Raw genomic sequence first — 273,154 nt, forward strand, 5'->3', positions numbered from 1 at the left:
GCTCCTGTTTTTCTCCCCTCCCTCTGTCTTCCTCTTTCAGCTGCATGACACCATCTGATTTTTGTCCTGCATGCTTCTCAGTCTCTTAGGTTACTTTTCCGCCACCACCAGTTGCTTGATTATTTTTTCCTCTTTGACAGGTTTATTTTCCTTCCCAGATTTACTTTCCCAGAAAGCACTCTCATCTTCATTTCCCTCTGTCATCTCCGGCTGACAGACTCCTGGAGCACATTTCTCCAAGCAATATTTCCTGCCCACAACACAACTGTTCTGCAATCACTTCCTACAATCCTATGTCTGAGTCCACCCATCAGCTCTCGAATAAGCAGGATGTACTAGTTCAGAAAACAAAACTCTTCTCAAAATGAAAGTATAGAAAGATAAAACCTAATGGTTTTGATTTTGACTAAGGATTATGTGAGAGCAGAGGCTGTAGCCTTTTTACAACAGCATCAAAGACAGAGTGGTAGAGAGTATAAAATGAAAGTTGAGATTTTGGTTAGGTTTTATTTGTTTGTAAAACGTCTTGCTCTTCTACTTCAAATATCACATAGACCAACCAAAAACCACTTCACTCAGGTGTGCATGTAGGTCAGTAGTTTGCTCACCTTCTGGCCACAGTTTTCTAGTCAATTTTTCTATATGCATTATTAATTTCAGTTAAACATAAAAAAAGCGTTAGCTTTTTATGCACAATTCATCCCCAGCTTTTTTCTCATGGGTTACATCCAGCATGGTAATGCATGCCTTTAGCATGCTAGAATCTCTGTATGAGTGGTGTGTAAAAAACGCCATTTCTAGCATTACCTTTTCCATTTTTCCCTTCTGCAGTGCTTGTTAGGGTGCCTTAGGTCCCTCCTAAAGAAAAAAAATGCAAAGAAAAAGTTCATGAATTGTAAAGCTCCTATTTTGCCTGCCTAATGGCAACTCATCCCTGCTAGGAGCTATTTGTCTGCATATCCACAGATAACCATTTCATTAAGAGTTTTCTTGGCTTCCACTCCCAGTTGTGTCCAAAAAGCTAATTTTTAGCTAGTGAGATGTCAGTTGTTCCACTGTACGGTGAGACAAGAACAAAACATATTCATTAGCATCAGCTGGTAGTAAACATCAAGTAGGAATCATTCCCTGTGGGGTAAACACCAGTTAATTGATGTCCTGCTATTTTGACAGTTATTAAAATTTTAAAAAATATTTCCTGATAGAATGAAGAAATGCAACTTATATATCAAGTTTGATTTGAAGCCAGGCACCCATGAGAACAGCAGACAAAAATCACTGCATGGGTCCTGTGAAAGTCATACAAACACTAGTGTTACAAAACAGGCATGAAGTCACACATTCAGAGCTTAAATCCACAGGAAAGACAAGAGGCTACTCATGCTCTTTTCTTGCTGTCAAAGACCATTTTTTCTATTATTATTGAATGGACATTGGCTCAGGGCCTTGTTCTGAGAATATTTAGCAACTGCTAAGAGGCCTCATTCCTGACCAAGTGAAGAATGACACACAGAGGTGAAACCACAGGGGTGACTGTGCTAAACAGATGACAATACCCAAGAGAGAACTGCCCAACCAGCTGGGAACTCTGCATTGGTTCCCACAAACCTGCTATGGACCTTCTAACACCTGAGATTGTCAGGATTTCATAGCTAAACTGAAGGTGGGTGTGGAGAAACCAGTGCTGCTCCTTTCTCTGAAACTGGCTCAAAACTCAGCTCACATCGCTATGGGGACATCTGGCAGTGTTGCTGTGACTGGCTTGCTGTTATTGCAAAGGAATACAAGGATAGTAATGTCATCCAAGACACTCTGTCTTTGGAGTTGCTTTCTCTGATGGCATCCCAAAAGATGGTTCTTCCACATGCAAGCAGAAAAAAGAACACTACAGTTATGGCACTGCAATTAATTCATTGTATCAGCAGGGACACAGCTGTTGCTTCTTTGGAAAACCAGCACCATGTCTGCTCTCGCTTCCCAGGTGCTACAAGTAATTCAATGTGCCTCTGACCATCTGATGGGGAAGGACAGAGCTCATCACAGGATTAGGAAGCGGCTGTGTCTTAAAGACAAAGAGCTTTTTATTTGCTGTCCAGATATGGCCCCTGCTCATGTCACAAGTTACCAAAAAAAAAAAAAAATTAGAGGTCACTAAAGCAAATAAGAATAAAACTATAAGAAAGGTTCTCACTGCATTCTTAACAAGAAGTTGTGCTAATATCAAAGCCTTCACTGAGACTGCAGATCAAGGAGAAGGATCCAGAAAATATTGCTTCTTGCATATATCTCAGGGCCCTTGTGTTTTTTAAATAGGAAACCTGTTTAAATACTGTCAGCTGACTGAGGCAAAACAATACAGTCCAGGAAAGCCTGTCAGGCATAGTTCTGTATTCCCTGGTATTTTTCAAGCTTTTTTTTTTTCTTTTGTATTTGTTTCCTTGTTTTTTAAGCATGAAAAGTAAAAGCTGATGGAAATTAAAAGAATATTTATTGAAAGGCAGGGGTTTGCACAAAAATCAAATGTTTATTAACATTCAGCATGACTCCTCTACTGCATGGATTTGTCAAATATTTATTAAAACCAGGGTAGACTTTCTTTGCTACACACTAAAGCCAAGACTGAGAAGCCTCCAATGACAGAGGCTGTGTAGAGAAGATGGAAAGGGAGAGTGAGCAAGCTGCAGGTGCACAGCTTTGTCTGATACTGCCTTTGTGAGATCTGTGAGATTAATCAGATTGGTAGAAGAGTGTTTAGGAAGATGGTGATTGAAATCAAAGCTGAATCTGGTGCACTTGCAGCTGAAAAGTGGCTCTGCAGAGCCCAAACACAGGGCAGGGAAAGGAATGGAAGGGAAGGTGAATGGGAAACATTTTGGTCTGTGGAGCGGTGGGGGAGAAAAAGTTATAGTAAGGATGAAAGAACATGATCTTGGTCTGTGGAGAGACAAGATCACTGCAAACACTTTTAAATTTTGGATTGTCCCCTTGAAAGCAAAAGAAAAGGCAGATGTGCCCTGTATGGGAAGGAGGCACACAGTGGGGGAGGGGGCAGAGAAAGGTTCCTCCAGGCAGCAAGATGGCAGGAAAATCAAACATCATTCTGGGTAGAGAAGCACTGATTTTAGGCAAGGGGGAAAGTGAAGATTTGAAGAAAAACCAACTACACTGGAATTTCTTTTCTACAGGCCTCGTGTAGGGTTTTGCAGCTGAAGGGATTCTGTCAGCAGGACAGGGCAGGCAGGCAGAGCTGAGGGTCTCAGCTGTGTGCCCCAAGCACAGGAGCCTGATGGAGAAGCTTCCAGGCCATGGAGAAGCTGCAGCACACAGTCCTGCTGGCAGCAGCACAAGCTGGGCATCTCCCACCTCAGGAGTTCCAACTGCACTGCAGAGGAATCACTGTGCTCTAGTCCAGCTGATGGGCTGAGAACAGAACCTGTGTTCCTCTGCCCCGAAGGCCAAAGCCCCCCACCCTGCATGTCCATGGGACCTGCTGAGAGCTGCTCCTCCACCTGTTGTCCTCCAGCCAGCACAGAGCTCACCTCTGCCACCACTGCCACGGTGGGAAGCAGCCTCCAGGGACATCACAGCCCATCAGAGCAGGAGTTACAAAGGCTTCACAAACCATGAAAACCAGGTGCAGTCAGGTAAGTAGTAAAACAACTACCTAATGAAGCATGGGATTATTTAAAAAATGAACTAAAAAGTACCACAACCAAAGCCCTCCCCAAACTGTAGTGTTTGCATTGAATAATTACTAGTAACTGAAACAGGCTACTCTTCACCAGCATCCTGTAAATGAAGTTAAAAGGTACTCTCTGCCAGAAGGAAACAGGTATTGCCTCTCCTGCCCCACCTCCAGCTCACTTTTAACAGTTCTTTTTCACCACAGAGTTCCTGTGTCCTTATTTTGAGGACTGACAGCAGCAGTCTGCTGTGCATCTCGGTGCTACCAACTGGCTTTGCTACGTAATAATTTTCAAACCTATGTGTCTGCTTAGGCTAAAACGCCTTGAGGGTTCGATTATTCTCCTAACTCTACCAAGAGTAACGTTTCTAAATTAATATAAGCTCACCAAAATGCAATTTTGTAACTGATTCATGTTGTGTCTGTGTTTTCTCCAAATTTAGTTTGAATAATGTTTTCTAATCTACTAACACATAAAACAAACTGAATAACTTTGATATTATTTCCATGTGCCTGTGGGCTCACCCATCTGTGCAACTCCAGGCTCTACTTGCATGCCAAGAGTTGTTATTTGCTTACATTTGTCCTTGGTCCTCTCTGGAAGAACATTACTTGTGCTCTTGAGCACTTTGCTGTGTGTGAGAGTCTCTCCACCTGTGTGATCAGTTATCGCAGGTATCGGGCGGGAGGGCTTTTCAAAGAGGGACTCTTGGAAACACTTGCTTTTTAGTTACACCAGCAAGGGACTTTAAACACACCTTTTTTTTTTTTTTAATACTGCAAAAATTTCACATCTGGCTTGAGGTCCCTCAACTTTGTTTCATAGCTTTAACATATCTTCCTCTTTCACTGCTTATGACTGATCTCTAATTCCGGCAATTCCCCTTTTCCTTAGGGAATGTCACACACACAGGTCACCAACAAAACTACTGTTTTTTTGTATCCAGGAAACTAAAGCAATTTTTGATTGCTTCTCCTGATGCATTGTGTTCATCTTCATCAAATTTAAAAGGTTAATTTTATTAATATTTCAGGATTTCCATGTCTGCCCTGACAAATTACCGTTCTCAATTGTTGGACCATCTTGCACATTCTGGCTTCTTGCATTTGGGCCCTTCAGCTCTTTCTGTGGGATGAAGTTAGATGTGACGACTAATTACCTGTTAGGAGTAGCCCATGGGGGACACTGAAAATACGGGGACTCACAGATATATTTTCTAGATTTCACTCTCTGCAATACATTTTAAGGAAGGAGTGACAGCACATACATATGTATCATTAGGGAAAGTGAAGGTTTGGGCAGCAAGGAAAGAGTGGATTAAAAAAATTTTAGCACCTGGTGAAGCAGGAACCTTTTCAGGCCACTGAGTACATGACTGCATCTGTGTTGGAGAGGAAATTATTCTAAAATGCAGACATTTAAAGTCTCTTGGCACGACTGAGTGGATGAGGTAGTTTACACCTGCAACAGAAATGTTCAGAAAGGAATACACTGATCTTGCAAGAAATGGTGTAAAGATGCAGAATGCCCAAGGGTCTGATGATTACCTGGAAACCTTGTACACCTTACTAGCTAGTTCTACTTCAACCTCAGTCTAGGTCAGTCCCATCTACCCCAGTTTGTTCCCAAACAGCAGCTCTGCAGACAATCTTGGGCTTACAGTTGCAGATTCTATTGCAAGTGTAAACTACTACATTCATAAAGCACAACTCCCCTTTTCCCTCAGAGGAAACTATTTGTTTTCAAGTGTTTGTCCACACCAGTCACAAATACATCTGCCCAGATTCCTACTCCGGGTGTGTCCATTGGGACATAATTCTGACCCCAAACACCCATCTATGGTGAAGGTGGGGCTTGGAAGGACACAGAAGCTGAGAGTCTGTTGGACCAGTCAAAGTTCAGGCTCATTTATTATTATTTTTCATGTCATTTAGAGCAGGCAGAACAGGTTTAGTGCTGTCGTAAGGCAGTGGAGGGTTTGTATAATTTACAAAGAAACAGTTCTTTCACTTTTCTAATGAACTGAAATTTCAGCTCTGCCTCTGAGATTTCTGCATCTCTCCCTTCAAAAGCTCAGCTGATTACCAGACTGAGTTCCTTAGATGCCTTAGCAAGTAGAAACCCAGCTCTGGCATCACTGGCATATCCCTCATCCAACAATTGCCAGAGCAGGGGTTTTCTGGGCAGCAGCTACAGCTGAAGTCCAGTAGTCCCATTTCCCCTATACACAAATCCACTCTTACCCTTGCATTTTTGCTTAGGGTTTGTCACATCCAGATCCTTACTGAGGATCTGGAAGTGTTAAAGGCAATGGTACTTCAGCATCCTCAGTTAACAAGACTTTTCATTTAAGCACATCAAATAAATCATATTTCTCCATCTCAGGAATGTAATTCACTCCTTGAAGAACTTTACAAATCAATCCCAGCTGGCAAATTAGGTGAAGTGAGAGTTGTTAGTGTTCACTTTCATTTGACCAGCTGCAAATAATTTAGTTAAAACAGGATGCAAGTACAGGTGAGAGAAAGAAGTTAGATTGTGATGTTACATGCAAATGATTTCTGATCCCAGCAGATCAATAGCAAAACTCTACCATATTTTGCACCTGTATCCCTCAAGGCGGCTGAAAAAATAGGCTGCAAATGAAGATTTATGTATCATTTTTAAAAACTATGACTGCATGATGTATTTCAATTTTCTCCTTGGTATGAAGACAACCCCATGTAGGTAGTAACCTACTTATTGTTTCACCATCTGAAAATCCAGTGAGAGGAGATGGACTTCCTTGTTTTCTAATTTAACACATTTAGATTGGTACCCAGTATTTATTTTCTACAAGTTAACCTGTAAGCTGACAGTAGAAAGTTGTGCAAAAGTAGAATTTTTCAATAATGCATAACTTCAAGCTCTGGATTTGGAAGATGTCCAGGATATAAAGACATCCAGATCATAAGTTTTAGGATGAAACACACTTGGCTGATGACAGCTTAAGAGCCAAGGTATCTGAAGGCAGAAATACAAAACAACAATAAAAATCACATTATGGGGTTTTTTCTTTGAATAAATAGCACAAAGTTGTTATTAACCTGAAAAATGAACCACTCAGTTTCAAGTGGAGTTGTATTTGAAAGTCTAAATGCTCACCAATTGCATCTATCCTCACAAAATAAGGAAATTTCCTTATCAGCATTATTTCTAAATAAATGAGGAAGAAACCATTCTTTCAGACCACAGTTTGATTTGCATGTCTATTAAATCTCCAAGGTAAAACTGTTTACCAAAACAATTGCTTTAGAAGTCCAAAGCTTTCTGAACGGGTGGAACTAGGAGGCTGACATAACATCAGTGTCACACCTGAGGTCACCATGTCAAGCACAGTCTAAAACCTCAGACAGCTCCCTAAGCCATGGAACTCTGTAAAAAGCAGTATGGAGCAGGAGCAGGACTGTCAAGGCAGATACACAAGCCCAAAGATTAATCCACCTCAGGTCCTTCAAGAAGGAAATTAAACCTAGTTTAATTTTCTTGTCTCTCTCCCCTGAAATTTGTAGTAACTGGTGAGTAATCTCCACAGCACAGCCACGAGACATTTTCACGTGGAACAAAACCAAATCAAACTCCCTCTTTATTGAGAATGCTGCATTAGTTGTCTATTCAGTCAATGCAAGATTTAACACCTTTTCTTTTTATGGTTTCATAAGGCATCCTGCTTTGCATTGCTGCAGACTGCCAGCCTGTGCTGCCTTGACAAGTACACCTCACCACAATGCTGGAACAGACCAGGCTGCAGCTCCTATAAAGGCTGAGCAGGGTAAAGAACAATGGGACCTCTCACTTTCTCTCCTCAGGATCAGCAGGTGGTGTGTTAGAAACTGCACTGACATCAAGATGCAACTCTGCAGTTGCTTTGTCTGTATGCTGAAGTGCTTGTTTTCTGAATCTTGCAAACAAGGAATTACACAGAATTATGCTAAACAGTGTGAGAAATTTCTTTCAAAAGGCAAAGCACAGAAACATTTTGCATTAGGACCAAGAGATGAGTACACTAAAAATCAGATATACCACTTCCTAAACTAATGATTTCTTTCATGTTAAAATCTAACGTTGCTGAATCTCTCACATTTTGGGGAGAATTTCAAATTACATTTTTTAAGGCAGTAGAATCAATCACTATGAATCCTCTACCTCCTTTCCCAATTACCACAAAGTGAAATTGTTTGCAGTGGAAGAACTGAAACAGAATTTGAAGCACACCTAACAGAGAACAAACAGCAACAAAGTAAAATAGGGCTAACAAGAAATAAACCAACCATTTGTCTGGGTTTTTTCATATGTGTGTACATCTAGACTGTGCTGCACTAGACATGCTTATGCAGGTAAAGTATTTATAGTTAGCCTTGAACTAAACTCTGCAAGTACTCTGCACATAAAGAAACATCATGCAGATATTTGGACAGAGACCAAAGTTAGAAGGCACTGCTGTCACATTTTACATGTGTAATGACACCACCACCATGGATGCCAGGATCACATCCTGTTTCACAACAGATACCTTGGTTGGATTTTAAACAGATCGTGTACAATTTTATTAGAATTAACAAAATCAAAAAGAAACACTAAAACAAACTGTCATAGTAAAAAGAAAATGGAATGTCCCTAGGATCAAACCAGAACTAAACTCACTTGGAGATTTTAAAAACGAATTTTGTCACCAGTTGGCTATTTCAAGACAGAAAACACAGTATGTATAGATCTCTGCTGCTATCTTTTATACAGTTGATGAAATTATTTGTCAAACAGAACTATGAAGCTCTTAGAAGGATTCTGATAATATGGTGAGGCTGTGGCTCCTGTACCAAAATCCTCCCTTCTCCACAGGATGGCCACTGGATAGCAATTTACTTAATTGTTGTAATGCATTGGTATAGCACTGAACAAATATATGCAGTTGCTATTAGTTACTTGTAAATGCCAATGGCTTCAAAGTCAAGTCACTCAGGAGAAGCTAAAGTAGAAAGATGAGATGAAGGGAGGGCACAGAAGTAGCTTGAATGGCACAAGGTCACATCTTGCCTGTGAACACACCCATGGGGAATCACAGTCACAGAAACAGACAACTTCTCATGGTGAACAAATCAGCAAATAGAACAAAAGAGAAGACTGTAGGTTTCAATGGACATAGATGAGGGGGAACATGACAGAAAATATAATTAAAAGATAAATAAAAAGCAAAGGGTTTCTAAATTCAGACAAAGATTTACAGGCAACTTCACATGGTTCTAAATTGTGCCACCCTCAAATAAAGACCTGCGGATCATTAAGGCCAAGTCTGTAGAACCTTGCACTCTATATACCTACAAGCAGCTTAAAAAACATTTCTTCTTTCTCTCCACCCCATAGCCCAGCAGTAAAAATAGCACCAAGAGATGGCAGCACATAGTCTCAGAAGTTGGAGTTCACCTAACTTAACACCAACTCCTCTCCTAAATGATGCAGCAAAATTTACACTTTCTGAGAAAAACTGAAACATAATTAAGGATCTGGAAAAGAACACATGAAAAATAAGGGAACTGAGACTAGAATACAAAGGCAATAGCACAAAGAAAAGACAATATCCAACTTTTAACCATCCCTTTCCGTACTTGAAGGAGATGGAGAACCTGAAAGATGCCGAACTCAGAAGACTGCATCAGATTTTTCTCAGAGAGCAGTTAGCTTGCAAGTTTGCTTCTACAAAGAATCAAGACTTCCTCAACTTCTCTCTCTTTAGCATACACCATTGAAGTTGATATTCAATACAAAAGTATTTTAAAACAAGTAATATGGGCTCTAACTCCTCATGCTTTTGGCCTTATATTTCTGTATCCAGTAGTAGCTTGTGCTACTGGATATCAGAAATAAATATCCTTTACACAGACACTAACTGAGCACAGTTTTTTCTACCTTGCTTAGAAAAATACAACTCCAATCTAAACAGGGCTCTGTGAAAGGTCAGCTACTTGATGAAGTTCTGTAGTTCCAAATGTTCTGAAATTGTATCTATTACATGTAAAAACTAAATTAGTCCTTTCCCATGGTGTAGTTATTTCACACCATTTTAATCTTCTCTGGATCCTAATAGGATTTATCATTGAGACTACCTATTTAGCTAATTGCCAAGGCTTAGATGAAGAGATTTTTTTTCTATCTGTAGTTCTTCATCTAAGACCAGGACCATCCCATGCAGAGTTTTCCAATGACATTAAAGTTCAGCAAATGACCATTCTCTTTGCCAAAACCTCAGATCTAATTTCTATTCTGGTCCTGAAGAATCAATTTATCATTCCAGAAAATGACTGAAGGGTCTTAAATAATTTTGAGACATAATCTGCTCATACTGTTCCAAGAAACAAAAGTTCTGCAACTATTGAGTTTCTATTTTATGTGTCTTAATGGCAAACACCTTTGCAGATGTTTCAATAAAAAAAAAAAAATCTGTACTCTTACTTAAAGCCATAGATTTTTTTGTTTCCATTGTTGTTCTTACATCCCTACTTAACAACTACTTTTGGTCCCTTCCCAGTCTTACAGATAAACTTGTACTTCTTCTATCAGTTTAATACGAAACTAGTTAGTAGTGGTAGGCTTCTGCTATTCTGTATTCTTTCTCTGCCCACTTCCCATCTCAAAAATTTTTTTCAAGTGACTTTGTCACTTGTGCTTGCGAATTGAGAGCGCTTAATTTCTAGCTGCTCCTTACAACTCTACTATTCTGTCAAAACAAGAAATAAGCTAATTTACTAAATTTCTGCTCTAATTATCAATCAACTGAATGAAATGTCAGACAGTCTGCAACTAAGAACAGGATTAAAAGAAGTCAGGTACACTAGTTGCAATAATAAAGTTGCTAAAGTTAAACAATTAAACACAGTTCATTTTTTCTTATTTAATAAATTATATAAAAAAGTGAAACTTTTTTTTACACATTATTAAAAAACAGTTTCTTATCTAACTTCAGCAATAATACAAGCAATAATGAAACCGATTATATTTTTGGGTGGACATTCCATATCCCATTTAAGTGGAGTCCAGTGCGCACAGCCTCACAAGTACTGATGACTTTTCACTCCCAGGGTTGGTCTTCTTTTGTGTTGTTCTGGTTCCATAGATGACCTCACTGTTCATTTGGGGGGAAAAAAAAGCAAACAAAACAAACAAAAAGCAAACCCACATTCCTAGGTTAACAGTGAAAAAAATCAACAAAATGTGGCAAGTTGCAACACCTGTTCAAATCATAAGTACTTTTGTATCATCATACAGATGTTTGATTACGTTTGTCACAGGAACAGTAACATGGCATTTTATCTTTAGCGTTCTAGAAAAAAATGAAACCCGACAGTATATGCACATGCACGCACAGAGTACACTTGACAAGAACACTTTTATGTGGTTTACATTTCACTTTTATTTAATCCTCAAAACTGCCCATATTGCAGGGGTTTTCTTGATGAAATATGGAACTGAGCAATTAATTCTACAAAATTATGGTAAAAACTTGCTCGTTTTTCTACCTTTATTGCTAAGAAACTTTACAGGTGCACAGTTTGTAAAAATAACCCTTTTAAGACTGAATGTATACACATGCTACAGGATTTTTAAAAAATGACATTAGCATAGCACCTCCAGATGGGGCAAATGCAGTGCTGAACACAGACAGAATGTTTATGAAGTTAGAACTGCTCATTTATTTTACAGCTTCTAAGGGAAGAAATTGTTCAGTCCTAAAAGGGTTAAGTAGAAACCCTAATATACTTCTTTTTCTAACAAAGCTGCCACTCAATCCCACAGTACAGTGCTTGAAAACAAAGTCAAAAGTCTGGCACAGGAAAGTATACACATTTGTTCAATACTCATAAACACAGCTGCTTTTGAAAGAAAGTAAATAATATGGTTAATAATTGAAGAGCATCTTAGTTTCAAGATGGACATCTCTATGGAGTCATTTAATCCACAAGTGGGTAGCTTACTTCCAATACACAATTTGTTTCACTTGGCATTAATATTTTCTATAAGGGGAATTCATAAATTCATGTCTTGAATTAATGTCTTTTCAGGTAACCATTCTGATCTTATAAGTCTGTGCAACAAAAACAAGTACAGAATACCATTATTAACACAGTTGTGGGATGCCCTCAGGGCAAATAATTAGGAAAAACATCAGCAGCAGATTATTAAAGACTACGCTAGTGTTGAATTCTGAAACGCAGTTCCAAACAACAGAAAACAAGAAAAGGCATAGCTAAATTAGAGCACTCACTTTGCTTTTTCTTCCTATAGTTGGAACTATAACAACATTCTGAACACAGACTCAATTTCTATGTATACAGAATTAACAGCAGACTTAACAGCTAGACTTGAACAGTTATAAGTTTCATACTGAAACATTCTATAAGTAGTTTTATCAAAATCTTGAGATATTGTTAATATCATGAAAATTGATTAACAGCTCACAAGGCCAATATATGTAACAATATCACCCCACAGAAAAAAAGTTCAGGAAGATAATATATCTGAACAACTGGACGCATTAACAACAGTAAGGACCTGGAAGACCATTTCTGTACTACAGAATAACTACTGGCAACAAGAGAGCCACGAGCCAAATGAACAAATGTGGCTTAAAATGGTCTTGTAAGCAGAACAGGCTCTTTTTTCACCCACTTGGCTGTAGTGTGTAGAGCAGCGGATATTAGGCTAAATCTTTACAAGTCAAGGGATATTACATCTATTGGGCAAAATTACTGCACATAAAGAAACTGAATATAAAAAGTATTGCATTTATATGTAAAAAATTTAAAATAATGAGTATAAAAGCACGTGTCAAGTTCTGAAAAGCTATTTTAAATAGTCTTTGAAAGTTAAAAGGCTTGTTATGGTTTGCCTGCTGTGTGTAAATCATGGTTTCTTGAATACCCACTAAATCTGATATATGTATCTTGCTTATTTTAATTTTCAGTCTAATTAGTGATGAAAATCTGTGGCTCTTGAAGTAAGCTGTACTGTAAGATATTTATGTGCTTTTAACAAAAACACCATGAAACGATTCCTGCCACAACACAATAAACCAAAATTGTACAGCACATACAAAGGTAAACAGATTTGCAAGTAAATGCCAGTAAACAGTTTAAAACAGAGATAAGGCCACAATGAATCCTGCCCTTGGTCACTGAAATGGAGATGAGGTGAGGCAGCATTCACTAGTGTTAGGAACCAGCATTGCGACTACGTCACGGGAACGAGTTTCGTAATACAGAATCATGAGTATGAAGGCCTGTGGTAGAATACAAGCACATTTCAGGAGGATAGTGGCACTGATTTTACTATTTGTTAAATATGCTTTATGACCAATTTCTTCCTTTAAACACATTGTTTCCACACATACAACGGAGCACTAAAGCAAACAAGAAGAATGGAGCGTCAGAGTACACAAATATGGTGCAGAGACGATGCCTTAAAATGGTGGTGGGTGTTGAAACTGGAATAAGTGGTCAGAAATAAAAACCCTATGAAAATGGTCAACAGGTAAGCTTGTAAGCAATGCACTGTAGGAAACCACAGGTTCACATTTACACAGCAGTTGTGACTTTTGCTTCAAGGTATAGAAAAGGCAGAACACACCATGAAATTTGTATTTTGGCTTTTAAAGAGGAAGATCGCACTGTCAGAACTTGTCCTACAAGTCTATGCCTAGCTCTGTGACTACAAATGAACTACTGGGGTATACTTTCAAATACAAATGAAGCAGGCAGGTCTACAAGAAGGGACAAAACATGGTAAAGTCAAAATGAAAAACAAATGCAACAACCAACAAAGTCAAAGTGCAAATGAGCCTTGATTTTATGCTGGAGAGAAGACTTGAATGTTGCACAAGCTGTTGGCAGGGAAAGGGAAACCCACAGGAAACAAGGATGGGAGGAGATGACATCTTCATAGTGCTTTTATGATTTCCTATTTGCCCATTTCTAAGTAAGAAAATTTACTTCTAGTTATTACTGTATGATCACTTCACAATGAAAGCACGTTCTCAATACAAGTGTTACACAAAAGTCTGGCCTAATTTACTGAACAGTATGAAGAAAAACATGCTTGTTGTGATTCTCAAGTGATGAAGGGCATCACCTACCAATCCCATTTGTAGCACATACTTCTCATGGTACTTTAGTTACATGCCAACAAGACAGAAGACATGCTGCCAAATGAAGTTATTGGGAACATTCCACTTTTGAAATAAAACATTTAACTTACACTTAATACAAATTATGTACAAGATTAGAAAAACCTGAACAGATCCTGAAACATTTTCGATGTAATATGACTGAGCAAGGAAGAGGGGGAGTAACCCAGTGACAACCCTTCAAAAACACCAACATATGCCTGTGACATGAACAATCATTAACATGACTGCTTGAGATGCCACTTTTAGGAAAAAAACTCATGTAATGTTAGAACCTCATGAATTATCACTATAAATACATATTTAAAAAAGGAAAACAGAAATAACTATTAACAATGACTGAAAACAGAGCACTAAAGTTAACATACATTGCATGTATTGCAGGCAAGGCAGAGGCATTTTTTAAAGCTTTTGCACAGACTTCATATAATCTTAAAAAAAATATGCTGGCCTTTACAAGGTTCTACTTGCTGAAATAAAAACAATTTCAGTTCATAAAAAGTCACAAGACTTCAGTTTAAAAAAAGGAACAGTTCCAGCCACAGACCAAAAATATATATTTTTTTTTTAAACTGGAAGAGTATGGTAATTAGATTATACAAGCATGGTCAGGCTTGGAACCTGAATATACTTCAGAGCAAAAGCTCAGAGGAAAAAAAAATATAAACTATTTGGTAACAAAAGTGTACTATATGTTGTGATACAAAAAAGGTATGGTGAAAATGTACCTTTTATACTAAAGCTTATACAAGTTCCTTGGTCCATAAAAACTATGTTGTGTTCATGTTTTCTAGTTTGCTCAACATGTATCCCAGCCACATTTTTGTTTCTTGCCCACTAAAAAAAAACACAGCTGAAAAATAGATTTTCAATAAAGTTCTTATGTTTCGGATGTTGGTTTTTTCTTTTTTTATTGTGGCTTCCGTTTTTAAGATCAGCACTTGCAGGTAACAAGGTTCAAATCATATCACCTAAAATGGAAAAGTGTTTTCCCATGAAACCACAAAAATTGTTCAGTTCTCTTGAATGTAGCACGAAAAGTCAATTAAAGTCCAGACAAACAACAGTAGTTAGGAAACTACAGTTGCTGTAGATGATGTGACATTGGTGGGGTTTGTGCTGACGCTTGTGTAACTTCCCTCGCTGTTTGTGTTTGTGTCACTGGAAGCCATGAGGCTTGAGTTGGCTCTGAGGATTGCTCCAGCAGCACTGCAGTGTGGCCGTGGCCCTGGTTCCGGTGTGTATGTAAAGGTAAGGCTGGTGGAGTAAATTATGCCATCGTTACGGACCAAAGTTACTGGAACCTGGACTGGCTGTCGGACCCACCTCCAGCCCTCTCGAAATGCAGAAATGTCTGGAACAACACAAAGCATGCTCTCTGCACATCTGAAAAACAGGAGAGTCAAATGAGTACAACGTACTTAAGTTGAAAGAATGCAACAGAACAGAACAGTTCAGTTGGAAGGGACTGACAATATTTAACTAGTGCACACACTGACCACTTCAGGGCTAACCAAAAGTTACAATCAAAGACGCAATGCCCTTTATTTGCTTAAACACAGAGAAGCTTGGGGCACTGACCACCTTTCTAGGAAGCTTGTTCTAGTGTCTGACCACCTTCTCAGTACAGAAACGTTGCTTAATGTCCAATCTAAATCTTCCCTGGTGCAGCTTTGAACCATTCCCATGTGTCCTGGCACATGATAGCAGGAAGCAGAACTCAGCACCCCCCTCTCTTGCTTTCCCTCCTTAGGAAGCTGCAGAGAGCAATGAGGTCACCTCTCAGCCTGCTTTTCTCTAGACTAGATAAATCCAAAGTCCTCAGCTGCAACTCCTAGGGCCTTCCAGCCCTTCACCAGCTTTGCCACCCTTCTCTAGACACATTCCAGTACCTGAACATCCTTCCCAAACTGGGGGCTCCAGAACTGCATGCGGTGCTCGTGATGAGGCTGCACCAGTGCTGAGTGCATTGGCATAGTCACCTCTTTTGACCAGCTAGATGCAGTTTGCCCTCCCTGCTGCCAGGGCATATTGCTAACTCATACCAAGCCTCTGGCAACTAGCACTCCCAGGCCCCTTTCTACAGTGCAGAAAAGTGCACCCTTGAGTATGTACACAAGCATACACTCTTCAAAGCACCCAGCAGAACGCAAACACCATAAAAGTAATATAAAATATTGTACCTGTACATGGTTTCAGCTTCCACATCCCCAAACCAGACACGTAAATTTGGAGTGAAGTTCTGTCCTGTAAGTTCCAACATTGCTACATCCCCACCACCATTCAACTGGAAAGGGAGCAAACATAAAAAGAAAATCCCCCCCAAATATGTATTAATAGAAATAAATACTCTTCCCTCAGGAAAAAAAAACAAACAAAAAAACCGAACAAACAGAACACTCCCACCAACCAAAAAAACCTCACAAACAAAATCTTCACATGCAGGTAAGAACTGTAAACTATGCTGTTTCTATAAGTTGGACAAAACCGAAACACAAACAAACAACCTGCACAACTGAAGTATAAAAGAGTAACACACTGAAAAGATACTGCCAATTAATTCAATACTATGAAGGAATTTCCAAGTTTTGATAATGGTCACTTAGGATAGATGTCAACAGGACTTCGAAAACAGAGAACAAAATCTTTCAGAGAAGGTGTAATGGGAGCTTTAAGTTTTTCCTCTGCCAAATGCTGATTTTTTTTAGTAAAGCTCTCTTTGATCTATAATTGGCTAAGAGTCAAAAACAATTTCTAAACAATCAAACAGAAGTTCTAAGGATATCACTACCACAGTACTTTCAGAAATAAAATTCTTATTGTATGCAACAATATTAGTATTATTCCTATGATGGAGAGGCTTATTCTGAAATGTAAGTAAGAAAAATTATTACAATGAAGTAACTTTATCCTTTATAAAGCTACTAAGACTGTTTTCCTACAGTATTTCATGTGGGTACCATGAAGGTTAAATGAATATGACAAAAATAATCTCACATCAAACAGTTGATTAAAATGAACTACAAACTTACTTGAAGACTTTCTACCACAGGCACAGGTGTCACTGGAGCATGGACAGGTCCCATCCCCTCATAAAACGTATATTCTGCTTTGTCTGTGCTAATGATTGTCCAAGAAGCTCCGTCATTAATCATTTCTTTATTTGGTTCTTTCGGGCATGGAGTGGCCTTAGACAGAAAGAAAATATTAAAATCTGATCTGTAGACATGTTTGTCAAGTCACAGACCTAAAAACCAACTCAGCCATCAATAATGCCTGTTATTTCAAGAACATGTTTCCTTATGTTCTCCTCTAAAAAAAAATTACCTAGAGAAACCCTCACATACACTTTGGAAAAATTAGAAAACTAGCATTTGTGAGAACACCATAATTCTCACCTAAGACACTGTCACCTCTCCAACCTTATATTTGAGTTTTATTTTAGTTCAGCTTTCAAAGTTTTAATGTTATTCAATAGGCATTAACAAAAAAACTACACCAACTAAAAGCATCTGCTCTAAGATAGATCTTTTATTAATGCAAAGTGTCTAAAACAGCTACAGACTGAAGTGGAATACTTTTCATTAGATATGATTAACATCTGGTCAAGATTTTTTTGTCCTTTTTAGACTTCTTCACCCTCAACAAAATGATGGAAAGCCCAAGCCTAAATTTCAGTGTCTGTGCAAAGACATAGGAGATAAGCTGAAATTACAGTCTTGCAAATTAGAATAATGGAATCATAGAATGGCTTACATTGGAAGGGACCTTAAAGATTATCTAGTGTCTCCTTCTAAAAGTTACTAAATTAGTATACATATAGATAGATAGATACATAACAAATACACAGAATTTTTTTTTTATGGCAACAGAAGCCTCTCTGAACAATTTCACCACCTAGCAACCCATAAGAAAATTGCGTAGAGGTTAAACACTGGCACAGTAATGTGACTAAAAAATTCTAGTAACTAGATTCAGTTTTACTCCATTAAGCTTTAAGGATATCTAGGTATGTAACCGTAACCTTAACTCTTCAAAGTGGTAAATAAACTTCAATTAGCATGAATTGTTCAGATCAGATGTTAAAAATCAAAGCTGCATTTTCACATGGACTCTTCCTTCTGGTATGATCATGTAAAAAGCACTGAAAACAGCTTGCAAGGGAAGTGTGTGACATGGATAGTAACTACAGATCTCTCCAAACTCAAGACATGCAAATGATACTTCCATTAGAAACATACGGAGCTTCTGAATTACGAGCCCAGCTCCAAAAGAGGAGCCATTATATAGGAGCTGTTGTACGCTATTTTGAAGTGTGACACCTACCTTTCCTACAGGCTGATTGCACTTCTTGTTTGCATGGAATGATATACTTTGAATCACAACAAATAAAACCATGGATATGAAAAAATGAATGACCCTATAAGAGATTATTCACTAAATTTTTTCAGATTTCCTGAATGCACAAAGTGGAAGGCAAATGCCACGGAATTTGTTCTCAAAATCCTGTTACTTCAAGAATCATTTCAGTAACACATTACTCCTGTTACAGAAATCTTTGAAAGATTTCAATTACTGTTCGAGAGAAGCATTCCCCCTTGTCACTTCCAAATAGGGCTCCAGGGACACTTCTCATCCTTTCTTTCCTAACTAAATTTTCTCAACAGGTGGCACTGAAAGATTGAAATGCCTTAATATCATGCTTAGTACATCATGTACTGTCTGGTTTCAACTGCAGAGAAGTTACAACTTGGGATTCTAGGGTTGCCACTGAGTTTTCTGAAACCACCACCTCAATGTGCAGTGGCAGCAACAAGTGACGATACAGTGTTGGACACCATCAGAAAAAAGTGCTGAGAACAAGCTATCTGGTATTAGTTTGCCAATGTAAATCCTCTGTTCAACTAATTCTGTAATACTGTGTGCAGTTGTGGTCTCCCTGTCTAAAAAGTCATGGAGAACAAAAAAGTGAAGGGATAGAAAGGACAACTAAAATTACCAAGGAGTGCTGAATGTACGAAAAGAAATTGAGAAGACTGACTTTCCAATTAGGAGAGAAGAAATCAAGTAAATGCAGAGCTGTTGCTCACTAAATACTGCAAAACTGGAAGTGGGAATCACTCACAGAAATTGTTCCACCATTCGAAAAAAATACAGCAAAAGTTTACTACACAGAGAACAGGAAACCTCTTGAACTTTCTGCCATAGGTTACTGAAGAAAAGAAATATTGCCCTTTCGAAGGTAATCAAACCAATGTACACATCTACAAAATGACACTAAAACATGAGACTCAGGGATTCAGCCTTTAACAACACTTGGTACACAAACTGTGGACGCTGGCAGAATACAACCATACTGGACTGTGAAGTGCAACCTGATCCACCTGCTTCCCATAAGCACCAACTCCTATTGCTGCTGCTAGACTAGACACATACATGGACTGTGCTCTGATCCAGTCAGGCACTATTTATATCCTTCCTCCATGCTCCAGAACATGCACGTCTTGGAAGAGAGAGCTGGCTGGTACACAGCAGCTGAATTTCAAGGTTCATCCCCACCTGCAGAGAGAGCCTTGTCATCCTAAAGTTTCAGGATTTTGGGGGGTTGTTGTTGGTTTGGTGTTTTTTGGTTTAGTTTTGGGTTTGTTTTTTTTTTTAGCAGTGACCATAGTTTGTCTAGATTTTTATGACAGGAACAGTATTCAACAGCAAAAGCTGAAGAGCCAGCAGGAGAATAATACTACACATGCTGTTTCCCTGGTCTTTGTCTTCTGATCCTAAATAAAAAGCCCAGATAAAACGGGATTTTTCTGCTAACATTGGCAGAGTTTATTTTCCATAGTGATTTCACCTACGAAAGCATGGTAACAGCCTGATGTGCAAGTTAATAGATTTTAATCAACAAGTATAAGCAGAAGGTACCTACTCCATTAAAAGAATTCAGGATAGGGGGTTGTCATTTTATCTAATTCCTACCTACGTGGAAAGTTCAGAGCTCTTAACAGACTGGGCTCCATGAGTGCTACTAAAACTGAAGAGTGGTAGGACATCCTGACAGCCCCACAGGCAATTCCAGGATGCTGAACTAAGGCAGCTGTCAGAGAACCAGGAGTTGCTTCTTCATTCAGCATTTCCCACACAGTACTCTGAGAGAGACCAAACAGCAGGCTGATCCTGAGTTATTGTAATTCACATTTCATAGCTTTCTCTTCTCAGTGATGGTCCATTCTCCTTTACAAGAATATGTATTGACTGAAATGTATTTCTGCTGTGTGCTGTGTGCAGAACAATAGATCTAGTCCCTTCTGAACCATAGGTCATGACTATGTTTAGTGAAATAGGAACAAAGCTTCTCATAGACTCTTTCCATTGTCCCAGTTCAGGACAGAACTCAACTGAGTCTTTATGAAGCCTTCCTGTTCCTTCCCTTAAATTAAGGGAAATCTTAAATGTTAGCTTCTACTTTCCTACCTCTGCTTTTCTTACCCATGAAGGTACAGCTATTCTAAGGAAGTCTTCAGTCTTTCTCAAGGGTAGCAATCTTCCTGGAGCACAGCATTATCTCTCAACACCCTGTGTTATTTGAGCTGCCCCAAAATATTTAAAGAAAATTGCAATACCTATGTAGTCCTGAACTTGATCAAAGTCGTCACAGAGTCACAGAATATTCTGAGCTACAAGTGACCCACAAAGGTCATCAAGTCCAACTCAAGTAAGGACTGCACTCATTCAGGGATTGAACCCAGAACGCTGGTGTTATCAGCACCCTGCTCTGACCAACTGAGCCAACCCCAGGGTCCTTGTTGGTCTGGTAGGAATTACCATGTGAAAGGGCTACAAGCATGCTAACATACACGACACTAAAACATACACGATGTTTTTCTCCACCTGCTGGAGAAAAAAATTTTTCTGAGACAGTTACATTCTTTACAGACAACCCAAATTTCTGTGGCTTTTCAAGTTACTGTGGTCAACTGCCACAGCTGTCTATATTTACACTCTTGCCAAGAGCAAGTCATGGCAACTCTGCTGAGTTCATCACGAAACAAGACTAATATCAACTCTATAGTTTTCTATTTGCTGTAACCTAGAAATGGACACACAAATAAATGGTGTAACTCCACTGGCATATGCCAACATGTTAAGCCACAGTATCACGATCACATGCACAAGTTTCTAGTATGTTTCCATTTTCTCCATTGGAGAAACCAAAATTAATTTTCTAGACAGACATGGAAGAAGGTTATGAGGAAAGAAAAACAGACTTGGAAAGGCATAGATGGAAATTTATTGCTTTTCATCCTCTCTTTTCAAAACAAAGAATTGGACTTGCATTCAAAACCTACTGCAAAAATGGCATTCATACATATTTTGGGAATATCTGGGAAAACTTTGCAACCATGCTCCTCTTCTACTGAAATAGTTTTAAACTTACTTGAAATTGGATTATTCTCTCCTGGGAAAGGCACAAATACATTCTCTCAGTGTCTTTAAGGTAAAATGCACATTTATGGAGCTGTGATACTGGATCATCTGCATCCAATAATGCCGTTTGTTTATCTACTTTTCGAATTATCTGTGAATGAAAATTGCACATACCTATTTAGGACAATTTCTATACTTTATTACATATATACTGACAGTAAAGGAAGTGAAAGGTAATTTATTTTTAAAAATTTCCACGTCTCTCATTTTGATGTTAACATCTAATTCATAATTCTCAATGCTTTTGAAATAAGAACACAATATTGAAGTGACACTCAGTACTACTTCAATGTGCTGCACGCATATATATTTTATCTATTTTTGCTGAAGGAGTGGGGAAAAATTGAAGCTTCAGCAAAATCTACTTTTGTTCCATTTGCTAGTGTAAAAGAGCAGTTACTAATTATATTATCTTTAATTATTATTAATTACTATTTTCAGTAATTAATATGCTTCTACAGAAGCTTTCAGCACTGATAGGATCGACAACAGTCTGTGGCAGACTGGTTGCTGAAGGAGAATAGTTAAAATAAGGATTAACTTTAAAGGTATTGAGATGTCCTTAAGTAGGGTATGGAAACAACAATCATAGCATATCTTAACAGTAGCTGGCCATTAAATATTAAAGACAACTGCAAAGAACAATTGTTCCTTACATCTGGCAGTTCCGTGAAAAAAAATCTGCTGACTTAATTCCGATCTGTTTTACCAATTTATTTCTAAATATCAAAATCCCTTAGAGAGTGAAAATTTATAGCTTGTAATTTTAACTCAATTCCTAAAAAGAAGTTTAATACTTTATGCAACACTAGTAGATGCAGCAGTCAAAGTGCTTGAAGATTTCCAAGCTGACAATCAGAAAGCCAACTATGTCCCCTGCAATATCTAATGATAATAAAGGGCATTATTAGCAATATAAATTCAAAGGTTAACATTTCCTTCCAAGTTCTTTGCATTTGCTTATAAAACATCTGCAAGTTATGTTTTAATTGCATCACCTTCAATCAGTCCTGTAAGGCAGTAAGACAAATGTTCCCAATGGCAAACAAAACAGGAACCTTTAGTCTAATTTCTTTCAATCTATTTCTACTTATAAATAAGGTTTCTGGAATAATAAATGATGGCATCTCCTTTCAGCAATAAGAAAGTATGAACATGAAGCCCACAAAAAAGTGACATCCTCTTACTGAATTTCATGTGCATGAACCAGATCAGTTGTGTAACACGGTCTGGATTTTACTGTCAAACAATGTGATTCAAGGGAAAAAAAATCTAGTAAAGTTTTCATTTTGAACCATTTATACTGAACCATTTATACTGAACAGGCTATCATATTTTTTTTTAGTTAAGTTTGGTATTGGGAGAGAATTTCTCATTAAAGCCCTAGCAAAATAAGTCTGGGAATGAGAAAAAAAGCCTGACTGCAGAAAGGCTGGTTTTATATTGATGCATTCTAAAGATTGTTTCTAGCTAAAGTGGAATTAGCAAAGCCTTGTAAGAAACTCCTAATGGGCTGACAAATCAGAGTTTCATAGAAGGTCTCATATGAACCACTACTGATTATTAATCGCATAAAATTCCACTGAGGCTGGCATTAAGTGTATAAAACAGGAAAAAAAAATCTATAATTATACTTAACTTTATTTATAAAACCTAGTACTGTGTATCCAGAAGTAGGTTTTTTTTTTGGTTCACAAACGTTAACTGGTTAATCCAAAGGCATTTAAATCTCCAATTTAAAACAGATAGTATTAATAAATATGAAGAAATGGTTCTGTAAGCTGGTAATGGTATAAAATATCCTCAGGAGTATACACAAGTGCTTTTAGATTCACATCAGTTGAGCATTTTTAAAGCTGTGCTGAACTCAACACATGGAATAGTCCTGCTGGCTGCAAATATTTTACTCATCTATCCAATATCAATATTTAAAGTATTTTGGTACAGGGGGACTTACATTACTGCTTTTAGAATAGACAGATTAATCTATTTTAGCATGCTTGAATTCTGAAAAGTTCCCTATTCTTATTTTACAAATTGTTCTTTGTTTAGAGAAATAATCTGCAGTTACAAAAATAAGCTTTCATTAAACAGAATGCCATTTTCCATACAAAACAGGTATTACCCAAAGGCAACACACGAAGCCAAAACCTGTAAACAATGCAAACCCAAGTATGAATTACATTAAGTTGCCATCTATAAATTAACTACAGCATTGGAGAAATTAAACAGTACCAGTCTTGGGAGTGCCATGCCAGTAACTGAGCATACAAGTTTGACTGTCTGCCCATAATGAATGTAGCCATCTCTCACTGTGAATTCTTCTCCTTCTGATTCATCATCATCCACTGCATGAAAACAGAAATTTTCAGAATTACTTGTTTTAATCACCATTTTTCTTGATAGGAAAAACATTTAACATCACACATTACATCAAATACACACTCAGTAACAAGACTGCATATGGGCAATTAATATAGAGGAAAAAATGCAGGATGTCTTTTTGTGAGGATGGAGGGAAGAAGTGAAAAAATACATAGATTTGCTTTTACTTACAGAGGTGAATGTAAAACGCTCCCCACTGTTGTGAACTGGCATGGAAATTACCACCTTCTACGTGCAAATATCTGGTGCTAACTGTTTGGGATCGAAGTCTATTAAATAGTGCCACTTTTGTCCCTGATGCAATACATACTGCAAGGAACACATACAGACTTGAGATTACAAAATTACTTCATTGTTACATAGAAAAGTAACAAAAAGTCAAAAATAACATAAACTGAAGAGTACTTGAAATCAAGAAATAATTATCAAATATTGGTTAATTTAGAAAATATTTATATTTGAGACAGACCAAAAATAGCCATAAAATTACGAGTGCAATAACATACATAGTGGCTGTTCTCCAAAGGCATGCTAGCTCACAGAATTTTGCCTCAGCCAAATGGGCCAGTGCTTGCCAGCTGCAAACTCCTTCTGTTCATAGCTCTCCAACAGCTGATTATTTAAGTAGAAGCTTTAGCTTGCCCTTGTGAAGTACTTAAAACAACTTTCAGCAATCATTTGAAAAATATTTGAAGAAAAATTATTCTTACAAATCACAAGCAATTGAAAGGAAGACAGATGTAACTATGTCAATTATAACCATGCAACTTGAAATGTTCTCAGATCTGAACTTACTTATCATTTGAAAAACAGAAATGTAAAGTTTGCTCCCCTAAAAAAAAAAGAGCAACTAATATTTTGCCATGAACGGGCATGTTGTTCTACTTGGTTCATATTTACTATCGAAGAATGCTTGGTTGATATTCACTGTCCATCAAAACTATCTGTCTGAATACAAATTCAACAGTGCATACTCTGAGCCCACGGGCGTGAACTGCACAGCAACAGATTGCCTTTAGTCATGTGCCAAGCTAGCGGCCCCGAGATCCACATTCCATAGGTGAATGGGTTCCAGCCCAACACAGATGGAAGAGCCTTTTAAAGCACTAGTGAAGAAAGAGAGAAAAACAAACAAAAAAAAAGGGTATCTCTTGAGGTGCTCCAGTGGTATGCAGACAAAAAACGTTGGAGGAAAAGCAAAAACGTTCCCAATTATACATAAGCACCAGAGATATCGTTAGTTGAAAAACATGGTAAGCAAAAAAATCTGGGTGAAACGTCACCAGATTTCTTAACCAACTATTTTAAAGGAACCATGCAAAACAAAAATAAGAACAACATGAAAATGGCATGAGACAGTAAGAAGGTGGCTGCGATGTGACAAAGTGCAGTTTAGATAACATGATGCTACTCATTTATCACAATCTGAAAGCAATTTCTTTGATACTGATCAAAACATTCTAAGCACCAGATCATGGCAGTTAAAGAGATCCAAAAGCTTAGAAAGCTGAGGTAGAACATTATTTATACACTTGTCTACAAGGATTCATCTTCAGACTACATGGGGTTTTGGGTGGGCCTTTTGTATTTACTAAATAATTAATTGTGGCTGCATAAAACTCAACAGGATAACCTATATATATTGGAATATTTTAAAATACACTGATCTGTACCAAAATACAGCAAAAAAACCACCAAAACAAAACAAAGCTGAAAATTTCATTGTATTTCCTTTGTAGTCAAGACCTTAAAATACATAACAAAAAATTAGTAGGAAACAAAAATAATTGCTACATAAAGAAAAAACTGTGAAATACTTACAGTCTGCATTTTTCAGTGACTGTTTCTTTTTAGAAGGCTTGGAGATTACTTTGATCCGTTTACTGAGGAACACACCGATGTCATCACTATTGCCATAGAACATTTTTACTGATAACATGAAGTGCTTTCTCTTGTCTGAGTCTGATATGTATAATGTTTTGGCAGTGCAATAATTCTGTAGGTGAAAACATACTGTGGTTTCTTCTTTGAAGTCAACCCAGTTCAAGAAACTATGCACATTTAATTATGAATAAAACAGGAAAACTGATGCAATAGTTTCTAAAACAGATGAGAAACCGTTTTTTCCATCTCTTCCATAAGGATTTATGACCACTGTTTAGCTTTGTGAAGTTTTGCACCCAACCTCATTACTCTATGGTCATTCTAAAGACCCCTTACCAGGACTGGAAAACGTAATTGGAGACCATAACTCTGTCAAAGTCTCCTCTGATGGGTCAAGAGCACTATTAAAAATTACATTTGATTTGGGCTGTATAGGCACCACACTGGGCATGCACAAGGGGCCACCTGGGCAGAAAATGTGTTGAGCCAAAATTTTCTTGAAAGGATGGGAAATGATTGGGTTTTGAAACACAAGGAGTTACTTTTGGCTAAGTTTTTAGGCTAGGTGACAAGAGAATCTTAAGAAAAAAATCACACAAGGAACTTCAATTATTTTTTCCTATTCAGCATATATAAAGCATTTCTGGTAGACTGTACTGGAAATACTAGGTAGCCATAAAATACTGCTTAATAAAACAATCAGCTAAAATGAACACTTCTGCTGCTAATTCTATTCCAACTGTTTAAGTCACCACAAATATCTCTAAAAAAAACCTTATAAGCAATTTACACCACTGTAAAAATAATCTACTAAATTTTTAAGATGCAACTGCAATTCTATTTTTAGGCAAAGGGACTTAAAGACTAATTCTAGCAGCAGATACTTCCTTGGTAAGATTATCCATTCATGAAAGCCAAGGAGGGGAGACAGAGTTTGGGCCAGAAACCAGATTTTAATCAGCCACTGATGCCTACCAAATAACCTAACAGTTTACTGACTCTGTATCAACAACCTACAAATTAAAGGTTACTACCTTGCTATGACTCTATGAGCCAAATCCAACTTATTCAATTGTCCTAAATATTTTTGAGGGATTTTTTTTTAAATGATTACATAATACATATAGTGTAAGAAAAGCTATCAAAAATAAGCAAGGGCATTCCTTGAAATATGCACCATGTAGCTATAAAATCCTTCGCAGTTATCTGAGTGGTTTATTAGTTTGTCTACCTTTCCTTCCAAGTTCAGCTGCTGCATTTCTTGGTCACTGTTTCCTATCCCAATAAAGGCGCAAGGTTGTGACTCCTGCTCAGTGCAACCGTCCCGTTCCATTTGCTCTTTTTTTTTCTTCCATCCACTGCCCATGAGATACACACATGGAGGAGGACAAAAGAACCTGAAAATTAAGAACACATTATGGAATTACACAGAGTTTTCCAGATAAGCAAACAGGTGGGTATCTAATGCTTTCACATTCACACTTAATGCATTTGAGTTTATTAAAAAAAAAAAAAAAAGCAAGGAAAATCAGCAGAAGACGCACTGTCACTGAGTATCTTTCCAGTTCACTTAATGCCAGGTAACAGTCTGCATCTCTGCAAAATACTTTCTACCTTACAAAGAGATTCTGACAGAAAGGAAAAAAGGCTTCAAAAGTTACTACAGTCTTTTGCTTTTGCAGGTGCTTAACGTGATGTAGCATTTAATATACACAGAACAGTTCCACAAACTAATTTAATGGACAACTGCTAACTACAACTCTGAAACATTTAGAAATTTGTCATAAGCAAGGAGGGACTTGATTCTGCCCACACATAAATCTCTCTTCAGTTTTTAAATAGAATAGATGATTTTACATTTTCATCAGTATGTGTAAAAAATAAGGCCTACTTTTCAGCAGCACTGACTGTGATCAGTCTAGAGGCTACTTATAGCAGCATGTTCAAAATTAAATTCAGTATTATAATACAATGCATTGGTCTTGAAGTTTCTGCAAAATGTTAAAACCCAAATCCTGAAAAGGTTTGGTTTTAGTCAGCAAACAAGGTGCTGTGCTTTTTTCATCATCTCATTGTGATCAAAGATAAAGCAGAGTTAAGTACATCCAGGTGTGAGGTAGCTAAGGAGGCATGAAGGGAGAGGAGCATGAAAAAGTTTCTAATTATTTTATTTACTTCTATTTGGAGAGTAGTGTTAAATTTGGCACTTCTGAAACCCAAAAATTGCTTCTACCTTACATAGGTGAGGGGGTTTTGGCAGAGCTTTTTTTTTTTTTTTTTAATGTTAAATTTGGCTTGGGACAACTGAATTTGGGGCAGGGGGAGCAGACTCCATGCTGGGGCAGCCGCCAGTTGTGCTGTCCGCAGGCTGCCACAGTGCTGGGCAAGAGCAGTCAGGCCAGGGGGGATGAACTGAACTGTGGGCTCTGAGTCATGGAAAATGAACAGAGGAGAAAATTGTTCATTTTCTGAAGTGTCTGTAGGAGTCCTGGGCAAGAGAGGTCAGTGCCAGGTTACTGGTTGGACCTGATGATCTAAAAGGTCTTTTCCATCCTCACTGTTTCTGTGACAGCTATTTCTATTGCACACCATTAATGGAAGCTATACTGTGAAAATCCAGTATGAAAGATTTATCTACCTCACCTATTCAGCATTACTATTATTCAGCAAGATCACTTTTATTCAACAGGTATAAAATGTTTTTCTAAGTAACAGAATTCCTAATAGATGAAACCAAAGTGCTGTTAATAATACTATAATTAAAGGCATATATTAAGAGTACATATAAAGAAATGCAAGTATTTGTAGTATTTTTGGTTAATGGACATAGATAATGTATATTATTTGTCAGAGAAACAAATCATCAAAATTCAAATCAACAAATTTCAAGTCTTACTGCTATTTATGATGTCTCAGTGGTTACAAAAGTGAACAAAAATTACTACCTGAAAACCCCTCAAGCTTTCTTGACTATAAATCTGCAGTCAAAATTTTTCACTTACATTTGTTCTGTGTACAACACAGCAAAACATGTGTTACACCAATATGTATACATCTGAAATATCTATGAACCTCTTTCAAAAGTATTGAGGTCTGGTTTGAAAAAGGACCAGTCACAAAAGAGAATCTGTAGAAAGTATCCCATTATTTGACATCAAAATTTCTGGGTTTTTGAGGCAAATCAATTTGCTTTTTAAATTTAGTTCTAAACCAATAGAAACAAATACTGTATTTCCTCTGTTTTGATTATCCATTTCAGCAAAGACTAAATTATTTGCCCCTTCTTTAGCATTCACACTGTTCTAAAGCACAGAAATTTAGATAGAGAATTGTGAACTACAAGAAAGCCACTTGTAGGAGCAATCTATTCAAAATTTAACAATTATCATTTTTTCATGTGCTGATTGCATCAGTTTTAACTATTTTTATTTCATTTTTGGGGGTAATCATGGGTCATATGAAAGCTCTGCAATCTTTTTCTTACAGCTGAAAATGCAGGACACAGAGAACCAAGGCAACAGGTAGAAACCTGCCAATTTGCAAAGCAGATGTTTCCTGATGGAACTGTCAACTTGAGAAACTACACAATAAACCCAAACAAAAAATAAAATGTAACACTTTCACAGTAGCAGCGCAAGAGAATACTTCTACTAGCCCGGCATGAACAATAAAGATGAAATTTACAGTTATCTGACATTATAATGGCTTATTGTAACTTAACTGATCTAAAAATAGAGATTCTGAAATCTGAAAATCACCATGAATAGAGCAAGTAGTAATAAATGTTATCAAACAGCACACACTGCATCCCTTTTAGCTTGCAATTACATCTTTTGCTTCATATCTTCTGCCCTCTAATCTGTTACAGCTTCCCTCATGAAGATGCAGCATGATGCACTGTGGGTATTTTTAAGTACACTATGAGTTTCTGTTTCATGCCAATAAAATTCTCTTTACTACCACGCATTTCTGATCTGAAAACCAAGAATTAATTTCCTACTTTTCAACTGCATTTATTTCAAACAGCACAGATGACATGACCTAATTTCTCTCAAATGCTTCTCTACCCTAAAGAAAAAGTTATCTTAAAAGGACTTATGTTTGTGAGGGAGACAGTGCAATGACAATGGTCAGGATCATAAAATTTATATTAATGTACAACATGTCTACTTACTTTCTATATGATAAATTTATTTTTTATGCCCCCTATTACCACACACCTAGACGTAAATACCATAACTGTTGTTAAAAAATTACTCTGAGTCTCATCTACTGTTAGCTGCAACTATCAGCATGTTTTAGGAAAACAGAAAACCAAACCAAAGAAATGATAGCTTTAGCGTTAATTGAGAAAATTTCTACTGCAGACAATCACGATAATGTTTAAAAAATTATAGATGCACACACACTCACACACATGTGGGTGGAAAGGAAGCAAGATAAGCAGGAGTCACATTTTTATTAGACTGGCGAGGGCAATGATGGTGCCCAAGTACTATAGGGAGCAAAGCAGAGACCTACAGAGGGAATTGTGGCAGTGATCCTCTTCAAACAATACTTTTCAAGTGGGGGTTATGAACTGACTCTAATGATAGAAAATGCAATTTTATGGGGAAGAAATGTTCAAGTAAGAGATGCATTTAGTCATGAGTTGATCTTTTGTAAACAAACTGAGATTGCCAGAAAATACACAGTACACATCTAGTCAGCTTCTGAACCCTCAAACTGAAATGACAATTCAAGATCCTTTCAGTGTTAATGGATATATCCCACTAATTTCCTTTTTGTCAGCTATAAGCTATTCCTGATGAAGTTATACATGGATTGAAAATTAGTGTCAACCTTTATCAACAGAGCAATGCTTTGCTAAAAAAAAACCCAACTAAACAAAGCCTAAACAAAAATTTAAAAAATCCCTTCTATTCCAAGGAATATTACACCATAAAGCATGTGACATTTACCTTTATTCCTAATGTACTCTTTTGTATTTATCTTACTGGTTAGTAACACAAAAAATCCCTAGTTTTTTTCATATCCTTTCTCATTTCAGCTTTATTCTAAACCAAGTCCTTTGAATAACTACAGCCACTAGGTGGCAATGAATACCTGCAAGAAACAAGGTGTAACCCACTGATGAAGAGAAAACAAGCCACAACAATTAAATCACTCTTTTTGAAGCCGATAAAATTTTAAGTTTGGTTAAAACTACAAACATGAAGAAAGATTCTGGACACTTACAGTTTGAATGAGTTTTCTTATGTATCTGCCTCTTTCTCAGACTTCAGATATAGACAGCTACAATCTTGGGGCTTTTTAACTTCATATTTACAGTTCCAGGAATTCATGTATAGAAGAGATTAGCTATGAATACTCTATCCAATGTAGAAAAAGTGAACCAGGTTTGAGCTTTGGAAACACTGTATTAAATCATCAAAGGAGAGCACAATATTCCTTCAGTCAATTCAGGCCAATCAATACAGAGAAAATGTGGTACTTCCAGTAGAGAAGCTACCCTAACTGAACTTGCCAGGAAGCAAGGGCTTAAAGGGAAGTAAGCTTGTGTCATTGCTACCTAGCTCTGATGCACTCAGTGTTTTCCTCAAACCACAGGCTTCCATCACAGAGGTTTGCTAGTTCAAATCATCCAAGTCATCCCTGTGTTCATCTTATAGATGTGTTTGCCTTCAGGAGAATTCAGATGTTTCTACCAGCTAGTTATTTTATATCCAGAGTGACTTTAGAAGGGAAGTTTCTCCTTTGTACCTGTTCATCAATTACAAGTTGGTCAAGCAGGTGTGTTTGTCAATTACCCACATTGTTCTGAGAATGAAACTGCTCAACAATCTTCCTTCATAGGAGATGAAAGACTAACAACATCCACTAAACAGATCGTGACAACGGACAAATGAAAAATCATTAGGTACTACAGTGCTAAGGATAAAGTGGTGGAGCCACAGGGTAAGCCCTGGAAAAAGCTGTGCTCTTAGTAACAAATTTTATCCAGAGGATAGGCACATTCATTTCAGCAAAAGCAAGTATTTGATCAGAAATTACACGAGTTCCTTCACTAACAGCTGTAAAATGAGACGCAGCTAAAGTGTTCTCATGCTAATCAGCAGTGATCATATTCAAACGCTGAACAGCAGGATACAAGTATCAATCTGGCTCCTAGTCTTTAGATCCAAAACACTTCAGCCCTTTGAACCGCTGAATGTTCACACTCTTCAGACTCTCAAGAGAGAAGTCTCAGCGAATGGTAAATATGGAAAAAAATACAAGAAGCACAAGCCAAACCAGGACTAAACATCGTCTGAGTCTCTATCACCCGAATGCCTTTGAAAGGTGACAGTCATCCAACAGGAAACACCAGGCACCAAGTCTTAAATTCAACTAAAGCCCAACCCTGAGCTTCTTACATCCTGGCTTCTTTGTTAAACTAAAAGCCATTCATCTTGTGAAGTGCAAGGCTAATATGAAGGGTCAGCTCAAAAAAGTCAACTCTTTTAATTCCTGTTTTTCAGACCTATCAAAAACTCTCAAACTAACCTAGAAAGTCTGCATCCATGCACTTGGAATAGTGTTACTGTGATGCCTATTTAAACCAGACTACACTACATCAGATGTGCACCATCTACAGTGAGTTTTCAACAAAGTATTTCACCATCTACCAACCCTCATGAAAACACTGAAAGATAGTTATTGTGCTAACCTTTTAATTATGATGTGCAAAGTTTTTTAATGGCAAATATTTTCTATGACCTTGCAACAAGTAAGACTTAAATAAAGACTGGAAGAAGAGGTGGAAAGTTGTCTAAGTTTTTTTTTTTAAGTCCACTATTTACTTGAAAGTGATGTCAAATTGAGGAATAATTCCTTTTCTAACTTGAATTCCTAGTTACAAAAGTAATGCAAAGTAAATTATTCTTTAAGGTCCAAAAATGAACCAGATTATATTTATGCCATAATGAAGTCTCATGGAAAACAGGAAACGTCTCCATAAAAATAGGTATGAAATACATTTCTTTCTTTAAAGAACACACTTCAGAAACTGTAGTGAATGTAAAAATGGTGAAAACTTGACTGTACAGTTGCATAAAGTAGCATTAAAACTCTATTAATTTTGCTTAGTCCAGGAATAAGAAGAAACAAAGGCCACATTCTGCAATAAATATAGCAGAAAAGATTTAAAAATGCAAAAAAAAGAAAAGGAATATACTGATTAATCATTCAGTTTCACTAAGTATCTTAGGTCACATATGGATCCAAGGATTTATAACTGGCACTTTATGCTGTTAACAACAGGACATCATTACTGATGTTGACGGTCTGGGAACTAGCAGAACAGTATCAGAGGCAGTCTACATGGTAAGTCAAAGCTTAGGAAAAACTAAAAAACTGAAAGAAATGAAACCTTCATAAATATAGGACAAGAAGGAACAGGCAGAAACTGATGCACAGAAGTTCCACTTGAACATGAGGAAGAACTTTCTTGCTGTGTGGGTGACTGTACATTGAACAGGCTGCCAGGGAGGCTGTAGAGTCTCCCTCACTGGAGACATTCAAGAACTGTCTGGATACAATCCTGTGCCATGTGCTCTAGGTTGGACCAGATGTCTGGCTGTGGTCCCTTCCAACCTGACTGATCTGGTGACTGCTTCCACACTTCATTTCATACCTATATCACGACAGCAACCATTTCAGCATTGTACTATTTGATAACTAACAACCCATTATTTTCATTCCTGATCTTCTTTTGCAAACCTCTGAAGTGCTCTAATGGAAATGCTTCCATTCTTGAAGAGGTGAATCTGAGATAACCTGCATGAACAAATGCAGCTGTGCTGAGATACTGAACTGGACCTCAGAAAGTGTGGTAAAAGAGTGCCCAATTCCAGTTAGCAATTGTTTCAAGCAGTGAGAAACCAACGACCAGGTTACCAAATGTTGAACCTGCGTAGGTCAGGTAGGTACCACGGCAAGCACCAGGTGAAGTATACACATATATGCAAGTCTACAGGAATTTATGGTAATAGTATGAAATGCACACAGGAGCTTTCAGAAACCATTACCAAATAACAATATGAAGCTTTGCCTTGGATTCTTGAGAACATTTCTCTAAATTTTCCAGACAGTAACAGAACTCTTAATAATCAAAATTGCATACTTTATCTTTTTATTTTCTCCTTTCTTTTGATGCAATTTGTCCTCCAGAATAATGAAACACAGGACAGCTTTGCAAAACATTCCTCAAGAACTGCTCTGGCTCAGCAGAGCAAAGTTACAGATACACAGTTTAAAAAGTCACTTTCTCATCTGCAGACACACCCCTCATTTTTGGGGAATAATACGCTTAACTCATCTGCAGTGATGAGTTAACTATGCAACTCTTGAATGACAATACAATCTCAGAAGATAACAATCAGAGGTTTCTATACTGTCGTGATAAATCTTTTTTGCTGTTGAGTTTGTCACAAAGGGTTACAGTTATCATTTACTACTAGTATGGCCTGGCATTGCATTTAAACATGGCAGAAAGCAAGAGGGCTGTAAATACACTTGTCTGCTTTTGTGCCTTTCCTCCTTCACTGACTTCCCACTCCATCCACATCAAGAATTTCAGAAAGATCTGAAAAGCACTTTGAGTAAACAATTCCATGGAGCTGCAGACCTGGACACTGCCCAAAACAAAGGACCTGAGAAAGACAAGTACTCAGGCACAGAATACTGAAAAACAGTGTAAAATATAGTCTGAATCTCTGATTCATAGGCATCAGAAAGTGTGATTGAGACAGTTAGCAACGAACTGAGAAATCTGCAGGTTTAATTGTAACATTTGTGTTACACATAAATACCTTCAATCTCTAATCTCAGAGCTATAAAAACATAATAATGCAACAGGACTTGCATAACAGTAGCAAAAGAAACTTTAAAACTTCAAAACCATTAATATGCTGAATATATGGTCTTCTTGTGGTGAACAAGTATTAATAATACAAAGTATCTGAAAATTAATCCAATACTGCACAATTCTAGTGAAATGTCACATAGAAAATGATAATTTACTATTAAAGAAGGCTGTATTGCATCATCAGAGGTCTAAAAACCCGCATATGAAGGAGCATCCTATTTGCTTCTACTAGTCATGCAATAATAACACACAGGGATGACTGCAAGAGAAGACTGTAGGAAAAGCACCTTTGCCTAAAAAGCATTAATCCTCACGTATGCCTGCAGATCCTGTCCCTTAGAAAAGTACCTGTAATTGTAACATGTACTGTATTGATTTTTGCAAGGGAATACTTATCATATATACAGTCATGATTGACCTATCATTCTTTTTAAACCTAACACAGATGTGATTCAGAAAATTACCTTACTGAGGCTAGCAATTTCCCTTTCATATTAATTTGAAATTATACAGGAAAAAAATCCTCTACAAATATTCACTGTTGATCACCTCATTTACTCCAGAATTAAAATGGAACATTTAAAATAACAATGATTTTAGTTCAATGGCAGAAAAACTTCACCTACAGATAGGGAACCTCTTAGTAGAAATAAGCATCGCTCCATTCAATGCCACAGTTTTACAGCACTTGTTACATAATTAAACAACTCAGTAGGAAGCATTTTATGTTTCTACATACTACAGTGCAATCTGAGGAATTCTGTAAAGTGCTGTGCACCTGACTATACACTATAGTTTCCTTAGCTGGCAGCTGTAAAGAGACCTCAGGAAAGCATAAAAACTTACCTTTTTTCATTTCCATATGATTTCTGCGCAACTTTTGCATGGAGTATTAGCACTGTTTGGTCACCTCGCTCCTTCAGATAATTTCGCATTGCTTCCCTAAAAATTCAAACACAATATAAGCTTTGAAAGTTCTTTTGGTTTTGTTTATAACAATAGAAAAACAGCTTTAGGGAAATAACCCCCAAGGATGTGAAATTCCAAAAAGGCCACTGCCATTAATAGGGTCAAGATATATCTGCTTACTGTTTAAGACAATTACACAGGAAAAAGAAGTAACTATTTTGCATGAAACTAGAAATATGGGGTCTGTGATCATTTACAATTACTTCATTTTCCAGAAAAAATAAAGATGCTTGTGATGTAAAATCGTATCAGTGCCAATAACAACACCATGTTTGAAGTCCTATTTCATAAAGTACCATTCCACAAATATCTGAGTAGAACACATTTTATGAGTTAAATATCTTCTTCATGACCAATTTAATATCTCATGATAATGACAAACTGTTTAAGCCTTTAGCCAAATCAGTAGAATGTTTATAACGAGTTTTCTTTTGGTTTTGAAGATACTAAGAAAAAGTTACATTCTTCAGCATATTGTTTCAACTAGTTTTCTAGAGAAAACATCTACTTCCTGCAGACAATCAGGTAAAAAAAAAAATTTAAAAAGTTTTATTGTTCATCATCACTGTAATTACAGATGTTATATAAATGCTGTAATTACCTCAAACACACCAACAACAATTCCTTGAGAGAACCAAGAGAACAATAACACCCAATCACTCTTCTGTATAATAATCTAACTGTTCATTAAGCAGCATGCCAAATTCAACACCCTAGGCAGGAACACAAGTTCCTAAAGGAGCTTTTGTGGGTTGAATGCACACCAATGCATCCATCTTCAAAGTCATCTACTAGAGAAATTAATTATGAATTTATCAGGAATTTATATAAAAGGATAAAACCCTACAGAAAAGGGGGTTTTTTTTGTTTGTTTGGTTGTTTGGATTTTTGTCTTTTTTCTGTGAGCTGTGTCAACTATTGAATTCCCTTAGGACAGATTTAGAAAACCAAACATTTCTAGTGAAATAATGATAGAAGATAAAAAACAGTATTTTTTGACTAGACCTTTTCCAAAAGAAATCCCCGCACAGAGTTTCATACAGAAAAGCAAGTACATTGAGCCAGAGTTGGGTTGGATTGGACAACAACTCAGTTTTGCTAATGATGTTTTGCAAATTCTTGTGTTTGTCATGCCTGCATAAGACATGATTAATGTCCAGTGGTTAGTGTGCCGATTTTCTGTGTAAATAGCAGGATATCAGAACAAAGAAAAGACGAATTGCTGTTTTAAATTTGGACTAACTTGATCTATCTACATTTGACATTGCTAAAACTGATGTTTATCCATGAAAGTACAGCTGGAGAACTGTCTCAAAGCCCACAGACTTATATATTTACAGCCATTGTTTAAGAATATGTTTTAAACCACAAAACATAATTCACTGAGAAATTATTATTATACATTCCATTATGATATAGATTACCTGCATTTAAGTTGTTTAAAAACTTTTAATAACACAATTTGAAATATTCTATTAAGAGTACTATCACACTAAATTAAGAACATGTCATACTCAAAACTTTTGACTCGTCTACTATTAAAAAAACTATTCAAATCCAGCAACCCACACAGAAAACTGCTACCTAATCTTTATTTAGCATTGTATGAGGAAGAAAATTTGTTTTCTACTGGTCTGTTTCTAGAGCGGATTTGTACAATCCAAGCTCCTGTGAGGACTAGTGATGTTCTCCCTCCAATCCATCCCATCGATATCTTACATGACATCTTTCATTGTTAAATCTTCAAACTCTTCATGAAGGTAGTAGTATAGCAGTTTACATCTAAAACCAACTAGCACAGTATGAACAGAGTAGAGTTGTTCTGCTGGAGCTTGAATGATAATGAGCAGACTATTAGTCAAACCAGATTGCATGTAAACAAAAAACCCACAGCAATTTTCAAATAATTGAACTAAATTCTTTTAAGGGTTTACAGATACATTTTCAGCGTTACATAGAAAAAATCAACCTTAAAAATTTGTTTGACAGCTGATCTATTTCAGCAGCTTACTCTTCAGAGGAAAGTTAGGTTGCTTGTTTCCAGCCTCTATCATCACAGGAAAGGTTTTCAAACTGCTGCTTTGAAGGATGGCTGGCACTTCTCAGATGCCTACCCTGTATTCAGGAAAGAGCAACTAGCATACCTAGTAGCTAAAATCCTGCACATGAAATTTTGATAACTATACTAAACAGAAAACTTAGTTAAAAGCTCTCACTGCATAGTCTTTTTTTTTGGTTGCTCTTTTTAAATCATAGCAGATATGTTCTATTTTTGTTCATTTTTTAAAAAACAAAGAAGATAAATCCCTTGAGTAACTTCAGGGTGATAGTAACAGGTGTTACTACTCGAGATGGAAAGCAGCTCATTACTCAAAACATCGTATTTTCAAATATCCCTGAAGACTGACAGGCCACCAAGAAACCACCATGTTTGCTCAATTACTTGCAAGTCCGTATGGATCAATTTTCCATTGAAATGAAGTTTAATGATGACAAGCTAACCTAAAACTTATCCAGAAATGCAGTGAGACAGATATTCACAACACAAAATGTAAATGCTCCCCCCACCCCATGTGCTAATATAAGTTATCATTTCATTCAAAACAGAGATTGTCAGGGTGAAAAGGGGCTTCCTCTATCACCACACAAAACTATAAAACAAATGTCTTTCAAAAAATTTTTGCTTTCAAGCAAACAGTGGATTTCAAAGCCAGGAGCTAATTATAATTGGCATAGTTTGTGGCACAGAATAATAAATATTTGCATAGGCTGTGTTACAGCAGTTTGGAAAAAGAAGGTGACTACTTAACAGTTTATGGTGTAAATACTACCCAGGCAGGCCAGGAGCAAATCAAGCACTGTACTCCAGTCACTCTAAACACCTTCCAGAATGGAGTGACTTAATAGTTGTATTTGATGTTCTCTTTTATTATTTGGGTTTCACCAAAAATTGGTTGAGATCACTCCTTGACAGCATCGTGTTTAATTCTGGCAGCAAAAAGTTTTACTTTACATGACCTCTCAAGACATTTTTACCCAAGAAACAGATCAGCTCATTCCTGAAGATTAAAACATAAGCAGATCCACATCCTACTTAATAATCTGAAATAAGTGATACATAGAGTCAACACCATTTCTAAAAATGCATTTTGAGCTTCATATTAAAAATACACTACTCTGTTAAAAACTGTACTTCTGGCTGCTGACTGCATACATAACTGAAAAGCTTTGATTTAAAATTCTAGAGTTAGCAAGCCACAAATTTTTAACTTAATTTTTCTGAGAATGGAAATGGTAATTTCAAAAAGTTGTTAAATACCAGTTTCTTTAATGCTTACCTCGTGAGCCGTTTCGGTTGAGGTCGCTCTCCAAATTTCCTGAAAAAAAAAGTAGTTGCTAATTTAAAACAAAAGTGTTTAGTCATAATTTTACATACTGAGATATGCCAATTTCATAATTTTTGATATTGTATTAGAATTTGATGTATTTTCTTTGTAATTTCCTAGATAGATCACTATTAAAATATTAACCACCTCCTTGCAACAGCTTTCCCCATAACAACAGGGGCTTTTTTTTTTATTTGAATGGTAGATAACTTTCTTTATTGAAGTCACACTTGCTCTCAGAATGACTTTTGAAAAGGACAGATACCACAAGAATGTAAAGAAGCAGAAGATCTTTGCGACACAATTGACCAGCAGTGCCAACAATAAGCAGTTATTATCGACATACAGAAATTAACAGACATATCTGTGTTGACAAATCACAGTGAATGCTTTCCATCAGAACAATTTCTCAAAAATCTGTTTTTCCTTCATGACTTCTTACAAAAAGGATGACAACGTTTTCATACATGCCAGTACAAAATTACAGGAAAAATCTCTCCTATGGAATGCAGCCAAGCTTGATCCATAAATAGCCTGCTATATACTGAACATTTTTTTTGCCATAAAGTGTTTTGAGACAGCTGTACTTCTTTCAGTACTTCAACACCATTCTTGAGAGAGAAAACACTCTTCACCGTAGGTTAAGAATTTCCACAGAAGTCTTTATTTACATAAGACACCAAATGAACACACAGCAGATATATTTTCATTATCAAAAACATCCTCAGATTAAACCAAAATGGTCAAGTAAAAGATCTGAAAAAAGGAAGGCTGCACCCAGCAATGTACAATTTAAATCAGGTGAGGAAGTATAACCACAAGCTAAAATGATGACAGAGTTAGGAGAAAAAACCCAAGAAACCGACAACACAAAAACAAAAAACAAAAAAAAAAAGGTAGGCTTAGCTTAACACCTTTTTGCCTAAAAATAAACAAAAACATAAGAGACTGCACTTTTGCTGCCAGTGTTCATAAATATCTCTATGACTTGCCAAACTCATTTTATAAGTGGGCATAGCTTTCCCTTTATGCTTCCTGGATAGGGAAAAGAACCCTTTCCTACTATTGTCCTACAACAGCATTGGAGGCTCGTTAGGACAAGAATTTGATCATTAAGTGATGTGACAAGAAATTCCCCTGTTCATGCAATGGATCTGTCTTGGACAACACAGCAACTGGTGGTGGAATGATTTCAAAAATTCCGACTTAATTACAGTAATCATAGAAATGTACAAATACATAACTATTACCATTTATATAGCTGTGCAAAAACAGCACTCTCCTGAAAAGGCAGTGACAACATTCAGCAAATTTTAAGATTAGTTTTTCAAGACTTGAGAAATAGGTCTTCTAAAATACTGGTAGTCCACTTTACACAGAGGAATTGAATAAATAACACAAAGCCATTTTTTTTTCAATTTAAACAAAGAAACAAAAAATTATTTTTTTCCAACCAGAAATAAGTTCCCTTCATGTTTTACTTTGCTGTTGTTAGTATACTGTTTACTCCTCTGGCTTTACTTTAACTGAAACAATGATAGCAGAATTCTTGTAAGATTTGTTTTCATGTATTTTAAATTTTGAGGTCTATTGGACACAGCTTTCATTTATATTTTTCTCTGTGGTATGCATCACTGCACTGTCATATCTGTAATGCAGAAAGGTAACTAGAAAACCTAAACAGCTTTGAAGTTTGGCAGCAGAAAAGTTACATCCAAAGCCTTTCTGCTTCTAACACTTACCTTTCTGGGATCTGCCTTGCTTGACCTCCTGAGCACACCTGTGCCTCTGATTTTCCCTGGATAACAGTGTGAGTAGGTGTGTATCCCACCTCCCCCATACTATCTATGTAGTTGCTGTTCTCCCCTGAGGACCCAGGATCATCTTTTTTGGCAGAGGGTTCCACTGTCTGTGACTCACTGACTAGACAACAGATTACCTTTAAGCAATACTCTACAAACAACATCCCTATGGATTAGTTCCCTGCTTTTGAGCACAACTCCTGTCTTTGTTTCAATCCCTCTGCACATTTCAATTTACCACAAAAAAAATAAATTAAGAGATGCTAATTTTGGAGCAAATAAGGCATTAAGCACACAACATTTACTTGTACTGCGGCCAACAGATCCCACCCCAGATGAGACCTGATTACAACATAAACTGCATTAACACCAAAAAACCCTTACAGACAAAACAAAACCTCACACTGCCCTAAGGCAACAAGTACCCTTGCAGAACTCCTGACTGCAGTACACACAGTACACTCAGTGCAGTACCTTTCTAAATCATATACGAGCTTTCACCAGCCTCCACCACACAAAATAAAGTTATTTGTGTCACTGTAATCAACTTGCGAACACATATAAATGCTACCCTTGGCAACATTACCTTAAAGAGATGATGTAAAGTAAATTGGGTAGATCTTTTATCATTCTTTCAATATACATTAGAGAGAAGTAGAATAGGATGAAATTGCACCTTGATATTTTGTTTAAGTCCCATTTTAACTGTTTCTAAATTAAATTCAGCTACTTTTCCTGATAGATGACTGATGATTATGCACCCTAGCCATGGTGTCAATGAACAACACTTTCCTGCATCATCACAAAACCATTTTGAAGATGCCATAAATACTCACCTCCCTAGCTCAACCAGCAGTAGTCCGAGAAGTTAGAATTCAAAACTGATTAAGAATGAAACAGGAAATGGAAACATTGCCATGTCATGGCATTATTCTGCCACACCCTCACAATTCTGAAACTTGCAGCAGTGGAAAAAAGTTATCTCAGAGTAATAAAAATCAGCACAAAAGTCAGTATGAATAATCAATAGATTTCATATGCAATTGGCTAAAGAAGGGTAAACAATTAAGGAAGGGGTGGGGAAACTGAGAGCACAAGAGAAAAGTGACAGATGCAAAGACCTAAGTGACTTGATAAAAGATATGCAAAATATGGAAAGGAGATAGTTATTCTCTCTCTGTCTCATAAACACAGGAATTGAGAAATATATCCAATATCAAAAATTAAATTTTAGAATTTTTTCCCTTGCTCTACAAATATAAAACTAAGGAGTGAAACATATTGCTAGAGAATATTGTGGAGGCTGAAAGCAGAAATGGGCTCAAAAGATTAAACAGAAGTCTGGTACACAACTCCTTTAGATTCTATGAAGTATAATGACCTATTTTTTTACAACCTTATTCTCAGGAAAACCTGAACTATGTTCTACCAGCAGCAAAGCAAATAGCATGAGTTAAAAAAACCCAAACCAGTCTACATGTACCCTTTCTTTCATATTCTTTCCTTACTCATGCATTACTGATGACTAGGAGGCATGGGCCAGTATGTATGCTCCTATATTCCAAATCAGCAACTGCATCCAGGATGCCAGGTTTTCAGTCACATTGCAAAACTCAAATATACAAACAAGACACAAAAAATTTTTTTGAAGTATCCCATGTATTTCATTTAATGATTCATGTTGTTTGCTGCGTCCATACGTTTGCAAAGTGATGTAGACGTGTATTGACAATACAACCTGAAGGACAGAATCTATCAGCAACTACTATGCGGGAAAAAAGACTAAGTCTTTTTAGCTTTTCTGGTGTTAACACAGATGAAAATGCAAGAAACACCTGTCTATGGTTGTGTACTAAATGACAGCCACTGCACAAGCTGTGAGTGTTGCTATTTCAAACTTTCATATTTGACTGGCATGTTGAAAAATGAGCCAGTTCAGATACCACAAGGTTACCTGTCAGATATGACAGAGACTGCAACACTTTTCTTGTGTAGGTTTTCACTGGATTTCACTGTTCTGGAATTTCTTTTTATATTCAGTATTTCTGTTTCCCCTTTCTTTCATCTTGAAAATATGCAGATTGATGGATAACAAATATGTACAGGAAAGGAAACTAAAAATGTATCACAGTTCTACTCTTACAGTGGTTATTAGACAAGGTAAGTATATATAATTTGAAGCCCTAATTACAGGCTATATTATATCTGAATTATATTATTATATTATTTTATCTGAATGCTCACCAAATTCCTTTAATTTCCTGGGGTTCTTTAATTTCATTATCCAAGACTAAGTGCTCTTTCAGGTGTCCTGTATTGTGATTCTAGACATACAGTCCACTTGCTGTTTCATTCACATCAGTTCAAGCTGTATTCTATTAGTATTCTCTAACACATTGTACTGGAAACATGAGTGAGAGCATTAGTTACACCATAACCACTTGCTATTGGAGCAACTTATATGCATCCTAATAATTCTTTTCCCAGTCCTGTATTCTTTTCCAACCAGCAGTTAGTATTCTATTATTTCCTGCGTTTTGTCTTCTGATGCTTTGCATAAATCAATTTGACTTCTACATTTTGCACTGTAGGCATAACTGTTTCTTCAACATCATGTCCCAAATCATTCTTCTTTTCAAGTCCATTCTTTTCATTTAGCGAGTCCTGCTTTGCCATTTAAACTTCCTTCCCCCATTCACAGAAACTGAACATATTCTTTCTCCTTTTATCTCTTTACTTCTCTTCAAGAAAGTATGGAAGTTAACAAGTGAACTAACATTAATCTTTTAAGTGCAGTAAATAGTTTTATTCAAATTTTTAATATTCTCAGGTTAGGTAAACACATGGCACAATATACAGGACAAGTTTCAAATGTTTTCAGCCAATAACAGAACGTGAAATCCTATTTGGAATTCCTAGCTCAGACACAATTTGTACTAAAATTTTCTGTGGCAGCAGGAGTATGAATTTTCACTGTTTTCAGCACCAGGAGCACAAAGACACATATAAAGAAAATCTATCAGCAGTTGTATGCCTTTACTAAATATGCGGAACTTTTTTTTTTGTTATGCAGTCTTATTTTTTGGACGTAACTGTTTTGGCTCATTTTTTTATTCAGTGATTCTATGTGTCCAGTCAACTTTGAATGCAAAAATAAATAAATGAAAATTAACCAGAACAGTTTTGCCATTTGCAAGAGAACCAATTATGAAAAAAAAAAATCTCTACAAAATTCACATGCTATCCTATCCTCAACTTTGACCGAAGATCTGTGGTCACTGAACAGCTCTAGCATCCTCCTGCATGGAATATGAACTTCACATTTTTTCGTTATTGGTCTTCAGCCAAGGACATCCTTTTAACAGTCCCCAAGAAAGACCATTCACCTTTATGTACTGAGCACAGAAGCCTTAAAAAAATATTTCCACAATATACAAATAGAGACAAACTTCAGCAATTAGGTATTCTATCTTCACTTGGCCTACAGACTGACACAATTTTTGGCATCTACTCGGAATAGCATGGATCTTCCTGTAAATGGTCTCCAGAGAAGCAAAAAGCAAAAGGGAGTTGTCAAATTCGACTACAGCAGAAACAACAGCTGACTAGAAAGCAAGCATGATGGAGAGGCCAACATGGGGAAGCAGCAGAAACAGTGTGGACTAGAAATGGGAAGACATGAGCCGCAAACTAAGACGCGCTAAATGAAAAACATGGACCTGGGACCACTATGGGAAATGGGGCACCAGAAAAATCTGTGGCAAGGCAAAACATTCAAATTTAACTCCAGAATACACAAAGCCTAGTAAAAATACACTATAGTTACTGTTTTCTCTGTCCAGTTGTTTTGTGTCAGAAGTTTCCCTGGTGTCTTAAAAATTTTAACACTGAAAATAAAAGCAAATACTTTCCTTACCCTGAGGAATCCAAAAACATACTATCCAAAACCAGATTGCCCAGAAAGCTGATAAGTGCCCCATCCTTGGAAACATTCACTGGACAGGGTTCTGAGCAACCTGATCTAACTGAAGATGTCCCGGTTAATTGCACGGCATTTGACTCCATAACCTTTAGAAGTTCCTTTCAAAACAAATATCCATGTGTTGAGATCTCTATTTCCTTTCTGCCTTACACAAGTATGAAGAGATCATGTGGTGCTTAGCTGCCCCCATAGGTAACTAAACCACACAGATACGTATTTCCCCCTCGCCATTGGACGGGTGAAGAGAAAAGCATGAATAAAGAGCAAGAAAACTTGTATGTTGAGATATAAAACTGTTTAACGTACAAAGGAAAAGTGGAAGAAGAGAGAAACAAAGCGAGATGAGCCACTCACCATCTTGATCGATAACAAATCACTTCCTAAACAAAAGCTGGGTAACCTCTCTAAACCCCACTTCCCAGCAGTTTATTGCTGAGCCTGACATTATACGACATGGAATATCTCTTTAGTTTGTTTGGGTCACCTGTCTGGCTGTATCCCCTCCCAATATCTTGTACACCCCTTAATCATTGTGAGGGGACAGACACCAGGCAGAGTAAGAGAGAGAAGGCCTTGACGCTGTGCAAACACTGTTCAGCAAGAGCTAAAATATCAGTGTGTTATCAACACTGTTCTGGTCACAAAGAACACAGCACCATAACAGCTGCTATGAAGAAAATTAACTGTGTCCCAGCCAGACTTAATACAATGAGAAAAGAAAAATGGATGCTTTCTGCATGGGAAACGAGTGCCAGATTTAAGAAAGGCACAGAGTGTGTGTTCACTGGAAAAGTTTCACCACCACACATCTGACTGCCATATCATTTCCAACTGGACCTACGCAACTGCTGGTGCTTTTGACTGATCTACCAAAGGCCTAACATCATTCCTGAACTGCAAAATCAATTCTTTATTAGTCCTGTCACATCATACTACATACCTTGGTATTTGCTGGAGAACATGTTGGAACTCTTTAATAGGCTACAAGAGATGAGTAAAATACCTCAGTATGGATTTTGGAAACAGCCCCCAGACAAGTGTCACAAAGAAACTTCCCTGGAAGTTAACTCACACTGTTCAGTTCAATGGTTTCAGTTCTGCCTCCCTGAGCACAAATGTCTCAACATTGTCATAAATAAGATAGGGCAATCACTAATCTAGGGCAGTATAAGATCCAGGGTAATAAACACAGAAATTAAATACAGAATAGAGTGATTAAGGAAAGTTTTGACTTCCTCAGAGGAGATCCAAGGGAAACAATGCTTGAAACAGGAGGAGTCTAATAAAAAACTTCAGATTTTTATATAGTCTTTGGCAACATCTCAGAATACATTAGGCAATTCAGAAAGAAAGAATGTAAGAAAACCTAACTTCTGCTCTCAATGATGTGAAGTGACAATGAAGCTTGGTGAGAGGCTCAAGTTAAGTCCCAACATTTCTAATATCTATCAAATAGCTGGTATCCCACAAGCCATTACGTGATGGGTTTGGGGAAGAAGAAATACTGCCATTTCAACTGCTCCAAGTGTATTTCAGCCAGGAGTGCAGCAAAAGACATTTCTGTGCTTTGCTTAACTCTGGTTCTAAAAACACAGTCAGCCACCTGTCAGGTAAAACCTTTTCCTTGACCTCTTACAATGCCATGTAACTTGTGAATGAATGTGAAGAGTTTGTGACTCAACAGTCAGACAAAAGCCTTTCAAAGAAAAAAATTGTAAAACAAGAAGTAATTTACAGGTATTTTTTAATCATTCTCCCTCAGCTTTAAAATAACTGCCATATATCTGGAAAGCTAGAAAGTCCGTCAAATGCTCCTTCACCAATTAGTACCAGATAACCAGACCCTCATTGTTCACAGGGTCTATTATTTTCTACCATAAGAAATGAAAATACTTTTCAAAGAATTAATTTCAAGTTGCTTTGTGATCTGTTACCACAAACTCACTATACTACAAGCTCACCAGTACAGGATCTCAAGGGTTTACTTGGCCTACTAAGGTAATCTAAGATCCAAGAAAGCTACATGCTCAGGTTTCCATTCAAAGTTTTAGGATCAATATAAAAGTATTCCTTTTCAGCCACTAACAGAGACATCATCTGAGAAAAGCTGAAAGAGATGGATTTAAGTAGCATGCTAGGACTCTATTTTCTCTTTTTCTTTGTCTATCCTCTGCCCATTTCCAGCTTCAATTTGCTTACCACAGACAAATTAATGAAGAACTGAAGAAGCACTGACGAAAGTTCATATTTATGGACTTTAAACATGCTTGAAACTATCAAAGCCAACACATGCAACACTGCCCATGTACAGGACACATTGATCAGTTCTCAGGAGTGATCCCTTAATCTGGCACTTGTTAGAAAGCCTCCATTCAGATTGAACAGCATACTACAACCTACATGGTAAAACTCAGCTACTCCTCATCAGACTTGTTTTGGATTTGCAGATTTCTATATTTAGGATAACATGTTACATTAACTGCAAAAGCAGATGTACATTTTAAAATGCAAGATTTTCTGTTAATGTAGGCATACTTTTCTGTGCACAGATTTTGGTGAAGACAAGATGTCAATACGGAAAATATTTCTGTGCATTCACCTACACAACCATAGTCTATTACAAACATTTTAGAACACAACTCCCAAGGGAAAATATCATCTGTCACTAGAAAACATTTTCCCATCTGGTGGTTTCACAGACCCAGAGAGTTCCTATGTATTTAAAAAAAGGGCCATTTATGATCCAGGATGGGCTGGCATATAAAGACCACTACAACAGTTCATACAGTGGTTGGATTCACATCACTGTAAACAAGTTTCCTGCTGGAGATAACTGCTGGATTTGATTTCTGTAAGTGTTCCTTATTCCACAATAATATCCTTTATTTTTTAAATAAATCTGAAAATAGTGCACTGCTATGATTTGTCAATGGTAAAAATGCAGAGCTCGAAAAAGTGATGATCTACAGGTTTTACACATGATTAAAAAGTCAAAACACCCCAAGGACATGATTTCTAAGAGATTAACGCAAAAGACATATAATTGTATATATGAATTTGGTTAACATGGAACTAAACACAAGCAATTACCTATGCTCAAACAGAACATTTCCCATTTATCTTTTCCACAGATGAAGACATTAAATAAATGAACCACACAAATGGCTAAAACAAAGCCGCCAGAAGGAAAACTTTACCTTCTCCAAAACAAAAATGGGTTCAATATACACAAGTCTGATCATTAAGGTAATAGTTGCATTACCAGTAACATCCAGCACTAAACAACCACCACACTGGAAACACAAACTAAAGAACTGAAATAAACAAGTTTATATTGTCAAAAAAAAAGGACAGATGATGAAGTAATTCTTACGCACTCTATACTCCACAGCCTACAATTCCACACAACTTTCATTCTTCACAAATTTCTGAGTAAATAAACTTTTCTCAAGCAAACCCCCCCTCCACATTCCACAAGTTTTTTGGTTTTTTGCCCTTCACTGATTTTTGTAGGTAGTTGCAACTTAATGCCATACAGTCTAATCTGACCCAGCATACACCCTGTGTTCCTAAGTATCTACATAGCATCACAGAGTAAAGAGTCCTCGAATCCTTAGATTACTCACACCCTAAATACTCTGTGGTCTTGTTCTTCCACAATATCACACAGCTGAGGTACAGAAACTGCTGAACAAATGACACCTATCTCCCCTGCTGCTCCCTCCAGACACAACTGTGTTTGTAAGTGCAATCCTCCCAAGGCTGACGAAGTCAGACTGACTGACAGCTTCCAGCTCACCCACGGCAGGCTGGTTCATCCTTCAGATGAACACATGCACTAACAGAGTCACATGCAGTCATCACCTCGCTCTCACTTTTGCCTGCCAGCAGCACTTAGGCCCTGATTCTCATTAGGGTGTCTACTGTGACAAATATTGCTATAAAGACTTTTTCCTGAAAGTTACAGTTGAATTAAAAGCTAATCCATTTTTAAAAATAAAAACAGTTTTCATATTCATATACAATGAACCAATCTCAGCCAACTTGCTTTGAAACACTACTGACACAAGGTACCTTCTTTCTTATCCATCCTACAAAAGGAGATAAAATTAATTAAAATGTCACCAATCAAGAATGTCTAACGGACATGGACAATGGATTTCTACTACTCCTGAAGTCCCTTTCTCCTCTGTAAAGAGTGAATGATGGGTGGTCCAACTGCACTGTGACTCTTTGGAAGCAGGGGGCACAGCAGCCCCTGAAATCACAAAACCAGAAAGTTTTTGATCAATACACAAAACATTCCCCCTCTTCAACAACAAAAACAAACAAAAAAAAAAAAGACCCACCTGCTCCAGGGTGAATGCCACCAACCATGCACTATCACATCTTTGTACTGCATGATTCAGTATACTTATATACTGACTACAATTAAAGAATTTAAGTCCTCCAACATAGGGAGCATGTTACGTGTTTGAAACAAGTCTTCCACTCTACAGCACTGTACACACTTTTGGCACTATATCAAATAATACTGACAAAAACACAATACAAAAAGCTCTGCTTCATTTAGTCACGCCCTCTCACTGCAAGTCACTGGTTCAATCAGAAACTCCCTCTCCCTCTTCTGACCTGCTTTCATCCTCCCACATTGCTTTCATTGTCCTCTCTTTTCCAATCCCCATAAAATCACAGAAACACAACTGCAATTTAAATGCAGCTTGCACTGTATCAGGAAGCAGGCTCACTTTTAAATAACTTACAGAAAGTAAACAAATTAATTTCTTTATAGCCGTCTACCTACATTTGAAAAAAACTCCATGTAGTAATCACTATACTTGTATATGACTCTAAAAGTCAAAAGTCTTGTCCAAACAGAACGTAATTTTAATCCACACAGAATTCACACAACTCTGCCACACTAAGTGAGGCAAGGAAGTCAGTAATGATAGCTTGTTTAATGAGGAAGTGCCTAAACATACACCTGGAGATGTGTTTTCCCTGCTTTTGCTTTTAGCTGTAGGTACGTGCAGCAAGAAGCTAGTAGTTCAAAGATCTCAACTGTACAAAAGAACTTAGTATCAACTTAAAGGACAAAGCCATTAAAATGTAGGAGTGGTGTAGAATGCGAGAAACACAATAAAACATTACTCAATTTATTAAGATTCCTTTATTATTCACATGTATTTATTTCTTTTTTATTAATTGGCTCAATAATAACATCGGCTCAAATGTTGAGCAGAAACTGCAGACTTGGACACATGGACACATGTACCTTAGCAACTGAATGAGTTATCAGCTTGAAAAATCAGCATGCCAACAGAATCCCAGTCCCTAAAACACAGTATAATTTGCTCAGCTATTGTAACTGCACAGGGAATGTGCTCATTAGTTTTATCTTCATCCATTCAAACCAAAAAAGAGCGAATACTTGGAAAACACCTGCACATAGTTCACAAAACTGACTGTTAAAGTAATGGTGATACATAAAATCAGTCTGGCACATGATTCCACACAAAACACCCCACAGTCACAGCTTTCACTGACAATGACTTTGCTCAGCTTACGATTATTAGGATTCTTCTTGCTCATCTAACACAGCAAATTTTCCTCAGGAACTCACCTTGCACATCACCTTTGAATACACACTTCACATGCAAACTTGACTTTTATTTCCTCAGAGAGTGATTATATGTCCCCTACTAAACTATAATTTAAGTATCAGAAAGTCCTTAGAAAACAAGCAGTTAGCTTTTAAGAAATTAAATTTCTAAATATGACAAGAACAGAGCTATTGAGTACCAAACCAGTGCTTTTTACAGTTACTACTGGCCCACAACTGGAAACATGATTTAGGCTGAAGAATCTTTTTTTTGAAGCATGAGGGAGAAGCTACTAAATTTTTATCTCTGTTGCCCAAATACTTGAAAAAGTCACAAATTAGGTATAAGAGGAGACTTTTTTGACCACTTTCCTGCCAATACAGGAACCTTGCACTATAGTATAGTACCTAAGGATTTGTTCAATGTTCATTTCAATGACTGAATGTCTGCAGTATTCAAAGACCAGTTTCCCCTCTGTAAATATAATTTCCATCCTTAACTGGAAGATAAGCACTGATATTCTGTGCAAAAGGTAATTTAAAAAAAACTAATAAAAAGAAGGACAAAAACTTAAGGTTCATGGTTTTCTTTGCACTGCCACTGTTCACTGTAAGGCCAAAAATACATAATAGAAGAAGAAATTGTGAATGATTTTATAAGGAAGTGGTAAAGACCCATATTGACCTTGCAAAGGCAGAAGATTTTCAAAAACGCAGACTAACCTCACTAACCATAAAGGCAAATATGTACTTCTTTGGAGCACCTCTTGAAGAGATAACAGGTTCTTGACAGGGACAGTCATTGGTCAGCTTCAAAATTTCTAACCACTGCTTTGTTAAAAGTAATACAATAATCATTCTTCCACACCCTTTTCCTTACCCTATATCCTCACAAAGGAGCTTTATTGCTACAGCAACTGCTTCCTATGAGCAGAAAAACAAGGAGAATGGACTAATCTGTCTCTAAGGGGCTTACTGTCCCTGCTCCAAGCTCCTCAACCAGCTTCCCCTGCACCACCTGCAGAGCTCAGACCTTCAAAAGGAGCTAACTCAATCCATCAATCTGGCACACCACTAATACACAGGGAAGCAGGACACAGGGAAACCAGTTGTGTTGGTTGCAGAAAGCTGTTTGGTCACCTCAGCAAACTCAACTTTAACAGAAGCGAAAAAAGATTACACAGAAAGAGAAGCCTGTAACTCTCATGAGAAAGAACTATAATGCAAGGAAACAAACAGAGGAATTCTGTAAGGAAAATGACTTGTAAAACCCAAGTCTTAAGCAAAAGACTAACATCCTTAGTCCAAGTTTAGCTTAGGATAACTAAAAGACTCTCATTCCAAGCACAGTCAGAACTTAATGCCAAATGACAGCTAAGTAAACTAACATCTCCAAGGTTTAAGTAGACCAACTCTGACAAGTCTTGCTGCAAGAGTTGAAGTCACCACTGTCTCAAATGCCTTTCCAACCTCTCTGCCAGGTCGGGGAAAGCAAACGTGCCTGTGTCCCAGCTGCTCCAGTTCACAGTTGGACTGCAGCTTCAGAGGCAGCTGAGCTGATTTGTCACTGCCAAACAGGTCTTGCCTGGCAGCTTCCCTCAGCTGCACTGGCCTACCCTCACACCAAACTCCAGCATTTACCAGACCTTTCCACAAATAAATTCAAATTAGTAACCCAGAAAAAAACCTACAATTCTTGGGAGGACAGAGACTAAAGGAAGGAAGGAAGGAAGGAAAGTAAACTTCATTGATTCAGTCAGGAACCCAGTGAATGGCAGCACCACCTCAGTGCAATCAACAGGCACACAGGAGAACATGACCTCCTACTTCGGTAGCAGGGCACTGTTAGAAACCTGGTGCACCTCTACCTTCAGTTTAGATCCACTTAATTGTATTTTAAATCATGTAAATTATAATAACAAAAAGCCAACAAAAACAGTTCATACATTCCCTTAATTGGTCTCGTTTTAGGAACTGTAAGCTCTGACCGCAGTGCTTAGCTTTCCAAAGCATGTTTCAAGAGCCATTTTTAAATATCTTTACTGTATTTTTTCACTTCTAAAAAACACCTTTAGGGAATGGGGACAATCCCCTATCATCTCCCTCCTCCAGCAACTCAGTCATTTCAGTCAACTTTTTTTACACAATATAATTTCTTTTTTTTTTTAAACACTATTATTACAGTATGTAACCTCTCCTTTCATTCCCTTCCTTCCTCCAACTTCTGTACTGTGAGCCTTCAAAATGGAATATGGAAGCAGCTCCTTATATTCAATAAAAATAAACTGCTAGAGTTCTATAAGCTATAGAACTATGTTTCTGAACTACGTCTCAACCACTGACACTAGTCTAGTAAAACAATTCAAAAATTGTATCAGTATGTAAGCAGAGAATAGGTTATCAGTGCCTAAGCAGGTTGCCATGAAAAGAGTAACTTCCAAACTGGCAAACAGAATTGATCTCTTCTGTAGATTAAAATGATGACACACAACCTGTGCATATGTATACTTTTTAATAAAGCTGTATTTGGCACCAACCTGTGTTACAAAATTATAGGGTTTCCTAGATATCAGACGTTTTCTTGCATCACCCAGGAATTACGTGGTTACACTAACTGAGCACAGTTGCAAAATGAGCTGTCAGTATCCTAGAATTAATCAATCTCAAGTATATTGTTTCGTAATTAAGCTTATGAATACATCATCCCATGAATATAAAAACAACAGCAATAAACACATCCCAGAAAAGAATGAAAGTTAGAAGGCTCTTTTTCAACTTTCTAGGACAACTAAATCAGTTGGAGGCCATTCTTCACTGTTAAGCTTTTTCACTGTGATTGTGCTGCAAGTCTCTAACTGGGAAGCACTTTATATAAGCAAATTATTTTTAAAAACTTTTAAAGTCCCATAACTTGCATAGACAGCAAAATTAGGCAATATCCCATATGCAATTTACAAACTTATGTTTTAAGAAAAACAATTGTTTAAAAATATTTAAAAGTTTAGGACTTTTTGTCACTGTTGTTGAATTAGTTAACAGTGAACTAGTTAGTGAACAGTTAAATTTTAAGTTTCTATGATATTAAATTATACTGCAGCTACAGCCCCTGCAATAGTTAACAGAGCATTCCAACATCGGAACGACAGAAATTCATATTCCCATTCAAAAAAACACTTGACGGAGAAAGAGGAAAATAGGTAAGTAAAACAAAAACTGTATTTCTGTTTAAATTTTATAAGCTAGAAGCTCATTTTAATTATTGCTAGTTTTAATTGTAAAACTAAAATATTTAGAAACAAATTGGTAGAGAAATACAATATCCACACTGCCAACCATCAAATATGATAATACTTTTAACAACTGTTATGGTAACGGGGTCAATGATCCCTGTACAAGATAATTAAATGGACACTCCAATAATAAACTTTTACTCCTCCTTATCACAGTACATTTACAATAACCATATGAAAAGATTAGATTACATGGCTGGAATGTCAGCAAGCTAACACCTTATCATCCTTTCTTCTGGTATTATAGTATTACAGCTCTCTCATATAGTTACACATGCTTCTATTGTGCCCTAACAGCTTTTATGCAGAACTTTTCATAAGAAAAAAAATATGAAGAGCACAAATGCAAAGCAGTTATTATTGTCCATTTTTTAAAATGGAAATTGTGTGAATCATACTTAATTCAAGGCGGCTTGCTTTTCAGGTTTGTCAAGTTTAAATTCCACACAGATGCAAATTACTGGTAAAACTTCTCCCTGCATCTTAATGAGCTACACTATAAACCATGAAGCCAATTTGAAAACAAGAATGTTTCTGAGACAAATTTTACTTGACTTTGGTATTCTAAGTACTTAAGGAACCAGTATTTTAAAAGAAAATTTTACCCAATGGCACTTAACTTCTGCATGATCTTGAACCTGTGACTGCTACAACACTCATTTCCCAGAATAACGCCTGTGCTGGCACAAATTTTTTGCAAGAATTTTACAGCAGAAAAGTGTGCCTAAGGAGTGTTGCAAAGACTCCCAACCACTGAGCTCTGAACCTAGCCTCTTTTCAAAACATTGTCTCAGCCTTCCAAGTACATTCAGGCCAGAAGGGAAAGTAAATGGTCAAAAGTGTCTTCAAGTACTAAACAACCAAATTTGTCATTTCAGTCAGCAGCTACAACCACATCAAGTGTACCTTGACCAGTTTAAAAATTATTGCCAACACAAGACTACCAAGTATATAGTATGTGGAACATACCAATCTACAGGGAGATCCCCTTCCTGAAATTTCTGCTTACTGCTGATTCAAACGGGGCAGACTGAGCTCTCCAAAAAAAAGAAAAAATTATTGACAAATGCAATCACTAAGGTTCAACAATCAGACAGATAACTTTGGAGCCCATAAACCAGTTCTAAGTTTAAAAAGAAGAAAAGAGTTTTTAAAGACAATTATGTTACTATAAGTTTTATAAAAACTGGAAGTTGGATAGATATTTCCAAAATACCAACGTCATTGAAAAAGACAAGCAGAATTTGGAAATTACTGTTCCACAGCTAATCACTTTGTACATACCATTTGGATATGTTACATGACAATGACATACATGACATACATGACAATGACATACATGACAATGCAGTCTAAACAAATGAAGGAAATTCAGAATGCCAGTTTTAAACTGCTTACATTATCTTATATGGTTATGGGAAAGATTAAATACTGTGAAGACACCATTCATATTGAATACAATACTAGCATTTCATTTTACAAGTGTTTTGCACGTTATGTACTTACTGCTCACCTAGGCATAAGAAGTAGAGAAACCGTTTGCTCAATACCCATATTGTAAACGGAGGGTCTTGAGGATTTCTAGTGACAATAACACATTATGAAATGCAACTTAGCTGTTGAGCTACACACAGTTTCAGGGCCCCTGCCTTAAGTGCGTTTTTAAACAAAAAAAAGCTCATGAGTTGCATACTGAACTTATTTACAACTACAAATCTCTTGGAACAGGTATCAAAGTTATGTTGTATTTACTAGCCTGAAGAAAGCCTAATAAAACATTCTGGCAATTTAAAGATAAGTGCAATACTGTGTAAATTTTTTAAAATTTCCCCAGTGATTCACAGATTGTAATAATTTGGTGTGCCAAGTTAGCTGCCATATTTGCTATGGTAGCATCTAGCTTTTTAGATAGATGGTACAGCTATGGGGCAGGGGAAGGACTGCTGGACTATTTGTACCACAAGAAAGGTAGTGGGAGAAGTGAAACATGGGTGACAGGTTTGGAAGCCTGAGGTATTTTTCACTTCTGTTTTGTATTTTTCCATATACACAGGAAACTCCCTCAGGGGGAGAAAGAACAACTTCCCTACAGCTAAATAAAAGAACATGCGTAAAACAGAAAAGCCACTCAATGTTTCCATACCTCAATAAATAAAAATGTAAAGAATCAGACAAAACCTTTAACACTGAGATAGCAAAATCCAGTTTTCCTACCTCCAGAATTTCTTCAATGTCTTTGCAGTAATAGAAAATTCAAGAGACAATGGCCTCCACACATATATATGCACATCATTATCTAACTTCAGAGAGTTCATTCTGTTCCCCAGCCTTAGACCAGCATAAGCCATTCCTCTCCATTCCCTGTTGCTATTACAAAGTGAGGCAAAGATGAGGAAGAGGGACAGAATTAAGACAATCCAGGCAGGGGTGCAGGGCCTTCTGCTCCCACTGCTAGTGGATGCAAGGGTTATTCTTATTCAGGCCAAGGTTCCAGCAATAGGATTAATGGACAGCTGAAGAAGAGTAAGAACCATACAAACCTAAATGGTACCTCCCCTGAACATTCTCCTGTCTGTGACTATTTTCAGTTCAGTGCAAGGCAATCCCAGGGCAACTTGATATCATCAATACTATCAGCCTCAAAGAGCTGCCCCACACCAAAATGAAAATTTAGTTTCAACAGGTCAGCAAACCCAGTTTCATACTGGAAGGACACTGGAAAAGCCTGCAAATCACACAGCTCAGACGCCGCAGACGCTCACCGTTGACCAAAGTGCTGCGACAGAATGCCACTGCTGCCTGAAGGTAGACACAGAAACCAGCTGTCAAGTGCGGCATGATAATACAAATGCTTATTAATAAAATTAACCACAAACTTTAAGGCAAGGCATAATAAATCTCTACTGGTAATTTTTTTTGGTGGGGGGAGGTGAAGGAGTGGTGTTGTGGAGTTTTCTGAGTCAAATTAGTTTTTCAGGTTTTTTTCAAAAAGAAAGCATTTACCAGTTTTCCAACAGAGACTGGCAGCTACAATGCACAGTGTCCTTTAGGAAATAAATCTTCATCAACCACACAAACAATGCCATGACAGGCACCCAACAGCTATTCAGCTATGCTCCTTTTACTAGTTATAAGACCTGGCTGACCATGCCAGCACACCTTGAGACAAACCTGAAGTATACTCAACATCGGCACACCATTCTTCCCAAAACACAAGGAGTATAGAGGGCTCCAGTTTTTCTGGCTGCTTTGATAGTGAAAAACAGAGTCCAGCCTTTAAGGTATAGTAGAGCGCTCTTTCAAGGGCTCCCTAGATCTGCAGGCCACCCAACTGTTTGCAAGCAGTACGAGTGACAGGTGAATACATGTTACTTACAGGAATGACACTGTGCAAGTCCTAGGGCACTTTGAACTCAGAGTCCTCAAGATGTTTCTACAGCTACAATTAACTACAGACACTGCAGAAAACAGGCAGAAGAAGCCATCAAAAGGACTGAGACAGCAAGTCAAAAGCAAGTGGACAATGCAATAAACGGCCGAGAGCAGAGAAAATGCAGTGGATTCCATTACAGATTATTTGGCAAAGGAGAAGCTGATAAATGACTCAATTCTTAGGAGAACTGCATGAGGCTACTTTTGGCTTCCACGAAAGAAATTAAGAAAGCAGCTGAAGAAAAGGAAGTGGCCACAGACTGGAAGAGCAATGGTGATCTGGGACAATGCTTAAGTGTTTGTTTCCTGTTTCTCCAACTATGGACCAGTGTTTCAAGACTGATACTTTGAAGATTCCTTTTACCAAAGGAAAAAACCTTTAAGCAAAGGAGAAAGGCTGCACACATGAGTCTTGCTGGCTGGAACCATTATGCAATTCTGATATCCAAAGGACATGCCTGACTTTCTAAATGTTGTTGCAAAACAAAGTGGGAAGAATGCATTAGACAAAGGGCTACATGAGCTGTTTAATCAGCAAAAGTAAACTGAGGCTCACTGTTCAAAGAAAAAGCACACCATTGTTACACATCTACTTCTAGAACATCTTTATATTAAGCTTTCAAATACATGTTTTTTGTGAAGCAAGAACAGACAAGATCATAACATGTATCACTAATAAAGATCCCTTCTTTAATGAGAACAAAAGTGTAGGAGAGAAGTATTTCAATCAAACTGGTAATTTTTAAACTATTTAAGATACCCGGGGTATGACACCATTTTGCTAAGGTTCTGAAAAGATATTAAGAAAAGCAACTCTAATGCTTATATTGAAGCACTGAAACAGGAAAAAAGAAAAGTTACCATTTTATGCAGAACATCACACATACTCTTTTAACCCATCTTATGTTAGAAGAAACTTTCTGTATAGTAAATATTAATCCAAGTTGCATATTAAAGCTGTACAACAAACACTCTTAAGTGTGTCTGCATATACAGACACACACCCACCACTTTTTGGCCAATGCTTATTTACAGAATTTAGTTTTCAAAACCTGATCTCAGCTTTACTTTGTTTGCTTTCATCACTTCAAAAACAATCCTTTCTCCCTGTCCAGTTTCTTTAGAAATACACCATGTTAGTAAGAACAAAGTGTCCTGCTTCTTCACAGCTTTCAATATACACTCTACAAAGCCACTAGCAACAGACTGCAGTCTGTATTCATTCAAAGTTCTATTTTATCCATTCTCTTTGGAGTAGCAAAAGGATAAAAAAATAGTAATGGCTTCCCATACATGAAGAGGATTGAAACATTTCAAAAGAAAGAAGGGTGGCAAAAGCAAAATAAAAAAAAAAAAAACCAAAAACCAAAAAACCTCTTAAAAAATAATAAAAATAATAAAAAAAATCCTTAGCTATGTCTTCTTCCCTCTCCCAAAATATATTTCCTGCCTTCACAGTATTATGACTGGATCTTTCTTTGGCTTTACCAATATAACTTCAGTTTTACCCTTCTCTCTCTGTGTCAATGTTTTGTCTTTTGTTACGAGATACGTGGGGTTTTTGAATCCTTGAGATTTTCTCTCCAATTCTCATGAGTTCTTAAGGGAGAAGACAAGTCGCATACAAGTGCTCATTAGAAATCTCCTCTCATGATCAAAGACACTCATAAAGAGAAGTTTCAAGCTCCAAAAAGTAAGGAATAGGGTTTGGACTTGATTTGAAACATACAGTTGTTAGATTATCACACCAATTGAGTAGCAATAGTGACTTCCCGCTCTGTAGATAATGGTGGTGGTGATGCTCTAAGTACACCACAAGCCTTACACAGCAAGTAACAGCAAAATTCAGGGGAAAAAGGAACAACACTGCTGGGAAGTAGTCTGAAAGTACTGCTCTGGACAAATGTAAGTGAACACGGATTGCCCAGGAACTAAGAGAATAGGGCTTACACAGAACCTTCACTGAAAAAATAACAGGCAAGGTATTCTGGTGTGCTACTCCATTAAAAGTAATTAAAGGTAAAAGAAGTAGAAGCAAAACTAATTGAGGGCTGCTCACAAAATTCAGGAGAGAACGTGACTGAAAACGACTTAGCAAAATACAATACCCTATGTTATTTCAATATGCTTTACATGTAACAAGAGGAAGCAGAATTGACCAGAAGAAACTGGAATCAGAGGAAAGCAATGTCAAGCAGTGGCTATACATGTTTTTCAACTAATGTCAAAACAAAAAAGAGAAAAATATTAGCTAAGAATGCAAATTGTACAATGGCAGAATAGTATTTTTCATCTTAAAAAAAATGTAATGTCATTACTGAAAAAAATCTTCTACAATCAGGGGCATTAGGTAGGAGAATACTGAACACTGTTCCAGACACAGCAACAGAACACAACAAAATAAATATCAGAAGTGCAACTGGTAAAATCTGCTGGGTACTTCCAACAATGATATCCACAATTTGAATCCCATGCAGAAGCACAAACTTCCAGTAAGTGAAGAAGTCTCTTATCACTACAGATAAAATATTCATCACTACCTAATAACTTCTGGCAAACAGGTCTGTTGCTTTTAGTTTGATTTTTTTAAAGAGAACCAGGCAAACTGAAAAAGATAAACTTTTAAATTTGAACTGATGCAATACAACTTTCATGACTATGCAAACCGACAAGTCTAACCAGCCTACTGCTAACTCCAAGTGCCATCCAGCAATATGGTGAGACTGTAAGGCAGTAAGGTCAGTCCAGTTTTTCTGATTATTTATGAAGTATTTAACAATCAAAAAAAAAAAAAAAAAGTTAAGATTTTGTCTAGAAAAACCATGGAAACCAGAAACATTTGAAAAACAAGGGATATGGCCAGAGTTTTTCTTCTTATATATTTTATTTCCATGTGGAAATTCAGGCTACATTCAAGGAACATTCACATAAGGACTGGCTTCACAGTCTATCTTGAAAGGAGCATACCTTCTGAGGTCACCCTTTGTTTACTGCAGTCTCAAAAGCCACATGCAGATGAAGCCAGTCGAAAAGAACAACTATTACCATTAAAGCACAAGGGATCCAGTAACAAGAGCTGCCCTATACTTTCTGGTAGTCTTTAAAAATCGCAGATCACTGTTAAGGCCTGGTCTACTTTTCCTTTGCTGCCATTTGAAGAATGATTTATCACTTCAGTAAGTTCATTGGGAGTAAAACTTCTCAGTAAAACCTTTTTTAAACATTGTTTCATAACAAGTCCTTTGTTTTGCCTGCTAACTGTTGTGAAATACAGGTATTTTGCCCACTGCAAAAAAAATGCAGAAAGTTCTGACGTTTGTTTTGGCTTAGTTCTCGCATTTGTTTTAACACAGTTCTTGGTATTTTGAGAGTGCTTCTATCTAAATGTAAGCACTGGGAACACTAATCTTATTTACTGTATTATCAAATCTGAACATGAGCCTGGCTAACATCTATAGTATTAATTAAAATAGATTATCAGAATAGGTTTTCATGCCTTTCCTGTTCCAGGTGATCCTTAGAGTAAAAAATTTACTTTTGCTCTCGAGAACTGCCTGTTTTTTCTCTCTACCAAACACATTCTTCTATCACACTTACAGACAAACTAACACACGTTAACCTCCATAATCAACAGCAAAACAATTAACACAGGAGGGCATTCTTGTAAATTTAGATACAAAGATCCCTTAAACTTTTATATGGTGATCAGAATTCCGTGTCAGTATCATCTGTGCTGACTGAAAGGATTTGTCACAATGCATCATGCGTGCCACAAGCCTCTTTCAAAGAGGACGCCTGATCCCAAATACTTATTTTGATTAACTGCTCTGCATGCCTTATTAATGAGAAATTTGTAACACACACCTAAAACAAACCAAAAGCAACATTAACCAGGCAATAGTAAATGAAACTTGGAATGTAAAAGGAAAATTTAAAAAATAAACAAAAATCCCCCAAACAAAAAAACATACAGAAAGCCTCAGCCAAACAAACAAACAAAAAACAAACCAAAAAAAACCTCAACAAACCAACAGCAAACCAACAACACCCCAGGACTCCACGCTGGCAAAGAAGTGCTGAACAGCAGAAGAAAAAAAAAAATTGGCCAGAAAAATACTTGGACATAAATACATGTCCAAAATAGTTTTGCTATATCCCCATAACTTCTGGAAGATATTACTTTATTGAGGATTTTACTAGTCGTCACTGTATATCTACTATAAAACTAAGAGAGCATGAAAAGAAGCACACACATGCAGAATAACAGCAGTCTTTCAACAAAGCCTTTTCTTTTCTGAATTCTGACACTCACTACTGAAACCAGAGCTGGGTGGCAGATTTGGAAAGTGGTGGAATATTTTCAATTTTGAAAATAAGTACCTATACAGAATAATTTCTCCCGCTGTATAAAAACTGCAGCACCACCTCATTACATGGCACATTTATCTACTGGTCATGCCCTAACCATAACATTTGTCCCAATTATGTAAGAGCAGCATCTCTCTAGTGTCCACTCTAATACTCCTCACTATAACCAAAACACACTAATGATGAATACAGTCAACAAGCCTTCTTTACCATACCTTTCTGTTATGCAGATGAAAAACCTAAGCAAGTCTGATTTCTCCTGCCCAGCTTTCACAGCCACAGTTGGGAGAGAAGACATGATGTCACCTGTCAAAACCCAGCGAATGGCCCATAACTACAGCGAGTGTGAGAACAGAGGCAGGAGACAGTAATTCTATTTCCACATCTCCACAGACTCGGTTTGGCCTTGGCAAGTCACTGTTTTCTTGCGCTTGTTTTTGCATGTTCAGGACATGAAGAGCTTTTACGCAGACGGCTGGAACAACAACAACAATAACTGAATAAAGCTAATTATTATTTATTCTGCCTGGCCTTAGAACTCTTCCACAATGACATAAACTAGTGTGCAAAAGCACCTCCAAGACTCTAGAACCTAATTTTGAAGCTTCTTTTATGCAAGATCACCAGTGAAAGCAGTAACAGCCCTTATCAAGACAACCTCTCCTGTAATCAATAACTGATAAAAGCTTAGTGTCACAAATTTGTCTGCTGAGCAAACAACTTTAACCTTATTTTCTACACCGGCAGTTCCTAATCCACAACTTGCAAACACTGTCTTCAAGATCCTCTGCCACTGCTCCCAGACAAAATTAAATTACAGTGTTAAAATAAGAGCTGCCAGGAAAAGGAAAGCACGATATTTTCTGAAGAGTATCTTTTATTCTGTGCAGTTTCTATAGTTTAGCAAAAATCAGGGACCAATATTTTGCAAAATTCAATTCCCTCTTTCAGGCTTGGAAAATTCTGAATTTCATGGCAGCCCTATCAAATTTCATTCCGATACCAAGTTTTCCTGGTAATCTCCCAAAGCACCACACACTGGAAATATGCCACAAGTATGGCTTTGAAAAAAACAAAGTGCAGATGAAATGTCCTACAGACCAAGCAGTATTACCAAGAATAAAAGTAGAAAGACATTTTTTCTGGCACATTCAGAAAAATGTCTACATTTGTCTGTACTTATAAAGAAAAAAATTCAATTGTTCAATCCTCTACTTAAATAACTATAAAAATTAGATTAATAACCAAAACACTAACTAGGGTCCACTGTAGTATATACCCTTTAATTTAAGCTACAAGAGGTAGAAAAATTAAATTAAGAACCAGGTGTGATCTCACACAGAGCAGTTAAAAATTACTAGCTGCCCAATACAGCTTGTCACCTATTGGAGGAAGTGTTCTGGATTTTTAAATGCATTAATTAAATAGCACTGCATACAAGTTAGTCATGCAATATAACAACACTAAGCTCTTGCTCCTCAATAAGAAACAAATGAAGAAAAGTTATACCATAATCACAACCACTGTAAGGTCTTAATGTTTTCCAAGGGAATCAGTGTAAACAACTTTAGAATCATAGACTCATAGAACATCGTGAGTTGGAAGGGACCCATCAGGATCATCAAGCCCAATTCCTGGCCCTGCACAGGACACCCCCAGAATCACATGATGTGCCTGAAAGCATTGTCCAGATGCTTCTTGAACTCTGTCAGGCTTGGTGCTGTGACCACTTCCCTGGGGAGCTGCTCCAGTGCCCAACCATCCTCTGGGTGAACCTTTTCCCGATACCCAACCTAAACTTCCCCTGGCACAAATTCAGGCCATTTCCTTGGGTCCTGTCACTGGTCACCACAGAGAAGAGCTCAGTGTCTGCCCCTCTGCTTCCCCCTGTAAGGAAGCTATAGGCTGTGATGAGGTCTCTTGTGTCTCCTCCAAACTTACAAGACAACTGATCAACTGATTACAAGAGATTTCTCACACTGCACATAGTGAAACCCTTACTTTCTTTTCTTTCTCAGTAAAAAAGTTTACCACTGCAAATATGCAGTTTATGCATTTGCAAGTGCTCATATGGCTTCCCCTCTACACCCTTCACCATCTTCGTGGTGCTTCCTTGGATGCTTTCTAAGAGCTTTACATGTTTCTTACATTGTGGTGCCCAAAGCTGCCCCCAGCACTGGAGGTGAGGCTGCCCCAGCCCAGAGCAGAGCAGGACAATCCCCTCCCTTGCCCAGCTGGCAAAGCTGTGCCTGATGCTCCCCAGGACACAGCTGGCCCTCCTGGCTGCCAGAGCACTGCTGACTCATGTTCAACTTTCCACTGACCAGGACACCCAGGTGCCTTTCTGCAGCGTTGCTCTCCAGCCTCTCATTCCCCAGTCTACATACAACCACAGCTGCCCCATCCCTGGCACTTGCCCTTGTTAAATTTCACCTCTGGTGATTGCTCAGCCCTCTACTTAGCCAAGATCACTCCATAGGGCCTCTCTTAGTTTAAATAACCATGGAAATATGTACTTCAATTCAACACGAATGTTTCAAGACTTATCTACATAAAAAGACATGTTCTAAAAAGAGCTTTGCAAACTTCCTGAAGACACATGCTGTTGACTGAAGTGTTCAGACTGCTTCAGAGAGAACAAATCACGTTCAGAGAGAACAAATCAGCAGCATGTCATTCATTAAACAATCTTATTAATCAAAACAGGAAAACATTATCACAATTATATCCTATAGTAAAATTTTACAGACCAGTCAAGCTTTTAAAAAATAAAAATACTAACAAAAACAGTGTTTATCTTAAACTCTGTTTTATTACATAATATTGTATCAATAATTTTATATATATAATATTAAAATATATTACATATATAATAGCCTCTATTGTAAGGATACATATCTGCAAATATGTATGTATCTGCAAATATGTATCTGCAAATACACATCTTAATCTAGAGATTTCTCACACTGCACATAGTGAAACCCTTACTTTCTTTTCTTTCTCAGTAAAAAAGTTTACCACTGCAAATATGCAGTTTATGGATTTGCAAGCATAAGAGCAAGAAGACACATGACCATATGTCACCATCTGGATAACTAAAGTGCAGTTGAACAGTATGAAGTATTTTTCAGGAAATGAAATTACTTTAAACAGTATAAATAGGCTCTGAAAAATGGTTGTGATGTGACACAGCAAAGGTAACACAAGAGTTTCTTCAGGTTGTAAAGGTTACTTACGATCTTTTTTTTTAAAAGGTAGCAACCACAAAATACATACACACACACAAAAATTATGAGTAAAGAGCACCACAACATAAGCAGAACCCCAGGAAATGAGATAAACTAAGTTTAGCCCTTACTTTTCCAAGATTCAATAAAAATATAGGGATATGGAAACAGCTTCTATTAAAAATTTTCCCTTCAAAGAAATGTATTGACTGTTTCCTTTTCTGAATTTTTAAATTAGAAGAGATAACCATAATTCTGTATTATTTCCTTACCTCATATAATCTTAATTATTAATTAATGCAATTATGTTAACGCAAGTATGAAGTGTATAGTATTATAATGCTATAAGCATTTCCACATAACAATAATGGAAAGTTCACTAAGATGAAGAACTTAATTATCATTTATAATTATAAAATTGCCTTGAAATACTGTAGACTTAAAAGGCATATCCACTTTTACAACAGAATTAAGATTTCATCTGGCAATACAGCTAGTGACATTTTCCTTTTTCTCTTCTTCATCTAAATACAAAAGGAAAAAGTAAGCAACTCTACCAAAACAGGCATACACAATTGCTCAATTTTAAAAAATATTGAAATAACAAATAAAAAAAACCCCAAACAACCAAAAACCACTTAGAAATACACCTTCCCTGTGAAATGCTCTTGGGAGGCAGTATTTCAGCACATTAGTGCCCTATAGGTCAGTGCTTGCAATTAACATTCAAAGAATTTAGGGTTGCAAGTATTGAAATCACAGGAAATTGATGTCCCGAAACTTCCAAATTCTGCTGACATTATTTGCTCTCCAAATTTGAAACTAATACAGTGCATAAACTACATTCTTCCTTCCAAGAGAGATTCTAGTGAGCTGCCTAAGATAGAACACTTGTTTATATTAAATATGTATTTTACAAATCCAAATTACAACTTATCTCCTCAAGTTTATCAAAAACCAAACATAGCATAGAACAGGTATGCATTGTACCTTAACTGTAATCTTCACAAAAATGAATGAGTAACTATAAAACCTTTCTTCAAAATCTTCACCTGTGAAGGCACCACAAGTCTTTTAGGAAGACTCTGTATGTACCTACAGGCAACTTGCTCTTCTTTTCACAGCATTTTTAAACAGAGCAATTGGAGTTCAAAATAATGAAAAGTAGTCCTAAAATGAGTTACTACTGCAAAGTAGAAATTAGCAAGTCAGAGGAAAGAAACTCACTCTCATTCACAAAGCCATGATCATTGTGTAGCTCACAATATAGAACAGAATACTTAAAAGAGTTACTTCTGCAAAGAGATATTAGCATAGGATATTGCGTTTTAATTGGTTTTAACAAGCGCACACATACTATGCCAAATACAATAGTCTACAGATTATTTCTGGTCAAATCAAGCCACAGAAAGATTATTTTCAAAGTTTCTTTGTACTTTCTATCAATCAGAGTAAATCAAACAACAAGGAGCTACTTAATACAATGAATAAACAATGAAAGCAAATAAAATCCAAATTAAGACCTTAACTTTACAAAATTCCTCGTACTGAAACTTCAAAAGGTTAAAAGAGTATTTGCCAGCATTTCAGAAGACTACTTCAAGAATACAGTCCTCACAAAGATTTCCCAATAAGTCAGACTTAGGACGGCTCATGCTCCTTGATAATGATTTAAATGTTAGTCACACAAAACCATCTACTCATTTGATTGTAAACGAGTTTTTCCCAATCTTTAACACTCATCAGGTGCATATACACAATACAATAGCTGCAGTTATGCTATTGCTCAAATCTTAATAAGCACTGTTTAAACCTTCAGTGACAGTAAAAACTGTAGCCTGAAGAACGCATCCATGAATTCTAGTCCTGTTGTCTACATAATCCTGTTTCCATTCCTTAACCTTCACTGAAGCCATTCTGACTAACACCTCTTGCAGCCTAACTCTATGATGAGGCTCAGAATCAATAGGTAATTGTTGTCTTCCTAGACCTGTCAATCACCCAAGACTACCAGCAATGCTTCTTGCCCAGAATTAACTCTCCCTCGTCTCCTTGGCATTGTTGTTCCCATGATTCATCCCTTATCATTCTAACTGTCCTTTCAGTGTATCCTCCTGAAGGAGCCTCCTCCTTCACCTGTATTATTTTATGAATCATCTCATGGGTTTCCTTCTTGCATCCCTTTCCATTTGTCTTTACTCTGTCCAGGGCCAGGATTCAAATTCCACTATGAACTGCTTGCCATCAATCAGATATATCCTTTCTGCTCCCTATCTCCTATGTTTGTCCAAGTCAACACCTCAGCTTAAGTCTCTCTATCCCCACACTGATGCCTGACCATCAGCTCAGCATAGGCAATACACAGGTCTTACTCATTCTACCACTGCTTCAGTCTCCTTTCCACCACTGCAAGTCCTGAACTTAACTAAGCATTTGCCCTCAAATGCAGGTTCTCTAAAGGTCCTAAAATAACCTGGTGTTGAGATCCTAGCAACACCCATCACATCACTAAGATATCCCTTTAGGAGCTAAAATTTATCACATACCACAGAAGTTCACATCTGAAATAGTGAGGCACCCTTCTTCATCTTCCAATATCCAGAATTGACCCTTATGAACATTCCTCTCTCAACAGCTTTTTTTAGGCTATGGCCAGATCACACAAGTCCTTCCCCCCACCCCCATCTCTTGAGCAGCATCCACTTCACTCTCTACTTCAAGACCCTCACTGGCCAATGCCCTCATTCTAAAATTACTGATCAGGATGTAGATGAGGTTAAAGTTCTGATAAACTGTTACATTTTCTTCTCTGAACTTCTCTTCTCTTGCCCTTGTGGTTGGGAGAGCTCTACAAAGCAGCACCTTCTTCTTTCAGAAACCTCCTGCAAGTTTTTTCATAGCTCTCATTAAAAACAAACAAACAAACAAAATGACCAGATGGCTGTCACATCTACACCACCACACTAAAATTCAAGGCACTGATGCCAAACATTCTCCTGTGCCATCACAGATCTGAAGAGTCTTCCCTTACCCTCAAATCATTAAGTATTCTGGGTCAGGAAACCCTTCATACCACTGAACTTCAGGATGACTAATTCAAACATGGAACTTCAATAGCTTGTTACTTAGAAAAGAGTGACTAAACAATTTTCTACTGTACAGTGCCTATGGAAAACATCATACCAGTAATAAGCCTACTCAAGTTATTTTTGTCTTTTTCAAGGCTTCTCAACCTGTTTGAAAAATAATCCAAATGCTATATTGTATACTGCTATTACAGAGGTTTTCACTGGTAATCAAGTACTCAAGACAATGCCTACTATATTTCTAAGTTGGCTTCTAGTATTTTAAAGATCAGGTTGTCCCAGGCAACTGAGAAGACACCATTCCATACTTTTATGTAATTTCCAAATTACAAATTAAGTTCATGGCTTAGGAGATTTTCTCCATCATATGGCTTTATTACACCTAGCACAGCAATTTTCAAACTAATTGATGCTTACAGGTATTTTTGTTGTATCAGCAATTATTTAAAACCAAGTGGTTTGCTCTCAAAATGTTATATAATTAAAGAAGCACATTTTCATTAATTTTATCATCTTAAAATGACATTTCCATAAATTGTTCACAATTAAAACCAAAAACACTCCACAAAACCCCCAAAATACTATCCTATAATCCCAGCCATAAATTATCCACTTCTTTTAAGTAAGCGTTGTGAATAGTAATTCACTTTAAGTTACTTGTCTCATATTTCTGTGCACTTTCTCACTATATCCTGTCCTGACACTGTGCAATTCAGGTTCAGTCACTCTGAACATATCAGCAAATTTAATCAAAACACTCCTTGCAATACAGCAGCACGAGTGTGCCACATGCTGCAAACAACAAAGTGGTGGCATACTCTGACTGCACCCCGAAATTCCTGCAGTAAATTCCTCCTATTCCATTCCAACACAGCATATACATATGTACCATAATTTAAGCTTAGGCATACAGTTTTCACAGGAATTTTTTTTTTCATTCAGGTGACACTGACTGCAAAAGAACCATAAGCTTTACCTCAAAGTTTGATTGCCCATGTGATACCCATTCAAAAGCAATGCAGGATTTGCATATTACACTCTTCAGTTAGTGCTTTTTCATTTTAAACACTTCTTTTCCACGGTCCAAGTAACTTTTTACAGAACAGCCCAGAAAGAAAACTCTTTGTACAAGCTATTTTGAAAAAAAACCACCGCAAAATACCAGCTACTGGAGAATCATCAGTTTTTAATCCTAACACACACAGACAATTCAGCATCAGAGCTGCACTCCAAAAAAAGGTCATATAATTCAAAAAAACAAAAAAAAACCCCAGGCTCCTTAATACAATGCAACTACAACATTAACAAAAGTTAACATATTTCATTTTACCTACACTGGAAGTATTTAACAATAAGGAAACAAAACTATTTTTCCAGAGAATTATTTGACCTAGAGATTTAATCAATAAATGTAGCATTAAAATCCTACACTACACACAATTTTTTCACTCCTGTTAAAATGCTACTTTTTCCTACTGCTGCCATTATTTGATCACTGTTTTTTTTAAAAATAATCTATAGTTGTTTTGTCAACATTTTAACAGATGTCTGAGAAGGATAAAAGTAATGTCACAAACATGACAACACTTCTGACAATCCTGTAATAACCAATAAACAAAAGGAAATGGAACCCAAATATTCAGATGAGTAAACTAACAGAAATGTGGAAAAACTTAACTGCTAACTAGAGTACAGGCTAATAGTTACAGCAAATTTTAAAAGCATTTGTTCCCTTCTTTCAACTCCAACATCTAAAATAGTACACTCCAGGAATCATAACAAACAAGATTAGCTTCCCTAAAGAGCATTTAATTGGGAAATTGTGTATGAACCACAAGATGCCTTCGTCAGGGGAGAAATCACGCAAAAGCTTCAATTTATTTTTTGACAAACAAGAGTGAGGAATTGGAAACACTACTGCAGCCAAACAAAACAACAAAATACCATAATGCCACCTTCTCCACGAGAACAAAAGCATCAACCACCAACTCCACCCCACCCCCAAGCAGGCTGTTGCTCTCTAACCACAGAGCCAATGCTGTAGACAATGTAATCCCACAGGGAAGACAGAAGGTCACAGACACACTGTGAAATCTTAAAATAAGGTCCACATTTTAGAAAGGCACAGCAGTATTTTAACGAGTCAAAATTTCATTTGGAACAAACAGGTGGAGTATAGAAACAGCCTGTTCTTCTCCTGACTGTCTCTCCCCTCAACACATAGTGGGAGGTCACACGTGCTCAGCGTAGTCCAAAATTAAGGACACAGCACTTAAAATAAGCAGCAGCAATCAAGATGTGGTGAGGATGGCAACGTGCAATGTAACACTGCAGGTGTGACTGCGTACTGTATACCAGCAATGGATCTGTTATTATTCACCAGCTGTAGGTAGCTAAGAGGGTGTCACTTATTACAGTGACACATGCTGCAGCTGGCTAGCCATGATTAAATATTACCCAGTGTGGTTGAAAGGGATGGAGAGTACCATTCATTATGCTCCAGCGTGGCTTAGTGGGGTAAGGAGGCTGCTACCCGTCTCTGCACCGCAGTATTTGAAGGAAGATAACTAAAACTCAACAAAGCCCTGGGAATGGTGTGCAGAGAGGAGAGAAAGGGACCCTCTGTCGCCCAGCCGGAGGGAACGGGTGTCCTGCTAGCAGGGGCGGAGAGCCCGCCCGCGCTCGGCGCGACCGGGAGCGCTCCGCCGCCAAGTGACAGCGCCGGCCGGGCCCCGGCCAGCCCCGCCGTGCGAGGGGCACCGCGCTCAACTTCCAACACAGCAGCAAAAGCCTTTGTCCGAGCGCTCCCGGTCCGTGGCCGGGGTAGCCCGGGGGACCCCTTCCCGCGGCGGGACGAGCGGGGCGAACGAGAAGGGGGAACAGCCCGTGCCGGCCGCAGGTCCCCTCCCAGCCGGGCTCCGTCGCTCCCCTGGGAACCCTCGGAGCGGGACCGGCTCCGCAGCAGCCGGGGTGAGCGCTGACCCCGCACGGAGTCCCGACCGGCGTGTCCGTGCCGGGGAGAAGGAGCGCCAAGCGAGCGCCCGGCCCCGGCAGCACCCCCGAGCCGCGGGGCTGCCGCAGAGCGCGGCCGCTGCCGGGCCGGCACCCGGGGCGCCTCCTCCGTGCGCCCACCCGGCGGGACCCCAGCCCCGCGAGCTTTGCGCCGCAGGGCCCGCCCGCGGGCCGTCCGGAGGGCAGCCCGTCGTGCCCCCGAGCGGCGGCCGAGGAGCGGGCGGGCGGGCGCGGCGCGGCCTCGCCCCGGCAGCCCCGGGCGGCGGCGGCTCCGGCGGGCGCCGCGAACGCCCCGCACTCACCCTGTCACAACAGGCGCCATCTTCCACAAACTCTCGCCAAAACTCCTACTCTCGCGAGAGCGCCCCCCTCCCGGCGGCCCGGAGCGCGCGTGCGCGGGCCCGCGAGACACGCGCGGGGCGGGGGGGGGCGGTGCGCGCCGCCCACTCAGCGCCCGGGCTGCTCCCCTCAGACACAACAGCCCGGCCGTGGGAACCGCGCCGCTCTCGCGAGAGCGCGCCGCCAGCCGGCACTGCGGAGAGCGCCGCGAGTCTCGCGAGAGCGGAGCGCGCTCTGGGGAAGCCGAGGGATTCCCTCTGCCCGCTCGCGCAGCTCGCCCCCGCCGGCGCGAGGAGGGGCGGAGGGGGAGGGACCATTCGGGGCGCGGCGGGAGGGGCGGGGCGGCTGCTAGCAGGCGGGGCTCGGCCCACGACCGCCGCCGCCTCTTCCCCCCCACCCCCGCGGGAAGCGCGCGTGGGAGCGGCCGCCTCGTGCTGCCCGCGGGCCCGGCACGTGCGCGGCGCGCGGGTCCGGCGGTGCGGAGCTGGGAGCGGGGCGGGGCGGGAAGGGCTCCCCTTCAAACGGTGCGTTAGAGAGCAGGAGGCTGGGAGCTGCGGCCGCAGCCCTTGGGGAGACTTGTGAGGTTCCTTACGTGGAATTGTTAACATCATTGTTTTTAGAAGTCGGTTTTACATTAAAAGCCTGGTTTCATAAGTTTGTTTTCATCTGCAACCGACGTGCGTAAGATGCGTTTGTTGAGCAAACAGAAACAGCGCAGTGTGCCAGAGCCGCAGCCGGGGAGTGAACGTGTGGCGACAGGCGGCTGAGGGCACGGGGACGGCAGGGAGCTCAGCGCGGGGTGCTCGGTGTGCTCCGGCGCTCTGATACCGCAAAGAAAAAAAAGACCCTAATTTTGGGTTCATTTAACAACATTACCACTGCAAGGTGAGGGGCGGATTGTCCATTAGGAGACCACATTTGAAAGCGAATCCTGTCGCATTAAGAATTCTATCCGTCCTACTTCCTCTGTGTGTTTAGTATAACACGTCAGTCTAACTTCGGGACAAATGTTACACTGATTTAAAGATTGCTGAGATTCCAAGCCCATGTATTTTTTTATTACTTTAGCTCTGTACCTCTGCTGTCTTCCAAATTACGGGAAAAGATAGCATGTCAGTAATGCCATGAGTAAGTTTTTGGGTTTGTCTCCCACATACTCTCTTCACCGCTGATGCTAATTCAATGAATAATGTCTCAGATTAGTAAAATCATGTTTTAAGAGATTGCTTGGTGACAACGTTTTCTGTACATCTCACTGTACAAACAGCTATTGTCTACTGTCATTAAGGGACTTTCCCCATCATGATTTCCCCCTCCTCATTAGATGCAAGAGGACTTTGATTGGCTCCCTTGTAGGCACAGTTCTCGGCAAAAGCACAATGCATACTGGAAATCCTCTGTATTGTTTGCAAAGAGCAACTCATAATCCCTTTGGAAATCTCTTCCTAAAAACATCTCTTTTTTTTCTCTCCCAAGGCTAAAGAATGATCTCAGCTCATGCTAACTCCATTCCATTAAGAATAGTTTCTGGATGTTTGCCATGGACTGTCTCTAGATGGTCATTTTATGGGGCCCCTCTTTTAGTGTGTTTTGAATCAAACTGGAAAATCTAAAAATACAGCACACAATAATCTGCAGTGTCTAGCCTCTTTCGATAGTTTACAAAGAAGCCACTTTGATTAATAATGGGATTAATTGGATACTGGAGCAGGTATATTATTTCGAAGAATTAATAATTATACAAACCATTGTAGTCCTTTCAATCACTGACAGTGGTACATTATAAAACAAATAATGATTGATTTTGTTTTCTTAAATTATAAATGATCTGCAGTTCAAAAGGCCAGGAATACTTTTCAAATCAAAAACAATAACTTGAACTTCATCTGAGTAGCTAGTGGAAGAAAAGATAATAAGCCACTAAAGGTTTTTTAATATTGTTTATGCACTGAATTTTCTTCTTGTTGCTAAAAGTTTGTATTTCACATAGAGTGTGAACAATTCCTATTGACTTTATTGGAAACTGAAAGCATCCACTACCTCAGGGAGCTAGACCTCACTTTCCGGGCTGTAATGAATATAAGCACTTCCAGAGCTGAGGGAAAAGAAAACCAAATCTAAATACCAGCTTTGCACCATTTAAATTTTTGTGTTTGCTATGCAAATCAGTAGTTTGACTTTTTGATTTAAGCTCAGCTGAGGTTGGTGAAAGGGCTCTGAATCAGGCCTGTCACTTCAGAGACAATTTGGAGAAGCACAGCTTAGAGGCACCTTTGAAGGATGTGATTTCCACAAGTGTTGGGCTTCACCCGTGTTCCAAGCAGATGTTCTGCCAGGTGACTCCAGCTAGGTGCTCAGAATCATTAGTCACCTTTGAAAATGGAAGGCTGGTAAAGCAGGAAATCCAGTTTACTCTCGCTTGTAAACTGGGGGATGGGACCACCTCAAACTTACTTGGATTCACCAACCCGTGCATATGCAGACAGAGCCACTTGGCCAGTGCTTAGTGGATCTCAGCAGCTTCATCTTGGAATCCCCACAGTTCCCCTGTCCTCTGAGTCTTGTTTTGTGTGGAAAGAGGAGAAAAGACAAGGAGCTGAGGAAGAGCCCACGGAATCATTAGGGATCAGGCTCTCTGTGTGGCTGGAGAGGAGGTCTTTTGGTCTGGAGTTTTGTCCCACCAACGGTACTGCAGGAGCTGCTGGCTGGCAGTGCTCAAGCAGCCCAGCTTTGGAGGAGAAGGGCAGATGGGAGGAGGGAGCATGGGATGGAAGCTGTGATAACGAGGCCAAAGATTTCAACAGCTTGTTTGGCCAGTCCAGACCAAACTTTCCCCAGCACAGCCTTGGCTCTAGGTTTCCCCATAGCTCATTCCTTTGGGCACAGCACTAGCTAATATGCTTCTCATTTGGCAACTGCTTCCTGCCTCGCTGGTTTGGAGAAAGATGAGAAAACAACAGACCTGCACCCTTTTGTGTAGAAGCAATCAAAGTTTCTTAAGTGCTTAGCACAAGGATGTGAGAGACAGGCAAGGGGACAAGAGACTCCTCAGATCAGCCCATTTTACAAAAAACAGCTCAGTGTGTCCTGTGAAATCCCAGCTATTTTAAAATCTAGTGACCTTGAAAAGCATTGCAGGTAGTGAGAACCACAGTTATCTGGATCTTCATTATAAGCAGCAGGTTTATCTTGAGATATTGCAGTTTGTACGTGGTGGTATAAATCACACATTCTAGTGGTAGGTGCTGTGATACAACCCTGCTGGAATTTCATAAGCACAGGATGTACAGTGTGGTTCAACCGCATGTCTAGGAAAGAAAATAAACAGGCAGCTGCCCACAGAATGTCTCTTAGATCTGAACTTCAGTGCATGTGCCAACAAAAGTTATCACTTAAGCTGTTAGCCAGCCAGCTCAATGTCAGAAGTACCTCTGCTCTTTGAAATGGATGCAGATGTTCAACATAGCTCAGAGAAGTTGCAATGTTGTCTTAAGGATGACAAGGAGAAAGAATAGGCTAGTAAGCAGTGTGCAGCAGGAGCATTGTTAAAAAGTTGTTGTTTGTGTGTCATAGTCTCAAAGAGGATGGTAGAGCAAAGAAAAAATCTGTGCCTTGATGGAGTCTCGGGTATAAGTATGCCTTGGTCTGGGAGTCCCCAGAGGCTACAGTTAGGCTTTGGCCTCCACTCTGCTGTTGCCTTGAAAGCAAGTACAGTCCATTCCCAGAGTGTTCTTTTAGTGTAAAGACAAGATGAAAGGAGTATAGGAAACATTAGGAAGGAAGAGGGGGAGGGAAGATGTGGTTAACAGTAATAACATCATGTGGTTATGTAGGTTAGCAGTGTGAACAGCTTGATGACTGACTTCTGTAACTTCTTATTTTTACATACTTTTCTAGAACACCCTTTTATGACACTCTGCACTGTATTAAATCTTGCTCCTTACCCTACCCCACAATAGTATATTCATTTATTTTCCATTGGGTGAAGTTTTTTGTCTGTTTGCGTGTAAACTACCCTGTATCCCTCCTTATTTTACCTGGGCTCTTCAAAAAGCCCACCTCGGAAACCTCTCTTACACAGCTGTCATGCACATGATGCCTGTCTGCCAGTCAAGTGTGGCACCAGTCATCCCCTTAGCCCTGCTCTCCACACACAGCCCTCTGCAGTGCTGGCTGCTGCCATCAGCCCTCTCATCCTCAGGGTGCTCCTGCAGATACCACCAGACTTGAGTGAATCATCTGGAGGGTAAAATGCCCTGGGGGCTGGCAGAGCCTGCCCACCACACACCAGGGACTGCCACCCCCCTGCAGCCCAGCACTCACAGGCATGGCAGAGTGGGGGTTCCCCAGCGCCCTGCTTGGTGCTGCCCGGAGCGTGGCTTCCGTGCTGCCTTGACCTGCTGCCGTGGCTAGTGTGTGCACCCACCAAACCAGTTCCAAGATTAAAACACAGGATGCAGGATTACAAAGTCATTAATTACAAGGAGTACAGCAGCATAAACTGTAAAAATCTCCATGTTTCCAAAACGTACAAGAGATGATACAGCTCCTTTTGAGTCTGTCTGTATTCTGTAGGACTGACTGTGAGCTGAAGACACCTAAAGGAAATTACTTGCATCATACTGAAATCAAGAAGATGGGGAGGATTGAACTAGTTGATTAGACTGTGAATTATCACAAATAATTATCAAAGTAAAAGGAACATTTACAGATTGTGACTCCAGATATTTTATTGATTTTATTCCTATATAAATGCAGATAGAATTTGCAATGCTACAGTTCTGAATCGGTGTGAATACAGATGTCTTTCTGCAAAAAAATTTTAACTAGAGGTACTGTTGCAGTTATGTTGTTTTCCTGATGTGTATTAATTAATTTATAGTTAATATTAAATAATATTAATCACCATCTACAATGCCAGAGATATGTTCATACCTAAGCCTGTAATTCAGTGACTGAGTTAGAGCTGATATTTTTAGCTAGTCTGCTCTCTCATTCATTAGGGCCTTTGAGAAATTTATGCTGAGAGGCTTCACCTCTACATGTAAGTTAAATTTGTTTTTGGAAAACAAAGAATGAAAATTCATTTAATTTGACAAAACGGAAGAGAATCCTGCACTCTTGATTATACACATTTTTCTTACAGGGAATGGTGTAATAGAACAATGCTTAAGGGAATTTCAGATTAGCTATAACAAGGTACAAAAAAGGAACTCATCAGCCTACTATAAAAGAAAACCACAAACTGCACATAACCTTTTGATAAAACTAACACTAAAAACCCATTTGCCATTATAAACCATCTCATTATGACTTTACAATGCACTAGGAAAGTCCCAGTGATAATCACACAGTATGTCAAATAGGAGGAAATATGGACAGAAATCCTTAACCTATAATTCTTCATACAAGTATGTGCACACAGGAATTCTGTTTATGGCTAGAGAGAGGAGTTAGGAAATTGTCTCACAAGTGTAAAGCTGGATACCATATAAATGCTGTTTGGGGAATTTAGTGACAGGTAAGCCTTGTTCTGGTCCTATATAAAGAAGTTGAACTAATTCTGTGTGTTTAGTAGCTTACAGACGGTCCATGGCCACAGGCTATAAAGATAATACTTGGTTTGGAGCTGTTTATTTAAAAAATTGAGGAAGCCATACACTCTTGAAACAGAAGATAGTCCAAAGGCATCGCCAAAGAACATGTAATCCTAAAAAATAGTTATCTTGTAATATTGCCATGTTGATATCTGTTTGGGTTGCACAAGTTCTAATTGTTGGGGACTTAGTCTAACTTTCATAGTACTATCATTTTGCTGTTCCATAGACTATTTTCCATAATCCTTATCCTGAAAATAGGCGATTTCTGGCAGGGATTATTGAAAATAAATTCCATACAAATTGCCTGAGAATATTTCATTGCTCAGATCCAGGGTGGCTGACACCTTCTGAATTTTTTCCTCTTTGGGAATTACACATGACCTTTTAATGCTAAAGTTCATTAGTGCTTGGATATCATATTGATGAGCTTCAAATAAATGAATGGATGTACGGGTAAGTCATAACTAATGTAATGAGCTTATAGCTGTTATGGAGGTGACTGAAGACGTGTCATGGATAATAATTAATGAAAAAAATTCTCTATAATTTTATTTATTGTCAGTCTTGGTTCAGGATTCACTCTCTCTAATCTTAACAAGCGGTGTTTCATTTTTAATGTTTCAGACAGCCATATCTTTTTCTAGAAATGCATATATCCAGATATTCTTATTACTCATGGTTTCATTATCAGTTTGTTTTTCTCCTCATTACTGGCACTGACCTTGCCAAGAGGTAAGCACATGCATAATTTTACTAGTGCAATTAGACTCATTAAAGCTAATGGGATTAGTCAAGAAAGTAAAGCTACTTCTGTTTAAGTGTTTGTTGTTTGAGGTAGTGCTGCTAGAATAAAGATGAGGAAAGTCTGGAAGGAATTTGGACTGAACAATAATTTTCATTAATGTGATTCAAAGAGAAATTCAAGCATTTTTCTCTTGACCTAACCCTGATGCATGATGAACACAACATGGTTTTACACTGGAGGTGAACAGGGATTTCCTAACATTGCTTTTTCTTCAAAAGACGGGGGCTTGTCAAAAATTAGGCTGGTCTCAGCAAACTTTACTAGATCATTTCTCAAGTCTAGGTTGAAATTTTGAAATTAAAGATAATGAGACATATGCATCTCAGGCATGAGCCCAGAAACAGACGCTGACTGCAACCTGAGAGCAGTGTTGTGATGCTGTGTCGTGGGAGACTTTGGGTTCCCCCAGGAATATTTTGTTAATGTGGGGAGATTGAGAGAGGCAAACCCAGAAGAGGTTTCCTCTTTCTGCACAGAAATATGGAGATTGCACTGAAGTAAACAACATTAAGGTGTCTGCTCTCACAGAGGAATGGTCTCACAGTTTGAACATGGACTTATAGGTTGGGGGTCTTGTGTGTAAAATCCTCAAGAGGTGTTTATGCCAGTATAAAATGAGGAAAAAGTCTAAAAAATTTCCTTGCCATTAATCCTACCCTACCTTTGTTCCTCATTTCCAGTGCTGCAAGTCTGCTGTTCTTTGACCTGCCAGCTGAAAGCCTTGAAGAAGCATTATAGCAGCCAGAAAACAATGTTTAGAGTGCAGCTGGTTTTCGGCCCCTTTCTTTGACAGCTGTCTCAGCCAGGGCTGAGAGGGGAGGAGCATGGAGCAGTTATTCCATCCATCCCCAGGAACTTCCCTTCTGGACCGTCAGGACAATTTTATGGAGACTGGTAACACAGGCCAGACATACAGTGGGTGATTATTAACTCCAACATGCTATAATTTGTCATTTCTGACCTCTGATGAGCTGCCTCATATACACTGAGTTCTAAAAAAATTGGCCTCTTACTTACAAAATCAAATGGAAACTGTTCTGCAATCATTCCAAAGCAATAAATCTCCCATGGTCTTTGAGAAAACATCTCTTACGGACTTGCACCCATTTTATACCTTCCTTTCAAAACAAACACTTATTTTGGTCTCAGATAAATACAAATGACAAGTAAAATTTATTAAAGCTACAGAGGGGCTATTTGTAGTCTAAAAGTTAAAATTCTTAATTAATACTGACTCCTGTACCCTGGCTCTTTCTGTGCAGAGGTTCAGCAAGTCCAGCACTGCAAAGTCTAATATAGGGGTGGTAGATAATTTGTAACTGTTACTCACTTTTCTCTAGGAAAGCAACTGATCTATGCCCCAATGCTCACAATTTTATTATCATTGGAAAGAGCCATGCGGTGTTCATATAGTGTTTAATCTCCATGAAGTCTCAGAGCCCAAGATTTTCTGATTAGTGGCAGAGGAGGAGGACTGGAGTGACAGTTAGGGGTGCACCGGTCCCTACTGTATATACAGCTGTTGCTGTGCAGGGGAGGGAAAGGCAGGGTCTGGCTGTCTGTTCCAAACAAAAAGAAATGGCACATGCTATTACTTCCAGATCATTGCAGTCCCTGCACCACCATCTGCTGGGGGTCAGAGCAGTTGTCCGGGTCGGCGTCAGTCATGCACAAACTCAATGCCTTCCACCGAGCTCCGCCCAGCAGTACATATTTACAAGAACAATAAAGCGAACCTGCTCCCTGGACACAGGCACCACAATGCTCCATCACATTGGGAACAAAAGGGCACAACGAAAGTTGATATGCATTACAAAGGAGGTTCTTGGGGATCACAGCTTTGTGATTTCAGGCCGTAACACAAATTGAAGGGAAGAAAAACTGTCACCAATAAGCCCAGACGTAGTGATCATTGTATTTGTAATTGACGCAGCATTGCTGAAAGGGTGCTTGGGTCTCTATGTTTCCCCTTTTCTTATTGTCAAAGTCTTCTGTAGAAAATCGTTAAATGGGAAAAGCTTTGATGATAAATGCTGAAAACTTGGATATGTTATTCTGTAACAGCAGCAAGATAATCTCTGCCACTTACCCCAGCTTGTCCATGCAGATCTCTTTTTCTGGGGCTTATGCCATGTGCTGGAGCGAGGTGTGGAGAGCCCTGACTGACGTAAACTGAACAGTTCCTGGAAACCGGATGAGTACAACTGTGTCACTGTGATGTTGAAACCAAATGAGCAGTTCTAGCATCTCTTTGGCCTAATAACAGCTAGTGAGTAATTCATTTCTCCTGCTAAAAACGGCTGTTTCACCACCACTGGAGTGACACATCAGACGTTACTGTCAGGTGCTGCAAACTTTTCAGTTAATGCTGTCCTGCACCCTTGGCTGAACATATGCACACAGGCATGGCACCCTTGGTGCCTAGAGCTCCAGGTGGGTTTCGTGGCAGTACATTAAGGCATAGAGATAAAAACTACAAAATTCTCATTGATCTGGGCTAGCTTGCTGCAGAGCTAAGTCCAGTGTTTTGGTGCTGCACCAGAATGGAAGCAGGGGAATAATGGAGCTCTGTGCAGCGGCATCTGCATTGCTTGGGACAAACTCAGAGGCATTCAGCTGAGTTTGTTAGTTTGATCTCAGCATCAGCACTGTTGAAACAGGCAGCAGTGCCAGCATGGGGTGAGAGAAGTAGGCAGCAGCTCTGGAAAGCTATGAAAAGGGCAGGTGGAGCTGCACCCAGAACATTTTTTAAGTGAGGCTCATTGCCAAATAACTAGAAACTATGCTGTACTAGCAAAAACACACGAAGGACTGCTGCAGTCCCGGCCTCACATAGCTACAGTGTCTGTCACAGCACTACCACATACATAATCTTTGACATTTCATCTGATAATTAGTGGTTTTGGCACAAGTAAACACACTCTTGTTAGGTCCTATCCTCAGCTGCTTTTTACTAAGCATCACTCGTCATTTTTGCATGAAACCTGTCCAGTCCATGTAATGTTTGACAGCCTTTTTGGATGATTTGCCTGAAACATGATACAGAAGAGGAGACCACCAGGTAGCTACACACACATCCTCCAGACTCCACCTTTGCGGCCTCACTGGCACCAGGACATCCCAGCTGCTGGAGCCGCAGAGCTGGTTCTGGAGCCTGTGAGGGCATGCAGAGCAGCCTTTGCTTGTTTCCTTGGAAAACCTCACCAGCTCAGTTACATATTTGTACTTGGAGGACACTTTCACTGAGCCATTCCACACAGAGCTGTACTGCACAGGTTTGTACTACAATTAGGCAGGCAATTAGGCAGGCAGTGGGTCAGAACTAAAAGAAATAATTTTTTTTAACATCTGGTCTTGTGGAACTGAGTTTGAAATAAAAGTTGCAGAACAGTAGTCAATGTATAGCTTAGATGCATTTACATAATAAAATGTATGCAAAGTGTAAATAATTTTGTGTCTCTGATTTTGGGGAGAAAAAGGCAAGGGATGGGAAGTTGACAGAGTGGCTCTGCAAGGATATTAGTAACAAAATGAAAGGAACAAAAAGTCTCCAGCCTGCAGGTAATTTATGTAAATCTGCTCCAAATGTGTGGGGCCTGAAAGTCATTCGCATTGGTAGCCCAATAGAAGTGATGTGTTGTCCTGTATGTCTAGTCCACCATAGAGAGCTGCTACACTATGGAAATCATCTCGTTTAGTGCCTGCTTGCACCTGTGCTTGAAGCTTTATTCTACCAGCCAGTGACTGGATTAGCGTAGGGAATAGACTGGGTTCTCAGTCATCCTTCTGGACACAGTTGAGACATTGAGGAATTTGTTCTTGTAGGTGTCCCTGCCAATGGCAGGGGGGTTGTAACTAGATGGTCTTTAAGGTCCCTTCTAACCCAAACCATTCTAAGATACTGTGATATTCTTCAAATAATGTCAGGGAAATTTAGAGCTGGTTTCATGTATTTTGCAGATAAACAAGGGACTTCAGTATTCAGGAAGAACATTACAGGTCTTGTTGGTGGAATATTCCCTCCTCCTCAATCATATTGGGGCATACTTAAATGCTGCCCTGGATAAACCATATTCTTAACTTCTATGTTTTAAGTCTGTCATCGTGTGAAAAATAATAGTTCAGTTTATTTTTCTTAATTGCCTAGATGAAATGAATCTATACCATGTCCAGCCCAGTGGGTATCCAGTTATGCATACACCTTAGGAGTCTAATGTTGAAACCCTGCAGCATCCAGGGGCTGACTGAGAGCTTTTTTGTTTGGGTACTTAAGTGGGAGATGAGCTTTTGGGAAAATCTAGCCCAGAATAACAGTTTAACGTTTCATATTGCCTCTTTTATTTCATTAACATTACCCTTTACCCCTGAGGTTGTAGATACGTTTTTATAAAGAGTAGTTCTGCGAGTTACCAGATCTGTGGGCAACATAAATTCAGCACAGATCAGGCACAGCATGTTGAGTCACACAGTGCACATAATACAGGCACATGATGGCTGTTCATGCCAGCTTTATTCTTTATGCTGCATCAATGACAGCTATGGGAGAAAAAGTCATATTTGATTAAATTCAAATTGCATAGAGGGAAGGTTTGGCCTTTTTGAACTAATGAAATCTTTTACCTTAAGCTGTGCCAGTTGGGTACATTGCATCAAGAGACAGTGACATTTTTGATACAGGATTAACTGCTGTAACTTTGGATTTACTGCCTGGTGGAGCCTTGGCCTGATTTTTACCCCCAGACCACCTATATGTTCTTAACATATCTGTCTTGAACTCATTTTCAAATCTACTAACCTGCCTTTTTCCAGCCTGTTCTCTGAATTTCATCTGCAGTAATGTCTGCCAGTTTCTAATGTCTAATGGCCAGAAAAATGACCACGAGAAAATAATGGATTCCTAAAATACAATTATGTATTTTTATGAAAGCAATGTTTTAGTGATTTACAGCTGGCCTGGGGCATATATGTGGTTATTGTGGACTTCTGTTGCTTTTGTCCTTAAACCCTTCTCACTGCTTACTCTACCCACTTATAGGAATGTATTTTGCCCTTTGAATTTGCCTGATTGAAGAAGTCTTTGCAATGCTATTTCTTAACCATGATACAGGAGATTCTTCAAACATATTTGAGGTACTTAAAACTTCATGAGGGAGAAAAAGCATTTAATATTTAAATGCATTCCCATTGTTTGTGGCTTTATTTTTTGTTGTTATAGAAATCTTCTAAGAGGAATATTCAAAGGGTTGTCTTGCCTCAATAAACTTAGGAAACTTTTGTTTTGTCCCTTATGTTGGTTACAAGTGCAGCTGATATTACTCTATTTTTACTTGCACGTTTTAAGCCACTGCACTGTGTTAGTGAGTGAGTAGCACTTAACTGAGCAATAGAAATGTGTTCGCTCAGCTTAAATACTGCTGCAAAAGTAGCACAATAGAAAAATGTCTTTAAGGTCCTACAGAAACTCTGGCTAAGATGCAGTTTTGGACTGGAAAGAGGTGTGGCAGAGAGAGAAATTACAGAAGTTAAGGAAAAATTGGTAAAAAGGCATAGGGAGAGACTGTTGCTTTGGTAAATAGAGAGAGGGATGGCTGAACAGACAGCATCAAATTGCTCCCCATCTCTGTTCTGGCTCTTGCAGATCTGTTGAAAACAGGCCAGAAGGACATGCTGAATTTGTTGCTCCCGTGTGCCAGCCTTTTCTGCAGCAGCAAGAGAAACCAATCAGTGCTGCTTCAAAAGCAGCTGGAAACTGAGAAATCCCTGGTCCCCTGCTGACTGGCAAGCAGCGGTATAGGGTCTTCTCAGTTTCCAGCCACTACAGAGACTCCATTGACAAAATGTGTGCGGCATTTGAAGGAGCACAATGTGACAATGAAAGAACCTGAGGGAGACAAAATAAGGAAGGGAGTGAAAGAAAGAAGGGGGGGAGAATTAAATGGGAATGAGGGAGCAACTGAAGACAGAAGGACAAAAATCGAAGGAAATATATGCTAATCACTGCAAAAGAGGCAATAAAAAACATCATCCTTGTAATATTTGACACATCTGCACTGCTTTACCAAAGAGTATAGTTGTGATAGGAAGGCTAGAGAAAAAGAGGTAAAACTTTACTAATGTTTGCTTTCACTGCCTCTCTGAGATACAGACACACTTAATTTAGTCCCCTACTTTCACAAATACTATTGTGAAGTACAGAGTGACTGGAAGATGCCAGATCCCATACACGGGGACCACATGGCACTGTGAATGGGACAGATCCTACCCTCATCCTCTGTTTCTGAGAGAAGCAGAAAGAGTTAATGAGCCCTATAAGCCAGGAGAATGGTGCCTTACTGTTGCTCAGAACAACTGGAGAGAAAACAAATGCTGCCCAAAACAAAGCCACGGAGCTGGCTTGTTTTCTCCCTTCCCTGGTACTTCATTCCGTGAGCTATGACAATGTGTAGCAGAGTGAAACCAGACTATCATCAATAGTACCGACCAAAGCAGCATGGCTAGGTTTTATTTCTTTTACCTCTCTCTGCCTGGTCATAAGGTAGGGCATCCAAGAGGGGCACCAAGAGCTTAGAGGATGTGCCCGTGGTATGTTAATCTCCCAGCTGTTCCTGCTTGCGGTGCTTGTTCAGCATGACAAGAGATCTGGGGGTGCCAGAATTAAAGTTACAAAGTTAGTTACACAGCAGCTAAACTGGAAGTGGCTTCCCAAATGTCCTCACATGGCTTGTGAAGTTTTTAGTTCATGGGTCCAGCTCGAGCTCCTTCAAATTAAAATCCCCTGAAACATACACGGGGTGAACACAGCATCTTCAGCACCGTTTCACTCCAGATAGTTGCTCTTACTTGGTAAGGTAATGTGCAAAAATGAATAGTACTTGGGGGAGAGCACTGGCATCTACCAATTTTCTGGGAATTCTTCATAATTTCAGAAAGGTCAGAGAAATACACCATAAAAACTGAGACAGAAGAATAGAACTGTTGCTGTTAGTTTCAAGAAGCAATATCAGCCAGGAACAAAGAAGGGGGTGAATTGTGTGTTGCCCAAGTTGGAAATGGGTAAGCTCTATTTGTGTGCATTTACCTTTGAGCACTGCACTTTCATCATATTAAATGAGCTTATCTTTTTAAGCAAAGGAAGGCTTCTGTCCTGGTGACAGGGGTTTTGCAGTTAATAAAGCCTTCTTAAAAAATGCTTGTTTATCATTCAGATTTAAAATAAAATGCTTCCATTTGCTTTCTTAAGTTGATAGTTACTTTCAGTCTTCAGAAATTTTTTCTGTAAAATTACTACTTATGTAAAAAAACCCGTTTCTCCAAAGCAAACTTGATTTAAGCACGACACATGGCATCTACACAATCCCCAGTATTTAGATCAGTGATCAATTTTTCTTTCTCTGTAGGCAGTGTAGAACTGATTTTCTTGTGACATTTTTATTAGTGAGTTCGTGTGTGTTACAATTTTGAAAGAACCTACAGATGCTTTAGCAGTCGTAAAATGAGACCACCATCATGTCTCTGATCAGGAATCACCCACTGTGTAGTATGTTAAGAATGAGATGTTGTTTTCTTTTTTATTTCATCTGTTCAGTACCCATATAGCAGATAAAAACTGGTACCATGTTTTCAAGTTTACCATTTCAGATTTTTTTCATGTAAGTTAATTTAAAGCAAAGGTATCTTGCTTCATCTGTAAAATCTTAGTGGTATATTTTATGTTGTAGGAGTAGATGATAGCAAGGGCTGTAGAGGAACTACCAGCATGAGAAATAAACACGTAGAGATACCTCTCAAAATACTGGGCAAAAACCTACCCAATAGTTTTCGGAACTTCTTTTTTCCTTTTTATGTTTGTCTCATGGACTGGCTCTGCCTACATTAATGACTAATTCATCGTAACAGAAATGGATCACCATATTGAAGTAGTTAGTGCTGAGAATCAACATGTTTGTAATAAACATTTCAAGGATTTGAACTTCAGGCTACCTTTAACTTGATCCCTTGGATTGGCTCTTCTCACCATGCAAGCTGCCCAAAAGCTGCCCAAAGGCCCACTGGTTGGTTTGGACTTGTAACATCCTCACTGGAGTGCATTTCATGTGCACTGAGCAGAGCTTCTGGGTTAGCTCCCTGCAAAGGGAATTCAGTGCTTCTGTGCACGAAAACTGCTCTGGGAGCTGAGCCAGCGTGCAATAAATGGGAATAGTCAGGGGTGGAGTTTGTTGCAAAACTGCATTGCTGCTCTGAACCAAAATGGTAATATATAGGCAACCATACATTTTTTGTGGCTTTAGGAAGGCACTGCATATTTTTCTCCAGTGTGCAAACCGAGAAATTTTGCATGGTAAGGCTCAAATATGTATTTGTATATTTTTCTGGCCAGCAACCTCTGGTAAGTTCTGTGTGTTTGATGATGCAAACACAAAGCAAGCTACACTGAATTGTTATGTAAGCAGAGAAATCCTTACATGTGTGCTTTACATGCAACTTAGAATACTGGATTTTATCAAGTGATAAAAAGTGTGGTTCTCACATAAAAAATAGGAAAAATTGGTTTCATAGCTGCCATTATTTCAATTCTCAAAAAAAGAGAAAGGGATGGGTTTGCCAAATCAGGAAAACAGACTAATTTTCTGTGATCAAAGAAGGCCCTGTGCTACATAGGGTTTCAAGACAATGCTTAAAGAGTGAAAGAAAAAGGTCTGGAATCATGTAGGCTTCATTTAAAGCAATGTGCTTGATAGCATATCGTACAGTGAGGTATTGATTATGAGATCAGGAGTCAGAACTTCTGCATGCTAACTTTCACTTTGTCAGTGATTTCAGCTTTTGTCTAGTCATTACCATGCAGTTTCCCACCTGAGCAAAGGAACGTTAATGTTTCAAAGAGCGAATAGGGTTCAATACTTAACAGCTTACCTTTCTGATTTCCAGTTTGTTTATTTGAATGAATCATTATTTTGCTCTTTAAATGCTGTTGAATTTCATTTACTACTGCTGGCTAACTTTTTGCGCCGAATGTTTTAATTTTGATTAGTCACATTTATATGTGTAATTTCAGTTCTTTGGCTGGATTTCTAGAGCTCAGATAAGGTTCTTCTGCAGCTGCTGGTGTAAGTACAAAATCTAATTTCAGTTAATTCTTATGTATGTGTTTTTTGCATTTGTTCTCAACAAATGATCAGGCATATTTTGAGTGATTGCATGTTTGCAGAAAGCCAATAGAAAGGAATGCAAACTGAGTGGTAAAAAGTTTTTGATTGCAAAAAAAAAAAAAAAAAGGAGACTTCCTACTGCAGTGTACTCCAGTGACTTTGTGCTAATTCTCTTGAATTTCTTCCACAGGGGTTTGATCCATAAAGGGATTTGGTTACTTAAAATAGCAGTTATGTCCTAAAGTTCTTAGTATGTGCTATTAGAACTTCATCTCAGCTTTTGTTTAAGCTTTATAGAGTACACCCTTGTTCACACCACAGATTATACCCACAATCCACCTCTTATGCTGCTTTGCTGCTGGTCCAAGGGAATGGTGGTGCCTGAAATGAGGGGCACTGCAGGAAATTCAAGAAAATGCACTTTGCTGCCACTGATGTGCCTGAGCTCACTGAGAGTCTCCTTATTGTGATCTGGGGGTTCTTTTGCCACCTGTGATTGTGCATTTGCACATATCCAGAGCTATGTCTGTCAGTTTGCAGGTCACTGCTGTAAAGACCTGACAGATAGATCAGCTCTGGTGCAACGATGCACCACCTCTCCTAAGGACTGTGTTTGGTATCAGCACAGGAGCAGGAAAGATTTCTCCTTGTAAAAGTCTTCCATCCACTTTTGTGCAATATTCAGTTTGATCCATACTCTTGCTAATAATATTTTGAGGATAGTGTTCCAAACTATACTTTTTCCTATCCCCAGATGAGAGGCTAAGTTTGCCCAGAGAGTTGGAAGATGGCTGCTTCCCGGGGAGCTGTCAGTCAGCTGTGATTCCAAACTCCTAGTACGTCACACCCTAATTAAAACCAGCTTCTAGAATGTCTTTTCCACTCATGCCTTGAAATAACATTCTAGTTTAGGAAACTTTCAGACACAGCCATGCTCAGCCCCTTTCTGAGTCTGAGAGGACTCAAACCCATATTTTCCACCTTCTGGACATCCTCTGCCTCTGGGCACATTATCTCCCTTTTCTAGTCCTGGTCCTAGAACAACACAAGTGTATTTGTCTCCTCATAAGGAGATACTTGTGTAAAGTTTTCCATCTCAGTTTTGCTAAACCAAAGGTTTCCTGATGGTCTATGAATAGCTTCAGATCTAGTTTTTCATTTGAATTGGAGGTGATCCACAGGATTGTTTAGAGATATGGTCTCAGTTCCATCTGACAAAAGACCAGGAGCTTAATCTGCAAGGTGTTTCTGATTTTCTTCTTTTAATGAAATACAAAAAATGTAAATTATCTCCCCTTCCACCCCAGGTTTACTGCAAGAGCTGCAGGAATTATCACAACTGCATCTCTCAAACACATGATTTTTTTAAAAATTAGCAGGCTTTTAAAATTTCAATTTGGTCATCCTTTTAAAATTTGATCTCTAAAGAAAGCTTGCAGAACTCCCTAGTTAATGGGTCACCTGGTGTATCATGGAGATCAATACTCCTTACCCTCAACTATTTACCATTACATCCCCATTGCAAGTGACTACACAGAGACAGCTTAGGCTTTTACTTTAGCACAGTCCATACAGATTAATTAAAAAACAGGCCCAGTACAAATTATGCCAAAAGAAAAAAGTCCAAAGCATGAAAAAAAGTCAAAAAAAGAATTACATCATTTCCTTGTATCTTCCCTAAGGACAAGGAATTGGAGAGTATGAGTCAGTCTCAAGAAATGAAATAAAAACAGCTCAGCTTTTAGTGACTCTTTCTTGTTCTTACCTTCTGGAGCAGAGCTGGCCATCAAGTACAAGCAGTAGAAATCTGACTGCCTGATAGGTCTTAAAATGGGAATGAAGGTGCATCTGTAGATACCTTGGCTTTCTGATTTGTGACAAGATGCAGTGACCAAGAAAAGTGGGCTTGAGTATGGGTCAGCATGGCCTTGTGGATATCCCATCTCCTGCTGCCTACAGTCACCTACAAAGTAGATGTGCTCTACAGCTGTGTGTGAAATATTTTCAAAGTTCTGTGTAATAAGAAGAATACACGTTGCATGTCATTTTGGATGCTCAAGCCTCTTCTTTATGCCTCTCCTTTCCAGTCTGGAATTCAGAGGTGCTGTGAGGATGAAGCAATGGATGACTTATAACTGCTTTCTTGGTACAGGGACAGCACATTTTGTCTGTGACTTATCACTTTGGCATATCCATTTGCCATGTACTCACCTTGCTCTCTGTCCAACATCAGAGTTCCAAATATTCTGGCAAATTACATTTAATAAAAAACCCATATTTTCCTGCTTAATAGTTCAGTCTAAATTATCTGGAATATTAATGAACTTGCTACTGTGTCTAAATGGTATTGTTTACTTCTGCTTAAATAATGCTCAGAATAACGAAGGGTCAGCTGTTTGAGCCAGGGGTTCATTTAACATCATCTTTCACATTTCCTTTAAAATCAAGGGTATTCACAAGGTCTCTAAGGACACTTTGATAGACATAATACTGTATCATTTACATTGGTGAAGAAAACAAAAAAGGCAACACAACATATTTTTTGGTCACACTCTCCAGTGCCTGTGAAGTCTTTCAGGGATCAAACCTGGTAAGTTCCAGAACAACCCTGGAGCATCCCAGGTCAGAGTTTACAAGGCAGAAAGCTTAATTACCCAGCTCAAGTTTCATTGTCCCCCAGTTCCCGAGATATCATTTCAGAAGGAGAAGATTTGGGGTATACTTTTCCCCATATTTTTAGCTTTCTTTTGCTTTTGGTTTTTCTGTAATTTCAGTAATTTCTGGTCTCTTCTGTCTTTTTATAACATGTTTCATCCCTGTTTCAAATAGGTAGTTTGGTGAGCACAAAGAGTTAAAGGGCTTCAGCCAAGCTAAAAATTTGTATAGAACTGATGGAAGACTTAAGATAAGAAAGTAGGAAAGGCTTACCTGCAAGTATACATTTAATTTCCTTTAATAGTTTAGAGCCAAATCCCCCTGGGATTCATTTGACTGTGTCACAGTCTCAGTTTTCATTTAAAAATAAATCCCTCTGAAGAGATACTGATGGCCCTACTGGTACCTGCGTGTACAATGTGAAGCAATAGCTGTGAGCAATGCTGATGTGCATCATGAAATTCAACAGAGCTCAGTAGCTTCAGCGCTGCCTGACAACTTTATCAAATGACCTCATGCACTAGGATGAGAAAAACATATGAAGACCTCATTAAACCCTCCAAAACCTTGGCTTTTGCAGAAATGATCTCTTTATCTCTGTCAACCTATGAGGGGCAAATGGGAATGAACCATGGGATGGGTGTGAGAAGCCAGGACCACGCAATTTTCATGTCACGCTGTGCCTTGGGCAGAAGCTTCCAGTCATCTGACCCTGTCCTCAGCATCTGTTTCCCCGAATTGCAAATAGTTCCATTACCATCATGCTGTTTTATGTCCTGCAAATGCAAATTTGCCCTATGACAGATCCAGTCCTATGTCTGATGGAGAAGATTTCGCCATCCCATATTGTGTGTGTGCAGGTCCTACGTAAGCCTAAGAAAAACTTTCTGATGTGTACTACTGATTGTTTACATATGTTATCAGGAAAAAAAACAGGAAAGGAAAGCTGGCAGTTTACGCTGCCAAGAGACCTGGCAGTGGTTAGAATCACATTTAGATCACTTCCAGTCAATAGGCTTTGTTTTCATTTTTTAAAAACCCCTTCCTAGAAAGTTGCTGCACTGCTCTTTTTACTCTGCTACAATAAGTCCAGAGGAATACCTGCAATGGCTCCTGTCCTTACAACCAAAGCAAGCAACATCAGGAGATGTTTCCAGAGAAAAAGTGGAAGGTGTGGGAAGATACTGTGCTTTATACAAGTTCAAAACATGCGACGCTGCTTGGAGCTGTGATTATGGTTCTGTGTGACAAAGGTCTTTTAATGACAGTGAAGTCAGGGACTTGTGATTCAAATAAAAATTGATGCCAAAAGAAGATAAAGTTTGGAAACAGGGCATATTTCTCATCTTTAGGTCAAGCTCTGTGTTGGAACTAAAAGATATGAGCACTGGAGAACTGGGACTCAAGCTGCCTGTGTCTAGGAATTGCCTGTAGCAGAGAGAAGGGTTTCTTGGCCAGCTAAGCCAGAAGAGCTCACAGCTTCTCTGAAACAAAATACTAGAGGGAATAGATGCCAAAGCAAGTTAATTAGTGTGAAACTAAGTTAGTGTGTTTAAATCTGTCTTCTCTCAGCTATTCACATATACACATAATACTGGAAATTTTTATAAGGTTAAATAAAATTGCAAACTTACATCAGCATCTCAAGTACTACAATTCCAACTAGTCCAGGCCCAAGCCTTGGAAGTCCTTTACTACTAAAACAAAATAGTTCTCATAGGGGTAAGCATTTGGGGACTGAAGACTGCAGGTTTTGAAAATGCTGACTCATTTTACAATAACAGCCTTAATATTATTTCTGCCTGAAGAGATACTACTTAAGCAAAAATAAAATGTAAACTTTAATATCAGCATAAATATTAGACATTCATATTAGCATCATCCAGAGAGGAAAAAAAGAAGTTCAAATGCAAGCAGTCACAGAGATAAGGAGCTCTAGTACAAATTCCATGTGAGAAGATGCAGTATTATTGGTATCAAATTTTCTTCTGACATCTTAGTCATCAGAAGCACAAAGATGTCAATGAATGCTACAGAGGAAGTAGGGCAATGATAAATTCACTTCACATCCAGCATCAGATTCCAGGTGCAAAACCAAAACAGAAGGATTATTTTCTCTACACATGTAGAAAAGTGACAAAAGCTATCTGCTTTTGACATCTAAATGAGACACGCTGAGAACTAAAGTTAGCATCCTAGTTTTACTGTGTCAGTCTAGAGAAGGGCAAACCAAATAGCAGCTATTGGATGCTGAAGCAGCATACAGATTACAGCATACACTACTTTCCTCTGCCCTCCATGGTCACTTGGAAGTGATATGTCATAGGGTCATGTCAGAGGTTCTGGCTGTAGGTCACATGCCCTGATACAACATTGCAAGGCATAAGAAGTTGTCAATGATACAGGAAAAGCAAAGTAATACTTGTAGGCTCAGATATCAAAGGAAAACCACAGCTGAAAAGGAAACAAGAAATGATGCTATGAAGTCAGAACGTGGTGGAAGTTATCATCTTCTGCTGTGTTTTCCTTGTGAGAGGGACAAAGATGTTTTCTCCTAAAGGCTGGCAATGGTAGGACATTGGTGTGCAGAAATTTCATATTCCAGACCAACAGCGGTGAAAAAGAAAACAACCTTGAAATAAATGGACTTTCATGTCCAAATCTTCATCCAAAAGACCTAATCCTGGTCTCAGCTACTTCAGATAGCAACAGCCATTGGTGCCAGACTCCCAAACACACCCCTATCTTTGAACATTTTACAAGTTTGAGAGTAGGATGAAAAGTTGGATGAGCTAATTCTGGTTGAGGTCAACCTAGTTCCCCAAAGCAGACTGACTTGGAATATTTCTCAGTTTAGCTCTTCTGAAAGAACTGTCTGACTTCTTTGCAGAAGAAGATTGAAAGTGGACCAACACTGTTAATCATTCTACAGAAAAACCATCATCCTCCACCTTGATTTCACACTTATGACTCCTGCAAATGTCAAATAGACTGTGGCTCACAGCCAGCATATGGTAGTGGCACGAGAGCTTCTTTCCACTAGTTTCTTTAATTCACCATTTCCCTTACAGATCTGAAAAGAGGTGAATCAAAACTAATTGCTTGCTTAAGAAGTAATACTGACTTACTCATTAAACTTTGTTGTGGGACTGGGTGCAGGCACTTGAATGGTCTGGAAAATATGAAAAGAATTGGCTGGGGAGCAAAACCAGAGCTGATACGTGGTAATGGCAAAAACAGAAGTAGAAGTTATATAATAAAAGCAAATTCCTATTGAATGCCTCTTTGTCTTGCTTTAAAGAAATACAGAGAAGCACTCAGGATGTACAGATAACTAGGCAGTGTTTCTCACTGCAGAGCTTAAGGAAAGAAGGAAATGCTTCAAGGGTTAGTTCCTGACTATATGGAATATTGTTGGACTGAAAGCAGTCAGCTGGAGTTCATCCTGATAGTCCCCCAAACCATTTTATCACAAAAATGTTCTGTAATCAGTAAGAAGCAGTCACAGTATTTTCCCACCACTTTAATGCTTTGTAGGCACATGAGGGAAGGGGAAGAGTGTAAGGTTCATGCTGCACAATGAGCTTGGTCCATGTTTAAGAAAATGTATCTTGTGGAAAGAGAAAAAAAAGAACTATGGTGGCATGTGAACTTCAGCTCTTCCTCCTGCCTACTGATTATTTGTTCTATTTGTTAGGGCAATGTTGCTTGCATAGTTGTTCATATATACATCAAAGGAATAAAGATGAGTCAATAAACAGATGGATGCTACATGCTGTAATGTCTTTGCATCTGCTTCCACTGCTACATTACCAGCTGCGGAGAGACTCTAGAAGCATCAGTCCTTCTTCACAGGCTGATCACCAGCTTGGTGAAGACAGAAATTACCAAAGTAGGAAATTATAAGCATCAGAGTATTATACCTTCAGATAAACTTACATTGGCTACTTTCAGAGATAAGGGTATTGACTTGGCCTTCAAGCAAGATCCACAAGAATGCCATTTTAACATCTGCTTTCTTTTTATGCCAATCTGCATCTTAAATGGAATCACTGTATTTCAGTGTGATGTTTTGTAATGTTTTTTGATATAAATATTTCGTTGTCTCAGTGTAAGCATACAACTGCATAATCTTAAAAAAATAGATACTTTGTGCTTCAACTTACTTTGCAGTTTAGTTTCAGGAGTACAAGCACTCTCAGTTTGTATTCAGTTCCCACGATGAACTGCTCTACTTGGGTCCTTTGAACAGTGACATGGAAAAAGAATTAATTATAGTTGTAGTAAAGTCAAATGCAAAATGACCCATTGAGGTTTCTGGTTCAGGCAAGTTCTTACACTGTTGTCCTTCTATTAGTTCACTTCCAGCTGACACATGATATATAAATAGTTGTTAATGTATAATGACCCAGTTATTAGAAGGAAAATCTCAGTCTTGGCCATAGCAAGATAATTAAGAAGAGTAAGAAGAGTTTCCATTTTATTTTGTAGCATTAAAAGTCATGGGATTGATGGCATCACAGCAAATTACTTTTCTTGCATTTTAGAGACACATTTAATAACTCTGTGAAATTATGATGCAGTCTGAAGCATTTATATTTTCCTCTTACATAATGCATCCCTGTGGCCAAGATGGAAGAATTGGTTCAGAGGTCAGCTAGTCAGTTATTTTTTTTCAAAGAAAGTTAGAAAACTTTTCTATAAAATTCTCTACTCTGCTCTTGTGAAAGCCGACCTGAAGTACTGAATCCAGCTCCGAGCCCCTACACAAGGACATGGTCCTGCTGGAGCAAGCCCAGAGGAGGCCATGAAGATGATCAGAGGGCTGGAGCACTTCTCCTAGGAAGGCAGGCTGAGACAGCAGGGGTTGTTCAGCGTGGACAAGAGAAGGCTCTGGGGACACCTTATGGCACCTTCCAGAACCTGAAGAGGGCTTACAAGAAACGTGGAGAGGGACTCTCTACAATGGCATGTAGTGGTAGATTGAGGGGTAATGCCTTTATGCTGAAAGAGGTAGGTTTAGTTTGGATATCAGGAACAAATTTGATACCATGAGAGTAGTGAGTGAGCACTGGACCAAGTTGCCCAGAGAAACTGGGGATGCCCCATCCCTGGAAGTGTTCAAGGCCAGGTTGGATGGGGCTTTGAGCAGCCCTGGTGTAGGGGAAGGTGTCTATACCCATGGCAGAGGGCTTGGAATTTGATGACCTTTAAGGTCCCTTCCAACTCAAACATTCTGTGATTCTATGAAATCTGTCAGACCTGAAGTGCTCTTACCTGGTCTTGGTGGGCTGCAGAGGCATTGCTGTGAGGTTTCTGCCTAGGAGCCTGTGGTCCTAGCATCCACAGTTCCAGAACAGCCCACTGCCCAAGCTGTTCCTGCGGCCAGAAGGTATTTGGGATCCTACTCCAGCCAAGAGCAAGAAAGCCTTGAAAGCTCAGACTTTTAACTTTGTTTTGGCCTCCATCTCTATTGCAGTCAGCTTCCAACCCCAGCTCAAGCCAAAATTTGCATGCCTGCCAGGCATCCTACCACAGAGGGGGCTGCAGTGCTAATTCAGGTTGGCCTGGGCCAAGGATCCCAGGGTTTCCAGGCTCCCAGTCCACAGGGCTTTAAGGACTATACCACCTTTTAAAGATACATCTCAATCCAGTTTTAGAAGGCTCCAAAGCTGACATTTGTCTGAACATTTAGCATAGCCTTGGTTTCAGTGCTGTTTTCTCTACCTTCTGCAGTTAGCAGTGTATAGGTTTAGATGATTCTGGGGTGCTATGGTAACCAAACAAGGAAGCCCCTACAGCCACTGTGCTGGCTCAGATGAGTAGGTAAAACAGAGCACAGCATCACTGCTACCATATCTCTCTGCAGGGCTTCTGAAAAGAATTAAAAATAGCTTCCTGCTTTAGCAGGAAACTTCCTGTTATTTATATAGTCCTCTCTGTCCCCTAATGCAAGGTGTTAAATGAAATGTATTTAAATGAAATGTAGTGTATCAAGTATTATACCTCCATGAAGCTGAACAAATTCTCATTTCCATTGCTTCCTTCTTGTGGGTACTAAGAGTGGCATGAACAGAAAAGCAAAATGAGGAAGTTTTCGGACGACTGTTTTCTGCTAGAAATTCTTGTTCTTATTTTAAAATTAATTTTGGAATGGGAAAAGGGGGAGAGTCTTTTATGTAGTGTACCTTCATCACATTGCATATGCTTTCAGCTGTCTATTTTACCTCCAGCCAAGCGTTCAGAAATAGGGTCTTTAACTTTGCAGATATTTGAAGCTTCAAGGCTTCAAACAAGACCTGGTAGAGTATTATTGCTTTTGAGTGCTACAGTAGAAAAGAGCAGTGTGGTATGGCAGAATGAGACACTCTGAGACAGTGGGGCTGAAAACTAGGAGACTGTTATTTTTTAATATTTTAGTTTTCTTGGCAAGTATGTCCATCCCTTTATTGTCAGTAGGATACAGGCTATGACAGAGTGTTTGGAGTAGCAGGACAGAAAGTTCAGTGTAAGTTCTATTGCTGCAAACCATTTTTCCTGATACCAACTGCATCTGAAGGCGCAAAGGTACAAGCATGGGAATAAGAAAACTGGCTCCACAGGCAAACTGTTATTTTACTGGTGCAGGTCCAAGGAATCCAGAAAACAGCAAGAAGCAAGTGTCTGTGCTGTGGTTTTTATTTGGGGAGTGGAGGAATGAATTCAAACCAAGATAGTTTTCTTTTTCTGCATTACCACCTTAAGAGATTTGGTCATTTGGAAAAGCTGTGTATAGGTTCTTATCATTTTAAGTGATAAAAAAGAAGAAGAGTATCAAAAGTCTTGCAAAAGTGTGTGTTTCCTGCAAAACTCAGTCATTTATTCTCTTCCTTAGCAGCAGTAGATGGAACAAATCTTTCCAAGCTACCGAGGTGCAGTAGGTTTTTCTGCTGAATATTTTTGTTGCACCTCCCCAGCTGTTTTGACTTTTGAGGTAAAAGTGGTTTAATTTTTCAGATCTGTTAGGATTTGGCCTTCATGTTTTGTTTTCCTTTTCCTGTGTTATTGCAGACTTGTTCCCGTCTTGCTTACTTATTGATTGGCAGCCAGATAATGACACTCAAGAAGACTTTTTTTGCCATTATTTTTTTAGGAATGTTTTTTCCATGGTAGAAAAACCAAAGGCAGTGAAATTGAGTTAAAAAGTTTAGCATTCACAAGCTTTGGTTTTGTTCAGAATAACTTTCAATTTTCTCGCTTCAAAATACAAACAGCCAGAACTGTTTTAACAACAATGGTGTAATAACTAGTCCCAGATTTTGATCCCATCCCATTTGGTCCCATCCCATTGATGTCCAGCCTGCTTTTAATTGTCTCAGTGTTATAAAAGTAAATTCAAAAGTTTTGAATTAGCAGTGTTTAAAGATCTGTGCAAATCTGGAACTCATAAGGCTTATACTGAATGTTTGTTCCAGAAAGTTAAGGCCATGTCAAAGTATATTCATTTGTGGCCATTGCAACCTTAATTTTGGTCTGAATTGACTTTGTACAGAACTGAAGAAATTACATATGATGTTAAGAGAGAAACCAAGCCCAGAACTCAAGAGGATGGACAATGCTAGATGTGATCAGGGAAATAGAGATGCCTGATTATGTAAGAGTGGTGAGGAAACTGTAACCATATTGCTATAAAACAACACATAAATGAAGGCACCAAACGGATGGGGTTGGTGTACTTTTGAGAATTGTGCATTCAGAAAGTATTGCTAATTTGGGTTGCACAAGAGCTGGAAAAAGCCCATATGAATTTGTGCAGCCACCTGCCTAAAGTCAAATGAAAGTTTTTGTGCAGCTAGGCAGACAGAAAGGAAGATGACTAAAAGTATTAAAATGAAGCAATTCAGCTTTCCTATTACAGCTAAAGATATAAGGCACAAAGTGAAAGAATAATCAGGGAGAATTTGAACCTAGTAATCATTAGATCAATAAAAAAGAATTTGTTTAGGACAACTGGGAACTTAAGAATGTTAAAGCAAGCACAAAAGTTTTTGTTTTGGCCAGGAATGTCTGGAAAGGGAAAATAATTTTTTTTCTAATGTCAGCAGAAAACTTTGTCTAAATGTCAGCAGCAAGAAGAAAATGTGAAATCATCAGCAAAAAGAAGCATTTATCATTCCTGAACTTCCATGTCACCTCTGGCAACTTCTGGGAACAAGCTTTTCTGCAGGGAATAGTATGAATATTTACAGGCAATAGATTTCAAATATTTTTAAACATCTCCCTGAAAACAAAATATATCATTGGATGTCCACTCCAGAATGGCCTTCTGTATCTGAGAGAAGAAAAAGTGTGAATACTACAACTACTTTTAAGCAAGATCCAGAAAGATTTTCAAAAAAGCAATACTGAGGATGGTGGGGTTTTCTGGTTTTGCTGTAGAGACATAGTTGAACCTAAAATGCTGAAAAAATGAACCCAATGCAGTCTTATAAATCACAGTGACAATAATCACTGTGGAACATATATGTAGCATTCAGTTTAAAAAAATTAATCAGGAAAAGGTAGACAATCTCATAACAGGTTATTAACAGATAAAGGTGAAAATCCTCCCCTGGTCAGTGTAGTGATGCTCTGGCATGTACCCAGTCCAGCACTGCTTGCATCCATATAGCATCTTGCATATGTAAAGGCTGGAAAATGACAGCAGCAGCTCATCTCCTTCAAGCATGTGAAACTTTCAGCTGAGGCCCTCACAGTGCAAACCACTCAGTCTACAAGGCAGCTTAAGCAGCCACAGCAGGAGACTGATTGCCCCCTACCAGCCCACCTGGCTGTAAGAGCCCCTCGTGCTGTGAAATGCCCCTTGTGACCAGTCCAGTGTGACAGCTTGTGCTCCACTCTGTCCCTTGCATTCTCAATGCCTGGGGGTATCTAAGGTGCTGCTAGGTGCCCTTCATGGTACTACACCCTACTCCTTATTTGTAGGTTTAGGCAGACTTCTGGGCTGAGCTTGATGGAAAGCTTATATGATGTTGGACAGAGGTCTGGCTCTGCTGGCAGGATGGAGGAAGAGGTCTTATCTTTGCTTGCTCTAAACCCAAAACAAGTTACTCCTAATAAAGAAAATATGTTTGGCCTGCAGGTAGAGACTAGGGGTGAATAGGTATTTTTTGTATTTTTCTGCTTACCAAGGTCTGCTTTGGAGCTACACAAAAATAGTTAGGTTGACAAAGGTTTTTCTTTCAGAAAATGTTTGAGTTTTTTTGTAAATTGTGACACTACCTGCCTGAAAGGCATATCCTACCACAGAGTCTATGCTAGAATTGTGATGAAGCCTAAACCCATGACCACAATAAGGCACAGTGTCTGCAAGAACTAGACCTGTCTTCTCACAGTGTTCATCAGTAAATAGTGCAAAGTCCTTTTTTTTTTTTTCCACAGAAAAAAGACAATAGCCTTTTCGTATTTTTGTACCAAAATTTTTCATCTTACAACCTGATTAGCAGATACTGGATTGCATCCACCATGGCTTTTTTTAAGGGAGACTACTTCAGAAAAAGATAAGTGAAACTAATGCAATTTGCATCACTTTTGTGATGATCAGAGCCGTGCCTGTTTACAAACCCAGGAGTTTTAAAAAGACAGTAAGAAAATGGCACAAAAGGGTATTTAAGCCGCTGCTCTCTGTTGTGCCACAAGATAAAGTACGTGGAGGCACAAAAATGAACTGCTAGGGTGCTTCAGAGACTGTCTCGGGCCACTGAAATGGTAAAAGTGTGGAGATGGCAGCAGTAGCTCCACCCAGTGCAATGAATAAGCAGAATTTTTAGCAAATAGGCACATGTGTTTTTTACTGGAAATTATAATCAGCTCCAACCACTTCACCCTCAAGCTAGGAAACCAAAAATCCTAAAGGAAAAAGCAAAGCAGCAGCCTCAGAGTATCATATAAGCCTGTTAAAAACCAGCCTACACTATGTCTCCAGGAATTTAAAGACTATGAAAATAAACAAATTTTACTATTCAATTTCTAAGTAAAAGGCTTCACCATTACCTAAAGCCTGGCCAAGGCTAGATAGCAGTATGCAGTAATATTTAAATAACACCTTCACAGTGCTATTAGAGCACTGATGGTAACTGAAAACTTTGAAATTTGCAGGTCTCATTTACTGAGGTTACTGAAGATTAGTTGAAAACTTGGCTTTTTGGCCTATAGCCTACCTGTCTAAATACCTGAAGTTCTTATAGGGTGTCTCACAAAATGAAGCCCAGATTCTGGAATGTAACCCTTTACTTGAATTGTGAAAATCTTAAGAGAGGTAAAGACTTGCACTTCCTGTTCTGGGTTTGTGTAGTTCTGGACATATTATTACCATGGAAAATTCAGGAATATTTGAGAGGTTCTGCTAAAGAAACATCTAAAGGAAAATCAAAAGTCAAACAAATCTCATGCCTATGCAATGTTTCAATGGATTTATAATTATAAAACCCACGATCATGGAATTCTGAACCCAACATAATTTTTATTTTGATGGATTGGAAGACCAGACATTTTTATCAATGAACAGGAGGACCTCCAAATTTCTTTTAATCATACTGCATAGTTATCTTTCCTTAGTCTCAAACTGAATTTAAGTGATGAAAAAAAATCTGAAGTACCGTTTTTTATTATAATATTTGTAAAGAACCTTTTTGTGTACATATATCACACACATATGCACATGTGCATGCACTCACGTTCTCTTTGCTGTCATTTCACCATTAGGTTCTATATAAAAACTGCAGAGGTTCTTTGGATAGCTTCTGATGGCTCAGAATACCCACTGAGACTGAAAGCAAGCCAGAGTTTCTGGAAACCTAAATCCTCTCATTTTAATAGTTTTGCAAATCCTTGGCATTTTGCTTTGAACTTTAACCAAGAAAAGTTATATCTTATAAACAATGGCATTTGTTGATTGGATGAAGGACTAGATCAATATTGACTTTGGCAACTTGTTTTGGCTGGGTTTGCGTGAAGAAATATGCTGGTTGTGGTGTTAAAAAGTTATGTCAGTTCCTCAACATGTGCCTCTTTTTTTTGGAGCATTGCCTGAAAAATAGTTTCCAAAGTTACTTCCAGAAGTTAACCTAGAGGCTATCTGTTATTGTGAGCTAACAACAGCCTTCTGCTGAGCTATCAGCGTGTATGAAATAAAACCATTCAAGAAGGCAGATTAGAGACAGATAAAAGAATGGATTTCTGTTTCACAGAAGTGCTAAAGCATAGGACCCAATTTTTATTCCCAAAGAGCCTGATTTACACTATTCTTGCAATTTAAAAGGAGCTGTAAAGACATGAAGTATTAGCAACAAGATTTTAGGCACTCTGAGAATTACCTAGTTGACACACAGCAAAATATGAGCCGTAGGATGTACATGAATCAGTTTCAAGAGCAGCACTGGTAATGAACGAAAATGTATCTGTTAGAGAAAATGTGCCATTTTCATTTCAAAGTTTCCACTGAGACAGAATCCACTGCAAACTGATAAATTTCTACAATTATCATCACAGCTAAAGTTTTTGTCTGGTTTTGAATTCAGTTTTTCTAGTTGCAGCTTCCAACTCTTTGAGCCTCTTATACAACTACAACAAGAAAGTCACATTGAAAGTGTCTATTTATACATCTATCCATCTACCTACTGATCTTCCATTTCCTGTAGATGCTGTTAGTTCACATATCTTTCTCCTCTCGTGGTGCTCAGCCCTCTGATGTATTTCCAGAAAGCAATCATATCACATCCCAGACTTTTTTTTGCTATGATAAACAAGACAAGCTCCTTCATGCCTGCTCTGCCAGAGCAATTTTCATCCAGGTGCCTGCTTTACTCATGCACAAGTCTGAATTCTCAAACATGAGTGAACAAATTTTCCAGATAGTATCTTACCAATATTCTTGACAAATACCACTAATATTTTCCCATTAAAAAAACAAAACAAACCCCCCCAAAACCAAAAAACAAACAAAAAACCAACCAAACAAAAACAACAAATAAACAAACAAAGAAAAAAAAAAGCCAACTTTCCTCACCTGATTAATTCTGAGATTACTTGTCCCTTTTTGCATTCGTGTTGCATGTTAAAAAAAAATATTTTCCAAGCCCAGTCCATGATACTAAAATCAATCCAGACTTCTTAATCACCCAGAAATTTGCAGGTGACTTGTCTGCTATGTAGTCTTTTGTCTGGCTTCTTCCCTAATGCAGTGCCTTTGATGCAATAGTGTCATAGCCACTGAGGACAGAGCAGGCCTTCAGCCAAAGCCCATCTTGCTCAAGGCAGTGCCTGCACTGGATTCAGCAGAAGCAACAGTTCCCTCCACAATCATCTCAGTTGGACCAAACCAGAACTGTTGGGAAAAACTTTATTTTCTGTTGGACTTTTAGGGGAGGCCTCAGATCACATCAAGGTCTTGTACTTGTTTCTATTGGGTCAGAAAGCCCTTTATGGTCAAATTATTTCTTCTTCAATGAGTGCAACTTGCAGACTCTCTCCTAACTTTATTACATACTTAATACATAGGTTGAGCTCCTTTGAGTCTTTGCATATCTTCTAGTTGTTCAACCATTGCTTTGGATCCTCTTTGAGTTCCCTCCATTTTTTTTGAGCTCAGTCTTGAAAGGTAAAAACAAGAACTGCCCTACTGTAGAAGCTGTTGAAGCTATGCCAGCTACAGAAACTCCCAGCCAACTCCATCACTTGTCTTCTCAGGTTGGTGTTTTACATACTAAATTCCACCGCTTAGCTCCACCCTCCTGCTAAGAGGCCAAAATAATCAATGAGATTATCATTCATCCTTAAGGTCCTCATCTAAGGCCCACAAATATGAGACATCTTTTTCCTAGCCATGCATGTCCACTGGCACACACACACACATGCCAGGTCACAGTTCAGAGAGATTCAGATGCTCACTGCCCACCTAGTTCCTTGGAGGGATTCATGGGCAGGTGGGAGCCAACACACACTTTAGCCACATGCTTGAACTGAAGAACTAGAAAATGGCCACCTTGAGGTGCTTCACAGCATGTACCTCCTTTACAATATAAAATATCCACAGAGACATTCAGACTCTCTTTTGAGGCCCAAAACTGTAGCCATATGTCTTACAGAGCAAAAAAAGCTAGAAATAGAGAGTAAATACTTAGTCTTTTCACTTTGTGATATGAGATTTTTCAAAACTAGTCATGAAGGGCAGGCAAAATGTAAAATTACATTGTTCTGGTTTTTTATAGTATCAGGCAGGGGCTGTTAAATTAGCAATTCTTATACAAAGGCCTCTTCTCTAGAAAATGTATTGCTAAAAGAGCTATTACAAAGTGGATCAGAAGCAGAGTAAGTGCAAAAAAGGTTAAGAGTATGTTTAAGTAGTATGATATGCACTTGCAAGACTTTTGTTGGATCTGGTTTACAGTATCAGCTTGCAATGATCTTGCAGCACTTTGACCTCCTGAGTTACAGAACTGACAGTCTCCTGCTTTATCCCCATTCCTCTGTACCCCTCTGGCTTTTGGGCTGAACTTTGTCTTTTTAGCTTGAAGTAGAAAAAGGAACTTACTCAGCTTTTTCATCTGAAATTCTCCAGCTACCTAAAGAGCAGACTTCCTGGTTCATGTATGGAGCAGGTCATATTCCTCTTTCACTATGACTGTCAGGTCTGTCATATAACCTCCAGAAACCTACTGCAGAGAAATTCAGACAGATTTTAGAGAAGTAGTTCACTTTTGCTAAATATAAAAGGGCAGGGACTTGCTTTCAAAGACTCAAATTTTGCTTTAAAAGTGATCTTATTAAGAGAAGGAAAATGAGTCAGTAGCATGTGGAGCATACATTATGTGTGAGACATCTTACGCACGCAAGGGGAGAGGGGGTACAGAGAAGAGTTTCACCTGCACTTTTAACAATCTTCAAAAGCTTTTTTTGCCTTGCCTTGCAGGACTGCATATTTCTTTGTTCATATACAGAGCCATTGGATATGTGTATCCAGTCTCCTAGCTGAGCAAGCACCTGAATGACATCCTCCTGTCCAGTGTCACTTCTTTGAATGGCACTGCCAGTACGGTCTACCAGTAGAAACATATGAAATGGTCAAGTTCATCTGAGTTTCAGGACATATCCCACCTCATACCCTGCTGTGGTAGCAGCAGAAAAAGGAAGTGGCTGGAAAGCTTCTGACCCAGTCAGCTTTCCTCTGCATTTGAGGCCTTCTGTAACTCACAGAGCCCCAGCACCAGCTCTGTGATAACTCTGTCTCTCCTGTTTCTCATCATCCGTCTGGACCGTTGTGCTCTTCAAGCAAGGATGTGACTAATAGGAAGAAAACAGGATAAAAGCAGGACTGTGCATAAAATTATGAAATCACATGGCTATTTGGCACTGATGAGGTTCAGAAATTACAAAGTTGTCAGAGAGAGAGATCTGAGATACTAGACAGGTCTAGTAACCTTTACAGGAAACGCCCACATGCTCTTCCATGGTCTAACATTTTCTCCTTTACGTGTGTGCATGGCAGGAGGAAGCTATTACTGCTTTCGTTTTACACATGAGGAGCAGACACTCAGTGCTTATAAGTAAGAAGCCCAGTGCAGGGACACATCAACCCAATCCAATCCTGTAGCAGCAAAATGGGCACTGGGAAAAGAACAGCCATGCTTGCTTAGCGAATCAGCCCTGCTGGAAAGCAGCTTATGCCTTGATAATGAGATTATCCTGCTTCCAGAAACCAGGATTTCTCATTCAGGGATTCTCTTTTAGTATCTGAAATTTGGCTTAAGAAGTTGTCTTGGTATGAAAAGGTTTAGAGCTGGCTTGGTCATCACTGCATGGAAAGGTACCCAAAGGAACTGAAAGGATCATCCAAAAAAAGTAGTGAAGACTTTCAGAGGAAGCTGGGGTAGAAAAAGCAACTGTAGCCACATCTGTTTGCCAAACTAACCCCCAAACTGATGAAATGTCTGCTGTTCTGCCAGTGGCTATGGAGACTCTCACATGAAAAAGCTTTGACTTGGGCTCCTGGGTATGTCAATGGCTCCACTGAAATTATACTACTGTTTTCATAAGCTATTTATTTCCTGTTAATACCTTGGAAAAATTCTTAGAAGAGACTTAAAGGAAGACAGTATTGCAACTTGGCAGGTTCACTTCAAAATTCATTAGTGCTCTTTTTCTATTTTCCTTTGCAGAGCTCTGCTGCCTGTCATCAATAGTCAAGGGGAGAGTTTGGGGGTGTTTCGTTTGATTCTGATTCTACAGAGGAAAATCCTATTGGCTTCAGTGTTTTGGCCTCAAAACAATATTGAATTTCCCCTAGGAAGCTACAACTTTAAAATATTCTGTACTGATACATTTTTAAGTTTGCCCAGATGTAAAATGTTTGCATGAAATAACTTCAGTTTTTGAGTACCTGAGACAAAAGATTTCCTAATTAAAGAAGATACATTCTGTATTAGTGTTTCCTAACCACTGTGATTCAATCCATATGATAAATCTTTTTTCCTTCTGTCACGGATTACAGAGATCATTCAGCCATGGTGATTTAACATAATGCCATGCTGCATTTGTACAGAAACACAGGGAGAAGCACAGGGAGATTCCAAAGGGATTTTAGCGACCCCCATCTAACACAGGATTTTTGAATAACATTACTTGGGCATAGGGAAAAGAATTTCCTTTTGGCAGTTTTTTTTCTCCAATGAAAACACAAAAAGTGGAAGTTAGATAGTACTGTTATTAGAGCTTTGTTGCAATGAAAGAAAAAGGGGTGTTCACAACAGCATGGATACAGCAGCTGAGAGACAGCTCCTCTGCTAGACCTCCATTTGATCAGAATCTTTCCTACATTTAGCTCTTCATAGAGCTGATTCCTCACTTGGACCATGCCTAGCACATCCCACTTCCTTTTCTTAGAATTCTCTGTATCACTGGGAGTTTGGGAGGGCAGAGAGCGAGTAATGAGTTCAGTGTTGAGATTTTTGTGTTTTAAGTGCCAGTTACTAAGGAGATGCTTGGAAACTTTAAGGTTTGCTCTGTGTGGATTTCTAATGGAAATAAAAAGATGAAGATGGAACCTGTCAGAAAATCCACAAGCAGAAAAAGCCACCTATACTTGTCCTTGGCTGCAACCTCAACGGAGTAGGAAGCATCAGAACACAGCAGTTCTGTTTCATGCACTCACTCGAGCCAGGGAAAAGTGTTAATATTTTCATAGAAAACATTTCAAAATTATCTCCCTTCTGCAACGGCTTTTGGAGTCTCAGGTTTTTTTCTGGTTTGTGTTTTTTTCCCTTGCTCTCCTTCCATTTCACCTTGACTGGCACAAGAGAAGAGAGCAGAAAGGTGGCAAGTGATCTAGCTAGTTAGATACATAGATAGGCATCTTGCAGTGACAGGGCTATAATGTGACTTAAGCTGATCAGGCCTGTTGAATTGAAATTTAGTTTTCAGATTTCCTCCCATAAACCCAGCACCTGCCAGACTTGTGCTTCAGTCCTTGTGACTGACATGCTGTGCTGAAGGCACTCACTGTGCACATCACTGTGCACAGGCAGCTGATGGTACAGTGTGACACTATTTGCTGCCCAGCCAAAAGAATGTGCTCCTGCTCCGTTGCAAGCACAAAACAGAGTTGTCTTTAAACAATTTGGTTACTCTTTTGACTTGCATTTGTCACCTGTATATGTTGAATTGTAACTTGTTTCCATTTACTTCTCCTTTATGTTGTGCATAGACAAAGCATCAGTAGGTCCTTGAACAGTTCCCAATTTTCATTAATAGTTCTCAATTTCTGTTCCTAAGTAACTTTGTCCAGTTACTTATGGTTTAGAGAACTGGCTCACTCTTTTCCTTTAATAATTTCATGCAGTATTCTGATTGCATAAGGTAACGAAGTCATAGAGTGCTCTCTTCCTCTGTAAGATTTAAAATAGAACTGCTATTTTAAGTCACCCCTCCCGAGTGCAAGTCTTTCTGTTTTTAAAAGCTGGTTCTTAGTTTTAGGTTCTCTTTTAGAGTTCAACATTAGATACCTTGCAAATCCCAACTCAAGTCACACAAGATTTTTTTTTCTTCTTAATGCTACCAAATAGATGCTCTAGAGGGTGGCTATTTTAATTTCGGAATTGTGTCACTGAGGCAAGCAGTGTAATAAAACCAGCATTAAACCTTGATGAACTTCAGACAAGTTTGAAAAAAAATAATTTCTTAACAGAAGTCTTCCTAGTCTATGTTTGGACTACCATTTAAATGGCCAATAAAATTTTGGCCATAAGCCCGCTTCCCTCTTCTCCCCCACCTCCTTCTCCTACTGCTGCAATTTACAGAAGCAAAAAGAGGAAATCTGCTGATGACATTTTTCCAACTGAAGAACCATTTTTGCTTAGTGTTCCCTGTAGTGTTCTTTGCATAACATCCTCATTTGTTACTCTTTTTTCACTTGATGGCAGAAAGAACTGGTTGCTGCAAGCCTTGGTGTGCCCATGTTAGCTTTCCTGCAGAGAGCAAGGCCAACATGGAGGCTGAGGCCCCAGCTGCACAGTTTTTGGCCAGGGTTCCAGGTAGTTCCCAGTGCCCAGGCTGAACCCTGTTGTATCACACATTCACTTTGGTGAGTACTGGATACACTGCCGAGGGCATGGATAATGTCTTAAAACTGATTCTGTTGAGACTACTGTCTGAATATATCCTTAAGTTATTTCTGCTTATCACAAATCTTTAAGGAGAAAGGCAAGTGACACTTCCACAGTGACACCACTTCCACAGTGACACTTCCACAGTGACACCACTTCCATCAGATGTTCACAAGGTATCTTGCAGGATATTTTTGAGAGAGGAATAGGCCTTTAAAAACTGACAGACCACTATCCCAGAAGCTGTAGGACTGCTTGGCATATCAGCATTCAGTGGCCCTTTCCTGATAACTGACAATATTTGATGTTTTAGAAGACAATGAAAAAGTCTTTGTAAAACAATAGCTTATTTATTTTTAAGGGAAGCTAAAAGTGACTAAATCGTTGGACCAAAACCACTAATCCAAAACTGACAAGATATATTGCATGGAATATCAATGTCCAAATAACAAAAGTCTCCCTCTGCCTGTTATATAAAATACTTTATAAAGTCAGGAAAGATTATAGACAAAATTACTAAAGAATTCAGAGAAAAATGCTTGCTGAGTGAAATGCTGGGAGAGATTACATTTTAAAAATTGGAGAAATGTTCCAAAACTGATGAGCAGGAAATTTGGCTTACTTGGCAAACAACAAAAGAATAATCCTATTTTGCTTATTGCACTTTTGTGTCGGTAATTTGATTCCAAGAAGGCTGAAAGGAGCTAGATTTACCTTTGTAGCACAAAATGCCCACCATATGCTGGGACTTGATGATTCTTTATGGCATTATTGAACCTTAATTCTCTTAATGCTGAGATGATGTGGGCAGAGTTGACGGGAAGGATCCAAAAGATAACCCCATTTCTACTAGTTTCTGTTCACTTCTGAATTATATCCAGCATGTCAGGCTCAGGTTACTGTTCCTAGCCTCTCCCTGCTATCTTGTTTTCCTTCTTCAATTCAGTTAATCTTTCTCTATTCTTGCCATCTGTTTAGTTAGTCTATCTTAAACTGTTTCTTTTGCAACAGTGCTGCAACCCTGCAACCAGCAAGATAACCAAGAGCACTGCCTTTGGCATCTCAACACTAGTGTAAATTTGCCAGGTCTCAGAGTGGCTGATAAGGCTTTCTGCAACATTTTTACTTTGTCTAGCAGTAAACTTGGAGGAAGCAGAATGAGAAAAATACTCTGTTTCTGTTTTGCTGTCCTATTCTCCCTCTCTTAGTATGTTTTTCTGTCTTACGTTGTCCTCAAGAAACTAGGAGTCAGTTTTAAGTAGGAGTAGAAAAATTATTTCTTATCTGTTCACCAAAGGGACAGTTAACACCATGAAGATTCAGGACAAGGGAGTAAAGGAACATTCACCAGAACTTGCTGCAGCTAAATGGAAAGGAAAAAAGAAGGAGGTTTAACTCCATTTCCTTCTTCGCCCAGGTCTCCAAAAATGTCGAAGTGGTTTATTAGTGGTGCCTGTCTGTCATCATGTCATAAAAGAAAAGGTCATGTTAACACCTGTGAATCTCTATGCCCAAGTGCTTCATTGAAAAGAACTCTGAGCAAATGTCCCTCCTCTGCTTCTGCCTTCTTAATTGACTGCCTGTTATTGCTGCAACCAATGCACATGGTAGAATGCATGCTTCTGCCTCAATATGATACTTTAAAAAGCAGTTAAATGCTCTGGCATCTTCATAAGAAAATTTCCCACCCTCAGATTATCCATGATGAAGGGGACAGAACTTCTCAGCCACTAAGTGGCATTTTATGGCAATGGAAATTTGGCATTTATACCTATTTCAAATATGTTCCCTTGAGTCTGTTTCCTTTTAGAGAACACTTCATTTTACTTACTTTTTCATTGAGCTCTGCTGGTGACAAAATGAAGCAAGGAAGGCTGACTGGAAAATTGGAATTCCGTTTCATTAAACTGCTTCTAGTTTCAAAATTTTTTTCTATATTCATGCAAATGCAATCCACGACCTTTCCACTGAAAACAAAGCACAACTCTGTGACAAAGCCCCCAGAGAAGGTTCACAGTGGCTGCACTCCCCAGGAAAAGACAAGAGTCCTCTGGAGAGCTTTCACTAACCAGACTGGGTTTGGAAACTTGGTTTTCCATAGCTGGGAGAAAGCCAAGGCCTCTCTCTTAGCTTGTCTCTCCTTCCCTCCATATATCATCTGGAGAAGCTATTTTGCCAAATTTTGGTGAACTGACATTTCAATATTTGACTGCTGCAACGAAATGACATTTTCGGACAAAAAAAGAACTGTCAAAAGACTCTTAAGATTTTATAGCTGAGTGCCCAAAAAACGTCCTCTCTATAATTCATTACTGTATAATCTTTTGAGAAAAGAAGCAGCTCTCTAAACTTTTCTCTCATCAGTTGCACTGAAAACAGCACTCCAGTCTTGAAGCATAAGAATCAAGTCTTTTATGCACAACTTTGATGACAACACAAATGTAGAAAAATAAATTGTCAGCACAACATTTAAGTAAGCTAAACTGTACAACAAACCCAACTCATAAACAAAAATCAGTCTCACTTTTCTTCTGAATCCTTTCTATTTATTTTTCTGCAGTAATACTTGCAGGGTTTCATATACATAATTTAGCATGGAAGAAAGAATGCCAACAACTGAGCTGTAGGTGAAGCTTGGGACAGAGACAGTAAAATGAGATCTTATTGTTGTTGAACTGGCAATACGGCCTGTCGAGTTCTGAGAGCAGAAAATATCCCCTCAAGTGTACTGGGACATGCTTTAATCAGCATAAAATGGAACTGCCTCTGAAAACATGTATCTCACCCTTGAGGCAGTTTATCCTTCTCTTTCCCACCTTCTCTTTTCTATATGGCCCCTTCCCACATGAAGAACAGGATAGTTTCAGCTATTCTTATCCCTTGATCTTTTTCATCATGTGTGACAGGAAGAATGGATGGATCAGAACCGGGAACGAGTAGGCAGCTGGAGATGGATAGAACAATATTTTTTATTGCAATGGTGATGTCAGTTTAAACTGGATTACAGCATTTCCTGCTACCTGGTAGTTTCTGCAGATAAGGTCACCATGAATTTCCCTATAAAAGTTGGGTTATGTGGAGATCTGTTTTTTATGCCAATTGCCCCTCTGTGTTTTCAGTACAACAGAACGGAAGAATATTTGGACCATCCTGAGAACACCCATTTTTCTGAAACAGAGCAGATGGCCCTGAACTCTTTTATAGGTGCTTGGCACCCCCCAGGCCTGGGCTGGATTATATCAAAGGTAACCTGTCTGGCACACGCAGCACAGAATGTGATGGACAGAACAACACTGGATTTCACTCTCCCATCAGAATTTGGATGATCCACATACCTATTATTTCTTCAGCTATTGGGAGTTACATGCCTAAATTCTTCATATTAAGAAAAATAGACCATTTTATTGACTAAACATTATTGTTCCTCTAAAAAACACACACACAAGGCATAAATGAAGACAAACTGTTAAGTAATTTGCAATATTTTGAAATACTTATATTCATACCATGCTTGTAAACTTTTTTCACTGGAATACATTTTGCATTCATTAACAAATGTGCTATTCCATTTAAGTCAATTGGGGCTTCTCTGGTGTATCCTAGAACAGAATTGGAGCCAAGATATGTATCTTACTCAGTTCATTAGACTCTCCAAAGCCGTAGATTAAATAAGCAAGTATGTCAGTAAATCTGTTCAGCATTAAAATGATACAAAATGTATTTTTCTTCTTCCAACTAAATAGTTTTCTTCAAATTTAAACCAGATGGAAACATAGTGAGTTATCTGAGATGAGCTCATCTGGACTTCTGAGTGGAATGTCCGACATTTGGTCACACATCTTGAGATGTGAGTTAGGGTCTGAACGGGGAAATTTTTATCATCTTATGTTTACTCTTGTGGATATACTCATTAGCTTCAATGAGCAACAAGAAAAACACATGACACATGCACAGACAAAGACCATGCAGGACATGTTTCTGTATAAAATCTCTCAAAGGTAGTTCACATTCCAAAGAAAATTTTCCTTCAGAAGTCCAGCAAACACAGTAAGTGAAAACTCAGCATCAAAATTAGTTAAGAAATGCAGAGAGTTCTTATTTTTCTATGTCTTCAATTAAACCTACTTTTGCTATATTTGTCTGGAAGATTAATATTTCAGAGGGCACGCTGACTTGTAAGTCTTCTATGGAACCAGGCACACTGTTGCAATATAACTAATTAAAAAATCAGGCATCTACATAATTCCTTTTAATAGTTATAAAAAAAACTATGAGGGAGTTTATAAATGTAAAGCAGCAGATATTAAATCCCCTTGTTCACAGGATTAAAACCAAACAGTTCCAATGAGAACTTGCATCCACATGGCAAGGCTACCAGGAAATTCCATATGTTTCAGCTGTAAAGTCACTTTCTGTTGTCAGGTACACCAAGTGCTGCAGTGAAACAGCTCTTGTGTTGAAGAAGTACCTGTCTTTATTAGCCCAATCAGGTTAAACTTGCTTCACTGAACTCAGGGCAGCTCTGCTGTTACCTTCATTGAGGCAGGAATTTTACCTTCAGTCAAGAGCCTAAATATGAAATGCATCGAGCTCCTGCATCTTCAGGAAAGAAAATTATACCCGAAGGTACCTCCTCTATATTAATATGCACATTCAATTTTTAGACTGTGTGATGGCTGCTTCGGGCTAATTTACCAAGCTTCCTGGTAAGAGGAATTAGCATAGGTGGAACTCCTCTCCGTGAGAATTAAGCTGCTTCTAATAGTTAGACTGAACAGGTTTGATTTTTTACACTGCATTGAACTGGAGCCAGCATACTTTTAACATACAACTCTCCTGACTCCCATGAGCAAGTTGGAAGAGTCTGTTCTGTGGCAATGAAGAAAATCTTTATGTCTGAGAGAGATTTAGCAGCCATCTGCCTAAATGTTTTTCCAAACTCTACTATAGATTTTTGGGTTTGTTTTCTATTTTTTAAACACTTTGTATAATAGCCCTAATCAGAATGGCCTGAATTTATTCCTCCTGTGACTACGCTGCAGTTCAATAATTATTTTGTATTTATTCTTTCCCACTTTTGGAAGGAAGATAGTGAAAAACTCTTAATTTAAACAAACTTCAAGCTCATAAGACAGCTTTCTGTCCTGAAGAATCCAGAGGTTTTATGGTTTGGGGTTTTGTTAAATCAAAATCAGATACACGAAATCTGATTTGTATTGGCTAAATTCCAGTTTATTCCTCTTGCCTGGTGTTTCCTTCTGGCTAGCCCTGCATCTTCAGCTGTGTATAGCCAAGAGGAATCACCAGGCATGGGGACATTAGGGGAATTTAAACTGAATAAATCTGGGCCCTGGTGCCTTCATTTTGTGGCTTACTTTCTTTTTTGATATCCCTGAAATGTTTGACAGAGACAAAAAGTTTGTGGGCCAAGATTTAGACTTTTACTTTAACAGCAAAAGACGAAACAGACTATTCTGAAATATAAACGAATTTGCACATGAACTCAAAGCTGAATTTATCCAGCAGAAATGTCTCGGTAGGATTTTACGGACACCAGGAAGAATGAAAAATAGCAGGATTAAAAAAAAATAAAATCATACTTACTGGAGCTGTGGACATTCTCAGGATAATTAGTTACATATGTTTTGGTTGTGCCCTAGGGTAAAATAAGTTCTAGGATGAGGTAATAAATAAATTAAATGTGGTTTTGGAAATACTTATCCTTCACTACCCAAAATGTCCACTGCTAAAAGAATTTGGATGCAGCCAACTTTGGAAATCTGAAAAGACCACAGAAACAATTTTTATAAGGGCAACGATACTGCAAAGAAGACACCACAAAAACTGAAGTCAGCACAATCTTGAATGCTGCTGATTGATGCACTGAGCTAATCTAATTGATACATTTTGGAAAGATTTGTTTGAATAAGCTAGGTAATTTAGAAATGAGGTATATAATAATGTAGCCCCACTTAAAGTCATTAATTATTATCGCAGCAGCTGATATACAAGCTACATATTATGTTCACATGGGCAAATTTTAGAAACACTGAATTGCTTTCCCCTGCCACCACCCTTCCTTTTTTTCCTCCATTTTTTTAGAGTGGAAAATGTAAATACAGCTTAGTATCCCTTATCATGTTGTATGTTCATTTACTACTGTTATTCAGTCTTGCTTGCAGTACTTCAAGAGCAAACTTTTTTAAACTGTGTTCTGCCCCTGTGATGAAATAGAGAACCTGCTTGACCCAGCCAATCTGAGAAGACATATTCTAAGGCTTTGACTAATTACTAGGCTTGAACTTAGGGCTAATTTCCATTTTCTGTGGAAAAGACAGATTTCAAGGACAACATACTGTAGTTTTATTTGGTCTTGTAGAAGCAAGGAACAAGTAAATTTGCCAGAGTCCTCTGAGGTTTTGGGAAATTGCAGAATTCCCTTCTCACATGTCTGATTAGCCTCACCACTTTTTCATCAATTCTCCAGAGGACTTATGGAATTCTCACCATTTAAAATGTATTCTTGTATTGGACAAAAAAAAATAATACTTAGTCTACAGTATCAAACTAATTTCTACATGTCTTCGCTTCTGCTATCCATTTTAGCTCTTCTCATTTCTCCTCCATTAGATGCAGGCTGATTCTGGGCTTGCAGCTCCATAAGAATAGCCTCCAAAGTAAGGACTCTCCCACTGGGAGATAAGAATCTGCAAATCCTAGATCTGGTGTACATTTGCAACACCTATTTAGCATTTTGTTAAACAAATTGACAAATCAAGGCCCATCAGTTTACCACTCCTGCTCCTTTGTGCCAGATTAAGCCTCAGCCAGTTTACCTCAGTCCTGTCAGAGGTAATGAAAAATTAAAATTACTCCAACATCCAAAAGATTTTAGCCAAGGACTAGACTTCACTCTCTCTCTTCTTAGTCAAGAGGTCCCTAGTCTTTGGATTCTTCCATCAGTAAATTTTAAGAACTTAGTAAAAAGATTTAAAAAAGTTTACTCCCAATTCTGTCTTTGCTGTTGTCCTGCTTTTTTCATTTAGAATATAGGTGTAGGTTTTCTCATTTCTCTTTTCAACTTTGAACAAAATAAAGGGATACTATTATTTCATGCCTTTAAACTAGTGTCAAGTACTAAGAAGTAAAACTGTAGGATTGAACACCCCTCCACCCCAAAATAACCCTAACCCAAACCAACCCACAATCACACATGTAAAAAACATCACCATTTTCTTATAGGAACTATTCCCAGAAAGGTATTGGAGTCTTGCAGGTAGCCCTGTCAAGGACAGAAATCTTCAGATTTCCACTGGCCTATTTCTTACATCTAAATGCTCCTTATTTTGTCACTACACTGATCTAAATAATCTGGTCCATCCCAGCTCTCTAAGATGCAGCCATACATGTTTTTCTTAGAAATCCACATGTGCAGTCATACATGACCACCAGTTGCCTACCACAAGAAGCCACATCAGTTCCATTTCTGCTGCCTGCCATATATTAATTTTTAAAAAACAAAATAAGGAAAATGCTAAATTTACCACGTTTCCATAGCTGATAAATAGCTGAAAATGCAATTTCGTCAGTGGCCAGTAATGGATCTAGTCTTAAAATCTGTTTTTTGCCCTAGGTGATTATCAGTCTAAGAATTTACAGGTAGACAATGGCCAGGTTTCAGTTCCCTGCCATTAATACAGTCACTTGTATTAAAGAATCTCTGATCACCTACCCAGTGAAGTGAACAAAAGTTTACTTCAGTTTCAGCATCTGTCCATACCTGTACAAGGCTACTAACAGAATCCAACTGAAGCATTTTACTCCTCACTCATCTGAGTAATTCACATGAAAGCTGGAACCTCTCTTTAAGTAAACAGAGGTGTCTAAGAAATAAAGGAGGTGCTCAAGTAACATAAGAAATTAGGTATTTAACTGAAATATTGAAAGCAAGAAGTGAACTACAAGCAAAAGAAATAATGGAATTGCTCAAAACAAATCTAGGCCCATCAAAATAAGAACAGGGGAGATGATGCTTGCTGTAAAAGGCTAGCAGAGGTAGGTTGATCAGAGGTAAGAGTGTCTCAAATAAAGAACTTAATGCCTCTTTGTTTGGCTGCTCACCTGACCTGAAAATTGTATCAGCTGTGGTAGGATTTCACTTCAGACTGACTAACCACAGCTTCTCCCCTCTTCTTGTCATGAAATCAAACACTACAATTTTACATTACATTGTTTACCAAGGTTAGTCAAACCTCATGAATAGATGCCCAAAAGAGGAGAAAGAGAAGATGGGATTTGTGCTACTGGTAACATCTTTCTGATGCTAATTACCAACAACTGATAGGAACACTCTTGCAGATTAGAAATCCAGTGTTGAATCACTTCTTACCAACATGTTTTTCTAGAATCTCCTTAAGAATACAGGTTGCAACTGGGAAATACAGTACAATTTATGAAAATTATTATTATAAAAGTTTCCAATGCAAATCCAATAGTTTGCAAGTTCTGGTTTCGTTTCCCTTGCACTTGCATAACAAACACTGTTAGTCAGCTCTCTATCAGAGCTTGGAAGGAACAGGGACTATTCCAACACAGTGTCTGAGCAACAACAGCATGAAAAAGTTGTTCCAGGATCCAAATTCTTTTCCCAGCCTTGCTTAACTTGCTGGACACCCAATGGACAACCATTCTGTTAATCATTTAAGCACTGTCCTCTGTTTGCTTATTTGGTATTTATTCCATGTACTCCTGCTTACATCTCTTGCAATGTCTCTGCTGACAGCCTCACTTTTTAAGTTTCTCAAGCTTCTAACCACTTTCCCTCCCCCACCCCCCCCCCCCGGTCTCCTATTCCTATATATTCAAGTACCTGCAGTAAGAATTGTGCAAATAGGCAACCAGTGAATCAAAGAGGAAGAAATTGTCCACTTAACATCACTCAGATTTGATGCCATACTGTTGGGTTCCTCAGCTTTTATTTTCTAGAAATTTCTGTGAAATTATTTGAGGTGACTAATGGATTTTAAAATCAGTATGAATATTCACATGGGGCATGAGAGCTAACACAGGATGCTTCTGCAAACACCTTGAACCTAATTTACATGGATCATCATCTTACTGTAGAGAATACCAGATTTGTTAACACAGACAGAACTTCTGAAGAAGAAGTTGGGTTTGTTTTCTATTAGGAAGATTCCTTTCAGAAGATCTTCTGACATTTTTGTCCAGAATCAGGCTTACAGTTATACCCATACCTAAATCTGCATCCCTTTAAGTTCCCCTAAATACCTTCAGAATGATCATTACCTGAAAGCATTATTAAGAAAATTCATCATATTCAAAAGACAACAAGAATTGTGCTCATCTCAGGAAGCTACAAATCAGTGAGTGTGCATGAAAGTAATCTGGGAAACGCCTCTGACTGCCTGTCCTGTCCCTAACTCTTCCCAAAGTACCTGAAGTTGATCACTGTTCCTAGTGGATTATCCTCCAAAAGTAATGGGTCTTAGCCAGTCCCTAACAAAACTGGACATCCTCTGCCTACAACCTCCCACCAAAGTATGTGAGGTAAAACAAAACTGGGGAGAAAACATGAAATAATGAGAGGCAACACAAGAATGAAAGGGAGAGACTTCATGGTCTTACGTAAGAAATGAAAAAAAAAAGTATTTGAAGATGGAAGGAGACAACAGAGGATCCTTCCAAGGGTCTCTGAAACCCATCAAGAGCTGGTGGATGCTGTGCAGCAGTGCTGTGCCAGAGACACAACAGATGAAAGAATAAAAATAGGCTCAGGTCCACAGTATCCCCATCAGGCATCCCCTCTTGAGGCTGTGACACAGCAGCTAAAACACAGCAGAGGAAACCCAAGGCAAGGTATCCTAGAACTTAGTGGATCTTGGGTTGAGTTATGTTAATAAAAAGACAAGTAGAAAACTGAACCCAAAACCTGATTTGGAAGTTTTGAATGAGCTTTAGGAGGGACTGCCACCTGAAGAACTCAATATGCTTGAACATTGTGGTCTTCCAGCTGCCACAGATAGGATGTGTCAGGGAACCCACACAAATTCCAAAGTAGCCCATGTCTTTCTTATAGAAGCATTTTCACATAATATCAAAGATACATGCTAAATCTAAAAAAGCTGTATGAACAACTATATTTTGTCAACTGAATTTAGCAACACAATCTGTCTACAGCCATTGAAAATTATCTTTTAATAGCAATCATTTTCTATGTTCTATCAGCATATTTCTGAAACACATTTGAGGGTGTTAGAGAAATATGAGGTATTTTGGGTAGAGGTAATCTGTACTCTGTGCAACAGTGGGTGTTCACAAACACGTATTAACCACAGTTGGTGACTAGAGTTAAGTTAAACAATTTTCTACAGGATTGCATTTTACAATGGTAGGAGGGGAATAATTTTTATCACATATGTAGAACAAATATCATCCATTCACTTCTTTCCAAAATGATGTGTCTGTGTTCTGAGCAGCAGCAGTTTGTAGTAACATAACTGGTAGAACTTAAGTAAATCAGGATTCATGGCTACTAGACAGAGGGCTATGCATTGTATCCTTAATAATATATTAAAAGTTAATAATCATCTTGATGTTGTACAATATTGAATATAGCAGTGTAGCACAACATCCACTGATTTTTTTTTTCTGGCAAACAGAGCTGCTGTTGTAGTTGCACCACAAGATTGGCATTCAAGGGATGTAGGGATAGCCACATGCTTCCTGTGTGACTTCTTATAAATTGCCTAATCTCTGTTTCTTAACTCCTCATCCATGAAACAGAATTATTTCCTTGTACCAAAAGAATGTCTATTAAAACACATGTATTAATGAGCAGGTACAGTAGCCATAAAAACTGTGAAGTGGCAATTAGGAAAATGTCAGAGTGAAAGATCTCTGTATTCATGCTTGTAATTTATTCCTAACTTCAGCTCTCCCCACATTTTCTGCAGACCTATATAATACCCCACTGGTAAACTTTTTCATTTTCTGCTTAATTCCTAAGAACATTGCAAAAATACTGTATTTGTCTAGAAAGTCTTTTATCAGAATAATGTTTTTACTATTTCTTTCAACATGTTGTGGATACAAATACATGAAAAAAATATATCAAAGTACAGGATAATCAAAGACTATTTACACAAAAAATTAAATATCATTTAAGGAAATAATCCCACAAAACTTCATGGAATTATCCTTCAACAATCTTTGCCAGTGATAAAAGTATTGCTGAAAATTTAATTGGGCCAATGTGAAATTCAGATATGTTAGAGATGAAACTGTCAGTCATTTAATAGGTAGGAAACATGTAAATGCATTATAGCAACGCCTCCTTTAGGACCTTTAATTAAAAAGGCTCTGATTATGTCTTGAGTATACTGGAGCAACACTTTTCATGGCAGATAAGGAAAATGGAGAGGCGAAGAGTGAAGAATGATGTAAGATTGCACAATTGCTCCATGTGGAGTGAATCTGCCCTAGCACCGAGGAAGCATTTGAGGAAGCTGGGAAATGGAGAAGGGTGTGGCTGGTGAAACCCTGTCTCTTAGAGCCATAACCACATGCTTAAAATAGCATTGGAAAAATACACTCTGGGCATCTTTGTTGGTTTTGACTGCAGTAAACTTTCTACACAAGTCCTTTAAACAAGCATGCATGCACAAGGAAGAAGAGAAGCCATCAGTGGCATAAAGCATGGCCTTAATTTCCACCCTCTTCTCAGTTCTAGGTAGGGAGGCGCTCCCAAAGGCTCCTCCCTACCTAGACTCCGTTTAGTTTTTGTCTAACTGAAGTATCCTCTGTAGTGAAGCATGGTGATAGTAAATATTTATTATTGATTCAGTAGAAAATGAAAGAACTGGGAAAATCATTATTTATAATAAAAATATATGTGTGGGCTTATGCATCATGAGTATCGATAGGTCACAGTCAGGAGTAACATAGTATTCTGACAAAATAAGTTTCCCCTTAAGAAAATATTTCATTTAGGCAGGGCAAGAGATTTTTCAATGATAAATAATGAAGAAAACCATGCAACTAAAAGCAGTAACTTCACTAAAGGTCTCTTTCTAACCAGTTGCTTAAAGAGAGAGGAAGTAGTCATGGAACTATCATAATCACATTGTAATACCATTTGATTTTGATAAAGTGCTTCAGGAGACAGTAAAATGACAGAGTGAAAGCAAAAGAGATCCTCAAGGTGATCTAGCTCAAATTAAATCTAAAGGCCTTTATGTCACTTCACGCCAGCCCCTATTTAAAAATGGTTCAGAAGGCCCTTTCCAGAGGGCAGCAGTCCCACATGTAGGAGGCTGAGTCAGTTCTGAGTAGTCATGCAAGAAACTGCTTTTCTACTTATATAGCAACTTCTTATTTTTAAATTTTGATTTAAACTGAGACATGATACCAAGGCTTGTACCCTGGCATAACACTGGGATTTGAGATTTTCATAGTAAGGAGTCAGTGCTGTTGTTTGATCAGTACTAAGACAAATGGAGTCCTCAATAAACAGGTACAAGACAGCATGTCAAAAAACAAAAAATATTTTCATGCTTCATCTCAAGGTCACAAAATCACAGAATAGTTGAGGTTGGAAGGAATCTCCAGAGATCATCTGGTCCAACCCCCCTGCACGAACTGGGCCAGTTGTCCAGGACCATGTCCAGATGGCATTTGAATTTCTCCAAGGATTGAGACTCCACAACCTTGCGGTAAACTATGCCAGTGAAACAGTATTTCCTGACATTCAGAGGGTTTGTGCCAGCTGTCGCTAGTCCTCTCAGTGGGCAGCACTGAAAAGAGCCTGGTGTCATCCTCTTTTGCACCCTCTGGTCATATTATTTACATACATTGATGTGAGAACCCCATGGGCCTCCTCTTCAGACTGAACAGTCCCAGCTTTCTCAGCCTTTCCTCACAGGATACATGCTGCAGTCCCTACATGAAATCCATAGTCCTTCATTGGACTCTCTCCAGTAACAGCTTTACAATAAACCTCCTCATAACTGGTCAAGCTGAGGAAGAATTTTATATATTTCTTGTGTTTTGAGAAAGATGCATTGGTCAACATCAGCCTTGTCCAAGAGTCACAATTTTGTTCACATAACATATGGCACTCTCTCAGTCTCCTGCCTTCCGGATTTGTGCATTGTGGGATCATTTGTATAGGAAAACTGAGTGTCCTGGGTACAGAGGAAAAAGAGGGATGGAGTTTTCTAGCACTCTTAAATTCCATACCAACCACATCACGGCAGGGAAGAGCAATTCCAGCAGAAAATGCTGAGCTGCTGGAAGCTGGAAGTAGAGTCAGTCTTACCTCAGTGAGGAAAGATATACTGGTCCCTTGAACACACTGAAGCTGTAACTGCTGCTAAAGCCATGGAAAGGGTGACTGCTGCCACTGCTGCTGCTGCCACTGCCCTGGGAAAGGGACTGCCATTGCGCCAGCAAAGCCAGCATTTCCCAGCACTATGACTCCTGTTCAGACTAAGCAGCTTCCCAAGTACTGGAGGGCCCATTTTTTCCAAGTAAATGGTTCTTAACTCAGAATCTCTACTTTTAGTGTCACTCTCACCAGGAGAGGGTGGAGAGAAGAGAGCATCTTCAGGGGTTTCGTTTTCCAGCTCTTTTTAAACTTTCAAGTATTTTGGAAAACTTTATTTGGCTGATTAATCTGCTTTCACCTGAGGCAATTGTGTCCTGTGCAGTAGCAGGGGTCGGTCCCAGTTTTGCTCTCCTGTGCAGGGTTATGATGTGTGCCTTCTGCACCATTCCAGGCACATGCAGGAAGGCACTTCCCACACTGCCCTTCCCACCAGCAGCACAAACCCCTGCAGTTCTGCGACTCTGCCCAGAGTTCACAGGAGCTCTAAGTGTGTAGCTGCTCGGGATCTGCTCTGTTGTCAGAAATCTGCAACCTTTGGCCTCTGGGAAAGGGATAGCAGGTCAGGTCCAGCCTCTTCCTCTGCCTGTCCTGGGCCATATGTTTGCAATTCCATGGGAACAGCACAGCATGGTCCAGGGAGAGCTGAGTTAGTGGGACCACGTCTGGGCAAGTTACTACTTTGGATCCCTGATGCAGTTCTTCATTTGCAGACTGTTGGGTTGAAGATGTTAACACAGGTTTCAGTTGAAGATGTGAAATACTGCAGTAAGATCCTTGAAAAAATGTAAAATCTCCTTCACATAAGGTTTATAATGGCAAGTTAAAAATTACCTGTCAGGAATGCGTATGGATACCTGATCCTGCATCAGGGCTGGGCAGCTTGAGGTCCAAGTTTTTCCACCCTGCCATTTCAACAATCCCTAGCTAAGAGCTTCCTTTTTCCACTGGGACTCAGTTCTTAGGTTGAAATACTCCAGACACATCTTCCTTATTGCATAGCCATGCATAAGCCAGTTGAACCTGAATAAAACCACTTCCAGCATTACTGCTTCTAGTTACTTCTGACTTTTTCCAGCAAGCAGCATTGTGCCCCCAGGCTCACAGAATCCCAACCCACTAACCCCACCTTGCTCATGTTGCTTGAGCCTACACTTTCCTTCTTATAAAGAGAATCACCATAAAGAGACCATTTCACCCCCCTTGCACCTCTTTCACCCTTTTCCTTGATTTATTGATTACATATCAAGGTTCAGAAAGGAAATACTACTTTGCAATCTTGTCATATCATCTTGCAAGTTTCTATGCATATTGATCTGTCATTACAGAAAACACAGTTTGTGGTGGGGACCTCAGAACTAATTTTAGCCTCGTAATCAGATATGAGTATTGCAGAAGGGAGACTCTACCAGATGTTCCAGAACACTTTAAAGACTGATTTAAAATAATTTTTTTGTTTAGATTGATCTGACTTTAGAGTAGTTAGAATTGTTGTTAATAAACAGTGAATGACTATGCTGAATGTTTCTGCCAGTTACTTCATTTAACTGTGGTCACAGTGAGAGTATTTTAAAAAGATCTTATGGGAATCATTATATTCTCTCACTGTAAAAGGATTTCTTTTTTTTTATCTTATGAACTCTTACTGCCAGTTCAGGCATTCAGCTTTTAAAACTTTCTTGGTTTGACACTGCCAATTCTCAACCACTGTCACCCAAACCATGTGACAACAAAGGCTGCCATTCACATCTCTAGAATGCTGCCTTTTTTATTAATTGACTGTAATATTACAGTTACTACTACAATACTATTGCAGTATTCCTGGTGTGTGTTATGATAATAACATTTCTGATATGCAAATACAAATAAATTTATGTCACAGTCTAAAGGAGTTACAGCATCTCCCTAAGATCCTCTGGTTAGGACCCAAACCCTAAGGCAATTACATCTGTATTCTCACACTCATTCCCACTCTGCTGTTTTGGACCATTCTTTAAACATCTGCATCCTTCAGGTTTCATAATTTGTGAAATGACACTTTTGTAGACCTTCATAATATTTGGGAAAAGCTTTGAAATATTAGCAAACCCCAAAGTAAAGACTTTCATTTGTTTGACTGTGTCTTACCTAGGATCTATGTGTGTGGCACCTCCAACTTTAAGGGGTCTGATGACAGGGGAAGAAAAAAATCCAGACTGTGGGCATGATAAAAGATTAGGGAAAAAAAGATATCTACAACACGCTGGACACCTGGTATTCACTGGGCTCTTGTTTAGCAGTCCCAGAAATCTGACAGGCTCTTGACCAGGGTAGCTGAATTCAGGGAAACCTGAATTCAGGGAAACCTGAGCCCATCTTGCTCATTTTTCAAACTGGCCAGCTTTGGGCCAGTTGTGGTCTGCAAGCCAGGCAACCATGCCCAAGCCGAGATACCAGCTGTGACCACTTCCCTGGGGAGCCTGTTCCAGCGCCCAACCACACCCTCTGGGGTGAAGGGTGAAGAACCTTTTCCTGATATGTAACATAAACCTCCCCTGACACATTTTCAGGACACTTCTTTGGGTCCTGTCACTGGTCACCACAGAGATGAGATCAGTGTCTGCCTTTTGTGCCCCTTGTGCCCCTTGTGAGGAAGTTGTAGATTGCTATGATGTCTCCCCTCAGTCTTCACTTCTCCATACTGAATCAATCAAGTGACCTCAGCCACTCTTTGTATATTCAGCATATTCCCCTTCTCCAGGCAGGTGTGGTTATTGTTAAACCACTCAGTGTAATAGTTTTGCATCTCACTATTAGTAGGTCCCTGTTTTTCTTTATTCACAAATTCACCTCCCCAAAGTCCTAGCTCTTTTGGAAAAGGAGCTGTAGGTCACTGCATCAGAAGGGACTCATGGATTCTCAACAGAGAAGACAAAAATGCATTTTGCCTCCCTTTGGATGAGAGGTCAGACTCTCTGTCATCGGAGGGTATGGCAAAAGGCAGAGGTATGACAAAGACTGAGGGTCTTTGACAATCATATAGTAATGAGAACCCTCATTACTCATCTTGGCATTTGAAGAGGCCCTAAGCTCAACAACTCCTGCCCATCCCTGCCAAAGACCATGGTGACAAGCTAAGGAACAGGACCTCCAACAGACTGAGGAAGCTGCAGAGCCTTTTTTGCTGCCGCTAGACATCTGTCACCGTTGACAAGGCTCTGCTTTGCCTGTGCTGGCAGCTGGCCCTGACTGAAGCCTTCTGCAAACAGCGCTGTCTCCAGTGCCCCCCAGCTCTCACTGGAGTGTGGGCCCTGGAGCACTGGCAGCCATGGCTGTGGGACTACAGGAACTGCTGCTGTCCTTGTGGGCTAAACCTTTGGCTCTGACAGGACTTAATGCCAACTTCATCTGAGAAGGGATTTAGAAAATCTGTGCAAACAATTAGGAGATGAACCGCCTCCAAGGAAACTTTCTCCCTAACCCTTATTAGTAGTTAGAGGTTGGCCACAAAGCAAGGAGCTTTACATTCTCAGACTTACAGACACCATTATGATGGACGTCCTGACAGGAGCCAATTCAAAACAGATACACGGCACTTTGTTCGGTAATGTGGGCGCACTGGTTTGCGTGAGGTACCAGCGCTGCAACTCCATACGGGATTGACATGGCTTTATCTTTTCTAAGCACTGGTGTTTAAGAGATTAAAAAAGAATTTTTTTTAATCTGAAGCCAAAATTTTGACAAGACTTCAAATTGCCCTGAAACCAAATCCAGACAATCTACAAACATTTGAAAATGAAATCAGTTATGAAGAGTAATTTATTTTTAGGGGGTTTAAATGGTTGTTATTGACAACAAGTAGTGTGGCAATGCAGTCTAAATGCATTGTGTAATGCATTGAGATGTGTAATGTACAATGCTGTCAATATTCTGTGATTCTTATGTTTTATTTTATATGTGGACAGCTGTGTCTAAGTCAAGGCAGAAACTCTTTATGGATTGGAAGGTCTTCTGTTTGTACTGTGACACATTTTTTACAGAATATTTCAGCAGAATTTCCATTCCACAGGAAGTTTCACACTGTTTTCATTCTGAAGGAGAGCAATTTGCAAAGTGACAATATTTTCCATGACAGGGAAATCCCAGCTTTTAACTCATTTCTGTCCCAAAGCAAGGAACTGTGTGGGTGACTCCTTCCATCACACTCCTTGCCCCAGTGTCCCTTTCTGCATTACTTGCTGTTGCTTTTCAGCGCAGGATTATGTCTCCAAGGTTAGCAGGTATAATTCTGAGTACAGGACTAGGAATATTTAATAAAATCAGCATGCCATTTCTTTGGAGGTGTCTCTCTTCAGATCAGAATCACACTCAAAAGCCAAAGTCACAGATTTTATACTGTGTGTAACCAAGCCCTGCATTTTCCAAGTCATAAAAGTTGTTATTACCTGGTCTTAAAGGGAGTCGAGTCCTGAGTTGTGCAACTGTTTTTCAGATCCTTTTGTTTGCATGAACAACTTCATCTGTAATCATACTTGCACCATATGCAAACTCTTGTTTGCAATCCACATAAATTATTAATTCACAGTTTAAGCTGCACATTTCCTCTATTAGTCACATTTCTTGGAGGCTTCTCATTACTGCAGCATATGGAAGTCTTCTTTCCCTATGGTGCTGTGCATTGATTAATTGTGGGAATCAAAAGATATGCAAAAGACATAATTTAGGACCAAACTCAACATAGACATTTCCCTAGCGCAAACCTTGTCAAGTAAGCAGCACAGTTAATGTCAGTTTACATTACTGCAAGCTTTTTCAGTGTTTGAAAACAGTGTATTTTCATCTTGTCCAACACCAAATGGACAAGAGAGTTTGACGACTGTGTGTAGGGACTAATGACTAGCTGGGAGGAGCTGATGGCTCAAACACAGTTGAAGGCCATTAATTGTGGGAAGTCATTAATTCTCAGACAACACCCAGTGTCACAGTTGTTACTCTTATGAATAATTGTTTAAAATCTTGTCTATGAATGTTTTTAGGGTTAGGTAGTTATAGTCAGCACATATGGGGCATTCCCAGAAAATTAACACTTTGTATGTTGGGCAGAGTGCTTATGTCAGCTCTCCCCATGGCTCTCATTTGCTAATATATTTTGGATGATGAATTGTGGTTTAAGTTCTTATACACTCCCAGTATTTAAGTTGCATCTATTGATTTTCAAGAGCTTCCCTGTGTCTGTGTGTGTGTGTGTGTGTGTGTGAGTGTGTGTGTGTGTGAGTGTGTGTGCGCACACCTTGTAAGAGTGTGTATTGCAGAAGAGAATCTCCGTGTTAATACAGCTGACATGACTTGTAACAACCAAACAAAAGAATTTAAGGTAAATCACAAACGAAAGGGAATATCTTCCAGGGTGTTTCAGCTTATGTAAATATACAAGAAAAGGACAAAGGAAGGTAGAGCAAACTGCTGCCAACAGCCATATCATCAAGGTATTTTTAAGTCAGTTGCAAACATGCAAACGCTTTTCTGTTGGAAACACTACAGACTTCTCCAATATGGGCACAGGACTGGTAAAAAAGTGCAAGTTCACGAACTATGAGGAGCTCAGGAAAATGCTGTTGACCTCCAATTAAAACCTCACAAATGATGATCTATATCATGTTTTTATGGGTCGTATGTAATGAAGATGTAGTTTCTGTTCCATTCTCAGCAAAGACCTATTTGCATCACATATGTCATCATCAGAGAAGATGTTAATATGACTTCCTTGTCAGGGAAGCCAAGACCTAAGGGACTATGGAAAATGAAGCTTCCTTTTCTTATTAGAGTTGTTTGCTCCAGGTTGAGTTGGAAAGGTATTGGTAGTGAAACAATAAAAATATTCCTGTCCTGTGTATGTCTCCCAGGTGTCTCAGCATGCTTCGTTAACAGCTTTCATGACTGCAACATCCATTTTTAATGGTCATTTTAAGGAAAGAAAAATCTTTTGGTTTTTAGAATATGACTACTAAAGCCAGCAAGTGGACATATAAAAAAGAGGGCATATGAACAGCTGCAGATGTAATCCAGGCAGCCAGAAGACTAGTGCAAGCTTATTCTTCTAGACCTCAAAGCCTGACAGAGCACATCCTCTCCTCTCCTCTCCTCTCCTCTCCTCTCCTCTCCTCTCCTCTCCTCTCCTCTCCTCTCCTCTCCTCTCCTCTCCTCTCCTCTCCTCTCCTCTCCTTTATTTTCCCTACAATTCCATAGGTTCTGATGGTTTTTCTCACATAAGAAAACAAAACCCTCGTTACTGGTAGGAAGACTTAGAAGTCCTACTGAGATCAACGTTCTGTAAGAACACATGAATGTCCAATATAAGCTTATTGGTAATTTTGCTTCACACAGTGCTTTCTCTAAGGCAGAATATTTTAGAAACATTACATTGCTCTGCAGGGGCAAATTTTATTTTCTGCACATGGAAAAAGAAAGGGTCAAGGAAAGAGGTAAGGAAAGAGTTTAATTGTCAGATAAAATTAGGTAATTAATTCACCCTTATAAAACACAGAGACAACCATACAAATCTGAGAGTTGTGTATTTCCATGACAGGGAAACTGCCTCATCTGCAGATGCACTCCAGTATTTAATGCACACCTGTTTGACTGCACAACAGCTCAGATTCTTGATCTTGCAATGAACTCTTCACAAGCAGGCCCCTGTGCGTAGGTGCATTTTTTGATAATGTGGCCTCTAAGTCGTTCTTCAGAATAGTTTTACGGTTTCCATGAACTTTGCTCAAAAATGTGCCAGAAGATTTCCAAGTAACAAACATGCTTTTGCAATTTACTGAAACTTTCCCCTTGTGTTCCAGAGAAGCAACCTCCCCATTAGTCACCAGAGAGACACATGAGCCAAGGAGGAAGGAAAAGGAATCAGCTCGTAAAAACAGGCAATTCCCTTCTTTAGTGTCTACACTTAGTCATTAAATAAAAAATAGAAGTGAAATCCAAAGTTTTTTTTTTCCAAATGGGTCATTGCTTCAGTGCAGATTGAATAGATGAGGACTATTTGCATCTTGATTTAGATCAGGACTTTTTGTAATCAGTTGCTTTTTTCTGCACTTCATACCCAAGCAGAAACTATTGTGCATTTGAGGATCTCTGCATCCTTCCAAAGGAATGCAGTCTCACAGGTATATCTTTTTACACTTCTTCAAATGACCAGTGAACTATATTACCCAATAAGCAAGGGGGTTGGAGTATTTTTGCCAGATACTAATTTTACTTAGAAAAAAACTGAGTCAAGGCCAAGGCACAAAGTTCATATCTAAATCAAATTCACTTTCCTCTAAAGACAGAGTGTGTTGCAGTTTGAGATTTCCAGCTGACTTTTCTTAAAAATGGACATTACAAACTTGCAGTGTTGAACCTGCTTAAGTTCTAGACTTGGTTCAATTGGGAACTGTAAATGTAGATTTTGCAAGCTATGTCATATGGAAGCACAAGCACAGGAGATTATAATGTCTCTTCCAGCCTTAAGAATGTGGCAGTCAAGTAGAAGTTGCATTTTCAAAGGAAACTGTCAGTTGATGCACGATGAAATGGTAATTCCTGTTCATTTCCCACTACAATGCATCCAAAGCCCGAGAGTGCCATTCAAACCTTACTTCCTGCAAGACAGTACCATACTTAGTAACACACTGTGTAGTATGAGTTGTACACTTGTAACCCACAAATCCCCCTGCAATTTTTCTAGAATAGTCGGTGATAGGTAGCAAAACCCAAGCACATGTCTCCTTTTTCTTGAATTTTTCTCTGGGACTTCACAAAATCACTTGAAAGGTTTTGGCAGGGACAGGGAGAGGGGGTTAGCTCCTGTATACTTGCTATATTGAAGTGCAGAAATCCATAAAATAATCAGTGTTACATTGTTAGAGCACGTACTTTCCGTGCATCCTGGCCAGAGCAAATTCTGAAAGGTTTTCTGATGCCAAAACAGTTGAATTAAATTAAAAAATGGCTATATTTAGCCATCCCTCCAGATCTCAGTTTCTGAGTATCATCTGGCTGCAGATGGAGGCGCAGAAGGACTCACAATCATGGGTCAAGTTATTGTAAATCAGATGAGTCCCTGGAAATACCCGGCTGCGCACTTTTAGTTTGGCCAAACACAGGGTAGTATGGCTTAGTTTAGCCATCTTTCCCTGCAGGCAAAGCTACATCAAATTGCCTTACATTTTCCGTGGGCTAAAAGCATTCACACTGGATTTACCACATTTCAGCTGACAGATGGCAACTTATAAAACATCAGTATGCTGATGAATATTTTGAGACCACAAGATTTCTGAGACTTTGAAAGAAGTAATTCCTAAAGCATGCTACACAGCTTCCACCTACACTGCTGGCTATATGTTTGCAAATGCTTTGTGGGTATGAGGTGCCATATTTGCAAAACCAAGCAGACGTGGCACTTCAGTCCCTCTCTTCTCCCTCATGCTTTAACAAATTATCATGCTATTGAAACAAGCAGGCTATTTGGCACAGTTGTAAGTGTGGTTACATAACAAAGCCAAAAAAAGCAGCTCCCACAAATCCAAACCACAGATTAAGTCCAGTTTTAGAAGATAATATGTACAGTAGTGACAATGAGAATTAATGCCATAAGATGGAACAACCCTCTGGCTCCATTCCTTGCAATAATTATGTTTAAAGGCTCACATGTAAATATTCCAAAATGTAATAAAAATAGAGTATAATAGTCAGGATGGCATTTTCCATTTATATCTTTTTCCCACACCTATAAGTTCAGACTGGAATGTAAGCAAGCTAGCTTGTACTGGGAGCTTCTTCACTAAAGCTGTCTCTGGAAGCAGTACTTACCAGCATTTTGTGTTTATATACACAAAAAGGTGATGGAATAAGGAAAAGGAAGAAAGGTTGTCGGCTTCAGAACTAGCGTGCCTTGAACTTGTTCTGGAAGGATCAAAAAAGGGCACCTATAGAGTCTCAAGTAGTCTTTGCTGGCCCAGAATACCACTGGGTTCCTTGCTTAGGCACATATATTTTAGAGACAGATGCACAGCCATGTCTGCTTACATGTGGGTACTGAGTAACAAGTGTTTGGGAATTTTTAGTAGGCAAAATACTATTTTTTTCATTTCATTTGGGAAATGCTTCTCATTCTTATCTTTTCCAGCAGTTTGAAATGAGTCATGAAAGAACTGGTTGGTTGTTGGTTAAGCTGCATACACAGGGCCCCCAAAATTTGCATCCTCAAGTGGAACTTGACAATCAGCTAGAAGTTCTACATTGTTTATCTTTGTTTTGTAATTTTGCATTATCATTATCAATGAGGCCAAGAATGAAAACTAAAAGCTATGTGCTTTGTTCCTAAGAACTAGAAAAAGAACGACATGTCTTTGGCTACACTTGAACGGAACAGTAGTTGAGAATATAAACAGAGAAAAGAACAAGAACTTTCAGAGGCTGTAAACTGTGAGACACACAGGCTTAACAAAGTGTCACATGTGTCTTGAGATTCTGGCCCTATTACGTGCATTTGTTCTTTAGTCTTAGTGGTTGATGTAGGAGAAAAGCTGCAGCTACCATTTTATAAAATACTTGATAGCTCTGGAATTAATTATGAATGACGACAAAGAGAAATGAGTTTCAGACATTCCAGAAATAGAGTCAGAATTCTCAGTTAAATCAAAACAAAACAAAACAAAAACCCCTCACTCAACAACTGGAGCAACCTATTCCCCCAACCTTAAAGCTAAATTTTAGCATACGAAGCACAACAACTTATTCCTTATTATTACACCTAACAGTTGTCTTAGATATGTAGAGAGCTTGAGTGTTGAGTAAGGACTAGACAGCCTTGTCCAGGATAGAATTTCTGATCATTTTTCAGTCTACCCAACTCTTTGAGGACAAATCACAAAATTAACAAATAGAGGGTGGTTGCATAGCTATTTTAAACCAGAATCTTCTACTGGACCAGACACCAACAGGAAAGTAATATGTATAAGATTTTCACTAAAAGTTGTCAAATGGAGAAATCACACTGGCTGAACCAGGTATGTGCCCTAAGATTTTATGCATAGGATTGAACATTTAGCAGTGGCTGATGGGAGTGAAACCAACATACCACTCTTCTGGTTTGATTAGGGTGCTATCAAGCCAAAGTTTCACCACTGCTCTCTCAGTGCTTTGGAGTTTTCTCACCAAACAAGTCTGCTTCAAAAAAGAATGTTCTCCTCACTGTAAAGTTCACTCACCTTAAGAGAATACAAATAGACTACAAATAATGCCTTAACCAGCAGTCTAAATACCTGATGTTGATTGTCATCAACATGTAAATTCCAGCCTGCATACACTGATAGGAACTTCACCATGGTTCAGAGATGGCTCAAGACCAATGAATCAGACAGACAGAAATCACTCTTTAAAAAGTGTTGCACAGTTAAAACAAGAATAGGTAGTTCACTACACAAAAGAGCTCATCAAGCTGGGCAGTTTAGTTACAGTGTTAGACTGAAGCTCTGGAACTTGTGAAGAATCATTGAGATACAGGACTGGTAAGATCAAGTAAATCCACACAGGGAAAAAATGCTTCATCTTCCAAGAGATACCATGTTTCATCCCATCCCATATCCATATAGCAAAGCTTAAGAAAAGTGGTAAAAAATTAGAGCCTTAAAATATGATTCAGTTTTGTGGTTTTCTGTATTGGTAACAATGCAGAAGAAGTTTGCCTGCCAAAGATGGAAAGAGTCAGTGCCTCAAACAGAGAGATTCACCTATCAAGCTCCTTGAAATGTAAGTTTTTCCACTCCTCAGGAAGGAAATATTATCCCTGAAGATGTCTGCAATTGCCATCTCATTTCTGGGCAAAATTATTAAAAACACAGTAATCAGAAAGTGCCAACGGCATACAAGTGCCAGCTTCCTGGAGGCCTCGCAGTCAGGGTTCACATCAGGACACAGAATGGAGACTTCTTCACCACTCAGTGTCTTCCTCACCACTCAGGCCAGAACTAATACAGAGAAAACCCTGATACTCCCATACAGAGCCATATGTAGAGATGCAACAAGCCATGAAAATGCTGGTTTCAGAAAAGATGACCCTGCTTGTGATACCTGCAATGTCTTGATTGAAGCAGAGCTCAGAATTGTATCTTCTGTCCAGGCCTTCACCTGCAGGGTCACACATAGCCTTTAACAGTCTTTAATCTTTGGTGGATACTCCAAGGTGGCAGAGGCATAGCTGATAATATTGCAAGGACACTCATTCTCAACAGTTACAGCCATTATTATTATTAAAAAGACAGAACAGCAATAGGAATTCAGCTCTTTGATAAAGTATGGCTGGCTGGCTCAAGCTGAACTCTGGCAAGACTGAGTCAGTGTTGGTCAGACTGGGGAAAATGCTTTAAGGGCCTGAAAATACTCCTGAAACTTTAAGAGCTATCACAGCCATATGGTAAAACAGGTACTGACTGATGCCATCATACGTGTGGATGGCTAGAAAACAACTCTTCCCTCCTTTGGTCTGCTGGAAAGCTTGTCCCTTACTATTTAGTGAAGATCAACCCATACCTTGGTCAGATTCAAAATCAGGCAGCTCCATTTACTGTAACAAAACAAATACAACTTTTCCTCTGTGCTCTTTCTCATGGACACAGATCCATGTGTCAAGATGCCCTTTGAGAAGATGTGAAAGCTGGTTTGAAAACTGGAAAGCTGGTTTGAAAACTTGCTCCTAGTTTCTAAAGCAGCTGATGGGCTGAACTCCAGAAACTAAAATTAATTCTGATCAACAAGCCTATGCAGATACTTTATCCTCTGGGACAATGCCACCAATGCATCAAAACCTTTCTCTACATCATGGATCTTGTCTCACAAAACCCAAAAAAATTTTCAGCCCTGCAAAGAATTGTACCCTGAGAACTTTGGGTTTCCTAATGAGTATGTAAATGTACCAGAAACAGCATGAAATTTATTAGGCACTTTGATAATATTTAGAGACATCATTTGCACATCAAGATGATAGACAGTGATACTGATCCCATAAATAGCCAAGCTCAATATTGAGGAGGAATGAAAACAGGAATATAGGCAGTCAGGCAGAAGAGTGATGCTAACAAGAAGAGCAGAATAAACACGGGAGCAGCCGAAGGAAAAGAAAAGCTTCTTTTACTCTTGTGGAAAAAAGGTGGTCGAGAACAGAAAGGCAAGCTTATGAAGATGGGTTTCTCAGCTGAGTGTCCTAAATATTGCTCAATTTTGGGGAGGATATGATGAAATGTAATGTTTCCACTAGGGAACTTGGATAGCTCCTATCACTTTTAACATGGACCATCCTAAGAATAAAGATACAAGAGCAACAGCCTGTGTATGTGGGCCAGAGTGAATGGGATATTTTTGTGCCATTCTGGTGATACAGAACAGCTGGAATGGACCTTGAATGTGTCTCCATGATTTGACAACCTAGAATCTAAACTGACTTTTCCCTTTTTCCTTCTATTTTCTTTTAAACAGTCCCCCAGCAATTCTCAAGAGGTACTCCTCCTGTGCTGTATACTAATCACCACTTCTGTGGTCCTCAGAATTAAGCACTGACTTCATTGCATGGAAAGTCTTTAAAAAAATGTGGAGGTGTGTGTGGGGGGAAGTAATTTCAAGCGATATTCCAAGCCCCTCCTTCTCTTTGGCTCCAAAGAGTAATTACTCATCTGGAAAAAGAAACAACACTGCTATTTCAGTGTGGCTTAGGACCTTGGGCCTGGTTTCATGTTTCAGATTAATGCTTTCTGTTACTTTTGGAGATTCAGAATAGCAAAAAAGCCACCCTTCAGAGAGAGCTGCATCCTATAGATGCAAGGCCTTCTGGAGACACGTATGACTTGCTGCCCCTTTACTATTTTCCTGCATCCTATTGGGACACACAGCTATTTTCCCTCCCACTTGAATGAACTTCTAACCTGCATCTACAAAGCCACATCTGTTCCTCCTGACCCTCTGTCCCCGCCTTCAGTTGCTGTGATGAACGTTTTGCATACTTTGTTGCAACATAACTAATAAAGGAAAACGGACTCAACCAAAAAGTTTAGATAAAGTGCCAACATGAGCTGCATCCAGTCAACTGAAAAATCTGGTGTTATGATATCTTATGATCCTACCTAATTCTAGTCCTAGGGGGGACATGGCTGGATAGAATCCCAAATCTTTTAAAAACAGCCAAAATCCTTTCTTCAGCATATTATTTAGTGTAACAACTAGCAACACACTTCAGTTCATCCCCAGTTTCAGTTATGGTTCTACCATTTGTTATATTCCAGTGTGGTGGCCCAAGAATACAAACACACCAGGGCAGTGGTGAGATGCCCTGCAAGGAGAACTTCGACGTCACCTATCCTTCCAAGGTACAAATCAGAAAAAGGCAACACTTTACAGAAAGCAGATGACCTGGACCAAAATTTGGAACATCAGAAAAATTCCCAGATTGTGAGAATAAAGTGAAGAATAAAAATTTCCAAAACTAATATTATCAAGAAATTATCAGCAGCTAAGGAAAAAATTATTAGACCAGTGACTCAGTAACTTGTCTTTCCAATGTAATAAGAAATTAGAATGAAATAAACTATGGACTCTGTGAATACCTGTATCCTCATTTCCACTCATTTAAAGAATTAGGGAAAGAAACGGATGTAATTTAAATGGAATTCTATCTGTCAGGTCCTTTACTTGTATATTCTAGAAATGGTTTAATATAGGAATTGCCAGATTCACTTAGATACAAGGTCCATTTAGGCCAGAACACTTCCATTTAAGTGTCCAGCAGGAAATGTTTCAGCAGAGGGCACAAGAAACCTCACAGGAAAAAAAAAAATCCAGATGTGGTATATTTTTAGCCTCACTTTCCACCCCAGCTCTCCATACACACTCTTCTTCATCACTTAATAAAATATGTGGGTCCTTTTCAAAAGTCTGAGTGCTCTTCAATATACCAACATTAGTAATCCATACTGCTATAAATTTTTTCAGTAAAAGTAAGACAGTTTATTTTAAAAAGCATGAGAAGAATGAATTCCCAAAGCTCTGAGTGGGACATTCACCTATAAACCCCACATACACATTTGCCAGCAGTAACAGATCATAGCAACCAGACTGTGCAGCATCAGATCCCACTGTCTGCCCTCTGCTGAGAACATTATAGACCAGGTGATTGTCTCTGTGAAGTCTGGGAATGTTTTCAATAGCGCAAAAGCAGACACACAGACACACCTCAGGTCTACCATATGTGCAGAGCAAATACGTGGTTGATTCTGAAAAGTTCCAACCTCTTAAAAATTCTGGCAATGTGTACTTCACTTCTGCTTTACTAAGGTAAGCCTACAAAGTGCAAAAGTGACATCTCACTTCTTCAAATAATTCTTTCACACTTCAGTAACTCAGATAATTCAAAATGTTTCATTGATTTCTAACAGGCTGCCTAGAGATAATCATGAAGCCTCCTACAAAACTTCACATATCGCCATATTCTTCCTCCAGGTGCTAAGATATCCAGAGGTTCCAACTGCCGTCTCTTAGCTCTCTAACATTGAAAAGTAAACTAATCTCCAAAATATCCAAATTATCTCTTTCTTTTCCTTATGAAAAGTTAGATAACTCACCCACAGCAATAACAGGACTAGTTCATCACACAAGTATATAAACAACTCCTCATTCTTTTTGAGGTCTCACATCCAAGTTACTCCTTCAAACCCCCAAAGCATCTTAGTCCTACCTAATGGCAGTCATAAGAGAAAGTCAAAAGGTGTTCCTCAGGTGAGATTTAATTTTTCCTTCCATAGGTGCACAAGGGTCTTCTTGTTCTTAGAATAACACCAGTGCCACCAAAGTGGCATCATCACTTTCTTCTATATGTTGCTGTGTCTCTGCAGGTACTGCATAAAAACTTGCTTCAATCACAGCTATCTTGCAAGAAAGTCAACTTCTGCCAACATTGAACTTAAGGTTCAGCCTTTGTTTAGTGGAAAATATTATTTAGCCTCAGTCTACCTCCAGCAAATGGTGGGACTTTGTTCTTAGTTTTATTTTCTGAAATCTTCCGAGACCTACCATAAATTGCAGTTTCAGGGAGCTCTTTGAAGAACTGTGAACCAGGTTCCTAGAGAATAATGCAATACAGTGACAAAGTAACTTGCATGGACATAAATTACAGGGACAACTGAATAAAGACAGTTCTTGTTCCTTGTACTAACAGTATGAGTTCTTATCTGTAGCCAAAGCTACAATAGTTAATAGTTTTCTTTTTCAACACAAATAAGTTCACTTAAGGAGAGAATATACAAATATTTTCTATCAAGCAAGGAAATTTACCCCAGAAAAAAATTACTTCCTTTCTTGAAGCCATGAGAGATTCCAATCCCATGCCCTTGCAAGATAAGAAACACACAAATTCTTAGAACAAATATAACAAGAGCCATCAAGTTACATAATTATTTAACAAAACACTTAAATAAATCTGAGATTCTCAGGGAGAGCTTTGTAGTAACTTGGTCAGTTAACTAGGTGTTTGGATTCAACAAATTTTATTTCACATTCTCTCTGCTTTCCACATTGTGACAGCAAAATAATTGTTATTCAAGATCATTGAAATTGGAGACAATTTCCCCTGCTGCATGTGAAAACAAAGGAAATATATCCTGAGCTTCAGTTTCTGAATAATAGGGCAATATTTTAAAATCTTCCCTTTTCATTCCTGCATGCCCAAATTGTTTCTCTGGCATTTTGGCTGACATAGGTGAATGAAATAATCTGAGGATTCCAAGCATGAAGTTTTCTAACACCAACCAAACATTACTGCCAGTAAAATGTCTGGATTTTTAAAACTGAGGTTCATCCAAAAGAAGTTTGGGGATTGAATAAAAATATCTATATAATCTTTTCACAGAAAGTTTTAAAATAAAATTCAATAAAATATTTCAACCCAAATTTAATTTGGGTTTTTGCTCATTTCATCCTGCTGTGGAATTTAAGAAGTTTAGTAGAGTTATGAGGATGTTCCTTCCTTTATTTTTTTTATGTCTATTGTTTAACTTACTCAACAAACTTCCTTCCAATTTGGAAACCTAGGGAGCAACAAAGCATCATGACTGTGGTGCCCTTGATAGTAATGAAGTTATAGAGCAGGAAATAAGCTCTTTGTATGTGATGATAGCTGGACATTATAAAATTTTATGGTATTCTTTCTTAAAAGAAGGAAAGAAATAAGAATAAAAAATGAAATATTTGCCCCTTACTTTTATATGAAAATTCATTTCATGTCAAGCCCCGTGATGGGATTGCAACAGGATTGTTACATTTAGTTTTAATTAGCTCTCTATTTTTTCACCTGCTGTATTCACTGCTCTATCAGAACTGGTGTGCATGAATTTTCCTTGCACAGCACTTGCAAGGACTTGAACATAGCGGCTGAAGACATTTGAGGATCAAGACGGATTTTACGTTTTAAAAGTGAAGTGGGTGCTCAGAGCTAGGACAGTGTAATCTACCAGACCACCAGGGTCCACAGATTTCCAGTGTGTTGTGGTAATTCCTAAATTAATTTTCTAACAATTGTTTTGTCTCTTATTTGTGTCGTTTTTTTCTTCTGTTACCTGTATGTCCATCTCCTTTTTGTCCCCTTTTCTTTATCTAACCCTTTTGGCCTCAGATGGGCATGCCTCACACTTCAACAGTGTAATGCCTTTAATACAAGTAACTTTACTGGTGCCAGCATTAATTAACTCTTTTTAAAAAAACCCACAGATAAATAATATAAATAGTTTCTCCCTTTGTGCCTATTGTGAAATGCAAAGTATTCCTCTCAAGTAACATAGCCCAAGGTCTCGGTACTATTGCTTTTCCATATTGATCACAATTCCTTGCTGCAAGAATTCTACCTCAAAATTTATTAATCCCTTGCTTTTGTCTTCTTATTTCTCTCCAAAAAGGGGAAATAACCTATTTCAAGAGACCAAGGATTCCTCACTGCCCAGGAGTCATGACAAATTCAGCTCTGGGGAGGAGCAGTGGCTCTATGTCAGCCAAAGTATACACTGAAATGCTGTTCTGGTGCTTATGATTTCCAAAGAAGTGTCATATGACAAAGATGTCACTTGGTACTTGATAGTTTAATCAAACCCTCAGGGATAGAACACATTAATTATCTCGTAGTACAAAAACATTATTCCCTTCCCAAAGTGACATCATTTCAGTATGACAAATGCATCACCCTTTCACTTTTCTGACTGGAAGGCTAGCACCAAATAGTTCATCAGCAGTATCATTTTATCTTTAACAACATTATTTCTTGGGTGGAAAATACTGCACAAATGTGAAATATTGCCACGAGTACAGAGGCAAAAGTCAGGCCTCTGAAACAGATTGAGGCCTCTCCAATCCTGTCATCTTTTCCCTAGCAGTTGTTAAGCAGCAGGTTATTCTCAGGTCCTACTTATCTAACCATGGCATCAGGATCCTTTTACCTGTCCATGGATGTTTAGCTTCTGTGAGGTGACTTTTCAGATACTGAGTTCCTGAAATTCTCCTTGGTTTTCCTTTTAAATGTGCTCTGTTGAGGGACAAACTCACTCTGGTTTGCAGGAAGACTTCAATTCAAACAAGCATGAGCATTTTGGTACATCCAGAAGGCCAGGCTGGCGCTGAGGGTTCACACTCACCTTTAACAAATGGTTCTGTTTACTACTGGAGCAGATGATAATTTCGTCTGGCTGCACCCAAGGGACATCGGCATTCCTGAAGCATCTCTAGCTATGCAGGAACACAGCCAGACTCCAGCAGCCACCCTCTTCTGGCAGAAGCATTACAATCTGGTATTCGATTAAATTCCAGGTTTATGACCCAGAGAAGGCCCTCGGGGAGGCCTCGGCGTGGAGCAGGCAGGTGTGTCCGCCCCAGGCCCATGGCAGCTGCCAGCAGGGCCCCTGCACAGGCTGGAGCAGGTGCCAGAGAGCCAAAGTGGCCCTGAGGGCACTGCCACCCCGCAGGGCTCCTACATCTCACCCTCTCCAGGACCCCATTTCATTATCCCCTGGGGTCCCTGCCCCAGCAGCGCCGCAGCAGGGCCAGTCTCCAGCTCCCCACAGCCCTGCCCTGCCTGGCTACAGGCACCATGGCTGTCCCTGGGAGGGTGCCCGGAGCTGGTGTCCCCAGGCCAGCTGCTCCTGGCGGGGGCAGTGGGACGGAGCCTGGCTGCCAGGCTCGGCAGCACTAAGCAGCACCTCAATCAGCACTGTCCAAAAGGGAGGCTCTTGCCAGCTGCCCGTCAGGCAACAAAAGCATCCTGGCACCATTTTAGCTGAGGAAAACAGAAAGAGCTCTTGGAGCTCCTGTAAAATGCCGACAGCTACCAGCATGGCTTTCATTTATTTCTGTGACTATCCTTACATGCAGCAATTACTATGCAAGGGGTACATTTAGTTGCAAACAGCTCAGTTTTTGCTTTTAGCTGGAAACTTCTTGGATATTTCAGAGGGGCTGGTTAACTAAGGTTTGCTGGAAATGGCCATTCCAGTGGTCATGGTCCCTGGTGCCTGGGCCAGCATCCCTGCATGAAATCAGCAGATGTTATCCCAGTGGAAACCCTACAGTAAAGTGTGAGTTTAGGAGTAACGCTTCTTGGGATGACTGTCCCCTTAAAAGTAGTGAGGGAACGTCTGACTCCCAAGAGCAACACAAAGCTGCGCACACCGTCCCACACGGGCCCTTAACAAGCACACAGGCATTTAAGCAGGTGCAAGACTGGGCTTAGACAGTATTTGCACAGAGCAGACAAGCAAGAGACACAGCACCAACTCACAAGGAGCACTGCAGCTTCTGGCAGCGCTGTGCAGACTCTGCACGGCTCCTCACTGGGGTGCTTAGGAAGATGGAGGAGCCACAACAGACTCTTTGTCATAAAGCTTAACAAAGAGTGAATGAAAGCAGGGTGCAATGATGGATTTTTGTCTTGACGTACAAACACAGAGATTTCCCCCTTTCATGTGGAAGGGAGAGCTTGGCCCTGCATGGTCAAATATTGTCATGGAGTTTCATATGCCCCAGATTCACCCACTCGCACAAGCATGTTTAGTACCGCAGAACTGTGTTGCTCTCTGGCACACTGGCTTTTCTCCATGTGGCTGGCAGATTTCATAATATCATGGGTATTTTCACAGTGGTTTAGACCCCTACCCCAGCTTTTCTGAATTACAGTAGAGAGTCACAGAGAGAAGAAAGGGCAAATACCATGAATCAGAGCCTTCTTCAGAAATTCTGCTTTGTATGTAAGTTTGGAGGAGTTAGAAAAGGATTTCCTCTCCTGCACAGTGCTATTTTCTCGTCATTCACATACACATACACAAATCTGTAGGTTTGTCCCAAGTTGCAAGCCTATAATCTCACAACCTGCAGTTTTACCTTCACTTGTGCCTTATTGTTCAACACTGCATATACTCTCTTGCTCACTTGATTTGCCTACATGATGTTTAGCTCCACTGGTCTTCTCACTCAAGCCTGTGCCATCTTGGCATAAATAGGCTACTCAACTGCACACTATCACTCTGTCTAGGAAGCCACTACACTGACTCACAGGGTTTATTATAAGGTCCATTGCAGACAGATGTTTCAGCACTCAGGGCCAACTGGAAGCTACATGGCCATTTTAGAGAAGTGTTAAGCCACAGCTGCAAGTTTATGAGTTGGGCTTTGCAACCTGCTAATTACAGTCACAGCTGAGAGCACATACAGAGGAAGCTCCTATCTGCTGGTGAGTGACCACACACTGTAGATATAGGTATAAGGAAGTGAGTAACAAAAAGAAAAGCAACATACAAAAATTTGCTGGAATGAAGATACCAGTTATTTTACACTCTGATGAAGTCCAGAGATGGGAAATTCAACTTTATGAAATCCAGCAGTGAGGAAGTAAACATGTGTCACTGTAATAAGGTTATTAATGATAGATGGATTGAAGGTCCTATTTAAAATGAATAGGACAAGGTAATAAAGACTATCAGTGAAAAGTGAAACATCACAGTAAATCTGGATTATCAAAATAACTGATTTTTCAATGACAGCTTGATTCTGCATCAGTGGGGGATAAAAGTGTTTTTTGACAAGTAGCACCTGTAGATCAAAGTAGACTGCAATTTATCCTCTCTTTTATGAGATTGAATCAGACTACGTGTACCAAGCCCCAGATATGGAAAAAAAAAGTCCAGTTTCAGAGGATACCAGGCAAAGTATCCTCTGAGTCTTCAGAGCCTTCCTGGATTCTGCCATGCTGAGATCTCAAAGCTTGATTGGTGGTTCATCTTACTCCATTCACCCTTCTCCCTCAGGCTTCCCAGCATTTGGTGCTGTCATTAGTGATTAGGATGTGTTTAATGTTCAGGTGACTTAAGTTACTCCTTCATGGCTGATAGCCACCTCCTTCCCAGCCTCAGCTAAGATGTAATACTTTACAACAGATGAAAAACATGTATGTCTTGTCTGGACTATGACTTACAGCCCCCAGAGATGTTTCAGGGTGAGGTATTTTACATTACCCTGAAGTCAAACAGGAGCATGCATTTAGATACAGACTTACTTCATTCTGTCTTAGGGAAAAGAAGAGAGGGATAGGATAACATAAGACTAACATGTGCATTATCTTGTGCTTGGAACAGCCATAAGTTTTTACTATTCCTAAACTGTTCAGGTTGCTCATCACATGGAAGAGGAAGTGCAGTCTCCCTTCAGTGATTCCTTCCATATCCTGACTGTCTTGTAGCTTCAAGGCTCATGCTTTAAATCTTTAACTTCTTTTCTTCTAATTTTCCTCCCCAGAGTCTCTTTCCTCTTTCACGCTTACCTGTAAAGCACATCAGGAAGTGATGGTAAGACCACAAGTCTCAATACTTGAATTACTAGCCAGGCATCAGCAAGTATCTGCCTACACGCAACTACACATCTACAGGAAGGAAGGGGTAAAACCATCTTAGATTGAAATCACAACCTGACCAGCTGTAGCTCACAGTGTGTTGTAAGTAAAAATGCAAAAGGTAGATATAACTTCTCAAAAAATGTTTCTGTCTTACCACTTAATTGTACGTGGCAACTAAGGGAGCTCAAACACAGAAAAAATCTGTTTAACATAAGAAGTGTCTAATGTGATGAGGGACCTACAATACAGTGTCTTTCTATTTTCCTATGCACTAGAAGGATATGCATCTGGAATGGTTACACATTTTCCGTGTATAAAACCTAATTGTATACTTATTAGTCAACAGAAGTCAAACTAATTCCATGTCCTGCATCAAAAACATACTTTGATAATCAAATTACACATCTAACACTAGTCCACATAAGCTCTGACACATCCCAGCCCAGCCTCCTCTCTCAGCTTCCAGTGAAATCCATAGTCTCGTTCAGTCTTGGATTAGACTTGAAGAACTGCACACAGCAAAATAGTGTGTGTAGGGAGAGGGCAGGAGAGCTGCAGCCAGCACACTGGACTGTGTTGTCTGAGAGCTTTTGAGGCACAATGTTGAAATGCCCTGAAGGTGTTATAAAATAATACTATGTTAAGTAAGGCTACTAAGTGGGTTTGATCTATTCGGACAGTCTCAGTTCTCCACAGCTAGAAGGAGAGAAACAAAGTGGAACAGATCTCTAGGCATTATCCAATTTGCCCACCTTATTATTTCTTCTGGTTTTTGTTCTTTTAACACAGGCTTGGGAATTTATATTATTTCTTTCCTTTTTATCGTAGTCAAAGATTTACATTCCTCCTCAATTTGGTCATTTGTCATAGACATATTTTGGGTTCCTACCCTCTAAAAAGCAAAATAAAACAACAAATCCCATATCCTAAGCATTGTTCAATCCCTCCCAGGGTCAAGCAATCTCGCAGAGCAAGCTGTTGCACAGGGAGGACTACGTGATGTGCAGACTCCATCTGCCCCCGAAGCGTGTGCGCAGCACTGGGCCAGCAGCGTGCTGAGCCACGGCTCCATTCCATGGAGACACTTTCCACGTTTATTGTTCTTGATTAGAAAAACATCCCAAATTTTAGAATTGACATTTAAGACTGAATAAAGTTCCAGTTTGGTTTTATCAGGACAAACTTTAAAATAGATTGCCTATTAGCCTTTGTTACTGTATTTCTTTTATGAGTGTGAGTGGGAAGAGCATTAAGGAAGGCTATAAATCAAATACATACTTCTGGTGAGTGCAGGAAATCCTTTAACCTTTATGTTTCATAGAAATAGAAGTAATGCAGTTTTATTCATATTCTCTACATTTTAAACATCACCCAAGGAGGTATTTTCAGAAGCAAAATTATCAGAAGAAAACAGGAAAAAAAATCCCCCAAAAATACAGTGGTGCCTAAAGCACCCATTAAAAGCCATTGCCTCCTACACATATAAGACTGGAGAGACAACCACCTCCATCCCTGCATTTTTATTTTCTTTTGTTTTCTGGGGGGCTGGGGGATAAAAGAAACACCATGGTATTGAGACTTAAGACAATTCTCTTAACACCGATAGCATGCCAGCATGTCCACTGGAAAATAATCTGCTCTTGGTGACTAACTCTCGGCAGAAATCTTGGCTACTGGCCAAAATGTACATATTCTTTCATGTATGCAGGAAATCATTTTCAGCAAACCCAGAGCTGGCCTAGCAGGATGGGAGATTCTGAGCAGAGCACTATTGATATATTCTACTGGAATGGGTTAAAAGGCACTCACAGCAGCATTTTATGGATGACACCAGTGAGAATTTAAATATGCAGCATAATGGTAACACAATTAATAAGAGCAGTTGCTAACAGTTGCACAACAGAGGAGTGTTTTAAAATTCCTGTGCTCTTTAACAATAATGTGGAGAGACGCTGTGAAGGGGAAGGGGGGGAAAGCCTGGCATGGAAGGGACATTCCTTCAGTTCCTCTCAAAAGTTTGAAAAAACCTCTGGATAGGAAAATACTATCGAGCAGCCAATTCTTTCCACATTTGGCTAAGCCCAATGCCCAAAATACACAGAACACTACTTCACTTTGAAAGGATTGCAATACTCCTATCTGAGTCATCTAAAAGCAAATAAAATGAGACCTAAACAAATAAACCTAATTGTGCATGGAAACAAATCCAGCTCTCCAGCTTGGCCATGGTTTTGTTTTTGTTAGTTTAAAGCCTACATATGCAGTTTTAGTGGCATCAGGAGTTATACAAATATTGACAACAAATTGCCAAATGTTGTTTTTTTCCCTTCAGCACACAGTGCAAAGAAGCTGGGGGAATGCTTCTAGGAACCTTCCCCAGTGCACAGAACCAAATCGCAGCTTGATGGGATCCACTCCAGCCTCTTCTCTGAAGGACAGACACTAATAAGATTGAGGTTGTTGATTGTTATCGTCAAAGACTTTTATTTTTCACTCATGAACTCTGCTGAACACAAACCCCGGCTTTCGAAACGTAGCTGAAATGTTTGCACCACAGCCAGGGCATTGTCACATGCTCTGTCCTCCACCCCGTGATTTGTTGCTAGTTTGTGTCATCCTTAACCTGCTTCTCATGGTTTGGCCAGGAGAGAAACAAATAATGATGACAACTGAGAAAACCAAGCTGGTCTCTGACATCCTTCTTTTAAAATACTATTGCTACTTGCTGGCTGTGGAGAAGGGGCAGTTGCCTTGAGATAGAAATCACTCATGAAATTCTGCTGTCATCTGTCAGAGGTATATTTCCATCAAGTTGGTCTGAATCTTTAGCAGCTTGCAAGGAAAAATGAGAATATGTCAAATCTTGATCTGTCACCAGCCAAAGTTAGAAAAAATATATTTACATTTGACTTTTAAATGAAGCCCAGACTTTCCTCTCACACAGAGCCAATAAACTAACACTTCTTCTTTGCCTCACGTTCACAAGACACTTACAACTTTTATTATTCTATCTGGCTGGATAACAGGGTTTCCATTTCGCAAAAACATAAGCTTTTAGTCCCAGTGAAAAAGAGGAATTCTAGAACTGGATGAAGATTCTGAGAGTTTTCACACAAAGAAACCACAGAAATCAGACTCACGCATCCTCCTCAAAATTCCAACAGTTAAGACACTTATCTACAATACTGGAGAGATTAATTCATATTTCTATTTCTTCTTATTCATCTGGAGAACTTACAACTTGGTCTTGTACATCTCAGTGATCACCTAATGATCAGGTTATTGAATATTCTACAGTATACTTCTCTTTCTCTCTTTTTTTTTAATCAGAAATTGCATTCTACACATAACAAACTCCACAAAAAGTTTAATCACAAGTACCAAATTTCCATGAAATTTCCATTTAGGGTTTAGTTTTAAGATCCCCAGCAAAAAAAGTTTTTCGCTAACTGTAAACCTCTTAGCTTTGACTGTTTAAACCATCCACTCTTCAGTTATTATAGTGTTATGTGCTTACTATGTGCAGGAAGACCTCAGTATATTCAGGAAGACACATGCAGAAGCATCTGCAATGGCTTTCTGTACTTCATTGCTTATCACGGTGCAAGCACCCCCAAGCACTTGCACAGTAAAGGGTGGATCAGTGGAAGGGATAGTGGAAAGGCATGAGAACTTGGGGGGTTGTGAGAAAGTGAAGGAAAAAAGATCTTCTCTATTTCACTAACACTGGACCTTCATAAAAAGCCAACACAATGCTTGGGACTGTTCATGCTGTGAGCAAACACTGAAATATGACAAGGCATCAAGGCATGTTGCGTTACATGATATTCAGGCAGCTGCTGTGATGGCAGTTTCATTCCACCAACTGGTGCAACGAAACAAATCTGAAATGTAAAAGCTAGATTTCCACCAAAATATTTCCTTAATATTACATGCATGTAAGTCAAGGAAATCAGACTACTAATCCCCACAGCTACTCTAAGTCAGCCCTGGAGAACAAAGCAACCACGCAGCTGCACAGACAGGGGCTCAGAAGGTATTCTAGCTTTCAGTTTCCTGACTGGAGAATGCAACATCCCTCTAACAATGTTTTGCTGCTGTATTTTCTTTGAAATTTGTTGAAAGGGGAAAATACACGTTGTTTTTCAGTGGAATGCAAGTATGAAATGACTGTATACCAACATATGAAGATAGCCAGATATAGCCAAATTTGTGCGAACACCTACAAGTGGAAAGTTTCATCCTGCACAACAGACCTCAGCAATATGCTTTAGGTCAGAGGAGGAGAAAAGAGCTAAATCTTCTGTCCTTGACTGCAAGTTGAGAACCAAGGATCTTCCACAGCATATGTCACCCTTGAAAACTGGTCTGCACCTTTAGCAGTCCTATGCCTGCCACTCAGAAGCCCCACCAGCCAGCCTGTCAGCACAGAGTTGGTTGGCATAAGCCCTCATGAGAGAGGCAGACCCATTGCACGCAGCACCAAAGCCTTGCCTACTCAGCTAAAACACTCTGCAGGTCCCACACCATGGGGGAGGGAGATTGACCTATCCCCATCCCCAAAAGTCACCACTGAGGCAGGAGAAAGACATACTTCCTAGTGAAAGAAGAGAGGAAGCAGGCAACCAGGTTTTGTCTGATTTAGCAAAACACCTTCTGTTCACTGAGATCTCCATTCAAATCACTTTCAGATTTCCCCAGATTAAAGCAACAAGTAATGAGGAGAAGTAGAAAGGAAAGCAGCAACTGAAGCTGTCTATAAAACAGGCTATGTGTGGATAACAGATTAGCAGATGTAAAGGGCACCTCACCAGCCTGCTGTCTCCCCTGCTCTCTCTTTTTCTCATGAAATCACCCACTCATCCTTGGGCTGGGCGCCTTCTTGTCCACTGAAGCAAGTCAATTAAAACCGAATTAAAACTATAATTATCACACATAGGAAGAAGACTAGAACAGCTGCTACTGCCAGCCGGAACTGTGCAGGGGCACTGAGTGTTGTCCCTCCCGGCCCTTCCTCCCGGCAGCTCCTGCACCCTCCAGGTCTCACGATGTGGGCATGTCAGTCTCCCACCACAGCATACAAACTGCCCATGAGCATGACAAGGCAAACTGGTATTTTCCACCCTGGCCGCCACTGTGGGCGGTCATGTTGGCGTCTGCGTGCACTTGCACTGTATTGGCTGCTGTGGAGTGTACAAACTGTCCCATATGGCATGGGGAGGGAGAGAGCTGTGCTAGCAGGGCATTACAAAGCTGCATTTATGTTACCATATAGAGCCCCTGGTCTGTATTTGTCTTAGCATGTCTATTAGAAGGATAAACGAGAAAAATCATACTTCTCAGCTCATGAAAATGCAGGAAGAGTGGCTGCTGGCAAGACTGAGCACTTTATCTTGAGGTTTCTACCTGTCACCCTTCTGCTTGGTATTTGCCACATGCTTAACTCTCCTTAGGTCTTCATTTTTTATTTAAATATCTTTTACTCCTTCTTCTTAACTTTCTAGGCTACCTACTTGTTTAATATCTGATCTTTTCCAGCTAATTAGTTGACTGCTATTTCTGAGACACTGTCAAGTTATTTACCTCGCTGAAGTGACTTAAGTTCCTCCCCCCACGCCCCCATCCACCCCCTGTCTGTCTGGTTTCCCCCTCTAGTCTAGCTGAAGTGACAAACTCTCTCCTCTAGCCAAACATTTGTTTTTACAAGGTATTTTTATACCGTCACCTCTTCCCTGCATCTCCCCCGCCTACCCACCACAAACATATGCTGTGGTGGGAGGACATACTGGTTTCACATAATTTGCAATGTTAAGGTGACAAATTTCCCCTCCTTCAAGTAATATTTTTTTCAAGATCTGGTTTGTAAAATGCAAATGGTAATGGCTTAGTTTCTCTTTGCCTTTTTTACCCTGTGCATGGAGGTGTCCTTCTTCACTTAGAAGAAGTCAGTGGAAGAGAAAACAAAACCCATTTGATTTATATTATTTAAAATCTATTTATGCTATAATAAGATACAAAAATATACAGAAATAATATTGTCTAGATTGATAGATTTCTTTCATTCATCCCAAGGAAGATGAGAATGATGATAATTTCCGAGAAAGTAGGCAAATGTAACCACTTTACTGACTTCATTAGCTGGTTACTGTTTTTCTCTGTATTAAAATCCACAAGTAGTCACATTGACACAGTAAAAACAACCTCAAGCACTCTAAACTTCAGGCCTGGAACCATGGAAAACATGACTGTGGCCTTCATCATACCCAATTAGGGGTACGTGTGCTCTGCAGTGATTCTGGTGTGGTGGATAAATGCCTAAGCCAGCTTTAAAGCAGGCAGGAACAATCTAGTTAAAACAGCACAGAGCCCAAACTGGGCTCAGCCACTCTAAATATTTACCATACTCTTAGCTGGAGGTTGCAGGGGCATGCATAGTACTATGACTGGAGAACTTCCAGTACCTACATTCACCACTGCAAAGCAAGGTCCGATGTGGTAAACACCCTGGTCATTGTAGGAGCATACTGCACGGAATAGGCCAAATGAAGACTGTTTATAAAAACACTGACTTTATGTGGCAGGATGAGTGAAAAATTCTTTTTATATGGAGACTGTACCTATTCAATACACACCATTAGACTTTTTGAAGTGGGATAAAGTTTTATTCCTCATCCTAAAACCAAACTGAATACTGTTCCAGAATGTAATCTGCATTTTAATTCCCATTTTATGCAGAACTTTTAGTGCAGCACAAGACAACCAAAAAAGTATGCATCAATAATGCATCCTTGTTAATCCTTGTGACTTTGTCTCATATAAGAAGGGCAAAGAAAGATAAATTTGAAAAACAAAACAGGGTAGGTCAACTCACTGCCAGCAGCAGGGGAACAAAATAGGAAAGTACTAAACAGTGAAATTTATTTATACTGTGCAGCAACAGGCTCCAGAGAACAAATTGTTAGCAGAAGGAGCCACTCGTAGCACATGCAAAAAGCTTCCCTCAAATCAAACAGATACGGCTGTCACTGTGGGAAGCCAAGGGGCAGAGAGAACGAAAGAGAGAGGAAAAAACCCTCTCCACAGACTGAAAACATTTTGTAGTTAAGGGACTCAAAGTAGAACACGGGTATTGCCTTCTGTTTCACTGTGGCTTTAGCAAGGTCATCTGGGGAAAATGTCCGCAGAAAACCACCAGGAGTAAGCTAAGCAAAGGAGAGGGGAACAAGCAAGAGCTTTTCAGTAAAATGTGTGCCAGTTGGAAGGACATGAACTGGTTGTCTGTTTCAAGAATTTTAAGAGATTGTCCCCTTTCGTATGTTGAGGAAAAATGAATAGAGGACCACCAGACCATTGGGGTGGAGCCACCCACCACAATTGTCTGTGGATTGTTTGGCAAGGAAGAGCCATCCTCCAATCATTCTGGAGCCATCAGCCTCCAGGGCTCTGCTGGAAACTATTCAGCGCAATGCAGCTCTTCTGGCTGTTAACTCATCACCAAACTCCTGGCACATACTCAGAACCAGGTGATATTTATTTGGCAGCATGTTCTTTTCCAGAAAAACGTGAAATCCTTGCATTAGCGCCCTCCTGTCGGCTAAAGATACAGTCCTTTTCTGTATGTCACTGCAGACTAACAAGTGACTGCTGCATCTCAAAAGAAGCATCCAAAGATGTATCTGCTGGTTCATGAGGAAAATACGCACACACATGAAGAGACAATTTCTCTCCCTTCTGGTCACTAGACATTTCCCTGTATTAGACATTATCTGAGCATTCTCTCAGCAGCTGGACATGGCACAACATAGCCTGAACCTATTCTCACTAGTGACAATCTACACAATATTTCACTTTTCCCATTTCTCTCCTCTAAGAAGCAGCAGTAGAAAAGAGAAATGTAACTTTGGGACTGAACTTTTGTCTTCAGTCCAGGTCATAGATGTTTTTGCCTCCTAAAAATAGGACAAATGTATTTTTATATGAAAGTGACCACAGCTCATGTGTACCTACCTGAGCTAGCCATGCAGTAGCCTGCTCAGGTCCTACTACCAATGTAACTGCGTCAGCATGAGCTCAGCACCAGCTGCAGAAACCATCTATGCAGTAAAGGAAATGCTTGGCCAAGCAGCCACAGCAGTACCAAACTCAATGCAGGCTGTATGAATGGCAGCATCCAAAACCTGGCTCAAATACATCTGCAAACACTGGCATTAGCCTATCTTTCTTAATGTTTTCAGAATGTTCAGAGATTTTGGGTGAAAGATGCTGCATCAGCACAAAAGCATTCCCAGAGCAGTAAACATACTTGGCTGGACCACTGCCTTTGCTTGAGCTCTCATTTGCTTCAAGTAAATGCAGTCATTTATTGCATGTTTCACCTTCTTGTGGAACATCTGCTGTCTGCAAGGAGCCAAATAGCAGACGGACTCTCAGTCCTCCTGAGATACCTCTGGCTAACAGTATGCATAGCTTTCCTCAGAGGCCAGCATGTCACTGAACAGTTGGTTTGCTCTAAAACACCGCATGCTGTAGGTGTTTCCAGCTGCCTCATGAGGTGCTTATGTCAAAATCCATGCTCCTGAGGAGCCTGTGCAGTCTGAGCCATGTTTTATATCTTCCCAGGAGCAATATGTTTATTTTAAAGCAGTTCTTTCCATATCATAAAATGGCATATTTAGAGAAAAATGACCAGCTCTTCAGGGAAGGCCTGGAGTAGGGTGAAAGCAGAGGCTTCAAGAGTTCATAATACCGATCATCTTGTGAGGAGAACATCCCTTTGGGAACAGGGAAGGATATGAAGAAAACCATAAACAGAGGAATACCACAATTACAGGGGTGAAGTTAGAGGGTGCTGGACAGTCAAGACACGTACAATGAACAAAACACAAACACTGGCTGGAAAAGCACTGAGAAATTTACATTTCATTCAAAACACAGTAAGCCAACAAAAATATTCAAAGGCAAAGGTAGATACAGCAGGAGCCAAAGGAATATTTGCTGTAGAATTGTCAGTGAACTGAATGGAAAGTAAAGAAAGTGGGACTGCCACAGGCTGTAGAAATCTGGCAGCAAGAAGTCCAGTCTGAATCATGCTGCTCACCACGTAGGAGGCAGTGTTGGAGATGAGGTCTGAGGGCATCATGAAGCTGCAAATGAGAGAGAAGCTGGAGCAACCTTTGAAATAGACAACACACATTGCTCCTCCAAAATATGGAATAGGTTAAAGTAATGCCTAGATTCTGTATAATGTACTTTTGGAGAAAGTGAGCCAAACTCTAACTGGTTTACATGTTTGTAGAGTCTGGTTACTTTCATTGTCTGCAAAGGAGCTGCTCTCGGTTTACACCAGCTTAAATCTTTTACCCCCTCTGCACTCAGTATTACCATCTTCGTTTTAACCATGTAACAGCTTCAAAAAGAGCAGAAAGTCACACCAATCCAGCCAGGAATTCCTCTGTGCTCCCTCCCACTCAGAGAAGTTTTGGATATCACAAGCAGATAATGACAGATGGTGGCACACACAGACCCCTGTGCTAAACTAAAGCCCAGCAGCTGAGGCACTCCCTCTATATCTGAGAAAGTAGGCTCACATCTATTCCTCCATTCCAGTTTTTAAAAGTTTGAGGAGAAAGAGCTGGGGTTTGATGATTGCTTGTTTAGTTTTTTTAATCTTTAGCCAAGCTGTTTCCTTTTATAGTAATATGCTGTCTTTTCCTGTCTTTTCCCCACCCAACTAACTTTACCTCTCCAACCATCTCAGGAAGCTTGCCCACTCTAAAATAAAACAGAATAGAATTACCATTACCTTTTATTCAAGGCTGAATAGTAGGATCTGCTTCCACAAGGGCAAGATACACTCAACTAGACAAACCATATCTGGTCTATGTGACAAGCAGAAGCTCCCCATCATCCCTGGGCTCTGCACCCAAGGAGCTGTTTGCCTCGCTGTAAGGCAGAAAATGGCTCTTGCACCTGCACCACACTGCCTGTAAGAACACATCCTGCTCCGGGACTCACACTGCCAAGCTGAGCTCCAAGAAGTGGGGACAAAGCAGAGCATGCTTAAGGAGCTGATGTGATGAACAACATACAGAAGCGTGGTTGTGGCTAAAGGGAAACTGAGGATTCAATATTCCTATGTGAACCTATGTGTTCAAGAAAAAGCTCTTACTCCCTGGAACAGGCAATACTCAGTGACTGACTTGAGGATCACACTCTCCATAGGTAAGTACATCACATGAAGTGATAACAGGAAGCAAGAAGTGTGGGCAGAGAGCAAATGTGGCCGGCAACCATGGCCACTCATGTAGTCTGTACAAGTCTGGTGCATCAATAAATGTATAAAAGTGACAACAACTTTCACAGGAGAGAACTGGAGAAGGTGACCCAAAGGCAAGTAAGGTGATCTTGTCATTGGTACACTCTACAAGCACATGGAAGACTACCAGGGAATAAAACTTGGATCCTTTGCATCCCCATGCATGTTGTAAACACCTAACTATTGGCTACTTTTGGGGAGGGAACACACATTGCCATATCTTTGCACAACAAAACCTTCAAAACATTTGTTTTCATCCTTGTGTAAAGAAGAGAACACAATTTTAAATCTCAGAATTTCAAGGAATAGAACGATTGTTTACGACACATGTTTGTAAAGAAAATAGTGCAGTTACGTCAAAGTTCGTCATTTACCCTTGCAGTACAAAGGTAAAGAGCCTTCAAACCGGACCGTTGAACTAAGAGCCAACGGCAGCTACATTTTAACCTTGCATACAAAAAAAAAAACCAAAACTTGACCACAACTGTAAGGAGGCGTGTTTGCGCCATCTACTGGTCAGTGGGAAAACTGGATTTACACTGCAATTAAAAGCACAACCACCGAGGCCACAATTCAGTCAGTTCTCGGGTTCTCAGATCTAACTTTAAACACATGCATAAGTGCTACTGAGGGTAGTAAGCACACAAGTGCCCTACCGAACTGGAGCCTGAGGCCAATTATTTAGCATGACAGAAATAGCATTATGACTTTTTCCAAGCAAAGAGAAAAATGTATTATTTTCAAAGGAAATACTAGGGCAGTTTGTTCAGTAACACTAGCTTGTTAACCCTGAAAAATTAAAGAAATATGCCTTCTTTTGTTCTGAAGTGGGCCAAGGTATAGGCTCACAAAATTAATGCTATAAGATAGCAGCCTGCAGAACCCTTGTCACAAAGCAGCCATATACACTGCAGCTCAGTAAGGTCATCACAAGATTACCATGCCATCCTAGGGATTTTTAAAATAAGTATTTGTTTAATAAATATCAAGTTAGATTCCCTAAAGGCCTGTTGACCTTATACTTTTCATCTCACATGCAGTGCATCCATCCTTCCGAAGTGGGTCTATTCCTTTGAGGAACAGGCTGCTGTCTAAAGGGAAAACATAAAGTTTGGGTTGACTTGATGAGACTTTTACACTTCCCCAGGAGGAAGACTTGTTGAATTTCTCTCTTTTAGCATATGCCTCACTCTCATCATACTCTTCAAGGGTAGTGCCTGCACTAGCACTGTAGCATCCCTCTGCTCCATGACCTTCCACACCGGTCACAGGTTCAATCAGATGGGTCTAGAGAAAAGCTGCAGCCAAGGAAAAGGCCATCAAATACCCTGGCAGCAAGCTTCCCACCAGGTAACCCAATACACCTGCAAGCTGACTCACCATGGGATCTTACACACAGCCATCCTCTCTCCATGTGACCCCAGCAAGCCTCTGACAGTTTGCTTAGGGAGATACTCGGTATGCAACTGCATTTCCTGCAAGGCACACAAGCCTCCTGTTCAAAAGAGTTCTGGGTCTTGTAGATTCTAAGCAGAAACAGGACAATCAGCATGTCTATCTTGGCTCAGGCAGGAAAGTTCAGAGAGAACTTATTGTGACACCACAGAAGAGAATGATGAACGATCTTCTTCAGCAAGCTGAGCTCAACATTGTCTTCAGAAGTACAGGTGTGTGCTTCTGTTTTGAGGAGCTATGACCGCAGTTACCCACGAAATTCTGTGAGAATAAACTGGTTCATTCAATTCAGGTGATAAATATGAAAAGCAATTATGACTACATTTAAATATACCATTTCTATAGCAGACAAGGAAAGAAATCATTGGCAGTAGACCTAGACGTGCTGGTAAACCAAGTGATAGATTGTACATGAAATTTCCTAAAGCACATGCACTACTCTGAAGAACATCATAAAAGGTTTGCTTAGCCTCCTTCCAGAAGTACATTTTAGGATGAGTTATTTGTCTTAAGCGTGTGGTTAAATGTTTCAGAAATCACTTGTGTCCAAACTCTGTAATGTAAAAAACAATGGACAGCAGTGTCTTGGTGCAAATGCTCGCACAGCCTCACAATTGCAGTGCAAGCTGGGATCCAGAATTTCTGGATGACATCCCCAGAGGTCACAAAAATGGCCAAGACATTTTTCAGCTGAAGCACGTAACATCTAACACTTCAGTTATATAGAGACTGAGGTAGAAGAAATACTGTCAGTGTCCAGGAAAGCCCACTGAAGACAGGTCCTGAGGACTACATCTCTGAGTTCCCCAAGCATCACAAGCCTGCTGAGACTCCCCGCAGGCACACAACCACTTGGCATACTTGCACTAGACATCAGGGGAGGCAAACAGCTGACAGCTAAGGTGTCACCTGGGACAGCGCAAAATTATGGGAACTATTGGCAGTGCCTAGAACTGCTTGCAGTACAGGTTGGTTTCCTCAAGGGCAGGTGTTTTGGGAGTCCTGTATCTAAGCCCACCTGACTTCCTCAGCAATTCCTCATCTGCATGGGACAAGTAGCACAACTTAAGGGTACTTCAGTTCTTCAGCCTGTAAAACACTGTGTAATGGAAGAAAGACCAGTATTTACACCTGAGAAAACAGGTGCCAACTCTGCCTGGGCTTGTGAATTCATGCACAATTTTCAATGCATGAAGATCCACCCAGAGAAATGTAACTCCCAACAGCTCAGAATTCCTCTCTCCTGAGAGGATGCACAGCATTTATCTCCCCGTGCTTCAACCCTATTGTGCTGGGAGGATGCACTGAGAGCAGCTGATCATGAGGAAGCTGCTAGAAAAGGAGCCATTAACAGACAGCTGTGAAAAAGGCAACCCGGCTGAAGAAAGACACTGAAACGATGCTGGCCCATTTTTAATAGCCACGGAGTAGTACAGCTCTCAAAAGCAGCCTCCACAGGTAAGAGTCAGACTTCATTAATTCTCTAGTCCCTCATGGCAGACACCTTTGACAGACCAAGTTCTGGCTTATTAGGCTGCAAAACCCCACTCTGTTCCCTATGCAAGACCAGATTTAGGCATCTGACTTACATCATGGGCCCAAAACTTATAATGTCAATCCAAGCTGACAAATAATCCAGAAAATGGCAAAAGCAAATGTTTGGTGAGAGCTGTGCATATAAACCAGGCTTTAACTGAAAGCTATGACCATGACTGCAGATAAACCATTCAGTCTTTTCCTGTTGCCGTCAACGTGCAGGAGACAATCCTCCTTATCCCAGAGCTTTCAAATCTCTGCCCCTTTACAGTGTTCAGAAACAATATTCAATTGTTATTTGCATTGCTCTTGACAGACGGAGCACCCTTTTGGTTCCTTTTGTAAAACAAGGTGAATGAACCATCCTTGTTCCCGGTTGTGGATAATTCTATAATTAATTATTTTGGTTGCATACAGTGCCTTTGAGGGGGAAAATGTAGCACTGTTCTCTGAAAGAATTTTCTTGGTTATGTAACAGAGCAAAACACAATTTGTCTTCCCTTTTAACTTTTCCCTGGAAAGAAAATCTGCATTCTTCAGCTGTGAACTTCAGTTACTGCTTTGTTTTCGGGGTTTTGTTTCATGTTTTTTTGCTTATTAAGAATAATGCGCATGAAGAATACAAAGACAGGGCTCTCTAGAGACCGAACCACATATTTTATATCAAATAAAATTTGTTTCACTGGAAAATAAGCAACACAGAAAACGCTAAATGAGATGTTTTATTCTACATCCAGACAATTAGGAGTAGGCAATTATCCAGATTGTTATATGGGGCTGTTTTGGAGCGCAGGGGTAACTATATCTTTAGCCACAGACATGCTAATGTTCAAGACAAAAGAAATTGGCAATGCAACTAGTATATCACTTCTTGCTACTACCACAAGCATTAAAAATATTCTTAAACATGCCACTCACTCACCAGGAAATAAACATCAGAAGGAACTGGAAATCACTGCTTCACCACCACTCAGCCTCGACACTGTTGCTTTCCACCTCCTTGCAGAAGTCTGGCAGCACCTTTCCAAGCACCACCTGCATCAGGGCACACTGTAATGTCCCACAGGCTCAGCCAGCTCACTCTGACACAAAACTAGGCACAGGTGCTGGAATCAGCCCAGGGGCTGAGTCCCAGCTGGCACATCTAAAATGATTTCCGGCCCAAGGGAAATGAGAGTCTTTGGAAAGACCTTGTGCGTAGACTTTCCAAATGTTAGTAGCCCTCCTTTAGAGGAATAGAAATGCTGATTGGGCTGAAGACCAATAGATGGTATCGACTGTTTGAGGCATACTGGAGGGATAACTCGCTTCTTGTTGTGGACTAGGCTGGGTTGAACAGTCCCTATTCCTTTGCTGGTGAGTTTGCACAACTATGACTGTGGCTCTTGGTTTGCTGGGTGGAGAGAGATGTGATTACTACTCATGCCCCACTGCATGGTTGCCTTTCCGCTGCCAAAGCCCTCCTGTCAGTGAGACTTTAAAACAGTGTACAGCTGACCAGTTCACCCAGAAATAGCACCTCACCTCCCCCTTGAAACACCTCTTCGAAAGCCTGTTCCACCCATACCCTCAGTTGGAGACCACTCCTTCATCTGGTGGGAAAAGCAAATAGACCTCTCTAGCTTTTCTTTGCCTTGAATGAGAGTGTTCATTGAACAGGCCCTGCTCAGGCAAAGACTGAGACTTCACCACAACCTTCCATTTCCTCAAAAATAGTGCAGGCTCAACAGAGGCTTCTGGCAAGACAGATGAATCCAGTCACTGGCTTGTAGATCCCAGTGCTGGTGCTCTCAAGAGAAAATAGAGACTTATTCTAGCACTCATTGATTATGTTGTTTAAGAAATGCACAGCAAAGGGACAAAGGTGAACCCTTGAATTACTGTAAGGATGTTTCTTCTCCAGGACAGGGGTGTTAAGTCCAGAGATATCAATACCATAGTTCCTGGTATAGTCTAGCAAGATTTGCACCAAAACACATGATGATACTTCCACCTACACTTCAGACAAATAGGTACTGATCCTGCAGTGCTCCCCCAGAGGTGACAAGCCTGTGTATGGACTTACCTAAACTGGAGGGAATAGCTACAAGACATCACATAATCCTGAGACACCTTCACAACACATAATCCTTAGCACCCTGATCTGATTCTGGAGTTAGTCCTGCTTCGAGCAGGGAATTGGACTAGATGACCTCCAAGTATTATTTCCAGTGTATAGTCTGTGATTTTGTGATACCACTGCTTTTGAGACAGCACATCTGGGAAGAAACAATGTAAAGACCTCAGATTTGGGATTGGGGGTTCAATTAGAATTAACAGAACCCTGCCAAAGATTCTTGATGACCCTTGTGATCAATGAAATGCAATCACAGTGGAAAAACTGGACAGATTCCTAACATTCAGAGAAGACTTGTGACATTATGCTGTCACTTTTTTTGAGGCAAGGGTATCCTTTCCTATACATAATTCCTCTTCCAAAATTTCCTGTCACTTTCTACAACAGTAAATATACAGAGCAACATTGTACTAAACATAGTATTTCCCCAGATGTGCAATATTTGCAAATATAAGTGTATGTATTCCTTTTTTATATGAAGTATCACTGTGATGTTTTCACCAATCATACAAGATGGTAAAGCCATTAGAATGATGAGGAAGACTTTCAACATAACAGCTAGCATTCAACACAGAAATGTTCATAAGAAGTTGTCCATAAAAAATACACAGATAATTTTAAGGCCTGTCCCCCACTGTGTTTTAGAAGGAGAAGTTTAATGGTAACAAGATAGTCAGTACATTAACTAAAACTACAGAACAGAGGATACAAATCTTATGTCCATCCAGGTAAAACTAGCAAAGCAGACAAAAATATTAACACGCCTCTTGTATACAGTAGAGATACAATTTCATAAGCATTTCATACACAAAGGCAGCTATTCACTCCAAACACAGTCTTTAAAATGTCAGAAGTTATTTTCAGGTACCAGGGATCTGAAAATCCTGCTTGGAATCTATTTCAGGACAGAGTGAAGAACATTACTATAAGTAGGAACCACAGTTTTTTCCTTGATTTATCTCACAAACTGCAGAGGAGAAAAAATTGCTGAATCCTGAAAGAATTAAGTGGTTGCAGCCTCCTATCTTTTTTAGATATTTGCCCCAAGAGCCACATTCCTAAGCAAGTCAGTCCTAAATGTCTTTTTGGAATGAAACTGCTTTTGTGGTTATGCATTTCTGTACTACCAGCAGAACACTTAACATGGACATTTCTGGTACTGGAGCTGTCTGCCTACAAACATAGATAAGAAAAATAATCTAGGAGATGAGAAACTTTCCATAGATTTAGGGATAGAATTAAAATCTGGTTGTGAAGATTCATGATAATTTTAACAGAGAATTGCATGCAAACTTATTTTATCCTGGAAGACAGAAAATAATAGGAACAAAATATATTTTGTTCTTCTGAGACTTAGAGATTATCAGAACTTTAGCTAGACCATGCCATCATAGGAAGATTCCTGAAAAAGGGTGGGCAAAGTGACTGATGATAAATAGGGCATGAAATGGGATAAAGCAAGACATCTTTAGAGTTTCTAGGATCCAACAGGGCATACAGATCATAATCCAAGTAGTTCCCAAATGATGTGACAGCTTACAAATGAATCACAAAGTGCCATCAGCATCATTCAACTAAAACGAGCGGCACAATTGAAAAATTATATTTTTACCTTTATCTGTATCTCTTCTGTGATTCCAAAAGTTTGAAGCAAATGGAAACATCTTATGTTCTTCAAAGCAGTCATTATCTGGTTGTCATGCCTGCCTTGTCAGGAGCCTTTCTAAGCAATAAGCACCCAATGACCTGTGGAGACCAGAACTGGGTGTGAATGCTTTTGCACCCTCTTAAATAATTTTGCTAATGAATGCAGATATGACAATTCACTTAATCACATTTTGTCAATCAGGCTTGCTCTCCACCTTTCCTCTTCTCCAAGTCTGATGAGTGATGGTTTTTCTGACTACATAAATCCATCCTTGTGTTCTTGTACTGTTTACAGCAATTTTCTATTAGCCAAGCCTGGTCCTTATGAGTCAATAATCAGTGACAAAAGACAGCATAATTACAAACATCTAAGCTTTTGGAATAAACTGATAGCTCCTTCCTGCCTGGACTGGAGAGGCAGGTCACTCTCTGACATTTAGGTACTTCTAACAGGCATAGTTAATTTTATGTGGATCATGATGCACCCAGACAGAAGTATGAGAATGTCCAGGGAATTCTTTGGAAAATTTCCATCTACCTTTTTTTCTCCCCAGAAAACCACATAAGAATCATAGCAAACTGTGACATAATGAAAAGTGGGGACAGTGAACAGTCCCAAAGTAGAATATGTCAGAGTATTAATTGTACTATCTAATCACGTAATCAGCTTGCCAACCTGACAAAAATTCAGGGACTTGAGCAAAGCATTTGGAATGATGTCATGTGGGAAACAATTAGTAGCTGCAAGAGCTGTAAGCAAGGGTGAAAATAGCTAAAAGTGGAAATGACAAACAGGAAGTCATTGGCCTGGATGGATTTTACTGGCGGCATTCCCCAAAAGACTGTCCAAGGAAAAAATTAACATAATTGTTTGGCACAAAAATCGAAGTACACTAATGAAATTTACTGATTGAAAAATTTGAGAGGCAATGTCAGAGCAAAAGAATAGCTGTACTGGCAGCTACCAGACAAAATACAACTGCTAGGTGTAATAAGGAATAACAACAGTTTTTGCAATGAACCAAAAGCTTGCCAACTGAAAGCAACCAGGAGGAATTCTGAGACATATTGGTAGGATTGCCAGACTTCATGTATGTGAATGTGTCCCTCAGATCCTCACAGTTCCTTACAGGCTCCTTCATTTAGTGCTGTTGCTGGCATTGTTGCTTTTATCCAGAAGCAGAGAGAGATAGGCAGGCAGGCAGCAGAGGCCAAAAAATCACACATCCCTTGTTAAAAATATACAGAAAATGCAAGGAGTAGAAATGTCCCAAAGGTTCTTATGTGGGACATGGGATTTTGGATTGAACTATCAGACATTCTTTGTTATATGGAACATCCAGCAAGCCCATGTTAGCCACTGACAGGATGACTGTAAGAACCAGAGCAAGAAAGAAGCAAACAGCAAAGATTCTGTTACTAAGGTTACCTCCTTTCCAGGCTTCAGAGGACTCCTAATGGTGCTGTTCAGCCAGAAATGGCACAACTTACAGTTTTCATATGAACCTTCCTCATATCTGTAGATGTGAGGATTTATGGAACTAGAGCTGGCCTGCCACAATCACTGGTACCCGAAAAGTCACATATAATAGATAAGGGAACAAATACTTCTGGTTAATATCCATAGTGGTTTCTCTTCACTCAGAGTAGAAGAATACATTCCTAAATTGTGCCTGAGTCATCCAGTTGTCAGTTGCTGAGAACTCCTCTTACAGGCATTTCTGAAGCAATGGGAACACCTTCCTCCCCTACCTTGATTGGCATTGCTGATGCTCACCTTTCTGAATTATGGGAAGAAGCTGACAGGAGGCACCTTTCCCTGTGACCTGGGGCCTGAAAGATACTTTTCAGCATGAGGTTGCTTCCAGCACAAGTTATTCTATGCCGTTCGGCCTCCTAAGGTAGGCTAGAGCAAAGGACAGCTATATAATATAATTCCTCTTTAGAGGCTCTCTTTTCATGATAACCTTTGTCTTGCCTACGAACTTTTCTTTAGAAAGGTTTACTTCCAATTTGCTGGGGAGGAAGCAGAAAAGAGGTCAAGAGGTATCCCAATTTGCTCTGCGCGCAGCAGAGCCTATAAAGGCTGTACTCCAACGGATGTATGTCCTGTGTCCCTCATGCTCCCACTCAACTGGCCAGTATGCTGTCTCCTCTTCATATCCACCACTCTACTTCCAAGTGCTCCTCCAGAGCTACAGGAGGATCACTCTTCTCTGCAGTATCTCAAGTTCTTATTCGCCTCCTTTCACTTCTTCCCAGCCTCCCCTGCTCAGTACCTGTAGCTCTCTTAGAAGGCTTTCAGTTACCTTTCTGACATGCCAAGGTCAGAAGGGAAGACCCATTGTTACAGAAAGTAAGGGAAATAGCAATTCAAAATTATGAAAATTGCTGAGTCTCACAAAATTGCTGAAGTACCTGGGCCGGCAACAAAAGCAGACCAATTTTCTGCTTTTTTTGTACAGCTGTACAAAACATTTATGTTGGGTTGGATTTCAAATTACTCAAATTTGCAGATTTTCTAAAAAATATTAGTGTTGTGAAAAACAGACGAGTTTTCTGTTTGACTCCCAAAATATAAAATATCCATTCTCAGAACATAATATTTCAGCAGTATAAAGTTTTGGGAAATCTCATTATTTTCTTTTGGAAAAGGTTCTTCAAAACATTTTAAGTTCTTGGAACCAAAAGATCTGATTCTCACACAAATTCAGACCAATTTTTCCTAACCATGAAGAACACCGCTCAGACAGGAACAAAAAATGTTTTCTAGAGCATCAAAAAACCCCACACTCCTGTATTTACCTTCAATTGCAAAGAAGGGGAGCACTACTTATGGCTATTTTAGAGATGGAACTGAAGCTCAAAGGCTAAATTACTTACCTGCTGCCAGACAAAAGCGTGGTGGATTATGGAACTGACTACAACAGTCCTAATTTCCAAGACAATGTCTTAAGCACTGCACCATTTTTCTTGCAAGGCCCACACAGTCTGCACTATGTACAAAGAGACCTCAGATCACAGGGTGCTATGCTTTGACCCGAACTTTGTTTTTTGCTCTCTCCTGTTGCACATTGTCCACATAGAAACAGTGTGTATTCCACAGCACTTTCTCAGAAGCTGGAAAATTTCCTGCCACTAGCAAACATACTTTTTGGGTTGTGTGCCACAACAGAAAGGGCCAATACAGCTTTTCATTTACTGCTGCGTCTGCATGTTAACATGAAGGTCAGTAGGAGTGTACACAGTAAAGAGAAAATGAGTAGTTAATTATTGCTAGACTGCAAGAAGAATACATGCTTTGATTTGGTTTAGAAAAGAGCAAATCATGAGAACTGCTTCTTTTCCTGGGCTATTTTTTTGTAGGAGGGCATACGTAGAGTAAAATTCACAATAATAACTGGAGGCTATCTGATGTGCTTTGACTATCACAGATTAAAAAAATCTCCTCATATATACCCCTCTCAGTAAATAAGTACAATACTCAGCAAGAAAAATCCCATTTGATTTTTCAAAATCCTGTGGGATTTTTCTTGCCGAATATCATACTCATTTATTGAGATTATTCCTTCTTGCACATGTGCATAATTTGGCAACTTGCCAGTTTTTTTTATCTTTTGCCATATTTACTCTTTCTCAAGTGTTTGTACTTGAGAGTTTCATTGCATCATCATGTAATTCTGCAATTCTTCAAAACTAAGCTGTGTTTAGACCAAAAAGCCAGATTTGCTCTTTATGGAACAAGTTTTAATAATTTCAAAACATCAGCATACAACAGCAGGTTCAAACTTAGTATAATCAGTTTCTGTTGGGATGTCAAACCATTGTTTAAAACTTTCCTTCAGTCCTTAAAACACTGAAGGTATATTTGCTGTTCACAATACAGCTATATTAAATAAGCAAAATGTATTCATGTAACAGGATATAACTGCTTTAAAACTATTCTAAGAAGGCATTTTAATCAAAACAATCAGAATAACTTGACCAAAACTAGCAAAGCTAGTTCCTCTGCAAAATGCAGGCCTAGGCCCCCCCCAATTATCCATAATTATATAAAATTATGCATAACTATAAATACATGTAATATCTTTGTGTGGTTTTGTTGAAAAATAATAGTAGTTGGAGGTTGTCAAAGTAACAAAGAACTCTTACTTCCAGAGCAAGGTAAGAATCCTGGAGAGCACAATTCATTACACTGAACTTTACCTGTCACTAGGTAGCGGGAAGCAGAGGCTTATATGAAGCATCCATGAGCAGAAGCATTGTCTCAAAGCCAGCTGCAGGATTAGGACTCTCCACATGAGAATCAGGCAAGGCTCCAGGCACGTGCCAGAGCAAACAGAAAATTTCAGTGTAAATTCTAGATAATTATTGCAGTACGTTCCCTGTTGACTTTACAGCTTTATTCAGACAGAATAGCAAAAATTTGAAAAAGACACTCATTATCCTAATGCTTTAAATCCATGATCCATCAGCCCACTTTATTTGGTGGAATATGAGTGGGAAGTGATGCTAATTAAAACCAATGTACACTGTTTTTAGTTTAGATTCACTTCAGTAGTAGTCAACTGTCACTGTTGAGCCGCTAGCAGAGAAGGAAAACCCGGATTCTCAGCGTGGCATAGAAAAAGGCCCTTTATTATTTGAATCCAACATATATATAGACTTTTCAGATGTCACCCAGATTGGTCAGTCAGAAACCTCCCCCTAGGCTTGATTGGCCAGTCCTGAACTGTCCAAATCTCGAGACACTGTAACAACAACATCCAAACTTTATCTTTGTTTATAAAACATAGAAGAATGTTCTCATGGGAAAGACCTGTGCTAGCCACAGTCAACCAATATGAACTGCTGTAAATTCTGTACAAATTGGCCATTACAAAATTTACCAAGCTTTTCTGCACCAGAATGAATTAGAGATCATGGCCAACAGACATGTACAGTTCTATAAATGCTAAATAACTGAGTTTAAGTACTCAAATGTCTTGCAACACTTAAGTAACATGAAGGCAAAAGGCTCAGCATCTGCCACCAGCAGCCACTGTTCAGAAGTCAACTAACACTTTTCGAGGCAAGATCCAGACTCAGCTAATTGCTCAACTTCACAAAGTAAATGAATAGCAGAGATTGTTCTAGGCCAAGTTGGATGGGGCCCTGAACAGCCTAGTCTAGTGAAGGTGTCCCAGCTCATGGCAGCAGGGTTCGAACTAGATGGTCTTCAAGATGCCTTCCAACCCAAACCAATGTATGATCCCTGAATTAGTACACTCACTCTGGCTCCAACCATCATGCAAAATTACCTGAGAACGCAAAGGAATTAAACATGGCCACATTTTCTCAGCAAGCAAACAGAAAATATTCTAATGCTTAGGGTCGTAATAGAAGACTAAATAAAAACAAACTCAGAGGAGGAAAGGTGTGTCTGAGTGGGAGAGTAGTGACCAAGACAGGTAGAAATGGAATAGCAAGTAGCAGAATGGCAGTTTGGGAAAGAACACTATAAACATGGAGTCTTACATCCATTGTCCTAATAAAATTGTGTGATGTCCAAAAAAAAATTACAAATGTCTGCTAACACTAGGAATAACGCCCTCTGCACGCACAGTCTTCAAAACATACAGGAACCTGCAATGGTCTTTAAAATGCTGTATGTCATGACACTACTTACTTAACTACATTAATTTTCTGCAAGTTGAGTCTGTTTTGCCTGCAAAAGTAACTGGCAAGCAATGTTTTGTCCAGACCCACAAGCTTGGTCATTCTACTTACTCCCCCTGTCCTGTGGAGGAGCAGGAGTAAGAATGGCCAGGGGGACACACCTGGCAGGTGGCCAAGGTACCTTCCACACACACTTGCCAAACAACAAAAAAAAGTACACATTGGTTTAAAAATTTTAATGTACAAATTTACTCTCACCATGTTGTAACTTTCAAACTAGGGAGGAAATTGCAGCAGTCTGCATTATTTATTCTACTCATAATTTATTCCACAAGTGTCTACAGATTAGAAGAAAATCCTTTTTTCTTTTCTCAAGGAAATAAATATTTCATTTCTACACCCAAGAATCATTCAGCCCTTTAACAGCCTGTGAGCTATGCACCAGCATTCTCTCTCAAAACTACCATGTTTTTATCTCTTGGGATTCCAACCAGTAGCCTTTGCTGCTCCTCATGTGCCCACACAGCATATTCAGAATTCTTCTCCAGCAACACCCAAAGACACACTTCAGTGAAAGAAGAAACAGCTGGAGATGTCCATCTTCAGTCTTGCAATATATCCAGCTGCCAACATTACTTTCTTCCAAATGGATCCGACCACACTTTTAACCCTACAAATCAAATATCAGAATACTGTCAGTTGATAATTAGACTGTTGGAGAAAAAAAAAAAAAAAAAAAAAAGCCTGCTACTCCAGCCTTGTGTACTAAACAATAAAAGAAGCCAACAACTGCTGCACTGAACTTGCAACTCTGCTTAAACGTGCAAAAATATACAGAAAGACAACCTCATCTTGATCTTAAACTTCATATAATGGAAAAATCTATCACCGTCAGAGGTAAGGTGTTCTAATATTGTTGGATCAAGCAGAATTGCACCTTGCATTTAAATTTGTCTAGATTTCATTTTCAACTAATGGATCTCATAACTTATCAGCAGCTGAATTCAGATGAAAAAGTTATACTGCGGGGAACTGGTCATCAGGTACCTGCATCTTGGATAAATGAGCCAGTCCAGTCCTCTTGAATGTTTAGTAAAAAAGACAGCTTTACCAGACCTCTATTTCACAATACCCTTCCTACTCTTCTTGAGCATGTCACCACTTCCCTGAAAAGCAAGTCCTGCAGTAATGATTTAACTGATACATGTAAAAAGGACATGGTTTTAATCCTATTTCATTTTTCCCTGCTGCCAATGTTAGGCTTTTTCAAAAACAGCAATACTTTATCCTTTAACATACTCAGGATATGTTTATTACATAAACAGGTAATAACAGATATTACCTGTTTCATCAAGACAGGCATTCTCGTATCTTTAATTGAGAAGTGCCAACCTTGCATAATCAACAGCCATTCCATTTACTATTATGAAGCAATGAACTATCAAGGATAGTCTGCCATACTTGAGTTTTATTTCCCTTCTATGTTTTTCTAAGCCTTCCACTGGCAACAGCAAAGATCAAAAAGCTATTAGCACGGCATTCCAAATTTTTCTTTCTATGTAGTGGACTTCTGTGTGGCCCATCCACCCATGAGGCCAGAAGGCGCTGCCAAAGTGCTGATGAGCTGTGTTTCAGCAGACTTCAGTATTCCACAAAACTAGGGTGCAACATTGTTCTTTACAGCCTATCCAGGCTTCTTGTTTGCTCTGAGCTGGTTCAGAAGTGGAAACTGGAATCTATTTAAGAAAGTATGAAGACAACAGAAACTGCAATTCATTTGGCCAGTTAAGTCAATTTAAGATGAGTTTCATTAAAACCATAATTTTTCAGTGAAGAATTAGCCCAAAAACTAATTTCATGGCAAGTTTATTAAATATGTTTTCTCTGAATGTATTCTTCACTGCATTATTTAAATGCATATAAATATTTAGGCCTAACTTCAAGAAAGTCTTTAAACCATCAATGCAAACACATGAATCAAGTGTACCTGGAGGCTGAATATTCTCTTGAACAATACCAGCTCGGGCCCGGTTTATTGACTGTTCTTTCTCTGGAAAACAGAACAGAAAGGACACTACTGAAAACCAAAAAATACCAGATATCTTGATTGCACCCAATAAAATAATCCTGAAAATTTTATTAATTCTAGATGCTACACATTAAAACACTGTTGAGTATCCACCTACACAATGCAAATGTAGTATTCCTATTTCACTGAGAAACTAACAGCTAGTCTGTTTTGAGAGACTCCAAACAATAAGATAATCATCTTAAAACAATGCCTACTGTTTAATAACAGGTGCTAAACCACCTGCCATAATCCCAACACTTAAGGAATGACTAGTACTTGTATAAGCTATCATTCATATGCTCAACATAAAACTAGTCAAAAGATTTATTTTTGGGCAATTCTCATTTTCAGGCCCTGAAAGATGCTGCAATAGATTTCATGACAGCACCTACAAAATTACCATTTGTAAACTTTGTGAAATTCAGTATCTGAAGGATATTTTTCCTTGCATTGGGCCTGTCTCAGGCATCTCTTTTTTCTTTGAAAGATTCAACCACTTCCACGAAGAGAAATGAAGAAAACGACACTATTTTTCCATACTAAATGCCCCTCCTTTTCTCACACTTCCAGTTAAGCACTTCACCACCACAGTGGTACTTTGAAGCAGGAAGTCAAAGCTCAGATGGATTAACATTTTGCCCACACCACTGAACTTTTGAAGCCTTAAAAAAATCACAGGGTGTGCATGCTCAGAGGAAATTCAAAACTAAGCTCACCTTAAAGCTGAAATTTTTCAGTATCTTATCCCAATGGGAATTCACTAGCACTACATGTTATCAGGCTGTCTAGGTACAAGCCTAATGCTACTGGAGACTAGCAGAAATATCACAGTAATTGACTCTCCTTGCAAGGGGGCAGGCATTAGAGACAGATCCAGCTTCTCCAGTTCTGTTCACTGAGCATGGTACTTCTGTTCCATCCTTTTCGGCAGACAAAATCTCAGGGGTTTTGTCTAATTTCAAAGGAAAAGGTACAAAACCCAGACAGGGAGAACAGAATAGATCAGGGCAAGGAATGAGATTTCCTGAAAGACATTTAGGAGACAGTTGTTTAGTCTTAAGTGGAAACTAAGAATAGAAGAGAGGCAAGGATAAACCAAAACAGGAACCAATCTGAGAGTTCTGGGAACACACTTGGGTCAAGCAGCAAGAGCTGTTAACTGGTCAGGCAAAGAAACCAGTGCCAAGAAGTAAGAGATGATAAATATACAGACAGGACACAGAACAGTCAATAGGGAGACTGCTGTGGGGCCTGCAAACAACTTGGAAGACAGGTAAGCCAAAAAAAGAACAACAAGGAAGAGTCAGTCTTGATGAGAGAGAGCCACCTCACAGGATGGGGAAGGAACCGAGACTCACAATTCAGAAAATCTGTGAAAATGTCACAAACAGCAGCTGTCAAAACACTGTTTTAGTTAATCCATGTGGAAAAGGTCTGTGCTGTAGCCCTCAAAGCTTCGTCATTGCCACTAAACTACCTGTTTCATATGAGGAAACAGTCTTTTTGAAAGCTAGATACAGACAGGAAAATACTAGAAACAGCAAAGCCACAAACTGACATACTAAAAACCTACAAAATGGTAACATTTCTGTATGAAATTCAGTAAAATCCCTTTGTGCACAATTTAAGGTTCATATCAACAATTTGATTACATAGTTTCTCCAAGTAGCTTTCACATTATTTGTTAAACTGCTAGGAACCTCTCTGAAGATATATGAGAATTGCACTGTGAAGTCTTCTTCCTGAATGTTAATGTACTTCGCCTGTGTAAAATTTGGGAGGTACACAAGAAAAACAACAGGGAAGGAAGAAAAGATAGCATTTCATGTTTACATAGTTGAATGTCACTCCAGTTAACTAAAATTCATTCTTGCCATTTGCGTGATTACTATATGATGCTAATCAAAATGTCCAACTTTTGGGACCCAGCATCCCAAAACACAGAAATACTGAGTATTCATCCACAGCTCAAGCCAATAGAGGGTGGGAGCTTCCACAGAACTTGTCATACAGCTTACTAGACTGTACTCTGAAAATCCTTTGTACCCTAGAGTTTAAATACTTCTGCTCAAGGACTGCAACTGTGAAAGTCCACATCTTGCCTAAAGCATTGTGACAAATGCTTTTACCTCTCATACTGTGGTGATAAGTATCAAGAAAAGCTCATCAGAAATGAAGAAAGGTGAGATCAGAGGAGAGTTTGAGCAGCAGGCAGTAAGTTTAGAATCAGGTATCAAATCAAAATCTTGTGCACTTGTTAACTGCGCATCAATCATTTCACGTCCTAAATAGAGATTAAAATATCCCTGAACTGATAGGAAACATTTGCTCATATAATTTACAACTACAGGGGAGGATGTGTTCCACTAGTTCTGTCCTTTCCTTACTGCAAAGCCACATTTCTAATACAGTATTTTTGGAAAGCATAGCAGAAGCAAAAAAAGACTTAGTAATCGTTTTTAAAGGCAACACAGAGTAGGAAACATCATTATGGGAAATTTCACGAACACAGCATCCTTGAATAAAAACTTGCTTGTGAGTTAAATTTTACTTAAGCTTTGATGCAAGGCTGAAGCCCCTCCAATAAGATTAATAAGTTTGTTATCCTTTTTTTTTCTTCCTAGAAATCTTCAGTTGTCTTGGCAGATTAACCACACATATCTTTGTATTATCAGCTTACTTAGTTTCATAAAAATTAAAGCGAAGGGGCGAGGCTGATTGCACCAGAACATCTTCCTCCGTTTCCTTTGGCAGTATTTCACGGAAGTTGAGGAGTAATGGATGTTCCCCCTACAGATTGCCTGCCTGGGGCTGCTGAGACTTCACACCTGGAGCTGCAGGTGCCTGTTAAAGGCTCCCAGGATGGAGTCAGTTGTGGGCTTTTGCAGGTTTTCCTGGCAGGTGTTTCTGGCAGAAATGCCGGGTTTTCCTCACGAGTCAGTTTCAGAGACTCTGCAGACTGAGACCAGTTCTAGCAAATCATCACAACTGAACGTACTGCCAAGTTTTAAGTTAGATTTTCAATCGCAGCTGGAAAACAAAACTTGAACAGCTCATAGAATCATTGAATAATCTGGATTGGAAAGGTCCTTTAAAGATCATCTAGTCCACCTCTCCTGCACTGAGCAGGGACATCTTGAGCTCCATCACGTTGCTCAGAGCCCTGTCCAACCTGACCTTGAATGTTGTTCTTAATCACGTGCTGGGCAACAACTCGAAATAAAAGTTCTGCGAGTTGCATTATTTCGGTTTCGAGTGTCTCCTAGGCAAGCAGAAAGCGCCTCGGGAATCTCCACCGAGCGGCAGCCCCGCCATTCCCCGAGCACAGACCGCGCCGCAGCCGGGCCCAGCTGGCTCCCCCCGCGCAGGGACTCACTGTACTCCTCCGGCAGCAGCAGCGGCCGGAAGTAAATGGGATAGAAGGCGGCTCCCACCACGGCCACGAAGCCGCCGAAGATGCCGAGCGTGCGGAACAGCCTCCCCATGGCCCCGGCGGACACGGCGCGGCGCCTTCCGGGACTCGCGGGAGCGCCGCACGCACGGTCCTGCCCGGCGGGAGCGGCGCCCCCGCGCGGCCGGAGGGGCGCAGTGCGGGCACGGGGCCGGTGCCGCCGCGCTGTCAGCCCGGCCGGGCAGCCCGAGGTGATGCGCCCCAGTGCCGCCGCCCCGCCCTAAAGCGCCTCGCCCGACAGCGGGAGCGGGAGCTGTCCCGGGCCGGGACTGCGCTGGGAGCGCAGCGCCGAGACGGGAGGGCGGGGGCCGCCGCGGAGCCGCCAGGAGAGCGGGCGGGCGCGGCCCTGCGCGGGGGTCCCTCCCGGGCGCGGCGCTCCCGGGACGCCGCCCGGCGCCTGCTGTGCGGAGCTGCGAGAAGCCTCCGAGGAGCTGCGCGGTACGGCCGAGGCTCGGCGTCTCCCGGCCCGGCCGCTCCGCACCTGCGGCGGCAGAGCGGGACCCTGCCCTGCCCTGCCCTGCCCGGGCGGCGGCCCCTCCTCCAGGAAGCCGGATCTGCCGCATCCTTGTCGCCGGGCCGGCCGCGCAGTCCCGGCCGCGCTGGGCACCGCCGCGGCAGCAACATGCGGCCCCTGGCCGAGCCCCGCTGCCCCCCTCCGCTGCTCCTCGTCCTCCTCACGGTGAGTGCCGCCGGCTCCGCACCTGTCCCGCGGCCCGGCCCGGGGTGTCGCGGCAGGGCCCGGTCGGTGCGGGGCCGCGGGCTGTGCGCGCAGGGAGCCGAGCCGCTGTCCCGCGGGGGCTCGGGCCGGGACCGCCACTCGCAGCCACACCGGCTGCCCGGCCTGGCCCCACGCCACCTGCCAGCCCCCGGCTCACGCTGCCCTGTCGAGCTGCGGGGCGCCGAGTCGTCACACCCAAGTGCTAAGCTTTCTGCCCTGCGTGACGGTAAATTTCTGGGGTGGAAAGAAGGGGAGGCCTTTGACATCTGCTTACAGATGCACGACTGAGCACAGTGCTGCACTGGCTTACCGAAACAACCGCGTTTTAGTGGCATCTACTAAACTCATCTTTTCATCTCATAAACTTCCATCTTTTATGCTGCCAAGCATACGCTCTGGTTAAAGTCTTGGTATGTCTGTATCATGTTGGTGCTGATGGAGAGCAGCAGATCAACACCCCTTTTTGTCATATCTTTTCACACATCTTAAAATGTAGCATGACGTGTTGGGTGCTCACAGGTGGAGGACTGCAGTTATCTTCAGGTTTTGTGCAAACAGGTGCAGGTTTCATGTGATTATGTGGAATTTCTGCAGGGCTGAACTCATGGAGGGTCCTGTTGAGATCTCCAGCAAGTGAAAGAAGCCTTTCTCACTCATATCTGTATTATTACACTACTGAAAATGTTAAGTTTCCTAACATTTGTTGTGTTTGCCTCCCACACTGATTTTCACCCCAAGATCTGATGGGACTTGGCCTAATTCATTCAGATGCAGCAGGGTTTAAGAAAAGAAAAACTTTTACAACTTTAGTGACTAAATTGCCACACACAGCAAAACCTTTATGTCTGTCTTGTTGAACTTTTCTTAGTTCATGGTAATATTTTGAATTAGCGTAGCTGGCCTCTTCACTGTGCTGGGAAACTTTTGTATTTAAGTCTCATAATCACACTCAGTGTGTAATCCTCTCATTCTTGCTCTGTGTCAGAGGTGATGCACATTTAACTCTGCCTTGTCTGATATACCAGTAAGGAAAGAGGGTTCCTCACCAAGTAGGAACATTTAGATGATACACACTCTGTGCACTGTGTATAGAGGCAGCCAAGTGGTAACAGAGACTCAGCCACGGTCTGGAAGCTTATGTTCTGCTGTCTCTGCCAGGCCTCCATCTCTGTGGGGTTACTCAGGGTTCATTGCTCCATGCTGTTTACTGGCTGAGCCTCCTGAAGGGTTTGTTAGGTGGGGCGTAACAGCAGACTCAAATATACTTCGTTCATTTTTGCAGCACACACCTCAAGTAATACCCAGGGAACAAAGTAAAATCTCCTGAGTACCACTGTGGGAGCCATTTAGCAGATCAGGCACCACGAGAAAGGCATTAGATCAGCAGAGCTGAAGCTAAACTTATGCATCAGCAGCCATGGTCCATTATGCTTAAGTGGTCTAGAAGCATCATGGAACTTCTTCTACAAAGAACTGGCTTTGAGTTTCCAAGCTTACTGCTTTGGGATCCCCACCACAAAATTTCTGCCATTCACTGGAAATCAGATGAAAATATTCATAGACTGCTGCATCTTTATTAATGAGCTGTGCAAGACCCAAGCTGTCTTTGCTGGAGGCTAGTTCCCATCTCTCTCTGTATTGGATAACCACTGAGAAAATTGAGAGCTGGCTCTGTGTGTTTTAACAGTAAGTGTGTGTGTGTGGTAAACACACAGTGGTTCCTCAATGCTTTGTAGTATCTACATGATAGACTTTTACATTTTTTGATAACCACATGGCATTATGTTCACAGTATATTACCATCTTCCTCATGACACAGCCCCCAAATCACAAGGATTAAGCTGCTTACAAGTACTCTTTATTGTAAGATCAAGAAATAGGAATGATAACCATCAAATACAAGAGATTCAGGATAATTTGTTGCTGCTGCTATGGACTTTTAATGCTTTTAGAAATATTTAAACCAAAGAATTACATTGTAAATGTAAAAGAACAGTATCTTTGTCAAATCAAGCTCTGAAAGATACTCAAATTAGTATTAAAATCAAGGTTGTCTCATCAACTTTTATCTCAGTATTTGTGCATGTGCGTTACCCCATCACGTGATAGACACCATACTGTGTGTTTCAAGGCACACCAACCTCCTATGCTATTCTGATTTTAGCCCCTTCAGTTGGCATAGTTTCTACAATACTGCAAAATTGCAGAATATTCTGTGTTGGAAGGGACACACAAGGATCATTGGGTCCAACTTTTAAATGAACGGCCCATAATGGGATCAAACCCACAACCTTGGCATTATTAGCACCATGGTCTAACCAATATCCATTTTGTGGAGTGGGAAATAAGGCAGAGAGGAAGGCTGTCGCTCTGATGACACTGCCTGTTGTAGAAAGCCTAAATACTGAGGTGCATAGTATTTTGTGTTTTGCGTTTTTATAGCATTTTATTTTTTCAGGATGTATATCTTGGTGTTTACATGTGTTTATCAGTGTTCAACATCACTACACATCTCGCTTGCAGTGTCTCTTGTCAGACAGATAAAGAGCATTTGGTTGCACTTAGGAAAGTGGTTTAAGTGACAAGTTCAGAAAGACCTAGGAGCACTAAATAAATGTAGGGATCTAGAGCTACCCATGTGCTAGCAATGATACCGAGCTTTCTCATCCAAAAGTTCCCTCCGTCACTTATGGCTTCCAGTGTCTGCCCTAAATAAAGTCAAAGTCTTGAAGTGAATAGACCTCCCTATGCATAGTTGTGTTCCACTAACCCTTGAGCTCTTCTGTACCTCTAAGGAGTCAGGGAACAGGGGGAAAAATAGCATTTGATCACACAGTTAAATCCAAAATCCTTGTCTGTAGGAACAAGGAAGTAGTGTAGGACTTAATTCCGACTTTTCCTAATATTCACACCTTCACAGTCTTACAGGGTTGATGTCTTTTCAGTGTAGCTCTCAAGGAGTATCAACATATTCTTAAGAAATACAAAGCAAAATAATTTATCATTAGGAACATTTACTGATCTCCATATTGGATCATGGGCAAGGTCTAGTCCTCCAGCGGCATAGCACATAATTTCTGTGATTAGAAATGTATGAATGACTAGGCAAAACCTTTTAAATATTTTGAAAATCACAATGAAAAAGCTATCAATCCCAGATAGGTATCCAAGATGAATTTTATTTTAATTTGTTTAAGCTTAGCAAAGTTAAAAGTTACCCGAGACAGATCCCATTTTGAGCAATCCTAATGACCGTCTTCCCTGGTAATCCTAAGTGACAATTCTAAATATTTCAGACAGACCAGGGGACCTGGCAAAACTGCTGTGCTGGTGGCTGGCCATCAGAGCTGAGTAATCCCCAGTATACTTGGCAGTGCACCAAGCTGGATGCTGACTGCAGGGCAGAAAGAAAAGAAGCTGTTTGAAGCCTTAGAGACAAGAACTTCAGCATAGAGGATAATCCTGTTGGATGTCCAGGCATTCACTCTCAAAGTACATAGCTGTGGAGAGCAAAAGCTGAGCAAATGCAGCCTGCTGGTCTTGCTGCTCAGATTTCCAAGTCCATCTTCAGGATAGGAACATATCAAAAATTAAACATGTCATGAATATTAATTCATTCTCAGGAAACCTTTGTTGTTATTTTGTCCTTCAGGTGGCTGCATAACAGGGAACAAAATTAGCTAACTTTTTAAGAAGATACAGAAATGTCAGGCTGTGGCAATCCTAGCAAGCAACAGTATGATGAATATATACCAGTACATTTTTGTGTACACTCCTTAGGCCTGATCCTAGGAACATGTGTAAATAGCGTGACGTGTAAGTCACTATCTTAGACCGGATTCCACTTGCGTAAGGGCTGAAGGATACACCCTGTAAATACAGTTTGTTTGTAGAAGAATGTGTAACTTTGAGAACTTGATGTAGGAAGTTATGACCATTAAAATCTTGATGGTGGCTATCCAGTAATCCATGTCTACTTATGTAAAAGAAACCTCATATTTTGAAGTTAAAGTATGATATATGAACATGCTTGTACAGTGTTCTGTTATTACCATTAGTATATGAGTAATCATGTACGTAGAGTCTCTGGTTAACATGCTTGTGTTTTGGGTTTTTTTCCAGAACTTTGTGCTGTCCTTTGGAAAGGAGACATTACAGACAACGGCAGTTACTCCACAGTTTCAGAAAAATACGGATTATGTGGACTTTATCCATTTAAACATTTTAGAAAAGAAAGTTCTTAACAATTCTGAGGTTTCAGTTCAATATTTATGTTCTAAGCCTTGTATTGTCAATTTGGAAGCAGTAGCTTCCTCTGAGTTCAGGACTGGTGTACCAGTGTATAGAAGGAGATGGAAGGATGAGAAGAACCTTTATGTTAGCAGAACTCGACAAGTACACTTGAAATTTCCAAGCATCATGGTTTACAGGGATGATTATATCATCAGAAACTCAATAATAGTGCACAGTGTGATATTGTACGCATGGATTAGTCACAAATCAGCTAGCGACCATGAGGATGAGCAGAATGAAGACTACCAGGCTGCAGTTGCCAAGAATTACACATTTTTAGAGGCAGTTCCACCTTTTGAACGGCCATATAAGGACCACAAAGTTTGTCTTCAGTGGGGTGCCGACTATTTGTGGATGCTTCAGGCAAATAGGATACCTCAGTGCCCTCATGAAAGTGGTAGGTGCAATGTCTTTTTTTTTTCCCCCCAGGAAAACTAATGGGACACAATTAACATCTCTGGTAAGCTGTTGAAAAGGGCCTACTGGTAGTAAATAGTAAATGTTACATACAGTGGTTTACTCGGGAAACATTGCTGAACATGTAATCTTCATAACTGTGAGGTTAGAGTTGCAAGTTGCTGAAGCTGTCCTGCTCTTCAGATTGTTTCATCACAGCCAGACTGGAGGTTGGTAGCAGCCTGGCCCTCTATTTTCTAAGCATATTCAAACAACTTTAGTCAAAACCCACCAGTATCAGTGGACATCATTGCTTTACCTTCAGAGAGACTTTTTCAGTCCCTTACTGCATTATTTCAGAGTCAATTCTGCAGTTCATGCACACATAATTCTCAAATAGGTAGTCTTCTGCTTAAGATGACAGCCTCACACTTGTAAGTTTATTTTAAAGTCTTTGTAGTAAATGAAACTTTATAGCACCTCTTTTTTTTTTCCCTAGAATCATTATGAGCAAGCATTTTAGGGAAAAAACCAGTTTTAAATAAAAAATGGTGTCCTGCCAACTGTATAGATTACTGAAACAACTTTGCTCTTTAGAGTTTTGAGTTCTGATTTTTATTTCTGCCTATCTCTAGCTTTACACCTGCTGACAATTTTTTTTGCCCTCAATTCATATTCAAAGCAGAACCTAAAAAGCCCATTTGTCTCTAAATGGTTCTCTCCTGGAAAACCCCATCACTGTATTTATGTCATTTATTTTCACTACACTGGCATGTAAATGCTGTGAAGAAGAAGAGGGAACATCTTGCTTCCTTTAGGGGCTTTCTAAAATACTTGTTGGGGACAGCATGTGATAGCTGACAACACTGTGAAAAATCTTATTATCTGTATTATCTATTTCTATTACAGATGAAATCAATATAATAGACAATAGGAGGAAATAATACTCAATTTTGTTTCTTAAAATAAGATTGTAACAATCTTATTAACAATCTTGAGGGTTTTTTTGTTTTGGTTTTTGAGTTTCTCTAGGCAAACTGATGATATGTCATGGCCTTGAAGATTTTTCCCCTGCTTCTTAGGAGGGGCAGATTTATCAGTTTTATTACAGGATTGTCCATATCAGTTAAGAACAGAATTGGTATCTATGCATACATATAATATAGAGGTGCAAAAGGAGAGCAAGTCCAAGAAATGTGGAGTAATGTCACATAGGCATAACCACAGATAGGATGAGATTTAAGTGAATATCATAAATTAAGACTCCTTGTTTACTTACTGGTTCTTTAAGTATCTTAGATTTAAATAAGTCTGTTCTTTCCCTGATTCTAATTCCATCTGGAAACTGGCTTAATTTCATTTTTCATGGGTTATTTGGTCCAAGGCCAAATAAGAGCAAGTGAACTTATGTTTAAGGACTTGTTGAGAGTTTGTGTAAATTTTTAATCTGTTGTGTGATTTAAATGTTGACTGTGTGAGTATGAGCTAATTAATTAGTTATCAATGCTTTCTGTCTGTCAGATTAAGAAAGATTGTATTTTACAGATGGTGTCCAGATTCTTGAATTTATATATGCTTCCAGTGGGGAAAAAACAGGAATTGTGAAGAAATTTGAACAGTTTGAAAACAGAGAACTTGAGACAGTCAGGCAACATCAGATTGATTATCCCATGTAAGTATAGGCAAGAAATTGAATGGGGCTGTACTTGGTTACTGAAAGCTATAGAATGTACTCAAACTCTTGGGCAATACCACAAATTAAAGGAATACTGGCTACTAACTTGAGAAAAGGTGCAAAAGGAACCTAGTTAGCACTTCCTTCTGATTTCAGTTTTGGACAGGCTTAAACTGAATCTCAGAAATACTTACAGGACGTGTTAGTGCAGTGCTGTCTAAGAGATGCCACTAGCGGGTGTAACTGAATGGGTTAGGTACAGCTGGGCGGGTGAATTAGCTGTTACCTGCTGTTGTGATCAGACTGCTGTCTCATGGCTAACTAGCCTGGGGTTTTCTGCATTACAAACAGGTCTGCATTTATAACTTGGTCTGTTTGCAGGCCAAGAGCAGAGTAGGGTTTCTTGCAAGGGCAAGCAGTGTGGAGCAGCTTTATCCTTATAAATTCACACTCTGGTTTATTTTGCAGCTGACATGCCCTTATTGACAGAATCCTCTGCCTAGATAAGTCTTCCAGTTTGAGCTCGCTCCGTTTCCTTCTACCATTGCTGTGTAAGCTCTCCTGTTTAGGGGAGTACAACCCCTTAGCCCCTGCACACTGCTCAGTTACAAAGGAATCGCTCTCCTAAGGTCATCTTGCTCTACTCTTGACCGCCTTCCCAAAACTGTCACAACTCTTCAGTCATATTTTGCAACTTTAGAGGAAAATAGATATGTAAATATACCTGCCTTCCACCAGGTGCTCTTACCCTGGCAACATTATTACAGAAGTAGGAAATGATTGCAGGAACTGGAACTTGCCTGCTGGTTTGCATTTGGCCTGTGGGTACAAGAAGAGTGCCAAAGAGGACTTGCCAGAGAGCACAGGTTGCATGCAAATTACTAGCTCTCAAACCATAACTGAAGCCGTAAGTACAGAGCAATTTTTAGCTCCTGGTCTCTTCAGGATGGGTGACAGATGCTGCCCTTTGCTCACCAGCACAGTTGCATTCTGCTTCCGCCACTGAGGCCAGTGTAGAGTATATGGCATGAATTTATGCAGCTTTTTACCTGCTCCACGTAGTTCTTGCTTTCACGTGATGTCTTCAGGGTGTGTTGTGTTGTGTTGTGTTGTATGACAACCTGGGGTAGTTCTGTTAGGAAGAGAGTTTTTCTTCATTTCTGTGTACATGAGCAGTGCTTCCCCACTGCACAAAAGGTCGACAGAAGCAGATGGATCTAACTGACGTTCCTTGTTTGGCTTCAGTCAGGGATTTGTAAAGAAAGAGAGCCAGAGATAGATAGCTCATTTGAAGTGGCTACCAGTGGAGAGCCTGCAGCAAGGACAGGCTGGGACTGTAAGAGACTACTCACACTGTTTGGCATTCTGCAGCAATGGGGATGTGAAGTGAATCAGCATTGTCCCCAGCTCTGTCCCAAGAAATGTGTCCAGAGCAGATATGGTCTTAGACCTGCAATAAAGAATTAAATTAAGACTGCGGAATTTGAGTTTGATGTATTGGCAGAGATGAAAGATGAAAAGAGCAATATATAAGCATGAGCACATGAAAAGTATTTCTGGAAACACAGAAGCACAGTTTGCCTGTAGGTCCTGTGATTGTGATTTACAAACCTTTCTGCCTCACCCATGTACCATCTCTGAAGGAAATTGCGTTATTAGCTATTCAAGGCATAGCTTGCATTAGGGAAAACTTAATCACCCTTTCATTTTTTTTTAAAGCAGGAGAACAGGTGTTAGTGTTAGGCTTTCAGACCTACATTGGTTTAGTTTAGGAAAAGATACAAGGTACTTAAGCAACTTCTTGAGAGAAAAGCGAGGCAAGCTAACCCAGTTCTAAAGGATTATAAACAAATATTGACCATTTTTATTAATTACTGAAATGCAATAGCTGAATATCTCCTTCTAAAAGTCACTAAAAAAAGTGAACTATTTCATCTGATTCTATAATAATTATAATGCTTTGCTGAATTGTACATTATAGGTATGATTTTCAAAGTCATTCAGCATTGACCTAACTGCCATGGCAATGTTATAGCAATAAGTGATCAAATTTCTGTTAAGAGCACGGAAGCAGTCTGGCACAGAGGAACTCCTTAAAATCAGATATTGTGGTGTAAATTCTGCTTTTAGTGCCTCAACCAGCTTGGAACAGAAATTTCTAAGTACACAGTGTTTTGGTGTATTTGGTTTTTTATTTTGCACTGCTCCGTAGTTTCCAGAGGCTCCACCTTTGTTTATCCTGTGATATCTTTGTGACAGCTATTCATACCTATCTGTACTGTCCCAAGGTTGGATTCATTTTTAACTGCTTCTCCTGAGCACATTTGCACAGTTCACTTTTAGTATAGAAGACCCAGCTTACCATTTCTACTGGCTTCAACAATCAAGATGACAAGACCATGCATCTGGGGATTTGGTACTGTAGTCTATATGTGGGAGTTTGGTTCCAATTTGTCTCGGTTGTGTTTTCAGTTCCTTGTTAATAGGAGATCTGGAAGTAGCTCTGACCCAGCATTCTGGAATTGATTCAGATAATGCTTCCTTACTCACTTCTCCTGTTGTTACCACAAAAGTCTGTGGTTAGAGATCAAAGATCCAAGAGTCTTTAAGTGTGGTTGTTCTGAAGGTTTTCACTGCAGAGGATGTGTTCTATTCTGAGGATAACATGTGTGAAACGTGTTTGCTAAATTAAAGTGAAATACATGCTTTTCAAATTATGTGGAGAGATTTCACATTAGGAGTGGATTTTTTGTTTGTTTTTGCTCATGCAGGTTCACCGTTTCAATCTGGCTGTATCTACTCCATCACTGTGAAAAGGATCTGTGTGGTATACTCTACTTTATTGATTCAAAAGAAATGTATGGTACTCCTGCTGTATTTCTAAATGAGGAAGGTAAGGGGTATTATTAATGGCTTTCAGAAGAGGTCTAATACAGTCTTTATAGATCTGTGCCTAGGAATAACATTTATGAAAATATATTATCAGACCTAGTTTGTGAAATTGATCTCTTACAAAATGCTTCTTTTTGACTATAGTGTCTCAGTAGGAAAGCAGCTACTAAACAAACGGGAAAACTGAGAAATTGTTGCATAGCATCGAGGCTTGGTTTCAGGAAATGTCTGCTTTGTCAGGAGAATAGCCTGAATCTTACAGGCCAGGAACATACACTGGGATTAAACAGTCTTACCTCAATTTTTTTATTATGAAGTGTTATTTTAAATTGATCTTAATTCCTATATACATACAACATGAAATTTTTTGATAATTTGGAGTAGGGTCAGAAGAAGTCAAAATCATTCAAGGTCTTGCCTACATTGCAATGTTCAAGACTCAGTCTGCTTCCCTGATCTAGAGGAAAGTTAAGAGGCAGCACTGTTTCAGTCTTGCAACAGTTGCAGTAGGAGTCTCTTCTTGTCAGAAGACAGCTGGGAGCTGGCTGGCGGGCTCACGGATGAAATAAGCATGCGGAGTTTTAAAAGAGCTCACCTGGCTTTCTCATAATACATTTTTTTCCTCCTTCTTTGCAAGTTTGACAACTGACCTCTTCCTCTCTGTTATTTTTGCCATTTTCATTTCCTCTGTCTTGTAGCCAGTTTTGATAACTTACCCATTATAAACTGGATGCTTTTCTTCGAAGAACAAAAAAAAAGGGACATTATCAGCTTGATATGAGGTTTGCTTGGAGATGTTTTAGGGCCAGTTTTATTCTCAGTGTTAGACTAGATTATCCTAACAGCCTGTTCTGGTCTTAAGAGCTCAGACCATGAGAGCAGCTTCTACAGGTCCAAGAAGTGGAAGATACAGTCATCTTGTGCTAGATCATTGCAGTCATGTGCCACCAGTTGAGTGCTGAGTGGATGCCATTGTCTACTGTTCCCTTTTGCTAGTTACCACAAGTCACTGATGCTTTCTGATGTTTGAGATCAACTGTGGTAGCCTCCCTTTTTTTCTTAGGTTTAGTCTGTTTAACCCTCAGAGAGTTTGTTTTCAGTCTGTGGTTTCATGTGGAAGCCTGAGCATCAGCATCTGAGATACATAACTTATATGTGGAGCACTTTCTGTAGGACTCTGTGAGAGCTGATGTGTGGTTTGGTGAGTGTCCAGATTTCTGTTGGTGATGAAGAGAATGAAGAGGACAGAATCACTGTGAACAGTACATTAGTATATCCATTCTTGCCGTTAATGTTTCTCTGGTGTTTATTTCCTTTTTCTTCCTTTCTTGCTGTCAGGTTATGTGCATATTCAGATGCATCTCGTGAGAGGAGATGACCTTGCAGTGAAAACTAGCTTCAGTCTTCCTCTGAAGCAGTGGTTTCGACTAGATCTCTCCTTTAAGGGTGGACAGGTATGCTTGCTACTGAATTACAGGATCATGGCTGAGATTTGTATAATTTTATTATGCCTCTGACAAACTCATTAATAGCTGAGGCTGAGAGAAATACTGTAAGTTGTACATGCTCACATAGCAGAAGAATGAAAAGTCTTAAACTAGAAGATGTGAGGGGATATTCAGACTGTCTGGCTTTGAGAAATCAACTTTGATTGACTGAGTTGGATTGAGTGCACCCTCAGCAAGTCTCCTAATGACACCAAGCTGTGTGGTGTAGTCGAGATGCTGAAGGGAAGGGATGCATGGACCTGGACAAGCTTGAGAGGTGGGCCCATATGAACGTTGTGATTTTCAACAAGTCCAAGTGCAAGGTGTTGCACCTGGGTCAGGGGAATCCCAAGCACAACTACAGACTGGGCAGAGAGTATATTGAGAACACCCTTGGGGAGAAGGACTTTGGACTGTGGATTGACAAGAATCATTGAATCATTAGGGCTGAAAAAGACCTCATAGCTTATCAGCTCCAACCTTTCACCAAACACCACCATATCAGCTAAAACCATAGTATTGAGTGCCACATCCAGTTGTTTCTTGAACAGTTCCTGGGAGGGTGACTCCACCACTTCCATGGGCAGCCTGTTCCAGTGCTTGACAACCCATTCAGTGAAGAAATATTTCCTAACATCCAATCTAAACCTCTCCTGGAGCAACTTGATGCTGTAATAAATGTACCCTGTAACATGTATTGTATTATAATTAATATTTTGTGCTCTTTTAGATAGAAGTAAGCAGTGTTGGGAAGAATTTGAAAAGATATCATCATCAGTCTTTTACGTAAGCAGCATTTTCCCCTTTGTATGTATGTGTGTATGTTGAGATACAGAGAATGGGAGAAGGAGAGCCCAAGTTTGTAACTGAGATTCCAAGTTTCAAAATGTCTGTGGTCTTCTTCCACACTATGCTTTCAAAACCAGTTTGCTTTACTGTGCTTACATTAAGCACAAGCTGAATATATTTGTTCATGCCGTGAGTTAGCATGGTGCATGATCTAGTACTACAGTCTGATCACCCTCACTAAGAAGTGATTGGCAGTTCTGTGGCATAAGGATCAGTCTTCAAATGAACTTTTGGCCTTACTGAAGTCTAGTTTTACTGTTGCTTTGAGAGAGCTAGTATTTCACCAGAAAAGTTGTTACCTTCTTTGCTTAGTTAGACAGCAAAATTGCTACCAAAGTATTCTTGCTCTGTCCTGTATTCTAAGCAACTGAATAATTTTTTTTAAATGAACCTTTAGTTGTTCTCTCACTATAATTTAAGATGATCTCTTTCTTGTGCAAATAATAAAAAGATGCCACTGTTAATAAGAGAACTACATAACAGTGAACTGCATTGCAGACTTCAGGGTTGTTCCTTCTCTACTATGCTTTAAAAACCAGAAATTGATAAGTTGCAGATAATAACTCTAGGAGACTGATGGCTTAAATTTTCTTATGCTGATTTTAGAAAAGTGAAAGGGAAAGGTGGAACTGAAATAATTGAGGTTGAGTAATGATGCAAAAAATATCAGAAGACACAGGTCAGAAAAATAAAACACTCTGGTGGTTTACTATGTTTGTAGACAAGGGATTTGTTAAATTTACTCCAAAATTTATCCCACTAAATTGCAGAGTAGATTTTGAGAATAAACAGATGAGAAAAGAAAGACACTGGCAATGAGCTTAAGACTGTCAGTTGCAGAAATTCTGAGATACTAATTTCTCTTTTCTCTTTTGCAGTACCTTAGATAGTCAGCTAACTTCTCTTTGACGTTCTCAAGTTTCAGGGAAGATTTCTATTATGATGACACTGCTGGATACTTTGTTCTTGGAGGCAGTGGGTATGTAAATGGTATTGAAGCGTTCTTTGGACCTGTGAAATACTATCGTCTCAATGTGCTGGAAACAGAGCAGGTAAGCAAAAGCACTACTTGGAATTACTTAAATATTAGCAGCCAGCTATGGCTCTATTTTCTTTTTTTACAGATGGAGTTCTCATCAAGTGATAAACTAGCTATGAAGAACAGTAGTATCTGGGAACATATGTAATATAGAATATGATAATCTTCTGTTGAAATCTAGCAATATTAGTTACCATTTCAAATGCTAAAATACAATACTTTGGGGAGTGTGTACAGCAGTGCTTGTAAATCTGTATTTAACAAGGACTTATTTTCAGTATTGCTTTGTTCCCAGGGTTTCTGATACATTGTTGGACACATTTGATTAATCTGTTTTGTTTTTTTCCAGTTTTGGAAATTCATCTGTGATTTTTGGATTTTGCTGGCTGTTTAAATCCACAGTAGTCTATTGTGGCCAGCATCAGGTTGTCTGACATACCAATATGATGTGCCAGATAAGCTGATTGTAGTGAACAATCTGTTTCCTTTTGTTATTTGTGTACAATGTATCTTTCTATCTGAGCATACACAACAACAGATACTGGGGATGCCATTTAATCCATAATTTGCCATTTTATAGATTTCTAATCCTCTTCATGACAAAGACACAGTGGAACAAATTGAACTTTACTACGAGAGATGTATGGACATTCAAGAAATCGTTTATGACTACAGATATATTGTAAGGCAAGGCGAAAAAACACACAGAAGTTGTAAGTGTTGATCTATGATGTGAATTTTAAACTGTCATCTTTGGAGACCTGTTTTCTTTCTTTTAATAATCTGGGCATTGATCATCAATAGTAAACTTAAATTCAGCCATAACAAGGAAGAAATACAATATGAAGAGTGTAACAGGTAGCTAGAACTGGGGTTTTGTCCCTGCAAGTACTTTTGTGTCATGGAATGAAAATTTAAATCATCTTGCTATGTCTTCTCTAATTAGACAGGCGCATAAAGAGACAATGAAATACTTTCAAGGTTTCATGTATGCTATACAATTGTCTTTCTTCCATTTAATTTTCAAAATCACCCTAGAGGCAAATGGGTGGGTTTTGCTAGAATGTTTCTGCCACAGTTGCCTAACATTCAGTAATTAACAGGTTTCTACCAAAGTGTCCAGTTTGGTGAAAGAAGAATGACATAGCTTAAATGTATGCTAAAAACTAGCTTACATTTCTAATTAGAATTTGATTGCATGCATTGTGACCAGAGTATGAAAGAAATCTAAATGTATTTGTAAGTATCTCTGCTAGCTGTGGGAGTTTTAAGTGCTGTGGGAGTTTTTAGTACTGCTCTGTGTTAAGGGTGTGCTCATCTTGTCAATGAATTTTTAGTTTACTAGAAACATCTTTTTTTCTGTCAGAAACTTGTTTTCAAGACCAAAAAGTCAGCTTTCATGTCTTAAATATGTTGTTTTCTCTAGGTTACTATGAAAACTATTATTTGGAGCTGATGCACAAATATGGAGAAAAATCCAAATGTGATGCTTTCAAGTGGGGAAAAGAGCTCAGGGAAAAGTACCACACTTTGTTCAAACTGTTACAAGAGATAGATTTCAGTAGTCCAGATGGTAATCATGTTTCTTTTTTTTTTTTTTTGATTGTTCTTAAATAACTCAACAATATTTGTTGTGTAGTTTAGTATCCTTTGAGTTAAGTTCATGTGTTACACATTTATTTTTCATATTAGCTGACTTAATAAAGGAGTGTTATGTGGCTTATATGTTGCAATATGCTGCAGATGAAAGGATGGCTTATTAGGTAGCAGGAATCATAGAAATATCCTTATGTCTGTAGTGGTTACTTACTTTGAGATGTTCTTTTGGATTTTTATTCACTCTTCATATTCAATAATACCTCGTGTCTCTAGGAATTTTGTTTGTCTGCAGTGAGAATACTATTCAGCATGAGAAATAACAGAATCTGTCTGAGTCCCATTATATAAAGGTGGGGAAATTGGTTCCTAATTTTAACTCCTGCAATAACTGTGTGTCCTATATTTTATTTTTAGTGTTAGAAGATGGAAGTGATACAGTTGTAGAGGTTGGCCAGAGGATATTTGAGAAGGTTGTGAAAGGTCTGTCCAGCGCCAATGGCCTCAGCAATCTGGGCTCCTCTGTCCCTCTCCTGGTGGATTCCAGTTGTTGTGGATACCATAAGGCTTCCTATTTCCTTGCAGTTATATTTGAAACAGGGCTCGGTGTGTCTGTGGATCGTGTAAAGGTACTATGTTAAATATGTTCAGTTATGTCTGTGAAATTAATTACTTTTAAAGGCAGTTAAGAAATGAGATGATCAAGTGAATTATAAAAAGTGAAATGGCCTTCAGATCCAGGTGATGGTTGAAGGGCTATAATAAAGCTACTAATAAATACCTTGATGGCAGTGATATCTTTATGAAGGCCTGATGGTGGGAATCTTTGTCATGCTCAAGCAGAACAAGGAAATCAATGATTTGGTGAAGACCTAAAAATTCTGGTAAAGTGAACAGCATAGAAAGTACTGCTTTTCCTAGTCACTGTGGAGCTAGGATGAGTAAGAGCCCTTGAGTCACCCACAGTCATTTGAAGACAGGTAGGAAAAAATCTTGGCTCAGGCAAATTTAAAGTGGAAAGGTTGCACAGTACAGTCAGGAAAGAAGTCTGATTTTAGAGTGTGCAAAAATGTGACACTGAGTATATTATGGGCAAATGAGCAAGGGTAACCAAAGCAGAACATTTTTCTTTTGTAAAAAAGTGGCTGTGCTTCAGCTGAGTGACTGCAGAGTCTGAGAACTCTTGACCTCTTAGCCAGGTTGCAAATAACTGAAATGTTTCAATGTGGTCCTGTTGCAAGGTCAAGTAAAGGGTAGATGTTTATATGTCAGGGGAAGAAGGCAACACTAAAATTGCCAGCAGATATTTAGTTGTGATATAATAGTATAATATAAAACACTCATTAAGAATAGCAGATCTGTCTGTTGCGGTTCCAGGACGCTAAATCAGAAGAACTCCTGACAGGCCGATTGGAGACCAAGCTCACCTGCAGTTCTTCAAAAACAAGAAACTTTAGACAGGAACCTTTTTTATACCCTAATTATAGACTATACCTAGTGCTAATTATGAATACTAAGTTGTTTCAGCATTGGATCTGCTTCAGTGTAGAAAACAATTTAATATCCAGCACAGATGGGACACCACTGGTTTTCTTACTGTGCAGCTGAAAAATTTAGTAGTGCTGAAAATGTTTTTTTGCAAATGTGTGGTGCATAGACCAATTAACATGTACCTCAAGGGAGATTTGTGCTGAAACCTTATCAGCCATAGGTCCCATCCTACTAGTCCTGTCAGATCACTAAGGTAAGATTCTCCAATGCGGTTTGTTAACTTCCATGTTTCCACTGAATTCAGTGTGAAAATAGCTGGCATCAGTGGGACTAGTTGAGTCACAGCTGAGTATAGAAAATGTCAGAGTATAAACAACACTGTAGTAAAATGACAGTAAAAAATTGTTGCACACTTAATGGTGACAGAATAAACGCAATACTTGAAAAGTATTTAGAGTGTAGTTTTTCTTTCAAGTCTTTCTGTGCAAACATAAGACATTTTAACTACTTCAAGGCTGTGCTTGTTTCTGTAACTGTGTTTACATGATATAGCTAGTATATCAGCTACCAGTATGTACACTCTGTTCCCTGTAAATCTCCTACAAGTGCTTAACTTGTCAGATGTGCAGTTAATTCACTCTTGTTTATGTCTGTTGATTTTTGCCAGGGACTGCTGTATAGTTTGGTTGGTGCTCAGGGGAACGAGAGACTTTCTGTGATGAATCTTGGCTATAAACATTACCAAGGCATTAATAACTATCCACTTGATTTGGAGCTGTCATATGCTTATTACAGTAATATCGCAATAAAGACATCCCTGGATCAACACAATATAAAAGGGGAACAGGTAAAAGAGTTACAAGTGTATCTGAATTTATTTTCTGTGCAAGTTATTTTTCATATTCATATTGCGTGGCCAGAAGATTCTTGTCTTGATATACAAATACTAACTCATCTGATTCATGTCCCTGCCTGTGGCAGAAGTGTTGGACTAAATGATCTTTAAAAGTCCCTTCCAGCCCAAATAATTCTATGATTTGATGTTTGTTACAAAATTCCCCAAATTGTGTGTAGGTGTCATTACTGTGTTTCTTAGGACGGGGAAATCAAAATCAAACTTAGACTAAAATCCTCAGAATTGTCCACAAGCCTGTCTTTCATTAAAGTCCAAGCCTTGTTCTTGGGCCCTAAATCCTCACTCAGATTTTTAATTATTAATACAATTGGATGTGTTTATTAAGCAACTGATCTGCTGTTTTGATAGACAGACATCATGAAGTTCCTGCAAAAGATGAATCACCCTCTCCATACTTACACCAGTAACTATTTAACGACTTTATTTGTAAAGAATAGTCGGGGTAGGTTAGTGCTAGAATCCTGGCTTATCAGAAAGAATGATTGTTGTACAAAAAGTAGATTTTAATTGCTGAAGAACTAAAAATCAGCAGACTTACCTAGATAAGAGGGCTGTGAGTCAGGTCTTCATCAAGCTTTCTGCCAGCCTTTTTTTATCTTTTGGAAGAGATTTCTATAGAAATTGAAAAGCCTTAAAAGGCTTAAAAACACTTCTTTGTCATTATTAAGTGCATTTAAAATCAGAAGATGGTTTGGGTTTGGTTTTTTTCTCAGTTGTTGGCATCTTGGCGTATCTTCCCAGTGTAGAGTGGACTTACAGTTTTGTACTCTAACAAAGCAGTAAATGTTTTTTATACTGGATGTAAGAATAGTTCTTAATGCGCTGGCCAGCAGGGGAGTGATGAAAATTTTAAAACGCAGAACTGATCATGAATTTTTAGGGATAAGCAGGAAATGGGCAACATTTTCATTTTGGTACTAGATGTGGAAATTCATAGTGAAATTCATGGGGAAATTAATTTTTTTTTCTGTTCACCTGCTCTTCAGGCATTTGTTGAAACTATAAGACTGATGGATGATGAACTGCTAAAAGCTCAAACAAAAGAAAATGGTGATGTATTTATGTGGTTAAAACATGAAGCAACAAGAGGAAATGCAGCTGCACAGGTAAAAAGTAATAAATTTCCCCTTTCTTGGTTTTAGACACACTCAGGAATGTACATCTATAGACCACATAGGAAGGTTGCAGAGGAGACTGGACAGATATTTTCTCTTTCCACCCAGAAGGGCTTCTTTTTTCTGAGCTTGAACTGTTTCCTATGTTCCTGTCCAGTAACATCCAGTAACCATGCCAAAGCCATAACAGTGAGGCAAGGCAAAAGGGAAGAGTTGTCAAGTCTTAGCAACCTCCTTCTCTGATCATTTTCACTGCCTTTGTATTTGATACAGTGCAATTACAGCTGCTGACCTGAGACCAGCAGCAATATATTGTAATACTGAGCCATTTACATGCATCCAACCTGTCAGTCACTTACCTCTGCACTTCAATCAATACAGACTTCTATGATACTGACAGCTCTAAAAATAACCCTGCTGTAGGGTTAATATCAGTACATTCCACTGCAAAGCCCTCTGAATATTCCCAATAACCAGTTGTTTTCAAACTGTTGAGGGTATATAGTTTCTTCACATATTTGAAATGCATCTAAGCCTGCAAAGGTCTGCTCCTGCAATTCCAGTTCCAATACTAGCATTTATAGCATTACTGCTTATGTTGTTTTCTTTTAGCAACGGTTGGCTCAGATGCTGTTTTGGGGACAACAAGGAGTGGCAAAAAATCCTGAAGCTGCAATAGAATGGTATGCAAAGGGTGCAATAGAAACAGAAGATCCAGTGTTAATATATGATTATGCCATTGTGTTATTTAAGGTAAGTCAAGTTTCATGTTTTCACTTCAAAATAAGCATTCCTATAAGACGATGTTTCTAAGTTATCTGCAGTGACACATGGTAAAAGTGTGTACAAGTACTTTTAGATTTCCTCTGAAAATCAATCAATAGTTATGAAGCTAATGTTGATTTTTACCAGAAATTTTTACCAGAAAGGAAAAGAAAAAATTAAAAGAATAAGTTAAAAGTTACCTAGTCACTTTGTTCCTAGCCATATTCAGGATTAAAATACTAGCCAAACTGTGGATCCTAATTTTTCCTAATGTCTTGTCACCTCAAGAATCCAACCAGCTAGTAGGCAATAGGCTTTGGTGTAGAGATGTAGGTAAAAGTTTGATCCTTTCTTCGAATGCCCTTTATTAGTTCTCTGGGTTTTTTTTTTTTTGTTGGAATTAAATTGTCTCTGCATGCAGTTAGTTTTTCCCTGCTAGAAGCAGTAGACAGAAGAGACTAAACTGAAGCATAACTCTGCCTGAGTCAAATAAAGTATATCAGCTAAGTGATGTCCCCCATAAGACATTCAAGGGCACTAAAGGTTAGAAATATTAGTGAGGAACTGTTAGGTCTTCATCTCATTCCTTATACAGTGGTGAGCTTTTCTCTAGAAAATGCTTGCTTAAGTTTTGCTTGTGTTAATTCTGAGCATTCATAATCTGTTTGACCTGTGTCTGGAATTATTTTATTTGTATTTCCTGTAGAGACACTCTAACATCCTTTTCAAGGAAAGCTGAGAACTCCTACTCACTGCCAAATTGTGCACAACCTATGCCCCTTTGAATGCTATTCATTCTTCCTTAGTTTAAGGAAGTTAAAGATCTGTGATACTATTTACCCATAAAAATCACTTGAATATGCTGGTGAAATAGTTGTTTCTAGACTGAATCACTGAGATTTTGTAAAGCTATGAAGGAAGGATGAAAAGCTTGTTGTCGTAACTGTTTAAAGCTGCTTGTTTTGTTGTAACTGTTTAAAGCCAAATGACACCTGGTAAGTAATAGTATCAATATTAAAAGGTATTTTGAATGTGCAAAAGTGAGTTTTTATCAGCCTCCATTTGAAAACAATGATTGTTTCACACATCCATTTCCTAGGGTCAGGGTGTGAAAAAGAATATAAAACTTGCATTGGAATTGATGAAGAAAGCAGCAGCCAAGGTAAAATGCAATAAATATTTTATTGTAGTAGTCCTATACCAGGTGCTAATAACAATGATCTCTGATTTATATAAAATGCCTGTTCCCATAATTCTGTGTCAATACTGCTTGCTTCTTCCAGTGTCTTCACCGTGAATGGTGAAAGCCTTATTTTCCCAAACTGGGGGACTAGACCACTCAAAATCCACCAAAATTTCTGTGAAAGAAAAAGAATTCTACTTATATCTTTTGGAACTTGATGTTAATTAAGTGATTTACAGAGGGAATATTTGATCCAGAAGTATGTTTTTATCTCATGTTCCTAAGCATTAAGGGAGAAGACCTGGATGTCCCAAAACCTTCTGTTTTTTCCATAGTAGGGAGAAATATTGACAAGCACTGCAGAGCAGAGGAGCCTCACTCCATTTAATGATCTAGTACAGGCAGATTACCCAGGCCATGATCTAGTCCTTAGAATAAAAATGGAAGAGTACCTAGACCTTGAATATCTTCCTAGCTCTTAGAGCCAAAATTAGTTAAATTACTGATAATGACGGTAGGGCTTCATTGCTGACCACCATCAGAAGAGATTTGTGCCAGTTCTGTGATTCCTTTAAAACAGCAGAGACTATCTGTTCTGCTGCCTGTTTGGAAAGGTCCTAAATAAACTGAGAGGCTTTATGGTGTGATCAAAATTCCCTTTACTCAGGATCTGCGGAACAGATTCCTGGAAGAATCCTAGACACATCAATTTCCTTACTCTCCTTGAAGTCAGATATTTAGGTTCTTATGCTCTCATGCACATTTTCTATACAAAAACTACACCCTAATTATTGAAAAGTTTAATGGCTTTTGCATTTTAATGGGCAAGTTAGTAACACTGCTGGCATACTTACAGCCCAATATGATCCACCAGTTTATGCAAGGAGGTGGTGACTCATTGCGACAAAAATAACAACTGTCTCGAGATTTTCTCCCCTTGAGCCAAGGTGCCAAGATGCAACTTAGTAACAGCAAGCAGCAATATCGTAAGCAAATCTGTATGATGTTGGTGAAATGCGTTTTGAAAGCAGCAGTATGAAGTTCTATGTTCGTTGCTTTTTATTTATTCTCAAGGAAATGTTCTAGTTTAAAAGAAGTGGTTTTTGATTGCTAATCCTGGTAACCAGTTTCTGGGAGTTCACAAGAAAAAGTGTCCTGTTTTGGCTTTGGAGAGGAGACAGGGATAAAATAGTCACAGTTTGTTCTTGTCAGTAAGTGAAAATCTGTCAACAAGTGAAAGTCAGCTGAGATTGACTTTCTACACAGCTGAGACTCTGTAGATTAGGATGACACTGGAATCTTATTTCTCCCTCAAAATATGAGTCCACAAGGAAGAGTAGTGGGGAAAAATAAGTCAGCAAACCTCTATAACCCCTAGTCCCAGAAGTGACCCAAAGCAGAATCAAATGTGTGACTTGAGACTGCTCTTCTCCTTCTCTAAGGGCTTGCCCCAGGCAGTGAATGGATTAGGATGGTATTACCACAATTTTAAAAGAGACTACAAAAAAGCAGCCAAACACTGGTTAATTGCTGAAGAGCTGGGAAATCCAGATGCATCATACAACCTTGGTGTCCTATATTTAGATGGGATTTACCCCGGAGTACCTGGTAGAAATCAAGTGAGTAAATATTTCACAGTACTATTTCTTACATTACAGCCCAATTGAGAAGTTTTTGCCTCATTCTTGAGATTGCTCTGTTCGCTCTGAGTTGGGTTTTGATAGCTTTTGTCATAACAAAGGGTTTTACTGGAGAATTCAGTCAGATCACATAGGGAGAGAGATGTTACTCAAATATGTCAGTCAAAATTATGTGCATGTGTTTGTATTCTTTTAAATTAGAAACAAAAGAGGTGCAGGTTTTTCTCCAGTGACTGCCTCTTCTTTCCTCCTTCCAGTGACAGCAGCCAGGAAGAATAATGTGCGCTCTCACACCATGTGATCTTTTGGTTTCTCCCAGTTTTAGATTAGCAAGTTTATAGGGAAAGGATTCCACAATAACTGAAAGCAGCACAACCTTGTTCCTGAACTCATGACCAGCTATGTTACATTCACGTAGCTTCTGTGACCCTCAGAACTGCAGCATGAGGCCTCCAATCCAGACTTGAAAATGTAACTATTCGATACAGTCCTGGTAGACAGCAGAGTTTTATTTTGCTTTTCTGTGACACTACCCATTAACATACATGCAAAATAAATTTTACCCTATTAGGAATGGTCTACTTTAGTTATATTTCTTTTAATTAACTAGGTAGTGTATGAACAGCAGCACAAATATAGTGAGGTAGACTGTAATAAATGCAGGCAGACCTCATTCTGAGAGCTAAAAAATGTTTCCAGTGTGGCCTTTGAGTTCTGAGATCTGGATGTACTCCAGGCAGTGAGTATTTCTGCTGTCAACAGCAGCAGTGCTTGCCAACATGTGCATCTGGCAAACACATTTTCATTCCCCAGGGACCAAAATACACATTTCAGAGTGGACTGATTGTAGGAGTAAACCTAAAATTACACCTAAAAGTGCCCAGGTTTCTTTACTCATCAAAGCCAAGGGCAAGAAGTTATGGCTGTGATGGATACCCTGTAGTCCATGCTCACTAACAGAAAACATACATTGATGGTTAAAGATTTCCTGAAATAAATTATTTCAGGTTGTATGCTGGTTTGGTTGACTTCACAGATTACTGTTTCTGAAGGTAAAATGTGGAGTCACACAGCCTTCCCACTTCTGTGGCTCTGGCCCTGCTTACTCCATCTGTGTTGTCTTTTATAAACCAGTTTCAAAGATCTGAACATTGTGGTCGTGCTCTGCTGAACATACTGAGCATTGCTGCTGCTCCACAGCCTTCACTTGGCATTGCAAGTGCAAAAGTCCTGTTCTCCAGGATGCCTTATTAACCTTCCTATTAGTGAATAATTTAACTTTTGTCAGTGCATGCAAGACCTTTATGTCAGTGAATGTTAGTTAAACATTTAGACACTTTTCTGTTTGATTTTCCATAAATAACCTCAATATATGTTTTTCAGAACTTTTTCTAGCCTAAACTATCAAAAAGTTAGAAGAAAGAATTCATTTCATCTAAGTACAGTAAAAGTAGTTAAACTGTCTTGCCCTCATTAGTCAGCTACCTCTTTTAATTCATTTGATGAAAGGAGTCCTGAGGAAGAAATCTCAATAAACATTAATAATACAGAGTTGCTAATTGTGTCTTGTTTCTTCACAGACAGTTGCTGCACGCTATTTCTATAAAGCTGCCCAGGGAGGACATATAGAAGGGACTCTACGATGCTCTCTGTACTACATCACAGGAAATATGGAAGACTTCCCTAGAGATCCAGAAAAAGCTGTAATGTAAGTAATGAGACCATTTATTAAAGTAGAATATGTTTCTGATGTGACTGTTTTGGTTATTGGTAATTTTTAAGTCCATAGTCTAAATACCTTGTACTTCACGGTTCTTACCTCCTTGGCAAAAGGTTAGTCTGCAGTAATGTTTGATCTGCATGAGAATGTATTTTATTTAAATGACCAGTAGACTTTGAGAGATATTGAGTGCTTCTAGTACTTTTTTTGTTTTTCAGAACAACTTGGAGAGATTGTATAAAACAACTCTGAAAGGTTGTGTCTAACAAAGCCTTGCTTTTTTTGATTTTTGAGAAATATCAGTCTTCTGATGTGGTAGAATTGCCAAAAAAAAAAGGCAGATAATTATTGATAACATCTATTAAATTACGTTTGTTTTCTTAAAAAAATATTGCTGAGAAAAAAAAAAAACATAGAGTGTCTCTAATACTCACATAGAGATGAATGGACATCATGTTCTCATTCAGTCAATTGTTATAGAATTGATGCAGTGACTACTGTTAAATCCAGTAGTTTGTTTTACAGAAGAAGTCAGGTGATCCCATATTCTTTTGTGTTCTTTGAGTCTGCATGAACTGGGATAACATTGCTGGGGCACAACTGTTCATTTTTTGTTTGTTCTTTCCCATCCCACAGCTGGGCAAAACACATTGCAGAGAAGAATGGCTACTTAGGTCATGTAATCAGAAAAGCTCTCAATGCTTATCTGGAACTTTCATGGTATGTTTCTTTTGTTCTCTTTATTTTCTATTTTTCACTTACTTTATAGCAAAATAAAATAATAATGGGCCATTGCATCAAAAAAAGAAAATTAGTAGCACTGTGGAAATCAGTTGCAAAACATCCATTGACATAAAGGGAAGGAGGAATTGACACAAAATATAATTCAACTGTTCTGACAGAATCAAGTGAAAAACGAGGAGTTTATAGTGTGAAATATTTGTATCAACTGTCAGCATTCTAATCCCATAATATTCATGTAATGTGCAATGGATTAACCAGAGTAACACCTTTCACTTGCACTATTCTCTCTGTTACAAATCTCCTATTTTGCTTTCTCTCTTCTGTATAATTCTGTGTCGTGAAAACTCAAGGTGCAGGATTAGATTTGTTCATTTTCTGTGTATGGTTAATATTATCTTTCGTGTGAGTGTAATAGCAGGCTATAATATCCAATGAGCCAGTCAAGAGGTTTCAAAATAATATCCAGTTTAATGCTCCATCTTTGCAGCCTCTGTAGGCATTAACATCAGAAACTGTATGTGCGCACATCAGACTGTCATATGTGATTGAAACAATAGCTCATTTAGTCCTGCAGCTTCCCCCTGCAGTTACTTAATCAGTGCTTCAGGCTTTGAAGATCTACCAGAAACTGTCAGTGGGCTGCTCTGGAATAGCCCACTCCTAGAAGTGTATTTTCACTCAGTCCATCACAGACATTTCTCCTTGGACTTGATCTCACTTTTCAACACTGAAAAACTGTTGATATCTTTGTAGTGTGTTCTGTTGTGCAAGCCTGTGACTCTGCCCAGCTCACTTTGCAGTCCACAGGTAGCTGACAGGTAGAACATTAAGATTCCAGAAAGTCTGGGCTCAACAGCTAGGAGGGGAAATCTGCTGGAGTCCTACTTGAGATGCCAGGGTGTAAATCGCATAGGTGTAAACAGTTGCACTGCCAGTGAGACCAAGTAATATGTGTTCTTCAGTCATTGTTTGCAGACACGTTTTACACATCTGTTTGTCATGGTAGTTTGATCTTCAAAGACTGATTTAAAAGCCATAACTGTAATTTCTTTTCTTAGTTGCCCTTTGAGACTTAAGGATCAGATAAATCAATTTCCCAGCTTTCCCCTGAATTCCTTCTGTAGTCCCAGGTCTTCCGTGTCCTAGATGTTTTTACTGGTCAAGTGCAAGGAATAATTTGTAATCATGCAGAAACAGCTGGATAACAGGAGGTTACACCTGCTAGTTCTGTAAGGACAATTGCTTTCACAATTTGATTTAGTTTCTTTGCTTAAGTACCTATTTTTGAAGTCAAATATGTGTTTGATCATATCTGCTTCCCATTAAACAAGCCATTGAACCCTGAAACTTGCCATGGTTTTACCTTTGTGTTGTGGAGAAAATCACTGGCAGCATTACTCTTTAATAGGAAACTTTAGAATAGTATACCAAGTGGGTTTTTTTATAAACTTGTGATTTTAAAACTACACGCATGATTTTAAAGACTTCCTCTTGATTTTAAATCCATAGTCTTCATAATATAGAGTAGATGGGTGGCAGAGAATATGAGAGATGCTCTCCTCTAGTATCAGAATAGTGAATTGCTATACTGCAAATGCAATATTAAATTTTACTACTTGCTTTACAGTCAGTGAGATGCATAGAGTCCTTAGAGAGACAGAGGCTGTTGTTTTTTTCATACATTCAAATATAAGGAGAGACAAATCCTGTTTCAAAAGCTCATAGTCTAAAAAGACAAGAAAAAGCAAGTCACATAAATAAAAGGTAAAGCATGCCAAAGAAGTACTCAGATGAATGTTAGACAGATATATACACAACTAAGTTAATTATAGATTTTTTTAAAATAGAGTCTTTAAAGAATGTTTTATCTGAAACATTTAAATAGATAATCTGGCTTAGTATCAATTCTTCTTTCCCATCAATCTGGCACTTGGAGTAAATGTTGGAGCCAGTCTAGCTTCAATGCAAGAGGGAAAAGGCTGCAAATTCATGAGATGCAGCATGGCTGGTTACACCCAGTATTGCCTGTATATGTCGCTGTTGCATGGGTTTCTCAGCCTCTTGTTCTTAAACTTTGTACCAGAATTTTGCTCATAGGCAATTTTACAAATTTATTTAGTGCTTTCAGGGATTTTTTTAAGTGTAACTAAATTGCATGTTATTTTAAAAATTTTTTTCAATAATTTATTTTATCTAATGTTAGGCATGAAGCTCTGCTGCATTACATTTTAGCAGCTGAAACTGGGATTGAAGTGTCACAGTCAAACCTAGCACACATCTGTGAAGAAAGACCAGTAAGTAAATGTATTCACAAGTCATTATCCTTAAAGGAGCACTTGTTAATGATAATGTGATCCTAGTCTCTTACCTGGCATATGAATAAATCAGTTATTTTCTTTGTAGGACCTAGCAAGAAAATACCTAGCAACTGATTGTGTCTGGAGATACTACAATTTCTCTGTTTCTCAAGTCAATGCTCCATCATTTGGTATGTATTTGGAATTCTCTCTGAATTTTAATTTTACTTTCTTTCTTTAGATTTCAAAAACTGTGTTTGTCACAACTTCTATGTGAGTAAGCAAGTTAAGGGAAGGTTAATTCCTCCTAATCATACATTTCTCTTTTCATATTTTGATAGGAATATCAGGGGAGAAAGGGTAATTAAAGTGTTGTATTTCAGCACAGGTTTTCTGAAAATCTTCTTTTTATGGCATTAAATTGATAAAATTTTAATAAAATAAAATTAAAAAGCTAAGCCCTGAGGAAGGGGGAGATATTTAAGAGTCTGAGTAGTTGACTCAAAGTTTAAGGAAAAAAAGCAGTAGACTTTGGGAGCTCGTGTTGTTTGGTTTATCAAAGGGGAAATCCAAAAGCAAATACACTTCCATATCATGAGTCATGAGACACTAATAAAGGCTAAGGGATTCCTTATCTGATTTATTATTAATGTTTCTCTTAGGGTACAGAGTTTATCAACATTGGTAGAGCTTACCTTGGAGAACTAAAGGATTCTCTGTTAAAATAAAAGGACTATTTGCAAATAAGTTACATTCCTCAGGCCTTAAATTTTACTACATCTATGACTTCAATAGCTAAGTTATTTTGGTGCTTTTGAAAGCGTTACTGAATATTTGAAAACATTGATTGTTTCACAAGAGCATTTAAGTGGTTTGTAACAAGCGTGTGGAAGAGCGGAGTGTAAACATAATTCATGCTATTCATTTAAATACACAGTGTGGAAAATTTAAATGTGTGGAATACCACATGGATATATCCTGAATTGACCGGAGCTGACAAACCCTTAGCTTGCCATAGGAGTCTGTAGATACCTTAGCAAGGTGTAGTTTGGTTGACCCCTTGGTACATTCACTGGTATAAGCTTACATCAGAAAAACTTCTGAAGGTCAGACTCATGGGATGTGACTGTCATTCTATTTCAGTCCGCTGTAAATCATGTGGGATTTCTAGGTAGCTGCTGTAGACACACAAGGCAAAGTGTAGAAGAATTTCAAACCATTTGAGGAAAGATTAAGTCAGATAAATGTAAACACAGTCATGGGAGCTTTACTAAAGGAGTAAACTTAGCATAGATTAATGCAACATCGTGCTTGCTCCTGTCTCGGTCAGTGCCCTCTCTTTTCATCATTTCATTACTGTGCAGTATCACAGAAAGATGTTTGTAAAATATTTGCTGGGCATTGCTTCCTTCTGGACCAGAAAAATTGTATCCCTACCATTGTCCTGGCTTGAGTGGGATTTAAAACTAAGAAGATAATAATCAGCAGCCTTCTCTTGCTTTTGGGAAAGTTTCAGCCACCATAGTATCAGGTACAGAGCAAACACATAGATGGCATGTTTTTAAGCCTCATCAAGTTAGTAGGGCTAATCTGACTAATAAAGCATCAGATTGCCCAAAGACAGATTCAGCAAGTGAAGAAGAAATGCAATATAAAGACTCTTTAAGTTTTCATTTCTGTAAAAGTAGCAATATCATTCACTAGGTTCATCAAAGAGGAACAATGAGACATTTCATCCAGGATAAATATTTCCAGTGAGAGGCTGATATAAAGAAGCCACAGAAACAACCAGAGAGAAAGAGTATACTTCTTTTTTAATACTGTTTAAATAGAATTACTATTAACTTCTCTATCACATTAGTAGTTGGTTAATTCTATTACTACAAATAGTCTAAATGATCTTCTGCTGGTTTCTTCCTCAGCTTATTTGAAGATGGGTGATTTCTACTACTATGGTTACCAGAACCAGTCTAAAGACCTTGAGCTCTCCATGAGGATGTATGCACAGGCTGCCTTGGAGGGAGATTCACAGGTGGGTCTGCAGCTGGGGTAAAACATTGGAGTGTACAACAATCTGAGAATTTAGCTGTGACTGGTTCTTCTGCTTGACCTCATCTGTATCAAAGAAACCTCCTAGAATAAGTTACAATTATTTCAAAATACCTTGTGAGTCAGTAGTTGCTGTTTCATAATAGAGGGTAAACTTAGCAAAGATGAGTGGTCCTAGAATTAGGCTGTTTTGTAATCTAAAGGTAAGCAGTCTAATTCAGTGCTACCTTACCTTGGCACAATTGACTCAGTTGTGACCTTGGTGTTTTTGCTGTTGCAAGAGGAAGAATTAATAGACTGCTGGGTTATATTCCAGTTCTATCCTCTGCCATTTTAGGATATAAAGAAGACCCATTTCCCTTGGTATATGGAATGAATCCCAGGGTGAATTCCATTTGCTAACAAAGGTTTCATCTTAAAATGCTTTGAAATTAAAAAATACACCATCTCATGTTACCAAAGACATGCAGTGTTTCACCATGGAGTTTCCTGTTCTCAGGCCCTCCTGAAGTGTCCTGGGTACAATATTCTGTTCTCCCTGTCCCTATGGCAATGTCCCCAGACAGTATCTTTAAGTGAACTTACCAGAGGTAGCATAGGTGGGTTCTGTTCTCAGACTATTGGGACAAAGCATTACTGCTAAACTAGCAGAGGAAAGAAGAGATGCATGAATAGTTACTTCAAAGTATGAAAGTCAAAGTGATGGGGAATCCTGTAAAATGTGTCATATGTGTTCATCTTCTTGACTCTGAAGAGACACAGGGTTGGCTAAGACTTGTCCAAGACTTGTCCAAAAAGGCAAAACTTTAGATTAAGGACGTAAATTGTCTGCAGGAAACTTCTGTTCTCAATTTCACTATTCAGATGCTGTTGATCTGTAGAGCTAGATGAAGAGAAATTGAATAGTAACAGCACAGAAATCCATGTCTGCTTTCAGTCTGTATTTCCCTAGTAGATAAAATATGACACTTTGATATGGTGACTGTGCTTAAAGACCAACTAAAAATAAGAAACCTCATGTGTTTTTCCAGACGTTTTCTAAGGGAACAGTGTCACAACATCTGAATGCTTCTTTTGCATTTTCAGTATTTACCTGGGTATATGATTAGGAGAAAGGGCCTCATACTCATAATTATTTGGTGAAGATTACATCATACTAAACAAATGTATAGAAGACAGTTATAATTATTTAGACACTTGGTGCTTAAATAGACATATGAAAGCTTAATGGTTAAAAAGCATGCATGCTTTTTTTACTGTTAGGGTTTCTTTAATTTGGCCCTTGCCATAGAAGAGGGCAACTCCATACCTTCCTACATTCTGGATCACTTGGAAATTGATCAAGCATTGCACTCTAGTAATACATCACTTCTTCAGGAACTGTATTACAGGTGAGTCTTTCTCCTCCTTAATCAGCATCTTCTGGTTTTCCACGTGAGTAGCATTTACTCTGGAGAATAGCAATTCCTGTAATTATTAACTTTGTTCACTTTTACGATTTAAGGCAGGTTAAGGTCAACATACTTGAAATGCTTCAATTCCCTAAATATATTTCAGTTTATGCTTGTTAAAGAGACCTGATTATATGTGGTTACCTGAAATAGCAGGGACTGGATTTAATAATCCAGGAGGTCTTTTCCAGTTCAATATAATTAAGTTCCTAAATCAGGCACTGGCGATTTGTGTGCAGTCCAAACCAACATTTCAATTATAAATGCAGCATGATTTATTGCAGAAGTTCAAAATGTGTAACTGAGATAATAGCAGTCCTTCCTATTGATTGTGCAAATGTGCTCCAGCTTGGTACAGATATGGTGGCACAGGTACTATATACCTCAGAAAGTTACAAGTCTGCTGCCTGAATGACCTGTGTCAGTACTATTCATGCACAAACCAACTAGTGAGCTCTGGTTCCAGTACAGAACCTGGGCTTCCTTTACCCAGGTAGAGCAGCATGCGTTGGAAAGCACAGTGGGAATGAGAAGCTTACACAATATTTGGTGCATTTGTGGAGTTGCCTTTCAAATACTTAAAGAAGGAGAAGATAATGGTTAATACATGAGGCTGTGAAGCAAGACTGAGTGGTTTAGCATCTGTTTTGCTACCAAGTATTGTGTGACCCCTAAAAAAGTGGAGATTATACCAACGTTAAAACCTCATTTGCCTATTCACCAACAATCTGCTGAAATTATTCTTCACTGCAGTTAGTCTAAACTTGTACCCTAAATTACTTCCACTGCACATGAAACGGCCAGTCAGATGTGCAGAGGTTCTGGACCATCTGGGATTGTAAACTGGAGTCTGAATTCTGCCTTCACTTGAGCTGAATCCATCTGCTTTGCCATGAGAGTAGTTCCAGAGTTGACAGTGCTGTAGGGTTTTCCCATCCTCATACACTTTTGTCCAGAAGGGCACATACTTTTATATATTTATATATATATATGTGTGTGTGTGTGTGTGTGTGTGTGTATGTGTGTGTGTGTACACAATCTACAACTTTAAAACTAAATGTATATCTATATCAACATACATACAGAAAATGTATATATCTATATATATAGACACACCACCACTCCCTCTTTAGCTCAGTAGAAAAGAATCAGTTGAAGCTTAAAATAGGTGCCTGTGATTCAGCCGTCTAAACTCCCCTAGTAGGTGAAGTCCTATTTGATGGAACTGAGAAGGCTGCTCAGCTCACCCCACAGGAGGTACTGTGTGCTACTCAGCAAGCTCTGACTTCATTCTGTCATACCCTGTTTTCTCTAAAGGAGGTTTAGCACCAGCATTCTCTGTAGGCAACTAAATTTTGTACATCTAATTTAAAATCAAGTCCTTCTGCTGTTGATTAACATTAGTTAGAACTTGAATTGTGACTGCTTTGCAAGTGTAGCCTCGATGCTTAGACTTGTTGACTAGTAAGAAAATAAAAAATACACTTCTAGGGTAAGGTATTCTGTGCTTAATAAGTTTAGGCTGGTATTTTTCTGAATTTTTGCTTCACCATCTGTGAGATAGTGATGATGATATTCGTGTGTTTTTCTGGGTTTCTGAGATTTTCTGCAAACCCACTTGAGGTTCCCAGATGCTTGTTGCCACAAAATTGTGAAGGAGGACTAATTAGTGGTTTTCATTTTCTTGTTGTAGGTGCTGGAATAATAGTAATCAAGAATCAATTAGTCCATGTTCATTAGCATTGCTTTATTTTTACATGAGAGTTCTCTGGAACAATGTTTTACACTCTACTTTGGTGGGTATTGCTCCTTTATTACATGCACAGTTCATTTGGAACACTACCTTGGCTTTGCACTGTTCTAATTATGTTTTAAAAATTACTGTCACAGATCTACTTCATGGGAACCTTTCTTTTATCGATACTTGTTGCATTTGCAGTGCAGTCTTTTCAGTCTTTATCTGGTAAGTATGTCTCATTGTAAAACTGAAGAAGGAGGAGTGATCTTTTTATTTCAGTAAAAACTTCAAAAATAAAAGCAGAATTCTAGATTTGATAGAAGTGTCTGTGAGCAGTAGCTTCATTGACACACAAGTAATTTTTTGATCATTAAAAATGGGTAGATGAAGCAAAGCATAACTTTAAACCTGTTGGTTTCTGAAGAATTTCCCTTTATAAAGGAGATTGTTAATAAAAACATTAGCTGCATGAGATTATTCCCCATCTCTCAACATGCAGTATTGTTACAGTAATTATATGACTTTGATTCCCTATGTAGCCTCTGCAACATGCAACCAAAGTGTGTTGCCTGTTTCACATACCTGGATCACTTCAAATGCAAGGTGGGAGAAAAAGTGAGGTTCCAAGAGCTGGTACATTGGAGTAACTTAGGAAGAGTCAGTTCAGACTCTTCACTCCAGTGACAGAGTCAGCAAATGCATTCAGTCAGGAGTTGCAGACTCCACCTGTCCTAAACCAGAAAGTTTTGCTCTATGTTGTCTCTTCTGATGGGACAAAGAATATTAACAAACAGAAAATCAAATGCCAGACTTCAGTCTGTTAAAACTCCCATCTTATTTTCTACCACATTGAAAGAGAATATCAGACAAAACTGCATTGCTGAGGAAAGGGGAGAAAACCCCCAGAATCACGTGCAAAAATAATCAGTCATCATTTAAAAAGCATCTCCAGCTTCAATCAAGAGTTTCAATTCAGATTGCAAGACTTGATCTTGCAAAATTTTGAAGTGAATATTACCAGTTACAGAAATAATTTCTTCCACTAAATACATTTTCTTATGTTTAAACCCCAGTAGGCACCTTAAGTCTATGTCAGAAAATATTTTTTCAGTATTTTATTGCAGAAATAGATCAGAAAACATTACTTTTGCATTGACAACCTACACCTATCGGAAATAGTGTTAAAAAAAACCCAACACAGTTAAATCTGAGAACATGATTTGAATTAAGACATGTAACTCTGAATAATATGCTGAATATGGAAATAATTCTGAAATCCTGCTTTCTTTTCTTGCTGGCTATTAATTTATGTAACTTGGGAATCATGCAACATGTGTATAAAGTATATGGTTATGTATATTCTTCTTTCAATATTTCCAAACCTTTGAATATTATCTTTATATTTAACTATACATCCACATAATATTTAAATATTGATTGATAGACTTCCTAGACACAGTGGGGTTTTTTTTAATAACTTCTTTTGACATTTTTCTGAAGCCCGTAATTCTTCTGGAAGACCAGAACCATTGTCAGATGATGTCCCTTCTTCCTCAGGGAATAACAGTGAGGATGCTACCAGACCAGTACAGCAAGATGAGCCTACTTTGTCAAACAATTTGTCACAGCAGGAGTCAAACCCTCAGAATCTTCTTGTTACAAGCTGAAGTGAAGTTTTCTTAAGGTTGACGTCCATTGGGAAAACAGGATGTGAACAACTACAGATCTAAGAACTGGCAACCAACCCTGTACATGGCATTAATAATGCAGTCCAACAGCTGAAGTTGTAGGGAAGTTCACTGATCTGACTTCTCCACAGTAGAGGAAAATCATCCCTATAATTTATTTAACTCCAAAGAGATGATGCAGATTATCTCACCGTACCCAACACACGATCAGACTGTATGTCGTGGAAGGACCTGGAAGGAAACCTGTAAAGTCTTTGCCTAATTGACAAATAAGCAAAAATCCCACAGGTTTTGATGAAGTTTCGCTTACACATCTAATCTCTTATTTAATTGCTTTTGCTGCATTTGAGCTTATGTATTGGTGAAGTTACCAAAGTTTCCCAAGTTTGAATCATGGAAATTACATAAAAGCGAAACCCAGTCACCAACACTTTCCAAGTTCCGTGGAAACCAGCCAGGACTTTGGTACATGCCATGGTAACAATTAATTTTTTTGGCATTTTAGGTTTTATTCTAATTTTTCAATGTGAAAAGTGTTTTGTTTTGAAAGAAAACACACCAAGAATATTTGCAATATGATCATAACATACTAGTTCTGCTGGCTAAGCTTTAGTCAAAATTTTACAGGCATCCTCAGTTTCCTGGTGGACACAACAAAATGTTTCACTCCCTGCCAAGAGCCACTGATTAGAGAAAGGAGCTCCCCTAATAAATAAATAAAAGAAAATTGAGGTGTGATCAGATGACATAAAGTGAACAAAAGTTTTATTTTTGGATTCTTCCGTAGATAACACTGGCAAGGATTTATTTCATGTTCTACAGTAACTCTAAAAGACACCTATTTAAGTGACTGTTTGATAAGTGTTGGATGGGATACATGGATAACATGTATGGAATGCAAGTACCTTCTGTCTGATTTAAAGCTGTCTGTAAAGGGACTGTAGGAAAGGTATAACCTTTACAGCAGGTGTGCAGTCATCTCTGCAAAATTATGTAGATCACAGACTATGAATTGCATCAATCTATGCATTATTGAGGGTTAAATCCACTCGCCTTGCACTACATTATTTACTCTTGTAAATAAAAATATTTTTCTAATTCAGCCTATATGTGGAGGAATTTCTTTTAAAGCACCTATTGGATGAAATGGTATATTGGTGTTGCAAATTCTCAAGATCATTATTTACATGTCTGTTTTCTTAGCTTCAAATGGGACAATCAGCTCTTACTTTGAGGAATATAGTCTTCTCACAGAGCAAACCTGGAATAGTTATTGGTTTGTTTTTCAAGCCAGACATGGGAGGTTTCAGCAAGAAAGGAATGATTTAAAAGGAGAAAAACTCTGACCTTCAAGAGAGATTTTTATATTTATATATAAATGTCTGTACACACATACCATCAAGGCACATTTCACTTGCAGAAAACTGAAAATTCGAGTATTGAGAGATGAGTTGATGCTTTAAGGCAGCAATTCCATTGACAAGTCATGGGATAAAAATGAAGGTGTTGAAGCTCCTGCCCCTTCCACTTAGGAAATAAATTATGTGCCACATGAATGAATTTTTCATTTATGTGCAAAGAGTACTTTTTGTTCTTACTACAGTTGTAGATACCTATTTCTTTCTGTGTATAGGTGGGTGTTTTAATGTGTTGCAAAGGAGCTTAACTTTTACATACAAAACTGTTGTACTCACTGGGGTTAGATTATGTGCTTTTGATATCCATTGCAAATGGATATATATTTTTGAGCTGCAAAAACATGTGCAGCTAAATTTGATTATATCAAATTCCTTAATACAAGATATGGATATTTCAAGAGCCCTCTCAACTATACTTTTGTCACCTAATAAAAGTGTGCATGTGTATTAAAACTGGGGCAGGTTTAGATGATAAACCCAGAAGCATTGCAGTAAGTCAAGTGTTTCCTTGAAGAAAAGCTGACATGTCACAACATAGACACAGTGTTAGGTTAGGTACCAAATGGTCAGCACAGCTAGATGGTCACAAAAAACCTGTTTGGACGTGCATAAGACAGATCTTGGTTGTAGTTAGCTACACGTGAAAGGTGTATTTTACTACAAATGTCACATGTAGCAAAACTGAAGCCCCTAGTGAAATATTAATCCCATGGGAGTTTGTCAGTGGGGGTGTGATTGCAACCCATGTGCTGCAATCTGGGAGTTCTTAGAGCAGCAGTGGTTTAGATTGTGTACATACAGGTCAGAGTTAACTGTTAACACTCAGGCTCAGTCTGTTTTCCTCTCCACAGCCCATGTTCTCAACTCTAGTAATTAACTCATTTGAAGCATTCTGCCAGAAACATGATTCCACATCTGTATTTCAGAAGGCAATTGCTGAAGCTGCAATATATTTCTTGACGCCAGCAGTTAATAGTTCTGTCTTTGTTTATTGTTAGGTATTACATCAGAAGTTCTACCAAAGCATACTTTATGTTAAGATAAGCAACTCTTCACAATAAACTGGCAATCCTTAAGGCTAAAATAATAATAGTTACATTATTAGTCTTCACTTCTTGTAAGAGCCAGGGGCTATTATTTGACAACCTAGACAATCAACCAATTCCCAGAGAGAAGGAGAATGGTTAGTTAAGCAAAGGAGCTACACAGTTCTATTACATCCACAAGGAAAGCGGGGAAGGAAGGGAAAAAGAGTTGCTGTATCAAGAATTATTTTTCATAAATTGCAACATGATCACTGAAGTTTATAGTTTCTGCAGCCCATGGTGAATGGTCAGGGTAGGAATAAGGAAATGATAAATCACCGTTACAGAGCTGAAATGCTCTATATGCTGTTTGTATACATTTGATAGAAGTCCAGCCATCTGAACAACACAGGTCATGCATAAGGCAGTGTAAGTGATGACCATTTTTCTTTCTCCCTTGGTTCAGCCCAGAATCATCTCTAGAAAACAAATTAGGGACAACAAAGAATTTCAGAGGGGTTATTTACAAAAAGGTGCCAAATTATCTAAAAGGTACGCAGTTTACACCAAGTACACGGATTTGTGTGTTACAACAAATGACAAGGGAGAGAAATTGCTACAATCAATTGTATCAAAGCACTATGGGAAGAAGTGAGGATCGGATAGGTGCAGCTGAAAAAAAAATAGTCAATGTTGAGCAGTTCTAAGTAGTTAACTACAGGGTTATGAAGGAAGCAATTCAAATCCATTATGAAAGATTTGCAGGTATGCAGAGAAGTTTGTTCAGCTCTGAATTGCACAGTATGGTAGTAGCAGGACTGCCCTGAATGTGGGGGCATCCTTATGTGGGTGACTGACCACTGACTGCATGGTGTTCCTTCCCAGTCCGTGCAGTGAGGAGCATTGCATCCCAATAAACAGGCATGAGGGCAGATTTAAAGTTCTGTATTAATACCTGACAATAGAAATTTTATTTGGTGGTAGAGGGAACAGTCTATGGGAATCAGTTCTGGTGTACTGATTACATGTTATACATTTGTGGTATTTTTGTGTTCTTATTTAAGCTACTGGAAAAGCATAGATGGTCTTTAAAAACCACCTGTGAAACAGATTATCTGTGAAGAGAATTGATTTATAGCAGATTCTTGTCTATGTAAACTGTCCCCATTGACTGCTGGACTATGACATTTAACACTATGACATTTAAGGGTTGTTGACCCTTATCCTGGATGAAGAACATCACAAAGGTGTGAAACAAGTTGAATAAGCTTTGGCTGGGAAATTCCATCCATACATTCTTTCCTTCCTCCCGTAAATGTGTGAACTGCATTAGAAAACTGGGATGGAGGAGGAGAACAAAAATAAAAAAAAGGCTGAATTTTTTTAAGAACAAGCCCAAGGGTAAGAAAACTAAAGAATGTCAAAGGAAATCTGAGCATGGAGAAATTTTGTGTGCTGTCTTCTAAGATGTAGGTGGCAGGAGCAATAGTAATGAACAGAAAATTTTAAATGAAAAAACCAGCAGCTGGAATATAGGTGTGCTGGAAATGCACCACAGCCTTGATGTTTACCTAATTCCTGTGACAGGAGACTAAATTATATTTGCAGTAAGGAAAGTAACACTGAGTCTATGCCTAAATAGCAGATGTCTGTGTAAAAGCAGACACATACAGATAAGTGAGCATCAAAATCAGACCAGATGAGAAGAAATGAGTAACCAAAATGGAAAGGAAAGGATCACTTGGGTTATTGATGTATATGCTTATATAACAGTAACAGTAAGCAAAAAAGACACCAAAAACACAACCAAGCAGAAACCAAATCACCTGCAGCAGATCAGATACTCTGAAGCACTGATGTTCCAACCTTAAATTGCATCAGCAGTGCTGTGTGCCCATTGACTTAAGGAACTTGGGTTATTTGGCAAGTACTATCAGATACCCATCCACCTTTGGGCACCTTAATAACCCCTCAGAAGAAAACTGGCTGTGACAGGATTGTTTATAACTCTGTGTTCAGTGATCTTTCTGCCAAAGTATTCCTTGACCTTGCTTCCCTCCCCAGTTTGCGTTTTCTGATTCCTGTTGTTTCTTTCGTTTGTCCGCACTGACCTCTCCTTAATCACTCATGAACTGTCTAGATAGCACCTAATGCTCAGCATTGCTATTTGCTCTTATCAGTTCTGCCAGGTGAGCAGGAAAAGCACAAGTCCATTAGCAAACCTAGCACCCTTTCTTGACAGTCTGCCAAGGCAGAAACAGATACCTGATTGGCAGTTTATCTGCTTGTTTACAGCATGGTCTGAGTAATGGATTTACACAGCACATAATTGTGCAAGTTACAAGCAAGTCTCCCTGCACAGATTTGTATTAATAAACTAATCAAGGTCAGGCTCTGCTGTCTGATTGTGATGAGTTAAACTCTTCCTGGGAACCCATTTACCTCATCTTCTGCTTCTTGGGACCAATTTTGGTCTGTAAAATCCCCAGATGGTGCCCAGCCTTGTCTAGGAGGATTCTTCTCAAACAGACTTGAGGTAGGTCAAGAAGCACACCGCCAAATAGGGAAAAGGGGTTCAAAAGAGCTGGTTGAAATTCAAGGATCACTTCCTCCAGACTCAAGAGCAGTGCATCCCGATGAGCAAGAAGTCAGACAAAGGGATGAAGAGACCTATGTGGATGAATAAAGAACTGTCATCATTCAAGCATAAGCAGGAAACACACTGGAGGTGGAAGAAGGGTTGGGCCATTCTGAATGAAGTAGGGATATTTTCAGAGTGAATAGGACTGAGACCAGGAAGGTCAAGGCCCAGCTGATACTAAATCTAGCCAAGGATGTCAAGGACAAGAAAGGCTTCTTCAAATACATTAATAATGAAAGGAAAACAAAGGATAATGTGGGCCTGTCACTAAATGGAGGGTGACTCTGGTAACAGAATGCAGAGAAGGCAGTTACCAAATGCACTGACCTTCACTGACAAGACCAGCCCTCAGGAATCTCTGACGCAGGAGACAAGGATAAGAGAATAATGGGAAGAAGACTTCCCATTGGTCAAGAAGAGTTAGGTTAGAGAACACCCAGGTAAACTTGACCCTTCCATGGGCCCTGACAGGATGCATTCACGAGTGCTGAGAGAGCTGGCAGACACCACAGCAAGGCTGCTAATGATCATGTTTGAAAGCTCATGGAGATCAGGAGAGGAGTCTGAAGACTGCAAGAAAGCGTCACCCCAGTCTTCAAAAAGGGCAAGGAAGAAGACCCAGGGAACTACTGTCCAGTCAGTCTCACCTCAATCCCTGGAGAAGTGATGGAGCATCTCATTCTGGAGGGCATCTTTATCCACATGGATGAAAAGAATGTCACCAGGAATAGTCAGCATGGACTCACTAAAGGTAAATAAATCATGCTTGGCCAACCTGGTTGCCTTCTGTGATGAAATAACTACCTGAACACATGAGGGGAGAGCAGTGGATGTTTTCTGCTTCAACTTTTGCAAGGCTTTCGGCACTGTCTCTCACCTCAACAGGCCAGAGATATGGGCAGAGAAGAACCATCTAAAATTCAGCAAAGGAACATGCAGGGTCCTGCACCTGGGGAAGAGTAAACCCATACAGCAGCACAGGCTGGGGCTGACCTGCAGGAGAGCAGCTCTGTAGAGAAGGACCTGGGGGTCCTGGTGGGCAACAAGCTGTCCATGAGCTAGCAGTGCCCTTGTGGCCAAGAGGGCCAATGGAGTCCTGGGGTGCACTGGGAGCACTGCCAGCAGGCTGAGGGAGGTCACCCTGTCCCTCTACTCAGCCCTGGTGAGGTGTGTCTGGAGTGACCAGTTCTGGACTCCTCAGTACCAGAGAGCCATGGAGCTCCTGGAGCAGGTCCAGAGGAGGGTGACAAAGATGATGGAGGGTTGGACCAGATAACCAACCAACTGCAATCTCTTCCAACCTTACCCATTCTGTGATTTTGTGATCAGAAATTTTTCCTCTAGATCTTTTAAAGTCTATACTGCTCAGATGTGTATGACGCCAATCAATAAGTTATACATAAAATCACCAGCAGCCTTCAGGAGCACTAATAGGCCAATATTTAAGAGTTAATTTACTGACCTGAAAAGTTGCCATAGAGATATAAATCCAAATATTCCAAAGCCTAGAGTAATTGCCACATTCTTCAGATACCAAATTCAGACTAAGAGAATTAAAAGTGGTTATCTACACTGATTAAAAGGATGTCCTTACGAGGCTGAAATCCACCAGAGGAGTGACAGCCATGCAGAGATAACCATGGTGAGTGCAGGTGTGAGCTCTTGGTGCCAGGGGCTAACTGGCAGCAATGTTGCTGCCCAGCCTGTGTCTCAGGCTCTCTTAGGGCAAATTCTTCTATCCTGCATGGCACTGCATTAGAGTGCTCTGCAAACATACCCTCTGTGCTTTTACAACATTAAAAGGAGATAAAAAGCTTCATTTTCATATCTCGAATATCCGGTGCAAATGCAGAGAATATCCTTGGCACTTGGATACTATCAGTCCTGTAGAGGAATAGTGTATGACAGAGCTGGTTACACTCTGTTGCTGATATGACAGATAGAAACCACCTTGTTCAGCATTTGGATTGATGAAATACCTGTGTACTTAAGAAAGCTTTGTTACCCCATGTTAGCCCAGTTAACAAGAAAGAGACCAAAAGAACCAGACTAGTCTGCAAACCCCTACCTCCTGCCCTGACTATTTGTGCCCTGTGCCCCAATGCTATTATCCCAGGAATATTTAGATTCTTCTGTGATGCAGTAAATGTTTGTTAAGGGGGTGTGCAAAAAAAAGATAAAATCATTCAGATTAAATTATTTTTATGGCCATAAGACTGCCTATAAAAACCATAACATTTAAATTCTCCAGGCACCCACCTACCCCACCACCCCTTGCAGATGAAGGCCAAAATTTCAATATCTATGCCGTGGTTTGTGTACCTGCCTCATGTAATTCCAGAACTGTTTGAAGGGGGGATGATGGGAGTCTGGGTTTAATAAAGGCCCCTTCTGCAAGGACATAGAATACCTGCAACTCACTCTTTCACTTAATCCAATGCATGTATTTTCTTTGAAACATTTAAATGGTAACACCAATGTTAATAAATACATGCCTAGGACAAGGAAGTTCAAGATGCAGGTTTTGAAGATACACAATATTAATGATACTTCAATAATGAATAATTAATCTAAAAGATCTTAGATATTTATCTCACCCCTGGTTTAACCCCATCAGGTGACTAAGCCACTCACAGCCACTTGTTCACACACACTCTTCCAGGACGGGAGGAGAGAATTGAAAGACTAAAAGTGAGGATATTTGTGTGTTGAAATAAAGACAGTTTAACAGGTAAAGCAAAAGCCATGCACACAGGCAAAGAAAATCAAGGAATTATTTCATGCTTCCCGTGTGCAGCAAGGTGTTCAGACATCCCCAGGACAACAGGGCTCCATCACACATAACAGTGACTTGGGAAGAAAAACATCATCACTCCAAATGTCTCCCCTTCCTTCTTCCCCCAGCTGTATCTGCTCAGCAAGATAGAATTTCCCTTTGGTCAGCTGGGGGTCAACTGTCCCAGCTGTGTCGCCTGTCAACTCATTGTGCACCCCCAGCCTCCTCACTGGTGGGATGGGGTGAGGAGCAGAAAAGGCTTTTATGCTGTGTAGACACTGCTTGGCAGTAACGCAAACATATCCATGTTATCAACACGGTTTTCTGCAAAACTCCAAAACATGGTCCCATACCAGCTACTAGGAGGAAAATTAACTCAGCCAAAGTTAGCACAACAAACAAAACCAGAGTTTGGTGATTAAATTGAGGCTAGCTGTAAAAAAAAAAGCCATTTTTGTCTGACTGTGAATAAACTGAAGCACTGGAAAAACAGAAGGAGCAAGGACACACAAAAAAATCCAAACCCCACAGTCACTGGAGTCTTAAGAGTATTCCAAAGCCTTTTACAATTTCCACCACTCTTCTATACAGAAAGAGCAGCTCTCTGGGGCTTTATTGCATTTTTGTGATAGATACAGTGACTTTGTTTATAGCAGGACACAAGAGCTTAGAATATTCTCCAGGAGGTTTATGTGTGGCACAAGTCAAGACTTAGCAGTTCAAGAGTGATTAATCCTTGCATGGATTATCCCCGCTGCTATTAGGAAGCTGACCTCTACTCTTTAGTAAGGAGATAACTGTCCCTTTCAGCCAACGACAGTGGGTGAAGTCCAGACTGCAGCATTTCTTGAACCCAGCTTGAGTTCATAAGCTCTGTTAGATCACTGATGTTGAGTGGCAATGCCACAGGAAGCATCTCTGAGTTTGAACATCCATAACTGGTCCAGGGCCTGTCTGGACCATGGTCTGCTGCTTGTACCACATAAATTTTCCGTAATTTTGCCATGGTTTCTATGCCACCAGCCTCAGCATATATCTCAACTGCTGAAAGGTAGTCCACATTAATATACAATTATTGGCACAGGTGGCGTAAATTCATAAGGCTCATAATCTACATCGCAAGACAAATTTATTTTACCTCCATTAGACTGAGAACATGGAATCACTCTCTCAGTGTCCTCCTTCATGACCTCTGTTTGCTAGAAGCACACCTAACAGGGTATCTTCGGGATTTGTGTTCCACCAATTAAAAAAGTGAAGAATTAGATTGTTCCCTTAAACATTTGACTTTCAGATGAAATATTGTACACAGGCAGCAGGACAGCTTCTGATAGAAATGGGATATTGTTGCAGAAAGACTGGACTTTTTTCTCTGCTACAGACACAATAAAGAATTAACTGGTATTTTCCCATCATATCCACCACACAGCCAGCAGAGCAAGTTTTGATTGCATTTAAATCCTCTACACAAGTTAGCTCATGACTAGGGAAGAGAAAGAAAAGAATAACACAACTGCAATAAAAATCAACAAAAAGATCCTCAGTGAATACATCCATCAGAATATTGCTAATATGCCCAAGAAAATAAAAATCCTTTTCCTACATCTTCTCTGGTTCAAGAAAATACTCAAGTTCCTTCTGGGATTTGCAATTAGGAGAATTGCCAGGACATGCCAACAGATGGTGCTGATACGGCCCTTTCTACTGGTCAGATGTGAAATCCATTCTCAGCTCTGTGATATTCTCCTTTAACCAGGGTTTGCTTTGTTGAAGATGCTGTATGTATGCTACAGGAATTCTGCCATCCAGTCTCTCTTGTCGACTTTTAAATGCTTTGCTAGCCTTTTAAATGCTAAATTTTATGTGGAAGCAATAAGTGTTTGCTGTCTAGTGAGGAACAGAGCGTTTTGTAAAACTCATCTTTCTGACATTTTGGCTTAAATCTATGACTGAACAAAAGAGGGAGGAGCCCTCACTGATCTCCCTCTAGATGCTGCCCTGTGCCTGAGCCATCCCCAAGCCCTGGTGTCCAAACCCCCAAGAACCTGGGTGTCCTGGAGATCCTACAGCTCCTCCACGCTGATGGGGTGAGTATGGGGACAGCCCCAGGAGAACAGACCTGGCACTGCATCTTGCCACATCTCCTGAGTCTTCACTGCCCTACAAATGCCCTAGCACACTCAGGGGTTATGTTATGCCTTTGTGGATGCTCTGGCTGAGTGGTCCTACCAGCTCTAACCAGCTTGAATCTTTGACTCCCAGAACACCTTCTGCAATGTCACCTATGGAAACATTTTTCATTGACTGAACATCTTGTTAATTACTCTTGCTCAGAAATTACCCAATGGGGTGTCCTGAAACAGAGTTTTAATTAAAAATGACAAAGGATGAGAAAACGTAGCTTCAAACATTCCTGCCAGTATGGTGTGACAGGTCTTCCCTGGCAAGGTACTGCTGTGCATGGTGTAAGAAAGCCCAAAAGATTTACACAAAGCTGTGGCTCAATGTAATTTATTCAAATCACCCGTTACACATGGTCAAGACATCTTAACAGCTTCAAAAGTTGCCTCTCAGGTATTATACCTCTGACTCACATTCCAGAGGGGCCCCTGAATACAACTTGGTAACAAGTTAGCTTTATTAATAGAGGAAGACTGTTGGTGGTGGTCTCAGGCAATATTCATATCCATCACAGGAGAGCTCACAGCAATAGCAGAAGACCACTTAATCAGAACCTCCAAATTCACCAAGAGCCAGACCTCTCATTTTCTGGAGGGATTAATGATGACCTTGAATGACCCACACAATAATCTCTCTGACTGTTTTTCAGTTACTGGTTTCAACAGTATTGTTTTTCTAGCTGTAATCTCTCAGCTTTATGACCACTGGTGTCTGGTTACTTTCCCATATGGGTCATTCTTCCAGCTGCAGACAGATGTCCTAAGTGTACCCACCTGAAGTGCTTGCACACAGCACATCAGCACCCCTCCATTTGTGTGCATACCTGAGGTGAGGTGGCCTGGCTGCTGTCCTGCAGAGGGAGGGAGGCGTCCTCCATCCCTCCCCAGGTAGGGCCCAAGATGAAGCCCTGGGATGGGGTGCAACACTGAGTTGCTTTCTCAGAGCAACCTCAGGGAATGCTTTGAGCCCTTTCCATTGGGGGCTTTGCTGAGATTGTGAGTGTGTGGCTGTGGTCTCCTGCCTGACTGTGAGTTGTGGACTAGAGCTGCTCCATCACATCCATAACCATGACATTCCTGGAGAAGGACTGCCAGCTGCATGCATCTGGGCTTAGCATGCCTTGTTGGGCTCACCAGGCATTTTGTTTTACTCCAAAGGAAGTAAAACTTATTCCTTTCCCTGTATTTCGAGATAGTGTTGAAACTGCTGCTGCTGAATGTCAAGTGATCTCTGCCTGCTGCCGTGTACATGCAGTCATTTAACCACCTGGTCCGCCCAGCCACCCAGCCCCAGTATCAATTCCACCTCATTCTACCCCTGGAAGTCCTGGCCTGTTTTGGAGCTCTGTTCCTCCAGCCCTGCTCCTGCCCTGTCTATGATTTCTCAATCCCCAGCAAGGCTTGCAACGTGACAGAGGCAGGGGAAAACACAAAATGTCATTCCCTGCTGCTCCTTTTCCCAAGCTGGGTGAACATCAGCTTGGGGGTTCCTTGGTTCAGCAGCATTGTCATGTTTGAGGGGAAGGAAGAATAGCTGTCACAGGCACAAAGGACTGAAGGCAGAGAGGGGGTCTTACCCAGGACACAATGAGCTGTTTGGGATTTCTTCTTTCCACTTTCCATGGATAGGGGTGTCAGCTCTGAGAGCTGAGTGAGAACATGCCCAACTTAGCCAAAGGCAGCAACTAGACTAAGTAGATTTCCCCGGGATATACTCAGACTCAGCTTCTTTCCACTTCCAGCATACAAACCCATGATGTGACCCATTGTGCTGTCATTTTCTTCAGAAATGGTCCTTGTGTCACATTTGTTCTCAAGCACAGGCCAAAGGATGCTCTGCACCTCGTGGGTGGGAGCAGCCATATGTCCCCCACTCTGCTAGGGAGTGTTTGAGACTATTCTAGTGAGTCTTTGAAGAAGACTTTGCACTGGTAAGTATCTTTAGGAATATCTTTTCAGATGATATATACGCAGGAAGCAAGAACCAAGAGTCAATACCTTTTGTTTGTGCTATGCCAGAGCCAGCCTTCAAGCTGGCAGCAATTTGAGACCCAGTGCCCAAGGCCATTGCATTAGTCAGTTAAAACAGGGCTTAGTGCTCTCCTCACTCACCTGAGCACCAATTTTCCCAATGTGAATTGGGCCACATGTTGCCTCACCAAGTGCGGCATTTGGTCCACAAATTGTTTGCATGTCCTGTAATTTATGCATTTTGCATTGTGTAAAAAACCCCAGTCTATCAACTGTGGTGTTGGTTGCAAAATATCTGCTCCTGTAATTACACTGATTGTTTATGTCATGGTAATGTGTCCTTAGACGTTGAGCCATGTAAAAAGATTGATACACAAAAAGTGTAAATGGCAATTAGGGAATTTCATCAGGTGCTGAGTAAGACACAATGCTTGTGACAGTTTAATTCTAGCCTTTGCTCCGCTTCTCTGTCTTGTTGAAACACTCAGATCCCAGTTGTTAGGGGAAACCTGCTTAGGGACAGCTCCATGAAATCAGTGTGATTATTATCCAGTATGCAAAGTGAACACTCAGTTCTCTCATATGGATCATGTGTTTTCTTTGTAGTAGAATTGTCATAAAGGGAGAAAGATGTACAGAATATTCACTGTAAAAATATCATGAGTGGGTTTACACATCCAGTGTCATGCCTCTGGCATGCTGCAACACCAGGAGTGGCCATTAGTGATAAAACATCTGAATGTGGATAAAGCACTTGCATGGAAGCACAGCCCATTGAGATGATGCAACTGAAACATGGCCTGGCATTCCCTGGTGTGTGTGTGTGAGATCCTTCCTTGTGCAGCTCTTGAAACACTGGATTTTTGCTCTGCACTGCTCACTTTTTATTTTTAACGGACCTGATCAGATCCTGTGGTATTGATTGTGTGTTGGTTCAGCTGCTGCCAGTGGTACCACACCAGACTGCACCCCCAAATAATTTGCTGTAAATCAGAGAACAGCCTTTCTCAATGGCATGGTGAGTGGCTGTCCTGAGGGCCTGGCTGGGTGCCCACCACTACGTGGTGAGATGAGGAAAGAGATGATGGAGCATTTAACCAGCGTTTCAGACTAACAGAAATGCTCCACAGTGGTAGACCTGGTGCAGTTCAATGCAGTGTTAGAAAGAGTTTGAAACTGGGGGAAGCAAAGGCTGTACTTCAGCAGAGCCTAAAAAGGCACAGGAGCACCAAAAGGAGCTGTGGAGAACATGGTTGAAAGCAGAGGGAAGAGGACAGAGAACAGGCAATGAGCTGAAGCATTGTTTGCACATTTTGAAAGCATCTGATGAGTGCAGAGCTCCATGACTTAGCAGCTATTGGTTAAATAGTGATAGGTATTGCTGAACTTTGTCCCAGGCAGATTGGAAATGGAAAGGTGGGTGGCATGTGTGTGTGTGTCCTGGGTGAGCTTTGGTTCCCAGCACACAGCAAGTCATGGGATGTGTTCCACCACACATCCCATGTATTTTTGCATGGGTGTAAGAAGCTGTAAATTTTAAATCATGGGCCTAGGGTGCTCACTGCATTTTCAGAAGAACCAAGTTTATTCTTCAGTGCATAAATACTGGTTTTATACGAAATACTTCTGCTATCTTTGTTTCACTAAAAAATGGTGTAATTGGGAATAAGGTGCTTTTGGGCCTGGTTCCTCAGTTACTGTCGAGCTCATAATTAGGATGTCTAATAACATTTTCACTAATCTTTAATGTATTTAAAGAGTACTTTTAATTTCTCTCTGTCCAGTTAATTCTATGCTCCACAGGTCATGTGTGATTTTTTTAAAAAAGAGTAAGATGGATATTTTTGCCCAGTTATAAGCCAGACATCACTCAGGTCATGGGGTATAAGGAGCATTTTGGAAACACTTTGTTTGCCAGAGAATACAGGAAGAATCTGAGCCTAGTACAGTGATACAGGTAATTTCTGGGAGCTCATCATGCATCCTGTTGCCACAATAGCATTGGCTTTGCTCTTCCATGCTTGCTTTCTCTGAAGACAGTGTGTAGCACTCTGCCAGAAAATATCTTGACCCACACAACTGAGCAATTCTTTTTATTTTTCTCCACATGAAAATCTCTTATTCATATGAAAATATCAGACACACAGGTGCTTTTCTTTAGTGCTCAGTGCTAAAACAACCTCCTCATTTCTTGCACATTGCATCAACTCATCTAGAACTTGTCTGAATACTTATTTTTCTGCAAGACTCCATGATATGTACATAAATAGATATTATGAAAATATCTTTTTTGAACTTGTCTTTATTTTTACATTCAATGCATGAGGACAGACAAGATGAATATTCATGACAAAATATAAAGACATATACTGTCCTTGAAACAGTTAAAAGATAAAGTTTAAGAGTTTAAAAAAGCATTTTGGAAACATTGTATCTCAAAAATTGCTCATTACAGAAAATCCAAAGCTTTTAGGAACATAGAGATAAAATCCTTGTGCATTAAGCCATATTATGAAAGTCTGTAGTTGTTTTTCATCTTTAAGAAATCTGTCTCTGCATTACTCACAATCTTTAAGTAACCTATTGATGGAGCCAACAGCCTCCATAATACACAGTGTACACAGTTACAAACAATTGAAAAGTTATATTACAAAATATACAGTAGTTCCTTTTTACATTTTTATAGATAAACATTGCATAGTTTTCAAATATGTAATATATAACACAATCACGAACCTTTTTCTCTATAACTTACGAAAAATTCTGTACACTCAAACAATTATAAATAAAGTGTAAATATATTTTAGTAAGAGTGTGGAGGGGAGTGTACCAGGACATAACATGCTGTCAAGTATTAAACAGAAATATTTGCTGGAACCTGCTTAACACAATAGCACAATATGGCCTGGAGCAAGGAGAAGAGATCAGTGGGGAGACATTGCAAAGAGGAACCATAAAGTACTGACATGTCTGACAAATATTACCCAGATTCTTTTGTAAGAATTGCTTTCCCACAGTTATTATCACTGTTCTTGATGGCTTTACTTCAAGAAGCGAAATAAGGTGCATGTTGTTTAAGAAATGAGTAGAAGTAGACTAAAATGTTTCCTCTTCATTGGGTGGTCAATGGAAACAAGATAACTTGCAAAGAATTCTGGATATTTTTCTCATATTTTTCCCAAAGAAACAGGGCATGGGAAATTCACACTGGGATTTAAAGCAACAGATTCAAAAAGCATCCAGAATTGTGAGAATAAAACAAAGAAGAATTATTGAAAATATAAAAATTCCACTTTAAAAATGAGATGCTGACAAAATTCTGTTTCAGTTATATGAAGGATAAGGAAAATAACTTTAAAAACAACATTTGACATAACTCTGCTGTTTGCTACTACACTCCAAAAGAGCAGAACTATAACAAAACTAGATGCTTTTGGAAATTCCCTCTGATTCTAAGCATTTTGTCACTGGGTCACAGTTACAGGAACAGTCGGAATCTCAGTTTGAATGCAATTTGCAAACACATAGTTTGCCAATTTTAATGTTAGTTTAAAAAAGTAAATGGAAACAATTTTCACTTCTAAAATTTATGTGTTTACCTGGTTGCTGAATTCAACCTACTGAATTCCAAGCTCCTCACCAAACAGCTATTCAGAAGTAATTATGTTCTAGCAGCACTGAGTGGCTATGTTACACTAAGGGTCTTCTCAGCATTTTCTTTACAGATTTAATTTAAAATTCAGCCACTTAAACGGGCTTTAAATGGTGCTTTGATTACACTCAGCCACCTATTTTTTTTAATGTTAGTGATTGGACTTCAGATATTCCATACTCACTAATATCTAAGCTATTGAAGGCCAGCAGAAGCACTGAGTGCATCTTTGAAATGATCTTTTTCTGATGTTGAAATTACACCTCCTGTCAGCCCACGATTCAGAGCAATCTAACAAGCATTTACTAAAACATCAACAAAGGTAAAATTTGAGTACAAGCAGCTTCCCACCAAGTATTGCACTACCTGTGGATTTGCTAGACATTGTAGTGACTACACTCCTTCTGCATTTTATATGGGATGTGGATTGCTACATACAATTGCCAGTAAAATTCACATTATTTCCAAGTAGGGCAGTTCTGAGCACAAAGGGATGGTGAAAACCCCTTTCTCTCCAGTAAACATTACCATGTGTCCTGTGCCAGCCACTATCTGCTCTGCAGGCTCCCTCTGTTGTAGATCTAAAGCCAATCTCCACTGCCACTGTGAAAACTCATTTTGTGGCTTAGGCAAATGGAGCCATGGCTGCACACAGGTCTGCTGGCAGCAGCCCAGGCTGGCACAGCTCTCTCCTCTCCTACCCTGGCCACTTGTCCTCCTTCCTGCACCATTCCATAGCTGTGGGATTATGTGGTAAACAGGACTGAAGAGGACCTCCTAGAGAGAGGAATGTCCACACAGCCACATCCTCAGTCAGTCAAGACTTTTGGTAGCCACCCGATGTCTCCAAACACAGTGCTTAACCTTCAGTGGGCAGAGGGAGCAGCAATCACTTTTATGGTCTTTAGCCTGAGATAATAAAAGATTATAACTCCTGCCCCCAGTGTTAAAGGAGACAGAGATGGGTTTATGTGCACCCTCATGCCAGAATAAGACTCCCAGAGCTACTGAAGAACGTCCCAGCATTTCATTTTCCTTCACACATATAGAATAAGTTTTATCTATTCTAGGAAAGCTACTGTTTTCCATTTTGACCACTGCAGACAGGCCAATGAAAACATTATTCCTTTTTTTTTCTTTTTTTTTTTTTTTAACTTCCAGGGCTTTTTAGGTATTATGAAGTAATTTGGTAAGAAAGGCTGTTCTACAGTGCATGGTTTATTTTTTAAGTTTGAATTGATTGCCACCACTTTCATCCCTCTCTTCATGGGACTACATCAGAATTTCTTTTGTTTGCTACTGATAACATTGGAGGAAGGTACCACATAGTAGATCCACTGTGAGCAAGTCTGTCATTAGCTTTGCAACTGAGCACAGATTTTCTAGGGACTCTGTCAAGCTTGCTTGACTCCATTCTTGATGAGTGATGGATCACTGGTTTCAGAAACCTAACAAAATGTTCACGCTGTCCTCAGTGCAAGGTCCAAGGTGGTTTTGATGAGCCTGACTGTCCTATGCTGTATCTCTGCTAGTATGCGTGGATCCAATACTATAAAGCTGTGTTGTTTGTGCCTGTTTTGTCAACACAAGCTACAGCTGGAGCCCTTCTTACACCTCTTTCTTCATCAGCCATTGCCATGGTGTTTTCATAAACTTCCAAAGTTTTTTGCTGATTGTCTTTGGCACCCTCCCGTTCAGCATTGACTTTGCAACACTTGCAGAAGCCACAGCAGTGCTTCCCACAAAAAGCAAGTGAAGACATAATTACATTGTCCCAGGGCTCTAGGGAGCGCATCCAGAGAGGTAGGAAATCCCAGTTTTGGAGCTTCTCAGGCAGTGAATGTGGTCGTCTTTTCTGCAGGACATTGATTACAACCACAGCAATAAAAAGAGCAGCAATGGGAAGGCAAACACCCAAAAGGACTGGCCAGCCTGCCAGTGACAGACCAAATACAAACAAAGGCAAAAGAAAGAAACAGAGCAGAAGATAAAATATAGCAAACCATCTGTACTGGGCTGTTACATTTCCCAAGGTCTTGGCCATGCGGATTGGCAGGCGGGTATAAGGTATCGGGTAAAACAGAATAATCCCAGAGATATTGAAGAAAAAGTGGCACAAGGCAATCTGAAAGCAAAAACATTCGAGAAGTTCATTAGCTAAAACACTTTTAAATGCTCCTACCCACATGATAGTTACTTCCAGCTCTCAGAAAACAGTGCTGTTGTCAATAAGGCATGGGAACCATGTGAGAATTGCTCATTTTTGGGTTCTTCATCCACAAGTTTTCAATGAAAACATAGGAAATGTAAATTCAATATTCCACACAGGCTACAGAGAAATTTTCAATGGTTCAAACTTGGATTTTACAAAAGTTAGCTGTAAGTTTATAGGAGAATCACCGAGGAGATTCTGGGACGGAGAATTTGCCTTTGGATTTTTACAATCCTTTGATTTATATACTTCAATTATTTTTTTTTAATTAGCATTAAAAGGCATGGACTTGCTAAAGCTTACAGAAGTCACTTAGACAGAATAAGCATATATTGAACACAACAGTACATTCCCTGCTCACCTTATCTTATTCTCATTTTGTAACTGTTGTCAGACTAAAGTAAATATGGAAATACAGGGGTTTATTTTTAAAGTGCATTATTAAACCAGCATGTAATCATGAAATCTGAGCTTTGTCAAGATACTATCTTCTCATGATTACATCTGTTCCATCATGCCTGAGGACAATAAAATTACTTCTGTAATTTTCCTGGTTTATTTTAGCTAGTAAAAACATTCATCCTATTCACAAAGGAAACGTCATTATCTTTTCACTCTTTGATGTAAAGCATTCATTCAAATGTTATCTGCTGCCAGGTTCTTTACCAGGTGGAAAATGGAAAGCCAAAGCCAGGCTTCCTACTTTTCAAATAGTTTGGGGCAAAAAGGAATTCAATAAAACCCACTCAGTTTACATTTACAATGAGAAAAATAGATGCCATGATGCTCATTGCAGCATCAGGTAGATAGAGAGCTTGCAGCTTAAGGATTGTGCAGCCTTCACTTAGGTTACAGGAGTCCCTGTACACTGTATGAACTGAGTTAGGGTCCTGAGAAGGGAGCTTACAGAAACCAGTAATCCTCAGAGGGTTCTGAGTATGTGGGCCCTGCATTCCAAGCTGCAAAGATCCCAGACTCAGGGTCCAAGTGACCTCCTCTGTGTCAGTTCTGAATCAATTCACTGAGATCAAGCCAATTTATGAGAGCAAGATTAACTATATATTGACATTCTGGGAATGTTTAATGTAACCTTTTTGCTCTATCAGTTGAAGTGGATGTGCTGTCATTAATAGCACACACAAAATCAGGCACGACATGAACACCATATTTACAGTAGAGCCACTTTTGCCATGGTTTTCTTCAGAAAAGTTACAACTTCTATATGAAGCCCAGGAAGGATTGTTTTATACTGACCTGTAATGAATATTTTAATGTACTCCCTGGACTTGCTAGAGCTGCAAGGATAGCTGTTGTGGTTGTGCCAATGTTGGCTCCTAAGGTAAGGGGATAGGAGCGCTCAATGCTTATAACGCCAATACCTGCAAGAAAAGAAGCAGGACTGAGTTGGTTTCAGAATGGTGGAGATGATAAAACATGGGGGTAAAGAACACAATATTTACAACTTACCAACAAGGGGTGTAATAGCAGATGTGAAAACAGAGCTACTTTGGACAACGAAGGTCATACCAGCCCCTGCGAGCATAGCCAGGTATCCAGCAAGCCAAGTAAATGGAAATGGAAAATCTAAAACATAGAGGGAGAACACTGTTGTTAGCATAACAGAATGCTCTGTGTAACAGTAACACAGCAGTGAAGACTATTAAGCACTTAAAATGTAGATGTATTGTTTGCATCTTGGGTCTTAAATGATGATTTGGGATCAGAGTCAGTTCTACCACTCTGATTTATCCTGTTTGCTGTGCTCCTTCTACAGCCTTGCATTACTGGATATACTTTGAGATGGATACTAGACTAAGTAGACATTTGTCCTGACCCACGGTAGCATGTGTGTTGGGATACAATTAGGTACCAGAAATGTTTCCACAAAGGTCAACACAAAAGAGTCCTGGTGTCTTGAGAGCCTTGGTTTTGGCAGCCAGGCACCCACTGCATGGGTCAGGTCCTCAGGAAGCTCTGAAAATCATCCTGACAAAACCAGGTTGTTTGTTCTAACTAGTTTCAAGCAGATTATGTCCTAAAAATTCACTTGTTAACTCTTGCAAAGAGCAGCAAATTACACTGATTAGAGAAACTAGGCACAATGGTCCCCTGTAGTCTGCAGATTTATGGAGAGAGCTGAGAGGCAAGGACTTAATCAGCTGGGAAGACACAGAGGAACACAGAGCAGATCCCAAATTAAATAAGCAGTAGCTGTCAGCTGTTTACTTTCTACTCCTTGTTTTTAGTTTGGACAGTGTTCTTTGCCCAAGAGAAGACAGCTTGAGGATCACTTTGGTGCTTTCCACATTTCTGTGAGCCCTCTCTTCAACCACAGCCGGAGATCTGCCTGCTCTGGGACTGCTTTTCTCTCCCACAGCTTCAGATCTCTCCATTCAAGAGAGTATGAAGGAAAAGCAGCCTAAAGAAAAAAACCACCCACTTTTGCATTCACTGGATCCAGGCTGAAAAAACACCTGGACAGCACAGGGCAAGATAGAAAAATACCTACCATTATTCAAGGCTGCCTTATTCTACTGAAGAGAGCGTTAGGCAACAGAATAGGACAAGATCATGAATTACTACGAGTTTTTTCAATTTACTTTCGAAGGAACATGCAGGCTCTGTGCCAGAGCAGGCAATCACAATCTCAGCACTTCAGTGCTATCTTTTGAGGATGGGAACATTACATTTCTAACAGGTAATGATTATACATCAAGAAACAGAGCCTGAACTTTGGTCTCTAATGCTGTTAATCTGCTGCATTTCTCAACCAAGCTGTTCACTGATGGATTTTTAAACAAAAGAAAAAAACCTGATTGGGGGAAAAATTTTGGGGGTTGTGCATGATTTTCATTCAATTGCATTTTCTTTAAACTATTCTGTAATATCTCCCAGAACAGGAGACATCAATAAACGTGCTCATGGTCCTTGTCATGTCTGAAAAATCCTCAGGAAAAGCAGATAGTTACCAGTGTTGATTGTCTTCTTGATAACACTCGCCACTTGTCCTTTAAGCACAGAGTTTAATAGCTTAACAATCATTATCAAGCAGGAGCACAGAACAAGCAGGGACAAAGCCAGGAGGATGAGACCGATGCCAAGATCAGGCAGGTCTGAGTTTACAAAGAGATGTTGGCCTGAAAAAGAAAAGGAAAATTAATTAGCCTACCCACATTTTTGCTTATGATCCTAAGCCCAGCTCTTGTTTTCATACACACCCCTAAGAAAATGGGGCCAAAGCACACACAACTTGAGGGGTTGATGCAAAGAGGGAAAATGCCACCTCCCCCACTCCACAAAAGCCATGTATCAGTGAGGCAGGAGAGGTGCTTCTGTGGACATGCTTATAAAATATACAGGGGCACCTCTATGGAGCAGGCAGGAAGTAGACGACCATGTGCAAGGGAGAGGAGTACAACGTCAGGATAAAGTTTTAGGGTGCTCCAAGTGGTGGATCACCTTTTCCCAGAGGAGGCTGCATGCCTGAGAAGGGCTGCTGAAAGTCCTGCGGGGCATGCATAGGGATGGAGATATCCAAGCACCCATTACAGCCAAGTAACCGTAGCTCCAAGCCATCTGAACATCAAGGGTGACATGATACTGAACACCTCAATTACTGGTATCAGGGAGCATGGAAAGAGATCCATCTGCAGGCAGATAGCATGATGATGCTGGTAACTCCAGCTGTGCAGCTCGAGCAGAGCTCAGGCTCCTCAGGCGGCACCTGCAGCAGTGCCATGTGTCTGTAGGCAGGCAAGGGCTCCTGGATGCACCTCTGAAGGGCTCTGTTAGCACCATTAGAAAGCTATGTACTTTCATAAAGATATCACAGAGAGATAACTCTACTACTTACATTTACTGATGTACTCTGTTTCAGTTATGTTCTTGAGGGTCCATGTCACATTTCCCTCAGTCCAGCAAAAGTCAGGAGATGTGCAGTTTTCTGAAGGTGGAATTGTGACATTCTGCAGTGTCTAAAGATCACCAGAAAAAGTAGATAGTTCAGTCATCTACAATCCTTTATTAAGAGCTCATGTAGAGTTTTAGATTTTTACTACAGCCAAGATTCATCAACTAAAAAGTCAGAATTGTCAGCTGACACCACATTAATGACAGGGTAAAACTTTTGCATTCTTAAATAAATTATTATGTGGTTACCCAAGTCAATCAGTACAACATTTAAAGTTTAAAATATCCCCAAAATCTTCTACATTGTAATAACCATGGCACCAAGCCATTAATAGTTAAGGACCTTAATTACTGATGGCAGGGTTTGTGGAGCACGGTTTGTGATTGGCTGCAGCTGTGGGACAGTGGCATTCCTTTTCCAGCCATTGACTTTTCCATTTCCAGGTCAAAGAAAGACCTCTTTACTGGCATATCAATGAGTTTGGTGAGAACCACAGGGCTGGGAGTCAGAATGATACAACACTAGTGCAGCCTCTTGCTAGATGAGCACAAGCTGCTTGAGCTTCTTATCTGTGCCTCAGTTTCCCTGTCTGTTGAAACAGTCATCCTGCTTCTACTTTCATTTTCAAAGTTCAAATGCTATCTAAGAGCTAATTACAAGCACTATGACTAGCACTACTAAATTACAGAATTTTTATTTATATCACAATGAAACCTTCCTTACACGCTCTCTGAGCCTGGACATACTGCATTCTGACACCAAGTCCATAAGTCCTTATGCAGATTAAGGGAGAGCTTGCTGACTGAGCTCTACTTCCACATGAGAGCAGCTAACAGCCAAATGGACTCTGAACCATGCTCCTGAACACGAGATACCTTTCCAAAGTGTTTGAGTGATTTTCTGTTGCAGAAATGGGGAAAGAGAAATCTAATTTTTTTTTTTTTTTTTTTTGCTGGGTGCTGCTAACAGACACCTGCATTTGTACTCCTCTCTGGATGATGCAGGTGGGGCAAAACTGGGAGTAGATATAGTGTCCCCCATCTCCAGGGAGTGCCTGGGCTCCAGGCCCCCCATCCTGTCAACCTTTACAAACACAACACAATCTTGTTTCTCACCTTCCTGAAATTTTTTCAAAACTCTGAGTTTCAGAGCAGCTGTATTAGATTAAAATGTTTACGTTTTGCTTTAAACATTTGGGGTTTGCATGTATTTATCCCTGCCATAAGTCTGTTTAATCTTTTTTGCCAGAAATTGGTTTAACCCACTAGGAATGTAAATAATTTAAATTTTTGCCCACCAAGTTCAAGTCACACTTCTGGGGGTTTCACATGCTTTTATAATTTGACTATAAGCTTGGGCAGTAGGTACACAGCCAAAATACAGACAAACGCAGAAAAAGTTTGTGTCTAGAAATACACATTTCCCTCAGCCTGTAATTTCTGTATAGTTGCTGGTCTTGTGTGGGACTCAGGGGCTCAGATGTGTCCAGCTGAGGGCTGGGCTGTGCCTGCTGGGGCTCTGAGGGGCTCTGGGGTCTGGCCAGGGTCTGGCAGCAGTAAAGCCACCCCAGCCTGGGCCCCTCAAGGTGAAATACCCAGAGACTCAGCAGTGTCACCTGAGCAGGGTTTCAGGTGAGCACAGCTCTGCTCCAGCACTATCTCCATAGGTAGCATTTCACGGACCATCCAGACTGTCATTTAATAGGAGCTGGGCACTTAATTTCAACCTCCATAGTGCGTCCTTAAGCATCTTCTGCCTCAGGACTGCCTCAGGAGCTATTTTAATATACATGCCAACAAGTAGAATACTCTATTTAGAGAATTGAAAGATATTTAATGCTCTAATTGCCAGTTAGCTGAACAATGCGAACCAAACACTCAGCTCCACAGTTCACCAAAATACTCATTGCTGTCGATCTGGGCAAGAGATTCACCAAGCTGCAGTGCTGCTTGGGTGAAGAACAACAGGACACAGCCCCACAGAGGCATTCTGCAAGGGCAGTGTTCCAAGAGAGCTGCAAAGAGCCAGCTGCCACCAGATCGCCCTAACACACGTAAAACTAAAACAGATTAGATCAGTAGATACACGGTGGTTGAAACAATCTTTTCTTTGGCCTATGTTGCAGACTTTTTCCACTTTCAAGGAGTTGGCCTAGGCCTAGATTCTAGGCCTATGTTGCAGATTTTTTCCACTTTCAGGGAGTTGGTAGGAGTATCAGAGTTTCAAGGCATTTGGGTGTGAAAGAAGTAAAAGACTTCGCTCCAATCTGCTGGTTCTGGTGAGCAAGGGCCTGCACGGTACTGAAAACAGCCAGGCCAATGTAACCACTAGTGACCAGCCTTGGTTCAAGTGGAGCAAAACTACATTAAATTTTTTTCATTCTTTTTCTGCTCAAAAAAACCACTCTCATTAAAAATCTAATTTCCCAATCCTAGGATAAGGAGCATCAGCTACAGATAAGTAATGTATTTCCTGAGGTACCTGGCAATTAATTTAGCATTATACTTACCACATTGGTTTCAGTGACACACCAGATCTTTACCAGGCTTTTGTTCTTTGCTGATTCATCATTAGTAGCAATCGCATTTATTACTGATTTATCAAGCTTAAAAAGAAGAAGAGAAAGAATTTTAAAAATGCATCATTCCAACTTGCATCTCAAACTTCCGTTCAGCTCTACTCAAATAACCTCCTTTGGAAGCTCAACCGTATAAAGTCTCCATGACTTGTCTCTAATGCTGGAGCTCCTGCCCAGCAGGTAGGAGGGGGTTACTCCCAGAGAAAGGTACAGCTCTGCAGGCACAAACACTGTGTTTCATTCTCCCCTCATCATCCACTACCTCATCTCACCCTTTCTGTTTAATCAGCTGCTCTGACATGACTGCCTAACTGTATTTACTGTCACTTCAGAAGCTCTGTGCATTCCCCTGGCCTCTATGTGATTATGTCCTATAATTTCAGTATTATTGTCAGGTCCTATGCTGGTCCTCTGGCTGTGGCAGATTGTCTCAGCTAGTATCTGCCAATGCCTAGGCAACAGGCTGCCTTCCAGTCCATCCCACATGGCTGGATTTGTCTTCACCTGCCTTCCCAGCCCTCCTAGCTAAGTCTGCCATCATTAAGATGAAATGGGGTGGAAATAGAACCTGGAAATATAGAGCTGAGACTTTTTGAAATATGAATAAAAACAAGAATTCATCTGCTAATGAACTTTACCCTGAGGACACAGAGAAAGGAGTGTGAACCCTTTTCATATTCAGAGCATTTTTGTTAGCTGTGACTGAACCAAGTAAGGAGCTTCCTTGAAGCAAGAAAGAGCTTACCTCAATGATGAGCTTTGTAAATGGGTCTGTGATAACTTTTAGTAGCTCTGGGGCATCTTCACCACTTTCAAGATGAAAGGACTCAACTATAACGTTGGTGAGATGGTAGAGATAGCCAGAAACAACTTCAATGGGCAACAGTGCAAACACAGCAAGCCAGTTAAAAAAATCATGGATTGTAGCCCCAGCAAAGGCCCTGCAAGAAGAAATCAAAAAAATAGAGTTGCTTTTAATAGAAGAAAATGCGTACAACATCAATTAGACATGAAATCATAAAAGTGGGGATGAAGGCCATTTCAAGGTGGGAATCATTTAATTTCTGAGGCCAAAGGAGATAGCTACTTTGTTATGGAGGGCTAAGTTGGCTCCACACTGTTGGCCAATGAAAGAGCTAGACAGGTGAGAAAAACAAGAAAAACTAGAAAAGACAAAAGTGATCCTTAACATGACGCTCCCAAGAGTACTTGTTTGAAGAAAGAAGTGGCTATACAGCCTGTATTTATTTTCCCTCCCACCCATTTTTGGTACATTTTTAATCCTCAGGCAGTCATTTCCTCTGGGGCCTGCTCTCCCTGACTCCTGGGGCAAGAGGGCTTTGCAGCTGTCCCACATGTTCTTGCAAACTGTTGGTGTATAGTTCCCTTCCATCTCCTCCTCCAAAGCCTGAGCAGCCACAGCTCTTCCCTCAGAGGCTTTGGCTAAGAGTATTTCAATATGCCCAGCATGCCATAAATGACAACGTATCAAAGTCTTCTATCCGTCCCAAGTTTACTGCCCAGCTCCAGGTAAGCCATGCCGTCTCTCAGTGGCAGTGTCAAGCCAGTCTAAAGTTGACACTGTATATATTTAAAACCCAGAACACTTCATTTCTCTACAGTTACCAGCTCTTGCTTACTGTCAACTTCAAAAGCCTTCAACGTTGAAATCCCTTTTAAGGAAACCAGACCAAATTCATGTAATGTTAACTTCTTGTACAGCCCTCCCATAACAAAGACACAATAAAAGGTGGGTGGTATACTGGGAGCACAATTTATCCTTGTGTAAGAGCATTAAAAATGGTGCATTCTTACAAAACCACAAAACTTTTAAAGGAAACCAATATGTCTTTCTTCTACATTTATGAAGTCATGAATGTAGGCAGCATTATACCTTTGCCATGGCCATGCTTGTGACTTTCCTATCTAGAAAGGCTGAATGGCTTTAGTAGTGATAGGGAATGTAGAATAGACCTACAAAAAAGGAAGCAACAATTTTCCAGGTCTAGTGTCTAAGTATGATACCTTCTAAATTCATTTCTGTCCCCAGCTTGCATAAGTGCCACAATCGTGTTTGTAACTGAGGTGCCAATGTTTGCTCCCATGATGATAGGAATAGCTGCTCGAACAGTCAGCACTGGAAAGCAGAAAAGGAAACACTGAATGAAAAATGAGATCATCATTGAAGCTCTAAGCTTCAATGAAAATTTCTAATACTATTAGTGAAACCCTGACTTCCCTTGATCTCAGTGGCATTAGATGTTCCAATCCAAACATGCTTGCTTTAATCAGCCCCCCTGGGAACATGGTGCTCCCATAGTCCCATGATCCCCACTGAAACTGCAGCCCATGATTATCCCTTTTCACCACATGTTAGAGGGCCACAGTAAGATAAAGTCTCTTTTTTCTCAGGCATTTGCCTACTTACTGCAGAATTTTGAAATGGTACAACAGAAACAATGAGGTTCAGTAACTGCCTCATGTGAGAAAAGAGTGCAGATAATTCCAAAATTGTCATTCAGTGCCAAGGCTTCCAATGATTTTCATTGCAGTTATGGTCTTACTATTATTACTAGTACTACTACTACTATTGCTACTACAAATATTAATACCATTATCATTACTTTTTCAATTTTGATTTTATATCAGGGAAACAGCTGTGAAAATCTTTTCCTTCAGTCTCTATTCTTATACCCAAACCTTCTACAGTTTGAACACAAATGGGAATGTTTGCACCTGAGACAAGATTTATGAGTGACCCTTAGGAAGGTACTGTAAGCAGACTTACATGTGGAGGACACCATGCTGACAATGATGGATGAAGAAGTGCTGGAGCTCTGGACCATAACTGTCACCAGGACTCCAATCACCAATCCCGCTACAGGATTCGAGAGCACTGAATCATCTTTAAATATGTCCCCTGCTGCTTTACCTATTAAAAAAACATATTCTCAGAGTAAGGGAAGTGCAAGGTAAAGTCCAGAGAAATTATGATAGTGTTTAATTAAAGATCATTCAGTCATTTAATTGATACATGCATAGCCATGCTTGCTAGCCCAAAAAAGTGTAATGTAGCCCAGGGATCCAGATTCAGGTCCTGGACTCTCAGCTTCTCAGTTATTAGAAAATAATTTATATTCTCTTATTTCAGTGACTAACAATCTCTACTGAACTCTACTGAGAAGCATATAATACCACAACCATCAGAGGAAAGACTGAAGGACAAAAAAATACACATACCATGATTTAAATGCTATTACATGGTATTTTTGGTTACTGAATCAAAGAAAACCTTTTTAATAATACTGATTAATTCTGTTCCTGTACCTTTCTGTGTTTGCAAAATACTTCCACAGAAGGTCACATATTTCTCTGATAACCACACCTGAATTCAACTCTTTGAGGTAAATGTAAAAAATATATTTCAATAGTTTTCATCTTGGAAGGATTTGGGGGACATTTCAGTGCTAGACGCTTTAATCAAGAGCCCAATTTTCATAATTCACCTTGGTGAAATGTCTTTCACATGGGACATATTTATTCACAGATGTATTAATGTAAACTGTCACTAAAGTAAGAGGAAGCTACTAGGAAATCAATAACCCCTCTGTCAACAGATCTTTGGAACTTGAAAGTCCCTTTCAAACAAATGAAGGTCGGTGTTCAATCAGAGCTACTTCCTTCTGAATCTCAACACATATGAAGAATGTTCTTGAAGCGTGATAGTTGTAATTAAGTCTCTCAGATAAAATTTACTGCCTTATTCATAGTTTATTTTTGATATTTAAGACTTTTTCATACCTCCTACCAGTTGAAAAGCAGAGCTCAGTACATCCAGAGAACAGACGAACATGTAGAGCAAGCAAAGTAGCATAATGAACTTCCCTATCCCATAGAGTACACGAATGACTTTTCCTTTTGTATCCAGTTCTGCAAAATAAATACATTATGTATAAAATAATCACTTCAGTTTTTCTCTGGAATACTGCAGTGCACAAGCAGAGACAGTGGAGACAAAGACAGTGATGTGGCTTCCGTGTGTGATTAAACCCAAAAGAATGTCCTTAATCACATTTTAACTGCAGAAGCAGGTATTTTGTTTACTTACTTTTACCACAAAAAACCCCTTTTTGGTATGTGACAAAAGACTTATGAAATCTGAGATTGACCCTTGGTTTTACAGTCATCCTGCTGAGTAAAGAAAGGGACACCAATGGGTGTACGGATATAAAATCATATTAGTGCTGTACTTCTTTTCATGTATCTCCTTATGTCTTAAGGAGAGTAAGCAGCACAATTTCAAGATTTTTCTTAACTGGCTAAATATAATATGCATATTAACTCTTGGAGAAGGTGAGACAAGAGATGGGAAAAAAAGATAAGTAACTTATTTAGGGAGAAATGGCTACCTGACCACTTGACCCCAGTGTCCTGCAGCTCCGGCAGAGCCCATGGGTCAAATTCTTCTGGCCTTGTCTCGTCTATCAAAGCCACTGTGGAAAATGCAGGTTGAATTTCCCCTTTATTTCCAAGTGAAGCCACATTGCCTGATGAAATAGAACATTCAAAAATTGTTTAATTATTTTCCATCTTCTCCAAGGATTCCTAAAACATATATCTCTATAACTCACAAGTGAGCACGTTACCTTTGTGATTTTCTCCTTCTTTCCCCGCCATGTTCTGGTTTTGTTTGGAAGAGTCCCCAATATAGTTATTTGTTTCAGGCTTTTCTACCTCTGGCCAGGGAGCCATGATCTGTGACTAACAAAGTAGTGTTGATTAAAATGCACATGCAGTCAAAATATTCAGCTTACAACAGGGTATGTGAGAACTATGATAAGGATTAAGAGCAAAGGAGATGAAAATGAAATATAAGTAATTTTCCCTTGAACATAGATTTTTAATAATCTTTATGAGTTATTCCTCCATTTGTGAAATTGATATCTCAATTATTTTTAATCATGGTTTATTTATTTGTGTATGCAATTAAAAAATTATTTGTACTTTACATCTGTATTTTCACACATTTTTAATGGTCATGAAAGCAAAGATTCCTCTGCTTTCCAAAAGGTAGGCATTTCTTCTCTTTAATTAATTTCAACTCTTTCAGCAAGAAGTCAGAGAATTGTTTTACTTTCTTCCACCTTCTGGATTTGAGCAACTGCCTCTACCTGGTAATTCAATACACAGTCCTTGGCAAAAAATTCTTCCCTAAAGCACTGCTTAGTTTGGGTCATGCATGCTAAACACAATGCCTTGTTGTCTTTACTGGTTTATTCCCATGGAAACATGAAGAGGCGAATCCTGGAGAAGGTGGAGGAAGAGCCCAGAGTTTTGAGCTTGCAGAATGCCTGGACAAGAGGACAATTAGAGAGCAGTGGCCATTTGCAGGTCTGTATTTGCCTGTAACTCACAGCTGCTGCTGCAAATGAAGCTGAGCTGGTGGCAGCAAGGTCCAGCTCACCCATAGCACATAGGCTCTCTCTCTGAACCTCTTCCTTCCTGACCCCTTTGGGACACATTTGACATGCACTGAAATATTAATAAATAATAACTTAAAAATAAGACATTGCATGGCCAAATACTGCCAGCACGTGTGCAAGCACAAATGACAGACCTAGTCCAGGCACACGAGGAGGCCAAGCCTGGAAGAGCCTACCTGTTTACTTCACCAGTATTGGAAGCCAGAGGCTGGGACATGAAAGAGGGGGAAGGTGACTATGGAAAGAGTAGCCACTATGCACCACAATACTCCTACATTTACAGATGTGGTGAGATCAGCCAGAACGTCTGAAAACTCAATGCAAGGAATGGGAGAAGTGAACCCTATCCAGAAAAGCCTCACCTTCAGGTCTGTCTCTTCCACCCTCTGCTGCACAAGTCAGTCAGTGCTGCAGTCAGAGCTGCCCCATGACCAGCACATCTGGCACCAACCCACATCTGAAACACTACTCAGTGAATTTGCCTCCAATATTCCACGTAAACAGAACCCCTGTGCTCAGCCTCCAAAAGGCAGAGTTGGTATCATGCTCCCATAAACAAGGTTCACCTGAGGTTAGGAGTCATTCTAAGGGAGTATAATTAATCATTCATTTAATCATAATCCTTTATGTAGCTGATGGTGAAAACATTTTGTCCCTGCCCACATCAGTAAGCCACACATCCTCCTCCTTTAGCTGGGAAGGAAAGGTCACAGAAAAACCACTCATGTCTGCTTGTAACATGGGTGGGCATTGTTTTCTGGCACTCCACAAACAAAAGAGTATCTCCACTTCCACATTACCAGGAAAAGTTATTCTACAATTTCATTAACAAAAACTATACTTTTCACATTTTTTGTCTGTGGTGTAAGACCCAGAGCAGCTCCCAAGACATGCAAAGATCTTAGAACAGATGAAAGAAAGTCACTCTTGCTTGTTTCAACAAGGATTCCCATTTGCTTGAAGCAAATTCTCACTTTTTCACCCATGCCAAAACAACCTCCAGCCCCACCCAAGCCAGAACACCTCCATCTTGTTAAACAAGTTTCATTTATATATGTTCAGCATTTAAAGAGCTTTTAAAAAAATAACTGCTCCGCACAAGTGATTCTTAAGTGAAATGCAATCAAGAAAATACACTGGAAAGTCAGATGTGAAGTTGCAACTTATTCCAACCATGGAGACACAGAATGTGCTGGATACCACCATCCCTAGAGATTCCATCAGTACTACAGCTCTTCTGTTACGCTTAGCATGGAAATTAAGGATTCAGCCTGCATGATTACCATATGGAAACTGAGCTGATGCATTCAATGGAGAAACTGGAGCCTGAAAACCAGCAGACAGACAGCTTCTATGCCTCCCAAATAAACTCTCCCCATACAAGAATTCAGCAGAGCATTTTTCCATAATAAGCATCTCCTGTGTTCCTGAGGTGCTCAGGATCCCACAGGTACGTCATGTATTATTATTGTTTTTGCTTTATGTGATTAAACATCATAGAATGAGAGTTGATCACGTCTGTGGAGGAAGTTTTTTTATAGGTATGTGTATGAAGTTATTCATATGAGCCCTAGCCAACTCTAATTTGAGAAGGTAGACTTGAATACTGGAGGCCTTTGCAGCATTTACCTTGAGCATTCAGGTGTGCAGAGGTATTAACAGAACAGCCCATGCTGTGTGAGTGGTATCAAGGACTGATGTAAGCAGAACTGCCTAGATCCTTGAAGTGCTACCAAAGCTGTCAGCTTCCCCAGATCCCAGCTCTTGTTAAGAGGAACAGCTGAGAAGATAGTCGAGAGACACCTGATACTCTCTTTGCTGGAGCCCTAGCCACAGCTACTTATTGTTAATTAATTGTTGTGCCACAAAGATTATCTACATTCTATAGTTTCCCTTCAAAGAATTCTTCCTTGGCCCAAATACAAACATTAGCACCTTGAAAAAACACTCAGCAGACAATCTGTGTGCTGCAGAGGAGCAGAGCAGTGAGCAGTGGGGTGGCAAAGTGCCCGTGTCACTCCCTGGCAGCTCACACGCGCCTTTGGAAAGGTTGACGTCAGGTGTGGTAGAAAAGACCAACATCTCTGACGCAAGATATCAATGGCAATGAAAACCCTAATAGTGGTTTACTATTGAGCACCAAAGACAACTACATGCAAAGGAACATGTTAGAGAATGGGCCAATGACAAGGCACACTGCAACAACTTGCTGTGTTCAGCTGGACGCACCGGTCCAGGTCCAAAGGCAGGATAGCCACAATTGCTGGATGAGGTGCTGGAGTGATGAGCTCTGCCCACCCTCGTGCCAGCCCAGGTGTCTGTGCATCGGGTTCCCTGCTTGGCTGGCAGGACACCAGCCAGGGTGCCTCACCCAGGGGGAAGTCATGGAGCTCACACGGGGATACACATTGGCCCTTTGGATATTCACCTGTCGGGAGCAGTGCTGAAACAGGAGCTAATTTCCTCCTGAAAGTGGCAGGTCACAATATGCCATGCATATTGCAAAGGTCTGAAAACTAATGCCTGCACAAGCTGTAATCCAGTCTGTTTCTCTGAACCTCGTGGCAAATCCTCTCACACCATCGTGTGTGCTTCTTTCACTGTGAGTATAGTCTTTCCTTGCCTTTGGAAAATGCTAACCATGTGTGACATCCTTTCTAACTTCAAAAGAAACTGAACCCTCCCCCTCCTAAGAGGGAGATAGATGGAAATAATCAACAGCATTCACATTCTGAAATAAAATGTGAGAGAGAAAAACTCAGAGCTAAAGTTGGCTCCTGTGGTTTTTATATCCATACTCTCACTACAGCATTTCAAAGAGTTAAAGTCTCCAGGGAATTATCTGAGCAATACTAGGTGTCAAGCAGTTGCCCTGTATTGCATTCCTCAGTGACTCATTGGGCTGTAACAGCTTTGCCTGTGTTGCAGGGCTGCACTCTCCGTCCTTTGCAGTTTTAAATCAGAAGCAGTTGTCAATGTATTTGTTTTGCTGGACTTAACTCAGAGAAAATGAACTACCACCTGCGTGCGCCCAGCCGGTATTGTTTGTACCTCTCCACCCATGACAGCTCACCTAAACACCACGTTGTGCCTGACACAAGAGCTGCAGGGCAGTAAGCCTTAAAGAAATCTCACTCCTGGGGAACAGACCCAGTCAAACCAAGATGAAGGAAGAAGCACTGAAGAAAAGAGCAATATTTTAAAAACTAACTGGTAATAACTACAACAACCAGCAACGTGACCATACATGCACTTACAGGTTGCTTAAGCAGCTCTATATCAGATTTTGGGTTCCGCCAGGCTTCCCTCATTCTCTCTCCTTCTCTCTCTCCCTCTCCCTCCTTCTGTCTCAGCTTTTCTACAAAAATACATCACTTCCTTATCACTCATCACAGCACTACAGTTTTTATGTTAAAGAGTGATTTATCAGCTAATCTGATATCCAAATATACTACTTAGTAAATATGAATATTTATCACACATTCTTCATAGAAATAAATACCAAGCTACATAGCAGCCTTTATTATACACAATTTGAAGAAATATTGTCTTTTTCCCCTCAAATGCACCATTTCCAACACAGAAGCACACTACATAGGGATAGGAAAAGAAAGCTCCTCAGACAAAACAAAATCCTTCAGTAGCTTTACATCAGTTAATAGTTTTGCCCCAGAACCTATTCCGTGGCAGCCACAAAGCCCCAGGTGCAACAGAGCCAGGAACAACTTAAATAAACACCAACAATGATTCAGCCTTGCTAGGAGCAAGTCTTGTCTTTGCTCTGGCACCAGCTGCTTCCTTGGGGCTTTTTCTTTGAATAAGTCAGCAGGCTTAGCCAGGATGTAAACTTTCAACTCGTGCAGTAGTAAAGGCAAAAAGAGATATGTGAAAGCTACGAAAACAGAGCACTGTGCTCATTGTTTATTCCTATGGATCTGTAGGACTCATTGCTCACAAGCCTAAATCTAACACATAGCAAAACTAAAAAAACCACATAAAACAAAGCAGCAAAGAGAAAAAATACCTAGGCATGTGCAGAGAGAGAGCAAATCCCAAAGATTAATTTTCGAATTCACAACCAAGCAAAGCACTGGACACACCACAGAGGAGCCAGAGCCAGAAAATACCAGTGAACTACTTGAAATACCTAGTAGGTATTCAAATAAAACAATTTCTTTTTCAGAATAAAATTACAAGAAAATTAATAACCCCACCAACAAGGAAATAGAACAGATCTACCCCATCCCAAAGACAAAATATGTAATAAAGAATAAAGAGAGGAGCAAATAACGACGTTAAAAAGACTTACTGATCTAATGGAAGAGCTGATAATAAAAGTTACTGAGAAACCAGCTGATTTCTGCCTACTGCCACATTAGTTGAGCAAACTGCATTAGACTCTAATGTATTCCTTTTACTTCCATGTATCAAACCAAATTAGCATAAGAAAATGTTTCCATCAAGAATAGCCTGACACAGCCGTTGTGAGGCACACAGGCTTTACACAAGATCTATGCTAACACACGAACTGACCGTATTTCCTTCCAATGTTTCATTAATCATATCCTAGACATTTTCCAGTATCCAATACCACTGATTACTATGACTTAAAATCTCACTTCTATTCAATTCAAAGAATAGTTAAACCAAATATTTTCTTATACTATAGGCAGTTATTTCTGGGAGGCTTTTTTTGGAAGCTGCTAACAAAATACTTTTTTTCTTCATCATATTCCATAAAAATAAACCTATCTAATTGCAGAAAAAAACACAGTTTGTTTTCAGAACAATGATTTTTTATCACTTCCTTGAAATATAAATGCAGTTGAAGGAAAACAAGAGGTGAAAATGTTAACAAAAGGATGACATTTCTCATGCCACTCCAATACCCCGCATTACCTCTCTGTTGCCATTCCTTGAACTGCAAAAGCAGAGTTTTAGATTTGCAAGCTAAACAAGTTCAAAAGAGAAGAAAAGAAAACTCAGTCTTAGTTGCTCTTACTTACCACGACTTTATTCCCAGACAATAGAGTGAACGGATCAACTGGGCAGCCACTGAAACCTGCAATATATATAGACAGGTGTTGAGCAAAGTTTGCTTTCATCACTGCTCACTAACATTCCTATTTTACAGTCCAGAGGCACTGCCTACCTGCAACTTAATGATCACAATAAAACTTTTTTTTGCAGGAGTGGGCAGCAACCGACACTGATAAAACTACGGGCTGTTTCACAATTATCACATTCTAAAAAATGTCCCATCAGCATTTAAGTACAAGTTACAAATGTGTTCATGTGAGTGCTGAGGAACTATTTGTTCCAGCCTGAAAAATTGCTGTCCACCTGATCATTCAGTAATCTTTTTTCCAATAATAATTTTCCAAAAATATTTTGCAGTCTCAAAAGCCTGTCAAAAGGGTGTGAAGGAGATGTAGTACTGTTATTTGTCTGTTCAGGTGCCTATTAATCTGCCTAAGAACAGAAGTGAAGGAGAATCAGATAAAAAGCCGTGTAAGTAGGAAACACGTAAGAACTTCTTAGAACAGAGGATGGAGTTTCATTCTTATCAGTGCTCAATGTTTACAATTAAGGCAAGCTCATTAGCATTTTGGCTGTGGCTCTACTTCCAAAGTAGATTTAAAGGTGTAAGGACACCTTTGATAATTGCATTCAGAACTCTAGAGATGAAGACGACTAAATGATAAATAGATATTCAATAAAACTGTGTGGTGTTATAGACTAGACAAAGCAGCCACCAGCACTGCTGTCTGTTCTACTGCTGATCTTAATGGGGAGCTGGGGATGGGGGGGTTGCATTTGGCACTGCAGCTTTATTACCTTTGAATTTTTTCTGTTTCTGTAGGCAACTTATACTGACAAAATAAGCTGTAAACTAGGTGTCTAACCAGCACATCTGCTTTGTCTGCTTGTATGCAGTCATATCTCCCAGCAGCTTAGTGACTTAGTAACTTAGTAAAATAAAACTCTTGCTTTTTGCACCTTTCAGTCCCGTGGAGATGCCCAGCCTTTGGAGCGGTGAGTCAGAACTTCCCCTTCTCCCGCGTCAGCATCAGAAATGTTTAATAAGCAGTGACCATGAAAGCCTCTGCAGCCCTGTGTGCAGCATCACATCCTGGCAGCAGAACCACCAAGCACCTCCCCTGCCTGCAGTGGCTCTGCTGGTGTCAACCCCACTGCCCTCACTGCACTGGGCAGGGCTGATGTTGTAGCCCAAGGATGGAAGGAAGCACCAGCCCTGCCTCGCTCTCCCCACTTGCAGTTTGCCAATTTCTCTTCTGTATGAAGTGGAGAACTCTCCAAAAGAGGAAATAAGTAAAGGAAAATGGACCCAAGTTCTACCTTGGTGGTTCACTGGCTCAGTTTTCTTTACGGAAGTGTAATTTAACATTACAGCTAAAAATAGAAGTTTTAATTGATGCCCTACATGTAAGAAATTAGGTGAATCTTTTAATTGGAAATCCTTGTATTTCTTTGAGTTGTGGCTCATTCTCTTCTGAGTCACTGTTTGTGAAGCCCAGCTCTTCTGAGTGGGAAGGTATGAGATGTACGTTTCAAGTACTCTGTCATGGCTCAACCAGAGTGTGGTGATGTCTTCTGCAGCAATTTTATTACAATGCTGCTCATTCCATTTGCTAAGCACAATCCTAAGTGCTGACAAAGTTAACATTTTAGAAAGGGAAAAGTTCTATATCAGATACACTGTGCTAAAAAAGAAAAAACTTCAGGAAAGAAAGAACAGTCACTTACACAAAGGCAGACAATCTACAGTCTGTCTTTGGAAGACCAGGGTGAATCTTCTGCAGAGTCACTCTGGAAGAGTCTCCATAAGAAGCTTGTCCCAAGGGTGGGTGTTATTTGTCCCAGAAGCCTTCCCTTCATTCAGAATCAGACGAGTAGAGGCTGCAATTCTTCCCAGGACACCAGGACAGTCAGAGTGATAGAGCAGAGCACTTGTCATGCACCTGGCACACATCACATTCGTAAGATGCTGCTGCTGCTCAGGAAGAATAAGGCAGTGCTCTATCTGCCCACTTTAGAGTTTACTTTGAAGCAACTGATCTCATTTAAAAAATATTTTGGATAGAAAATACTTAATAAAGCAAAGCCAGCAAGCAATTTCAAGGTCCTGATTTCCTCTAACAAATGTGCTGGATTATTCTTCAGCTATTTGGAACAATACCTGTGATAGTCCAGCATTTAGCAGGAAGTGCAAAAACAGAAAATGTCTTAAACACAGAATAAGGAAAAATTCCTAGCATGTGCAAATTCTGTGAGAGGTGAACTATGTCCAGTCACTGTTATGTGTTGCAAGAAGTTATGACACAGACAAGAAACATGTCTACAGAACAGAGATCTCTGCTACAAACTCCCTTACAGATTTCTTCCACAAAAGGGATACCTGCTGTGCAAGTGTCAACCCCATCCATCTTTAAAACCCAGGCCATAGTACAGTAAACCAAGTGCACCTAAGTCACAACTAGCACAAAAATAATTAAAGGGAAGTAAAAGAAATGGCCACTAATCCTGCAAAGGTGTCAGTGCAGCCCAAGATATATTCACTAACAGTAATACTCACATCATGAGGTTTTCTCTTTCAGTAGATGCAGCTTCAAGAGACAGCATGCATGAACATGGCTCTCAGCTAACATCAGGAGGGAAACTCTCTCTCTCTCTCTTACGTTTTAATTTAGTTTTCAGTATTCCACAAATCCAAAGAATGCACACCTAAACAATATACATTCAAATGGGTGGGAATCTAGACAGCAGCTATATGGCTTTTTACTGAAGAGAACAGGTATTGTTTCCATAATTTGGAAACAACTGTGTCTAGTTTATCTTGCTCAGAAATTTTGAACAAATTCAGTTGTCTACATTGGAAACAACACGAGTGTAAATCATCCTTCCCTCTTACAGATATGTAAAACACAAAGCCCTGATCATGTAAGAGAGAGGCCTGTGCTGATTTCAATAGGAATTATAGCCAGAACAGTTATTTGGTTAAGGACTTAAGCTCATTCACTTGAAGAACATTTTCCTTCTTTGCGCAGTTACCTGGAAAAATTTATTCCCTGCCTGGCTTTATCTATTGTCTGATAAGTATCCTGCCTCTAAACATTTTAGCAGTGAAGTTTAGTAATGAAAACACCCAGACAGGTATGTTTGGTGAGTATGAACTTCCATATTGGTACACAACTGGGTATTTATTTGGAAGCAGTATTTGTGGCAGACTTTGACAGTGGCATTATATAGGATGCTCTGATTTTGGAACAGAGTGTAAGTGCTACAACTTTGCTGTTTATTAATTAATTTTTTTTCCATTAAGAAGTGTAAATTTGTCTTTGAGGGAAATCATTGGATTTTACCTACACTGTACACTTCTCCTTTAGGTGGCTGTTACTGTAATACATTCTCAGAACATTTTTTTCCCAATATTTCTTCTAGAGTTGGGAATATAAAGATTTACTCCTAAGTCTACTTTGACAGCAGTAAGAAAACTGCTAATTTAATATATAAAGAAACTGGATCCTATCACAAGGTTCTGTACTACAATACTGTGCATTCCATTTTACATGAATGATATGCAAAAAGAAAAAAAAAATTAATGGAGTTACAGTAGTTAACATACTTCCAGAACTGAGTAATGAATAAAGTCATAAAGGGACAGCATTCAACAGAAGTGATGCCAGGAATGGGAGGTGGAAATGAAATGTGAAGGAGTCACAAAGAGAAAAACCACAGGAGGGGCTTTCAGACATACAAAGGAAAATAAATATTTCAACAAAGGACAAACAGTTTTTATGGAGCAATAATATGGCAAGCAATTTGAGACAGTTAGAAGTGTTTGAAAGGAAAAAGGAACTCTGTTTTATAATAACTAAGCAGCTCCTTCAATATAGAATGAGCTTATTCTCATTGCCACCATGTCTCAAATTTTTTTTGTCAGTCCTTGGGACGTGAGTTGAGAGGGTGATTTTGTTCACATCTTCCATGATAGCTATGTTTTCCATTAGAGACACTTATTACAATTGTTTTTATTGTTCCTGAAATATCTTATTTTAACATCCTATTTAGTTGATGTTTTGCTACTAAGACACACCATTCTCAACATTTAGTAACATGTAAGGGGCTGCTCATCTGGAGCCTGCAGTCCAGGCATTGGGGCAAGGGGTTCAGAGCAGGGGCAGCTCTGCACAGCCCTGCAGCAGCCAAGCAGCACAGCTTCTGCTCTTCTCCCAGGGGAGGCATGGCCAGAGGCAGCAAGGCACATGGGAAAAACAGCACCAACAGTAGCCTGAATTTGATTTCAGCAAGAATGCTAAAAATGTGGATCATATCATTTGCTTTGACCACTAAATCCCAGATAATTTTTTAAAACTTTGCTTACCATGCTGTTCTAAGCTATCACTTCTTGTCAGGAGTGTATAACTAAAAGGTTTAACTAAAGGTTAAGATAATTCATTAAAAACAATCTCTGAAACAATGACCTGGTGATGCTTCGGGGTCAGAAATTTTTAATCACAAAAGAAACCCAATATTATTCCCCTCCTGCTAACCTTTCCTTACACTTTTTATAGTCTCTCCCCTTACCTTGCCCTGACACCACACCTCTCTTTCCCTACTCCTGCTCCCTCTCTCAACCAATCTTATATTCCACAGCCTCCAGTTGCCTCCCACTTTGGACACATCCATGAATGCAAATAGCATCTTCCCAACAAACAAGTAATGGGGAAGAGGAAGAGAAGAAGTGAAGGGAAATGTGAGAACTCTTAAATAAATAATAACATTCACACTCTTAGGCAAATCTTAATTTACAGATTCAAGTGCTTTGGGAAAGTAAACTATATTAACTCCTTTATTATTCACAGTTTAAAGATATATTTAATTTTAAGAAATCTTCTTTTTCCTTCCTACACAATTTGTTAACTCTTGGCTGACATCAGACATGGTGCTGCTGGTAGCAGGACAAGCAAGTACAAATACTGGCAGCCAGGTGAGCATGCATACAGAGATGAGAAGCTTCATCTCAGCTTTCCCCCCTGTGCACTCCCTCTGCACCTGGGTTGTACAGCCTGCTGGCCTCCACAGGCTGCCCATAGAGCAGCTGCTCAGCTCCCACAGCCACACTTATTTATCTTCTCCCCAGATGAATTCTGACAGAAAGACAGATTTGAGGGTGACACAAAATGGAGATTTTTGACAAAATTAATAGTCTCCCAAGAACACACTACTCATTCAAAAGCCATATGCACTAATTCTGTACAAAAATGTACATTTAAAATAAAGCAGTAAACATCTCAAACTCCACGTGAAAAATCACAGATTATTTCATCAATGACACTGTTCAGTACTTATTGTTGCAAAATGCTTGGCAGTATCCCCTTTCTGAGCCTTCATCCATGAAACAGCTTTTGGACAACTCGAGGTGACTTATCTAAAGGCAATCTGTTGCTGTAAGGTGAGAGAATTAATCTATTTTCTTTGAACTTACTTTCCAGACAATTGTCCAACTCACTAACCCTGTACAGGTCATTAAACTAGATCTGCAAAATTAACAGCAAAATCAAACCATCTGGTATTTAATAAATATTAAATACATTAACTTTCCTTAATGTATAGTTCATAAGTAATAACCCATGATTAACATCTAATACAGAGGTCCTTGAACATGTCCAGAGAAGAGCAAAGAAGATGGTGAAAGGCTGGAAGGAATGGCCTGTGAGGAGCTGCTGAGGACTCTGGGTTTTTCCAGTTAGGAGAAAAGGAGGTTGAGGGGTGACTTTATAGCCCTCTGCAGCTTTCTGAGAAGGGGCAGTAGAGAGAGAGGGAAAGCTGATCCCTTCTCCTTGGGAGCCAGGGATAGGACACATGAGAATGGCTCAAAGCTGCACCAGGAAAGGTTTAGACTGGACATTAGGAAGCATTTCTTTACCAAAGGGTGGTCAAACCCCAGATCAGACTTCCTGGAGAGGTAGTCAATGCCCCAGGCCTGTCAGTGTTTTAGAGACATGTGGACAATGCCCTAAACAACACACTTTAACTTTTGGTTAGCCCTGCTTTGCTCAGGCAGTTGGACTAGGTGATCATTGTAGGTCTCTTCCAACTGAATCCAATCTATTCTGTTCTATTCTATTCTGCTTCATTCCATCCCTGCCAGCATAATCAGGAAAGGAATTCAAGTCAAGTCAGGTGTGAGGACAGCCCTCTCCTGTGTGAGCACTGCTGTAATTTTCTTACTGCATTAGGCAAACTAGTCTTGCTGCATAATTGTGAGATCTTGCAATAGGAATGTGCCAAACATCAAAAAAATTGTCTCCTTCTGTCACAGCAATTCCTCTCAGTGATGCCTGTGCCACATAAACTGTTTTGATCCAGCCTTGCGGTCACCTGTTAAAATGGTGGATTCTTTTGGAGGATTTTACTCTTGGAAACATGACCTTGTGCATGGTGCAGGAACCATTCCCACTCTCCTTGCAGTATAAATTGGACATAAGTCCTCAGTCTTAAGTCTCACATGAAGAAATGCAACACTTTTTTCTCTAAACACAATATTATCCCCAGGACTTTCTACAGATTTCAGGTGCTCATCTTCAAGATGCACGCAATGAGTGACTTTGGTAGAATAAGAAGACATAACTTGTAAACTTTTGAAAGGTGAAATCTGCTATTGACACCAAATTACCATTCCCATTGACTCAGAAGTGTAAATGTATGTGTTGTAAGGCATTACACTGAGCAAGGCACACAGCCAGTAGCTGAGTTTTAATTGTTTATAGTTCATCCTTTTACACAAATGTATTTAGCTTTATAAGGGGTAATTATGGGAGTAACAAGACCAATATTTGCTTTTACAAAGGAAGACTATAATAGACACAAGGCAAACCTGAAGAGGAACCCAAGACAGCAAACATTTCCTCTTGTGCTGGGCTTTTGTTGGCTGTTTCCCTTAAAGAATGGAAAGTGCTGTGCTTTTATTGCAGTTGTGTCTCTTTATATGGAAAATCATAGAATCATAGAATGGTTTGAGTTGGAAGGGACCTTAAAGATTGCCTAGTTCCCACCACCCTAGCATGGGCAGGGACACCTTTCATTAGACCAGGTCTCTCAAAGCCCCATCCAACCCAACCTTGAGCACCTCCAGGGATGGAGCATCCACAGCTTCTCTGGGCAACCTGTTCCAGTGCCTCACCACCCTCATGGGAAAGGATTTCCTCCTAACATCTAATGTAGACCTGCCCTGTTTCAGTTTAAAAATAGTGCCCCTTGTCCTGTCACTCTGCTCTAAGGAAAAATCCTTCTCCCTCCTTTTTATAGGTCCCCTTAAGGTACTGGAATCTATAGCAGCTTTTCCTACTGAGTACACAAAGCAGAACTCAAAGGTATTAAATAAATATCCAAACCTTTGGGCTCAGTGATGGCAGAAGTATGCCAGCAAAAATTCGTGACAAAATATTCTCTGTCCTGTTCTTAAGCTGAATTCGTGAAACAGGAATTTGAACAGCTATTGGAAACAGAGATATACTTCAAAGATATCTGAATACACCAATAACTATTTTTCCAAAAGGAAATAGATCTAAACTTTGGCTGGTTGCTCAAGTCCAAAGAGGAAATACTACAGCAAAAACCATCTTCTTGCTTTGAAGAGTGGATCATGTTAGCTTTTAAAAGCATTATGAACAATTCCTCTGCACAGGAAAATATAATTTTATCTCTCTAAAAAGATTAATTGATAAACCACTGGCTATTTAGCTTGGCTGCTCTTTAAAGCCTCTTCAAACTTGGGCCCAAATATTATGCTTATTGATGAGCTGGAATTTTCTGGCATAATGTGACCTAATTAAGCTGTTGGTTTTACGTCTTGCTAAGTATCTCTATCAGTTTGCAGAAACACAGTCTTAATAATCAGTTAATGCATTTCCACTGAAGTTGCTGTACTTCCAATAAAAATTATACTATTGTAAACTTATGACTTCCATTATGTTAAAACTCTGTCTTTGTTTAAGTAACAAGCATAAATTAGTTCAGCGAGAAGACAAGAATTGCTTCTTAATTGCACTGGAAGAACTTTTTTTTTAAAACCTGAGGGTAACAAGTGTCATTTTGCGTATATTAAGATTTAAAGAGGTGCTTCTGTTACAGCTGATGTGTAACTCAAGACTTTCAGAGTTGTAAAACTGTAACTTTATGCTAATTCATATAAATTATGTATAGCCCGTTTACAATACGTTACGTGCTGTCCTTGATCCTCACACCATACTTGGATTGGTCTGCTATTTTTTTATCAGCTCTGCCTCCACAGGCCTTGAAAACTGTTACTGGTTCCAAGAAATAAGAGCATTCTCCAATCAGTCACAGCAAGGCTTTGCAAATGTCATATGCCACAGAGCACTTTGTTTCCTTATTATGTGCTCTTAGTTCTTTATTTGAAAAATGCTGTTGAATAAAATAAAAAAGTATGAAGTATAGAGCTTGTGATATTCAGAGATAGTCAAAGAAAACATTTCAGAATAATTATTATGTACAGCTTTTCCACAGACTGAAGCCCTTGATCAGATTTAATGGTTCCATGCTTGCAGCTGTTCTTTCCACTGAAACTTAGCATCAGGAATAACAACCAGGATTCTTTTTCAGTCCAGGGGCAATAAGGGCACCAGGGAACACTGCATGAAAGGAAAGCCTGTCCGAGGTACCCACTGTGAACCGCAGCTCACCGAGACAAGCAGTGCTGGGGATGCACACAGCAAACTGCCAAGGTTTCCAGCAGGGTTTGCAGTATGATTGCACACACCAAACGAGTGCACAAGGCTCGATCCAGCTCCCCTTTTACACACAGAAGTAGTCCCCATAAATGTTGTTACCAGTTGCAGTGTGTCTTTCATGTGTGTGATACGACATGCACTTGCCTGCAAAGCTGGAAGTGCTCTTGTGTGGCTGGGTGTTCCAGAGAAGACAGCAAACCTGCACAACAAAGGGCAGCATGAGCAAGGAGAAATAGCTTGTACAACCCATTTATTTGTAATCTCAAGTGTGCTATTGTTTCTCTCAACTGACTTACTGATATTTCCTCTGGAAAGTCACTGACTCTTTTTCTTAGACCCACCATTTCTGAAAGGTGTAGTATTTGCTATGTGGAAGATTCAACTACTGGTCTTGCATATTGAAAACTAAAGCAGACTGTAAAATGGCATCAATGCAAAGGCAGTATTATGTGTTCAGGAGGCATATAAAACAGTTCCTTTAGTGTAATCTGTAAACAAAATACATAAGGCTAATTATGTCTGATAATAGTGTAATAATATCTGATGTTTGCATAGTGCATTTCAGACTAAAGGGAATCAATCTGTTGAAGATGTAAGATGCATGTTGAAGATGTGAGATTAAGAGAGATATAAATGGTTAAGAGCAATTCCTGGTGAATGACAAGATAATGTAGCCTGGGACAGGTACCATACCTTACATGAGATACTGACACATCTGCAATCTTTGTTTTAAAGTTTTCTATACAGGTGGTCCTGAGCTTAAAATCATTCTCTGAAAGGGAGGGCAGGGAGATGCCCATTTGAACAACCATTTCTGAGAATTTTCTGTTCTTGAAATACTTTCTTAAATGAAGAGGTTTAGCAGCAGTTTTATCCAGGCCAGTAAGCACAGGAATACTGGGGTGGCCAGTTTGAGATGGCTGACAAACTTCCCACTGAATTCTTCAAAATACGCCACCTTTCAGTCAGGAGACAGCATTATATCATCTCTACCAGTGGTGCAGCTTGCTCTGACTCCTAGTGGTCCCTTGGTCTCCAGGTCAGGCTATCTGCAGCACCCCAGCTCATGCTGCCACCATTTGAAACAATATTTGGGCTTACACCAGCATCAAGGAAACGATGGAAACCTTCCTACCCTAGCCACAGTCCTTGCTGGGATGCTTTGCTTTGAACAGGTCCTCACCCCCAGCCACCAGCAAATCTGTCTGTACTGTGATGTGTTGTCACACAGAAACATGCACCAGCTCTAATGAACAGGGTGAGATGTGCAGATCTCATCCTCCTCAAAGGGTTTACAACTTGCCAGCAGGAATGAAAGTTCACAGGCCTGGAGGTTCAGGGTGTAACTTGCACATGCTTAGTCTAGTCCATAGATCCTGGTGATACAGTAAATTCTTCACAGATAAGAAAATGCATAGTTTTTTTTGTGGGCTTTGGTTTGCAGGAATTGCAAGATGTGTTTTGGGAGATAACCTCCATCTTATCTTTATTTTTTCTGTTCTGAATTAGAACAGTCTGCATGCTAAGACCATTTCTGCCACAATATTAACTCCATCAGGCAGAACAAGCCTGGAATTTTAAAGGAATTTTAGCTTTGGCCTGAGATTCAATGCGTTAAAATGTGGCATTAGAGCTACAGTAGAGTTTCTAGTGCTGGAAGATGACTCCTTCCATGCTACAGAAGGCAGGGAGCCAGAAATGGCTACATAAACTATTCTCCCTGCTACTCTCCCTACTACTCCCCTCCTAAACTACTCTCCCTTCTCTGGCTAAAGCAAACAGTGGTTGACTGCTAATATTCTTGCCATCCATTCACTTTGTATATATATTTAGACTAATTTCTAGTATTGCAGTCCTCATGTGGTTTTTTGGTATGATACTCAGGACCCATTCCAAGTGACTGATACATGTCCTCAGATACCTCTTCACCAGCATTACACTTGTCACACCAACACTTCTCCAGACATAGGCATTGCTTTTTTCTGAGAATATATTCACAGTTTCACAGTAACACAGATAAGAAATTCAGCAGGACTAGAAAAAAAAAGTTTTTATTCAAAATATTTGTGGGTTAACACACCCCACCTGCTCCCAACTTCCTGTTTTATCAATCTCCATATTTTCATAATTCTTGTCTTAATTATTTTTCTGTGGCCTTGCACACTACAACATACCTGCATTGTTTTTGTCACTGTTTTTTCCCTTCTTACATGGACAACATGCTACACTTGCTATTTCCAGTCCTGTTATCTCCCTCCTGGGTTGGCAGCCATTTAAGCCATCTGACCCACCTTCCCTCTGACCTTTATTACAGAATTTATTCTCCCAAATGACCAGCATCCCCAGTGCACTATAGCCTTTCAGGTATGATCTATATATTCCCACATTCCTGACCCTAATTGCTGCCCTCTTTTTTCCCCTTGAAAGAGAAGTCTTTTGTCCTTTTTCCCCTCAAAGATGCACCATTGACTTGGGGATCAACAGGACACAGATACCAACATTGCCACATTTCTTTTAGTGGTAAAGAAAGGAAGAGATCATCTGAGGCATGTTTGACAAATCCACTTAGCTAAAGCACATCATGGAGTAGATCTTCCCTGTCTACAAGTATAAGCAAAGACAAAATGTCTGCTATTTAAGACAAAATACACACCTATCATTTTCACAGACAGAAAAGGGTTGTATGGAGGATTTTTTTTCTGTTTTACACTCATGAGCCTTTTGAGGTTCTAGGCTTTTGAACATAGTAATACTTTTTAAAAAATCCATTCTTAAATTCCCTTTTCTTAGGTAGATCTTGAAGGTAAGAACTGCCTTACAGAGCATGTAATCACCTCAGCCGTCATTACATCACACAACAGCATATAAGAGCACACTGTATCTGGGGTTGCATGTGCAGCATGGAACTCACCAGTGTTCACCTGATGCAATTGCATAAAAAGCAGTGTTTCCTGAGAAAAAATGCTTTTAGTCCTTACAGTAAATAATACATTCCTACCTGACCGCAGAGGAATTCTATTGAAGTGTGTCACTCAGGGCAGCTGGTATAGCCTTCACCTGGTGCAGCCTTCATCCTGTGCCAAGTCACACAGCTTGCACCCCTGGAAGGTGCCTGCTCACACCAGGACACTGCTCACAGCCAAAGCACTGCAACCTCAGCCAGCTCAGCATGGCTGCTAAACCTGCAGCCACAGGTCTCCTACACCAACCCTGGAATGAAAAGGCTGGGACAGAGGTCTTTCCTCCTCCAAGGAAGAGGAAACCACTCTATAGACCTCGAATATAAAACCAGAAGGTAGAAAAGCCCATAGGAAAATCCTCCCACCTTTCCTGGAAACTTGGTCAGGCTTGCCAGCACAACTTGATCCTTGTCCTGTACAGAAATCACTGGGTAGGAAAACCAGTATGTCAGCTCTCAGGAATTCTGAGAAGAAGGAAACAACTTTAAAACCCTCTGTCTTTAAAATCTTTCCATTAAATTTGGTTTTCTTACATCTGATTCAAAACATCTTGTGTAATTTATTACTTATATTTTGTAGAAGGCCAGTACAGTAAACATGGGCTTGTATTCAGCAATAGTGTACATAAAGGTAACCAGGAACTTGGAAGGGAAATTAGGTATGTCAAGATGTCCATCACAGCTTGATGGAACAACATAACAATTCAGTGTGTTGTTTGCCATATGTTCAGGCATTTGTCATTTGAACACTTCAAGAGAAATGGGAGCAGACCACTCAAGCTGCCTTTCTGAAGTATTCCTTAAAACCAAAGGAGTGAGGAAAGGAGGTTAGAGATGGAGGTAGGTGTTTGGGACCTTCAACTTGTTAAGGAATGCTGATTCATCAAAACTCCTTGTGATTCACACATTTTATAATAATAAAACTTCTGAAGGAAATGTTCTTGGACTGAAAAAAAAACCTGCTGTGTTGTTCAAAAAAGTGGAAAGATCTGTGGGATGTGAGCCCAGAAAGTTTAGTCCATGAGTAACAGCCAGTAAGGCTTGACTACTAGCCACGGCTGTCCATGCAAACACCTATGGACAGGGTCACTGGGAGAGCAACTACCAGGGTCAAGAGCTACTTGAGATAACTTTCACTTGAAAAGATTAGGAGTTGATAACCCAAGCAGCTCCACAGCAGAACTGGCTTTGGAGCAGAGGCAGACATCTGTCAGGGGCCTGAGGATTCATCTCATTTAGTTGCCCTTCATACACTGAGAAGTAACCAAAAATTTCAATAGTAATCGCCATATTGAATTTTGAATGTTTAACACCAAATACCAATTGCCTGGTCAGTAAGACTACAAAGAAAATATAATAAATTAGAATTATTTTTTAAATTAACCTTGTGGTCAGAAAATGGTTGCCCATATCAGAAGTGTATCACTCTTCGAGATACTGACGACCCATGTGTGAAATTCTGTGTCCTAATAATAGCAAGCCACAGCAAAGATTTGTTTTTTTTAACCCGAATATTTATGGGAAAACAAAACATAAAGGTCATAAAAAATGAAAGTTGAAAAGTTAGAAGTTCAAATAAGGTATGGAAGAGGGAACAAAAACAATTGGTATACCCAATAATTACAGTACCATGTGAACAATGTAGTTACATACAAAGCTTAATATGCTTTTAAATAGCCCAAAATAAACAGATGTACAAAGCTGTTTCCAATTTTGATAATTTACTTAAACATGTCTCTTCTACTGACTCATGGGAGTAATTTGAGGACAACATTTTTAAGAGATGCTCTGTGGAAATGCCTCCCTCATGCTTTTGTTTGCCATATATTTCAGATACAAAAGCAAAGCCATATGACAATTACACCTTTCTTTGAGCATTAGTTTACTGTAAAATTCCCTTTTCTCTAGACTACTGTTCTTACATTTATGTGAGTCAGATATTTAAACCTGATTAGACCTAGCAGTGACTGTTTATAAGAGTAACAAGCAACAGCCAAGAAAATATAAAAAGTACTTATAGCTGTGATGAGTATCATCAAACAATTCAGAGATCTGTAGAATTTAATCGCATTATTAAAATTTGGTGCTTCTACTGACATAGACCAGCAAGAAAGTACACTACCTTTCTAGTGCTGATCTTAACCTTCTCTGTTTAGAAAAATGCAGCTTCTCTGTAAATCCCTTATTTTCAGTTTCTAGTCCATCACAGTCAATGGAGAGAGACCGGCTTTTCCAGAAGGTGTTCAGAAGGTAGCAACATACCACAGTACTCCTTCAAAAACAGCTTTTTTTCTGTGCTAATTGAAGAGGCAGCTTACAAAAGTGCTTATTTAAATTCTTTCCCTAAACTCACTCTCTGAACTAAACCAGTACACTGTGACCCCTGCTGACAGATGGGTTACACCAGGACAAGAACTCTGGCATCTTGAGCTCCCAGAAGGCAGTGATAAATATCTTTCCTGTCCACTGGACTAGGCTGAAGAACTTGATGACTTTAGACACAACAGTGGTGAGCCTTCTCCTTGGCAAGATGGGGCTTCCTGAGCAAAGGCACTTGGGTAAGGCCAGAAGACAGAAGAAAAGCACTATGAATATGAGGGGATGATCCCTCAAAATGAAGAAAGTGAGGGGGAAAAATACACACCATGTTTCCATTTATGATGCAGGCTAGACCACAGTCTGAAGTCAGTGTCTACAAATGACCTTCATAGAGGTCTGAGATATTCAGAGTCCACATGTTCAGTGGACTCAGCACTTAGGTTCCTTGATCTGCTGCCAAGCCAGCTCCAGAACTGAAACAGCCCAACAGCATTGTCCAAGTAGTGCTGCAGAGAGGACATTGTAATTAGTCTGGACATAATCCCATCCTAGAACCGCAAGAGTCTCCAGGTGCCCTTGCACTGCGTCCACATTAGGACATTGTACCACACTGAATTCCCTTGAAGGCTAGGATGATGCAGAGTGCTTGGCAAACATCAGCAGTTATCACCAGGTGAAGAAATACTGGATGTTGACTTTCGAATTGCACAGTTCAGGAAAGAAATGTCGTGGGATATTTAAACATGCTAAATACTCAGAAACTCTCATTTATATCTGACTGTTGATTGACATACTGCAGAAACCTCAACTTTACCTCTGGTGACAAACAGCATGCAAGGAATGGGGAGATTACAAGCCAACTTCTTATGACCACAAGAGAAAAAAAAATAAAGAAGGATAAACTAGATGCTTCTTTTTAAAATAGTGTTTCTTTCCCTTTCACTCAGGGAATTACAGTTCTATACAGTTAAGATCACAAACCAAGCCAAACCTAACCAACACCTCTTGCCCTCAAGAAAGTGAAAGGAAGATGAGATTTAAAATAAAGACACCCTAAAATATGAGCTTCTGGTCTAATTCCACTGTTTTCATCTTTCTCCAGTAGTGGAACTTTCTTAGGTTAAAAAAATTGTCATAACAGGCTCCTGGTCAATGTAAAGGGTAGTCCAGTTTCACTGTTTGCACTAGCTCAAGTTTCTAGGTTGAATTTTCTGTAGTTCATTTCTGGTATTTCTAAAAGAATCTGAAAGAGGTTGCATCAGCTTTTAAGGAGCTATACCTGTTGCTCTGGATCCATGTGCATATGTTGCAAACTTCTTTTATGCTTATTTTAACTACTCTCAAAACCCAGCACACCTTCTAAAGCAGTTTCATTTATTCCAGAAGTAGCACTAAGGCTTTAACTAGATACTTTTACCAAGTGCTGAACAGCAGCATGTCTCAGGCTCCTCACTTGCTCTTGCTGCCATGAACTGCTGGAACAGAGCACAGAATATCTTGGAGGGAGAAGGACTCAGAGCAACTGGTGATGCCACCACACCAGTGTTAAGCAGTGTCTGAACTACCAGTTCATAAGTGATGGGGTGCAGCATTTCTGCACTGCAACTGCCTTGATTTTGGCTCCAGACATGCAGCTCTGTGCAAAGGCACTGTTTATGAGTATCTAACCTTGCATTGGCACAATTCAAGTCTTTCCTGTGCCATCCTTCAGTGCCCAGTGCAGACCCATCCTCTGTGAATCAGCAACCCAAATTCCACAGACATCTCATGAGGCTGCTTTTGGCATTACCAAGGGCTTCATTTTACTGTGACAAACACTGTAATTTAGGCTCCATATATCTGCTTGCACTTCAGCACAAAACTCCTGCAGAATCATCCCTTCTCCTTTTCTGTGGCTCTATGGCCCTGCTATTCACTTGTTAAGATTTTCACCAAACACAGTACATTTTCTCCATCATTTATAACACTCATTTTTGGAGGGCTTTGCTAAGAGCAGCTTGTTTTGCTCTCTTGTTTTCTCCTCGGTGCTAATAACCTCAGATGGAGCTGAAATTCTCCAGCAGAATAGTCATGTTAATGGACTCCCCCTATTTTACAGAATGGGAGAACATGAAAAAGGAGTGCCAGAATGCAATTTTTTACATCAGCTCTGCTTCTACTTTCCAGTATCTGAATGACCAAATGCCTCCAGCTGAGGTGGCAATGAACCACAGATAAAGACAAAAACTGAGAAGCCTGGGGGGTTTTTAGCCTCTGATAATGTCAAATTCTGCAGACTAAGTCTTGAACATCAACCATTGCTTCATTCCTGAGGAGATAGCTTTATGATCTAATTTGAAAAAGTGTTTTGTTTGGAAAGCTTGTTAGTCTTCCAGATAAAGTCAGCTTGGCTGAAAACCTATCTATCAAAGTTTTATTTGATTGCAAAAAAAGGACCAAATAAAAAGGCCAAGCAAACACCAGCCAAATAAGAAGACTTACACTTTCAGGGTTCCCAGATTCTCTCTTTGTTTTCTTTGGCTTTAAAGTCATGATTATTCATTACTATTTTTAGCACCAGCCACATGCTTCTCTGAATATTAAATAAACAAGCAGCATTGCATTCCTACAATGAAAGGAAAGTCAGACAATAGAGCACCCCAGCCTAGTTCCTAGTATGGAAAGAGTGAGTCCAAGTGAATGAATAATACCCCCTGTGAGGTTTGCAGGTACTGTGCCTTGACCAGACATGTGCAGGTACAAGCTGGCATAGAATTGGCCCCAACCATCTTGGTTCCTGGGCCAATGATCAAAAGGCACATTTTTCAGCCAGCAGCACTGGCTCCCCACCCACTGATTTCTCAGGGAAGAGCTGGGGCTTCCTCCTTTGCAAAAAGAAAACAATATCTAACAATTTGCAAGAAACAACTTTGTAAACAACAGCAAACAAATAGCAGGTTTTAGAGCTGTGTAAAACCCAGAACTGCAGGTATTTGCAATGCTGACCAATTAAGCACTACATGCTCAGGATGTCTGAAGTATTGGCCTTATTTTGGAAAATTGAGAAAGTTGAGCAAGTACAACCCAGCAAGCTTTGTTTTGCATAGCAGACATTGCAGGAAAGAGGGCTGAGTGAAAGGCCCTGTTTTATCTCTCTGCTAATAGTAAACAGCTCATTTCTCACTGCAGCAGGAGTTAAATCAGCTGGCCTATAGAAATCTATCCTCTCAACATAAATATCAGAATCTAATAGATGTCTTTTCTATTTGCACACCTGGACCTGCTCCAGAAAGACAAGATGAAACAGTCCCTTGGTAAGTCAGGAAAGGAGAACCACCAAGACACTTGGGTGATTTATCCCTGGTGGAGAAATAAGCAATGGCACTGGCACTAGTTTATTAATAAGTTAGAGACTGCCATCCACTCTGCTTTCTCCTCCAAACCAGAGATTGCAGCTGCCATACATTGTTGCTTAATTGTGATGATAGTTGTAGTTGTTTCAGTGCCTAGAACATGCACTATATCCCCAAAATACATTCAAGAATGTGTAGAGCTCTATAAAAACAACGACTGAGGAAAAATTTAGTATAGATGTAAGAGAGAATTATCATCTTTTCTGATTTGCACAGCTGCAGTTTCTGAACTTGACCAAATGACTTATCATCAAACCCACAATTTTAGATTAAGTTGAAGCATTTAGTCTATAGAAAATACTTATTCTTGGACAAAGACACCAGATGATGAAACAGCCAATAAGTACTTGACTTGATTGTTTCCAGAAAAATGATCCTCAGTTAACAACATGAATGGCACACCAAGCCTCTCTGTCTGTCATTAAGATCTTGAATATTTTTCCTCATACAATGAAATTAAGTATCTGGTACTAATCAAATTCTGGTTGGAGCATACTTAAAATTGTGTCTGCTAATCTGCCAAACTGAAAAAAAATTTAAAAGGGAATTTATGGGCAGAGCAAGTAATTATTCCAAGATAATTTTTTATTCCAGAACTGAATGTTGTGGTCACATCCACATACAAATCAATTTTTCATTGTATTCATTCTAGACAGCTTATAATTAGAAGACAAATTTTAATGGCTTTAAAAATTGCAAGTAGACATTCACAGATAAGAAATACAAATTATGCAATAATGTGGAAGAAAAACCATTGCAAAATTAAAGAATAATTTCTATGTCTATGTAATTTCTGTGTTTTGTCCTATGGTTTCTCATCCATTATTTACCTTACTCATTCCTACCAGCAGACCTTTCCCATGTCAAGTAAAATTTTGATTAATCTCTGTCATGTGTTTACATTGAAGAATACAACAGCAGTGGCTGACAATAGGTATGTGTACTAACACCCTTTCCCATACCTGATAAACCTTTAATTCATCTCCACCATGTATTTACACCTGCATTGCCTGTGACAATCTGATATTCCCTGTGCTGGCTGATAGTCAAAGACTTACTTCCCCACAGGCAAACAACTGCATCACACAAGCCTTGTTCACCATACCTCAGTTATAATGTCACCAGAGATGCACTGAAAGACTAGGTATTCCTACCAGAAACAGCAAATCAATACCACTGCCATAGAAATAATGCAATCCCTTTGCCTAACAATGAATTTCTGTGACATGACAGATGACAACCAAGCATCCTTTTCTTACTGTATTTGTTTTTTACTATTTGTCCTTTCCAGAAAGCATTTACGTAAATAAACCAAAAGGGTGCTCAGTAATAATGAGTGCTGGGTTATGCAGGTTCCCCACAGGAGAGAAGGTGTGAAAGGTGCCCCTGCCCCATGCAGGAGGGTGGTGGGGCTGGGGCTTGTGGGGGCTGCAGTTCTGCACCCACCTGCAGCAGGCACCTGCCCTGCCCTGCACAGGACCTGCCCAGCACCCTGCACCACACCTGCCCAGCAGCTGCAGTGGGAGACACCAAAAAACCCCACCACAAGACACAGAGCAGCCATCCCTGGGATGGGTGAGCAGGCAAAGGATTTGTAAGGGAGGGTTCCCACACTGGTGGCAGTGCTGCAGCCCCAGGTTTGGGAAAGGTTGGCTGCCCCCGAAACAGGATTTCTCAAACTTGTTTCTGTTATGTCTACACTTACTAAACAAAAGGTATTGGGCCACACCCTACTCATGCTAGGCGACATTCAGATGTAATGCAACATTTAATTTCATGAAACCTGTCTTGCCAAAGTTTGCAATGACCTCAGCCAAGGTGCTGCATTCTCACCTTCCTTTGACATAGTCGCCTGCTCTTCTGCTGAGTTATGCTGCCTTCCTTTCCCTTCACTGCCAGCCTTCTGCTTTTCCTTTTAACTCTCATACAGTCCTCATAAAAGGCCCTTGCCTTTCCAAGGCCTCTGCAACTCTCCTTTGCTTTGTGTTAGCACCCTACAGGTCTTCTTTGACCTTGGTTTCTTTCTCTTCACATTCAATAATTTCTCCTAGAATCCCAAGTGCAAACAAATTATAGCTACAATTTTTATACTACTGAAGTGTTAGGGGTAGAGAAAGTCTTTTTTTTTTTTTAAACTTAGACTCATTCCCAAAATAAACATAGCACCTTGCGTTAGAGAGCTTCTCCCATGTTTTGATGACAGGTTTTGTATAGGACTTCCCAAAAATTTCATATACAGTACAAAAAATTAACCAAGTCAAAGCTACTACTGAGCTGAATTAATTTGTGTTCTTAAAATATGCGCTTCGACTTCATAGAATCACAGAATGTGTGATATGAAGTTAGAAGGGACCCATAAGGATGATCAAGTCCAGCTTCAAAAAACTGAGGAACAAAATATGATCTTGCAGTGCATTATTTAAGAAATTATATGATATATAACAAACACAAGTAAACAAGAAGCAGCATAATTTTTACACATGCCATCTTAACTGTATTTTGGTTTATGGGTTCTTGCTACAGGCTTTTTGTTTTCAGATAATTCCCTGCAAACACACCCAGAGGTTACCTACAGAGAGAGCTGTCAAGTGCCCTGCTCTGGGCACCACAAGCATGGAAACTCTTGGCCTTTCAGAAACAGGTGTCAGAATCTCTACTGACAACTCCAGCTGTCCCTTCATGATCATGTTTAAACCCAATGTAGCCTAATTTTGAAGCTTGATAGAATATGTAAAGTCTGCACTAGATGGGAGTGGTGCTATGCTTACATTAACCATAAGCATTTTAAAAAAGAGCAGAACAACACAACAGCTCTTAAAAACACCAGCAGTAAAGAGCAATGATTGATTTTACACATAAAGTCATCTGAGATGGCTTTATCTCAGCACAGCTCTCAGACTTTTTGCTGCATCATTGCAAAGCCTACATCAGCCCAAAGTGGCACGAGCAATGGCAGGAGGAAACAGCACTGGAGATAGGAATGGGGAAGCCTGGTCTCCTGTATTTGTGATGGCCACAGAGACACTGCCCATCACCAGGAGTGCCATTTAACTGAACAAATGTGTGTAAACACAACAGATCAGGAGAGGAAACAGCTTTAGAGTCTGGCATGAATCGACTGAGGAGCAGCAGTCATAGCGGGTCATCAGGGCTGGCTAGATAAGGAGATTGGGGTTTAGAAATTGGTGAATTGTCCAGGGTGAGCAAGGAGGGAAACAAACCTGAGGAGGAGTAATGGTGAGGTTGGCAAAGAGTGTGAGAAAACAGGAAAGCTTTAAGTGGAAGGGTAGACTGGGGTAAGAAATTATGACTGAAAGGGAACGAAAAATTAGGAAAAAGGGCATTTTTTTCACAGTTCCTATCCAGACTGCAAAAGGAACCAGCTAAACAAACAACATTGTAAAAACATCTTGGGGCACTAATGGGAGGCAGAACAAGGACACCTGTAGAGGCTCAGAGAGTGGTATCTGAGAAAGGGGAGAGATTTACAGGTAGAAATCTCAAAGAGCTTGAGTAGTGATTTCCATAGCAAGCTGAAGGTGACATCTGGGATTGGCTGAAGAACACTGGTAGAAGACTCCTAAAGAGATCAGAGGAGATGACAAATCCATCAGGGCTCACAAGGGACAGGGCTAGGCTGAGCTCAGATTGAAGAGCTGGAAAGAGAACATGAGCAGCTTGTGGAGATGGAGGAAAGGAAGGAATGATTAAGTCTGTGCCACCAAGAACACAGTTTTCTTCATCCCCTGGGATAAAACCCAGCACCCAAGAGTCTTTTCAGCCTTTCCCCATGTCCAAACTACAGTGCTACTTTCTGTTTCAAAGCAGCACACTTGCTTTGAATGGGAGTGCCTGCAGGAATGAGAGTTAATATCATGTTATTAACCACCTCCTAGCCCAAAAGCAGCTACAGTCTGTTACAAGGAAGTTGTATCTTTTTGTACATGCCTTTCTGATCTTTGAGTTCGAGCAGTGGGTTTTAACCTAAGTATGATGCTGTTTACTATACTAACACTCATCATAAGAAACAAAACCACAGAACTTAAGAAATTGCAAACAAGGACCAAAACCTACACCTTACCATCATACTGAACCATCTGAAAACAGAACCCTGACCTCACACAGGGGATATTATTGGATTTAGCTTTGCTTCTGAGGTCTTCATTTAATAGAAACAGTTCTGATATCCTAGACACATGCCACCTTACACCATTTGTTCTTTTCACAACATTTACAGGTTCAGAACATCAGTAAAATTATCTGTGATTTTTTTCCATGTTTAACCATCTTCTTCCAGTGATTAAGCTTTTGAATTTTTATTTATTTATGGTAGATAGGAGCTTGCCATCATCCTTTCTACACACTTGTAGCTCCTGCTGTCTCTCTAGTACAAGAGCTGCTGACATCACATCAGGTGTATGAAGACCACCACCAAGGACTGGCTCAATCACAGGACTACAGACAAGTTTTGTGCTTGGGCTGTCTGTTCAACAGTTGCTAAAACAGCCTATTACAGAGTATAGGGAACCAAGGCCATGACTTTGTATTTTGGGTCTGCTCTACCTTTAACAGCACTTCTTTTCAAGATGCACTTGCACCTGCACATAGGTAGATTGTAATCCAAAGTCAGACTTCAAGAACATTGTTAGCTTCAATTGTGAATTCAACCTTTGATCAACAGTGCTTAACAACTCTGGAAAATCCCATCCTAGAACAAATAATTCATAAAGCTTGTGGTGTTTGGGGCTCCATACACAAAAGCTACACAGATCACTTTCATCGCTCACAGGAGGAACTAATGGTTTACACTCACTGAAACAACTGTACAAAACAGGTGGAAAGGTTGCAAGTGCTCCACTGACTGGCATGCCAAAGATTTTGGTTTTACTTCTATAAAATGAACTAATTTTGGACTATTTCTCCAGCACAGCTAACATTACTGTCATGCACATGCTGTGTGTCTGCTCTCACTCCTACCTTCTACTTCATGTCTGCACTTCAGGGATGTTGTAGAGCTCAAGAACTTAAATATTAGCAGTTACATATTCTGAGGAAGCATCAGGAACTGAGGATACATTGTGCATCGTCCTCTCTTCAGCCTTCTTTGGAGAATGTTTGTCCTCCACCTCTTCCTCTGGGACCACTTAAAGAAGATGAATCGACTCATAACTTGACACACCTAATTATTGCATGCTGCTAATATTCAAGGATGCTGTCAGATAAAGAAGAGGGTGTAGCCCTCATTCAAATATGCTTTCCTGATCTCAAATCAAAGGCCTTCCTGTAATTAGTCATTTAATTCATTTAGGTCCAAATGAGGCTTCACAGGAAAAAGCAAATCCAGATGAGGCATCATGAATGAGCAATTACAAGTCATTCACTCATCCTATAATTATTAGATATTTTCAAAGCAAGCCTTACAACAGGGCTGAGATCCCCTATTGTTTCTATTATGAAAGGAGTAAAAAGCTTTTCTAAACATCTTATTTTGAAATTAATTTATATAGAAGTTGACTAAATTAATAAATACAGTAACCTAAAAAGTTTAGAGAGCAATTAAGAGAGATTTTGAAATTATTTAAAACAGTTAAAGCTATTAGAGGGATGGGTAATCAAATTCTTTGCTTTGAAACTGTTCTGGAAATTGGCCTGGATTTCCTGGTTTCCTGATTATTGAAAGGCTGTTCATATTTTTAATTTAGGAACTTCTAACAGAGGAATCATTAATCCACCCCAAACGTCACATTTCAGCAGTCAGAGATTTGCACTGGATGGGTTTCAATATTAAGTCCAATATTCAGCTGCATTCTGGGACCAAGTGATGAGTGTTTAACCAATATTTAGCTGCAAGTTTCTCCTTTGTTTTGGTCCAAACTGTCTCAGCACACACTGCCTACTAAACTTGGAAGAAAGGATGGCAGAATGAGTGCAGCATTATTTTCCCAATCTTTCTTTTTTTGGAGGCAGCAAAGAGATGCAGCTGAAGGGTGCTTTATTCTTCCAGCTACAGCAGCAACATAAGATGAATGAGATGACAAGTAAGAGTGAGCTGCAGCATAGGAGGATTTCTGCAACAGGAAAACTGACTTGTCTCTCTTCCTTTGCGTCTGTCTAGTGCTTATCTCCAAGGCAGCACTGCTCACACACACTATGGAAACACAGCAAACACTAAAAAAGAGTGTCCTTCATGCCAATGCTTAGGAGGCAAATCCCTGTGCAAGTGAAAGAAAGGAAAGAAGTATGATCTCTGCTCCCATCTCTGTTCTCTGCACTCCCACAGTTCACCATCTGGAACATTCACAACAATTCTACTATTTCACCTTAATCCATATAGTGGTAAGCTCTTTCTCCCCTCTTGATGCAGACAATTCAGATAAGCCCCACTTTTAGTTAGAGTTATTACTTGGTGGAGTAGCAAGTTGTAATATCCTCAGGACATTACCCTGAAGAAGGTCATTAACCTTTCTCAAAGCACAAGCTAAATGGATTTATAGAGAGAAGCTATATTTTGGGGGTTTTCAACCAATCTGTTGTTGCCACAAACTTTCAAAGACTGAAGAACTTCTCTTTCTTAAAGTAGCTCTTGTTTTTTTCCAGCTAAATCCATTGTCTAATAAAATATATTGATTTTTTTGCATAAATATTGCCCTTCAGAACACCACCAATATATCAAAACTACCACTACAACAACTGAACATGACAGGTTTGATACTAAGAAATAATTTTAGGTTCAACTCTGAGGGAGCATTAAACCTATATTTCTGAAGTGCCAATAATATAGCCACAGCATTTCAGACTGCACAAACAAAGACAGTACAGATCTAAATAGGACAAATTAAGTTCTTTGTGAGCAAAATACATTTCCCCAAAGCACTTTGAGGATGAGCTCCAAATGGTCAAAGCATGGGGCAAGATTCCTGCCACTGGCTGACCTGCACAGCCTTGTATCAGAAGATTCCCTAACAGGATGATTAGGACAATAGAGAAAGTGTAATGAGGCCCTCCAGCAGGTCATTAAGCAGAAGACACTGGCATTTGAAGTGTGCACCTGATATAAAGAAAAACATTGCTTGAAGGCTCCCAGAAATAAGTGTTTACTTAAGGTGAAGACAAACAGGAATTCAATAGCAGCTTTTACAGCTCAAGAACAATGAATCCCATAAATATTTTCCAGTCATTTAATTTAAAAACAAATCCACTTAATCTGTATTCTCAATTTCTGCATTTGATCTCTGTTCTCACTATTGCAAACAATTTAAATTGGTGGAATAGTCTTAGAAACTGACTTTTAAGCAATTACTACAAAGAGATCACTTTAAATGTAAAGTAGTAAATACACAAACTGACAGTAGGCTGAACAGGCGTAACCTAAACAAACAAAGGGGGGGATAGGAAAAGCCATTTGTGTAGTCAAAACGTATAGGCAATAAGAGTAATGGGTACAGCTGGCTTCTTAAGGTCCATATTCACTTCAGTCACATGCTCCACCAGCTCTTAGTCTCCCCAAAAAATACAGAAAACCCACAGCGAGTTTCTGAAATCAGACTTCACAATATAATTCCTCTTTTTCCCACCTCTCCTGTTTCAAAAAAAATAGTGAATCTCTGGCTTCTTCTAAAACAACTTCAATTACTCAAAGAGAAAATTGCTTCTGTCTTTCCTCTCCAGTCGGGCTCTAACACTCTGAGCCATCCCAGATCTAACCACTCCTATCTGGGTCTGCCAACTGGAAGACAAGCCAAGAAGGCATGGTAATATTCCTGTAGTGTCACATCACATATAATCAGAAATGGGAAAGTATAGGTTTAATCAGAAATCTTAAGTCATAAATATTATTTTCATCTGAAACAGAAAATACATAAGGAAAAAGAACAGCATCAAAAACCTTCCCCACTTTCTGTCCCCTGCTACAGAGTTAAAGTTTGGCTTTGAGAAAGTAATGAATAGGCCAAGCATCTGGAACTTTAAAATAATTATAGCACTTTATGTACTGAAACATGCAAATTATCCAGCAGTCAGGAAGCAGCCACCAAACTTCTGAGGCTTTGTGCCCACACACACCCTTTTCTTCCCCTTTAGGTACTTGGTTTGTCCATTTCTCTGTGTTTTCTGGATGTGAGGTAGCTGCTGCTCCAGGGGGGCTATCAAGTATCTAGGAAGCCTTTGACAAAAGGCCATTCTGCATCTTCAGGCCAGCCCTGCAATGTGTGCACAGTCACTGCAAGCATGTTGAGGGCCAGCAATTGTTTTTATCCAGAGGAAGTAAACATAAAAATCAAACCTCTCACCAATCTGTTGTGAGGATGCATCAGGTCCATATTTCAGATGTGCTCAGAGCAACAGCAGCATATGACCAGATGACTCAGTTTCACTATCAGGAAACTTTTCCTGACTGAAGCCCAGATTTTCAGAGCTGCCTTCCTGGTGTGCAGAACCTCTCACAGACACATGAACCATCCAGTTAGCCCTGGATGGTTTTTTTCTCACATATTCTCACTGTGCTCATCAGAATTACATTAAAAAGAAGGTTCAGCTTGTTCTTTCACCAAAAAGCAATTCTACTTGATAGAAAGATATGAAGCATGACTACTAAATGAGTTGCTGTGAGCTGAGGCAGGGTGTAGATCTACAGCACACACTCAGCATTTCAGAGAAGCTGCCCTTGAGCATGCCCTGCTCACAAGGTGCTGTGGTACTCTCACTGCAGGGTGGCTGCTGCATCTGTGCTGTGAGTCCTGTGGGAATGAACTCACCAGCCTGTATCTTATTTTTATGAATCCAAACACTTACACTGTTGTGCCATATCTTGTTTGTGGATCCATCCATCCAGATTTTTAAAGGAACTTAGGCCTTAACTTAGCTGATAAATGTTTATTGAATTGACACGAGGAAAGATTATGTTAAGTCACTACTTATACTGCAAGGATGACTGTCCAGATTTTCTTCTTTAATTATGTGGTACAGTACAGGACCTTTAAAGCACAGCCCCACTTGCCTATGTGAACTTTTTGAGATACCCAGAGCAAAACTAACAGCAGATTGCCTTATTAGCCTGTAGAAGCAGTACTGGGCAGGTGTTGGGAGCAACCAACAAGGTGTGCTTTATTTTAATTCACATTTTTTGAGATAGATAAGAAACTTCAGCTAGATGTTTAAAAAAAGTCATTACATACTTGGCGTTACGTTAGTATTATCAGCATTTGCCTACAACAGTTTGCAAATAAACCTTTCATTATGTCCAGCATGATTTACAGATACACCCCTTCAAACAGAAACCCTGTGCTAATTTTAAGACAAATCCTTTCTTATGTCCATATCAGATTTACAATTAGTTTTGTTCAAACAAAAATGTATGACGCAGATTTCCATTTGCATTCTGCCAGGAACTTCTATTTTTAGATTCAGGTCAGCTTTATACTCCTTTAATATGCCTACAACTCCTATACAGCAAATGGTGCACCAAAGCAAGTTTATCTAACATTCTGTTAGATAAAAAAAAAGTCTGCAGAATTGCTGACAAAATTGTACCAACATTGATAAGAACAGCAAGGTGTTTGGACCTCCTGCTTGATGGAAGTCTTCCAAAGGAAATTACTACTTTTTTCTCTTTTCTTTCTCTTTCTTTTAATTTTTTTTTGTTGTTTTTTTTTTTAATGTGGAAATAAACTAGAAAAAGAAGTAGCTCTGTGGGGACACTCCATACTGGAACCACATTGCGCTGACACAAAATGTCCTCTTGAATCTTTCAAGTTGGGGCTGCTCCACAAGTCTTCACTGGCTCACACTGTCAGGGCACAAGATTTTATGTTATCAGCTCTGCCCAGCCTTGTCTCCACCTACATCTCTCCCACTTCCTCTCACACTCACCCCCACACTCCCCACTCTGCCCAAATTACTCATGACTGGTCCTTTTGGATTTTTTATCCACTCCCAAATGTGAACTTTCTTATATCCCACCCTCACTAATAGAAACAACCTCTCAGCCAAATATTTTCCCTCCGTCAAGGACACTCAAAAAACTCCTGTTGTGGAAAGCACTCCACTGTTAATAATTATGGGAATATGTAGAAAACATGAAGTGACAGGTACCCTACTTTGGGCCTGATCCCTTGTCTGGCACATGTTTGGTTAAATACAGACAATATAGATAAATATTTTGTTAGCTAAAGGAAAAGCAAAACCAAGAAAACTATTTGAGTACTTTCTTTTTTCCCAAGTGACAAAGTGACAAAACTGGGTTTTGCTTTTCAATAGAAGTGAAAACTTGGAACATATTTGATACTTACACTGGTTTTTTTTCCTCTTCCCTATCAAAATATCAAGTCAAATAGAATTTTCTTGATTAGAAAAACAGCTTGTTCAATTTACCTTGTCTTTGTGACAGCCTGTGGCTTGTAATTTCTGAAATAATGACACCTTAAAAGCATGGATACACCATATGAGAGAAACATGCCTTTACTACTCCTCTTCACGTGAGAAAACTTACAATTCAAAGTGTGGAAACACAGACAAAAAGGACTTGATGTACTAATTCCAGTCTCCAGAAGGCCTCTGCAGCACAGGTGATGATGGTGCAACTCAAATGTGTGTTTCAGGGATCTGTAGCATTCCTTGCTGCAAGCTTCTGGGAAAGAAGCAACGTTTTCTGGTAAGAAGTTTTTCTTCTATTAACTAAATGATTCTGAGTTATTTGAAACTATAAATATTTGTCCAAATGTTTACATGACTGAGAAATATTAAGCAAATTCCATCCAAACAATGAAGCAATTTCCAGCAATGTGTAACAAAAATAGTGCCTCCCTTATATTTTTACTTCAGTAAATGTCTAAAAGTAATCCCATAATCAGGAATCACAAGGAGAAATGAAAGACACTGGGAGGATAGCAACATTTGGAACAAAAACTCTTTTACCATGATGTAGATAATATGTGTAGGAAGAGAGACTGTACTCAGTTTCATTTCTCAGGGATGTTCTCACTTATCTAATCTTCTCAAAGCTTCCAAATTATTTCTTGCTTTAAAGAAAAACAAAACTATTTTTAAAGAATTGCTGAGCTCTGGATAAATATTTTTAAATAACACTTGGAAAGCCTACTAGAATGAAAACACCTTTTTGTCACCTGCTGCTTAGTCTTACTGGCAATATTAAATATTTCCCATTTTATCTAAAACACTTCCATAAACTGAGAAAGCAAGATCCTGCAAATGATTATACCTAAACTAATCCACAATACTGATCTAATATGATGTTCTTTGAAAACAAAAATGCAGTCTTGCTTACATTAACTACCAGCTCTTTCAAAATCATCTATTGTAGAATTGCAAGGGTTTAAAATAAAACATTAGATTTACAGCTTTATCAATGATGCAATTATATAAGCATGTCTTTACTATTACATGGATTAGAATTGGAGATCATGAATATAGAGTATGCAGAAAAAGATCAGAACCAAAAGTTTAAGTTAACTAGGGAACATATTAGATTAAAAAAATACCATTCAATTATTTTTGTCATATAATATTTTCTCCGTTTTCTACAGAATTAGTGAACAAAGCTGTCACCCATGCAGCTTACGCAGGCATCTGCAAGAGTATTTTTTTTAGTCAGTGCCTGAAATTTTTGCTGGCTACCCAGGACTAATATATTCCTTCACATATCAAAACAGACCTCTGGCTATCATGAAGCTACAGAACCTTACATTAGCCCCACACTTTCTGCAGGCTTTTAAATATGTAGGAGGAGTATGAGAATTTAAATGTTAAACAAAAAAAATCACAGTCCAGGATGTACTATATTAACAATCATGAAGTGTGGTACTTAGAAATATTACCAAGTTCTTTTCTGTGAGGGTGGTGAGGCACTGGAACAGGTTGGCCAGAGAAGCTGTGGATGCTCCATCCCTGAAAGTGTTCAAGGCCAGGTTGGACTGGGCTCTGAGCAACCTGATCTAGTGGAAGGTGTTCCTGCTTACAGTGGGGATTGGAACCAGATGATCTTTAAGGCCCCTTCCAACCCAAACTATTTTGTCATTCTACGATTTCTGTAAATAACTATGAAGTTTAACATAGGACTAAATAAGAATAAGATCTGCACAGTGTAAGCAGTTTCCAAATATTTGACAGACAAAAGCAATCCAGTGCTCTGATTGCAGAAACCTGTTCAGGATCTCCACCACTGCTGTTTCCCTACGGCCAAGTCCCAGGACACAGGAGAAGGCCAATTCCCACTTCATATTAAGAGCTGGTTTGAGAGAGAATTTCACCACAGAAAATCTGCTATATCAAAGCAGCAGTTGGAAAAATAAAAGACAAGGAGGGTAATGCATGGCACAATGCATGTCCTGCCAGTTGTTTCTCATCCTGCAAAACTTACAATCATAATTCCTCACCTCCCTGTATTGCAGAGTGGTGGGATTTTTCCAATGTTGTTGAAGTGCTGACACACAAGGCTAGTAACTCAAACTGGTTTTGGCAAAGAGATTGATAAAACTCTCTTGGAAGACAGAGCTTCAGGAAACAACCCCAACAGCCATCACTTCCCAGTGCTGACATCTTAGTGACATGATACTATGCTGAAGCTTTAGTTTACTGCCCAGTTTTGCACATTCTTGAGAATCTAAGTTGAGCATAGAATCTAAATTGAGCAATTGTTTACCACAACTTTTAAAGCAAAGTCAGCAGAATAGTTTTGGTGAGCGAAGGTACCTGGAGCAGCTTATGCTGAATTGAAAGTGGTTTAAGCAATACTAACTTTACAATAGATCAGCTAAGGAAAAGTAAGAAAATCCATTCCAGAAGTGACAGTAACAAAGAAGAAGGCAATAATGAAAGGCTTGGAAAAATAATGTAGTTGCCAAAGTGAGGAGTCTTCAGTGAGGAGTCAGGGAAAAATGCTATCCCCTTAAAGCACCAATGGTGCTCTGCGTAGCACCTAGAAGTCTCTTGTTCATCTCCTCCCTCAGTCCAGTCATACTTAATTTATGAGACAGTCGCAGCAGTTTGCCATAAAATGCCCCCAAATACTTTTTAAGGGTTGTTAAAGCTTTGAACTTCATCACCTATCTTATAGTACCTTTGAAAATGAAGTCATGAAACTACCTGATAAAACACATATGCTATAAATCCATAAACCTACATCACAAATAAAACTATAATGGCCAATAAAAAGTCATTTGGGTTTAAAAAAAGAAAACAAACCAGAAGACAACAAATTACACACTAAAAACATCCCTCCCCTCCAACATTCACAAAACAGCTCCCATAAAGTTCACTTGCTCCCATTTACCTGATCTAGTAGATGTCCCTGCCCACGGCAGGGGGGTAGAACTAGATGATCTTTGAGGTCCCTCCAACCCAAACTCTTCCATGATTCTGTGATTCTGTACTTCAAGAATCCTAAGATGTTCCAAACAAGATGACATCAAAATGTAACAAAAAATATTGTCATAACTGGTGATACTCAAAACAGGACATAAACTTGGACCTTGCTGAACACCCATCAAGTGCTGATTTTGCAAAAGTCAAGCCAATTTGTTCTGAATTTGCATGGTTTCCTTGGACTCCTTTGGAAGGGAGGCAAGAATAAAACCTTAAATCTTTCTCTGATGTAAACTCAATACCTTGTTTTAAAATATCATCACTTGAATACAAATTTTGGTTATCTCCCCAAGGCATAAAATGTGCACAAAGAGAAATATAAGGCCAGTCTCAAGCTGTTGAAGGATCCCAGTCTGAGAGATAATTGCGAACACTGGAGACAGGTTTCTGTTAAAAGCTTTTGCAGATATGTGCAGGTGAGCTACTTTGTTCACTAAGTCACCTGCAGCTTTTCACATGAACAAAATATTACACTCAGAAATAGCCTGAGGATATAAGGGTTCCCTTGTGAGTTCAGGCTGTCACCAGCATAGCTTTGGAGCTGCAGGGCAGAGCACAACACTTCACCCACAGACACAGCAAAGTCCCACCCATGAACCAGAAAACAGGAACAGAAGAAACATTGGCTCAAGGAAGCTGTTCAACTGAAACAGACTTCACCTTGCACAACTTGAATATGACCTAATAAGAGAGCAATGTCACCTCCAGCCAGATCTGACTGCACTCAAAACTATTCTTCCCCTCTGCAATACTCTCTGTATATACTTTGTGTGGTAGAAAGAGGAGGCATCCACAGCAAACTGAGTTAGTGCTGCTGGTGTTTTACTGAAAGTGGCTCACCAAAGATTGGATAATCCCAATCTAAGAAGTCAAATTCAACTCAGATCACAAACTCAACACAGCAATAGCTGTGCTGCATGTACTGTTGCTTTGAGTACACGCCTGTTAGCACATCTGAGAGATGTTATGGAATAAAAAGTAATGCAATCTCTAATACAAGCAGAGAAACTGAATGTTTGGGTGTGTTACAGGATCTTAAATCTGAAAGTCTCTGGTTGTGACACAGGAAAGGAAAAACAGTCAATGGAAAATGGAAGGTGTAAATTTCACTTACATTTGTTTGGGACACTCTCCCCTCCCTGCACCTATAATTAGCAGGGATACACTTGCTTTGATGTTCTGCCTTGGTTCACTTTGAGGCAACTCAATTCCAACATAGCTACAGAGACTTTGGCACAGCTTAACTTTAAGAGACAGCTTCTGCAATTAAGAGTTACTGCTAGATTTATTCTGCAAAGTGTGCAATTGGCACTTTCACTGATGCACTTCATTTCAACAAATTGTAAACATTTTTCTTGTGTTTATTTACCACTCTTCTTTGAGTGTAAAAACATCCAGATTTCTCCTGTTAATGACAGGAAGTGAATCAGGTGAGCATGTTTACTGACATTTTCTAAGATGTAGATTTTATTAGCAGCTCAGTATTAAGCTAGGAGGGAGGGGAGGAGGGAAGCAGTCTCCCCTTGTTGGGAGAACTCCTTTGACCAGGACTTTAGAACCAAAGGCTAACCCTGATGGGTTTTGCTGGGTTAAGGACAGGGTGGCACAGGACTTTGGCTACGGCTGAGATTGTGCCAATCAAACATCAATATACTCGACCATGACAGATAAGGCTGTTCCTTCCCTCAATACTGAGCAATCAACGTTCAGGTCAAGGAAATACCAGTAATCTACAAAGATAAAATGCACTGGAGAGACAGGAAAGAGGGGACAGATTGTCTCTTCACTCTCTTCTGGCTGCAATTTCTATCGCTTGCCTGAAAATCAAGCCAACTCACTCTCAGTGTCATGCAGGGACATCAGCTATGATGTTGTCAGCGAGAACAGGCTCACTCTGGGAGGTAGAGCTCCTAGGGGGAGCTGTCGGAACTGAGCCTGATAAGATTCTTTATCCTCTAGGTTAAGTGTGAGTACTACATAAAAGCAGAAGCAGGCATGGTTACATAACTGCAGAGCTGTGAGGCTGCCAGCTGGGAGCAGAAGCCATAATACCCCTTGTGGGCAGAATGCCATGGGACACTTACATTCCATTGTAATTTCCTCCAACCCTGGACGTCACTGGCACCAATGATCTACAGGCTGATTTCCTTGCAGCAGCATTACCTAACCTAAAGGAACAGTTAAATGCCTTCTATTCACCTACCAGTGGCATTTCTTCTCTCCAACTTACAGAGGTGGTATGTCGTTTTGGCTTTTTTCTTGGAACTCCTCCACAGGGCTTTCTCCCTCAAGATCCCTATGTCATTTTGCTTCTCTCTTGTTCTTCTTAGTGCTTTACAATTATAAAGGGATCCATGATGAAGTCTTCTTTCTTAGCTCCTTAGCCTGCTACCATAACTCCATGGCACAAGCTAAGCCAGCTCTTCCCCTAAACCAGCTTGTCAAGCAAGAAATTAGATTCCAGCCACAGCTCCAAGGGCAACAGATAGTTCCAGGTAGCACAAGAAACCTCTGATGTAATGGCAGTAGATAACAAGACATATGAACCAATTCTGACTACAAATATTAAACACAGGCTACAAACCTACTAAGGAATTTCTGTACTGACAGAGGTGATTTTCCCATTTTGTCAAGGTTTTACATATGGACTCAAGTCTTTTGAGCAGGTTTTTCAAAGTCAAGGAGCATTAGGTGTAGCTATTGTTACAAAGCTACACATCCCTTGTCTCCTCTGCAAAAATAAATCTATAATCATAAAGAAAACTTTTGTTCACTATCGCTCTACATCCATCTCCTGTCTCTTAGAGCAGCTAAAGTGGCTGTTTATGAAGGAAGGTGCAAATGTGCCATGAAATCCATGTAGGTGGGAGGCAAAGGTAACACAGCATATCCAGGTTGTGAAGCAAAACAGCACCAGCTGGTGAGAGACCAAAGCACACACCTGGCAATGGGGCAAGCCTTGAAATCAGAGACCAGGCAGAAAAGGGATGGGAAATACACAGGTAAACAGCAGAAAATAAAAGTTGCCCAAGATATTTTTAAAAAAATGGTAATGCCAAATACAAAACATGTAGATATTAAAAGAGGCAGCAGCAAATATTTCTTAGCGACCTAAAGATTTGTATTAGTGAGTGGATTGTGTGCATGCTTGCTGAGAATATAAAGGTTTTTTTACTACAAAACTATTAGTAAATTATGATAACTCCCCACAGAAAAAGGTTGACTAAGCCTTTGGTTACTATAAAAAAAAAGGTAAGAGATGCAAATGGCAAGTGAGAAACCACCACACACAGACACTACTAAAAATCCTAAAATATTTATAGGTCCAGTACTTCTTATCATCCTTTTGAGAACAGATGCATAAACACTTTACTGACATATTTATTATTACAGAAATCTGGCAGCAAAATAAATTTTAAAAAAGCTTGTCAGAAGGAATCAGCAATGCATTCAGAAGCACTGACCACTGGTGTGCATGTACCATGTCACTGTGAAATGTAGAATGTGCACATGCACTTATCCAAGCCAGACACAAAGCTCCCACTGACTCAAGTTAATCCAAGACTGGACTAGAAAGGTGGACAGAATAACCTTAGGGAGATTCTGAAAGACATGCCCCTGTGACAGGGCACACATCAGGACAGATCAGATTTCCATACGTCCATGGATTAAAACTACTTAGCACAAAGCACAGAACAATTATTTCTAAGCCCTCCATGTGACAATTCTAAGTTAAATAAGAAGCAAAAGTTCCCTGGAAGAACACAAGGCCAGGTTTAAGCTGAGTGAGCTGTTATAGCAGCAATTTCTCAGTAAGAGTTAACTGCTCCACACAGAAGATCACAGCACTTCTGGATGGGCATTTCTGCCCCTCCTGTCCTACAGCTTCACTGTGCCTTCAGCCATGACCATCTGTTGGATGAGAATGATGAACAGCAAGCAGCTTTCAAGGAGGTTGTTAGGAAAGGGAAAAAGTTGCTCTCTTTCAAACCTGAAAGCTTGTTTTACCAGAGTCTCCCCCAAATAGTTCACAACATTCAGAAGGTGTATTTCAGAACAAGAGGATAAGTCTAGTTTTTGAATTTTGCAGCGCCAAATAGCAACATCAAAAGACTTCTTTTTAAAGCACAGAAGGGAAACTTGGTCCTCTTCACAAATACAAGGTAAACTCACTGTTCTGAAGGAAGATCATGCATTCAGCAGCATAGTTCATTCAAATGAACTGAGTTTTAAGTCCATTAAGAATGACAGCTAGTA

The 273,154-nt window shown here is 39.6% G+C and overlaps 4 protein-coding genes and 3 long non-coding RNA genes across 16 annotated transcripts; 3 read left to right on the top strand and 4 right to left on the bottom strand.

Annotated features, from left to right (window-relative positions):
• Positions 1 to 10,591: 10,591 nt before the first annotated feature.
• On the bottom strand, positions 10,592 to 161,329 carry RBPJ (recombination signal binding protein for immunoglobulin kappa J region). 5 transcript variants are annotated; one of them, XM_085059213.1, is made up of 12 exons: positions 161,188 to 161,329; positions 158,270 to 158,403; positions 38,869 to 38,907; positions 35,408 to 35,503; positions 26,885 to 27,050; positions 25,591 to 25,765; positions 23,941 to 24,078; positions 23,620 to 23,732; positions 21,335 to 21,475; positions 16,932 to 17,087; positions 16,083 to 16,186; positions 10,592 to 15,285 (listed from the first exon to the last, which is right to left on the bottom strand). In XM_085059213.1, the coding sequence occupies exons 4-12, from the start codon at positions 35,494 to 35,496 to the stop codon at positions 14,970 to 14,972; spliced, it is 1,398 nt and encodes a 465-aa protein (XP_084915339.1). In that variant the 5' UTR covers positions 35,497 to 35,503; positions 38,869 to 38,907; positions 158,270 to 158,403; positions 161,188 to 161,329; the 3' UTR covers positions 10,592 to 14,969. The 5 variants fall into 5 exon arrangements, with proteins under 5 accessions (XP_084915339.1, XP_084915337.1, XP_084915338.1 ...); XM_085059211.1 differs by lacking the exons at positions 158,270 to 158,403; positions 161,188 to 161,329 and adding an exon at positions 155,464 to 155,604; XM_085059212.1 differs by lacking the exons at positions 158,270 to 158,403; positions 161,188 to 161,329 and adding an exon at positions 79,551 to 79,572.
• LOC146438490 (uncharacterized) lies at positions 71,163 to 79,501 on the top strand. 2 transcript variants are annotated; one of them, XR_014851798.1, is made up of 3 exons: positions 71,163 to 71,941; positions 72,533 to 76,760; positions 78,142 to 79,501. It is a non-coding gene; the product is annotated as an uncharacterized LOC146438490 (long non-coding RNA). The 2 variants fall into 2 exon arrangements; XR_014851797.1 differs by having other exon boundaries at positions 71,163 to 76,760.
• LOC146438491 (uncharacterized) lies at positions 86,469 to 88,907 on the top strand. The gene is made up of 2 exons (XR_014851800.1): positions 86,469 to 86,568; positions 88,698 to 88,907. It is a non-coding gene; the product is annotated as an uncharacterized LOC146438491 (long non-coding RNA).
• LOC146438492 (uncharacterized) lies at positions 150,124 to 153,307 on the bottom strand. Its single transcript, XR_014851799.1, has 2 exons — positions 152,931 to 153,307; positions 150,124 to 152,848 (listed from the first exon to the last, which is right to left on the bottom strand). It is a non-coding gene; the product is annotated as an uncharacterized LOC146438492 (long non-coding RNA).
• Positions 161,330 to 164,183: 2,854 nt separating the features above from the next.
• Positions 164,184 to 169,645, bottom strand: SMIM20 (small integral membrane protein 20). Its single transcript, XM_085059219.1, has 3 exons — positions 169,410 to 169,645; positions 165,950 to 166,012; positions 164,184 to 164,632 (listed from the first exon to the last, which is right to left on the bottom strand). Exons 1-3 carry the CDS (start codon positions 169,516 to 169,518, stop codon positions 164,595 to 164,597), a joined length of 210 nt encoding a protein of 69 aa, XP_084915345.1. The 5' UTR covers positions 169,519 to 169,645; the 3' UTR covers positions 164,184 to 164,594.
• A 322-nt stretch (positions 169,646 to 169,967) lies between these two features.
• SEL1L3 (SEL1L family member 3) lies at positions 169,968 to 204,328 on the top strand. 4 transcript variants are annotated; one of them, XM_085059215.1, is made up of 24 exons: positions 169,968 to 170,163; positions 174,325 to 174,892; positions 176,437 to 176,563; positions 179,338 to 179,459; positions 180,797 to 180,912; positions 181,676 to 181,731; positions 182,714 to 182,846; positions 183,414 to 183,546; positions 184,260 to 184,406; positions 184,847 to 185,058; positions 186,588 to 186,767; positions 187,823 to 187,942; positions 188,564 to 188,704; positions 189,816 to 189,878; positions 191,342 to 191,518; positions 193,120 to 193,247; positions 193,896 to 193,979; positions 196,207 to 196,297; positions 196,407 to 196,491; positions 198,223 to 198,332; positions 199,613 to 199,740; positions 201,494 to 201,596; positions 201,691 to 201,763; positions 203,039 to 204,328. In XM_085059215.1, exons 1-24 carry the CDS (start codon positions 170,107 to 170,109, stop codon positions 203,203 to 203,205), a joined length of 3,321 nt encoding a protein of 1,106 aa, XP_084915341.1. In that variant the 5' UTR covers positions 169,968 to 170,106; the 3' UTR covers positions 203,206 to 204,328. The 4 variants fall into 4 exon arrangements, with proteins under 4 accessions (XP_084915341.1, XP_084915344.1, XP_084915342.1 ...); XM_085059218.1 differs by having other exon boundaries at positions 203,096 to 204,328; XM_085059216.1 differs by having other exon boundaries at positions 184,853 to 185,058.
• A 14,001-nt stretch (positions 204,329 to 218,329) lies between these two features.
• Positions 218,330 to 238,587, bottom strand: SLC34A2 (solute carrier family 34 member 2). 2 transcript variants are annotated; one of them, XM_085059222.1, is made up of 14 exons: positions 238,225 to 238,587; positions 238,079 to 238,134; positions 232,236 to 232,350; positions 231,999 to 232,136; positions 231,391 to 231,519; positions 230,378 to 230,521; positions 229,615 to 229,726; positions 228,335 to 228,530; positions 227,521 to 227,616; positions 224,955 to 225,075; positions 224,071 to 224,238; positions 222,569 to 222,685; positions 222,356 to 222,480; positions 218,330 to 221,014 (listed from the first exon to the last, which is right to left on the bottom strand). In XM_085059222.1, the coding sequence occupies exons 3-14, from the start codon at positions 232,339 to 232,341 to the stop codon at positions 220,439 to 220,441; spliced, it is 2,028 nt and encodes a 675-aa protein (XP_084915348.1). In that variant the 5' UTR covers positions 232,342 to 232,350; positions 238,079 to 238,134; positions 238,225 to 238,587; the 3' UTR covers positions 218,330 to 220,438. The 2 variants fall into 2 exon arrangements, with proteins under 2 accessions (XP_084915348.1, XP_084915346.1); XM_085059220.1 differs by lacking the exon at positions 238,225 to 238,587 and having other exon boundaries at positions 238,079 to 238,212.
• Positions 238,588 to 273,154: the final 34,567 nt, after the last annotated feature.

Source organism: Lichenostomus cassidix, chromosome 4, assembly GCF_008360975.1.
Source record: "Lichenostomus cassidix isolate B80296 chromosome 4, HeHo_3.0, whole genome shotgun sequence".
In the NCBI taxonomy this organism is placed as follows: Eukaryota; Metazoa; Chordata; class Aves; order Passeriformes; family Meliphagidae; genus Lichenostomus; species Lichenostomus cassidix.

Bases quoted from the DNA above. Each gene is read 5' to 3' on its own strand.
- RBPJ (XM_085059209.1), bottom strand. From the start codon at position 40,882: ATGTTGTTTGTAGAGTATTGCTTAAAGGTAATCTGTTGTCTAGTCAGT. The intron at 35,504-38,868 runs GTAAGCATTAAA...TTGAATTTTTAG, and splicing joins CAACCGAAACGGCTCACGAG to GGAAGCAATGCGAAATTATC. The intron at 25,766-26,884 runs GTAGACAAACTA...TTTCACCTACAG, and splicing joins AGCTGAACTTGGAAGGAAAG to AATTATTGCACTGCCAAAAC.
- SMIM20 (XM_085059219.1), bottom strand. From the start codon at position 169,518: ATGGGGAGGCTGTTCCGCACGCTCGGCATCTTCGGCGGCTTCGTGGCC. The intron at 166,013-169,409 runs GTGAGTCCCTGC...TCTGTTTTCCAG, and splicing joins GCTGCTGCCGGAGGAGTACA to AGAAAGAACAGTCAATAAAC. The intron at 164,633-165,949 runs GTACACTTGATT...TTTGATTTGTAG, and splicing joins AGAGAATATTCAGCCTCCAG to GGTTAAAAGTGTGGTCGGAT.
- SEL1L3 (XM_085059215.1), top strand. From the start codon at position 170,107: ATGCGGCCCCTGGCCGAGCCCCGCTGCCCCCCTCCGCTGCTCCTCGTC. The intron at 170,164-174,324 runs GTGAGTGCCGCC...GTTTTTTTCCAG, and splicing joins TGCTCCTCGTCCTCCTCACG to AACTTTGTGCTGTCCTTTGG. The intron at 201,764-203,038 runs GTAAGTATGTCT...ATTTTTCTGAAG, and splicing joins GTCTTTTCAGTCTTTATCTG to CCCGTAATTCTTCTGGAAGA.
- SLC34A2 (XM_085059220.1), bottom strand. From the start codon at position 238,177: ATGAAAGCAAACTTTGCTCAACACCTGTCTATATATATTGCAGGTTTC. The intron at 232,351-238,078 runs GTAAGTAAGAGC...CTACTTTGTTAG, and splicing joins TGTCTGGGAATAAAGTCGTG to TCACAGATCATGGCTCCCTG. The intron at 222,481-222,568 runs GTAAGTTGTAAA...CTTTTCTTGCAG, and splicing joins TGCTATTACACCCCTTGTTG to GTATTGGCGTTATAAGCATT.